General features: G+C 44.4%; 1 protein-coding gene across 3 annotated transcripts; it reads left to right on the forward strand.

Moving 5' to 3' along the window:
- The first annotated feature begins 6,798 nt into the window (after positions 1-6,798).
- Positions 6,799-173,364, forward strand: ZMAT4 (zinc finger matrin-type 4). Of its 3 annotated transcripts, none has more exons than XM_073325309.2 (8): positions 6,799-6,922; positions 43,976-44,077; positions 76,314-76,403; positions 105,475-105,631; positions 120,928-121,155; positions 151,344-151,440; positions 168,020-168,526; positions 173,321-173,364. In XM_073325309.2, the coding sequence occupies exons 2-7, from the start codon at positions 43,976-43,978 to the stop codon at positions 168,033-168,035; spliced, it is 690 nt and encodes a 229-aa protein (XP_073181410.1). In that variant the 5' UTR covers positions 6,799-6,922; the 3' UTR covers positions 168,036-168,526; positions 173,321-173,364. The 3 variants fall into 3 exon arrangements, with proteins under 3 accessions (XP_073181410.1, XP_073181409.1, XP_073181413.1); XM_073325308.2 differs by having other exon boundaries at positions 168,020-168,944; positions 173,321-173,363; XM_073325312.2 differs by lacking the exon at positions 120,928-121,155 and having other exon boundaries at positions 168,020-168,944; positions 173,321-173,363.
- The last annotated feature ends 110,987 nt before the right edge of the window (positions 173,365-284,351 follow it).

Raw genomic sequence — 284,351 nt, forward strand, 5'->3', positions numbered from 1 at the left:
TGGCAAATAAGGGGTGTGTGCTGGGGTGAGGGGCTCTCTAAATTTGGACTTGCGGGTTGTGTTGTTGTGTAGATGGTTGTGCTGATATGTGAGGTGGCAGCTAGGCACAAGGGTGTGGCAGTCAGGCCAACTAATCCACCATCTGTGAAGTCTCCCTCATACAACCAATGTCACCGTAGCATGCAGATTCCCTATTGAGTAAGGGTGGTGATTGGTTGAGTTATCTCTGATATCACAATGTTCTAGTACTCTTGGCACAGCACAGATACACACCTTTTCTGTAGTTGTACTTGAAATGTCAAGTCAAAATAGCTGAGAACTTCAAAATGGGTTGGTAATAGACTGCAAAACCCTCACTTCACCCCTTCCATGAGGCCTGCCCCTGTCCAACCCCTTCCCCAAATCTCTGTCCCTGACCCAGCCTCTTCTCCGCCTCCTCCCCTGAGCGTGCCGCATCCCCACTCCTCCCCCCTCCCTCCTGGAAAGTCCTAAGCGCCACCAAACAGCTGTTTGGCAGCAGTAAGCGCTGTGAGGTAGGCGGAGCAGCAGGGACGCAGTGCGCTGGGGCGGGGAGTGGGGGAGAGCTTGGCTGCCGGTGGCCACTAATTTTTCCCCATGGGTGCTCCAGCCCCAGAGCAAACTCTGTAGACTGCGTGTTTGAGACCCCTGTTGTATACGATTCAGAAATAGCACTTTTAAACCGAGTGCATGAATTCATCCAAACAGCGTAGAATTCCTCCAGTCCCTAAATCCTCTAAAATAGGCGAGCTAACAAGCCTCTGTTCAGCCGTAATGGATTACTTTGTCTAGCCCTGCTAGCAGAAGTGGTATTTTACAAAGCACAGTTCATACAGAAATGAATGATGATGCTCTTCAAGTAAATAATCTTATTAATAGTGACTATCTGGAGAGCTCTCATTTAAAATACAAATCAAAACAGTAGTGGAATTTCAATACTTCAAAGAATGTATTTTTGAACTCACCAAAGTAATGTGTCTATGGAACACAAGGAATTATTATGCCATCAAAGAGAATATTTATGAGCATCTGAGAAGGTGCTAGAATAAACAGTTTAGAGGACCCATCCTCACCTCTGTAATCCTCATCACAAAACCAAACACATGCAGTGTCTGATTAAAGCAGATGAGGCTGCAGCAGGGGAAGGAGTTTGAAATGCTCCCCTATTTGGTCACCTGTTTGGGGAACCATCTGCTGTCCCAGGAATGGTGGATGTTGCTGTTCTTAAAACCTTCCAATTTCAAGGAGCTACAGCTCTGTGTCTTCAACTCTGAAGTGCAGGGAGACCAAGGATTTTGTATCCACTCTCCTAACTGCATTTCTGGGCTGTGTGATTCGGCATGACCTCAGTTTATCTTGAAGGCAAAGCACATTCTCTCTCTTCTGGTGCCAGGTAGGCATGAAAAGCAGCAAACTGGCTGCAACTCAGCCCAGAGAAGATGGGAATGATACTCGCTGAAAGAGGAGCAAGCACTGCCTTCTTTGCACCCTCAGATGAGGGTGTCTGTGGGACCTGGATCCTACTGGACTCATTGCTGGTCGTGGGTTCTCAGATGAGAGCCAACCAGGGCTGCAGCCATTCCTCTCTTATGGGGATTTGGCAGAACAAGAAGCAACTGTCTCAAGTTGCAGTGGGGAGGTCTAGGTTGGATATTAGGAAATGCTATTTCACTAGGAGGGTGGTGAAACACTGGAATGGGTTAACTAGGGAGGTGGTGGAATCTCCATCCTTAGAGGTTTTTAAGGCCCAGCTTGACAAAGCCCTGGCTGGGATGATTTAGTTGGGGTTGGTCCTGCTTTGAGCAGGGGGTTGGACTAGATGACCTCCTGAGGTCCCTTCCAACCCTGGTATTCTATGATTGCCGGCCAGGGCTGTTTCTGCTTCAGACTAGTCTATAGCAATGCACAGTACTTCAGGGCAGGCTGGAAGCTTCAGCATCTGCCCATCTCCTGAGTGAGGAAAGCTGCCTTAAGCATGACACTTGTGCTCCAGTCCGTGCCCTGGCTTCCTGTGTGCTCCCAAGTGCAGCTGGCGGCAAGTGCTGAGTGCTCTGGGACCCGCCCTGCGCCACTCCATGTGCTCCATCATGGCAGCTAAGATCCGTGTAGAGGCTCTTGCTGTCGGTCAGTGCTATATGTCTGACAGCAGAGCTTCTGGGGCGGGGAGTGCTGCTACCCAAGGCAATCCATAATAGCCAGAACGTAGTGAGCTGCAAAACGGCACGAGAGGCTTTCTGGCTTTTGGCTAGTGCTTTAGTTTTGTTTCTGTTTGGTTAATTTGTCAATATATTACAGTACCCCCCTGAATGGGCACTCTAAAGCCGCTGCCCTTGTGTGAGGGTAAATAGAGACAAACACCAGCTGCCTCACAGTTACAGCAGCAAGGGAATCACAGAGAATAAAAACTTTCTGTTCCCTACATGTTAGCATGTAATGGGACTGAGGTAAGTGTTTGCATCCTGTCAGCCTCGTCAATGAATAATATAGCCCCTGAGATGAGCCCCTTCCTGGTGCTTCTGGGAAAGCTACTGCTCTGCAAGCCAGAAGGACAGAGGTTGGAAAGGGCTTCCTAGGCTGGACTCCCTGAGCCACCATGTCCCTGAGATTCTGGAGCAAGGAATAGCAGGGCTTATGGGGCAGGGTGAACCAGTCCAGGTAAACAAAGACCTGGCCCAAATTGTGACTCTAAATGCAGCATGATCCTAAAGCTGTTGCCAGGGTCTGTAAAGTTCCTGTCACCTTTTGTTGCTTTCCGGTTTTATAGCTCTCTGCCTGCCCTCGATTCACATGGTAGAGGAAATGCCACATTCCCCCCTGGGAAGCTTTGGTCAGAGTATGCCAGCGTGGCCAGAGGAAATCCTGAGTGGAGAGATACCGATCCCCGTTTCCAAACCAATTGGTCCAGCAAAGCATCATGTGAACACCTGAAGTTTTGGAGGCATTCCCGAAGTGAATCTCTCTCCTCAGCTTCTCCTGGGGCAGGGTGGGGGGAGACCATTATGGCAGAGAAATGACAAATCGGAGTTCTCTTTTCTTACTGTGTTGTAAGCATTTGGGTTCAGGAATTTTTGTAAAATCACTGGATCGTGCCACAGAGTCATGCTGCCCTCATTTCTGGACGTAGATGACAAAAATATTTTTCCTTTAACAAATTGTTAATTGCTCTTAGAGGCTTTTTTTTTTTTTTTTTTTTTGGTTTAGCATGTTCTGGGTTGTTTGCCCAGTGGTGCACACATGTGCAATGGCATATTGATAACCTCACCCTGAGCAAGTTCTGCAGAGCTCTGCACCACCCTACCTATCCATCCTCCGTCAAGCTTCAAATGTCCATTGTCCTGCCAGTGCTCCCAGCCTGATGTGCCTGTTTGTCACAATCATTCTTGCACAATCATCTGTCTTCTTCCACATGCCCCTCTAGGCATGGTACGAGCTCCCTAACCGTGTCCTGGCAGCCCCAACACTGCCCATAGTGACCCACTTCTGCCATGCTGCCTACAGTGAGACATTGTCTTGTATTTAAATTGCCTGCTGTTATCCCCCAGCCTCTGTCTGTTTGGCTGTCTCTCCTTGGGGCGTGAGCTCCTTGAGTGGCAACTCTCCTCATAGAATTGAGAAGTGTGGGGCCCGTGGGTGCTACGGCAGACTCCTCCCATTCCCAGTAGTGTCCTTCACACGCTATGGTAGGGTTATTTTCGGTGTACTAGTATCTTTTCTTTCTCTGTTTATATGCACAGTGTGGGTGTATAATGCAGATATACACCATATGTGAACAGCTTTCAGACAACCTTATACATTGGAGGGGAGGTCAAGGATAATGTAGGCATGGCCCAATATCTAAACAAATACTTTGCCTCAGTCTTTATTAAGGCTCATGAGGATCTTAGGGATAATGGTAGCATGACAAATGGGAATGAGGATGTGGAGGTAGACATTACCATATCTGAGGTAGAAGCGAAACTTGAACAGCTTAATGGGACTCAATCAGGGGGCCCAGATAATCTTCATCCAAGAATATTAAAGGAATTGGCACATGAAATTGCAAGCCCATTAGCAAGAATTTTTAATGAATCTGTAAACTCAGGGGTTGTACCGTATGATTGGAGAATTGCTAACATAGTTCCTATTTTTAAGAAAGGAAAAAAAGGTGATCCTGGTAACTACAGGCCTGTTAGTTTGACATCTGTAGTATGCAAGGTCTTGGAAAACATTTTGAAGGAGAAAGTAGTTAAGGACATTGAATTCAATGGTAAATGGGACAAAATACAACATGGTTTTACAAAAGGTAGATCATGTCAAACCAACCTGTTCTCCTTTTTTGAGAAAGTAACAGATTTTTTTAGACAAAGGAAATGCAGGGGAACTAATTTACCTAGATTTCAGTAAGGCATTTGATATGGTGCCACATGGGGAATTATTCATTAAATTGGTAAAAGGTGGGGATCAATATGAAAATTGAAAGGTGGATAAGGAATTGATTAACAGGGAGACTACAGCGGGTCCTACTGAAAGGTGAGCTGTCAGGCTGGAGGGAGGTTACCAGTGGAGTTCCTCAGGGATCAGTTTTGGGACCAATCTTATTTAATCTTTTTATTACTGACCTCGGCACAAAAAGTGGGAGTGTGCTAATAAAGTTTGTGGATGATACAAAGCTGGGAGGTATTGCCAATTTAGAGAAGGACTGGGATATCATACAGGAAGATTTGGATGACCTTGTAAACTGAAGTAATAGTAATAGGATGAAATTTAATAGTGAGAAGTGTAAGGTTATGCATTTAGGGATTAATAACAAGAATTTTAGTTATAAGCTGGGGACGCATCAATTAGAAGTAACGGAGGAGGAGAAGGACCTTGGAGTATTGGTTGATCATAGGATGACTATGGGCTGCCAATGTGATATGGCCGTGAAAAAAGCTAATGCGGTCTTGGGATGCGTCAGGTGAGGTTTTAGTACCGTTATACAAGGCACTGGTGAGACCTCACCTGGAATACTGTGTGCAGTTCTGGTCTCCCATGTGTAAGAAGGATGAATTCAAACTGGAACGGGTACAGAGAAGGGCTACTAGGATGATCCGAGGAATGGAAAACCTGTCTTATGAAAGGAGACTCAAGGAACTTGGCTTGTTTAGCCTAATTAAAAGAAGGTTGAGGGGAGATATGATTGCTCTCTATAAATATATCAAAGGGATAAATACCGGAGAGGGAGAGGAATTATTTAAGCTTAGTACCAATGTGGACACAAGAACAAATGGATATAAACTGGTCTTTGGGAAGTTTAGACTTGAAATTAGACGAAGGTTTCTAACCATCAGAGGAGTGAAGTTCTGGAATAGCCTTCCAAGGGAAGTAGTGGGAGCAAAAGACCTATCTGGCTTTAAGATTAAACTCGATAAGTTTATGGAGGAGATGGTATGATGGGATAACATGATTTTGGTAATTAACTGATCTTTAAATATTCATGGTAAATAGGCCCAATGGCCTGTGATGGGATGTTAGATGGGGTGGGATCTGAGTTACCCAGGAAAGAATTTTCTGTAGTATCTGGCTGGTGAATCTTGCCCATATGCTCAGGGTTTAGCTGATCACCATATTTGGGGTCGGGAAGGAATTTTCCTCCAGGGCAGATTGGAAGAGGCCCTGGAGGTTTTTCGCCTTCCTCTGTAGCATGGGGCACGGGTCACTTGCTAGAGGATTCTCTGCTCCTTGAAGTCTTTAAACCACGATTTGAGGACTTCAATAGCTCAGACATAGGTGAGAGGTTTTTCGCAGGAGTGGGTGGGTGAGATTCTGTGGACTGCGTTGTGCAGGAGGTTGGACTAGATGATCATAATGGTCCCTTCTGACCTAAGTATTTATGAATCTATTATAATAACACAGCCTGTAACTAATTTTCTGTGTGTATAATCCATAAAGCCACCACCCTATTTTCCACGCAACTCCTCAAATCTCACTGCAACCATGATGCATATGGTAAGCAGCCAGCTGATGATGATTAGCCATGTAATGAATTGTGATTGCTGCTCCCACCTGGCAAAGCATGGTGCACATCCTATTACTTTTGTTATCCCATCTCTCCCCACTGCCAGTCCGGCCAAATGGTTTGCGTCTGTTAGACTGGAGGCTCTCTGGGGTGGGGACCGTCACTTACTGTATGTGCTTAGCACAACAGGGTCTTGACCTTGCTGGCAGCTGGGCGCTGCTAGGATATAAGACATGCTTTTTACAGTAAACTCCATCTATCAGAATAAGTGCGTCCTCTGTAATGTCTGCAGCTGAAAGTAACTCTGCTCCTCCTTTCCGAGCCTTTGATAACCACCCTAAACTGTCAGGGTGGTTAAGAGCAGGTTAGGGATGGTCTAGATAATACTTAGTCCTGCTATGAGTGCAGGGGATGGGACTAGATGACTTCTCCAGGTCCCTTCCAGTCCTACACGTCTATGATTCTATGATACCCATCCCAGTCTGTATCCTTTAAATCAGACTCATACATCCTTTTACTAACACCATAAGAAATATAATTTCAAGGTGTTTTTGACTTAGTCTCTGCTCTGTGCGAGTCAGTCTGTTCACACCCCCCACCCTGCCCCGTCACGCTCACCCCAATACCCCTTATCCATGGGACACAGAATTCAGTTGTTTTGAGGCTCTGGAAAATAGTAGATTGACTGACTGAAACCAATGCAGACTTGCACAGGGCCAGAGGACCAATCAGAGCTGTTGGGGGCGGAGCCTGGTCTCTTGCAGATAATTACTAAGTGCATTTCCAGCACAGTGGGTCTGGGCTGCTGAGAGATCTGGTCGCGGAGCGGGGAAAGCTGTAATCGTAACTCCAGAGTGCTTCTGTCTCAGCAGCATCACTGGGACAGCTCTGTTATCCTCTAGCGCCAGCCCAGCCAGCAACAGAAAGGTACTGCCCGCATCCCTCCTTGTTTTGCTTGTTGTTTGAATCTGTCTAGCTTGTCGTTAGAAAAGTTTATAGGGAAATCAGAGCTATTAAATAGCAGAATGTTTGTTTGTGTGAAGGGAGGAAGATGGTTTCATAAACTTCTCAGCTCAGGAATCAGGTTTGTTTATGTTGCTGTTATTTCAGGGACCTTGTGTGTACCAGTGCCACAGTATCCATTGCATGGAGAGCTGCAGGGTGTGTGTGTATATATAAAAATGGGGCAAGGATTCTTGAACCAGCCGTTGGACTGCTGAGGATTCTGTGCCAGGTGTGTGTAGGTAATACATACGCCATCACACCAGCAGGAGGGGATGGCAGGGGACCAGAATACATTATCAGTATTACCCACCTCACTTCTCCATGTCAGCCTTTAAAATACTTCCTCCGGTATTGTTGTTAAGCATCTCATTTTGTTGGTTAATCGGGGGCCAAAGTCTTCAAAGGCCTCAGAGTCAGACCAGCCTACCGGCTGCAGAGGCTTTCACCAGATTAACGCCTCTAGGTTGACCCAAACACCACGGGAAGTTACGTTCGGAGGGCCGTGAGTCTTGAGAGCCAATGCTGGTACCTGTAGAAAAATAACTTAGTTCTCCCCACCGCAGGCAAGTCTGGAAAACTTTCCAACCTGGAGCTGGTGCGATAAAGTGAAGGCAGATTTCTGGAAATCCTGTTGTTCCTGTATAGATTGGAGTCACCTTTCTATGAGGTAGCTCTCACCAAACTCATCACAGCAGCTCTGGTTGCAAAGACCAGTGTTGTGAAAGCAACTCCAGGTCTTGACAGGTTGTCATGCTAGCTGAATGAATGGTTCATTGGGGCTGACCACACGCCTTTCATTGTATTAATCTGTATGTGAGAGTATGAAACAAAAGCCAGCTCCTTGGGTAGTACAAGCTGGGATATCATTGGTTCAGGCTGAGCAAAATAATTGATTCCGATGAGCCACTGGAATTGTTGATCTGTCTCCACGGAATGAAAATACCCGGCCTGACCCATGGCCAGTCAGCCCCTGCGTGTAAATGTGTTCTCACCCTTACTCACAGGCCGTTGCCCCCTTCTCCGATGCTGGAGTGACCGTGCGCGTGGTGTCCGGTAGGAGAGTGTTTCGTAAAGCTGTGCTGTGGCAGATAAAAATCTGCTGTTTGCCCTTTCCGTGTGTGACTGTGCAGCTGACTCTCCCATGAACACGTGTTATCTGTCCGCAAAACAAAACAGCCAGCCCTGAAACACAATTCCAGACACAGACCGGGCTTCAAAGCACACAGTGAGCTCACAGGCCCCCTGTGTCCCCACCTGATGGGCACTAAATGAGTTGCTAGACAAGGTACAGTGGGGCAAAAGATTTGTGCCAAGCAGAAGGATTCCTGCTTTACGGCTCTTTGTTTTCATGCAGCAGATCAACAGCATCCGAGGGCTTCTGCTCCCTGTGCTGGCTCGTGGACTAGAGATGCTTGTGATTTGATACAGAATTTTAGAAGAGCTGTTTTGAAAAAGGTTCGCAGACAATGACTCATTCTCTAGAGCAAGGGGATGGGGGAGGGGGAAATGAGGAGCCTCTGAAAGTGAAAAATGGATCTCTCCCTCATTTTATTGGAAATAGTAAAAACAATAAATCATTGTTTAAAAATAGTAAATAGCAGGGCAGGGTCATAGAAAGCTGAGCTGGAAAGCTATCCCCTGCAGCAGTCCCTGCAGTGCATGTTCTAGGGCTCTCTCCAGGTCTGTGTTCGGTGTCCTGGGCAGCAGGGCTTCCACCGCTTCCCTTGGGAGACATCCCTGCGGTCTGAGCTCTTTCACCATCAGGGAGCTGGTCCTGGTAATCAGACTTGTATTTCCCTCCTCTTAGTCTCATGTGATCAGTCCTAGTCGCCTTTCAATCCCTCCTGCTCAGATATTTGCACCGCACCACTGCACACACCTTCCTCCAACTCAGCGGTCACTTGGCTTAGCTATAGATATATTATGTCTAATATTTCCTCAACTCAAACCGTCCCACCCCTTGGTCATTTCTGGCCTTCCCTGGACTCCGGAACAACACAGTGGCCGGATATGACACCGTATTGCGGGTACGGTCTCATGAGTGTACTGAACGCAGCGTGCTCCCCCCCCCCCAGCACTTGTCTGCCCCATGGGAGAAGAGAACTAGTCCTGATAATTTCTCCTGATCCTGTTTATTTGTAGCTGATTGTGCTCTGTTGATTAGCCCACCTGAAAAGGGAGCTGAGTTGTCTACAAACAGGAGTGTTGTTAATACTTACTGGGATCAGGTGTAATTTGCTGCTTCCAGCTAGTAACGGAATTGGCCCAGCCAGATGGACCCTGCTAACTTAGCATCCTACCATCACCACCACCAGTGTTCTCTCAGGATGGTTTTACAGCACTGTGTTATGCTAAATGCCTTCCATCCTGCCTGCTGTCCCCAGAGATTCACCTGGAAAGATTAATGGCCCCTCATTCCTCTGTACCCACTACCAATCTCTCTGTGAACCCGCTGTGAACTTGTCATCCCTTCCTGCAGGACTCTGGTTGATTTAAATTTACCCCCCCAAACCCCCCAACCAAAGTACAATGGTCAAATGTAGATAATAAACATAATTTTTTTAAAGGTTTGTCCTAGTGTAACAAGCAAACTGGAGCTTTTGTAGTCCATTAATTTCTAATTGGGTTTTGTTTCCATTATGAAATACTTTCAGGGTCAGGAGGACTCCAGGAAGGCAGGGTATTTAATTTAAACTGTCCAGGAGTTCTTCTGAGGACAGTGTGTATGGTCCAGGGGTTAGGGTATTGGGACTCCTGGGTTCTATTTTTGCCTGTGGCCACCATGTCCCAGACTGTCACACTTAGGTGTCCAACATTTGGTACCAAAACTCTGATAGTTAAACTCTGGGATGGGATGTGCACCCCACAGAGCCCTGACAGGATTAACGAGGCCAAGTGGGCATCTTGAGTCACCTGAGAGGAAGGCCAGGGTTAACTGAGAGTGAAGCCCAGTTGGGGAGGGGCTGGGCCAGCACTATAAAGCCAAGTTTCCAGAAGAGAGATGGTCACAGAGGGAGCAGACAGCAGAAGGGGGCACCTGGTGTCGTGAGAGCTACTTTCCCAAACCTAGACCCAAGGAGGTGCCCTGGTGATGAGTGGAAACCCCATTGCAGGCTCGTCTAAATAAAAGTGAGGCCTGAGATCCAGCTGTGTCATGAGTGCTCAGCACCTGTGCAAATCAGCCCACTTACTGTGTGCCTAATTAAGGATTTAAAGGCCTGACTAGAAGTAGCCAAGTTTGAAGACTTTTTGGTCCTAACCTTGCAGTGTCTCAATTTCCCCTTCTGTGTAATGGGTTGAGTTCTACACATGGTGCTATCTAACCGGGGGCGGGGGAGGGGGTAGGGGATGGAGGCTTAATTAACATTTGCAAAGTGTGAAGACCCCCTTTGCTGACAGGTGCAATGGCTGTGCACATTGATTAACAGGCATGCAGATTACTGAAAGGTAGGGCCGCAGCCTAACAAACAGAAGGCTGACGTTTTCTCACCCGGGGTAGAGAATCTTTTTCTCTCACCTGAGTATTTATTTTATTCCTTTTTATCCTTTATCATCGACTAAGGGAAGTTGAAGAGGACCCAGCCTTATGCCAGGACTTTTGGGCAGAGCGTGGTTGCAGCTCAGGAGATGCTTTGGCTCCATGTAACTTAGTATCTTTGTCCCCTTCATTTAAGTTTTCTTGAGGGCTTTTCAGGGCATCTCCTTGGTTCCCCAGGAAACTCAGTAGGATTCAGATGGCTTTTGGAGGCTCTAAACCAGATTCTCCCTATTCAAAGGGCTTCATGCTGCTGTAATGGAGGGATGCGGCTAGTTTGTGGAGAGAGAGGACTTTAGGAGGCCTTGATCCAGGGATTTCCAGGCATCGTGCAGTAACAAAATGCACTGGCCATGCAAGTCACATGTCAGAGAAACGACCCTGAGATCAGGAGAGGACTCGTTCTCATCATCGATCGCACAAAGTGATTTTTGTCTGCAGTTATTCTCAACATGGAGACAGCTCCAGTGACCAAGGGCAGCTGTGTCAGGCAGCGCTCCTGAAATGTACCTCTGGGAGCTGAATACACCTGGAAACATCCTGCACCTGTCTAGCACTGGTTGAGTACTAGGGATACTGGTATAAAATGGGAGCAAGCACTTGTTCCCAAAGACCTACTGGACCTGCCAACCCTTCCCCTGCTTAGATGTCTTTCTATAACGGGTTTCTGCATAATGGTCACAAACCAGGAGAGCAGTTCAGGAGGTGCTTAACTTTAAGCATATGTATAGAAGCAAATAAGAGGGAAGTGAGTTTCCTGAGGTTACGACGTGTGATTGTACCAAAGCATTGAGCATTGCCTGGCTGTCACAAGCGGTGGTGAAGGGACATCTTCAGAGCACACAGCTGGGTACCACACTGTCGTTACTTTCCTGAGCCGTAACATGAGTTCAGACTGCATCCACCTGGAAGGGGACTTGTTGCTTCTAGTCTGTGCCACTTGGTAGGAGCAAGTTTGTTTCAGCATTTTTAAGACTGGAGTAGAGCTGGTTTTCCAAGGGTAATGTTGAACCCAGGACTCTGACTCCATAATCAATGTGTGTCTTGCATGTGGTCACTCAGGAGTGGAGGCCAGGCAGCCTCAGGCCCAGCTGGTGATGTCAGCACTCTGCCTTCCGGGTAGTGCTGGTGAACACGAATACTGCAAGGGCCCTAAGAGGGGAGGTGAGCAGAAACAGCATCATGCTATGTGGGAACCTGCTTCTGGATGCACAATGGTCAGTAATGACAAACAGTCACAGGGGTCACTCCTCCAGCTCATGGTGGGTCCCCACTGTCGGGGCAGCTCTGACCCACCGACAGACTCTGCCTTTTTGGCAACACTTGTCTAGCTTGTCAGGCCAGTCAAGCCTCACTGAATTCAGGGTCTCCTGCTCCCTCTTCTCCCAGGTAGAGCTTCCCTGGGTGGATTGTCAAGCCCTGGCCAGTGGGGTTAGCCCCAAATGAGCCTTGCTTAATTAACTTGGCCACTGAAGCCGCTGTCTCCTCACTTGTACGTAGCTGCTGGTCCGGGACAGCCAGTCTCTGATCAAAGTATTTCACCTGCTCAAGGAAAGGCGGGTTAGAAAGAGCAGACATTGCACCCGGTCTGTCCGCATGGGCCACTGAGCTTCCCCACAACAATTGCTAGAGCAGATTGGTCAGAAAAACTGCCAGTCTTAAGTTAAAAATGTCCAGTGATGAAGAATCCACTGCTGCCCTTGGTAAATTGTTCCCACGGTTAATTACTCTCCCTGTTAAAAACTTACGCTGAACTTGTATAGCTTCAGCTTCCAGCCCTTGGATCGTGTCACACCAGTCTCTGAAGAGCCCGTTGTTGAATATTTGTTCCCCACTTAGGGACTTAGACTGTGATCACATCACCCCTTGACCTTCTCTTTGTTAAGTTCTTGCATGTTAGCACGAGACGCCTTCCCCCTTCAGTCACCTTGTAACAGACACTCATGCAGGAACTTCTGTTTTCGCAGCCTTTGCCGTTCATTCTGCTGACAGTGGGATTTCTCTCTGAGCTGAAGGTGTGCGCGCTTCTACCTGCCACCAGCTCTGCCCTTCTGTGTTATTGAACACAGATGGAAAGCTCTTGTTCAGAGAGGACCGGGGGAGCCATCTCCCTTCTAGAAACCACGCCGTTTACTTACCCATTTATTAATTAGAAGGAAATAAAGTTGCTGGGAATGATCAAATTTTGAGAAAGACCTTGGGCTCTGAAATGCTCCCAGAGGAGCGATGCCTAATCTCTCCCTAATTGTATTGGTGTTTAATTTGTTGTTGTTACTGTAATGTTCTCATTTTTCCAGATAGTTTGTTTTGTTTCATTAACTAGAGATGGTTGGAAATGAATATTCTTGATATTAACACTTTCCTGTTGTGTAATATTAACATCTTGAAGATGCTTAATGTGCGGGCAGGAGAAGAAGCAGGCTCAGCCTGGTCTGGCTCTTGTGCTCTCCATGTGGAGTGCCTGCAAATTCGTGTGTGTGGTGCAGCGCTCCCCCTACGCGGTAGCCAGTGCCAGCATTTCGCCCTGACCTTTGCAGGGGCTCAGGGGCTGCTCCCACAGTGCGCTGCAGGATCAGTGCCGTAGAAAGTCTGTATTTCCAGCGGTGGCTGCGTGACACAGAGGGCCCAGGGAGCTAAGTACAGAACTAACAGCGTGGTACAAAGATCTAGGGACTGAGTGGCACAGAGAGCTCGGTAACAGCAGCCACGAGAGACGACAGGTGCTGATTGCTGTCTTAGTACAGCCACCTTTGCCTTAAGCCACATCATATGACTGGAGCCAGGAAACACAAAGTGTCAAAGCCAGATCCTTTCCTGCTGTAAATCAGCCTAGCTCCATTGAAATGCAATTGGTTTCCTACCAGCTCAGGATCCAGCCATCGACTCCTGGCCAGCACTCCTGTATGTCAGACCTTAATGAGGGGTGTGTCACAGGACCCCTGGGTGCAACCTGGGACTGTGGGACCACTGTGCCCTCTTTACTCCCTATTCTGGGTTTTCTCTCGCCCTATCTGGGTTTTTTTACTAGTGGCAATCGGCAAAACCTCAGGTGCTGTTGCCACTCAGTACAACCTCATGTGGAGCTCCCAGAGCTACTCATGAATCTCAGAGAAAGGCACCAGCCAAATCCCCCCCAGCTCCCAGCTTTGTATATATATACTGTCTTGCACTGCTCAAGACCCTTTCTTGAGCAATGCAAGTTTATTAATTGGTTTACCACTGCATCAATGGAAAGTGGATCTACACTGACCTTTGTAAACCTCAGCAGATTTACCAGACACTTCAGGCAAACTCACTGGTAAAGATACTTGTTTTACTGTATAAGTGATTATAAGTGACAGGCAAAGTCAGAGTGGTTACCAAAATAAAATATAAGTTTGCAGTCTAAACTGTAACCCTTATCACACTAGACAGTATTTAGATCAAGGAATGTTCTCACCGCATTGGATCTTACAGTCCTTAAGATACAGGGTTCTCCCTTAAACCTGGGCCACTCTCCTCTGATGAAATCACCAGTCTTCTTAGCACCCTTATTGCTTGCTGCACAGGTGGAGGGAAGAGAAAGGCCAAGCATGGGGCCCCTGTGTTCTGTTTTATACCCTTAGTACCCTGTGCTTGGAGAACACAATCCAGACATGTCTGGTGGGCATTGCTGAGTCCTCAGGCAAGGTTGAGCAATTCCCTGGGGAATTGTGACCTTGTGCAAGTGAGTCCTTGCATCCTAGCTCCCTGGCTGGACAACGGCTGTTGATGGTGGTTTGACACCTGCCTGGGGCTGGTCACCTCCCTTGTCCTTGTCTCTGGGGATCTCATATCTGGGAGATTCCCCAACTCACAGCATATTTTAGTGACCATCATACAACACAATTCTCATAACTTCCTGTGCACTAATGATACACCCATTCATATGGAACAGAGGCATAACCTCTCCCCTGGTACCTCACATGGCATGCTTTAGATGCAGTATCACAATTATATATAGATGAGGAATATTGGGTTTACAGGATGCTCCCCCGAGGTATAGAGTGTCACGGGGGGTTTCAGAACTGTCCAAACTGTTTGCGAGACCTGGGTGCAAATCCCACAATTTACCTTCCATGTCTGTTGCTCGAAGGCTGGTTCCTAGTGGTTACATATCACTAAGCCTGCCACGCAGCTAAACATTGGGGAACATTTTCAAAAGCACTGAAGTCATTTAGGAGCCTGGCACTTTTAAAAATGTTGCACATGTTATGATTTTATTGTAGCAGCCCCATTGTGTCAGGCACTGTCTAAGCACACAACGTAAAGATAATCCCTGCACTCTAAGGAGCTGACTGTCCTGCTCAAGAGATCCAGAAATACTGCATGTCCAGACTCAAGTGAGTGGGCAAAACTGAGTGTGGGAAGCCTATTGTCATTCTGTGCTTGGTCCTATTCAATGTCATTGGTCCTTCATTTTCATGATTAAGTGACACCATCTTTTAACCAATTCCTGATCCATGAGAAGACCTTCCCTCTTATCCTATGATGGCTTGCTTTGCTTAAGAGCCTTTGGTGAGGGACCCTGTCAAAGGATTTCCCAAAGTCCAAGTACACTGTATCCGCTGGATCACTCTTTTTTCCATATGCTTGATAGCTCCCTCAAAAAGATGAGACATCACTGGTACTCCATGTGGGCTGAGGATATACCTTATATTATGAGGATGCTGCCTGATAACCTTGAGCTTTGTGGCATAAGCAAAGGCACATGATCCAATCCAGGAGCCCCAGCTCTTCTGTTAGTGCATCCTTTGCCCAGCATAGCCCTTGTGCTAATTTTAAAGGAGCTGGCAAGCCAGGCCTTTCTACTAAAGTGATAAAATGGTGCAGGATCCATGTACAGGATATGATGGCTGCAGGGTATGTATACATCTACAGGATACATGGAAGCCCTGAGGCAGCCCTCCCAGCAAAGATATAAGGCAGTCATGTCATGTGGAAGTTGAGAGAGGCCTGTATTTCAAACCAGGGGATGTACTCTATGACTCCAGCTTTTATTATGGCTTTTACGTCTGCAGGGAGAAGAATAGATGACCGGGAAATCAAGAGGGAAATGGCATTTATCCTCCCTCCAGTACTTGACAAAGTGCAGAGCTGAGCCAGTCTCCAAACAGTTCGCAAATGCTGACACTTCAAAGGACTTGTTTTAATCCATTTCACCCGTAAACTGATGGAGAGCAGGTCTGGAAATTCACACAAGAGGCTTCAAAAAGGATTTTAAAGACCCTTAAAGCGCAGAGAGAGAAATATTAGGTTGTTTTAAAAAAATTTTTTTTTCCAAAACAAAGATAGATTAGTCTGACTTCTTAATAGGGAAATGGGGCATTAAATGTGGTTAAGCCAGGCCCTGCTCTTTGCCAATAAGCATTTATTGGTGGAATGATTCCTGGATGCAGAGGAGAGTGAATGAGCCATTCTGGTTTATATCAGTAGCTTCACTTGAAGCTGTGGAGGTGTCATCTCCCCTCTCTCTGATGTTTGCTTTTACAGGCCTTTCTGTTATTGAAGGGCAGCTATGGGTTCAGGGCTGCAAATTCCTAGTGAATTGGGAGCTCTGCTGGCAGCAACTGGCAGAAGCTGCTGCTCCCAGGTATTGCAAAAGTCTGATTTGGCCCCAAAGAACACTGGACGCTTTGGAGTTGATGGGAAAGGCCAACACAGGGATGTTTAAAAACACCCTGAAAAATGCAACAACAGATCCAAAAACCAGCAATTGTCTCCTGGCTCCCAGCTCTGCAATGTTAAAATGAAAGGAAATGGAAAAGCTCTGAATAGTGCATATTCTACACCCAGAGCAGCTTGTCAGAAACCCCAGAAATAGAACGGAAACTAACACCCACCACTTTTAAAGCAGTAAATTAATCAACCAATTAAAATCCTGCTGTATAGGCTGCTTCAAACCCTCCATCATTTGAAATACACCAAGCACATGTGAACAGACTGCGCACTAGTAAACAAAACACCAACTGACAGGATTTTTGGAAGGAGCTTGGTATGATGAGCAGTATGTTCAGCCTGGCACAGCCCGACCAGCCAGCCTGGGCTGTGTGATGCTGTGAAGAAGAACTGAGGGGAGGGAGATTGTAGCGGGCACAGGCAGCATCGGGTTTAATGTTACCTTGCAATCTTTTCTGAGGACCGGCTGCTCTAAGGGGTTCTGCGTATCTCTGAGCTGTGTGAAAACAAAAGGGAGACAGAATGTCAGAGGATCCTCTAAAATAGGAGGAACTCTCTGGGGGTGTGTGTGTGTACTTTGAAATATTTTATGGTGGAAAGAGCTCCACTGTCGAGTTGTGGACTATGGGAATTGCCATATAGTGTCAAAACCCAGATCCATTCATCTATTCCAGTGTCCTCTCTGACCAGCCCCAGCAATGTCAGAGGAAGATGGCAGTGCGCAGACATGCATTAACCGGCTCTGCATCAAAGTCTTATCCCCAATGGTTAGTCTAGCTTGAGTCTGAAATACCTGGTTTTATCTCCTTTGTAAATTTTATGTTAGCATCAACTCTTCTAACTCTGCATATTTGTGTTTCCCATATAAATATTCAGTCCCTCTTTAAATCTGGCTGGCTCTTGGCCTCAACAAACATCATGTGGCAGCGAGTTCCAACATTTAATTACACTTTGGGTAAAAAAGAATTTTCTTTTAAGAGGCAACAAATTCAAAACTGATAATTTTACTGAATTGCCCCTTCTTCTTGTGTTATGAGACACGGAGAAAAGAAGCCCCCAATCTCCCTTTTCTATCCCATTCATTCTTTTATCATTCATGTCTCCACTTATTTATCAAATTTCTGAGGTAAACAATCCCAGTCTTTTCAATCTCTCCATGTGAGTTTGTCCATGTCCTAATAATTCTTGCTGCCTTCCACTGGCCCCCCTGCTCCCCATTACTGCAATATATTTTCTGAGGCAGGGTGAACAATACAGCACACAGTATTTCCGAAAGGCCGCCCAGTTGACTTATATAATGGCATTATAAGATTCTCTCTTACCCTCCATCTTATTCCTTACGCATCCTAACATCTTGTTTGCTTTTTGTAAATATAACCTCACTGCACATTGAGCAGAGGCCTTCAATAAGGTGTCCAGTTTTACTTAATTTTCTGTCAAAAAACATTGTCATGGACAATGTTCAGCCAGTCCAAGTCCGTGGCGTCTGTAAGCCTCCTCTTGTAACTTCTCCCAAACACATTTTTTCTCAGGCTTGCATTTAGTTTACACCTTAGGAGAAGATTTTGATCCAGTTGTGGATGCTGAAAAGCATTTCCCACTCGCTCAGGGATTTTCTGAGGAAGTAACACAGCTGGGAACTTGAAGTGTCCTGGATAACAAACTTCACTTAACCCAAACAATCCCCTGGTCTAAAACTGACATATGGTTGTGAACTCTCCTAACCCTTCACCTGCTCACCATGGAGAATGAAGAAATGGCAGCTGTTTCAAAAATAGGCCTACAAAGGCATAAAGTTAGTTATTGTAGATCTGACTATTGGAAAATATCAAGCAATTAAGACAATTTTATGACATTATTTCCGGCCACTAGAGATGCTGCAAGATACTGCTAATTATAATAACAGTTAATCATTCTAATTCTCAAATGTGCCGGCAGCTGTAGCTCAAATCTGAAGAGCTTTAAGTTGCGTTGACGATGGAACTGTTGTTTCTCTTGGCTGTTTATTTGTTTTTGTTTTTTTCTTTTTAATTTTTGGGTATCTTTGTTGCAATTCTAACCACTTTGCTGACATTTTAAAGCCTTTAACAGTCTAGGAAACTGCCCTCTGAAGGCCCCACTTGCGGCTGATTTACTCGCCTCACTGGACCTCCCACTCATTCTCCAACCCCTGTTGCATGGTACCATTGGCTGCCTTACATTGCCAGTAAAGCATGCACTTGCAATGGGGCTCCAGAATATGGATAAGGCTGTTGGGAGCTCTGTGACGAGAGCGGCATGCAAACAGTGCACAATGCTGACAAATTTTATTGGTCTTACAACGCAAAACCTGGGCAGTAACTATGCTATGTATTCTCGAGCAGCATCTGCTGGCAACTTAACTATTTTCCTATATACGAGACACCTCAGGTGCTCTTGTAACATCTCTCTTCCTGTAATGGAAACCAAGTAATGTCAATTAAGGATATAGCCTTTGAAATTTACAAGGCTGCTTTACTAGTCTTCCATTTGGTGTTGCTTTAAATTGAGCCCCTTCTTTCTCTGGCTGTTTGCCCAATGGCTGCCAACTCAAGAGGGTCACCATCCGCTACTCCTTGCCGCTTGTCCTTGTCATTCCATTTTGGTCTTAAAACATTAAAGGCGCCTTTGTTCTGCAGATGCGATGGTGCTTGAGAAATTCCTTAGTTTGGGTTTTTATTAGAACTTGTGTGGGGGGTATTCTAGATCTCAGGGCTTCTCGGCTTTTTTTTTTACCACAGCACCAAGATCCCCTGCTCTCATCTGAGTGAGTACAACCCTCTATGACCTGTTGAAAACAGATGTTGTATCTTGCTGTAGCTTTAGTTTTTAATTCCCTTCCCACCATCCTCAAGCACTTGGGCAGGGATGTCTCAAACAGTGTAATGGCGATAAACTGAATCAGGCTGTGTAAAGAAATTCTAGTGTCACAGAGGTGACCTCTCAGGGGCACGCTTGGTACTCAGCATGGTGTGGGCATGGTGCTGGGCATTTTACAACTTATCGAGGGAAGTCTAATACTTTGCACCTTGGTAGCACCTTTCACCCGAGGAACTCAAATAACATCATAAGAATTAATGAACGAGACTCCTGACCCGTCCACTGGTAGTGGGACAGGATGGTAGTGTTATCCTAGGGAAACAAGCATGGAAAGGCCATGTGCAACCATCAATCATGGCAGGGGTGGAATAGAACCCAGTAGCCTCGTATCTAAGCACAGAAGACAACTGCTGCCTCTCTGACCCACCGATGCAGGAAATAAAAATGAATGATTTTTAAAAAGAGCAATAATCAAAGGACAATGTTTGGAAAGAAGGGGCTGCTGGGATGTAAGCGCCTTATGTTTTGTTTCTGGGAAAGCATCTTGTTGCCTGCTGTTGCTGATGAGACGAATATACAGATTACATGATAACATAGAGAGGTTTAATGAAATCTGCTGACCCCTTTTAGACCACGTGGAGTCAGCACATGGAATTATATTAAAAGCACAAAGACTGAGATGCTCAAAGCTGACTAAGAGATTTAGGCACACAGCAGTAGTGGTAATGGGGGTTCTTTCTCTAAATCCTTTGGACAGCTCTGAAAATCTCAGCTATAACCTTTAAGGTTCTGCTGTGTAGTGAAGGCTGGGAAAGTTACCTGTCCTATACTGCTGTATGGGGCCAGAGCACCCCCCCCCCCCCACACACACACTGTCAGCATCTCAAACTGCCTCCCAGTAGAGAAGTGGGAGCTGAATTGTTCTGATCCTCGTGAAAAGGGACAAGAGGGAATCACGATGTACTGAGAAGGGTGACTGTGATCTGCAATGATCTGCTCTGCAGGGTGGGAAGAGAGAAAATTCCCAGCGGGCTCTCACTGATATGGTTCACACTGTGGGCCAGATCCTCCTTCCTAATGTACCCAACCTGATTCCAGTACCGTTGATTGCCTGAACAGAGCAAGCAGGATTTGACCTTTTCTCTCTATTTGAGGACGAAAGAATTTGATTGCTGTACAATTCTACAGCAAGGCCTTGCTATCCCTGTTGGTGTTACAGTTGCACGAGGGACCCCCTCTCCCCACGGAGATCAGGGCCCCGTTGTGTTGGGTGCTGCACAAACGTGGCACTTCCAGTCTAAACAGCCAAGACAGAGGAGGGGAGAAAAGGAGAATGATGCTCCCTAGCTTACAAAGAGGAACTGGGGCCCTGAAAGGTTAAGTGACTCACCAAGGTCACAGAAGACGTATGGAGGAGCCAGCAACCGATCCCAGGTCTGTCCAGTGCCTCAGCCACAAAGACCATCCCCGTCGCTCTTCTGGAGCAGGGACCAGGGTAACTTGGAACTATACAGGAGAGAGAGCAGCCCCCTCGCCTTCCCGAGCAGCCCCATGCGTCTGGTGCCATCTGTGAGTGGAATTCGCCCGGGCAGAGTGACCGCACAAGGCCTCTGCAACACTCATGGGCTATTTGGCACTCACCTGACAGCCTAGCAGGGCCGTGCACGTCATGGCTAATGCATTCATATTTAAGGAATAAAGGCTCGAGGGAGCTTTTCATTCTGAGCGTTTCCTGGTCGTGCTCCTTCATAATCCTAGATGGAATGGGGTTAAATCTCTCTTCTCATGTATAAATATGTGTTTTTGGTGAGTCATAAAGTGCAGAGATTAACTTGTTAACTTGTCCCATTCTCATAACGTATGGGGGGGTCGTGATGTGACTCTGTATTTTGGATCCCCCTGGCCGACACTGCTCTGTAGCCAGCACAGTCCATCAGAGAGGGCTGTGATGTGCGACTCCATCCAGCCTTTTGTGAGGAGGAGAGAAAACTCGACACCCTCCACGAAACGCTGGGGGGTGGGAGTGCAGATCTTCAGGTGGCATAAATAATCCTGGTGCCATTAACTGGAATGGAGCGGGGCCGGTTTATGGTAGCGGCTGAGCTAGTCCTCCATGTATGGAATGATGAAAGAAACTTCACTGTATTTCTGTATGGGGTGGCCAGGGTATCTAGGGATTTTTTTTTTAAATATTACTGTAAATCAGGTGTTCACCCTTTTAATTTTGTGTGGTACAAAATTGGATTGGTCTGTTACAAGGGGTCACTGGATGATGGCCAATGCAGGCTTTACTCGTAGCACTGGTGAATGCTATGTGCTCTGATGCCATTTATGGTTATGGGGTGGTCAACCAAACATAGCTGCTGGAACTAGGGGTGCTGGGGGTATGGCAGCAGAAGCGGCTTCCATCATATGCTGGATTTGCAGTTGGGTTCAATGGCTCTCAGCACCCCATTATTCCAGTGCCCCGGACCCAACTGTCCCCCATGTCTGGCTGTCGGCCAGTTGGTGGCTAGAGCACCTCAGCTGCGCAGGGTAGCGCGTTTGGGGGAAGAAGATCACTGTGATGGTTGCTGCTGACGGGCTCTGAATTACACATGCAGCTAGTCTAGGCAGAAACAGCCTGCTGTCTTTGTTACACTGTTCTCCCTCCTCCCAGCACCCCCTAGCCTGCTGGTGTCTCATCCTGCTTGGTCTTGTTTTTAGAATGTAAGGTCTTTGGGACAGGGATTTCCATTTACTGTAAGTTTGTACAGCACCTAGCACAGGGGCCCCCAACCTGGTTGAGGCCTCTGGGTTTGACGGGAATACAAATGTTAAATAAGGAAGGGGGACGAGCTATGTGCATATGGAGAACTTACCTGTCTGTGGGTTGGGGTGGCACATAGCTCTTCTCCGCACAAGGACTGAGTTGGCCCTTACCTGCAGGGTTTGTAATAGACTGTGACTCGTTACAGGCAAAGAAAAAAGAAGCCGACATAAACTGAGCTTTCTCTTTGATCTGTATCGCTAACTAAGCAGCTGACTCCTCGGGATTTACTGTAATAGGAATGAAGTAAAACAGATCATGGCAGAGGAGATATAATAATGGAAATAACCCGTAAGCAAACCCAGTTTTCATTACCAAACACAGAATAGAAGGGAATTCTCTCTGCAATTTGCTTAAAGCAGGAAGAGAAGGAAATCAGACACAAGACCCCTTCTAAAATAAAACATCATGGATACAGGCTTTCTCTTCCCTGGACGGCATCTAAACAATGGGCAAATCCAAAGTTTTGGTAGTAACCCTTGTGGTTGCAGCTGGTGAACAGTATAATGTAAAATGGACTATTAGTCTGGTGTCTGTGGATCCACAGATAATTTCTGAGTGTGTTGTGTACTTGTACCTACCATCCATGCATCTGTGAGCCCTCATCTCTCCTACCAGCTGCAAGCAGCGGGACATGGAGAGCATCTTCTAAATGAATGATCAGCAGAAGTCTCACTGAAATAAGCAGGGCCATTCGCTCCAGTGAGGGGAGGGAAAAGTTGGCCACTCTTTGAGCACCATTCAATTCTTGCTGTAGCTAGAGCCCTTCAACAGTCCCTTTGCTGGTCTTGTGAACTCCCCTGGCGATGGAGTTTTTGCTGACACAATAAACCAGCTAAAATATTTAAATAAACAGGGCTCATCTCTCAATTGTACATCTGCCCAAGTGACCAGGTGCTGAGGGTGTTTTCCTAAAGAAATGCTTTTGGTTTATCCAGCTAGGCCTACATGGGAGATTTTTATCCAGGAATCCAGTATTAAAATAATCTCCCAAACACTGATAGTCACGTTCGTTCTCCAGAGGATTCTTCATCTGAGCTCATTGCCACCTAACATGGCTTTGCCTCTTGGGTTTCTGAACTGATGCTGATCGGGGATGACAAGCTCTGATTATGCAAACTACCAGAGGCTGAGTTGTGTTTTAATGGTAGGCACAGAATTCAGCTTGAGTCACTTCCTACTGTTTTATACATTATTAGGGATCCACAGGAAAAAGTAGGTCCTGTTTCTCCAGAAATAAACCTTGCATCCTGAGGGTAATGGCACTGAAATTGACACACATTAAATATTTACAGACATTTCCTTTTAACGTATGTTCTTTGCAGCAGGGAGAACCTGTCCTGTATGCCCTACCTGGGACAGGTGAGATTCTAGGGCGTGGGGCAGCCACAAAGGGCGAGGGCCAGACAGCATGAAGAGGAAGGTGTTCTGGTTACTGCAGCCTGGCAGCAAGGAACTCAAATTCCAGGGAGGCTTTCACAAGACTATTTATGCCTCTATTCATGAGAAACCACTGTTACCATAGTAATGGATACGTCACATGACAAGCGTAGTTTGGCTGTAGCTAAACTACAAAGCCCCTTCACGCTGTAAGAGCACGTTCCCCGCAAGTGGAGAACTTTGGTTCGGTTCCTTCAGAACCGTGGTGTCCCTTTCCCAGTGGGTGCCAGGGCTTCACGCTGGCCTCCACGGCGTCATTGGGGAGAGACTGGCAGCAGAGAAAGGTGGAGGCACGTGGCCGGATTTTCAGTAGAGCTCAGCACATTGGTGCATGGTGGGTGCTGAGCTGTCTTGAAAAATCTGTCCACAAGGGTCACAGTGGGAACTGCTGGGAAATCTGGCCTTTGGGGCAGAGGCAGCGGGAGGCTGCCCTTAATGAAGAGGGTGGTATGAAAGAGGATGCAAGTGAAAAGGCGAGAAAGGGAGGAGTGGGGGGAAATAAAGGGCAAGGACTTTCTATCATGGTTTCATTACTAGGGTGTCAGATCAGCTTGTCTTCCCAAGGGGTGGGTGACTTGCCAGGTTTCAGTACAAGCAGAATGCATTACTGCACGGACAGAGCCATGAGCTGCGCTGGAATTCACGAACCGCAATATCCTTTCCTTCTACTAATCAGTCCTCCTTTCCCAGCACTTTAAATGTACCTGTGTGTCTGTGTTCCTTTCCTCTGCCATTTAACTACATCAAGCCAAATCCTAACCAGAGCGCGTCGTCTCTCTCAGCCTTGGGCTGTTTGATGTTTGCTCCTCTTAGTCAAAAGCATCTCCATTCTTTCCTGCTTGGACAATACATGCATGAGGCATCAGTGGGGATTTCAGCATGAGTCTGGGAGTGTGTTTTATGCACTGACGTTGCTCCCAGTGAGCTTGTAAATCTCTCGTAGCCAAGGACTGCTTTATTATTATATCATGTCTGGTTAGCTGCATGTGCAGATTGGACTCTATTAGCTAGGTTCATATATCACAAAACACCCGCCTTGGAGTGCAGAGGGGCTCTTGTATTGCAAATACACCCTGGTAAATGCGGGGGGAGGGGGGAGAGATCAGTGATAATTTTCCTGAGGATTTAACATGGATAGCCACAGATTTTTAATTCACATGTCTGATGAACCTGCTGGGAAAATCCATTCCTGTGCAGACAGCCAACATGAGGCTGAGGCATCAGCCCTAGTTTGAGGACTCAAGTGTGACTTTTTTAAGTAGTGCACAGAACTTGTACTTTCTCTCTGCATGGAGGTGCAATTGACCATCCCTCTTTTTTTCTTTTACTCTTAATACTGGCATTTCCATGGTGGGGTTTCTTCTAGATCTAGGGAATTGTTGGTTGCCTCCCAACATCCATCCTTGTTGTTTACAACAAAACCAACAATAATATTAGCCACAGTGGTGGGAAGCAAAGTAAAATACATGCCTCGGTCACATGTTTTTGCCAGTGTTACAGTTGCATTCTTTTGGAGTTTGTGTCCCAGCGCCCTGGTGGCAGAGATTCCTCTGAGACAAGCTCCTCCCACTGCCTGGCGAGATGCATTTAGAGTCAGGAAGAGGGGTAGGCAGCTGTAGTGCATGGGCCCCATCCCTCCTGGTACCACTGACACAAGTAAAACAAACGCCCAGTGAGAGAGTTGAACTGCAAATGGGCAGTGGTCAGAAATCGCTTGGAATGGGTCAGTTTGTGGTCACAGGTACCCCAGTGGGAGCGGCTGGGTGTTGCTGAACATGCTGTTAGTTAGTGGCCGGGCTATGAGCTATGCGTGTTTGCTGACCCACCACTGCTGTACCAATGGCAATGGCTGCGATTTGGTTAGCTGCAGAGCTGACAGATGTTTGGCGCACTTCACAGGGCATTGTGGTTGTGGGAAGCTCAATCTTTTTGAGTGCAATGGAACCATGCATGAGATACCACAGGGAGCCAAATGTTTGCCTTCCTAGTGGAAATCCTGAATAGTCACATTGAGAGGGAAAGAACTGTGGTAACTTTAGGTTAAGCTCCGACTGTGGAGCAACAATATGCTATTAAATTCAGTGGAGTGACTTGCCAAACCCAAACAGACCATTGGTTCATCAAATCTGGTATCTTGCTTTTGGCTCTGGGCAATATCCACTGCTTGCAAGGAAGACAGATCTTCCCACTTGGCCAGGTGCACAATTCTGCTCTGGGGCAGGTGCCTGGGATTCCTTCCTGTCCCCTACAGGGATTAGTTTATTTCCTGAGACATGGAGTCTGATTATCCTTCATTCCATAACCCAAACTTCAGTACAATAGCCATAAAATTATTAGGCCACTATTCAAAATATATTTTTATTCAAGATAGCAAAAGTTTGCAATTAAGATTTGACATGCGCTGTATAGATTATTTAAATGTCCGTTAATTGGACACACTTTGGTGCTATCTTGTGTATGTGTGACGCACGTGCACACACACACGTATTTATAAATAAAATGAGATTGTGCCACTTTAAAAGGAACTGGATTCCCTGGAAGTTTAAGTCAGCTATAGTATTTGACCTCTATGACCTTGCATGGAAATGAATGTCACAGCCTGGCAATCTGCTCTGTGTGAACAGTTCTTTCCTTTATCCAGTGTGTTCTAAATTTACCTGCCTCTAATTTTATCAATTGACCCTTTGTTCCTGTATTCTATGGGGCAGTGAGTAAAGGAGGCACTACTCAGTTTTTACTACCCTTCGTAACCGTGTGTGTCTCAGTCATGCACTCACTATGTCAACCTTTGGCCATGCTGCATCACACATTGCTATTTAGGGGACACTCTCTCTGTCTCTCTCTGAGCTGTTGGTTTCACTCCTATTCTGCCTGAAAGGCATAATCTACAGAGAGCGACTCCTGCTCCTTTTTGGCTCAGGCACTGTGCATCTTTTTTTACATACACAAATTGTTGCTTCCTTGGTTCTTGCTCTTTGTAGAAGCAGGTGAAAGGTAGGAAGGTGCATTTGGCCATTATCCTAAATCCTCATTTATTAGCATCACTGCAATTTAGTGGGAGGCTGACAAATCGCCTGCTTGGCCAACCCCCACTCTCAGTACAGTACCATGTTAAACCAGTCACTTTCTCTGGGGATCTTGCATAATAATTGTGCCCCCTCACTGTCTGACATGGCATTCCTCATCCTGCACTCAGTGAGATGTTCTCCTAGCAACTCTTCATGCACAATGAGCCAGACCCATCCCATGTGTGACTCCATCAAAGGTGGAGAAGTTACAAGAGGGGACACTTGGTCTCTGCTCCCCCACAAAGAAGAGGAACACAGGAATTGCCAGATTGGATCAGATCTGTGGCCCATGTTGCTGGGTATCCTGTCTGTGACAGTGACCCATGACAGATGCTTCAGAGGAAGGGTGTGAGAACCCGACAGTCGCAGCTATGGGATAATTCTTCTTTCCTTCCCACACGCCAGTCCTTGTCTCTAATATTTATAGATTGGTTTAAACCCCAAAGCAGGAAGTTCAATATTCCTTAAAATTTTTTGTCATTGTTAATTATGACTGGATATCTATGTAACTATCCAGTCCCTTGCTGAATGTTGATAAGCATGCAGCAGTGACTTGGTGCAAAGGAGTAGTTTGGTGGCTTGTGTTAGACAGTTTGTCCAGGATTCAATATTTTTGGAAGTTCAGTACAAGCCCATTGTAAATATTGAACTTCATCCGCTCCCACTCTGCTGCATTCCCGTCTCAGCTTTTGAGATGTTTTGACACATGCAGCTCAGCTGTGCGGAAGCCGCATGCAGAATCCCTCCTGCTCCCTGGCTTGTGCCACACGCTCAGCTCAGAAGTCTGTGAATATTTGTCAAAAAGCTGAAAACAGGAGTGAAGCCAACTGAGTCTGAAGAGACTGTGATGGTTCATGGACAGGGGGACAAACCCCAGTCTGGATGGCAGAGCAACCAAGGAAATGAGAGGCAAAGGCTGGCAGAGGGAGACCACCCTGCCCTGGAGTGGAGGAGGGGGCCAGCTTCAGAGCCTGAGGAAGTCCTCCCTGCTCCCAGCAGCATTTACTGGCTCTGAGAGCGAGTCTGACTAGGAGCTCCTCGCCTAGGAGGAGGCGTCTGCAATGCAGCACTTCAGGAATGAGCAGGGTGGTGTGGGCTTAGCCATAGTGAATCACATCGCTGGTCCAGAGAGGCTAGGGTCCTGGCTGCGGCTGGTGGCTGGTGCTTCAGAGGAAATTCACCTGGCTGGCTGTGCACTGCTGAGATGTACTGAGGCGAGTCCTGCCTGGCCTGAGACTGGCTGAGCCTTTACTTGCCTGTTAAGCGAAGGGTTTTCAGGAATGCCTTCTCCACCAGATTTGTGGGTGCCTCCTCTCCTCGAGGCCAGCTTCTCCTTGAGGGCTACAAGCAGCCCAGACCTGTCTATTTGCGGAAGACTTTTTAAAGATTTCATTTAAATGCTTTTATCAAAACTGATGCAAAGAGTCACTCAACCATGTAGCACCCTAGATAGCAAGTGACTGATCTGTTACTGCAAGCTCACCACGTCGCTCCTGACCCCTCTGCCCAGCTGCTTTGCTGTGCTGCTAGGCTGAAAGCTCCAAGGCAGGGACTGGGCCACCTTCTTGGCGCTGTCAGGTGCCTAGCATGCTTTTGGGCACTGTACATGCAAAAAGAGCCATTACTCCCGTCACAGCTCAGCAGCAGCAAAGAGATTCTGCAGGGTGGCCAGCTGGCGTGATTGCCTCAAATCCTCTGGCTTACAGCATGTAGATCCTCAAACAGCAGGAAGCTCTCTGCCCATCAAGCTGTGTCTGCCCCAGCCACAAGGGCTCCCCTACCAGCCTTAGCTGATGTCTTGACCCAGGGTGGGCTGCGTTGTGTGACAGCTGAATCTGAACCATAAAAAATAAAATACTGCAATTATGGCTCTTGGCCGGTTTCCTTTGTGCAGTAGTGACGGTTGCAGGCCCTGCCCTGTCAGTGTGCCAGGGGGTACTGCTGTTGTAGGAATATACGATTTCCAACGCTGGCCATAAGAATGGTTTTACCACTCTCCTTACCATGGCCAGCGTTCACTGGAAGCATTAGCCTTCCAGACAATGGCTAGGTGGCACTCTAGGCAGTGCAGTTCTAGGCAGCTCTGAGCCCAGACTCTCTGCTCAGAGTCCCTTAGGAAAAGGGAACAAGTGAACATATTCCCGATTTAGTTTCTGGAAAGTCAACACCCTATGATCAGGGGGTTTCTGTAATGGCAAAGCCCTGCAGGTTTGGAACCACTGCCATCCAATTTTCCATAGATTGGGGTCAAACCAGCCCCTCTTGGAGATGGTGACCCTGAGCTGGATTTACACCAGCACTGCCCATCTTGGGGGTCAGGCCATGCAGTTCATAGGAGAAATTGAGTCCCAGCTGCAGTCTTGCTCTCTGTGTCAGGCAAGAAGGCCTCACTTCAGCAACCACCCCTCTGCTTTTTGCACCCTTTCCCCTGAACTCCTCTTATCAGTAGGATCCTAGTTTTGCTTTATTCCTTGTAATGTTGGTTTCCTACAGTTTGTTGGGGAGTGGCAATCCACTGCCCAGGGCTCCACCCAACAAACCCCTTCTCCTCTGCAGCATGCATCAGCCTGGAGTTCTGAGAGCCTGCTGCAGTCTGTACTGCAAGCCTGCTAACTCTATTAGTATTGTCCTACTGCCAGCAGGGGGTGCTGGCGCTCTCATTAGCAACGTAAGGTCGGACGTTTCTCTGCTCTCCGTTTCCTTCTGCTTATTTGGTCCTTCCCCCCCCCCTTTTTTATGCTAGTGACCTCTCTGCTCCATGTGATCTCCACACGCACGAACACCCGTTGTTCCCCGTGCACGGCTGAAGCACCACCTACCCCATGGCAATAAAAACATACAAAAAACGTTAACTCATGAAATGGGCCCAGCCATCCATCACGCTGACTAGTCTGTGAAAGGAGCCACTTCAAAAGGCAATTGTTTGCATTTCTTCAAATGCCTTGTTGTAACTGTAGCATATGCAGACAATTGCTGAAAGCACATTAATTATTAATAAAGGAATTTTTTACTCTTGATTGCAAAATGAATTAAACAACTTGAGAAAGCTGGCAGTGTTACTCACGATCCCGAGTCACAAAAGAACACAGATAATTCTTAACACTGATCAGAATCCTGGACCTTAATTTCTGGATTCTTGCTCCCATTTGGCATTCACCCCAATGCTCACTTGTCACCTATCTTTTGAATTTAACCATTGAATATCTCGGGCCTTTAATTCTGGAAAAGGTGGGTAAGGTGTCTGAGAATAAATTGGATCAGGGACTGAAAAGTGAGGATTCCTCCCTCCCCCCATCCCCCAACTGGAGCAAACACAAGAAGGTACAACTTTGTGCTTTATCTTGTTAATGCTCTTTGTCATTGATCAGAGGAGATGAAAAAATCCGTCAGTGCAGCAGTTCTAAGTACATGGCCTCGAGCAGGTGATCAAGCAGGTGACTCTAATTATGAGGCCTGGAAATGTGCTAGCAATATATGGCTTTCTGAATTCCAGCTGAATGCAGCCGTGGCCAGTGCCACCTGTAAGTAACTATGAGCAGCATGATGTGTGCTGGTTTTGAGAAAAAACAGGTCCCAAAGTGTGTGCCAAGTCTGAACTGCTGCCCGTCCTTCCAGGCTTAGACAATTGCGATTAGAAAAGCATTGTTCACTTTGAGTGGAGAGAATAAACATGTAGCTCAGAACTACTTAGCCTTCCAGAGCTGATGTCCACAGGCATGAGGTCTGGGGCTGGGGCTAGCCAATCAAACCGATCCCTGCTGTCCCACTGATCTGTGATTTTTCATCTCTTTATCTGGATGATGAAACAGTTTTGCATGTACAGTTAGCTGGTCTGCAGTCACACATCACAGGTGTATTCTCTCTTTTGTGGTGTTCGCTGTAGCTTTTATACTTGTACCTGTGCAGTGTGTTCTAGGATTTGGATGACAGTTGCTAAGGGACTCAGCTTTGATCTCAAAAATGTGTATCTTTCATTTTCAGTTTCCACCTACTACTCTCCCCCCCCCCCCCCGCACCCTCGGGCAGTGTTCTAAGTGCATTTGGATGTACGTTTTGTGGGCATTATCAGACAGAGTGTAAAAGTAGCTTTCTGAAATAGCAAGGCCACAAACTGTCTCTGAAAGCAGGCAGATCTTTGTACTAAAGTTGGTAAGTATTTTTAAAATTCCTATCACGTTAATTGTTTTCTGCTGATTGTTGTCTGCCAAAACGTAGAAACAACAAATTGTGAAACCCAAAATGTGAACTGTAAAATAAAAGAGAGAATGTGTATGAAAACCGTTTCTGGAGGTGTATACTTGCCGAAGCTGGTGGGAAGACTGGTCGCCATATGGCACAAGATATTTAAAATAGTCTCTCATGACACAATTTACTATTGCTGAGGATGCTGAACTGACATGCAGAGAGGATACTGATCCGGAAAGGGGAGGTTTAGCACTGAAAAAAGGAAATCTTCAATAAATAATAAACCTCTGTGAAACAGCAGCAGACAATGACCATTGTTTGCAGTGGAGATGGGGAAAGAGAACGAAGAGTTTGAAATATTTAGAACTTGCAGCGCACTCTAAGTGCACTCTTGCGCTCAGCTGAATGGTTTGAGTCCAACTGGCAGAGACTGTGGCTGTGCATTAATTCTTCAGCTCCCTAGAAGAAAGCCCTGTAAGTAGGTGCAGAAATTGAATCCCTTTGTGTCTCCGCTTCTGCATTTCTTATCAACCACCTAAAGTACAAATGTTGTTTTGCAACAATATTATCAAGGAGGCTGACTGTTTGCTGGCAGTGGTGTAAGAGGGAATGTCCAGCTTACTTTTTGCATGGTTCTTGACAGTAGGCTCTGAGATACATGGCTGCAGAATTGCTTTAGGAAGGTATTTTTTTAAAAAATTCAGGTTAGCTACTGAAGATGAGCCAAGGACTAACCAACTGTAGGCTCAATAATTACTAGGGTACATCTACACAAGGATAGCAGACCTGTGGCATGGCAGTGGCTGGCTTGGGTCAGCTGACCTCGGGTTGCGGGGCTAAAAATCCCGGTGTAGACATTTGGACTTGGACTGAAGCCTGAGTTCTGGGACCCTCCACCCACCCAGTGCTCGGATTGATGCCTGAGCCCAAATGTCTACACAGTGATTTTTTTTCAGCCCCTGAACCCAAGCCCAAGTCAGCTGACCCAGGCCAGCCATGAATTTGTTTTTTTTTTCCTGGTGCAGGCATATCCGTAGATTTTTCCAGACAGAGAGAGTTAAAGTGGAATTCAGAAAAGGAGTTTGGATTAGGGTTGAATAGAATCGTAGAACTCTAGGGCTGAAAGGAAGAAGTGATCAAGTCCAGCCCCTGGCGCTGAGCCAGGACCATAGGCGCTGACTTCCCCCCTGCCTAGTGGGTGACCGACCCCACGGCCCTGTCTTGCCTCAGCCCCACCCCTGCCCTGCCTCTTCTCACCCCTGCACTGTCCTTGCCCCACCCCGATTCCACCCCTTCCCCAAAGTCCCTGCCCCCTTCCCACCCGCATTCCACTCCCTTCCTCCAAGTCTCCATCCCTGCCCTGCCTCTTCTCCGCCTCCTCCCCAGTGCGCGCCGCATCCCTGCTCCTCTCCCTCCCTCCCGGAAAGTCCTAAGCGCTGCCAAACAGCTGTTGGGAGGCGGAAAGGGCTGTTATCAAGTCCCCCCACAGCCACCTTTTCTCAAAACACATAGACTGCATTACCCTAGTTTGCTTATGAGATGGTCATGTGGGACTATGTTGAAAACCTTACTAAAATCAAGATATATCACATCTACAGCTTCCCCCCATCCACTAGGCCAGTGACCCTGTCAAAGAAGGAAATGAGGTTGGTTTGACATGATTTGTTCTTGACAAATCCCTGCTGGCTATTCCTTATAACGCTATTATCCTCCAGGTGCTTACAAATTAATTGTTTAATAATTTGTTCTAGTATCTTTCCAGGTATTGAAGTTAGGCTGACTGGTCTATAATTCCTCAGGTCCTCTTTGTTCCTCTTCTCCAGTCTTCTGGAACCTCACCAGTCCTCCAGGAGTTCTCTAAGATAATTGCTAATGGTTCTGAGATTTCCTCATCTAGTTCCTTAAGCACTCTAGGATGAATTTCGTTAGGCCATGCTGAATGGAATATATATAACTTATCTAAATATCCTTTAACCTCTTCTTTCCCTATTTTGGCTTGCATTCCTTCCCCCTTGTTAATCTTATATGTCTTGAGTATCTGGTCACCTTCACCTTTTTAGTGAAGACTGAAGCAAAATAGGCAAAGAACACCTCGCCTTTTTGTTGTCATCAGTTATTAGCTCTCCTTCCCTGCTAAGAAGAGAACCTATACTGTCCTTCGCCTTTCTTTTGCTCCTATTGTATTTAAAGAACCTCTTCTTATTGCTTAAACAATGAAGTTACTTGCTCTGTTCTTGGGATTTGTACCTAGAAGATCCCCTTTGTTAAAGATTAAAGACCTTGTAAATTATCTACAGATGCTGTGATGGGGATATCTGCAATGATACAACTGCTTAGTGATCCTCCCTTCTAGAAGGCTGCAGGAAGCTTCCCCTCTTGGTTCTATGCATCATGGCAGAGCCTAAAAGCTTTCCAAATACCTGAGGGTGATAGACTGACTGCCCTATAGTGTGTGTCTAGGACCCAGCCCAGTTGGGGCCTGTGGTCACGACACGAGCACAAAAATAATCATTGCTGGGTTTAGGGAGCCGCACTGGGAACTTCAGGGTGCAAAATTTGGAGGCAGATTCATTTTAGCAGCATGGAGACTTCTCAAAAGTCAGTGCTCATTTAAAAAACAAACCAAACCCCATGTCCCTGCCCCTACCCTGCTCCCTGGGAGTCCCGGTGCATAACTGCAGCCAAGGCGAGTCTCTGCCTTCATTGCCTAGGGAAACACAGGGTCAAACGATAGATCTAAAGGGTATATTATACCCCCGTGAGGCAGCTGAGCCCGGCAGTAAGCAGGAGGGAACCGGTCCAGAGCACACACAGTGCTTTGAAACTCAGCAGGAGTTCTGCCAGCAGAAGCACCTGAGAGGGAGGCTCTGAATTGTTGCCTTGTCTAGATATCCCCTCGGCCCCACCCCATGTATTCCCTGTGGCCCGTCCCCTCCAGATAGGGTTGTCAGGTGCCCGGTCAAAAAGGGACCCTTTTAAAAGTCTGGTTGGCGGTGCCGTGGGGATCCAGGGCTAAGGCAGGCTCCATACGGGTCCTGGAAGCAGCCGCCAGATCCCTGCGGTGCATGGGCAGCCAGAGAGGTTCCCAGTAAACAATTCATAGCCCATCAAACCTTGTGATCATCCTATTATCTTAAGTTGTATTAAGGAGTGGCCAGTGCTGTCTGTCAGTATTATTACTTCCAGGACGCATTAGGTGGAAGGCAAGAACTTTTAAATGTTACTGTTTATGCTGACTCTTACATCTCCATGATCTGGGGTCCTATTGCCATAGGACCCAATGTTCTCATATAGGAGTTGAAAACACAGTAACCTGGAATGACTGGATCAGCGTCCCCAGCTCTTTGCAATTGTTGCCTCCAGTTCCCATCACCAGTCTGGCTTTAGCTTTAATCTAACAGAAAAGAAAATATTATTTTTTTTCATTGTACATATAGCCAGTCATAAAAAGGAGAACTTGAATCTAGTTTTCCTTGAAGATCAAAGTTCTGTTTAGTAGCAAAGCTTCAGTATTCCTCTGTTTAGCTTTTGCACCCAGACCAATGATTCAGAATGAGAAGTTGTCAGATGGCAGAAGTGTTTCCGGAGTCATGGGTGGCCCTCCACAGGGAGCACCCAGCGTTGGCTGGTGTGTCATTCATTCTATTACTTTTCTTATCACCCTGTGGAATACTAAATCCTGATTGATTTGAGCTGAAATAAATGCCCTGAGTGTGATTATGGTCTCACACCTGTTTTATATCAATCTATTGACTTAAGTGAAGTTACTCCTGATTTACATAGGTGTAAGTGAAAGGAGAATCAGGCCTTTTATGTAATGTGTGTGTTTGTTTAGGAGGGGATGTGAAAGTGAATCCAGCTTGGAGTAGGAGTGATGGCAGATCTTACTGAGTACACATCCATTTACCATCTAATCCTATGATCCTATATGCATGCCCAGCACAGCACCTGCCAATAGGACCATTCTGGACCCGAGTCCAGTCCCTTATACTCCAAAATGCAGCATGCACTGGCTGTAGGATCTTGCCTGTCTGCTTGGGAAGCACAGGGACCGGTCTGTTATGGGTTTGTAAAGGGAAATCTCTAGGACAGGTAGAATGATGCTTTGATGCTGGACAGGAGCCACATTCTTGCTTGGGGATGGGTGTGCGGACTGGTTCTGGTGGAAATAGAAGCCACCGTCACACTAGTCTCTCAAGTTAGACGCACCCCAGATGTTTGTTGCGGTCCCCTAAAAAGTGTGTTTTAATTCTTTGACTACTGAGTTACCTCTGCCACCCTTGTGTCAGCCAGAAACCGAAATATCTGACCTGCTGCTGGAGAGACAGCTTGGGAGGTGTTCTCAGCCCATTCAGAGCAAGGATGTGGCCCTGTGAAGGAGTTTGTCTTGCATGATTCAGAGCCCAGAAAGGGAGAGTATTCACCCAGGCTTGGGGAAATACTTACCGATGTTTCAGGAGCAATAGAGTCTCTTGTCGAGGAGAGAGACATCCTGGACAATCTAATTATCTTCCCTCTCCCCTTCCTCGTATTCTCCCTTGCCTATTCTGACAACCTGTATTTCTAGTACTCTCTGCTTGGGTCTGTATGCTGTTGCTGAACAGGTGAGTGGTGGGTGTCTAGTGTATTGTAATATACAAAAGAAAGCTCAATCAAAATACTGCCTTAGCACCAAGTGAAATTTGCATTTATGCCGTAGTTTGTTGCTGAGGAGAAAGCCCGTTGAAATGAATGTTTATTTCGGCTGTCATTCGGCAAAGTACAACAGAAATAAAGTGATACTTTGTCTGCAGCTGTTGCTCTAGGTACCTTTTAGCTATTGACCATTTTTTGCAAGAACTATGTGGGATTGGTAAAAAACTCTGTTTTCTCCTTGTCAGTGCTTGATACTTGAATTTAAATCTGTCCTCAATCTGTCTGGCTTCATAGTGGTGTTGTTGTGAGGATGATTTATATAAACGGGTACAGGTTTTATATGGAAATCTTCCTTTAATGGAGGTAGCTCACATTCTAATACAGAACACCCCTTTGCTGAGATGACTGTTTGTTTGTTTTTTTCTCAGACACTTGGTAATAAATTGCACCCTAAACAGTTATTGTTGCCAAAAGCTTCTGAATTTTTTTTAACTGCACAGGCTTTATGTATGACTGAGACCTCTGCATGCTTTAGTCTAATACAAAGACTTCAAGAGATGGCATAAAGGAGGCTTTGGTTCCATTTTTTCTCCTTTACCCTCTAATCTCTCTGTCCCTCACTCTTCTTCCTCTTTGTCGCTGTGTCTCTATTAAAAAGCAATAAAACCCTTTAAAATGCAAAGGCAGTCAGCGAGCCCTCGGGGCAGCATTCTTCGTGTGATTAGGGCACTGGGTTCTCTCTGCTCCTGTCATTGTGTAAACTCAGCAACCAGCCTTGAGAGCCTGCACCCGGCTTTGCCTGTCAGCGCGCAGAATAGCTGTGGACTCGCCTCCCAGGTGGGAGCCTTCGCTGTGGATAGTGTTTTCATGTGACTGCATCTACAGCCACCCGCTTCCCACCGTTAGAGAGACGCAACTGCACATCCAGGACTGAACCAGGGTAGAGCCCTGAATTGCACCTGGGGAGAGGCGAATAGCCCCACACCTCTAATGGTAACGTAGGGAGAACAATGCTAATTAGAGGGACAATGGCAGGCCCCATCCATGCTACTGAAAGAGGTCAGAGCAATTTGGTGTCCCTCTGCTCCGCTGTTGGAAGCGAAGAGTGGGCAAGTCCTTAGAAGCTACGGGCTGGGAGGCTGGAAGTGTGCAGGCTTGGGCAGAGTGCATTGCGATTTCTGCAGGAGGGGAAGCCAGGACAAGAATTATTTGGATTAAATGTTCCCCAGGAGTGTGTGGGGAGGCTGGTCCTGTGAGCAATTGGAGCAGGAAAATGTACCGAATGCAACTGTGCCTCCCAGGGGCTTGCTCTGCAAGTGAATAGGGTGACCACATGTCCTGCTTTTATTGGGACAGTCCCAATATTCGGGGCTTCATCTTGTATAGGTGCCCATCACCTCCCACCCCGCCCTGCTTTTCACAGTGGCTGTCTGGTCACCCTCCATGAGAGAAGTGGTATCAGTAAGCGACAGGTGTTCAGTTTTTCATTAATGAATTGGGGCTAATCAGTAAAAGAGATATGAAGCCTCTTCTAATAGTCCCCACAGATTTAATGTCTTCAGCTCAGCCACATCCAGCTGGCAGTGAGGAGCTCTCCCACGCTGAGTGAGGCTGGGCTGAGTCAGTGTGCGGAGGGGAGTTCTCTCGGGGAAATCCAGGGTCTTGCAGGTGTGCTGCGTGCTGCAGTGGGGGCACTCGTGCCCCTGAGTCAGCGCCCAGGCGGGAGTGCTCCGCAATGCAGCGTTGCTCAAGGTCCTGGCCTTTGTACACCCAAGGTCAATAAGGATCCCATGGCACACCTGACCAGAGCAGGGGTGTTAGCTCGCATGGCCTGATGTAGGGAGGCAAAATATGATGACTGAAATCCCTGTGGCATTTCAATTGGAGAAGTTGTTTGTTTTGGGACCAGTGGTCCTTGGGGTGTCGCAGGACTGGGCCTTTCCTGCGCTAACCTGTTAACATAGCATCCCTGTGTGATGTTAAACAATTGCCGTATTTCACTCCAGGAGCGGCTGCACATTCATGGCTGGTGAAGTGGTCCCTGTATAGAAAATGCACATTTTCAGTTAGTTTGCATGCGCACTTCGGTGCCAGCAGATCCCGATGGTGTTACAAAGGCTCACAACACGTTGGAAATGCTTTGGTTGTGCATGTCTGTAGCTATGTCCCACGTGATGAGAAGTGGCCCTATTAGTTAATTTGAACAGGACCACACATGAATCTTTCCATGATACTCGTAATATGTAACATTCTGCTTAGGAATTGACAGCATAAGAACTGGGTCCCCCCAGTGAGATGTATTCCATCAATGTGCGGTAACCGTAGCACGTGAAATGTAGCTAGCGGATGGTAACAATTGACCTGTAACAATCTTACTCCCACCTCTTTGGGTCTCAGGCCCGCGGAGTCCATACCCAGAGAGCCTCTGCAGATATGGAAAACATCAGGTTCTCTTCCTTTAATGGGAATCCTACAGGTTTATCCATAAAGGACTGGGGTGGTGCACACGCAACAGAGGGAGAATAGGCTCAGGATCTGTTTTTCATAATGTAAAGGGATGAGCTAATGCTGCGGCTCCACCTCATGTGCCCTACAGTGGTTAGCTGTTGCAGGGTTCCTATGATGTTAGAGTACGTACCATTGGCAAGCAAAGTAGAATTAACACCCTTAGCTACTTGATTTCTGGCTTGAGATCCGTAAATTTGATGCAAAGCTAATCTGTTAGATTTAATGACAGGTTTCAGAGTAACAGCCGTGTTAGTCTGTATTCGCAAAAAGAAAAGGAGTACTTGTGGCACCTTAGAGACTAACCAATTTATTTGAGCATGAGCTTTCGTGAGCTACAGCTCACTTCATCGGATGCATACTGTGGAAACTGTAGCAGACTTTATATATACACAGAGAATATGAAAAAATATGTGTGTGTATGGGGGTGGGGGGGATGTGAGAAAACCTGGATTTGTGCTGGAAATGGCCCACCTTAATTATGCACATTGTAGGGAGAATGGTCACTTTGGATGAGCTATTACCAGCAGGATAGTGAGTTTGTGTGTGTGGTTTTTGGGAGGGGGGTGAGAGAACCTGGATTTGTGCAGGAAATGGCCCAACTTTATTATCATGCACATTGTGTAAAGAGTTGTCACTTTGGATGGGCTATCACCAGCAGGAGAGTGAATTTGTGTGGGGGGGTGGAGGGTGAGAAAACCTGGATTTGTGCTGGAAATGCCCACCTGATGATCACTTTAGATAAGCTATTACCAGCTGGACAGTGGGGTGGGAGGAGGTATTTTTTCATATTCTCTGTGTATATATAAAGTCTGCTACAGTTTCCACAGCATGCATCCGATGAAGTGAGCTGTAGCTCACGAAAGCTCATGCTCAAATAAATTGGTTAGTCTCTAAGGTGCCACAAGTACTCCTTTTCTGTTAGATTTAAGTGAGACTATTTTCCTGCATTTTCAGTCTGTGCTTGACAGGATTTCACAATGAAATTTCTGGGTGCCTGAAATACCCGCTGGAATATTGGGGAATAGTTTCCCCATACATCATTTGCCAGAGAATACAAATGGAGGCTAAACCTAGAGCAAGTAGCAAAAGTGAGTGAGCATATCTTCAAAGCCAGTAATTAGCTATCAGAAACAGTGCTTTCTGCACATGGTAATTTTTCTGCCTACACTGTTCTGTAGCCTTTTATTTTCCACATTACTTATTTTCCATCACAATCAGTTGACTCAGATCAGTGCTAAAGAAGCTGTATTGTTTACCACCTTAGACTGCACATGGGGTTGTTGTGACTGATGTACAAATAGAAAATGGATCTTGATCAGGACACAGATTTTTATATGCTGCTTCTAAAGCGATTTCTGCTGCTCAGTTGCTTTGCTAGGGTTCGTGTTCCTACCAGCCTTGCTCTTCCTGACTTGTACCTTGGAAATCTTTTCATAATGTTTGATTTCTGCAGTCACTTGCATAATGACGAAGGAGTGTGCAGTGGATTTAGAGATTCCTATTAGCCAGGTCGCTCATTTAATGTATTTTTGTGAATTTCCTTATAGGAAATTGCAGGGAAGACAAAAATATTTAAATAGCTCACTGAGAACAGCAAAACCTAGTAAATCTCCAGGGCTGTTTCCCTTGGGGTCTGGAATACAGTTGCAAAACGCTGTCATGCAGTTTGACGTGTCCATCACATTTTATAATAAAGTTACATGTTTAGATAATCCTTTATTAACTCTTTATAAACTAGCAGGTGTTACAAGCATGTTTCAGGTCGAGATAATACATGTTATAAATGGTTATGCACATCAGTATTTATATATCTGGAGGATAAATAAGATGGAAAGCAGTTCGCAATCTTAATTCATACACTTAAAATAGTAAAACAGTGCTGTGAGGAGGTAGTCTGCCACTGAGGGCAGTAGTGCCTAATGGGCAGCCCGCCCTGGTGCCTGGCTTTGACTTTTAAGGGTTTGGAAGGTCCCATAAGTACATTTGGAGACCGAATGGTGATTGGGGAAGGAATCTGAGACTGGAACTTTAAGGGCATAAAACCTTGCAGAGAAGGCAGGGCCGGGCTCCTCCGTCTCCCAACCCATTGGAAAAATGTTAGTAGAAGCGGAGCAGCATAAAAACGGGTGCTGTCTCCTCCCACCAGCAGACGGAGTGAGAGGAGAAGGCTGGGCTGCTGACCCCTTCAGATTGGAAGGCTAACTGGGGAGGGTGCTCAGCTGAAGAGAGCAGGCTAAAGCCTTGCAACTGATTAAGCCAAGGCAAAGTAACAGGATACAAACCCAGTCCCAGAGAGAGCGCTGAGGGGGAACACCTGTTTAAAGGAGAGAGCTACTGACTTGCAGTACAATCCAGCTGCCACAGGGAAGAGCTGAGACTGGTTTTTAGGAAACGCTTCTGTAGTTGGTCCTAGGAGAAGCTGAGGAACCACCAGTTCAAGGTAGGGGCTGCAGAATCTGCAGATCTTGTGAAGATGCTGGTGACTGAGGTACAGGTAGGGGCAGCCCAGAGAAAACTGGGGAAGGATGGAAGGAATGTCCTGAGCTGCCTAAACAGGGTCCCTGGGCTGGAACCCAGGGGACAGAATGCTGGGCGTGGGCCCCTCTACCACCCCCCCCCCCCCCCCGGCAGAGCTGTGCCAGGCATAAGCAGACTTAGGGCTTGTCTATGCGGGCACGTTACAGCGCTGCAACTTTCTCACTCGGGTGTAAAACACCACCCCCGGGCGCTGCACGCTTCAGCACTGTAATGTGCCCGGGTAGACCGTGCCCCAGCGCTGGGAGCCACCCCCCTCCTGGAGGTGGGGCTTTTAGGGTGCTGGGAGACACACACACCACGGTAAAGGGCTGCCACAGCAGCGCTTTAGCATTGCTAGTGAAGACGGGCCCTAAGCGTTTGCTTAGGGCCCCAAGCAGTTCAAGGGGGTCCCCCATTAATTATTAGTGTGTGTTTGTCAGGGGGTGACGAGTTCCCCTGGACCGTTTGCCACCTGGAACTGGGGTACCACTGAGCCCTCTCACCCACCAGCCTGGGCTGTCTCTCACAGTGCTGCTGTGACAAGCTGCACTTCCGCTCCCAGTCCTACACTTCCTCCAGCACTCTCGCAGGTAGGGACACACCCGGTTGTAGTAACATGCAGGCTCTCTGACCAGCCACTGCATGAACCAACAGTAGAAAGGCTGCAGCCGAGGTAACGCGGCTCCCCAGGTTGCATTCCCTCTGGATCATAAACCCAAAATTATACTGTCTTGCACTGCACAGGGATTTGTACAGTGTAAGCTCACAGAGTTGCCCCCCCCACCCCAATGTAGGGAGGAATATGCCACAGCCTTTTCCCCTGGAGCTACGATTTCCCAGGCATTTCAGTCAAATCCACTGGTTTAGATAAAGCAAAAACAAGTTTATTAACTACAAAAGAGAGATTTTAAGGGGTAGCAAACAGATCAAAGCAGATTACCCAGCAAATAAACAAAAACACAAACTAGGCTTCACACTAGTTTGCCTATGAATTAGCAGTTCTTCAAGTGCTTGCTCATGTCCACTCCGTATTAGGGGGTGTGCGTGGGTGTGCGCTCACCACAGGCGCCGGTGCCGGAAGTTTTCCCCCTCCGGGGCATCGGTAGGGGCCCGGTGCTGGGGCCCTTTGGAGTGGTGCGCGCATGCCGCGGTATATGGGGCACTGCCAGCTCCCCCCTCCCTCAGCTCCTTCTTACCGCCAGTGCTGGACCGTTTGCTGCTCTGGCTTACATTGGTTTTGTTCTCCATTCTTGCGAACATTATAAAACCTGTAATACAGTTGTATATAGTTAGTAGTTGAATTAGTTCTTAAAATCTTCATTAGTCCTGAACGGGACTCCGCCAGGCATGGCCTGGTCCCCAGGATTTAAGCCCTATGATCCTCGCAAATGGCCTATGCCCATCAGCGATCCACGTAGTAGCTGCCCGATGCACTTGGGCGAAGGGCACGTAAGTGACAAGTGTCGTATTTTATAAGTGCTTCAAACTCAGGATGGAAAAGGAGCGTGGCAACCGCCTGAACGCACTTCTGGTGGAGTCGGCGCTCGCTCCAGCACCGGGCGAGGGTCCAACTCTGCACGGAGCACGGCGGCATCGCTGCGCAGTGCTCCACCAGTGCCGGCCCCCACTCAGCACCGATCCCCCTCCACGGCTCCAGCCGGGAGCCGAAGAAGACAGCGAGGGGAAGATCCCCTACCTCCTGCAAGGGAAAGGAGAGGGCTGGGGCTGAGCCAAGATCCACGCCGGGCAGCTCAACGCCCCCTTTGGGAAGTCAGGCCCCAGCTCAAGTTTGAGCGGTGCAGAGCAGCCCATCCCATACCTTGCCTGTAACTTTGGATAGCGGTGCAGGCCTCTGCCAGCTTCAGGTGCCATTGATGCCCGAAGCCCTACAGGTGGCTCAGGCGGTCCTGACCCTTTGTCTCAAACCCTCCGTTTGTGGAAAAACGCTGACGTCCCAAGATGGAGTCCAGAGTCTGATGATCTGGTCACCGGCCCTTGCACACCTTGCTGAGTCAAAGCAGCCATTACTTATGAGCTGTCTGGAGCGTTCGCAGGACGGCTCACCAGGTGGGGGATAAACTTCTCCTTAGGCCTGTTGTTCCCCCTGAGGGCCTCATTACCTCAAATAGGCCCTTCCCCACTCACAATCTAGACTGGAAGCATCTTGCCTAGTAAGCAACACCCAGGTGTAACTACATGTGAAATACAGAGTCAATAGTCATAACTTCAGACACACAAATGATCCGTGCACACGAATAGGATAATCGTATTCAGCAAATCAAAGCTTTTCCAATGACATCTTACATGACCCATCTTGCATAAAATGCATCATAATTATGCCATTATCATATAATATCGCTATGGAGAATATGGGGTGCAGTGTCATGGGGGGGGGAAATATTCTTGCATAGGGCTCCCAATGGGGTAGGAGCAGCCCTGCCCCAGGCCAAAAGGAGAAAGACCGTGAAGAACAGAAAGGGCCAGATAGAGGCTGGGAGATGGGCTTGAAATAAACTAGATTGAGTTAACCCCAGAAGGGGAATGGACGGAGTGGTGAGCTGGCTGGAGGGAGAGGCCGCACCCCTCAGTGGACTTTTGTGGCACTAGGATAATTGGAGGCGGTGCTGTGCTGTGCTGAGAAAATCCCTGTAATTTTGTACCTGGCCACTAGGAGGCAGTCTGGATTTGAGAGGCATGATGACACATGGTAAAAATTCATATATGTAAAAATGGGAGGTGCAGTGGGTCAATACCATGTCTTATCCTGACTTTGCAGACACATGTTCAAGTCCTGCTCCTGCCCCAAGTCAAAAGGACTTTGGATCACTTAAATGATCCATCAGTCCTGAGTAGTGATCCATAGGTCTTGACACAACAATACAGGAGGAGTGTGTTCTCTAGGTGTTTCTTAGAAATGTTTTCACAGCACTTCTGGTCCTCGGACTGAGACATGTCGCCATACACTGCAGCGAACAGTGTCACGGCAGAGCAAGGGGTGTGTGTTTGGGGGGTGGGTGTTTCATAACTAATTCTGGGTCTGGCTTTTCATTGTGGAAATCTGGAAATCATACCAGCACTAATGACTTATGTTTATTAAAAAGGTAAATGTTTTTAGGTCTGGATTTTCTTTTGCAGGCTGAGAACATTTCATTTGCTCTCTTCTGTTTCCTTTGAGTCCCTTATTATTATTTTATTTATTATATTGTAATGGAAACCAGAAGGCCAAGCCCATATTGGGACCCCATTGTATTACAGGGTATCCTGGTTCTTGTCCTAAAGTTTATTTATGATCCAATTTAAGAAAGACACAGCAAGTAAATGTAACAGACAGTAAGAAGGCAGAGAAGGGCGGGTATCAGCAATAAGAAAGCACATTTACATAGGCTAGTTGTGTGCATAACTTGATGGTTCCAAATCATTCAAGAACAGAGATCAATAGATCATCAGCTGTCCCTACTGGATGCACAACTCACCATTTATGTGAGAATTGCATACAACGCTATCTAGCTGGGGTTGCCAATATTCTCCATACTTACCTGTGCGCTTACGGAATTTAAGATGCTACAGCTTCGTTCACTTGTAATGAAATTTTGGAGAGCATCCAACTTCTTCAGAACGTTGGTTTGCTCCGCTCTTCGTGGATCATTGTGAAATGTGACTGTTCTCTATTGTCCGTGGTATGTGCTAGCACTGAAAATAATCATTCCTTCTGTTCTGTTGTCTGTCTGTATCACTGTACGCAGATGAAGTCGTCTGATATTGACCAGGAACTATTCACGGAAAGCTATTGCAAAGTGTGCAGTGCTCAGCTAATCTCAGAATCTCAGCGGGTGGCACATTATGAGGTAAGAGCTTTTGTTACTCAGAGCTTAAATTTGTTAGAATGACGTTTTGCAATGGCTATAATCCATTGCTGGAAACTGCAGAGTTCTTCTGCTTTGGTGGAATCGCTTTTTGGGCCATCATTGAATCTTGATGCAGAAATGTAGAGACTATTCTTTAAAATTCCCATGCTTAGAGAACAGTAAAACAAGTCCCTGAGCTACATCCACTCAATATATGGCCTGGACTTGATTTTCTAAGTTTTTCTTTGGCACTTAGGAATGTCTGGCAATGCTACCCCAATGTATGGAATACTTGTTGTTCTGCTTGGTCTCATTCTGTTAATACCTTGTGGATAAAACTTCTCCTTTATAAGATCATTGAACCTATCCATTATAGAAAGGAAATGCATGAAAAGAAGATATCTTTGCAGCTGATTTCGTAACTGGCCTAGTAGTATTTTAAACAGGACAATGCAATCAAAAACGTAAATGCAGAACGACGCTGTTTAAATTAAAAGTAATTTTATTGCTGGTTATATTGTTCTCTAATTGTTTAAATAATGCCATTGTAACATTCCCTGCTGCATCTCTTCTTGCTGCTGCCTAAACTTGCAAAGTCAGTTCTGCAATTTGAAGACTGTATTGAAAAACTAGGTTTCAAAAAGCAAGTAGTTAGTGAGATCCGGTAAGAGTTCAGCAATTTGAACTCAAGTTTTCATATTAAATGTGCTGTGCTATCCATTGCTGAGAAGAAATTTCTAATTTTGCAGAGAATAGATTAGTATTTGAATGTATTTAAGCACTTAAGAGGTAGGCAAGCTATAAACAATTAGAAAGGATATATCATTAGAGATGTGTTAGAACAGCAATTAACAGCACTGCACATCATCAAAACAAAATTAAATAAATTCCCATTAAACAGGGAGGCAATCGCAGAAGGATATCCCATTGTATAATGCTAGTAAGAGGAAAATAATACAGTACATACCCCGCCTTGACATGGGATACCGGAGCGTACACTCTTTGAGCTGTAGGGAACACGCTGCATGGAGTTCGGGAGGAAAGGTGTAAATGGTTGTAAATGTGATGCTGGCTTTGTGTCAGTCAGAAATGAATACTGCACTCAGATTGCGGATTTGGCCACTGTGTGGGGCTGTGTTGGGATAAATGGAAGGTGAACGCATTAGCACAAGTGGACAGGCTGTGGAATATTAATCACAATGGGACTTCAGTCACTCTCATATCCACCCTGGCTGTGCTTTTAGTAATCAGTGACAGGGGTGAGTCTGAAATGGGACCTGTCTTTCCCAACCTAGAACACTGGCAAGCTCTAGGGGAAGGGAGTTTTTACGGGCAGCTTGAGGGTGGGGCCTCTTTTGTGCATGGGTTTTATGACTTGGTGAACATGAAACTCAATGCAAAACTCTGCTGATGCCACCAAGGTTTGCATTGTTGTCAACCAAATGACAATTCTGTTCTCAGGGTTCCTCGGCACAGATTGGTTTGCTCAAACCTCAGCTCCGGTTTACGTGAATGTTTTGCCCTGGGTGTACGTTTGCGGGAGAATTTGTCCCACCGTTGGCAGTGGAAACTGACAACAGCCTTGACTGGTGCATTGTAGAGGAGGACATGTTGTCCTTAATAAATAAGGAACTTGTCACAACAGCCTTGCCCTGTATATCCTGCCCTGGCTTCCCTAGAGACTGAAACGGACATCCCCAGCAGCTACTGCCAACTCTAAGGCAGCAACCTTCCAGCTCTTGATAATGCTGCAAGAGGAAGCCAATATTCAGCGCCCAGGAGACGGAGGCACGAGTGCAGAAAATAGGAACTGCTACCTGTGAGCAATGGGGTACGCTAGCAGCCTGGTTTCGTCTGCCCGTGTAATTGCTGGTGCCAGCTGAGTTGTTAATGTTTTGGAAATGGGGAAACCAACCTGGTTTTGTGTTGTGTTTATCTGGAGCGATGTGTCAGGCTAGTTTGTCATACCTGTGCAATCCCAGCAGACACTGCTGACATCAGGTGCAGCAGCTCCATTATGTAACCGGGCCTACCAGGCTCTGCGACGCAATGAGCGCAGGGAGCTGGAAATCTGAAGGGACAAGCCAAACATGCCCACCCACCTCAAGGAATTGGAGTGGCAAAGACCCAGCCCGGAGCTTTCCTTCCGATACAGCGAAGATGTTGAGCTGCTGCGCTGATGGTGCCAGCAGCAGTGTATCGGAGCCGGCACGTTCCCCTCCATCCATCTCGGTATTTGTTCCTCTTCAGCTGGCTCTGAGTGGCTCTTCCAGCAGCTGCAGCAGTGTTTGTTCTCCTGGCAGGCCAGGCCAGGCCCCTACTGTCTTGGTTTCTTTGTGCTCCAGAGTAGAATGTTTCCTTCTGACAAAGCCCCTATAAAACCCAATGCCTCCCAGGTATTTGGGTGCTTTTGAATATGGGAGCAACCATGACTGGTCCACAGACAGTTCTATTCCCTGGATTAACCTACTGCTGAATGCAGAGGGGAGGACATAAGCCCTGTAGTGCAGCTCTTGGTGATACCTCCAGGCTTGAGACACGATATTTTAGAAGAAGCAATGCTTGCACAGATGGCTCTTCCAGGAATGTTGCTACAGGGAACGGAAGCAGCAGGGGGAAGGGGCATAGCTGTGCAATTGATTCATTTTATTTGACTTTTACCTTCTGTTTGTATCTTGCATTTGTCTTTTGTTTAAAAACAAAAAAAACCCCAACCCACTTACAAATCAATCTCCAGTTCTTGGATTCTGTACGCTGTGAAGTGCGGCGCATGTACCCCTGCTGTGGTCTCTGATTCTTTGATGCAAAATTTTGGAAAGAATTTTCTGGGACAGATTTTACTTTTTCTCCTACATTTGTAGCTGTTGAACAAACACCATTTATGTCCCAATTTAGAAGAAACTCCAAAAACAGCCTTTGCTCCACGAGCATACTCCCTACAGAGCTGGTATTTGTAAAGAAAACCCCTCTTTTCCTGTGGAAATAGCCGGCCGTTTGTCACTAAAGTCTCATATTTCAGCCCCATAAGAAAGGATTAATTGTGCAAAAACGGGTTATGAGCTTTCCAGGGCTCATCCCTGTCCCCTTTAAGGTACCATATGTGACACTAGTGAGCCAGATTTTTGTAAGTGCTCAACACCCAGCAGCTCCAATAATGGGAGCTGAGCCCATTTGTAAATCAAGCCCCAATTGTGGAGGCTGAGCACTTCTGAAAATCTGGCTGTCTTGTACTGCAGAGAGTCCAGGGTAGAACTTGCACGTGTTTCTGGGCTTTGGAGATTGGATAGTTTGCTCTCGCTCTAGCTGAATATTTTTCTCTCTGTATTGTAGACTTTTTTTGCAACTCTTGAACTTGCCTATGTGTCAATGTAGCACTGATCTTCGCAGAGTTAACTTGCTTTCTGTGGAGTTTGATTCTTTGGAAAACAGATGCAACTGAGAACTGCCTCTATCCCAGACATCAATAGGACACCTTCATACATCTCTTTCCCAATATACAATGGATGTGGTTGAATGAAACCTGAGCAAATAATTTGTAGTGAATAATTTATTGGATGAATTTAGCTTCTTTTTTCTGTTCTGAGATGGAGTGAGCCATGTGTGACTTACCCAGATAGATTAGTAATTCAGAATGATTGAACACATCATTTCTGTGAATAATTCTGAGTTTCTGATAGTTGAGCTGGGATGGTTAGTTTTAACTGGACACTGGAGTCACAAGGTGTTTGTTCTCTGGCTAGATGAACAAATCCGGTTTCCAGTGAGAATCTTTGCCCTTTACAAGTTCAAAATTTGCTTTCCATAAATATTCTCTAATATGTATGTTCAGCAGCTAACACAATGGAGCCCTATCCTTGCTGAACCCTCTAGATGCTGCTGCAAAATAAATGATAATTACATGTAAAGTTCACGGTCTCCTACAACCAATAAATAAAGCTGGTCAAATATTGTTTGGTCAAAACTGAAACTTTTCACAGAAAAATGTCAATTCAGACCAAAAAAAATTCCTACAGGAAACGTTGAAACTAAAATTTGTTTCATTTCAACTTCAAATGATGCTTTGTTTTTGATTTTTAAAAATCAGAAATAAAATGACATTTTGATATGATGTCTTTCTAAAGCATTATTCAAAATGAAATGGAAATGATGATAGTTTCATTTTGAATTGTCCATTTGAAACAAATGTTCATTTCAAATTTGATCTGAAACTTCCTGAAGAAAAAATGAGTTTGTTTTTTTCCAGCTGATTTCAATTTCTATGATGATCTCCCTTCCATCCCCCCAAAAAACTTCTCCCAGGGGGGAAAAAAATCCTATTTTTCTAACCAGTTCTAGAAATAAATTTGTTCACTAAAATGTTCAGAGAAAACACACACGGGGGTTTCTTAGATTATAATCAATTTGGGTAGGGGATCAAATCTTCCCCTAGCCCTGATTCTCACTGGGCTCTTTTGGGTCTGACTGCAGCAGAAATTAACAGAAACAGCAGGGGTCTGAACGCCGCCATTGCGCACTCAAATGGTCAACGGAGGGAATATTTGCAGGATTTTCCGAGGCGTGCACCAAGCTCAGTTTCTCAGTGGAAATACCCAGGAAGGGCCTTAAATGGACACAGCACTGAATTTTCTGTGCCCAAACTAAATTTCATTTGTCTGTCTTTGTGTCAGGACTTATAGGAACAGGGTCCCTGCACAATCATGAGACAAGGTTGTTTATAACCATATGTACTTCTCTGCAGGGGATGATAATGTCTAGGCCTGGATGCCAACATGCAGAAAAGAGATTTGGACCAAAGCTACATCTGGCTCCTTGGAGAGCTATGCAGGGCTATATTCGCAAAAAGAACAGGAGGACTTGTGGCACCTTAGAGACTAACCAATTTATTTGAGCATAAGCTTTCGTGAGCTACAGCTCACTTCATCGGATGCATGATGCATCATCCGATGAAGTGAGCTGTAGCTCACAAAAGCTTATGCTCAAATAAATTGGTTAGTCTCTAAGGTGCCACAAGTCCTCCTGTTCTTTATGTAGGGCTAGTGGCATCCTGCAGTCTCCTCTAGCTCTGTAATAGGATTAGGGACCCTGAAGGGCCTTGGGCTGTCCTGAAGCACTGGCACATAGAGTGGTCTCGTGCTGCTCTGTCCTTTTGTTTTGAGGCCGTGTGGATCAGCTGCCGTTGCAATGCAGTGTGGGTGTGGCTGCAGCGGCCAAAGGTGGTGGTTTGTTTTGGAAGACCGGGTGATTGCAGGGGAAGGTAGAACAGACTGGGGCAGGCTGCATTTTACAGCTGGCTTCCATTGTTGTTATGTAATGTTCAAATAAAAATAATCCAATTGTTCATTTCACAAGCTGTCTGTGCCTTAATAATCACAACCACACACTCACCACTTGGAAGCATGGCAGGATGACTTCACAGCTCCTGATATTTGGGGGCTTGATCCTTCTCCAATTTAAATCAATGGGATGACAGCCATTGTCTTCAATAGTGCAAGATCAGGTTCTGGGCATGTAATTCTGCATATATCACACCCCCAAGATATATCCACACATCTGATGGTTTGGCTTATAGCCACAAACACATTACAATTTATTCTGAGTGGCCTCTTCCATGCAAAGATATAGATTATATGTGGGGAGAGAGAGAGAAACCTTGAAACTACTACTGTATGATCTCTCCTTGAGCACTGATTTTAGTGCAGTGGGAATAGTCTGCACCTCTAGGCCATGGAGTGAAATCTCAGCTCCACTCTGCATATAAAATTAGACATTTCTGTGTGAGAAAGTGGGGGAGAGAGGAAAGGCATATAAAATGAGGAGGTTTTAATCTTGCCAAACAGGAATAGTCAGTTTCACTTAGTTTCTCTTCTCCATCTCTGAGCCATCAGTAATAACCCCTTTATTTCTTGCTTTCCTTCGCACTATTTTGCCAGGGAATAAAAAAAAAACCACACAATTCGTTGATGGTTCTGCAGATACTAAGCAATCTTATTCCCAAGGGCAAGAGTAGCAGGAAAAATGACAAAAGAATCTGAATGTTTGCAGCGTATCTTCACTTGCAACTAGACATGCAGCAAACACTGCGCTCATTTTGTCTTTGTAACAACTCTCTCCATTCCCCTCCTCTGCTCTGTCTCTCCTATATACAGCTACTGTACCTCAGCTCTCATCTGCATTAAAATCCACAAATACTTCCCCCTGTACTGTGCCCTTTCTCCAACACTGCTTTTAGTCCAGGATGCAGCTCATGAGTGCACTGATGTGTGTAGCTGGACTTGGGGTATTTGCTTGCAATGAAGCTGCATCTATCCAAATGCAGAAAATACACTAGCAAGGTCCATTCACATTGTGGCATTGAGCTGCACAGGATGTTGCTTTAGAGGTGTCAGTTAGCTTACAAGTGGAGACAGGTTTCAGAGGAGCAACCGTGTTAGTCTGTATCCACAAAAAGAACAGGAGGACTTGTGGCACCTTAGAGACTAACCAGTTTATTTGAGCATAAGCTTTCATGAGCTGCAGCTCGCTTCTTGAATGCATCCGATGAAGTGAGCTGTAGCTCATGAAAGCTTATGCTCAAATAAATTGGTTAGTCTCTAAGGTGCCACTAGTACTCCTGTTCTTGAAGTTCTTGAAGAGGAGCACTTGCATGAGAGGAAAGTGATCAGGAACAGTCAGCATGGATTCACCAAGGGAAGGTCATGCCTGACTAATCTAATCGCCTTCTATGATGAGATTACTGGTTCTGTGGATGAGGGGAAAGCAGTGGATGTATTGTTTCTTGACTTTAGCAAAGCTTTTGACACGGTCTCCCACAGTATTCTTGTCAGCAAGTTAAGGAAGTATGGGCTGGATGAATGCACTATAAGGTGGGTAGAAAGTTGGCTAGATTGTCGGGCTCAACGGGTAGTGATCAATGGCTCCATGTCTAGATGGCAGCCGGTATCAAGTGGAGTGTCCCAAGGGTCGGTCCTGGGGCCGGTTTTGTTCAATATCTTCATAAATGATCTGGAGGATGGTGTGGATTGCACTCTCAGCAAATTTGCGGATGATACTACACTAGGAGGAGTGGTAGATATGGTGGCAGGTAGGGATAGGATACAGAGGGACCTAGACAAATTAGAGGATTGGGCCAAAAGAAATCTGATGAGGTTCAACAAGGATAAGTGCAGGGTCCTGCACTTAGGACGGAAGAATCCAATGCACCGCTACAGACTAGGGACTGAATGGCTAGGCAGCAGTTCTGCAGAGAAGGACCTAGGGGTGACAGTGGACGAGAAGCTGGATATGAGTCAGCAGTGTGCCCTTGTTGCCAAGAAGGCCAATGGCATTTTGGGATGTATAAGTGGGGGCATAGCCAGCAGATTGAGGGACGTAATCATTCCCCTCTATTCGACATTGGTGAGGCCTCATCTGGAGTACTGTGTCCAGTTTTGGGCCCCACACTACAAGAAGGATGTGGAAAAATTGGAGAGAGTCCAGCGAAGGGCAACAAAAATGTTTAGGGGTCTGGAACACATGACTTACGAGGAGAGGCTGAGGGAACTGGGATTGTTTAGTCTGCAGAAGAGAAGAATGAGGGGGGATTTGATAGCTGCTTTCAACTACCTGAGAGGTGGTTCCAGAGAGGATGGTTCTAGACTATTCTCAGTGTTAGAAGATGACAGGACAAGGAGTAATGGTCTTAAGTTGCAGTGGGGGAGGTTTAGGTTGGATATTAGGAAAAACTTTTTCACTAGGAGGGTGGTGAAACACTGGAATGCGTTACCTAGGGAGGTGGTAGAATCTCCTTCCTTAGAAGTTTTTAAAGTCAGGATTGACAAAGCCCTGGCTGGGATGATTTTATTGGGGATTGTTCCTGCTTTGAGCAGGGGGTTGGACTAGATGACCTCCTGAGGTCCCTTTGAACCCTGATATTCTATGATTGATAAGTATGTGATGTGTTTCAGAGTAACAGCCATGTTAGTCTGTATTCGCAAAAAGAAAAGGAGTACTTGTGGCACCTTAGAGACTAACCAATTTATTTGAGCATGAGCTTTCGTGAGCTACAGCCTTAGCTGGCCCACCTTAATTATGCACATTGTAGGGAGAATGGTCACTTTGGATGAGCTATTACCAGCAGGATAGTGAGTTTGTGTGTGTGGTTTTTGGGAGGGGGGTGAGGGGGTGACAGAACCTGGATTTGTGCAGGAAATGGCCCAACTTTATTATCATGCACATTGTGTAAAGAGTTGTCACTTTGGATGGGCTATCACCAGCAGGAGAGTGAATTTGTGTGTGGGGGTGGAGGGTGAGAAAACCTGGATTTGTGCTGGAAATGGCCCACCTGATGATCACTTTAGATAAGCTATTACCAGCAGGACAGTGGGGTGGGAGGAGGTATTTTTTCATATTCTCTGTGTATAAATAAAGTCTGCTGCAGTTTCCACGGCATGCATCCGATGAAGTGAGCTGTAGCTCACGAAAGCTTATGCTCAAATAAATTGGTTAGTCTCTAAGGTGCCACAAGTCCTCCTTTTCTTTATGTGATGTGTGATTTGAATACCACTTACAAAACTGAGGAAGACCAAGCATTTGAAACACAACTAGAATTGTAACCCCAAGATGAGAGTTTTAGGGGCACTTGTATGAACTGTTTCCATTACAATACTTAATCAGAGAAATCTGTTCTCTTCTATTTTCTGTTATTGTTACCGTTTATACCACTGCAATGAAGTATCCAAATCTGGATGCCTGATAAATTCACTGCTAGGTAACAACATGTTGCACTACTTTGATTTGACATTCTGTGTTGTGGCTGGCTCACCTGTTTTTTCTCCCTGTGGGAGAATAAAGGAAGAAACTGAATGAGCAGATGAAGAAACACTGAATAGGACAAAGTAGTCCAGTGCACGTCAGATGTTTCAGGCTGTCTGCAGCATGTGGTGACAAAGGAGCCCATGCACATGGGGAAAATAGAAAGCAAAATTCCTGGAGAAAGGGGATGCGAGTAAAAAGGATATAAACCTCATGTTCACTAAAATCATTATGCACGTGGGGTGTATTCTGGGTTGGTTTTGGATAAAACCAGTCCGGCTCACAGACATGCATGGGGTTCAGCCCTCCTCCTCCTAAAACAATGAGGAGTCCTTGTGGCACCTTAAAGACTAACAAATTTATTTGGGCATAAGCTTTTGTGGGCTAAAACCCACTTCTTCAGACGCATGGAGTGGAAAATACAGTAGGCAGGCAGGTGTGTGTGTGTGTGTGTGAGAGAGTGAGTACACATACACACACACACACAGAGCGAGAGAGAGAGAGTACATGAAAAGATGGGAGTTGCCTTACCAAGTGTGTGGTCAGTGCTAATGAGACAATTCAGTTAAAGTGGAAGCGGGCTATTCTCAACAGTAGAATACCAAGGGAGGAAAAATCACTTTTGTAGTAGTAATGAGGCCAATGTCATCAGGGTGGCCCATTTCAAACAGTTGACAAGAAGGTGTGAATATCAGTAGGGGGAAATTAGTTTTTGTAGTGACCCATCCACCCCCAGTCTTTATTCAGGCCTAATTTGAGGGTGTCCAGTTTGCAAATTAATTCCAATTCTGCAGTTTCTCGCTGGAGTCTGTTTTTGAAGTTTTTTGTTGTTGTTGAAGAATTGCCACTTTTAAGTCTGTTATTGAGTGTCCAGGGAGATTGAAGTGTTCTCTGACTGGTTTTTGAATGTTATGATTCTTGATGTCTGATTTGTGTCCATTTATTCTTTTGCGTAGAGACTGTCTGGTTTGGCCAATGTATATGGCAGAGGGGCATTGCTGGTACATGATGGCATATATCATGTTGGATATATATTGAATATATCCGTCAGGAACAGTATTCCCGATAATGTCACGGCAAACCTGGTGGCTGAACTTTGTGACTTTGTCCTCATTCACAACTATTTCAGATTTGGGGACAATTTATACCTTCAAGTCAGTGGGACTGCTATGGGTACCCACATGGCCCCACAGTATGCCAACATTTTTATGGCTGACTTAGAACAACACCACCTCAGCTCTCGTCCCCTAACGCCCCTACTCTACTTGTGCTACATTGAGACTCTTCTTCATCTGGACCCAGGGAAGGAGGCCCTAGAGGAATTCCACCAGGATTTCAACAAGTTCCACCGCACCATCAACTGAGCCTGGACCAGTCCACACAAGAGGTCCACTTCCTGGACACTACAGTGCAAATAAGCGATGGTCACATAAACATCACCCTATGCCGGAAACCTGCTGACTGCTATACTTACTTACATGCCTCCAGCTTTCATCCAGAACCCATCACACGATCCATTGTCTACAGCCAAGCTCTACGATATAACCACATTTGCTCCAATCCCTCAGACAGAGACAAACACCTACAGGATGCCGCTCTGCCATGTACATTGGCTAAACTGGACAGTCTCTACGCAAAAGAATAAATGGACACAAATCAGACATCAAGAATTATAACTTTCGAAAACCAGTCGGAGAACACCTCAATCTCCCTGGACACTCAGTAACAGACAAGTGGCAATTCTTCAACAAAAAAACTACAAAAAGAGACTCAAATGAAAAACTGCAGAACTAGAATTAATTTGCAAACTGGACACCCTCAAATTAAGCCTGAACAAAGACTGGGAATGGATGGGTCACTACAAAAACTAATTTCCTCCTGCTGATATTCACACCTTCTTGTCAATTGTTTGAAATGGGCCACCCTGATGACATTGGCCTCATTACCACTACAAAAGTGATTTTTCCTCCCTTGGTATTCTACTATTGAGAATAGCCATCTTCCACTTTAACTGAATTGTCTCATTAGCACTGACCCCCTCACTTGGTAAGGCAACTCCCATCTTTTCATGTAGTGTGTGTGTGTGTGTGTGTGTGTATTATATTTTTTTTATATATAACACACACACACACACACCTCTGCCTACTGTATTTTCCACTCCATGCATCTGATGAAGTGGGTTTTAGCCCATGAAAGCTTATGCCCAAATAAATAAAAGCTTATGCCCTAGACTGTTCTCAATGGTAGCAGATGACAGAACGAGGAGTAATGGTCTCAAGTTGCAGTGGGGGAGGTTTAGATTGGATATTAGGAAAAACTTTTTCACTAAGAGGGTGGTGAAACACTGGAATGCGTTACCTAGGGAGGTGGTAGAATCTCCTTCCTTAGAGGTTTTTAAGGTCAGGCTTGACAAAGCCCTGGCTGGGATGATTTAACTGGGAATTGGTCCTGCTTTGAGCAGGGGGTTGGACTAGATGACCTTCTGGGGTCCCTTCCAACCCTGATATTCTATGATTCTATGATTCTAAATTTTGTTTGTTAGTCTCTAAGGTGCCACAAGGACTCCTCGTTGTTTTTGCTGATACAGACTAACATGACTACCACTCTGAAACCTGTCATCCTTCTAACTAATTCTAGGGATTAGGATTTTCTTGCACCTTCCTCTGAAGCATTGGGTGCTGGACAATATTGGAGATAGGACACTGGGCTAGAGGGGCCATGGATCTGCTCCTGTGTTCCTAACTCTGATGTGAAGTGCAAGTGCTGAGCACCCACCCAGTGCAGAGCTCCTACTCTGTATGGCATTTAGGTAATGGAATGTCAGAGAGATTTGGAAAGTCTTTTAAGACGCAGTGGGTTTTCAACGGCATGTTCTAAGGGCACCTTTTTTCACTGGGCATGTTTCTCGGCTGGACGTAAAGCCAAGTGACTTCTAAAGGCAAGTGACCTTTTCATCCAGCTCTCACTGCATTGAATGCTCAGTGTCCTTCAAACACAATTTGAAATGGTGGGACTGATTTATTTTTATATAAATATAAAATCTGTGGGTGGGGGGGAAAATGCATAAGTCGGTGGCCTGAGTAGGTAACCCTGAGCACAGTGCCCTTTGCAAGACCTGGCTCTGCCCCGCGGAGAGCCTGGGGATTCAGATTAGAAGAAATGTGCTACGTGAACAATGTGCTAAATTGTATTCCCTAGGCTTTTGTCAACAAAGCTTCGCTATTAAAATGCCTTTCTCCCTTCAAAGGTGCAATTGCTTTTTCCTCTGTGCCAGAAAGCGCTTTGCAGGGAAATCCTTGTGAAACTCGCCTGTAAATGAAGTCCATTGCAGTTATGGGGTCACTTGATTCTCTGGTTAATGCACACAGAGGTCACTGCAATGTATCTAGTGAGGGGTGAATACAAAACATACACCACCCTGGAAGGGAGGCCGAGGGGAGGGGAGAGGTTTTTACCATGAGCCTGGAGAATGATGCTGGAAGGATGTGGGGATAGCAGTTGGAGATGGGTGTTTTTAGCTGAGCTCCCTGAACAAATGTGGCACCGGGATCCAGGTGAAACCTCTGCATGCAGAGTAGTCATGGCCCACCCATGGAGAGATACTGTGGGGATGAGGGGCATGTAAGTACCTAGATTTATGCATTGTTCAGCGGAACATGGCTACCAGGGCTTGGAGGAAGCAAGAAGTGACTCAAAGCTGATGCAAGGGTCAGAAAAGCTGTTTGTTTGTGTGTGTCCCCCCCACCCCCACCCCGCCGCCTTTGTGTGCTTCTGCTGCTCAGCTGTGCTACTTACATGACAAACTTGACAAGCAGCATCCCTGTTGTATGTTTGTAGAGGACATGACATCACAGGGCCCTGGCCTCTAGGTGCTACAGCAAGACAAACAGTAGTAATAATCCTGGATGAAGTCTCCTTGTGTGCTCCTGAGTCAGACCCATCTCAAAGCTAGAGGAACTGGAAATCTCAGAGAAACTCTTCTCATGTGATTTCCAGACCAAAGAGTTTGGGATAAATGCAGATGAACACTGGCTTACCTGAATGAATCTCTTGGAGTCTTCTCCTCCAATGACAGTTTCAGAGTAACAGCCGTGTTAGTCTGTATTCGCAAAAAGAAAAGGAGGACTTGTGGCACCTTAGAGACTAACCAATTTATTTGAGCATAAGCTTTCGTGAGCTACAGCTCACTTCATCGGATGCATACTGTGGAAAGTGTAGAAGATCTTTTATACACACAAAGCATGAAAAAATACCTCCCCCCCCACCCCACTCTCCTGCTGGCAATAGCTTATCTAAAGTGATCACTCTCCTTACAATGTGTATGATAATCAAGGTGGGCCATTTCCAGCACAAATCCAGGGTTTAACAAGAACATCGGGGCGGGGGGGGAGGTGGGTTAGGAAAAAACAAGGGGAAATAGGTTACCTTGCATAATGACTTAGCCACTCCCAGTCTCTATTTAAGCCTCAGTTAATTGTATCCAATTTGCAAATGAATTCCAATTCAACAGTTTCTCGCTGGAGTCTGGATTTGAAGTTTTTTTGTTGTAATATAGCAACTTTCATGTCTGTGATTGCGTGACCAGAGAGATTGAAGTGTTCTCCGACTGGTTTATGAATGTTATAATTCTTGACATCTGATTTGTGTCCATTTATTCTTTTACGTAGAGACTGTCCAGTTTGACCAATGTACATGGCAGAGGGGCATTGCTGGCACATGATGCATATATCACATTGGTGGATGTGCAGGTGAACGAGCCTCTGATAGTGTGGCTGATGTGATTAGGCCCTGTGATGGTGTCCCCTGAATAGATATGTGGGCACAGTTGGCAACGGGCTTTGTTGCAAGGATAGGTTCCTGGGTTAGTGGTTCTGTTGTGTGGTATGTGGTTGCTGGTGAGTATTTGCTTCAGGTTGGGGGGCTGTCTTTTGGCAAGGACTGGCCTGTCTTCCAGGATTTGTGAGAGTGTTGGGTCATCCTTCAGGATAGGTTGTAGATCCTTAATAATGCGTTGGAGGGGTTTTAGTTGGGGGCTGAAGGTTACGGTTAGTGGCGTTCTGTTATTTCCTTTGTTAGGCCTGTCCTGTAGTAGAAGACTTCTGGGAACTCTTCTGGCTCTATCAATCTGTTTCTTCACTTCCGCAGGTGGGTATTGTAGTTGTAAGAATGCTTGATAGAGATCTTGTAGGTGTTTGTCTCTGTCTGAGGGGTTGGAGCAAATGCGGTTGTATCGCAGAGCTTGGCTGTAGACAATGGATTGTGTGGTGTGGTCAGGGTGAAAGCTGGAGGCATGCAGGTAGGAATAGCGGTCAGTAGGTTTCCGGTATAGGGTGGTGTTTATGTGACCATTGTTTATTAGCACTGTAGTGTCCAGGAAGTGGATCTCTTGTGTGGACTGGACCAGGCTGAGTTTGATGGTGGGATGGAAATTGTTGAAATCATGGTGGAATTCCTCAAGGGCTTCTTTTCCATGGGTCCAGATGATGAAGATGTCATCAATATAGCGCAAGTAGAGTAGGGGCATTAGGGGATAAGAGCTGAGGAAGCGTTGTTCTAAGTCAGCCATAAAAATGTTGGCATGCTGTGGGGCCATGCGGGTACCCATAGCAGTGCCGCTGATCTGAAGGTATACATTGTCCCCAAATGTAAAATAGTTATGGGTAAGGACAAAGTCCAGGCACCGGGTTAGCCGTGACATAATCGGGGATAGTGTTCTTGATGTTGTAGTCCATCTTTGTGTGGAATGTTGGTGTAGAGGGCTTCTACATCCATAGTGGCCAGGATGGTGCTATCAGGAAGTTCACCGATGGATTGTCGTTTCCTCAGGAAGTCAGTGGTGTCTCGAAGGTAGCTGGGAGTGCTGGTAGCGTAGGGCCTGAGGAGGGAGTCTACATAGCCAGACAATCCTGCTGTCAGGGTGCCAATGCCTGAGATGATGGGGCATCCAGGATTTCCAGGTTTATGGATCTTGGGTAGTAGATAGAATATCCCAGGTCGGGGTTCCAGGGGTGTGTCTGTGCGGATTTGATCTTGTGCTTTTTCAGGGAGTTTCTTGAGTAAATGCTGTAGTTTCTTTCGGTAACTCTTAGTGGGATCAGAGGGTAATGGCTTGTAGAGTTGGAGAGTTGCCAAGCAGCCTCTTGTTCACATTCCGACCTATTCATGATGACAACAGCACCTCCTTTGTCAGCCTTTTTGATTATGATGTCAGAGTTGTTTCTGAGGCTGTGGATGGCATTGTGTTCTGCACGGCTGAGGTTGTGGGGCAAGTGATGCTGCTTTTCCACAGTTTCAGCCCGTGCACGTTGGCGGAAGCACTCTATGTAGAAGTCCAGTCTGCTGTCTCGACCTTCAGGAGGAGTCCACCTAGAATCCTTCTTTTTGTAGTATTGGTAGGGAGGTCTCTGTGGATTAGTATGTTGTTCAGAGGTGTGTTGGAAATATTCCTTGAGTCGGAGATGTCAAAAATAGGATTCTAAATCACCACAGAACTGTATCATGTTCGTGGGGGTGGAGGGGCAGAAGGAGAGGCCCCAAGATAGGACAGCTGCGTCTGCTGGGCTGAGAGTATAGTTGGATAGGTTAACAATATTGCTGGGTGGGTTGAGGGAACCATTGCTGTGGCCCCTTGTGGCATGTAGTAGTTTAGAAAGTTTAGTGTCCTTTTTCTTTTGTAGAGAAGCAAAGTGTGTGTTGTAAATGGCTCCAATGTCATTTAAATCCGTATTTAGAGCAGGTGCTCTCTCTCTGGTTCTATGTCTCACCTTCCCTCTGAGTAATGAGCCCATTTGCTCTTCGATAGCTGCTAGCTCTCACAGCTCCCATCTGTAATGCAGCTCTTCCTTACAGCTGTCTCCATGCAGAGAGCTGCAGCAGTTCCTTTGGGGGATTTACACTGTAAATTAAATATCGGCTTTCTCAGGAAGTCCTAGTGAGTGAAGCACTTGCAGCCATTGAAAATAAATGCGAATGTCTTTCTAAGTTTCTCCTTGAAAATCCTGCAGTAAAATTAAAATTATTATTATCCAGGTTTTGCCTTGAGCTGCATATTCATTACCGCATGTGCTTCGGAAGCGGCTAGAACGCTTTTCTTCAGTGTAGACTTCAGGTGCTTGAAGAATAGTTTATTGTTTTGATCTAGAATAAAGAGAGATGTTGGGTTTTTAAGAGAAGCTCAGGAAGGTGCAGTTGGAATGTGGTGGTGTTGGCTCCCCTCATAAACAAGGCAATGAATAACTGAAATGTGGGGAATAGCAGAGACAAGTGGATTAAAATTCTGATGTTGAGAAAACTAAGGGAAAGAAAGGAAGTACCATGTCCTTTGGCTTGGTCTCTAGGAACGGAGGGCTCTTTGGAATCTCTTGCCTTGTCAGAGACAAGTGATTCTCGTGAACAGTATTGACAGCCTCATCCATATTCTTTTTCCGTGGATAGATTGGATGCTTCTGATGTTATCTGCTATCGCTCAGGCTGTCCAGGTGTAGGGAATTTTGTGCCAAATGTCGCCTGTCTGAAGGAATAATAGGCATTGTTTACTGTCAGTACAGTAAAAGATCACAATGTGTTTGCCCAGAAAAGCAATCCAGTATCTGAAATATTAATGTGGAGGAAGAGCACACATGCCATTCAATAAATGCTGGAGCCAAAGGTGCTAGGATAGTCTTTGAGCATCAGAAGAGAGCTCCTATATGTGTTGCTACAGGCTAGAATGTATACCTGCAAAATCTTTTTTTCTCCCTCCTGCTGCCTGTTCCTTGACTTCCAATCCATAGCAGGGAAGTCATCCATGAAATGCCCTGTGCTTCTGATTTTCTCCATGGGATAATTTTCCGTTGACATATCATCGAGCATCTGTCCCCAAAGGTTTCAGAGTAACAGCTGTGTTAGTCTGTATTCGCAAAAAGAAAAGGAGGACTCGTGGCACCTTAGAGACTAACCAATTTATTTGAGCATAAGCTTTCGTGAGCTTCAGCTCACTTCATTCAGCTGTAGCTCACGAAAGCTTATGCTCAAATAAATTGGTTAGTCTCTAAGGTGCCACAAGTACTCCTTTTCTTTTTGTCCCCAAAGCAGTCTTTCACGGGCGGATGAAGTTTTTGCTACGCTAGGCATGCTTCTTGCTAAAGGCTCCAAATGGGTCTTTAGCTTCCATTCCTAGGGAGCGAATATGTGGCAACACAGCAGAGATTTGGAAAATTTTATGGCAATAAAAGAGTCCTCTTGAAAGATTGCACAATATGAGGGACAAATTACTGATCAAACTGTGGAGTAGAGTGGGCACAGTTGAGCAGGAAATATTGACTGCAGAATAATCTGAAATGACTGTGTCATACAGACCCAGAGACTGTATAGTCCCAAACCACCACCTCATCTCAACAGACTGAAGGCCCCTGAGCAGTTGTGCTGTACTAACTACAAGTCATTTTCAGCGGCAGAGCCATACCTAATGCATTGACCTTACTACTGCTATATCCCACGGGTGCAGATCCCTGCAGCCGGGACTGAGCGTGGGAGGGAAAATTCAACACTTCTGAATATTTTGAATATTTTTTTGTGTTAATGTTACAAGGAGCAGTAAAGAAAAATAAACTGATGCGCATGAGAATGCATGAGTGGTCCTGCATCAGCCTTTGTGTATGTGTCTGTGTGTATTGTGCTCAGATACCACAACAAAACAGCCACTTCCTAAAGTACAATTTAACAGCAGGAGGTAAAATTGGTCTAGGTAGATATGGCCTTGTCTGTTGTACTAAAGAAACACACTGACAAATATTTTATGATGAGATGGTTACTACCTACCTTTTCCCCATTTTCTGCATACAGTAAGCGGAGTCCCCAGGATAGCATTAACCACTAGATCACGTTGCTCTTTATAAAAACCAATTTAGATTAAACTGGTTCTTTACGAGGCTACTTATTAGCACATTGTTGTCAACATTAATGGCCAAACATAATTTCTAATGCACTCCCAGTGCTAAAATCTACTGTTGAGGAGAAGTAGCAGCAACAGCAGACTAGATAGAGCCTGATCTAATTTGACTTCATGCCAGGGCTCCCTTCAAACAACATCACATTTCTGGACGAAAATAGTTTAAACTATAGAGGCTTCTTTCAGAAAACCAGAGAAATACACCAAGGGTGAGACCCTGAAGTTCATGGTCCCCTGACATTAACAGTGATTGAAAGTCCGTGGGGACGCTGGCATTGTTAACAGCAATACGTGTATCTTGCTCTTGAAATAACAGTGAGCATAATTAAGATAATAAATCAGTTAGTCCGGACAGATCCAGTGAGGCGTGAGGGGACATTCGTTTCTTTCGAAGTCTTCATTGTTGCTTTTCAGGAAGGTTTTATTTTAACCTTGCAATTTTCACTTTTGATTTAGATTTCAGGTATTCGTGAGATGAAGGATTGTCGTCATGCTCCCTGGGTTGGCTGCCATTGCCCACAGGGCTCGTGGGTAGAGCTAGTGATGAAGTATTAAAAAAAGGAGGACTTGTGGCATCATCTAGACTAACAAATTTATGTGAGCATAAGCTTTTGTGAGCTACAGGCATGCATCCGATGGAGTGAGCTGCAGCTCACGGAAGCTCATGCTCACATAAATGGGTTAGTCTAGATGGTGCCACAAGTCCTCCTGTTCTTTTTGCGGATATAGACTAACACGGCTGCTCCTCTGAAACCTGATGTAGCATTGTGTCTGACAAGGAACAAATAGTATATGTTTGTTAATGCACTTTCCCTGTGGCACACCTTGCTGAAATTTGCAGGCAGCGTAGAATGGCCCACAGGGAGAAGCTCTCCTTTCCCTCCTAGGAGCACTCCCTGCATGCTCTAATGAGGTATGTTGCTAGCAGGTGGCATAGGGAAGCTTGTGCAATGCCGACCTGTTGTGGATAGACAGAAGCCTTCAGTATGTAGGGTGGGGCTGTCAATGTGGCACCTTTGATGAGCACTACAGAGCAGAGAGATCAAATGAGTAGAATGGTGAAAGAAAGCTACATTGGCTTTTTAAGGGAAGAAATATTTAAAAGGGCATGGTACACAGAATATGATATGCACAGAAGCAGTGCAGGATTGCTCCTCTCTTGAGTGATGATAGTAGCAGCTGCCGTGAGGCTAAAACTTCTAATTCAAAAAATAATAAATAGCAGAACTGTAGGTCTGCAGGCTTAAAGAATTTAATATGCCACTGCAACGTTGATAAAGTGTTTGTGTGCAATCAAAAAGTTTGTGGCTGACAACAACTATAAAAGTTGCTGTGAGAAGCAGATATTCCACAGGGACTCTTCCCTGCTCTAAGTGATTTTCTCCCTGTGCTTGGAACTGCACAGCAAATCATCCTGAAATACAGATTGAAGAGCAAACTTCCCATTTTTAATATCAACCCATGTGCAAGATTTGCCTGGAGCAAGAGACCAAAGAAGGTCTGAAGGGGAAAGAGGTCTTTAAATGTGCTCAGTCTTATAGCCAAAAAATCCTCTGGTCTGCACCCAGACTCCCATCAATAAATGTAGCTGGGAACAGAGTCTGAAATATCTGTTTTCTCATTTTCCTCTGTTTGAACTAACATTTAGAACCAGTCACAGTGCTTGGTCTCTCTGGTAATATAACTATGTTCAAGCATTATGGAGTGTAGAGTAAAACATTTCCCTCCTTGCAGGATATGTTCAGTTTGTGGTGTTAGATAGGAGATACTTGGACTGCAGGTAACGCTAAGGTTAAAGATTTCATCTTAGAATGTAAAAAGAAAAGGAGGACTTGTGGCACCTTAGAGACTAACAATAAGCTTTCGTGAGCTTATGCTCAAATAAATGTGTTAGTCTCTAAGGTGCCCCAAGTCCTCCTTTTCTTTTTGCGGATACAGACTAACACGGCTGCTCCTCTGAAACTGATCTTAGAATGTGTGACTCCGAAGACAGACAGTTCATACCTTGGGGTTCCAAATTTTCCAACCTGTAAATCAGTACCCAGCGCACATTGGGCCAAAGCTGCTCCCTTTTAACTCCAATGGGTGTTCTGCTTTTGGCTTCACTGGGACCAGGATTTGGACCATAGTGTAGATATTCTAAATATGGAAGAAATCCTATAGAGAAACAAGAACAGCATGGATTCCTGAGAGCCTCATTCCCCTCTCCCACCACTGGACACGCTGGCCTTCTTTGCCCCTAATTCTGATTTACACTAGTGAAGTGAAAGCAGAATTAGGCTCAGAATTTGGAAACTTTAAGGAGAAAAGAAGGAAAAAGGAGACACAGAATCCAAACACCCCCCTACTGCCCCCCCCCCACAGCTCCAGAAGAATTTTAAAAATAGGCATTGTTGTTGCACAGATAACCCAGAGATAGCCCGGCCGATCACTGCCACATATATAAGGAGTGAAAACCCTTTTGTTTATACGCTAACTTTAAACTATTTCCTAATTCATAATTTACCCAATTTCAAACTCTGTTAGTTTCTGAGAGGTCTCCAGTTTGCCCCTTGGTTGGAAAAGCACAGCCCATCGTAGCACCCAGGGCTCTATTCCCCGTTACAAGACTGTGCTGTCTGTGTAGCTACGTAAATAGTTGAGTTCACAGAACAGGTGCCAGGGGATAGTGCTCAAGAATACGTAGCATAGTTCCTAGGTGCTGTCGAGCCAAGGGAACTTGTGCCCTGCAAATAGCTTCTGCAGTGCAGCTCTCTGTACCAGTTCTTAATCCTCCCCACTGATGGGGATGTGTCATGTTTCTCACTGGCGATGGGGAGCTGTGCTCCTGCACGAAGGGGAGAGCCAGCACCCTGAAGTGGCATTTTTCCTGTCATGGCAGAAGCACAATTTGAAACTCTTCCTGTGACGAGACTGTACCTGCATCAGGTCAGTTTTGAGAGTTTATTCTGCATTGGCTTCGCTTCCGTTATCTTGAAGGTTTAATTTTCCAGAGCGCAGCAGAAGGAGATCTAGGGAGTGAAGCTTCTATTCTTTCTAGTGAATGAGGTGTTTGGAGGGAATGGGATCCTGGCATTTAAAACTCATTCCCCTGCTCCAGGAATTCCTTGGTGTCCAGAACTGGAGAGTTGGTTCCAGTGTTTAGATTTCTCTTATGAAGGTGACTCGAAGAACAGCAGTGTTGTTTTTAATTAAAGTTGTCAGGCTTTGGCTGCGCTGACCTCAGGTGATTCCTGGGCTGAGAAGGAGACCTAGATGAAACAGCTCCTTTCATTACTCACAAGCCAGCAGCTCTGCGTGCAGCAGTCATGGCTTTTCCTCAGCCATTTGTTTTACTTAGAAATGTTTCTCAAGCTTAGTTTTCTCCTTCCTTTTTTAAATTGCAGCATTCAAGAAAGAGGAAAAGCTGCTAGGGTTTGCAAAATGTTCCCAGCCAGAACCACGTAACCAGACCGCTCCTGCAAAGGTTAGGCGATCCGGTCTTGCCTGAACTTGTTCATAACTTTCATTGGCATGAGGAGAAGGGGGTGTCTGTGTGTGCGTGTGTCTTCTTGCATACATAGCTACTATCCAGGCAGAGGGATGTCAAAAGGGCATAGTGGGGACTGACCACAAGAATGCTGACACTAGAATTGATGGACAGTAGTCAAAATACTATAAAGACCATGAATCCTCACACAATGGTACAAATGAGTATCACTTTGTACCGACAGGGAAACAGAAGCACAAAGTGGTTAGGTGACTGGGAAAAAAAAAAAGCCTGGGAAAGCGGGATACCGGGAGGAAGCACAGGCAGCAATGTCTGTGAGGGGAGGGCTCCTGCCTCATACTGGCAATGAGGGGCGATCAACAGGTTATGTCAAGTGCTTATATACAAATGCACAAAGCCTTGGAAACAAGCAGGGAGAACTGGAGGTCCTGGTGATGTCAAGGAACTATGACGTGATCGGAATAACAGAGACTTGGTGGGATAACTCGTATGACTGGAGTACTGTCATGGATGGTTATAAACTGTTCAGGAAGGACAGGCAGGGCAGAAAAGGTGGGGGAGTAGCACTGTATGTAAGGGAGCAGTATGACTGCTCAGAGCTCCGGTACGAAACTGCAGAAAAACCTGAGTGTCTCTGGATTAAGTTTAGAAGTGTGTGCAACAAGAGTGATGTAGTGGTGGGAGTCTGCTATAGACCACCGGACCAGGGGGATGAGGTGGATGAGGCTTTCTTCCGGCAGCTCACGGAAGCTACTAGATCGCATGCCCTGATTCTCATGGGTGACTTTAATTTTCCTGATATCTGCTGGGAGAGCAATACAGCGGTGCATAGACAATCCAGGAAGTTTTTGGAAAGCGTAGGGGACAATTTCCTGGCGCAAGTGCTAGAGGAGCCAACTAGGGGGGGTGCTTTTCTTGACCTGCTGCTCACAAACCGGGTAGAATTAGTGGGGGAAGCAAAAGTGGATGGGAATCTGGGAGGCAGTGACCATGAGTTGGTTGAGTTCAGGATCCTGACGCAGGGAACAAAGGTAAGCAGCAGGATACGGACCCTGGACTTCAGGAAAGCAGACCGACTCCCTCAGGGAACGGATGGCCAGGATCCCCTGGGGGACTAACTTGAAGGGGAAAGGAGTCCAGGAGAGCTGGCTGTATTTCAAGGAATCCCTGTTGAGGTTACAGGGACAAACCATCCCGATGAGTCGAAAGAATAGTAAATATGGCAGGCGACCAACTTGGCTTAATGGTGAAATCCTAGCGGATCTTAAACATAAAAAAGAAGCTTACAAGAAGTGGAAGGTTGGACATATGACCAGGGAAGAGTATAAAAATATTGCTCGGGCATGTAGGAATGTTATCAGGAGGGCCAAATCGCACCTGGAGCTGCAGCTAGCCAGAGATGTCAAGAGTAACAAGAAGGGTTTCTTCAGGTATGTTGGCAACAAGAAGAAAGCCAAGGAATGTGTGGGCCCCTTACTGAATGAGGGAGGCAACCTAGTGACAGAGGATGTGGAAAAAGCTAATGTACTCAATGCTTTTTTTGCCTCTGTTTTCACTAACAAGGTCAGCTCTCAGACTGCTGCGCTGGGCATCACAAAATGCGGAAGAGATGGCCAGCCCTCTGTGGAGATAGAGGCGGTTAGGGACTATTTAGAAAAGCTGGACATGCACAAGTCCATGGGGCCGGACGAGTTGCATCCGAGAGTGCTGAAGGAATTGGCGGCTGTGATTGCAGAGCCACTGGCCATTATCTTTGAAAACTCGTGGCGAACCGGGGAAGTCCCGGATGACTGGAAAAAGGCTAATGTAGTGCCAATCTTTAAAAAAGGGAAGAAGGAAGATCCTGGGAACTACAGGCCAGTCAGCCTCACCTCAGTTCCTGGAAAAATCATGGAGCAGGTCCTCAAAGAATCAATCCTGAAGCACTTGCATGAGAGGAAAGTGATCAGGAACAGCCAGCATGGATTCACCAAGGGAAGGTCATGCCTGACTAATCTAATCACCTTTTATGATGAGATTACTGGTTCTGTGGATGAAGGGAAAGCAGTGGATGTATTGTTTCTTGACTTTAGCAAAGCTTTTGACACGGTCTCCCATAGTATTCTTGTCACCAAGTTAAGGAAGTATGGGCTGGATGAATGCACTATAAGGTGGGTAGAAAGCTGGCTAGATTGTCGGGCTCAACGGGTAGTGATCAATGGCTCCATGTCTAGTTGGCAGCCGGTATCAAGTGGAGTGCCCCAAGGGTCGGTCCTGGGGCCGGTTTTATTCAATATCTTCATAAATGATCTGGAGGATGGTGTGGATTGCACTCTCAGCAAATTTGCGGATGATACTAAACTGGGAGGAGTGGTAGATACGCTGGAGGGGAGGGATAGGATACAGAAGGACCTAGACCAATTGGAAGATTGGGCCAAAAGGAATCTGATGAGGTTCAATAAGGATAAGTGCAGAGTCCTGCACTTAGGACGGAAGAACCCAATGCACAGCTACAGACTAGGGACCGAATGGCTAGGCAGCAGTTCTGCGGAAAAGGACCTAGGGGTGACAGTGGACGAGAAGCTGGATATGAGTCAGCAGTGTGCCCTTGTTGCCAAGAAGGCCAATGGCATTTTGGGATGTATAAGTAGGGGCATAGCGAGCAGATCGAGGGACGTGATCGTTCCCCTCTATTCGACATTGGTGAGGCCTCATCTGGAGTACTGTGTCCAGTTTTGGGCCCCACACTTCAAGAAGGATGTGGATAAATTGGAGAGAGTCCAGCGAAGGGCAACAAAAATGATTAGGGGACTGGAACACATGAGTTATGAGGAGAGGCTGAGGGAGCTGGGATTGTTTAGCCTGCAGAAGAGAAGAATGAGGGGGGATTTGATAGCTGCTTTCAACTACCTGAAAGGGGGTTCCAAAGAGGATGGCTCTAGACTGTTCTCAATGGTAGCAGATGACAGAACGAGGAGTAATGGTCTCAAGTTGCAGTGGGGGAGGTTTAGATTGGATATTAGGAAAAACTTTTTCACTAAGAGGGTGGTGAAACACTGGAATGCGTTACCTAGGGAGGTGGTAGAATCTCCTTCCTTAGAGGTTTTTAAGGTCAGGCTTGACAAAGCCCTGGCTGGGATGATTTAACTGGGAATTGGTCCTGCTTTGAGCAGGGGGTTGGACTAGATGACCTTCTGGGGTCCCTTCCAACCCTGATATTCTATGATTCTATGATTCTATGACTGGCCCAAGTTGACACAGTTAGGAGCAGAACTCCGTTATTCCTGGGTTGCACGTGGGGTCCACCAGATGCCGCTTCTTAGCTGGAGGCACAGAATGAACTCTGCCAGGGTAGGAAGTGCCTCAGTCTCTGTGCAGTGTCATCCTTATATATTGTGTGTAGGGGGAAAAGCCACTGTGTCCTGGGGGACTTCGTTCTGAGCAACATGCTGAAGGTCTCATGCTGCCAGAATTAAAACATCCTTGAAATTTCTAAAAACTGTAGAGGATCATTTCCTAACTCCAGAAGTGTTGCATCCACCACAGGGAACCCTGTATTGGACCCTGTCGTGACAGATAAGGAGGGATTGGTCGTAGAACTAAAAATTAGTGATTGTGTACATGCAAGTGTTCATGACTGAACTATTCTGTTTGCACATTACTGGTCTGGACTTTACATTTGTTAAAATACACTTGGTGCTTTGAAAGAACCAATTTCACCATGCTGAAAACCATTACAAGCAAAATGAGCTGGGAGAAGGAATTGAAAGTGAAAGAAAATTGGGAATTGTTTAAGAATATTTCCCTACCTGCTCAAAAAGCCACAATTGAGAAAAGGCTATGGTGGTTAAAATAGCCACCTGGCTTAGCGAGGAAATGAAAGCAGCTATAAAATGTATAGATATACAAGTAAAATGTGGGGAAAAAAGTTGATAGCAGTGAATATAAACTAGAATCTAGGAACTGATGCCAAAAGGATACCAGGAGAAATCTATAGCTCGTATTGTTAAGGACAATAAGAAACAATTTCCATTTACCAAGGATCATGGTGGATTCTCCATCACTGATAAATTTTAAATTAAAATTGAATGTTTTTCTAAAAGATATATGCTCTAGGAATTATTTTGGGGAAGTTCTGTGTCCTGCTTTGTATATACTAGATAGTCACAGTGGTCCCTTCTGTCTTTGGAATCCATGAATGTATAAATCTATTAATTCTTTAAGTGTAGTAGGAACAAAAGGAACCCTAATAATGGTATGAGTCTGTTCCTAGATGGGAATGGTAGAATTGTCAATAACAATGCTGAAAAGGCAGGACTGTTCAATACATATTTCTGTTCTGCATTTGAGAAAAAGCCAGATGATATATTCGTCATATGATGCTGATGAAATACTTTCCATTCCAACAGTAATTCAGTATGATGTTACACAGCATCTTCTCAAGTTAGACATTTTTTAAATAATCAGGTCTGGATAACTTGCATCCAAGAATTTTAAAGGAGCTGACTGACTCAGGTGCCTTGTGGATTATTAATATTGATGTTCAATAAAAGTCTTGAAACACTGGGGAAGGTCCAGAGGTCTTGGAGAAACTAATGTTGTGCCAGTATTTAATATGGCTAAACTGGACAACCCAGGTAATTATACGGATACTAGGCGGACACAGATCCCAGATAACTTAATGGAATGGCTGATATGGGACTCGATTTAGTAAAGAATTGAAGGAGGGTAATATAATTTATGCCAGTCAACATGGGTTTATGGAAAATAGATCTTTGATGCTGTTGCCTAAAGGGGTGATGTGATCCTTGGATGTATTTACAGGGGAGTCTCAAGTAGGAGTAAGGACATCATTTTACCTCTGTATTTGGCACTTGATGTGGCCACTTCTGGAACCCTGTGTCCCATTCGGGTGTTCAAGAAATCCCTTGCAGGATTGGGAGATATTTCATATTGCCAGGTCATCTTAAATTAGTGGAATAAAGTAGCAATGGACACATTCCTGTTCCTGGCCTTTGGCGTGCCGATTGGCTGGAAGAAAGCTGCTTGTGTGCTGCAACCAATTAGACTAGAGAAAGGGGATTTTTTTAAATGTACAAGAACATCGCTCCCATCAGTCCCCGCTCCCCACATATAAACCAAACAAACCAGTATCCCAAACAGAGGTCTGACATGCGAGAGGCTCAATGAAATCCAGTAAGGGCATGGCTGTTGCTACTGATTTTGCACAGAAGGTACCCAGATACTATGATGAAGGGCGGCAGGATAAAACGCTAAGAAAGATCAATCGATAGAGCTTTTGTTAATAAAAAGCAAAATAGCTCCTGTCCCTGGTCCCTCCCAGTGCCAGAGACCAAATGTTTCCTATCTGAATAAGCAGAGCTACTCTGCCTGAAACTACCATTGTCTTTAATTTCCTGGGACCTGCTTGCTGCTATTATCCAGCAGAGAATGTAATTGTATAATCTCACCTACAGTGCTGCACTCTCTCTCTAAATAAAAGCCTGTTGCAGAACTGTGATTTATAACGCCAGCCTCAAGAGGATGAATCTGGCTTTATGCTGCAAGTTTGACTCCTGTTTGTCCTACATTAAATCACTGCTGTTTTGCTTCTATATCACCTTTGCTGTATTAAAGAAATTCAAAGTAGGTAAGTAGATAGATTACCTATCTATCTATCTATCTGTCTGGACAGGTAGTTATTTTATCTAATCTATTTGGTTCTATGGCTCTTATTGCCATAGTACCTAAACTCTGACATCGCAGATCTCTGTTGTTGCAGAAGGAAAACAGCCCCTTTCCTTGCTCTTTTCATTGGAGAAAGTTGTCTTTAAACTGCATTACATTAAGCGGAATTTTTTCCCATTTGAAGATAGTTCCTTTAGTACAGAGACTAGAAGTAAAAATGTCAAGTGCATAGCACTTGATTCAGCCACTAAAGAAGTACTCAGACTCAGAGAAACACAGCACACTCTGAGGACAACTTTTGGGGCTACAGCAGATGAATCAGTAGGTTTCTTCTGGACGAGGATTCTTGTTCCAGAGCTGGCAGTCTTATAGATGTGCCTGTTTTTGTCTTTAAACTGTAAATCAGGTCTTTTTATTTTTCAGGAACTATTTCAGATAAAGAGATGGGGAAAATCAGGGGTCCAGGCCTAGGTCCCATTTTATCCAAATACCTCCGAATTCAGGTAAATGGTTCTGGTGTAGGCTTTTTTCCCCTGACATCTACAAGAATATGGTTGCAAACTGTCAGTAGATGGAGAGTTATACCAACCTACCATGGCTCTCATTTAGTTTGGAGGAATCTCCTATGGCATCTTTGTACACAGAACTGACTCAAAGCATGTAACGAGGAGGAAATGGGGCACTTTGTATGTATGTATTAGCATCAACAATACTCACTGCTGTAGTATCTAAATGTCTTCATGCCCCTCTGTTCTCTGAAACATGGCGAAGGGATAGAAACTGTTCAACTGGGCCCCCAAGTTCGATTCAAAACACTTTTCTCTCCTGAAGAAATTTGTTCTGCTCAGTGACAGGTTTCAGAGTAACAGCCGTGTTAGTCTGTATTCGCAAAAAGAAAAGGAGTACTTGTGGCACCTTAGAGACTAACCAATTTATTTGAGCATAAGCTTTCGTGAGATGAAGTGAGCTGTAGCTCACGAAAGCTCATGCTCAAATAAATTGGTTAGTCTCTAAGGTGCCACAAGTACTCCTTTTCGTTCTGCTCAGTGGCATTTTAAGTTCTTTGCAGAGCACAGTGCAGCAGAGAAGCTGTCAGCCGTGTCATATCACTACCTCTCAACACTTACCCTTTCCAACACCTCCAAGCTGCAGATTTCAAGTCTGCAACTTGGAGGGACCAGCAGGACTGTTTGCAAGCAGGATGTTGTAAATAATCACTTTGCTCTTGACAAGTTATTAAGGTGATAAATACACATGTAAATGCAGGAAGTATCACTGATAAAGTGGGTTGACAAATCTGCCCCACTATCTCCTACCCCTTACAGTAAATGAGAGGCTTACTAAATACCTGCAAAGGTTTGGGATAGGTCCTGAGCTCTAGTCTAGCAGCAAATCTCTGTTGGATAATATGAACCGCAGTTCATTTATGTGAGGGATCTTATTGAACTCGATTTTGAAGTTATGCCTAGAACATATACTCTCCCATTTTCAGCACATGTAAATCTAAACATCTAATAAAGGCGAGAGCTGTTTTACATAGAGATGGCACTTTGGTTGCCTTTTAATGATGGTGTTTTGAGATCACTTATTGTACAGCACTTTGTCTCATCCAGAAAAGAACACTTAAAATGATTACTAAAATCTTGTCTTTTAATCTTTAAAAATAATCTTTCTGAACTGCATATAAACTCAGCTAGATAGCAGAGTATAGCTACATACTGCCAGACTGCACAAAGCACAGAACTAAACAGACCAAAAAAGAAAAGCAACGTTGTCCTAGTGATAATGCTTTGCACTCTCAGCTTTCCATTACTCAATATCTTCAGAGCATCATAACAACACTGGGCCTGATTCTCTTTTGTTGGTACCATTCTGTCAGTGCAAAGGGGTCTGTCAGTGGGCTGTGCTCACTGGCAGCCCCCTTTTACACAACTGGTGCAGTACAAAGCACCCATGCCCCACAGTGCAGCTGAGAACAAGGCCCGTTCAGTGCTATGTACTGCGTCCAAATGCGCAGTATCAATGTCACTTGTCAATACTTCCTGCCCAGTTCGGGCCCAATCCAAAGCCCACTGAAATCAATGAGAGCCTTTGCACTGACTTTACTGGGTGCTGGATCAGGCCCCAGGTTTCCAGTCGTGCAAATCTCTAGTGAGTGAAACACAAAGAAAAGTTCATATGCTATTGCGACAAGTTCGAGGAAGAAACTCGGTGGGACCAGTGACATATGGGACTTACTTGCACAGCTCAATCCTTTAAAATTCAAGTGGATTTACTCTGTCATTTTTAAATTACTTAATCACTTGTCTTGACTTTTAATCTTTGATAATGCAGGCATTTGAATTTTCCTCTATTTAGCTCTGCCCACAGACAGATTTGAGGTCTGTCAGGGAAAATCCATATTCTCAAACCTTATAAGAAGAAAAGGTGGGGAAAGATACATTCCACTATTTATCTATATTTATTTATCCACTATCTTCATGGATTTGTTCCATCTTTTTATTTGTTTATTTTAATTTATTGCATGATCCTGCTTAAAATGCAGAGTCACATTTACGCATACAAATTTAGCTCCACGTTCGCACCATGGAAAAACTCTTCCGCCACTCATTAATGGTAATTTAATTTTTTAAAATTGCAAATCTGTGATCTGAAATTATAATATAGTGGTGCAGTTGTTCTGCAGGGCACTCAAAAATGGAGACTCAGAGCAAACTTGTTTGCATAATAGCAGCTGCTGTGCATGTCTGGATTTTGTATGTGTGTCTGTTAGCTGCAGATTTCTTCCCTTAGATCTACAGGAAGACAAGGATTCTGATTAAGTGAGGCCCTGAAAACTTGTCTGCAGCAACTTAGGGCTGTTGCTGTGGAAGCTTTAATCCCTCTTTGATATATTAAAAATCACAGGATTTTTACTAATGTGAGGAGCACATTTCATTTTCCCTTTTCAGCTGTCCAGACCGCAGTGTGGAACTAGCACTTACGAGCTCCCTCCTATGAGCTTGGAAAAAGAATGATCCCACCTAGGCCCCTCCAAACGTTTTCTGTCCCTTCTGCACAGAAACGAGCCCTTTGGAAACTTTCCTGCAGTATGAATAATTTGGGAATGCTTAGGTGTCTGTTCAGCAGATCCTGCTGGGGTGGACCTATGTTCCTTGCTCTGGGTTAACACATGATTTCAAGGAGACACATATTTGATGGATGTATGACTTTGCCAGAAGAACTTGATAATGTAGGAGATTTATTAAAGCATTACACAAAGTGTGCTCTCTGTCACAAATTAGACAACTCTTCTGCATCCCTGCTGTAGAGTATTTCTCTTTGAAGGCCTTGGGGTTCTGTCAGACATAAAAATAAATGTGGGAAGGAGTCTTGTCTCTAGCAGAATTGGGAGCACTAAGGGGCAAGGGGTTTAATTAACCAGGAGGGAGGTTGGTACTGGCCACTCCTAGAAGCATGAAACAAATGCGGTTTGAATCAAAGTAATGACTTTGCATAAAATGGAAAATTATTAATGCAAGAAATACCATGAAACTGACCCTCGATGCAATTTAAAGTAATTGTTGTTTTCAGGTTTCTTTTTGCCTCAATGGCACTTTTCTTGTAACTGGTTTCAGAGTAACAGCCGTGTTAGTCGTGTTGGTCTGTATTTCCACGGTATGCATCCAATGAAGTGAGCTGTAGCTCATGAAAACTCATGCTCAAATAAATTGGTTAGTCTCTAAGGTGCCACAAGTCCTCCTTTTCTTTTTTCTTGTAACTGAAACTAAAATAACCAGGTCTGGAGTTTAACTGCTCTCAGCCTATTTCTAAGTGTTGTTTGTTTTCGGCCATTAAAAACTGGAATATTTATACTGCTAAATTCTTGCCATCAGAGGTTGTTGTTTGTTGTATATATTACAGAATGTCGATGCTATTCGCTCTGTTCCTAAGCTATCCTAAGACAGTTGGCAGAGATGCTGTCACAGTGACTAATCGTTATTCTCTCTCTCTCTAACCATCTCACCTTTGTCACGTGCCCATTATCAGAGTATTTAGGCACCATGTCACTGCCGGTCTGTGTCATAGCTGGTCAGCATGCTGGTTTCCTGGTGCCACTGGCACGTGTACTGTATTGTTCACTTGCATTTGACTGACCTGAGGACCTAGCAGGTCCTTCACCCTTCAACACTGTCCTAAATATTCTTGGGGGAGGGGAAACAGCCCTTAAGTTGCTAACCCGGGAAGAGTTCATACCTGGGAAGCGTATTGTATTGTGGAGCAGTTAGTGCCTCACATGGAACTTGGGCCTGTGGGTGACTGGGGTCTCTCTTCTTTAAGTCCACAAATCTTTTATTGCCACTTCCTGAGAGGTTGAGGGCTGTTATCAAACAAAACAGAGCGTTTGCACTTGAAAGCAGTATGTTTGGATTGGTTTGGGGGGGGGTTGTTTTTTTAACACCTATGGAACTAATTTGGGCCTTTTCCCTGCCAGTGGAGCTTAGTTCCAGGAACAGTCAACCTCCCAGATTTTCAGAGTATTGGGCAAGGTTTATCTGAGACTACCACTAAAAAAAGGAGAGAAGGAGAATCAGAATTCCTATGCTAGCTCAGACCAAGGTCCATCTAGTCCAGTATGCTGTTTCTGGCAGTGGACAGCACCAGATGCTTCAGAGGAAGGCATAAAAGCTCTAATGCACAATTATCTGCTAATTTGCCCATAGGTTTCAGAGTAGCAGCCATGTTAGTCTGTATTCGCAAAAAGAAAAGGAGGACTTGTGGCACCTTAGAGACTAATAAATTGGTTAGTCTCTAAGGTGCCACAAGTACTCCTTTTCTTTTTGCCCATAGAGGAAGTTTTGCCCTAACCCTAAGCAGTTATTGGTTTACTTATTTCCTGGAGCATTAGGTTTTATATCCCGTATACATTTTTATCCTATCTTAAGTACAGCAATTATGGATGTTCCAGTTGTTCATATAAATGTCTAATCCTTTGTTATTAAATCTCCCCTGGGATGGAAATCTTTCTTTCCCTTTAATAGTTTGTGTTGCCATTCTCTGAACCTTTTCCATTTCTGCTCTATCTTCATGGAGCTGGGCAACCAGGACTGAATGCAGCATTCAAGATGAAATTGTACCATTTATCTCTGTATCTGATGGCTTTACAATATTTCCAGGATTAAACTCTGTTCCTCAGCCTTGGTGAAAGCCCTGTGAAATGTTCTCTGAATGAGTTATTTACTAAGGGTTTCCTCCTCTCGCATCCCATGATTGATGTTTATCAAGGGGACTGATAAATCTCATTCAAGTTTTGGTTCTCTCTGCTGTCCAGTAAGAATGTTTTGATTGTTGCCTCACCAGGTTTTGCTCTTCCTTCACAGAGTCGGAAACACGCGAGCAAAGTCAGACTTTACTACATGCTACATCCCATAGACGGAGGCTGCCCGGCCAAGAAGCTCCGATCAGAAAACGTGAGTATGTTTCAGAGCCTTATTCTGCGCTGCTTTGTGAATTGGTGCCCCTGTGCAAAGGCATGTACTTCTGTAACAGCTTCAGAGGTAAGAGTTGGGGTAGCTGAAATGCTGAGTTACTTGAAACAATTTTCCATAAATGATACAGAAAATATGACCTGCCAGTAATTGAACTTTTAGTTTTTACTTGGTCGTTTCTAAAACAGAGAGACCTCACAACACACCTATAGTGTGCATTCAGAGCCAGATCACGCTGCCTGACACCTTTAGCTTGTTGGCTGGTGAACTGCAGTGGAAACGACTGAAAGGATGATGACTACGTGGATGATGGCACTTTCAGTCTAGTTCCCTTTGAATTTAGGGTAGTAAAACCTGCTCTTTAATTGTGATGGTTAAAGTTCTGTAACTGTTCCACCGTCCGTCTGGATTGAAGTCCTTTCGGGTTCCATACATTCAGATGATATTTGTGTACAACTTTCTCACGCCAGGGGAAAAAACATCAGGGAGAGAACAAGTGATAGCAGAGGGAAGCACTGTGTGAGAGAGGCAGCTAGAGAGAGATTCATGGGGGAGAGTAACTAGTCAAATGAAAACGAGGAAGGAAGAAATACACGTCAGTGAGCAATTTCCATTCTAGTGTGTCCTGTAACCCTTATTCCACTCTCCCTTATGGCCTTTGAATGGATGAACTTCAGTTTCTTGGCAATTCTCTGCGTACTTGGCTGTGACAGCTTCTCTCTTTGCCCATCTCAAGATCCTTTCACTTAGGTCCATTTTGATTTGCCCTCATTGCTATCTCTCTCTTTCTAGTTTAGATCACTGGGCACAAACAGTTCGGTGTGGGAGATTTAATATTCATGGGAGCTGGGCAGCAAAAGCCATGGACATCACACTAAAAATATTTCTTCCTGTGAAACAATCCGTTCTTCAGATCTGGGTCTTGTTGAAAGCACCCTCCTGGGGTCTCTCACATCATCCCTTGGTGCCTCCAACCTGCTTTCTGATTCCATCCTAACCCTTCCCTGCACATTGCTCAGCATCCAGGTGCTCACCCTTTTTGCTTCTGAAGCCCATTTGACTGCCTGTTTTCTCCTGCTCATAAGAAACCAGCCTGACTTTGCTCTGACAGCTCTGTGCCTGCCCTTGTCCTACACACCCCGTAAGTCTATATGCTCTGTGTCTATGTAATACATCATATCCCCCATCTGTCCATTAGGTGATCGCCATGTGATAATTTTGCTTCCCTTATGTATCCTTTGGCTCTTCTAAGCTCAGAGTGTTGTTCCTGCACAACCGAACTTGTTTCAGTCTGTTATGATTGTCCTCTCCCAGGCCTTCCAAGGAGGAATATGCTTGTCCCTGCTCAGATATTATCCAGTCCTTTGTATCCATGTGTAACCACAGAGTTGAGATATTTAGACCGTCTCTTGAAGGCAGCTTGATAACATCATTACCGTGTCGAGGACACAGCTGTATCCCGCTCATTTCAGCTTGATGGTAGTGTTACTGATGTCACGGCATAGTGACTTTGTTGGATCATATTAAAGAAGTTCTGTATTAAAATCACAAATGAGTTTGGTTCCCCAGAGTTTAAATTCCAGGGTATTACTAATTAAGAGGTCTCTTGGTTTTTGGTACTGTTTCTCTCCCTCTCTGTGTGAAACTTGCAAGCTGCTAATTGTGTTAGTACATTCTAAGGCAGAGTCTGTTCTCCAAGCAATTCACAGAGAGAGACTCAAAGCAATACTCTGTAACAACAGAAACAGCACCCAGAGACTCCCTGCCCTTTTGTTGTATTAACAATTGTGATTAAAATAGAGATAGAGATGTATGTGGATGGATGCTTGGTGTGGATAATAACTGAATGATCAGGGAGGTGCCAGCCTAAGAATCCAGTGTCCATCGGCTGAAGAAGGGGTCAAGTGGAAATAACCAGAGGAAACCCCCCCCCCCCCGAGGGCAGACTGGAATCCACCCAACAGCCTCAACGATGGGAGAACCAAAGAACAAGATAACATCTAGCAGCACGGAGCCATCAGGAATGTGCTATCTGCTGATTGATTCAGCAACAGCATGATGAAGCAATTCCCATAGACTGGCATAGGAAGAAATTCCTATAAAAATGGACTCTAGAAAGTGAGAACTTTGGGGTCTGATTCTGCAAACCAACTTCCAGGAGCATCAGATGAGCATCTGACAAGGCCCTGCTCCCTCCTCATGTCCAGGCCACCTGGCCAGTGGCTTGGCATGAGCAACTCTAAGGCTGGTAACTATGATAACAACCTTGCAGAACCTGTGTGTGTGTGTTTGTATGAATGAATGTGTGAATAAATATGAGATTGAATGGAATGTTATAGCTATAACTAACTGCTTACTATGATTCTTTCTGTATTCACAATAAATGTGGTATTTTGCCTTTTTCCCTTTAATAAGATCCTGCTGGTTTTTATTTTATTGGTATAACAACTTTAATGAATATTAAAAATGCAGTTATTTGAGTATGATATTACTGGAGCCCAGTTATGTTTCTCTGTAAAAACATACGTTACCAAAAAGGGTACCTTGGCCTCCTTGCAGAGAAAATGGTCTATTTGTGTGACTCTAGAGAATCATAGAATATCAGGGTTGGAAGGGACCTCAGGAGGTCATCTAGTCCAACCCCCTGCTAAAAGCAGGACCAGTCCCCTATTAAATCATCCCAGCCAGGGCTTTGTCAAGCCTCACCTTAAAAACCTCAAAGGAAGGAGATTCCACCACCTCCCTAGGTAACGCATTCCAGTGTTTCACCACCCTCCTAGTGAAAAAGTTTTTCCTAATATTCAACCTACACCTCCCCCACTGCAACTTGAGACCATTACTCCTTGTTCTGTCATCTGCTACCACTGAACAGTCTAGATCCATCCTTTTTGGGACCCCCTTTCAGGTAGTTGAAAGCAGCTATCAAATCCCCCCTCATTCTTCTCTTATGCAGACTAAACAATCCCAGTTCCCTCAGCCTCTCCTCATAAGTCATGTGTTCCAGTCCCCTAATCATTTTTGTTGCCCTCCGCTGGACTCTTTCCAATTTTTCCACATCCTTCTTGTAATGTGGGGACCAAAACTGGACACAGTACTCCAGATGAGGCCTCACCAATGTCAAATAGAGGGGAACGATCACGTCCCTCGATCTGCTGGCAATGCCCCTACTTATACATCCCAAAATGCCATTGGCCTTCTTGGCAACAAGGGCACACTGTTGACTCATATCCAGCTTCTCGCCCACTGTAACCCCTAGGTCCTTTTCTGCAGAACTGCTGCCGAGCCATTCGGTCCCTAGTCTGTAGCGGTGCATTGGATTCTTCCGTCCTAAGTGCAGGACTCTGCACTTGTCCTTGTTGAACCTCATTAGATTTCTTTTGGCCCAATCCTCCAATTTGTCTAGGTCCCTCTGTATCCTATCCCTACCCTCCAGCGTATCTACCACTCCTCCCAGTTTAGTGTCATCTGCAAACTTGCTGAGGGTGCAATCCACACCATCCTCCAGATCATTTATGAAGATATTGAACAAAACCGGCCTCAGGACCGACCTTTGGGGCACTCCGCTCAATACCGACTGCCAACTAGACATGGAGCCATTGATCACTACCCGTTGAGCCCAACAATCTAGCCAGCTTTCTATCCACTTTAAAGTCCATTCATCCAGCCCATACTTCTTTAACTTGCTGACAAGAATACTGTGGGAGACCGTGTCAAAAGCTTTGCTAAAGTCAAGGAACAACACATCCACCGCTTTCCCCTCATCCACAGAGCCAGTTATCTCGTCATAGAAGGCAATTAGATTAGTCAGGCATGACTTGCCCTTGGTGAATCCATGCTGACGGTTCCTGATCACTTTCCTCTCCTCTAAGTGCTTCAGAATTGATTCCTTGAGGACCTGCTCCATGATTTTTCCAGGGCCTGAGGTGAGGCTGACTGGCCTGTAGTTCCCAGGATCATCCTCCTTCCCTTTTTCAAAGATGGGCACTACGTTAGCCTTTCTCCAGTTGTCCGGGACTTCCCCTGATTGCCATGAGTTTTCAAAGATAATGGCCAATGGCTCTGCAATCACATTACCAACTCCTTTTGCACTCTCGGATGCAGCGCATCCGGCCCCATGGACTTGTGCACGTCCAGCTTTTCTAAATTGTCCCGAACCGCTTCTTTCTCCACAGAGGGCTGGTCACCTCCTCCCCATGCTGTGCTGCCCAGTGCAGTAGTCGGGGAGCTGACCTTGTTCGTGAAGACAGACAGAGTCAAAAACAGCATTGAGTACATTAGCTTTTTCCACATCCTCTGTCACTAGGTTGCCTCCCTCATTCAATAAGGGGTCCACACTTTCCTTGACTTCCTTCTTGTTGCTAACATACCTGAAGAAACTCTTCTTGTTACTCTTAACATCTCTGGCTAGCTGCAACTCCAGGTGTGATTTGGCCTTCCTGATTTCACTCCTGCATGCCCGAGCAATATTTTTATACTCATCCCTGGTCATATGTCCAATCTTCCACTTCTTGTAAGCTTCTTTTTTGTATTTGAGATCAGCAAGGATTTCACTGTTAAGCCAAGCTGGTCGCCTGCCATATTTACTGTTCTTTCTACACATCGGGATGGTTTGTCCCTGTAACCTCAATAAGGATTCTTGAAAATACAGCCAGCTCTCCTGGACTCCTTTCCCCCTCATGTTATTCTCCTAGGGGACCCTGCCCATCAGTTCCCTGAAGCAGTCAAAGTCTGCTTTTCTGAAGTCCAGGGTCCGTATTGTGCTGCTCTCCTTTCTTCCCTGTGTCAGGATCCTGAACTCGACCATCTCATGGTCACTGCCGCCCAGGTTCCCATCCACTTTGGCTTACCCTACTAATTCTTCCTGGTTTGTGAGCAGCAGGTCAAGAAGAGCTCTGCCCCAAGTTGGTTCCTCCAGCACTTGCACCAGGAAATTGTCCCCTACATTTTCCAAAAACTTCCTGGAGTGTATCCTACCTCTTGTAATTATGAAAGTAAATGCTTGGTCTTCCAGATGATACGAAGGGAAAAGGTTTCAAGGAAGCAACGTCTGTTTCAGCTTTACATCTCTGATGACATAGGCCTTTCCAACTGTACATGATCAACATCATTTTCCAGCTGACCTTTAAATAATGTGGAGGATAATATTTGCCATTATCTGATGCTTATGAAAATATGCTCCATTCCTTAAGCAGCCATTAAACCTTCATCCGAAAAAGCACTGAATTTACACAACCCAATTATTAGGCAGCCTTTTGTTTTAATTTTTTTTGTAAAACAAACCTGGTGTCTTTGGCATACTGAGTGGTCATTGACCTTTTCTTTTAAATGTGCGCTTCACATTTCAGCTGAAAGTAATTCGAGAAGGTCGCAGGCTGGGACTAGGTCACAATTTGAGAAGGTCACAGGCTCTGAAATTTAAAGTCAATCATGACTTGACTTGGCAAATTTAGTTTTCATCCGGATTTCCCCGTCACCTGTAAATAGGGAATGGGCCCCGTTTAAGACTGACAGAGACGATGGAATCTTTTTGTATGCTTTGGGGCAGAGGTTGGGATGGGGAGAAATCCATTCGTACTTTCTTCCTGGTCCCGTTTGTACTATTAGGTACAGTTAAGAAGTATGGCAGGCAGCCCTAGTCGGCGACTACGCTTATTGAAGGGGCGGAGAGATGCTATTAAGACATGAATTGCCTGAGGAAGCATAAGAAATGAGATCAAAACATATTGCAAAGAGCACCATATGCCTTGTAAGGAATGTTACAGACAGTGAAACAAGGGAGCTGAAATGGTTGGTATCTATGAAAGAAGCATAAAGGATAGAGGCTGCTTTTTTTTTTTTTTTTTTTTTGAAGCTCAGATTGTGAACTAGCAGATAACTTATCAGTACATCACTTTTTTGTATTCTACATATTTTTTATAGTTCCTGGTGAAAGCTTTAATATATGCTTTAACTCATGTGGAATAATTACACAGAAATTAAAGAAAAATGCTCTGTTTGAAAGCCTAAATACTTCTAATAATGTGCATATCTTGTGCAACGCTTTTAACTGAAATTTCCATCTAGCTATAAACTGCTTGGCGTAAAGGAATTAGTGTTGGGTGACTACAATTTCTTCTTTAGCAGCAATAGAGACAGGAAGAGCAGAGATGTTGCCATCCTGAGTTACCACACTCTACAGGGTTTCTAAAGCAAGGTCCCTGTGTGTATCCCCCTCCATTCCTGTCTGAGCGGAATCCTCTTGTTAGTTCATCACATGGCACAAAGTAGTCATGCATAATGCATCCCTCATAGGGGTTGTCATTTTTGAGGTTAGTCTACTGCAGTTGTGAGCTGTCGGGCTGCTACCTCCATAACTGGAGGCAAGAAAGTCCCTGAAACCTGCAATTGTGCTTGGACATGGCTAAGGCATGATCCCATCATACTCTTGAAAACACACACCCGTGTCGTTAAATGATAAAATGTCCAAATGAACTGGTGCCTGGTTGGTGTCCTAGCTGTGATGATTAGATGCATCTCATGGATATTGCTAAGAGGTCCAGGGTTCTTTCTCATGGTTGGACTCCTTAATAATCACACATGTGATATAAACTTTCTGCATGGGGTTTACAAAAGTACTTAAGTGACATATTAGCATGAAGCTTATACTTAAGCATTGCCTTTTTGTTCTGTTTTTGTTTTTTTGTTCTGTCTTTGAACAGTGCCTAGCACTGTGGGGTCTTGGGCCATGACTGGGGCACTTACACTACAATAATATAAATAATAATAATAAGTTGTATTGACTTTCAGTTGTGTCCCTACATTACTTAGGCATTTTTGGGGGGAGGGACAAAAAGTCTCTCTCTCTCTCCTGAACACATGAGGGGGGATGGGGTAGGATTGCATGTTACAAAATCAGCTTTCCTTCTAGAATTCTTTTCTTAAATGATGATGAAAATATTATTTGGGTGGCAACCAACCATACTCAGCTGACTTACAAAACTGCTGGTTTGTCTGTGGGAAAATGACTTAATAAACTTTTATTTTAACAGTGGGTAGGTGCTGGTAGTTGTCAGCTTCAGGCTCAAGCTGTGGATCCATCCTCTCACAGGAAGAGTTCAGAGGTCAGGGTAGAAGGCTGGGCTGGAACCCGGGTCCAGTTGTCAGAGGAAGTTTCTGTCTCTCTCCTGGTGGTGGGAGCCAGCGTGGATGGCATCAGATGAGCAGACAAAGACTAACCCAGGACTGGGAACATTATTAAATCCAAGAAGTGTTGACCTGAGAGTCAACAGGCTTTACACCCAGGAGACCCACAACTTGTTGGGGGGGGGGAGAAGAGAAGCCAATTAAAGGCAGTGACCAATGCCCCCTTCCTCATCACTCTCTGGGTTTTGTACTCTGTCCATGGAAAACTACCCAGACTGTCTGTAGCAGCCCTTTCTGTTTTAGCCTGAACAATATCAGCTTGTAAATAAAGCAGCTATGGACACAGCCTCAGAACATGCTCAAGTGTCCTGTTCTGATAATGGACATTGCAGTTGACACCATGTTCCTCCGTGATGCTGCTTTGGGAAAGGGAGACCGGCACACTCAGAATTCTAGGTCCCAGTTCGTTAGTCCATAAGGTAGGACAGGTCTGTTGGTTCCTGGCATAGGGTGATTTACCCATTTAACAGGGAGCAGGGTCTGGTGTACATGAGATTCATCAGCTGCCTCCCAGTCCCAACTGGGTTTAAGAGGAGGCACCTGGGCTGTATGAAAAGGAGACAGATAATGTCAGGGGAGAGCTGCCTAAGGAGGAGAGGAGAGACTTGGAGACAGGAAAGCGGCAGGGGAGAGCTGCTGGAGACAGAGAAGGGTGGGGGGCTGCCGGATGAGGAGAGGAGAGAGGCAGGAGCCATACAGAAGAGCTGGATCAGAGAGCTGCTGGGGAGAACAAAAGGTGAAGCATGTTATTGGTGAGGACTGGCCCTGGCTGGGGAAACCCACTGAGTCCTAGGAGAGCTCATGCAGAGGCTCCTGGGGACATGAAGAGCCAGCCTAGTTAAGGAAAGCTGAGTCCAAAACAAGAGGGTTGATGCTGGAGGGTGGCTACCAGCAGCAGGGGTTGGATTCACAGCCAGCGATGCCTGGGTATGTAGAGTGCTGTGGGAAGCCCCCTTGCAGCAGGCCTAAGTGGAGGGTTGTGGGAAACGGAGCCTAAGGAGAAGGGGTTGGTCCTGGAGGGAGGTTTCCCTGAGCAGGAGTAGGACTCTCAGGTGAGGAGGCCTATGGGGTGGATCAGTGCAGGGAGCCCTTGTTCAGGGGACCTGACCTGGGCCATGGGAGAAGAGGAGCTATGGGAAAGAAGTGGATCTGGGAACGCTCACGTGGATGGCAGAGAGAGCGAGGCCCTGGAACAGGGTCCAAGAGTGGCACCAGGCTGGAGACAGATTCTTGGGAGGCTGAGCTGGAAATGATGTCCCTGCCAGGGGTAGGGATAACTGTTGCGAGTCTGTTGTCCTTTAGGGTTTGTGGAAGACTGGTTTTATCCTGAGGGTTCTGCAGATTATTTCCTGTGTACCTGAATAAATTATGCCCAAGAGTGGGGTTTCAAATGGACACAGACTGTGAAGGGGAAACTGAGGCAGGCATACTGGTGGTGCCATGGCCTGTCACAGGGATCCACTCAAGGTGAGGCTGCCCTGCTACAGTTCCAGTGCTACAATAGTGCTAACTAGATCTGAGTTTACTCTCATTTGGTAACTGACCCTTTTGCACCAGGGGCGTGGTCTCTGTGTGAGATTCTTGCTGCTGTGCATTCCCTTGCTCCTAGAGAATACGGTGACCTGACCTGTGGCTTGGAAGTTGGACATAGAGGTTCAGCCATAGCAAAGTCATGGGTCCACATGGGTCTCACACACCGATGTTCTAGGATCGGCAAGTGCAGAGTTCAGTCTCCCTGCATGGCGTGTTGGCCCTTCTAGCAGGTGGTACGATAAACTTGGAGAAGGTTCTGAGCTGTTTCAGGTGTGCGACTTTGATTCTGGAGGCAAGGGAGGGGACTGAAAGTGGAAAAAACTGGCCGTCTGGAATGAAGAGCGAAAAGCCTATGAGTGAGCCAAAAGCTGGCTACCAATTTGAAAGCTGATTTCCCGGCTGCACCTTTCCTAGCTGGGGGAATCAAGGAATAATTCCCACAAGCTCCATCATCTCTGTTCCCCTTTCAAGCCATGAAACAAAGAAACAGAGACATTGAAAAGACTCGTTCCTTTCAGTATATTCTCCAGTGCTTTGTGGGAAGCCTGGAAGCTACGTCTTTGACTGAAACCAAAAGTGGGGCTCCAAGCTCTGAGCCTAAGGGCAAATCCATTATTTCCCTCCTGAATTGGGAGTGAGCTGTGCCACTGTCCGAGCTGTGGAACTTGGATTATTTTATTTTGTGGACTTTGGCCCTTAGTTTAAGATTGTTTGTTCCAAGTAACGTGCTGGCTGTAAGAGATTCTGAGGTGCAACACATCTTTCAGCACCAGATACAAATCACCATAAATCAGCACTTGCATTTTGCTTAGATGATGATCGAAGCACAGGCTGAAACGAAGGCGATCCAACCCTTACACTTAGCATTATGGAAAATAGCTTTTTACCAGCAGCGCTTTCTTGATACACAGAAATGAACGCCTATTTAAGACACTTCTCGTTGCTTTTGGTGCTATGTTTTGTATTGTTATATTTCATGGAGTCATATTATCTTTTATTCTTAGTGAAACCCAGAAATGAAGACAGGAGGTTCACATTGATTGAATAAACTTCTTTGTTTTTTCCCTAACATTGCTTAAGGGACGTCCGGCAAAGGCCTGCAGCTGCATAGTCTCTTGTAAGGATTGTACCATTTAGCAACTTGTTAACAGGCTTCTGAATAACTAAAATTAATTCTGTTGGATGTACAAGATTCATTTTGAAGTTTATAATGTTATTAAAAGAAGGCTTATGAATTAGCACTGTGGCTAGGCATGAATACAAAATCACAGGAAGATGAATGGTCTTGTCATTGGGGAAAGTGTAACAGAATGAAATCTCAAGTAATCTTTCCGGGGTTAGAAATAAAATACATTCTGCTCTCAATTTATGCAAGGGTGACAGGGCTCATGCATGGAGACAAAGCACTTTGTGATGAGTTCCTTTCTGGTGGGATTATTTAATCTTTGGGCTGGCAAAACCAATTTGGATTTCGTGAAACAGCAAAGTATGGCTCCCTCTGGAAAGGGGGATATTTTCAGGGTCAGTAGCTGAAGGTCACGTTAAACTCTGCTCATCATGTCAGAGCTTTGCAGGTCTTACCCATCAGGACTCGGGCAGAGGGGTGTACACTCTGAAATCTGTCACTTAGGGGGAGTGTACACCTTGAAATTTTTTTCAAATTAAAGGGTGAAAATATTCCTTTTAAGATGGCTCAGGTCTGTGTTGCAACATGTATATAATAATTAGGCTCCTATTCTGGGTACTTGCTCAGTCCCATTTTGCATTGCTGGCTTTTTGCTTTGCATTTTTATTTCAGTGGGGATCCAGAAGACAGCCGTGAGCACTGATGGTGTTTCAGACAGGGCCAGTGAAAATACAAGTAAAGGCACTCATTGGTGGGTTGAACTTTCAGCTTCGAGTGAGAAGTTACAGAATCCACCTCCATTGGGCCCCACCCAGAGCTGCAAACTCTCATGATTTTATCACCAATCTTACAATATATAAGGTTTTTTTCTTGAAGCCCCAGCTCCTGGAAATGTTGTGACATGAGAATCTCAGATTCAGGTAAACTAAGCTTCTAGTCTTCATGGTTGTAGAGAAAAGCTGGAAAATGTGACCCTGAGTACCCCAAAGGTTCAAAACCCAGAAAGCAAGGACAAATGAACCACAAGTTTCTAAATCTCACAATCTTTAAGCCAATTTCAAGATTTTGGGGCCTGACTTGAGATTTTTTAACAGTACGGGTTGGCTATAGTACAACACAACGTCTTCCAGAGAGGGTCCAATGACTGGACCCTCACAGGAATCCATGTTTTTAAAACCACTTTACAAAGAAGTATGGCAGCCTAGAAACTCAAGAGGTTGTCAAGGAGACAAGATAGCTGCCTAGAGGGAAGACCCTTCCTGCTACCAAGGCTGGCATGACAGCTTCCAACAGAGCCCAGCGCCTTTCAGAACTGGTATTGGCTCTAAGCTACTGCCCATAATGGGAGATGTCGTTGACTTTGAGGAAAGGGCTAAGCAGCAGAAACTGGAGTAGACAGCATGCTGATGTAGCGTTGAATTTGCAGGCCAGAGTCAAGCAGCTGGAGTGATGGGATCTCTAAAACCAGTGATGTGGAGAATGGTGAAATGGAGTCCTTGAGAACCTGGAGGACGGAAGTAGTCTCTGTTAGCACAGAGTATCACTAAGGAGACTCATCTGAGAGCAGCAGATGAAGGGGTAAACGGCAGGGCCCCCAAAGAGCTTTCTTTCTCCACTCCCACTCTTGCAGCATGTGGAATTGCTGCAGGGACAAAATTCTAAAATTACAAAATCCAGCAACCTCCTGTTAGGAAAAGCTAGGGAGCCAATAGGTATCTCCTCCCAAGGCTGTGAAATCCACCTATTCCAGTATTTATCAACTGAGGCTGTGAAAAGAAATGGGAGGAGTAAAGGAAGAAGTGAGGAAAAATAATACAAGGCCTTATTTGCACAAAACGTGTACCAGTTAAATAAACTGATTTTAGTTAAGCTGGTTCCACCCCTTGTGTAGACGACATTTGGGTTTAAGAGTAGTTTACTGCAGTTCAGCTTAACTTTGTCCCCAATTGACTTATGCTAAACTGCAATAAGCCACATAAAGTGAAATCCAGTGTGTCCACACAAAGGTTTGTTCCTGTTCAGCAGAATTGGTTTAAACTCACACCTTAGTTTGAAGCACTGCAACTCTCTGTGTAGACAAGACACTAGATGGGTGTTTCAATATACCCAAACAGTGGTGCTGGTCTCTCCTCTGCCTTCATTCTCAGAAGACGGTCTCCGGAACAGTGGCGGTGCCTTACTGTGAGCAGACCAGCCAGTGTGGGGGGTGCACGTGTCTGTGTGGATGTGGGTGTGTTTCACCCTTGCTGATGTGAGTTGTACATCCTGGAATCAGAGGAGCAGCCCTGTTAGTCTGTATTCACAAAAAGAACAGGAGGACTTGTGGCACCTTAGAAACTAGCCCATTTATTGGAGCATGAGCTTTCGTGAGCTACAGCTCACTTCATCGGATGCATACCGTGGAAACTGCAGCAGACTTTATATACACACAGAGACCATGAAACAATACCTCCTCCCACCCCACTGTCCTGCTGGTAATAGCTTATCTAAAGTGATCATCAAGTTGGGCCATTTCCAGCACAAATCCAGGTTTTCTCACCCTCCACCCACCCCACACACAAATTCACTTTGTGCTGGAAATGGCCCAACTTGATGATCACTTTAGATAAGCTATTACCAGCAGGACAGTGGGGTGGGAGGAGGTATTGTTTCATATTCTCTGTGTGTATATAAAGTCTGCTGCAGTTTCCACGGTATGCATCCGATGAAGTGAGCTGTAGCTCACGAAAGCTCATGCTCAAATAAATTGGTTAGTCTCTAAGGTGCCACAAGTACTCCTTTTCTTTTTGTACATCCTGGAAGGGGCAGGCTGCCTTTCCTGAAGCAGGATGTCACCTCTGCAGAGCACCTAAACTCCCCTGGCCTGCATTCCTTCCTAAACCCAGCCTCTGGCAAGGCAGTCCATTGGAACGTTGCCAAAATCCCAGACTGGCTTATTCATAGCATTTGTCCAGGTTGTCTTGATATACAAGGAATGTTATTTTACCAGTTGGATACACAATCCTATCATAGGTTTCAGAGTAGCAGTCGTGTTAGTCTGTATCCACAAAAAGAAAAGGAGTACTTTTGGCACCTTAGAGACTAACCAATTTATTTGAGCATAAGCTTTCGTGAGCTACAGCTCACTTCATCGGATGCATTCAGTGGAAAATACAGTGAGGAGATTTATATACACAGAGAACATGAAAAAATGGGTGTTATCATACACACTGTAAGGAGAGTCATCACTTAAGATTTGCTATTACCAGCTGGAGAGCGGAGTGGGGGGGCTGGGGGAGAAACCTTTTGTAGTGATAATCAAGGTGGGCAATTTCCAGCAGTTAACAGGAATGTCCGAGGAGCAGTGGGGGGTGGGGGAATAAACATAATCCTATCATAGAATCCTCGAATATCAGGGTTGGAAGGGACCTCAGGAGGTCATCTAGTCCAACCCCATGCTCAAAGCAGGACCAATCCCCAACTAAATCACCCCAGCCAGGGCTTTGTCAAGCCTGACCTTAAAAACCTCAAAGGAAGGAGATTCCACCACATCCCTAGGTAACGCATTCCAGTGCGTCACCACCCTCCTAGTGAAAAAGTTTTTTCTAATATCCAACCTAAACCTCCCTCACTGCAACTTGAGACCATTACTCCTCGTTCTGTCATCTGCCACCACTGAGAATAGTCTAGATCCATCCTCTTTGGAACGCCCTTTCAGGTAGTTGAAAGCAGCTATCAAATCCCCCCTCATTCTTCTCTTCCACAGACTAAACAATCCCAGTTCCCTCAGCCTCTCCTCGTAAGTCATGAGTTCCAGACCCCTAATCATTTTTGTTGCCCTTCGCTGGACTCTCTCCAATTTATCCACATCCTTCTTGTAGTGTGGGGCCCAAAACTGGACACAGTACTCCAGATGAGGCCTCACCAATGTCGAATAGAGGGGGACGATTACGTCCCTTGATCTGCTCGCTGTGCCCCTACTTATACATCCCAAAATGCCATTGGCCTTCTTGGCAACAAGGGCACACTGCTGACTCATATCCAGCTTCTCGTCCACTGTCACCCCTAGGTCCTTTTCTGCAGAACTGCTGCCGAGCCATTCGGTCCCTATCTGTAGCGGTGCATTGGATTCTTCCGTCCTAAGTGCAGGACTCTGCACTTGTCCTTGTTGAACCTCATCAGATTTCTTTTGGCCCAATCCTCTAATTTGTCTAGGTCCCTCTGTATCCTATCCCTACCCTCCAGCATATCATCTTCATGTCACTGAACCAATGGTGAAAGGAACCTGGATCAGGTCCGTCTAGCCCATCTGTTTACACACACAACCATCTCCTGACAAAGTGACAAAAGGAATAATTATCCCTCAGGGTTAGAGCAAGCCTCTGAGCATCTGGACACTTTTTTTGTGCAGGGAATTTACCCTTATGGAGGAAATAAAGAAGGCAATGCTACTGACAAAATGCTGCAGACTTGTATATTTAATTAATAATGCTTTAGCCAAAACATTTCCCCTACTGCTGGTGCTTATTAGCATTATAAACATAAGAAAAATGGATAGAGGAAATTAACAGGGAAGGTGTGTTTACATTATGCATGGATGTTGAGACTTTCAAAGTCAACTAGGGATTTAGCTATACAACTCCCATTTGAAATTAATGGGAGCTGTGTGACTGAATTCCCCAGTAGGCTTTGAAACTCTCAACCAAAAACTTTAGTGGCCAGTTTAAAAAAAAAAAAAAAAAAAAAAGTTTGTGATCTGAGAATCCATGAAAAAGAAAGCGCTGACGTTGTGAATACAGTGTAAGTTAGATGCCTACAGTTTGAGGTGGTTTTTTAAACTCCATGCCATTTGTGAAAGCGGGTTGAAATGAAACAATGTCACTGAAGCACAGAGGCAAGCTCGGCCAGGTACTATCTTTTATTGGACACCATATCACCCCTGGGCAAACACTTTTCACAGAACATTTACTCCATATCTTATCTCTCAGTCCTCATCCTCAAAGGAAAATGGCACAACGCCATGAAAAGACGAGCCTGGAAACTTAAATTCATAACTTCGCTAGAAGCTAAAAATTGTGGTCTTAATAAAGATACTGGATTTATGGTTTATTACAACAATCTGTAACACACTAAGCCCCCTTTTTTTGGTCCTGTGACTGCAGAGGTGTTAATGGACCACTTTTGGTCCTTTAGAATGTGTTAACTACTTGTGCTAAACTATCTTTTCCACCTCCTATTTAGGTGTGACACTTTGAGTACCTTCTCCAGACCTGAAGCTCTGTGTGGCTCAAAAGCTTCTCTTTCACCAACAGAAGTTGGTCCAATAAAAGATATTCCCTCCCCAACCTTGTCTCTAATATGCCGGGACCAACACGCCTACAACAACACTGCAAACAACTTAAAGCATAGGGCAGACACACATGCACACAGACCCAAGTTCATAAACACCTCAGTGTATAAGGTTGTCAGACAAGAGCTCAAGGGGTGGTTCTTTATCTATTGCAGCCACTGATGATCAATGAATTCTGAGCATTTTTCACTGTGCACTTGACTTTCAAGTAATTCCTCTTCGAATACATGTAAAATATCTTGAATCCCACTTAACAGAAGTGTGAATTGCACTCAGAGTAGAAAATATACTTCTGTGGGATTTCCCCTAGGGGCTACAACTGATTTAGATTAATTAAAGTGAAGTGATGAAGTGAGCTGGAGCTCACGAAAGTTTATGCTCAAATAAATTTGTTAGTCTCTACGGTGCCACAAGTCCTCCTGTTCTTTTTGCGGATACAGACTAACATGGCTGCTCCTCCGAAACCTGCAGGAGGGAGATGCTCGCCTGCTGATATAGCTACCGCCCCGCAGAGGTGGTGGTTTAATTATGCCGACAGGAGAGCGCACTCTTGTCGGCACAGAGCGGCCGCACAGCAGACCTTCCAGCCGCGGAGCTGCAGCGGTACAGCTGTGCCCCAGTAAGGGCTGTAGTGTGGACATAGTCCCTTTCCCAATGGCTCTTTGTGATGAAAAGGAAGCTGATAGATGGTCTAGGTGTGAGCTGCACAAACACATTGCTGTTCCCTGCTGCTGTCGTTCCTCTTACCTGATTCACAAGTGTCTGGATGGACAGTGAACGTTTCTAGTGTTGAAAATGGACATGCTTTTTTGCTGTTGTAGCTGGTTGTGACAAAATGCACATGCTGCTGGCTTACTGGCTGTAGATGGAAACGTAGTCATTTACAGTAGGTGTCCAACATCCCGAGTTTCCCTACAACACAAACTTAAATATTCTAGCAAAACCACCAGCACTGCATGGCAAAGATATTGCAAGGAGGAATTCATCATCTGAATTTAATCAGTGCATAATGCCAGTAGGTCTGGATAGAACAGAACTGCATGGCTCTTGAAAATGACTGATTTATATTTTGGTCACGCTTTGCTTGACAAGAAGTGAGCTAGAAGCTAGTCTAGCAAGATGTGTTGTGTGGAGGGGCATGCTGGCTGGGACAGAAATGGAGAGGTCTCCCATTAAACCCTTTTGAAAAGCACTGGGATCCCTATTTAGGTTAATTAATAAACTCTGCACATTCTCATGCCTTTAACAATACTATTAATGGGTCATTGTGGTGTACTTGCAGCAGTAAATATTTCTGCCAGGCAAGAGAACTACACCCAGTGGGAACATAGCAACTTAAAAATAACTCTCTTATTGAATGCTGCAGTCACTCTTTCTTCTGTTAATGCTATTCCAGTCTGTGCCCCTTGGAGCAGCACAAGATCATCTAGATTGGAGATGGAAAAATCTTATTTGGCTGCTGTTGCTGTAATGTATCCTCCTGCAGGGCTGTCCCCGATAGTATTAAATATCAAAAACAATTGGACTTCTGCCACTTTCCGTGGAAGACTAATCTGCAGCCCCCAATATTTCCAGATATTCAGCCTGAATTTTTCTTTTCCTTAATTTCACCCTCCATTACAATTATTTAATGCAGTGGCTTGATGCAGTTAACAAATGTGGGCTTTGTATTCCTTAGACAGTATACAAGGAGGAGATTTTCAAAGTCACAAAGGCGAATTAGGAACGCAACTCCCACTGATTTTCAGTTGGCTTCTAACTGCCCCTTAAGCCTTTGAAAACCTCTCCTCTCTCCCCGCTTCCCACCCTCCCAAGAGTAGTCAACACTTGAAGCCACAAATGGCTTTTTCTGCATATAAAGGAGCAATTTCGATAAAAATCACCCCTATGCAAATGATCAGCACAAGGCTAATACACCAGTTAAATCTCATTCAACCCACAGATTGAACTGGAACTAGAATGGTATATGGGTCTTGCTCTGGCCCTCTGCACCGGTGTGAATATCACACTGTAAGTTTAAAATTTGGGGATAATAAACACTTCCATGTAGTTCTATAATGATTACACTCCACAGCATAAAGGAAGCCAAGAGTTTAGTTGTGGGGACTGGCTGTCCCTTATTTTTGCATACAAGAAGAGTGATGGTGCATCCAAATTAAATGCTATTGTTGGGCTTTTCTTTGGCAATGTTGGAGTGGGTTTGAAAGTAGGGCAGGCAGCGGGACCTTGGTCACCACCTTGACTGTGCTGCTATATTAGGAGTTCTCTAATAAAAGAAGATAAGGACAGTGGCGGAAACCTTCCTCCTTTTTAATGAACCCATCCAACACACTCCCCAGGACAGCAATTGCTAAAATCCAGACTGTTTCACTGCAGCTCATAAGTGAAACTCTTGTCAATGGTGAGTATGTACCATCTGCTGAAGGAACAGTAGAGTAAAGAAGTGCACAATGCTGTCTCCAGATGGCTCACTGCTAGAGGGATATTTACTGTGGGTTGGGGGCCAAACTGGACCAGTTTGCAGAGTGAATGAGCCTAGACAATAAATACACATACACACATTTGGAAAACTGCATATTCTAGGGGGCAATCGGTCAAGTTGCCTCCAGGAGCAGGCTAAAGCTGTAAGTCTTCCAAGTTCTAATCAGACAGTCTTCATTTTAAATAAATGAAAAGATTACATTATAGTCAATGCAGATCACAGTCAAGCAACGTTGTTTTCTTTAGGAATACTAATAAGTGGCTTTAGTATATTTCATGCCTCGTTCAGATCTTTTATTGTCAAGCAGCCTTATTTATCTGTCTCTGTCCCACTTCGTGTGTTTGAACTGCTCTTGTCTTGGCGCCCAACATTTCAGTGATCTAGATAGCAACCATTAGTTTTTGTCAAAGTATCTGTTCATGTTCAGTTTCTGTATAATCACAGGGAATAAAAATGCCACTTAGTGCAAGAGAGACCTAAGCTCATGAGGTGTCTGGAGAGCTTGGCACACGTCTCCTAACATATTACTGCACTGGCAGCATTGCCTAATGATTCATGGGGTGAAAGAATCCAGGTTTGTATATGGCTTGATTCTGGGCACCCTGTTTTGTTATGACTTCACTGTGAACAGCTGTGCATGCATACTCGCAGGAACACAGGGTAGCTGGAAGAGAAGTGCAGTTTAAATAATGGCTTTCCACTGATTTCAGGTGGGATAAACAAAAGAAAGAGGCAGATTCCCTGGCTGTTGGAAAGTTCTTGCTCCAAATAGGGCCAGATTTTCAATAGAGTTCTGATCCTATTTAGGCATTTAAATAAGCAGCCAACCCAGCATGCTGAGCTTTTCTGAAAATCTGGCCAACTGTGTATAGCTCTAAATGCACTCCTCACGTTTCCTTATGGTGCTGACTCAAATATTCGTTATGACTAATACGACAAATGCAGCCCTGTTCGTAAATTGTTGACAGCAAACCCAATAGCTATGAAAGTGTGTGTTTGTTCTTAAGTATCTGCCAAATTGGTTGTGTGAGCGAAGTTTAGCCTTTGGGTTGTTTGGGAACATTTTTCTCCACCCATTCACCAGTAGTGATGGACAATTATTCCCTACCCTCAACTTGCATGGTATTGGCTCTGCTCCCTGCTGTTAAACCTACTGTCTCCTTTAAATACACCGAAGACAAATAGTGTGAAATATCAATTGAGAGACCGAAAAATGAGAGTAGGCGGGTACTGCACCTGAAAAGTGATGCAGCCATAATACAAGTCAGGACACACTCTCTGTGGAGGCTTCAGGTGCAGCCTGCTCAGAACCGTAGGACGAAAAAATAAAAATAGGTGTTGAGAGAGATCCTGGTGGTCAGTGCCTGAATAAGAAACCATATGGATAGAGATGGATGTTTGGGAACTGTTAAATGCTTAATTCTCACTGTATATAAGCAAAAGATTCTTGGCACAGATGATTATGTAATTGTTTTATAATGGTAAACATTCACAGCACCCTAAAGTCTATATGGCATTGAGGAATGCGAGTATTCCTCAATTGCCATGCAATCTGACTGGCCCTCAGCACCAGCTGGTGCCCTGCATGGCCAGATGTGTGAAATTTGGTGACTGCAGGGGTCTCCAGGTGGAAAGCGAAGAGCTTGGCTTAACCTGGGAAGCTAGCCAATATATGTAGAGAAATGCAAAGGCTAGACATCAGAATAATGGGACTAAGTGAGTGAGATGCTCTGGAGAGGTCAAGATGACTTTGTCATAAGCATTACGAGTGGCAAAGAATACAGAGTTATTAGTGCAGGTGGATGGCAAAGTAGGAAAGGAATGGTAATTATAGTAAGTAGGACTGTAGCTGGAAGGATTGAATAAGTGAATCTATCAAACAGTAATGATGATTATGATAAAAGCACATCCAAAAGATGATATTGAAGTGTATGCCGCAAGAACTGCAGATTCTGATGATGATGGCCAACAATTCTGTGAAAACATAGAAAAAGCAATGGAAATGAGTGATGGGGGAAAAAAAGACAGAGTGGTAATTCTTATGGGAGACTGGAACACAAAAGTAGGAAGGGGTAGGATATCTGTGACAGTTGGCACATTTGGTTTTAGTGGAACAAATGACAGAGGAGAAAGATTAATGGAATTTTGTGAGAAAGATGACCTCATTATTTGCAATACTCATCTTGAAGAGAATCTATCACAATCAACCATAGTTATAGAAATGGGGTTAGGAAGGTTAAGGTTATGCCAAGTGCAAATTGTGGATCAGATTATAGATTGGTATTGATGAGACTGAATATCAACCTGAAAAAATGTACGGAAAGCTAAACATTATCTAGGTTGGAACCTTGAAGCTCTGAGGAATCAGGAGATACAAAGTCATTACCAAGAAGAAGTGTTGCATATCATTCATGAAAACAAAGACCCAGTGACTTGAGTACATCTGAAAGATGCTATCAGAGAAGCTGCAGATAAATGTGTGGGAAGAAGTTACTAGCTAAGAAAACCCCCTTGGATACCACATGAAATTATTGCTCTGATGGACAAAAGAAGGAAAGTAAAAGCACAAAGATCAATAATGGAAAGAGAAGAACATTGAAGACTAAATAGAATGATAAAGAAAAAATGCAGATTAGCAAAGTTCGAATGGTTGAATGAGAAATGTAAAGACATTGAACAATTGACTAAAGAGAAGGAACAAGTGAGGTAAGAAACTTTTAATTACAGAAAAAAGGTGATCGATACAACACTTAAGGACAAAAATGTGCAATGTTTGATGGATCCTAAAGACAAGAATGAACGATAGGGAGAATATATCAAGGAACTATATGGTGGTAGGCCTGAAAAATCTCAATTTAGAGATCGGTCAAGTAAACCTGCCAATAATGGATAAAGAAATCAAGGCAGCAGTGACTTCCGAATAGAAAAGTGCTAGATTGTGTTTGAATACTGGCTGAATTGTTAAAAAGCATAGAGGATGAAGGCTTGAAAGCCCTGTTAGAGGTAATGAAGAATATAGAATCATAGAATCATAGAATATCAGGGTTGGAAGGGACCCCAGAAGGTCATCTAGTCCAACCCCCTGCTCAAAGCAGGACCAATTCCCAGTTAAATCATCCCAGCCAGGGCTTTGTCAAGCCTGACCTTAAAAACCTCTAAGGAAGGAGATTCTACCACCTCCCTAGGTAACGCATTCCAGTGTTTCACCACCCTCTTAGTGAAAAAGTTTTTCCTAATATCCAATCTAAACCTCCCCCACTGCAACTTGAGACCATTACTCCTCGTTCTGTCATCTGCTACCATTGAGAACAGTCTAGAGCCATCCTCTTTGGAACCCCCTTTCAGGTAGTTGAAAGCAGCTATCAAATCCCCCCTCATTCTTCTCTTCTGCAGGCTAAACAATCCCAGCTCCCTCAGCCTCTCCTCATAACTCATGTGTTCCAGTCCCCTAATCATTTTTGTTGCCCTTCGCTGGACTCTCTCCAATTTATCCACATCCTTCTTGAAGTGCGGGGCCCAAAACTGGACACAGTACTCCAGATGAGGCCTCACCAATGTCGAATAGAGGGGAACGATCACGTCTCTCGATCTGCTCGCTATGCCCCTACTTATACATCCCAAAATGCCATTGGCCTTCTTGGCAACAAGGGCACACTGCTGACTCATATCCAGCTTCTCGTCCACTGTCACCCCTAGGTCCTTTTCCGCAGAACTGCTGCCTAGCCATTCGGTCCCTAGTCTGTAGCTGTGCATTGGGTTCTTCCGTCCTAAGTGCAGGACCCTGCACTTATCCTTATTGAACCTCATCAGATTCCTTTTGGCCCAATCTTCCAATTGGTCTAGGTCCTTCTGTATCCTATCCCTCCCCTCCAGCGTATCTACCACTCCTCCCAGTTTAGTATCATCCGCAAATTTGCTGAGAGTGCAATCCACACCATCCTCCAGATCATTTATGAAGATATTGAATAAAACCGGCCCCAGGACCGACCCTTGGGGCACTCCACTTGATACCGGCTGCCAACTAGACATGGAGCCATTGATCACTACCCGTTGAGCCTGACAATCTAGCCAGCTTTCTACCCACCTTATAGTGCATTCATCCAGCCCATACTTCCTTAACTTGCTGACAAGAATACTATGGGAGACCGTGTCAAAAGCTTTGCTAAAGTCAAGAAACAATACATCCACTGCTTTCCCTTCATCCACAGAACCAGTAATCTCATCGTAAAAGGCGATTAGATTAGTCAGGCATGACCTTCCCTTGGTGAATCCATGCTGGCTGTTCCTGATCACTTTCCTCTCATGCAAGTGCTTCAGGATTGATTCTTTGAGGACCTGCTCCATGATTTTTCCAGGGACTGAGGTGAGGCTGACTGGCCTGTAGTTCCCAGGATCTTCCTTCTTCCCTTTTTTAAAGATTGGCACTACATTAGCCTTTTTCCAGTCATCTGGGACTTCCCCGGTTCGCCACGAGTTTTCAAAGATAATGGCCAGTGGCTCTGCAATCACAGCCGCCAATTCCTTCAGCACTCTCGGATGCAACTCGTCCGGCCCCATGGACTTGTGCACGTCCAGCTTTTCTAAATAGTCCCTAACCGCCTCTATCTCCACAGAGGGCTGGCCATCTCTTCCGCATTTTGTGATGCCCAGCGCAGCAGTCTGGGAGCTGACCTTGTTAGTGAAAACAGAGGCAAAAAAAGCATATGTTTGAGACGGGAGATTTGCGAGAATATTTTACAACCCCACGCTATCCCAATCCCCCAAAAAAGAACACTTCTGCAGTCTTTACAATTCATAATCAGCCTGGTATTGCATGACTCTCCGATATTTTTGCAAGTTGTTCAAGACTGACTACCCGGAAAGACTGATAAGAAAATAAGCGAAAAACAATATAGCTTCAAACAAAGAAAGGGCAAAATAAATACCATTATGAACTTGAAGCTCATATTAGAAAGATCAATTGAAATGAGGAAAACAATATATTTCTGTTCATTGACTTCAAAAAGCATTTGCCAGAATCCACAATTACAAATTGCTTAATATATTAAGATCTGTAGGGACTGGTGGATACAAACTCCAAGTGAAAAAACAATTATTCTGCAATCAGAAGGTGATTATAATGGGAGATGAAAATGAAAATCTAATAGAGATCAAGAGAGAAGTGAGATAAGGTTGTATAATGTCACTTTATTCAACATTTATAGTGAGTGATTAATCGAAGAAACAGAAGACTATATTAAGATGAATGGAAAATAGGGGAATAACATTCACTATGCAGATGACACTGTTGTCAGCTGATTCAGAAGAAGGCCTGATGAAGTTAGTGGAGATTATATATCCTCTCATGTTGAATGTGGACAAGACAAAACTATGGTGGTATGCAAGATTCCAGTGAACCACATAGCTGTACAGCAAGTGAGAAATTATTGCTACTTAAGAAGCATCATGATGGAAGATTGGGTGCTGAAATCAGAACCAGAACAGAGAGCGTGAAAGAGACATTTTGGAAGTATACATTTTTGATTAGAAGGGACACAAAACTGAAGACTAAATTCTGACTCTTAAATTTACATTTGAGCTATGTTAAATTATGACGGTGAAACACGGACATTGAAGTAAAGAAACTACAATCCTTCAAAGTACAGTGTTACAGAAGAATTCTGAAAGTATAATGGAGACACTGTATAATCAGCACAAAAGTATTGGCGATAACTGGAACTCAGCAAACACTAATCAGCTCTCGAGGAGCAAGCCTCCCTGTTACACTCCTCTCACCAAAAAAAGCCTTGGTCGCTCCAGGGCAAGTTCTAGCTGAGGGAGTACTATTTTTTCTCTCCCCCTCCCCAGGGCTGGCCATCTTCCATGCACCTTGAGAAGGAGATGAAGCTACCCACCACGCTGTCCTTGTTTGCCCAGTGCTCATCGTCTGGGTGCCCACCTCCCGGCAGGCATCATCTGGGTTCCCACTTCATGCCCCTTTAGAACCTTTATTTCTTCCATCACCCCTTGCCAGTCTGCTTTTCTGACGGCCTCTCTGGCTCTCCATTCCTCAGGCTGCTGTCCAAGAAAAACGGCTTGCTCGCTCTCTCTCTTCCCCGAGCTCCCTTCCTCTCAGTCACCCGGAACTGAAGCCTGTCCCTCTCATCCTCCAGCATATCAGTTTGCCACTCCACACCCCGCGTACCCAAGGCTGGCTCATCCCTCTCTTGTAGGGCCTGCTGCTTGCTGTCCTTCAGAGCAGCCGTTTGCCTCTGGTACCTTTCCTCTCCAATCAGAGTGGTCTGCTCCCTGCTAAATGGTCTGCACCCAGCACTAAGAGCTGCTGTGTGCATCACCACACTGCTTATTCCTCTCACCTCAGGCACAGTGGGATGAGACACCTTGGGGAGCGTAAAAGGAGCAACGCATCTGAAGAAGTGAGCTGTAGCTCACGAAAGCTTATGCTCTAATAAATTGGTTAGTCTCTAAGGTGCCACAAGTCCTCCTTTTCTTTTTCCCCCTCATGTTATTCTCCCAGGGGATCCTGCCCATCAGTTCCCGGAGGGAGTCAAAGTCTGCTTTTCTGAAGTCCAGGGTCTGTATTCTGCTGCTTTCCTTTCTTTCTTGTGTCAGGATCCTGTACTCGACCATCTCATGGTCACTGCCATGATGGCCCACCTTGATTATCACTACAAAAGGTTCTCACCCCCTCCTCCCCCGCTCTCCTGCTGGTAATAGGTCACCTTAAGTGATCACTCTTGTTACAGTGTATATGGCAACACCCATTGTTTCATGTTCTCTGTGTACATAAATCTTCCCACTGTATTTTCCACTGAATGCATCCGATGAAGTGAGCTGTAGCTCACGAAAGCTTATGCTCTAATAAATTGGTTAGTCTCTAAGGTGCCACAAGTCCTCCTTTTCTTTTTGCGAATACAGACTAACACGGCTGTTACTCTAAAAGCTCCCGCAACAGAAACTAAAGCAGTTTTTTTCAATGTTTGCTTCGGACCTGGCGTTGTCCCCCATTAGGCTATTCTGTTGTAGGGACTCTTCCATAATCACGGCCAGAGGCACTGGCTGCAGCTGTAAGGGGCACATGGCTGGGGCAGGGGGAAACTCTCGGGGGACAGGAATATAAGGAAAGAGGAGCGCTGAATGCAGCGAATGGACGGGGATCTCCAGCAAGGTTAGATTGTCTCTGTGTCCTGCAGGAATTTCAGCAGTTTGTATTTACAATGCATGTTTATAATCTCTCAAATCTTCTTGATGTGGCTTCCTAATTATTCATGAAATACAAATTAGGCCTTCTGGATGCACTTGTCCTACAGACCTTTACTGGCTCAGAGCAGTAGGGGCCCAGCACATGTATGCATTTCACTGTGATATGTGTGTGTGGGGGGGGGGGGGGGTATTATTTTTTTTTTTTAAAAAGAGCACACTGAAAAAAAATCACATTCCTGGGATAAATTATCACTTATATTCTAAAAGGTGGCCAGAAGCACATTTCTGTTTTAAAGGGCTCAATTTAGCAAAAATGTTATTTGCATGGCTGCTGGCCATGGAAACACAGCTTGCATCTGTAGGTTGAGAGGGACAGAGTGAGCTGAATCAGAAGTGATTATAGATCATTAGCAGTAACTTATGGAGCATTCACCCCTGTGGAGCAGTATATTGGTGCTCATATTGTTTGTAGGTGAGCCCATTGCGGGGAGCTGCAGTTATACACATCTTTCAGCTCTGGCATTCCATCCAAGGGGCAGCATGGCTTCTGTACGTTGAGTGACACTGGCCAGTTACACCAGTGTAGAGCATTACTTCAGAGATGATCTCTACACCAGATAATCGGCAGCCAGGATCCACCGCACTTCCAACGTGCTCTTATTTCATACAGCCCAGGGTCCTGTGCAGCTCTTAGGACCTGAGGGCTGCAGTAGTCCTCTGGATGCGTAGCAGAATAACTCTCCATCCGTTAGAAAATATATCCCCCAACCTGATGGAGTCTTCTGCTTGTCTGAAACAGTCATTTACCTGAATCTGTTGTTCCCCAATTTCATGAAAATACAGAGATTACCAACTCTGGAAAAAATAATGGAAATGCTGTGCACGCACGGGGACCTCCTATGCAAGAGCAAGTGACTTTTAGTCTGGGTGTCAGACTCACGTGGTTGTTGCCACAGCACTCACAAGGCATCACTCTTGCAGAAATATGTTTCGTTCCATAGACACCACCACCCCGGCCCCTCCAGGCAGAGCAGCCGATCACAGTTTGAGAACCCACTGTATTAGAAGAAGAGTCTCTGGCAGCATCAGTTTACTAGGCATGTTTTTCATACCACATGCAAAAAGCCCATCTCTTTGTGGTTATCCTTTTTCATATCTGAGTAGTCACAAGGCAGAGTTCAAAAGTTCGCCTTCCACAAGGGAAGAAGCAGAAAGTAGCAGATTTTTCCTGGCTGGTAGTTGGCCTGCTGGGCAAGCTTTGTTGCAGTTATTCCAGTCTTTAGTAGGTGCCATTAGGCTGGTCTTGCCTTCAGGTTTATCTTGTTAGCAGTTGGTAGTAGGTAATTGCTGGAAGATACGAGTCTGGTTCTACAGTACTTGTCAACAGATGAAATGCTGGGGATGGTCCAACACTCTTTGCAGGAATTCTCTCTGCAAATGCCAACCAGAATGGGAGCTCAAAATTCCCAGACACAATTAGTAGTGGACTATAAATGTTTCTTCATCATGCCACATTATTATTTAATATTTTCCAAGCACACCACAAGCCAGGAGAACCATTGTCCCTCATAACATGATCCTTCCTCTTCAATCTTAGACTTTTGAGCAGTGAAATAGTTATCAGTGTTGGCATTTAAAGTATCATCATTGAGCATCTGAGTTAGCCCCCATTGAGATGAATGGGGCAGTTTGTGACTCAGAGCTGTTTTTTCTGGCTCTCTGTGAACTTGAGCAGGCGTCACTGCATTGGTCCCACTCTGATCACGTTAGTGTGGGTTTCTTTGCAGCCACAAGATGAGAGATTTCTTTAAAAAAGCTGAGATGCTGGAGGACAAATGAGGCCAGTCTGTGAACCCCTGACTAGGCCCTGGCACTTCCCCAAAGCACCTTTTAAAATATAAGTGCTGTATGGGCCTGCTGGGCTTGTTGCCCATGGCTCATGTACTGAACAGAGCTCTCCGGGACGAGTCAGGGGAGCTAGTGCTGTGTCGTGCAATGCTGGCCAATGGTGCAGTCAGTTAGATTCAGCAAGGATCTGAAGAGGGTGCAAATGATTCTTTGCACTAAGGCGCACTGGGGATTTTGGAAGGGAAATGGCCAAGGAGGTGTGTGTGTTGTTGTTTTTGAGTGACCAATAAGCCAAACCCCAGGAACGGAATGTGTTCGGCCACTAACTCAGGCTCTACATGGTCTATTGGGAATGGGGGTGGAGGGACTCGCGTAGCTAGATCCTAGTTCCTGAATTTCCCCATCTGTTGATAACTAAGAGTTTGCCTTTGTGCACCTGGAAAGAGCAGAGAAATTGTTCTGGAGCATCTCCGATATTATTCCCAGCATTGGGTTAGTTAAGGAAACTGTCCTAGCTCTAGCCTGTCCAGTAGGGGCCCTACAGAAGACTTCACTTTTAGTCCAGCCTGAATTACCAATTTACTAATCTCTGATTAATAATTGAAGGCCCTGTCTGATCTCTGGTACGTACAGAATGTAATGAGAGTTACCAGGTGTTGCTTTGCCTGGCAGTGCTTTTGCCTGGCAGACCCACTGCTGCAGACGTGGCCGGCCATCCATCTGATTGTTCAGTAGTCATTTTATTTATAAAAAGAACAGGAGGACTTGTGGCACCTTAGAGACGAACCGGTTTATTGGATCATAAGCTTTCGAGAGCTACAGCAAAACTTATGCTCAAATAAATTGGTTAGTCTCTAAGGTGCCACAAGTCCTCCTTTTCTTTTTGCGAATACAGACTAACACGGCTGCTACTCTGACACCTTTATTTATAAAGCCGTCTTTTCCCCATCCCCTCTCTGGCCTGTGCCTGAAATGCTTGGCACGGTATGCCACAGCATTAAAACAGAGGAGATTTAAAATTACAATGAACCTTCTAGTGATTTTCCAGCAGATGATCCGAGGGGCTCTGTTCATTGCTGGGCAGGCTGGGCAGAAACCAAGCCGAGCCACTGGCAGGAGAGAGAAAAGGAGTACTTGTGGCTACAGCAAAGCTTATGCTCAAATAAATTGGTTAGTCTCTAAGGTGCCACAAGTACTCCTTTTCTTTTTGCGAATACAGACTAACATGGCTGTTACTCTGAAACCTGGCAGGAGAGAGTCCTCATAAACACAGGCTAAAGAAGGAACCATCAGCAAAAGGAGCCTGGGGGAAGAGCACTCAGCCTTCCTGCAGGCATTCTTCTCCTGTCTGCAGCAGCTCTCCCCCTGCAAGGAGAAAGGCAAGGGGTGCTAAATGGAACCCCTTTAGTGCCCCTACACCCAGCCCCAGGCTCTAGCACACCAAAGAAAGGGGGGCAATAATCTAAACATTTAGGCTGTGATTTCCAGAGGTGCCTGCAGGAGTGAAGTGCCCGAATCCCATTAGAATGTGGTGGATTGGCTCTGGTGAAACCCCTAGCCTGATTGATTTTTCTGCCCCCATCCTCTAAAGAGGGGCCTGTCCCATTCTAGCTGCTCCTTGGCACATCTTAAAAATCATTATAAAAGAGACTGCCCCTTTGACCAATAAGCAACTTCTGTTATAACAACCCATCTGTCTTATTTCCCAGTCCCCCATAGCCAGTGAAAGCAAATACAGAGCCAGCAACAAAGGGAACCTCTTGAGGGATCATTTGAAAGTATGCGGGGGAAGGAGACCTGATAACTGGCAGGGAGTGAGTTACACCCCGTGAGACTTACCACAGCAAAGGAGCAATGGGGAGAGCCCCAAAGCAACTGGCATCGGAGCATGTACTTAATTGTCAGCGTCGCCTTTCTTTGAGGCCACGGTTGGATAGGGCTGAGGTGATGAACAGATTCTATCCACGTCCTTTTTGAGCCACCATTTGAGCCTGCTAAGCGGTTGCCTGAATGGTTTTATATACCATGTAATACCACGGTCTCCTTGGGCATCCAAGGCCTCATGCCTACTGGGACTCGTATTAAAGCAGGCGATGTGCTGTCATCCATTCCAGGAACACTCGGGGGTAGGGAGCATCAGAAGTGGGGAGTAATTCATTAAGCAGAATTAATGCTTGGGCCGCAAACGGGGGTGCGTTTCAGATAACGAAGGAAGGGAAAAGTCCCTCTGGATTTCTGGGGTGGTTGTGGCTTTGCAGTGACATCACAGAACTGGATTTCGCTCTTCCCTTTCTCTGCAAAGGTCTGTCCAGTTTTACTTGACATCTCTGTTTCTTTTGTCTCCATCCAGGGCAGTGACGCTGACTCAGTGGACAAGAACAAATGCTGCACGCTCTGTAACATGTCCTTCACCTCGGCAGTGGTGGCCGAGTCACATTACCAAGGCAAAATCCATGCCAAAAGGTTAAAACTGTTGCTAGGTGAACAGCCAGCACTAAAGGCCACAGGTAGGTCCAGAGACCATGAATATGAGGAGATATTAGAAAGCAGAACCTGCTGTCCATTCAGCTTTATGACTATTCACTGCACCAAAGCAGGATTGGGGTGCACTGCAGCTCGAATGACTCTGCCGATTGAGAACGTAAAGGGATAGCTAACGAATAAAGATCAGCAGAAGCAGCTATTCATTTTTCTTGCTGTCATAATAACCTTTTAAAAAAACCTGCTGATGCCATTATTGCCTGTCTGGTTCACGTAGATTAGTAGTTTATCAGACACCATTGGCCCTTATATTAGTGTTATCTCTGCTTCCATGTTTCTGCAAATCGTCTGCACGTCGGAAGACAATGTCTCCTCCAGGCATGCATAACCAATGACAAGATTCACTTTCATTATCAGAAATTATTTGTCAACTCAGCTAATATGTTTAACCCCTTATAGTTACTGCACACAGCAGAATATAATCGGCTCTCACTGTAGAGGAAAATCTAGACTTTAAAACATTTTGGATCACTGGCCTCTTGATTTTTGCCTACATGGCATTCATGCCATTCTCTGCAGCGATTCCAATAATGCAGGCTCATTCACTTTTACATTCAGAAAAGACAAATGTTGGAATCAGATCATTTAGCCATCTTGTTGTTTTCCTATCCATAAAATCCTTTCAACTTCTAACAATCTTTGAACCTGAACTTCCACTGCTATTCAATCCGGATAGAGGATACTGGATACTAAACGGGCATTAACGTTGGGCTGTAATCTTAGAGATAGGTGCAATGTATTTCACTAAAAGAAAAGGAGTACTAGTGGCACCTTAGAGACTAACCAATTTATTTGAGCATAAGCTTTCGTGAGCTACAGCTCACTTCATCGGATGTATTCAGTGAAGTGAGCTGTAGCTCACGAAAGCTTATGCTCAGATAAATTGGTTAGTCTCTAAGGTGCCACAAGTACTCCTTTTCTTTTTGCGAATACAGACTAACACGGCTGCTACTCTGAAACCTGTCATGTATTTCACTGTTACTACCAGCAGCAGTTCCTTTAGAAAGGAATTTAAATTTAGCTGTGCATTTTATATCCCTATCTAATGGGTCGGATGTAAATCCTAGGTATAATTAAATAAGATTTTTCTTGCTTTACAGACTGTAGATGGTGAAGTATAAAATAGCACTTGTCTTTTATCCTCTTCCTTGTTGTGCTTAAGAATGGTCACTCCTTTTACCTGGGGGAATAGCAGGGAATCACTTTTAAACTATGGCTTACTCATTGTTTTAACTAAAGAATATCTTCCTGAAGGGAGTCATTACAGGTCATCATCAATTAAATTACAGAAATATAATAGATACAGTGGGCATTTGGTGACCAACTGGTGCAGCTTTCTGTCAGAAGACACTATGGGTAAAAATTTCAAAAGCACCTAAGTGGCTCCAGAGACTAAGTCCAATTCCTTTTCAATAGGACTTAGGCTCCTAAGTAACTTAAGTGCTTTTGAAAATTTTGCTGAGTAGTTTGGGACCCGAATATGGGAACTCAGACTGGGCATGGAAGTTATTTGCAACCTTGTTATGTTTCTGCCCAAGCTTTGGGTGCCACGACTTCTAACCCCTTACCAATGCTAAGAGAACTGATATGAGATGGCATAATGACTCGATTTAAAGTTGCTTTCTTGCTTGGAAGGCCAGTATCAGGCCTTTGTCCTCAGGACATGCATCGCAGTTTGACTCAAATTATGGGTAACGCTAAGAAAGGCACCAGTGGAAAGAATACCTTTGTTTATATTTTAGACTGTGAGAATTTCTTTTTAAAGATCAAACGCCTTCGTAGGGAAAATATTTGAACTTTCCAAGCTTCCACAGGTTTGTTCTCCAGGATGTAAGCCTGAAGGGCTGGATACAAAGCCCATTGAGCTCAATGAGCTTTGGCTCAAGCCTCAAATAAATGAGTGAATATCTGTTCTCTGAGCCATGTGAGTGCTTCACATGTAGGTCAACTGTTCAAATCCATAAGCTGTTTTCTGGCCAATGTGAAATTAGTTGTTGTTGTTCATTATTTGTATTACAGTAGCACCTAGGAGTCCTTGTCATGGACCAGGTCCCCGTTGCGCTAGGCGCTCTACAAACACAGAACAAAAAGATGGCTCTTGCCCCAAAGAACTTCCAACTGATGCATAAGACAAGAAACAACAGCTGGAGACCAATGAGGAGAAGGAAACAACGTGACAATATTGGTCAGCATGATAGACGATGGTCTCAGCTCACCAACTGCCTAATCATGATGTCTTTTCAGTTCCTAATGAACATATGTTCGTATTTAAAAACCTGAAACCCCCACACCATAAATTAACTAGTCAAGGACTGAATGGACATGGAGACTGATGTTACTTCTCCAGACTGACAGTACCTTACCAGAATGGGGTCAGAGGTTGTGTAGTGGAAACTTGCAGTGGTATTGTCCATGCTGCACCTCTCCTATGTAAAGAGAAAACATTACCCACAACACTGTCTCAAGCAGCACTGTAAAGAGCCCTGATTTCACTTTGTGTTTTCATTTAATTTTGTTAATCTGAATCAAGTGAGCTGAGTCTGGACTACACCCACACCCCTTGCTGCATATCTCTCTGTGTAACGAGCTCTTCAGTTGTAGTAATCACTAGGAAAGAATAACTCAAGTATTCATTAAGTCTTCTTGATACTTGATCTGATGAATCTAAGCAATAGGAATATATTAATCAGCAGTGGCCATCCTTCTCCAGGAGTTCTCAAGCACTCCCCTTTAAAAACAGCTTTTATGTGGGCTCCCTGCAGAACCAGTTTCTTTTGAGATTTCTCTGCTGGAATGGAGATCAGCTCCTTTGTGCTCCATGTAACAGAGGCTCTCTCTCATACTCCAGACTGCTGCTTCAAAGATTCTGCTTTCAAGAGTCCTAGGAGACACGTATAGACAGCTGTGAGTGTGGCAGTTGTGTGAAGTAGCATCTCAAGGCCTATTTGCCAAGCATTACTCACATTGCATTAACAAATGTGATTTCAGTGCAGGCTTACAGAAAAATCTGCTGGTAACTGTGTGCTCTGTGGAGTGGGTGGCCCCAAGTTCTAGGGCACAAATACATAACTGAGACTTGGCCTTGGAGTTTTCCTATAACAGCTCCAGGAAGAGCTCCCCCAGAGACTTTTCTCTATTTTTATGGAAGATTTAGGTGGTTCCAGGAAGACTTAACCTACGCGCATCTCAACCTTCCTATTGAAACTGCTACCTCTGACTCTGATGGTGGAATTACTGGCTCCAGACACCTATTTTCTGCTCCTTTCTCTAGACAGTAGGTCCCTTTTATTCAGTGATACTTAGGAGTGTCTCTCAGCCTTGGAGGATGCTCCAGGATCCAGTGGCTTTTTCCATATATTCTATCCTGGGATGAATCTTAGTTGAAATGTTTTGTGAGAGAAAGAAAATAGAAAGCAAAAGAGCATTTAATAGTAGGATTATTTTAATCCACTCAGAAGTAAATCATTGGCTTGTAACAATTCAAGCAGTGATCGTTCTTTAAACAAAAAAGCTCAGGTTGCAGATTGAATCAGAGCATATGTCCATTAGACCAGTGGTTTTCAGCCAGGGGTCTACGCAGGGGGCATGCAGAGGTCTTCCGGGGGTACTCAACTCATCTAGATGAGTGTTTCTCAGCCTGGGGGTTGCAGCCCCGAGGTGGATCACGGGCCAGGTTTAGGGGGAATTGCAAGTGCAGGGTTGTCATTGGGGGTGGCAAGCAGGGCAATTGCCCGGGGCCCCATGCCACAGGAGGCCCCACAAAGTTACATGGGGCTTGGGCTTCAGAAAAGGCTCACAAGTGAAAAACAGGCTGAAGTATCACACTGAAATGTAAGTACGATATTTATATTCAAATTGATGTATTTTATAATTATATGGTAAAAATGAGAAAGAAAGAAAGTTTTCAGTAATAGCGAGCTCTGACACTTTCGTATTTTAAGTGAGATGGAACTTGAAATCAGACTCCTGAAAGGGGTACAGTAGCCTGGAAGGGTTGAGAGCCACAGCACTAGACTCTCCACCAAAGAGGGAAGATGAGAACGATTGAATGAAACCCAAGTCCCCCACCCCCACAACTGCACATATCTGCACAGCCCAGTCACTGATTCCTGGGGGGAAACATCAAATAGAAACCCTTTCAAAGTATAATGTTATTAAGAAGAGATATAATAGGTACAATTTTAGAGGTGTTGAGCACCTGCAGGCCCCATTGACTTTCAGCTGGCGTTGTAGGGACTCAGCCACCCTGACCCCAGATTGGTGAGCACAGCCATTGCTCTTGCAAGTCTAAAACACCAAGTATTCTCCTTTGGGCACCCGTCTAACTATTAACCAGGCCCAAAACTGCTTAGCCTTAAAAATTCATCAACATTAGCACTCTTCAGACCAGTAAGCGTACTTGTTTATATGCATCAGTTGCTTCTCCTTCGCTTTCATCCCACTGTGACTAGACTTTTCATCCTGGGATGAATATAAACATGGAAAATCAAAGTGTGCTGAACAGAACTCTCTCAAGTTTAAAAATTGCAAGTTCTTTACAGGCATATAAATGGAGGGGTTAAAAGAGACTGTCTCATTAAACTTCTTCCCTCCAGCCATGAGATTGATGAAATCTTTTGGTCTGCAAAGTTAGGAACTACAGGGATGGCAATGCACAGTGCAGCATGTACACATGAAAACATTTGCAGTCACCTGGAGCACACCATAATAATATCTGCTGCTAAATGGGCCATCTCTACTAAATGTACTATAGGAACAAAATACCAAGGGAGGTGGTGGATTCTCCAACCCTTGGTATCTTCACATCACGACTGGATGCCTGCCTGGTAGATATGCTGTACTCAAACAAAGGTTAATGGGTTCGGTACTGGAGTACCTGTACATAATTCTTTGGTCTGTGTTATACAGGAGGTCAGATTAGATGATCACAATGCCTTAAAATCTATGAATCTATTCATAATGTTCTAATTCTTTGTTTTAACATGTAGATGTATTGTGTGCACTTGTCCATGCTGGAGTCTGGTGTACTGCAAGACTGAACTTTTAGCATGAAAGTCTTTTTTTAATTTATAGGACAAAAAAATAAAAATACAAAATCTCCACAAATAGGTAAACTGTTCATAGTCCCCTCATTAAGAAATGCTCCAAAAATTATGAAACTTCCCCAAAATTTTTCATTTGGGCTAAGATTAAGCAATCTTACTTTTTGTCCTACTGATAGGACCATTGTATGTAAATATCTATAATGAGAATTTAATTAGCATTGTTGATATGCTTGAGAGATGAAAGAATTTATAAACTACATCTGGCTATACATAAGTCACTTCAGATGTGGAGCCACCTCTGGATTGAAGGTAGCAGCTGTTTAAATCATTCAGTAACAACAACAAAGTTTAGAGGCAAAAATGAACACTAATGTGTACAGCCGAAACGTCAGGGAAATTTACAGAGAGATGATTCTAGAGCTGGTTGAAAAACAACGGCAATTTATAAAAAAAAAATAGAATTGAAAGTGTGTACCATTTCACCAAAATCTGAATTTTTTTCTACCAGCTCTGCTACCAAAGTTCTGTTCCTCATCACCTGTTGTGAACACTGGCTGGAACACCAAAGTAATATCCCTGCTCTTTCAAAAATTATCTTGGGAGCTTTAATGATCAGAAGCTCTGTTTGACTTCTTTTCTGAAAGAGAGGTCCTCCGGACCTGGCCTTTTGGGTCTGCACTGACTCCGAGGGCAAAGTGCACCTACTGTATTCTAACACCCACTTCTGGTCTTTGTTTTTGCCCTCCCTCCCTCCCCTCCCCTCCCCTCCCCTCCTGGACTCCTCCCATCCAAGTACTTGCCCGTCTTGACCCTATGAATCTGACTTACGTATGAGTGTGAGTACTTTTCCTTGTGAACGAGGTAGTGTTAGGGCCCAGCTTGTTTTCTTCGCTGCTGTTTAATACAGCTGAGAGAGGTTTAGTCCTTTTGCATGGATTTTCATGCTAGATCCAGACTTGTTTGAGCTCTCTATTGAATTAGTAAGGATCTTCTGGATCAGTGTGAAGTTACATAAATTCTCAATTTTGACTAATGTATGCCCTATATAGTTCAAGCAGTGAGCACACTTACATGTATAATATTCTTTGCCATAGCAGCTTTATCAGCAAAGAAGGATTATCCTGGTACTCCTATCTGGTAATCTAGATGCTTTTCTTGATAGCTTTAAATAACAATTACTCATTACACAGCAATCTTCCTGTCTGACCATGGGAATAATGCAGATACATTTCAATGTATTCTGCGTCTCTGCACAAACTCATATTGTATCTTGGATTTGAGAGCTAACTGCTACTTGATATTCTGGTTTTCCTGTGTACTCAGTATCACAGAAAATTTGGGTCAGTTTTCAATGTATTTCAGAAATATTATATTTCTGAATTTTATCATCTCAGAGTTAACAAAATGCTGATCTTATATCATTTCCCAGTTGGAGCAGTTAGAAGATTGAGGAGTGATTTGACAATAAGCTTTTTTATTACTGGAAAAAGTGATGTCTTATCACTGTGGTGAAATATTTCTGATCCTTTCCTATTCCTGATCCTTTCCCATTTTTGCTGTGTTATGCTGGTGCCCTCAGAGGCTTCATGTCACCAACACTACTGATTAATTTCTCTAGTCATTTCTGGCATCTTCTGTCAACTTGCATTCAGTCATCAGTGCAAATTATAAAACAGAGAATTGTGGGTAAAATAATAGCTGCTGCCCTCATTTATTCCAGTGCTGGGACCTGCTATTTCAGGAAGGTGGAAAATGGCACACCGGCACCAGCAGAGTAGGATAGTGGGTGATGAATCATAGTTTGAGGAAGTGCCATGTCTCCGGAGCAGTGGCTCCGCAGGTGATGGTTGGTGTGCAGTAGAGGACCTAGCGTCACCATTCTGGGTAAGAAATGATACTATGCAGCAAAACGTCAAAGGCACCCATATTTTTAGAGATGCCGTGATCTGCACTCCGCTCCCATCAGGAACCACCGTGAACAGAATTTCCTTGGCATTTCACTCCATTGGTGCCTGATTCAGGTTTTCAGTCTCAGATCTGTTAAAAGTGATGGAATAAAATAACTCTCAGAATTTGGTTGTGACTATAAAGTCAGGCCAAGCCTACGCTACAGACCTATAGCGGTATAACTACGTTGGTCAGGGATGTGAAAAATCCACACCCCTGGGCAACGTAGTTATAACCGACCTACCCCCCCTCTCCCCCTCCCCGCTTAGATAGCACCATGTTGATGGGAGAGCTTCTCCTGTTGACATAGTGACCGCCTCTCCGGGAGGTGGATTGACTACGCTAAGGGGATCCGATGAAGTGAGCTGTAGCTCACGAAAGCTCATGCTCAAATAAATTGGTTAGTCTCTAAGGTGCCACAAGTACTCCTTTTCTTTTTGCGAATACAGACTAACACGGCTGTTACTCTGAAACCTGCTAAGGGGAGAAGCTCTTCCGTCGGCATGGTACGGCAGCACCGGAGCGATTAGTGAAGACAGGCTCTCAGTGTCAACCTTATCTGTGGAATTTCTTCTTTTCTGAGGGAAACTGTATTTCCACAATTCCCTTTTGTAATGGGGCAGCTGAGTGCTTACTTTCTTAGTATTGTTATCCTGAGTTCCTCTTGGATAGGGTGAGGAGTTCAGTGCCTTTGCAGGTAGTCCTGTGATTAGAAAGTGTTGTACACAAGAAATAAGTGAAACAGTTGTCCATCACCAGTGTGCTGAAGTGTTTAACTGTAAATGTTGCCTCACGCCCCTCCAATACCAAAAAACAATGCAAGACAGACTGTTATAAGCTACATAACACGTTGCACCGGTAGAACCAAAGTCAAAGGAAGGAAGTTTTTGCTAGGGTTAATTATTTTCATGTTGCTACTGTGGGAATGACATTTTGTCCTGTTTCTGGCTAGAAGGTACTGTACGTTAAAAAGATAAATTCCCATTTGGAGTGAAGTCAGCTGTCATTTATTTCTGTTCAGGAAGATCCTGAGTTCCAGTAGATAGGGGATGTGTTTCATTAATTAGTGGTTAAATATGGCAATAGTTCAGGCCTAGCTGTAGTTGTAAACTAGGTCTAAGTGATGCAACAATACAAAAATAGATTTTGCATTACAAATGCATCACTAAGAGGAGGACTAATGCTTCACCACTATGTACCTGGTGAAATCATGAACACCTATGCAAAGTGAGCACAGACTAGGGTAAAACACTACCACTAGTGAGCTAGAGGAGTTCTGGTTTGGTAGCTCAGTATGCTCCCTTCACACAGAAACAAAGCGCTATTTAAAAATGCAGCTCAGAGGGAAATCCTTTGGGCTTCACAACTTTTCCTTCCACATCTGATGCAGCCAACGGCTCTTGGAATGAGTAGAACATTCCACACTAAACTCTTAATACCATGGAGATTATGGGCTTTGGTAGCACAGAATACGTGGTGGCTTGAGGGAGCGTGATTGCTGCTTTATCCCTAACTACTAAGATCACTTCATGGAAAAGACAAAGGCCTAAATTCGAGTCCCACTAATGCCCACTCCCCATTAATTATGTTTTGACTGGCATGCGCTGCAAATCAGTGAAGGAAGAGTTTGTGAGACAGGCTCTGACATGCAATCTGGAGTTCTCTCCCATTTAGCTAACACAGCAGCAAAGGGAATAGTATGCTCCAGTCATAATTCTTGAGTGTGGAGCAGACATAAATCCTGAGGACACCACCAGCTATGTGAACTTATGCCACCCCAGTCCCCTCAAGGCAGCAGCTAACATATAAACAAGGACAAACCTGGCCAAAGGAGCCGACATATTTAACTTTATAGCTGGGGCCTAGGCAGGGAGCATGTCCAATATACCTCATAACTCGAACTCCTGGATCTCGACATGTAATAACTCTTTATTATAAAGTGCCAGATGCCCAAATGCTTCTACAGTTATTGCGGATAATCCCAGTGGTCAAAAATAAAGATAAGAATAGAAAGATTTCATCTTATAAGTCTATAGAGGATAATTTTATGGGTGAAGGTTTTAGACTTGCACTCCCCTTTAAAAAAAAAAGAAAAAAAGTCAGTCACTAACAACTCTCCCGATACAGTTTGTGTATGGGGCTAGAGTGGGGAAAGCATGAAACACCTCTCCAAGATTTGGCTGAATTGGAATAATCACCCAGACACCGCAATTTACAGCCACACAGCTTGGAATCTTTGAGACGTGCACACACCACCTTCTGCACTGGAGAGCATCGAACATCAAAATAGTGTAAAACTGAATGGGCGTCTGCTTTTGGGTTAGCCTTGTGTGTCATTTAGTCCATTCTCCTTGATTGGGACATACTACGAATAATCAGGGTTTTAGTGGAGCATATAGTGTGTGAGTACAGTAAGTAGACAGAGCAATTTGTACAGGGAGTACTTTTTACCTGAACTTTGCACAATGCAGTAAGGAGGAGTTCCAGTGAATGGAGAGCAGAAGGTTTTCCAAACTGCACCTGCTTCCCTGCAGGCAGGGCCAGCGTGTACTTAGCACTTAATTAAGGCTATACATGGAAGTAATTCTTCTGCTGTACTCCGTGCTGATAAGGCCTCAGTTGGAGTATTGTGTCCAGCTCTGGGTGCCACATTTCAGGAAAGATGTGGACAAATTGGAAAAAGTCCAGAGAAGAGCAACAAAAATGATTAAAGGCCTAGAAAACATGTCCTATGAGGGAAGATTGAAAAAGTTGGGTTTCTTTAGTCTGGAGAAGAGAAGACTGAGAGTACATAAAAGGTTGTTACAAGGAGGAGAGAGAAGAATTGTTCTTAACCTCTGAGGACAGGACAAAAAGCAATGGGCTTAAATTGCAGCAAGGGCGGTTTAGGTTGGACATGAGGAAAAACTTCCTGTCAGAGTGGTTAAGCACTGGAATAAATTGCCCAGGGAGGTGGTGGAATCTCCATCATCGGGGATTTTTAAGAGCAGGTTGGACAAACACCTGTCAGGGATGTTCTATATAATACTTAGTCCTGCCTTGAGTGCGGGGGACTGGACTAGATGACCTCTCGAGGTCCCTTCCAGTTCTATGATTCTATGTTCAAGGCATTGGACAGTAGTTGACACTGATTATTAAGAGTAGGGGAGGATTGTGAGCTGGTAAACTATTAGTATGGCAATAATACACAAGGAAAGCTACACTTCATTTAATTAAAATTCCAAACAAAAATACTGCATTAAAAGAATCTTAAGCGTATTAGGCAACCCATTTCCTGATTTTTGATTGCTTCACTTCGCGGCCTTAACTCTGCCCTCTTGTGTGTATGCATTACAATGCAGTCTTGAATTACATGATCACATACTGTTTTCCTGCCATTTATCTGGATTGTGTTCAGTGCCTATACAGGTTTATTTGTCCTTTTGGAATGCAAGGCACTGAATTTTTAGACAGATTGCTTTTATTTGTTGAGAAACAAGTGATTTTATGAGGAAAATGCCATCTGGCCTCTCCTGAGCGCTGCCTCCTGCTTGTGAGTTTTTTTGGAGAAGTAATTTTGTCCTTTACTTGCATAATAAAAACTGTGTGAGGCTCAAAAGAGAGAGCAGAGCTCGATACTATATTTCTGTGGGAGAAAGCACCAAAGTGTCTAGGACCTGAGCTGGAAACATCTCAGCACTGTATATACGGAGTTAGCAAGAAATGTACAGAACAGTACAGTGTGTGTAGTGTGGCATGCCTCCAGCAAGGCTTAGGGGGGCATATTGTGCCCAGTCCATGCAAAGCATATGAGGGTGGGTGGGTTGGGAAAGGTCATACCCTCAGCTAATTTAGATGCAAATGAAGGTGGGCATAAATATTGGATATTAAACAACTAACTACATGACTGTGTTTACAAAGCTGGGAATTATTAGCTTTTGCACAGAGAATTCTGCACCCTCTGAACTGGAGACCAAGATGAGGCTCCTGGTGACATGCAGAAAGCTCTTGCCTAGGAAGAGCTGCCAGAAGCAACTAAAACTTCACCTCTGAATGACAGGTTTCAGAGTAGCAGCTGTGTTAGTCTGTATTTGCAAAAAGAAAAGGAGTACTTGTGGCACCTTAGAGACTAACCAATTTATTTGAGCATAAGCTTTCGTGAGCTACAGCTCACTTCATCGGATGCATTCCATGTGCTTCAGAGAAGGCAGCTGGGCCATATAAAGGAATGCATCCGATGAAGTGAGCTATAAACTGGTTAGTCTGTAAGGTGCCACGAGTACTCCTTTTCTTTTTACCTCTGAGTGAGAGTCATAAAGTTCAGTTACACTTGTGTATGTGACCCCCTCTGTTTGCTGATGGACAGGACACTAACAGTAGTTACTGGAGTCAGTAGCCGCTGCCCTGACGCCTGCTGTGAGACGGAGGGTGTGTGATCTTAGTAACCCATATGACAGGGACCAGGAAATGGAGATCAGTCTCGGACAGCTTTCCTGCTTCTAACACCATTATTAGAGACGCAAATAAAAGAGCAGGATGTGGTCGGAGGGGGACACTCGGGCTGTCGTATCCAAAGGCTTTGCTCCGTGACTGACACGAAGCCATGTATGAAGCTCTCTGTGTTTGCCAAGCTCTGTGATTGTAACCCAGTGGTGGGTGGGTGAGTAGGTGTGGGTGTGACACTATTTCCTTATGTGGTCTTAGCCAAACCACTCGAAAGTGAAGGACTTTGAAGGGAGAGACATGGATTCTGAGGGTCTCTCTGCATGGTCCCTCTCAGCTGGCTCCCATCCAAACCAGATGTCTGGGCAGCACAGGAATAGGGAGGGAATCTTTGTCTGCTCTGGGGCGTTGTTGAGACAGGAGCTGGCAGACTGGCCCATCAGCTCCCTGTGTGGCTGTGGAGAGGATGTGTCCCTGTCACAGGGTGACTGGCCCCTTTAAGTGGGAGCAGGGTCTGGTGCATCTGTGGCTGATTAGCTGCCTCCCAAATGTGCTTCAGAGTAGGCAGCTGGGCCATATAAAGGAGAGACCAAGCGCTGCAGGAAGGGGTGGGTGAGAGTTGTCTGAGAACAGGGCGAGAGAGGGAGGACAGCAGAGAGCTGCTGAAGGGACAAAAGCTGAAGGTACTCAGTAACCGAACTGCTCATGATGTTTTCTGTGGAAAGGTGTTGGGAGGGCTGGCTGGAGCTGGGGAATCCTGCCAAGTTGTGGGGAGTGAGGAAGGCTTGTGCAGAGGCTCCCAGGAAACCGGGAAAGGACCAGCCTGGTCAGCGTAAGCTGGGCCCGGAAGCAAGGGGAGTTGAGGAGGCAGGAGGATCCTAGGAGCAGAGCTAGGACTCTCAGGCAGGGTGGCCAGGGTGCCCCCTTTCAGCAATGGTCCTGTGGTCCTGAATAGACAGTGCGACAGGTAGGAGGACTCCTAGGTGAGGAGACCTGACTGGGGCTACTGGAGAACGCTTGTGGGAAAGAAGTGGGTCTTGGCACGATCAGGGTGGGGGCCTGGAGAGGGGCCCTGGACCTGGCTCAGAAAGAGCTGGCTAATGGCTCTCGGGTGGGTGACCCGGGAATGGTGACCTTGGCGTGGGAGTGAGGAGCTGCTGTAACCTTGTTTGGCTCTGGGAGGAAGTGTGTTTAGCAGGAGGCATCCGCAGACTGTGGCGAATCATGTGAATAAAAGGCTTTGCGTTTGCTACAGTGAGACCATGCTCCTTTTCATGGGTGAGTGAAGAGGGCAGTGAGGCAGGCGCCCTGTTGTGGCACAGCCTGTTCCAAGATGGTGCTTGAGGCAGAGGCTGCCTTGCCCCAGGATTTTACCTCAGGATTTCTCCCTAGAGTGCCCAGAGCTCTCCCCAATGACGTGGGCTCCCGCCCCAGCAGAGAATTGGGGAATTTGCTTGGGGCTGTTGTGCCAAACAAGTGGCCCTGCCGGCAGCTCCCCATTAGGAGGCTGCTCTGGGCTGCAGACTCCTTCACAGCCCACCCGGAGTGGGGTTGGGGTGGATTTACCCCAGCCAGTCCCAAGTCCCTCTCTGAGCCCCCAGCACACAGTCCCTCGCGCAGTGGCAGTGTGAATGGATAAAATGTGGGGAAGGAACAATAACAACACAGAGTAAAATCAGTGAGCTGCATTAGCTTGAGAGTAAGGGTAGCTAGGGTTCCTATTTATTCTTTGTACTGGAGAAGCACCTAAAAGCCGCAGTCAGGATTAGGGCTCCATTGTGCTAGGAGTCTTCAAGCACACGGACTTTGCCCCAGAGGGCATACAGTCTAAGGCAGCAATGGATGTGCGAACGGGAGACAGTCTTATTTAGCAGAACTACTCTTCTTTTTGTTTCTAACTATACCAGTGAAACAACAGCTATACAAAAAGAAAAGGAGGACTTGTGGCACCTTAGAGACTAACCCATTTATTGGAGCATAAGCTTTCGTGAGCTACAGCTCTGATGAAGCATCTGATGAAGTGAGCTGTAGCTCACGAAAGCTTATGCTCAAATAAATGGGTTAGTCTCTAAGGTGCCACAAGTACTCCTTTTCTTTTTGCGGATACAGACTAACATGGCGGCTACTCTCAAACCAATAGCTATACAGTGAATAGACAACACCGTCACTTTGTGGAATTAAATAAATTCAACCAGGGTAAGTGGAAAGTCCATTAGCCAATACAAAGAGGAGAATAAATGTCTCCACAGAAGAGTCAATTATATAATAATTTTGTTAACTAATACCCAAAGGAGCTCATTTTGTTAATACTCTGTAGTGTATCAATCTTGCCAGCACATATGAGGTATCCGTCTAGGATATTTTTCTCTTCCTAAATGGTTCCCCGATCAGGGCTTAGGAAGTAGGAGAACTATGTTTCAGAACCAACTGTAATTCAGGCAATGAAAATCCAATAGCTTTCCAATATTCCAATGAAAATCCAATCCATTGCCAATAGACTCTTACAAAAACCCTGAAAATTGATAAGGTCGTAAGTAACATTAGAGGCAAGATACAATTTCCTTAATGAAAGCTAATAGAGATCCTTTCATATACCGGTCAGCTGAAGATTTGTAACTTGTATTAACACTCTTGAACCATGAGGGAGATCACAGAGGGTTCAGGTCATAATTATGTGCCTAAATCTATCGTTATTTTGCTCACTGAGGAACTTTGCAGAATCAAATAATGAAGTTCTTTCATCACTTTGTCAGTCCCTCCAGCTGCAATTTCATTAGAGCTGAGCTACAATAGCGGTGAAACCTTTGGATCAGAAGAGCTCTCAAACTGATTTTTAGAGTGCAAATTTTCCTACTCTTATCCCAAGAAGCATATTTCCTGAAAGCATAGTTTTAAGTAATTATTTTGATATTAAACATTTTATTTAAAATCTAAAAATGGAAAACCACATGAGCTAGGTGTGCCAATTAAGTACTAATAAGTGTGTATTCTGGTATTCCAATAGCATCACAATTTTTACCTTTTTATTATAAATTAATTTTTCTTTTATCAGCTGTACTATATTCAGCAGAGATCACAGCAAACACATGCGGCTCTTGTTTTGCATTATGACTAATGATCCATTTTTCTTTTAAAACCTTTTGAATCAGGATCACTTTTTTAAAAGTAGACTGCTAGAGCCTTCTGGCAATTTTGAAGAGGGCTGAGGGGCTAAACCAGAAGGTTTACATGTTGGTGGCACCTATTAATAGTGTATTAAGATATTTGAGCGAGGGGATTGACTACTGAATACGGTCTTTATCTGTGGCATTTTAAAATTCTTCTGTTTTTTTTCCTATTCTTTTCTAAAAACAAACAAACTGAAAACAAGAATGTTCAGATGATTATAAATCTAACAGTTTTCCTACTCTGAGAAATGTTTGGTTTTATACATGTAATGTCATACATAAGGTTATGCTCTTTGATTACTATTTTTGATTATTCTTCACCAGTATGTTTATATTATAAGTAGCAGTTTTAACAAGAAAATGTTAACAGGTAAAGTTTAATAATAAAGCATGTAACTATAACTAAAAGAAGCTTTACTTCCTGAGCTGGTGTAAATGCAAATAATTTAGGAATAGTTTCATGCTACCTAAGCACACTAACATTTCTGTTTTAAGGGAGATGGTAGATTTCTAAGCCATACCATTCAAAATATGTAGAGCAGCAGTCTTTGCAATGGAAGGTGCTAACCGCTGCTAATTCTTCTTTGTGTCAAACATGGGGACTGTCTATTCAAGGTTCTGGTGTAGTATGAATAGTGGTTGGGCTGGGAAGACTCCATGTCTGATTGTTTTCTTTTACAGAAACCACTCTGAGTTCACTAAAGCAGCCGCATGCGGATAGTTCTCCTGTGGTGTCTTCACCTCACCAAAGAAGAGACTCAGACAGGTACTGTCAGCTCTGTGCAGCCTGGTTCAATAACCCCATGATGGCACAACAACATTATGATGGCAAAAAGCACAAAAAGAACGCAGCCAGGGCCGACTTATTAGAACAACTAGGGAAGACCTTGGATCTAGGAGAGTTGAAAGGTAAGAGCCTGTCTTGAACATAAAGAATCTGTGCTTTGAGAAGGAAGATTCATCCTCTGTAGGTTGTAATGTGTTTGCAGCCTAGTGTCTCTCTGTTCACCTTAGTCATTTCTCTTAGCAGTTAGCAGATTCCAGTCTTGTCTGGTTATAGAAGAAAAGGATGCAGTGTTTGGCTAATGCTGCTCATATGCAGCTCTTCATGACTTTCCTTTTTCTAGGATAGTTTATTAATGTAAAAAGAACAAGGAGTACTTGTGGCACCTTAGAGACTAACCAATTTATTTGAGCATAAGCTTTCGTGAGATACATGCATGCATCCAATGAAGTGGGCTGTAGCTCACGAAAGCTTATGCTCAAATAAATTGGTTAGTCTCTAAGGTGCCACAAGTACTCCTTTTCTTTTTGCGGATACAGACTAACACAGCTGCTACTCTGAAACCATTTATTAATGTAGTGTCTGAGCCTTAAGGCATAGCACACAATACAGTAAATATGTGTTTTAAAACCAGCACAGCTCAGTAAGATGAATACTAATTTTTAAAAATTGTAAAACATTAACTCAGGCCTTCCACCAGGCTCAGTTACACCCTTAAAACCACAACCCCTGAGTCAATATTCAAAAACATGGTAACAAGTATATACATTATTTCATTTAGGTTATAAGGAGCCTTCCTTTTTCTTGTTTTTGTGGTCGATAAGGCAAATAGGGTGACAACCTGAATACATTTCTGTGGGATAACACTCTGCAGTCATAGCAGCATCATTCAGAAGTTGGTCCTCTAGGATATCTTGTTCCTCTTTCAAAGAAGGAGGATCTTAGAGGTCAGTGCATGTCGCAATTCCCTGGCAAACACAGGATCGCTCTTCTAGGAGCCACGTTACAGAGAGAACGATAGTCTAGTACTTGGTGCAGTGTGACTGGGAGTTGGACTCCAGGGGTCTATTCCCATTTCTGCCACTGACTTGCTGTGTAGCCTTAGGCAAAGGACGTCCTGTGCCTCCATTGAGGCATTTGTAAAATGAGCATAACATGTATCACATTCGATGTGTTGTGACTGTTTTGTGGAGGTTTCTTGCCTTCTCTCAGAAGGTATGCTGGGCAACTCTCTATGATCAGCTAATGGACCTTCCTTGACCCGGCTCCACTTGCTTAAACAGCATGCACAACATCAGACCATGTCAGGGCACCAAAGGAGACAAGTCACAACCTGTCTCTTTTATGTCTGATGTTTGCTTAGAGAGCAAATGTTGTTTGCTGCCTCAGCCTGAGTTATCAGCACTTCAGCTCTTACAGAAATACACATCTTAATGACTTGACCTCTAAATTCTTTAGTGTTTGAATGGCCTGTCTTTTAAATAAAAGACAAAGGGGCTGTCCCCATGTGGTAACTGAAAGTGACTTGCTCAGCAGCCCATGTAAGGCTATTAGCTCTCAACATTGACCTTGAGTCTTACCTTTGCATCAGTCAAAGGTGTGAGCCTCACCTGGAAATTCTTGCTTAGTAGCGATACGCTCAGGGCTTAACTATAATTGGTCCTGTGCTTGATAAATACTCTGCATAAATATGTATGAGAGTTTGACTCAGATTCTCTGTTGGTGTAAATCAGTGTAGCTTCATTTAATAGAGCTGTGCCAATTTACACCAATGGAGGATGTGGCCCAAATGCTGAGAAGACTATATCATTAAAGTGTGAAAATGCCTAAAAAGGGAAAACTATGGAGCTCCTTTTAAGGCACAAGTTTCATTTTGATGTAATATGGCCCAATATGTGTCTACAGGAATAATTAATTGAAATAGACAAAGGAAGAGGTACTAGTTGAGATTTTCAAACCAGTGCAGGGATTTGGTTTCGCAGCAGGACATTCCATATCATTTTCAGTTTTGTTCCTTTTGAAGGAAATTACTATCTCCCTTCAGGTTTCAGAATAGCAGCCGTGTTAGTCTGTATTCGCAAAAAGAAAAGGAGTACTTGTGGCACCTTAGAGACTAACAAATTTAAAAATCTCCCTTCAATTACTAATAGACATACTGTAGATTATGAATTTCTAAGCTTCAAATAAAACTTCTGCTTTCTCAGATTCTATGTGTGCTACACAGGGAGAGCCAGTGTGGCTCACAATACCATAAATATGATTCATTGGCTGACTCACTGCCCCCTGCTGAACATATGCAGTGAAGAATAAACTGGGACAGTAATATGTAAGTGCTTACTACCTTGAACTATGCTGAACTCATGTGTGGATGGGAACATTAGTAGCAGTAAATAAATCAATTGTGGAATGTTTTATTCACATAGTTATTGTCTAGGGGAGTTAGAAATGAAGGCGTTTAAGGTACCTACTGGTCCATACTGTGTTTCTGAAAATGTTCTGCTGTTCTGAACTCCATGACATATTTTGGATTTGCAGATAATCTAGTATCAGTAAATCATGCATTAATGGACAGTGCAATTTATAGGAGAGAAGGAAACATAAATGTGTATACACAGATGCACGCAGACTTCTGTGAGAGAGGAAGAGAGGGCACCTTGCTGCTAGTATTTGACATTTTGAGGGGTACTTTTTCCTATTTTCAGTGATCAAACTTTTCATTTTGGAGGAGAAAATGCCATGCCTCTCCTGAATGTACAGCTAATGGACCCAGTTCTGCAGCTTCAGTGGCCCCAGAAGGATTCCCCTGCCTCAGAGAAGGCTCCAGAAGTACAGGGCCATTGTGGTAGCTACTCCACCAGCCCTTTGCTGGCTCCTGGCGCAGGAGAAAAGGGGATATTATTGGCCCATTCTTCAATCCAGGTGACTCCTCCCACTTCTACCTGGTGTATGTTAGAGTGGGCTAAAGGCTGCTCCACCTGGATTTTGGGATTGGGCTGGTGTCCGTTCTCTCTGAGAGTGGGGAGCAGTGCTTTGCTCATTTCTCTGGACTTGCACTGAGCATAGCATAGCTGGCCAGGAGAATCTGGTCCAATATTGACGTAAACTTCCATATACCATCAAAGTCAATCTGCCCACCTCTGGCCATCTTCTAGCAATCTGCTAACAGAAATGTTATCAGAGATTTCATCTAAAAAATGTGTGCAGTCAGGACCATGCTGTTAAGCAAAGCCTATGCACTCTTAGGATAAGACCCTGCTCCAAGCCTCCTCCAGTAACATCATCATTTTACTGTTTAATTCCCTTATTTTGGTTGAGTAAAATTGCACTGTTATTGCTATTAAACATAGTTTTTGTTGCAATTCTTTCTCTTGTGAAATTAGTATTTCACAATCTTCTGAATGGAAAAGAGATGACATTTGTTTAACATTAGTGGCTGCTCACACATGAGGCATGTTATTCACTATTCATTATTCTCTCAGGCATTCAGCAATCATGTAATTTCAAGTGATTTCACATCATTTTCTACATGTCAGAGGCTTGACATACTATTTGATAAACGTGACATATGATCATAACACCCAAAGGGTCTAACCACAAACAGAAATTCCTCATTTGCTAATCATAACTTTCAGTTCCTGTCTGTGATTTCCATTTATAGACTCAATCCAGTGGGGAACAGATCTGTTTAGCTGGTATAATAATTGCAGAACATCATTTGAATCCACATCACAATCAGAACAGATTGGTTGATTTTAGGAGTTATTGGAAAAGGAAACAGGGCTTGGTTCTGATCTTAAAACTGTATTAATGCCAGTGTAATTTAGCTTCCGTGGAATTATTCCTGATTTAGGTTCATTCAGAGAAATTGAGACTCAAGCCCATTCCAGGTTTCAGAGTAACAGCCGTGTTAGTCTGTATTCGCAAAAAGAAAAGGAGTACTTGTGGCACCTTAGAGACTAACCAATTTATTAGAGCATAAGCTTTCGTGAGCTACAGCTCACTTCATCAGATGCAAGTCTGCGTTCTGTTTTGGTTGGAGCTGCTCTTGAATCAAAACCTCAGATCTCCTTGAGCTTTGGGGAGATTGGGTGTGAATCCAGATTCTAACTTTGTATCATCTACAGTTAATTTTTGTGTAACAAACAAAATTAATATTATTAATACATCAGAATTACCATTATTAATACAATGAATCAGTTTTTCAAAAGCACCTAAGTTATTTAATCACCTAAATCCCCAATTTCAAAAGTGACTTAGCGCCTTAGGATCCCTAGTCCTAGTAACTTTCAGTGAGTCTTGGCCTCCGAAATCATTTAGGGGCTTTTGAAAATTGTACCTATTTTGTATTTAGACACCTGAGTTATTGCATTTGTCCTCCCACCTTCACCTACTTGCTGGATAGTGTGACAAAGTTTCTGCTCTGCCTTGGTGGGTCTTGCGCTTATCGGCAGATTTGCTCGCCTTGGAGCTTCACAGCAGCCCTCAGCTTGGCCGTTTTTCTGAACCCACAGTCCAGGTCGACTCCTCCTGTGTCTGACCAGGAGTTGGGAGGATTTGGGGGGAACCCGGGCCCGCCCTCTACTCCGGGTTCCAGCCCAGGGCCCTGTGAAATGCAGCTGTCTAGAGTGCCTCCGGGATCAGCTGTGCGACAGCTACAACTCCCTGGGCTACTTCCCCATGGCCTCCTCCCAACACCTTCTTTATCCTCACCATAGGACCTTCCTCCTGGTGTCTGATAATGCTTGTACACCTCAGTCCTCCAACAGTCCGCATTCTCACTCTCAGCTCCTAGTGCCTCTTGCTCCCAGCTCCTCACACACACAGCACAAACTGAAGTGAGCGCCTTTTTAAAACCCAGTTGCCATGATTAGCCTGCCTTAATTGATTCTAGCAGCTTCTTGATTGGCTGCAGGTGTTCAAATCAGCCTGTCTTAATTGTCTCCAGAAGGTTTGTGATTGTTCTGGAACCTTCCCTGTTACCTTACCCAGGGAAAAGGGACCTACTTAGCCTGGGGCTAATATATCTGCCTTCTATTACTCTCCTATAGCCATCTGGCCCGACCCTGTCACAGTAGTTACATGGCTAGGTGCAGTTAGTTTTGTGGTCACATGTCTCTCCTGCAGGAGGAAATGGTGCCCATAATAAATTAGAATTTGGCAATTGTTTGTATGTTGCTTGATGTTTGCCAGGGGCAGGTGTTTTGTCCCAATTTGTCAGTCCCTGTCCAGAACAAGCACAGAGTTTAATTCCTGCATAACTCGCAGGGTGGACTTCAGCAAGAGCTCTCGGCCCTGTTTACATTTGCAGCTTCTTGTGCTGCGTTCAGTGAAGTGGAATAGCTGCGAAGAGTCCAGGGATTTCACAGCCACTTTTTGGAAATGCCCATAGCTCACACACGAGCTTGAAATAAAAATGAGGCAGAATGTTTTTCTCTTCCGAAGTCCAGGACGGAAATTTAGAGAATTAAAATTTGCTCCCTTCTAGTATCCCCGTTGGGCCTTGCTATCCCCAATATCCACATAGTACTGCAGAGATTGTTTGTTTTCTCATACTACAAGAATTTTCAAAATTTTAAATGTTTCCTGTCCCAATTTGGGACAAAAGGTCAATCTCAAAATTTTCACAAACTGAAAATCCAGAAAAACTTTAGATTGGATCAATCCAAACAGTAATTTTAAAACATTTTTTTTTAGATTTTGACCTTTTTAAATTTAAGTATAAATTAAATTTAACTTAATTTCTAAACAGTCATTTTCACCTGAAAAACATATTTTTCCTTTTTGAAAATGTTGAAATGGGATGTTTCAACAATTTCAAATGTTTCATTTCAAAAATGTTTCAAAACAGAAAATTCATCAAAACCAACATTTTCTTGCAAGGGAATCAGCATTTTTGATGAAAAAAATATTTTGATAAAAAATTCCCAACCAGGTGTACCAGATACTGCTAGCAATTAAGCCAACAACAGCCATCCTAGTAAACTAGATTAATCTTTTGTTGCTGAAAATGTCAGAATCCACTTACAACATGTTTTCTCCACTGGTGTTGTATTAACAAAGTCCTCTTTCAAAAGAGGAGAATTGTTTATAAATTCCCTTCTCAGACCTCACGCTCTAGAACATGAAAAGAAGGGCTGCAGGCATGCATGTATATCTCTATGCATGGATAGAAAAAAGGCCCATTCTTGATTATAACCCCACTCTTTCTACGGACATCCCCAGCTCTGTAAAATCGCTGGAATGTAGGACTTTCCATAATGGATCAGATCACTGACCTGCCTGCTAAGTTTCATATTTTGCCTGTGGAAGTGGCAAACACTTCATGCTTCAGAGGGAGATGGCCTCCGAAGTCATTTAGGGGCTTTTGAAAATTGTGCCTATTCTGTATTTAGACACCTGAGTTATCTGTCACTCTCCATAATTCCCTGGACCAGCTGAGTGTTGCTATACTTGGGGAAAAAGGACTCCTTCCTGACCCCTGCAGTGATCAGTTTATGCCCTGACACATGAGATTTTACAGTTGAGATCCTACTATGCATAAGTGATAAGTGTTGAGCTACTGGGCATAAAATCACCCAGTCTTTGCAGAAATTACACTGAATGCATAACAGTCCAGTGAGTGCAAAGCAGCACTGCAGGGACTGCAATGTCCTTCCTAGGAATAACATGTCGGAGCTGCTACAGATAGTGGCAAAGGCAGCAAAACAGCTGTGTTTGGATCAGTGACTCAGCAGATACTGCATTGTGCCGCGGTGTGGGATAGTACTGCCCTCAGAGTGTGAAGCTGGCAAAAGAATGCTGGTGATGGCCTGAGCCCTTTGGAGACAAATCCACCCTGCTGTTGTGGCGCTCTCCCTGCTCTTGCTCATGAGGATTTCTTAGCTGCTGGCTGTCCATGCCGGTGGGTGGCAGTCTAGGCGGTCTTGTCTGCCAGGACTCTAGCCTTTGTCCCAGGATGAAGTCCCTGTTTGAGAAGTTCAAAGAAACTTTTGGAGGCAGAAGGATAGCTCTGAATCTAGGTTGCAGGTACGTAACCAGCCCTGTCTCTTCAGCCCCGCTGGTAGGAAGTGAGAGCCTCATGGACTCACAGTTTCCCCTCGGCAAGGAGAAGTGAAGCCAAGTGATTTATTCTATTCAGATACTTGAGGCTGTCAGCCTAGTACAGTATCTGTGACTAAAAGCCATCAGACAAATCCTCTGAAGAGTGCTGGCAGCGCAGATAGGGAAAAGCACCCTTCCACTCCTGTGTCTGCACTTCTGCATCTAATAAGGAAAAGCTGCGTCAGGTTAGACTTATGCAACTCTCCAAGGCTCTTTGTGTGGCTTGATTGAAAACGCCTAATGTTCTGTGGAAACTAAAGAGCTCATGTCCTACTTCCTAAAAGGAAAGTGCAGAATCTTTCACTGGGTTTTAGGGATATATACATCATAGAATCATAGAATCATAGAATATCAGGGTTGGAAGGGACCCCAGAAGGTCATCTAGTCCAACCCCCTGCTCAAAGCAGGACCAATTCCCAGTTAAATAATCCCAGCCAGGGCTTTGTCAAGCCTGACCTTAAAAACCTCTAAGGAAGGAGATTCTACCACCTCCCTAGGTAACGCATTCCAGTGTTTCACCACCCTCTTAGTGAAAAAGTTTTTCCTAATATCCAATCTAAATCTCCCCCACTGCAACTTGAGACCATTACTCCTCGTTCTGTCATCTGCTACCATTGAGAACAGTCTAGAGCCATCCTCTTTGGAACCCCCTTTCAGGTAGTTGAAAGCAGCTATCAAATCCCCCCTCATTCTTCTCTTCTGCAGACTAAACAATCCCAGCTCCCTCAGCCTCTCCTCATAACTCATGTGTTCCAGTCCCCTAATCATTTTTGTTGCCCTTCGCTGGACTCTCTCCAATTTATCCACATCCTTCTTGAAGTGTGGGGCCCAAAACTGGACACAGTACTCCAGATGAGGCCTCACCAATGTCGAATAGAGGGGAACGATCACGTCCCTCGATCTGCTCGCTATGCCCCTACTTATACATCCCAAAATGCCATTGGCCTTCTTGGCAACAAGGGCACACTGCTGACTCATATCCAGCTTCTCGTCCACTGTCACCCCTAGGTCCTTTTCCGCAGAACTGCTGCCTAGCCATTCGGTCCCTAGTCTGTAGCTGTGCATTGGGTTCTTCCGTCCTAAGTGCAGGACCCTGCACTTATCCTTATTGAACCTCATCAGATTCCTTTTGGCCCAATCTTCCAATTGGTCTAGGTCCTTCTGTATCCTATCCCTCCCCTCCAGCGTATCTACCACTCCTCCCAGTTTAGTATCATCCGCAAATTTGCTGAGAGTGCAATCCACACCATCCTCCAGATCATTTATGAAGATATTGAATAAAACCGGCCCCAGGACCGACCCTTGGGGCACTCCACTTGATACCGGCTGCCAACTAGACATGGAGCCATTTACATCATTTACTTCGACTTCTAAATAGTTACATGTCTGGCTGATGGGCCACATTCACTTTATCTGGCTCCTTCTTCAGAGATGCAAATTCGGCATCAGCGTTAATGCCCTGTCCTGATGCAGATGGAAGGGATTTAAGACTGTTCTACAAAATGTGCCCCGACGCTCAGAATAACGGTGTAGCCAGAAAATGGTCTTTTTCACATTTTTTTTTTTTATTTTTTATTAAAGGCTGACTGCAGGACCTTTTCCTCCATGTTGTTAGCTGGGAAGCTAACGGTGTCTTCTGTTAGACAGGAAAAGAGATGAAGGCAGACCTCTGGACTGTAACTTGCTTTAATCAGTGCGAAATTGCCCAGTTTACTCTCTCTCTCATATTTTTGTATTTGTCAATAAGCTTGCAGACTGTACTCTCCCATGCTTTCCATTCCCTATGGGTTCTATTTTCTCAGTATTCACTGGATGGTAAACTCATTTCCATTTCAAGTGATCCCAGGTGGCTTGCAACATCATGTTTTAAATATTAATTCTGTTTTGACTACACTGGGAACCTAATGTTTGATGCATTTTATAGTATTGGTGAGCAGTGTAGCTTGAAGTACAAAATTCCAGCAATCTTGATTTTCTAATAATGGTTATAATAAAATGTATGTTGCTAAATATGAACCTGTATTTGGAAAAATAAATGTGGAGCTGTAGCTCTGGACAAAAGAGATTTATAGAAAGCTAAAGCTTCAACTTTTCTTTTTTTTTTGTTGGCCAAGTGTTTGTTCTGAAACTTTGAAGTCTTATTTTCTTTTCCAAAGTAATAAATAAACAAACACATAAAAAAGCCTCCTAAATGGCATTATTTCTCTACTCTCTGTGCTCAGCTCTAATCTGAGGTATGTGGGATCATGACTGCATAGCCCTGGAAATCTGATGCTTTGCCTGAGCAGAGGAAGCTTTTCATGTTAGCAGGTCCAAAAAAGCTAATGCTGTCATCTGACTGCCTTTTCAACCTTGTGACAAGCTTCAAACCTTTGTAATGTTCTTTCCATGAGCACTACAAGAACATGGATTTTTGTTTCAGAGTAGCAGCCATGTTAGTCTGTATTCGCAAAAAGGAAAGGAGTACTTGTGGTACCTTAGAGACTAACCAATTTATTTGAGCATGAGCTTTCATGAGCTACAGCTCCGATGAAGCATCCAATAAAGTGAGCTGTAGCTCACGAAAGCTCATGCTCAAATAAATTGGTTAGTCTCGAAGGTGCCACTAATACTCCTTTTCTTTTTATGGATTTTTGTTTTTCCCGTAATGATTTGCTGCATTTGAGTGATGTTTGCAGCCCTGGTTATGTTTAGCCATATGTGAAGTTGCATACCAGTTTTTCTGCGTGTATGAGGACTTTATCTGTCTGAGTAGGTTATCTTCCTGCAAACTTGAGAGAAGATTTCGGTCACTCGAATTACCTATACATTGCAGCGGGTGCTTCCACAGGTTGGTGTGCGGTCTTAGCACAGCTAGTGGTTTATCCTGTCTTCCAGTTATGACCCGGAAAAACTAAGGAAAAGAAGTGAGAGGAGATTGGGGGAAAGTGAGGCGGGTCCCATTCCATACATTGAATCGGAAAACATACCATGGAAGAGAGAAATTAAAAGCACTTTCCTCCCCCTTAATGAGGTGTGTGTTCGGCATGTTGGCATCCTTCCATCTTGCTCGCTATTGAGTTTTGAGTTCTTTGCTGCAAGCAAATAAAGGTTTTTCTGGATTTGAGTCAGTATGTTATTTGGGTCTTCCTGTGGGGAACAAGGCCTTCCAGGACAAATATGATGGAAAATCTGAAAGTCTTGTGTCATGATGCATGTGAGATGGGTGGATATGTGCCAGTATGGGAAGCTATGGTTGTGTTCCTGGTTTTATTGCATCAGTAAGAATCCACATGACTATGTTAAGTTGAGATTGACAAGTGATGTGTGAGAGCTATGTGCTTAAACAGGTGAGCAGTATTCTGTAATAGAGTGCACAAAAGCCAGTGAAGAGGTCCATAGAGTTTTGCATCAGCTCCCCATGTCAGGATAGGGAGCTGGGATTGGTGCTAGGACTTCACTTCGTGGTTGGTAACAACAACCTTCTTGTAGTCTTTCCTGTTGTGTGCTAAGGCACAATCAATGTTGACATTGCTGAGCACGATTTGCATGCCAGTCTGACCCTGATTGAACTGCAATGGAGAGAGCTAACACTTTTTTGTATCCTTTTATGGTTCCACTGTTTACAAATATAATAACAAGAGTATAAAGTTTGGAATCTTCCTGTCCAACATATGAGACTATTCGACAATAGTGAATGTAAGCTGCTGCATTAGGTATATTGCGTTCCAGTTTGGCCGTTTTAAACTTTCCCCAAACTGCACCAAGCATAAAACAAATTGCTTTCTGCTCCATCAGGTCACGTTTCACCAGTTTTGCTTCTCATTTGGCATTTTTTCTCACTGATCTCTCTTGTTCCTCCTATAAAGTAGGTGGCCACTGCATGGGCAAAGGCCATGCAGAGAAATTGACAGGTCTTTGAAAGGGTTTTTATGGGCAATTTAATTATGGGTTCTGCTTATTGCTAGCAATGAGCTGAAAGTATATGTCAAAATCCTTTCACTTTGACAGCTCGTCCAGTTTGTGAAAGGTCTGTGTTTCACTGTGTGAGTTGTGCGTCTTTTCCTTTGCTATGTCCTGTGTATACTTTGAATGGAGAGAGTGAGCTAATAATTTAATATAAAGACTTTATCTTGTCGGTATTTATAACCTTAACTTCTATGTACTTCTGTACAATGACAAATTAGCTGCCTATATATCTCACTTGGTATGATACCAGACCTAGATACTAAAAAAGAAAACGAGATTTCTATAAAGCATGAAATCAGGCAGAATTGTCTCTCTAGCCCACTGTTACCAATTCCTTATTTATTTTACCTTTGAGGGAATAGGTTGTTTCACAATGAGAATGCTCAGCACATTCTGGGAAATTATTTAACCCTGCCCATAAGGTCTGCAAGAAGAGCCTCAGCTGAGGTCTTGCGAAAGGTACACGCAAGTCTCAAACACAATTTAGGAAACTGCTCAGTAGGGTCCAGCATCCCAGAAGAACAGCCAAACAGCTCCGGATGGGACTGCTGTGCCAATGTACTCTAATACCAGTGTACCAAGAGGTCTAGGCTGCTGGGAGTGAGAACTTCCCAATTCAAGTATTTTAAAAGTTCAGGCAGACTAACAACTAACACCACCAGATGCCATAGTGCACCAGAACCAGTAGAACTCTCCATGTGCTCCCGAGACACCCATCTGTTCTGGTCTTTCCTTTGGATTTCTCTGACTGGCAAGCAGTAAAAACCCTGATTTTATTTATTTTTTTAAATAGAAAAAATGGGGACGTAAATTCAGAGATGGTCTTGAATTTCTTGTGCTGGGAAAATGGAATTCTATAGCTAGCACCTTGGAACAGGAGCTTTCTGCCAGAGACCATTCAGCTTCCTCATGGAGGAGGAATGCAAAGGCGCAAGGAGAGGTGATGGGATACTGCCTCAAAAAGGGAATTACAACAGTGGTTCTTTAGAATAAAATATGGTGCTATTTGGTGTGTCTGGTCTCCAGACTTCAGAATGGAGATGGCTATGCAGGAATGTCATCACTGGAAAACTCTCCTATATTCCCATAGCAACAAAAACCAATAGTGATTAGATGCAGATATATCTTGAAAAATTATAGCAGAGTTGGATTTATTGTGTGTCCTCAGCCCATAATTTCGCTATATGCAGTATAAGTACTTTTGGTTCTGTGCTGTCACTTTCATTTAGTGAAAAAGAATTTAACAAGTGTTCCTGTGGAATGTGTTTTAATGCACTTTATGCAGAATGACATTAATAAATAAAGTCATTAATATTTTATTTGCAGGATATAGGCGTGCATTCAGTTTTATATGAATACATGTCAGGTTTCATGGGGGGGAACTCTGATGTGTTACGATAGTGCAAAGGTACACACAAGTGCAGAAAGAACACTAATCTTTAAGTTCTTCCTAATTCTAACTCATTACTTCTCACCTGTATAACTGAAACAAAAACCACTATCAAACTGGGCTCACTTCCCTTTAGAAAGCATTTTGTCTTTTCCAAATCCCATCTATTCCAATTGTCTTCACCAATCCTGTGAAGTTCTATGCCGATGCTCCGACACCTGTGCTCTCTGGCAAAGAGGTAGGGCAGGAAAAGCCAACAGTTTTGAAAACAGGTGGCATGTCTTTTGGCATTTGAGGTTTGCACATCTTGGTAGATTTTAGGTTCAGAGATAAGAGTCCTCCTTTGTCACATGTCAGTATTAGCTGTGCACTTGTACTTGGTGGAGATATTGGTGCATTAGAGTTTTGGATTTTATTAGGATGTCTTGTGCAAAAATGCTCAGATACCCAGGTCAGATAGATAGTCATACTGCCAATTATGCAATGCCATGGCCTTAGCAGCTGGCAGCTCATGGCAGATTTAAAGCAAGAGTTTCAAAAGATCCCAGCTTCCATTCAGGCACCAAAATGAGAGCCAGATCTTCAGAAAAGCTCAGTATCCATCATGCACCTGATAAGTATTGAGCTCTTTTGAAATCTAGCCATGAACGTTCTGCATGAACCTAAGCATGAAAGTCAGCTGGTGTCTGAAGGCACCTAACGCTGAATTTGTGACACAGTTAATGACACCTTCTCTCTTTAAGCAGATATATGTCTGTAAATAATTTAAACCAAATGTGACCCCTGTGTAGAGCTAGCTGAAAAATGCAACTTTTCTTCCATAAAAAAAAACTTTGAACAAAACAATTTCGTTACAATTTTTTTGTGGAAAACTGATTTTTCAACGAAAAAATTGGATGTGAAATGAAAAATTTTGTTTAGCCTTGGTGTTAGAGCCGCACTTCTTAGATCCAGCTCAGTGCATAGAGTAAAAATCAAAGGATCAGGATCAGCCTTGACTGGGATTTCCTCGCCACTGTCAGTTTGGGTCACAGTCTTAGTATTATTTAAACCGAGCTTTTGGGGACTAGCACAAAAACTCCCAACTTGTGCTGCTCTTACTGATGTGAGCACGTCTCTGTTTGAGTGGCAAAAAGGCCTTCCTTGCTCATACTGGATTCTACGTCACTTTGTCCAGACCTCAGTTGATTAGAAGACCTGTATTTTACAACGTCACCCTTTTAGGCTGGCAGTGTTTATAAGCATAAGTCAGCCAGAATATCATTAATTTTGATCTTGTGTCCTGCAGTTCTGTTAACTGTTGTCCTTTATTCTCTGTTTTAAGATGTTCCATTTTGTAGATTATCCAGAGCTAATTTTATTTCTTTGCCATTTTCCTTTAATTTCACACTTTTTAATATTTTAAATATGAAAGTCAGTCTGAATACATATTTTAGTTCAGAGATTTTGCAGCCTCTCTCCCCGCTGCAGGAATTGTATTGTTCTCACTTAGCTTCGTGGATGCTGTCACGAAAAGGGCTGCTGATGCTGTATGCCATGAGTGATGCTTTTCTGCACTGTTATATTCTAGTCAAGCAAAGAAGGGGTTAATTATCTCTGTGTGTATGCAACCACACTTTGGTTCTTTATGAAATATAGTAAAAAGAGACCAAATAATCAGAATCTGTCAGGTTTATTGCTTTAAGTCAATAACAATGTAGTACAGGAAAAAGGTTCTCTCTGGTACCAGTCTCTGGGAGCCTGTCTCATGCAGCATTGTTACATTCACCTCACACAGAAGACATGCTCCCACCGTTGCAACCCTAACGCCATCTTTTTCTACCCTACCTGTTTACCGGTAAAAGGTACACGCTGTCGTCCGAAACTAGAGTTCAACCAGTCAACTTTCTGCTTTGTTTTGCTGATACCGGGGTGTACCCCTTATCTCTTTATTCTGAATGTCTGCTGCACTCCAGATACCAAGTGTGAAGGCACCTTGTAGGCCTGTACTAGGGTAGAACAATCCTATGTCTTGTCCTCTTCCTTTGGGACATTCCAGTACTGGCCTGTGAGAGTAATTCCCTGCCTGTTGTTATGGTAAAACCTGACAACTTTCCTATCTATTTAAGCCAAAGCTTACTTCATTTAATGCAAGGTGTTATGGGATATTTAGCATAGGAGAATGGGATAAGTAAAGATACAGGCCAGCTTTTCTGCTTCATGCATACTAATGTATATATGCTGCAGAGAATACATTTTATTGATATGATACATTGATATATAGAACATAATGTACTAGCCAGCATATATTGGTCAAGAGGCTAAAATGGAATCCCTGTAAATTGCTGTGTTCCTGCTGGCTAGAGGTGCCTTGGTAACAGACAAAAGATGCAACAGTGCAACTAATATGCTACTGCTGAGCCAGATCCTCAGCTGATGGAAAGTGAGGTGCGTCCGTGAATTGGTCTGTACCAATGTAATTATTGGTACACTATTTCAGTTGAACTAATTTATTCCAGCTAGGGATTTGGCCCACTGTGCTTAGCTGATTGGGGAAGTGTGTTGTTTCTGAGCTGGTTACATTGATCTTTTTGATCCTTATCATTCCTTGTAAGCCTTTCCCTTGCTTAACAATAGTTTAGCATTTTGTTGAAATCCAGCACGGTGCCTCATGATAGTTTCAGTACATGACTCCTGATTTTAATCTCAAATGCCAGCTAGCAAAGAATCCTTTATAGTGCATACAGATGCTGATCTAATATCCATTTTTTGAGCTACACAGCCAGTGCACCTCACCTGGAAGCTCACTCAACATTGATGAGTCTGCTAAAGACTAACAAAGTCTCTAAGGTGCTACAAGTCCTCCTTTTCTTTTTGCGGATAGAGACTAACCCGGCTGCTACTCTGAAACCTGTCATTGATGAGTCTGTTGATAAACTACTTTTGCTAATCAAAGGTCGTCGTACAAATTTGGCTACAAGCTTTTTATGAGTGGCATGAAATTAAAATGAATGAAAATGAACAAAATCCTCAGCCCGTGTTAAAATCAGGTTCAAGTTTACTGCTTTGGAGAGAGACAAGTAGAAGTTTCTCCAAGCAATATATGACTCACAATTTTATCCACAAGGGCTTTATCATTGGATTCCTTAGTTGCTGGCAAAAAAAACAGAGTAAAATTTTAATTTTTGCCTATTAAGGAATGTGCAAATAACTGATATGAAACACATTTTCAATATTTGGGTCCGTGCTGTCTGTGTAAACAGTTTCCACTGGATTTTATATGCCATGTTCTTGCAGTATTATTATTAATGAAGGTAATCTAAGTGAAGAGACTCAGGAATGGCCACTGTGGAATCTGGAACAAGTTATGGATGTACAATTGAATTTACCAGGGCATTAAGGCAACTTAAATGGTGCATAGGTTCTGTGCTGACCCTCTACAGAGGGGTGAATTTCACCTTTGGGTTCCACCTACTGGTTTAGGAAGTTTTACTTTTGACTTTACATAAAAACATCTGATCGGTCGTATGCTTGACATTCTTGAGCACTTGTCCTCCTGCTGTGCAACAGCATCTGTTTTCAGTGACAATCAGTAAGCTGATTGCGACCCTTCCTTCCAAAGAGACAGTATTTCTCCCCAGCTTTACATAAACAGCACTCTCCTGGCATTATTGCTCAGATCTTAAAAGTAGCAGAAAACTGTTCAGGAGCACCTGATAATCACAAGGAATAGCTGGATTTATGTGCACAAACAGCTTGAATATGTAATTCATCAGGTTCACAGGAAGACTTACTCATTACTTCAAAAACAGAGAAGTAACCTATTATAGTCCAGGAGGACCTTCCAAAACACTTCAAAGTGTAGAACTTAGACTCAGCATGAGGGTTGGCAGGTGGAGGAACAAATTTTGAAAACATAAGTGAGATTCATCTTTATGGAACTAGACTGCAGAATAAATCAAGCAGTGCCCTTTCCAGCATGACTGCCCGTATCATCGACAAGTACTTGGGAAGCTTTTACAGGAGGATGAGTTATGTGACATCACTGACACTGAATTTTTATGTGTAAAAATGGTGGTTGTCTTGCGCTGCAATTACCTTTGTGCAATGCAACCATGCTAAATGAATGTCTTCAATTATACGGTTGCATGCATACAAGTGAACACACTAAATAACGAGGAGTAATGGATCTTGGAATCATTTGGTGCATACACAGTAGCAGCTAAATGTACAATATTGCTGCAGACTGTGTGTGGCAAAATTCTTGGCTGGATTAAATTAGAATTAAGGGTTTTTTAAAAAAATTGTTATGTAGTGAAAATTTCTGCACAATAAACTTATCATTATGAGAGATTAGCAAATGAGGGATAACACACTGCTAGGAATGTAAGCATCTCAAGCCTAAAGCATAGGTAGAGAAGTAGAGTTTGCATTCCAGTCCACTGTCTGCTTCCTCAAGAGGAGAAGCAGAATGGAGTAATAGAGGACACACAAGTATTTGTCCAGGACACTATGTCCACTAGCAATGACTCTTAAAGTATCTAGTGAAAATCAAGGCAGGATGAGGCCTCTAAATGATATTTAAGAAGAAGGGAGAATCTTTGCATCACTCTTCCTTTGTATTAGATCTTGCCATTTCTAGTAAATACATTGGCTTGATTTAAAAATTCCAGCATTGTGGAAAACAAATCTGTTTGTTAGCATTTTAGCTAGCATGCTAGGCATTGTTATCTGATCAGCATCTTCAGCATGATGCTGCCCATGAGATGAAGAATTACACTAAAAAGCTGTGCATTTAACACGTCTGACTGTGTCTGTAACATCCTAGCAGGATCCCAATAATGGTGCAATCTTGCTCTCCCTGTCCAATGTCATTGTTTTCTTGGTCAGAATAACCGCTTAGGCAATATTTCCAGTTTTAGGAAAGGACCTCAGTGTGTCATGTCTATTTGTTGGGCTCTTATTATTGTCAGAGACTATCTGGTGCTATAATAAAATCCTATGCGGTTCCAATATTTGCCTAATCCACAGCTGTAAATCATGTGCTAGAGAAGATATGATCCCCTTTGAACCCATATTATCAGGGATATGTTTAAAAAGAATAAGCAGCAGGGTGTGTATAATCACATATGTCCCTACAGAGAAATAAATGTACAACAGACCAGAAAGGAGCTTGAGCCACAATGAGGTGTATTTGAGAATATCTGTGACAAATACAGTGTCTCTGACTTGTGCTAATGTAGACTGCAGAATAGTAAAGTTACAAATTGAAATTTAGGTGCCACAAGATGGCTGAAGACTGTGTAGTAAGAGAAGACAGGGGATATGATTGGTCCAAGTAAATAGTCAGCTAAAGCAGAAAACTTAGAAACCTGTCATTCATTAATCTTTGGTGATGTATGGAGCGGGAAATATTAATAAGGAATTTGAATGGTTCTCTAGTAATATATGCACCATATTGGGGGACTTAAAGTTGCAAACATCAGAAAGTCCCTTATTCACCTGAGTACAGTAGCCTCGTTGATTTTTAAGTTGGCTGCTCACTCACAGGAGAGAGGTCTACTCCTGTGTGTAACGCACAAATTTAAAAAAACCAGGCCCTAACTTAATATAGGAGGTACATTTCCCTCCCAAATGGCTTTAAACATGGTTTACAGTGAATAAGTTATTGGTAAGGGCAGCTTCCAGGCAGAATTTTATAGGAGTAGAAGTATAGTCATTCCGTCACTATGATTATGCAAGCTCCTGAAGAATCTCTCGAGGTCTGAAGATGCTTCTTAGCAACACAGGAATTGCCATAGAGGATCAGTCCATCCATCCATTACTAGTCCCTGTAACCAGTCAACATCTGAGAAAGGGAGGGACTTGGGCTGGTCCAATAAGCAGCGTCTCATTGCTTCTCTTCACTTTTACTTGAGGGTCAGTACTACTCTATTCATTTGCCACACAGTACATACAAGCAATTATCCCACATTTAAAGATTGGAGCATTTCTCTCTTCCCATTTTTGCTTGCTTTAAGAGTTGGATTTCTGAAAAGATTTTTGCGGAGAAATCTGATTTGACATCTGTTGGATCTTGCCAATTACCTTCAGCACTTAAACTACAGTCTGTCTCCAAAGGAGATAATCCTAAAATGAGGCACAGGACAAGATTGAATGGCTTAGATGGCACAATGAGCGTGTTGTGCTCTTTTGAGTTGTCTGCTGCAGTCACATAACCTCAAATGCTGATTGACTCAGCGTTCTTTACAGCAACTTTTACTAAATGTTCTGACATAGCTGGAGTCACTGGGAAATAAATCTGGACCTTTGGATTCACCTGTTTGCTTTTATGTCCTTGAAACTGTCATTTCATCCAGTGTTGAGGACAAAGATACACACACTTGCTGAACTTGCCCCAGACTAATGCAATTATGTAGGATGGGAAAGCTCTGATTTGTTAACTCTGCAAAAGTTATCAAGTTCCTTTTGTCATTTAAATTACCAATGACCAAGGGGCTTCCAGTTAAACGAACAGGCCAAGGGTTCCTTTTTTTGTGCATTTCCATTTTTGAATCAGACTGCAATAAAAGGAAAGCTTGACTCTTCTGCCTCTTAGTATCCACATAATTTCTTATTTCCATCTATAGAAGAAGCAATTTGAATAGTCAGATGGAATTCCTTATTATTTTAACCCCTTTAAATATTCTAGAAGGGTCTTCTTGCCTTTGAGAAAGGTTGCTTGTTTCAGTTGCCATTCTCTCTCTGTTCACCAGTTTTCACACTTAGATGGTTCTGGGTGATATCGTGAAACGGTGGCATGCTGCCTTTTTAATAAATGGTCATTGAGTTGTAGCAATAAGGAAAAGAGGTGAATAGAGTTATATTTGGCCAAAAAGTGTTAACGTTGTTATGTTGGCAGCAAATTTATAATCTCAGAACTGCCAAAGACTCTGCAGTGATCTTGCTCCCAGTGAAGACAACCACTGGGAGGGTGGTGAAGCACCGGAATGGGTTACCTAGGCAGGTGGTGGAATCTCCTTCCTCAGAGGTTTTTAAGGTCAGGCTTGGCAAAGCTCTGGCTGGGGTGATTTAGCTGGGGGTTGGCCCTGCTTTGAGGGTTGGACTAGTCGATTCTATGATGTACTTCCGTGGGAGACAGCAGCAGGCCTGTGGTTTGTATTTTGCACACATGCACTACCAGGGCTCTGATTCATGGTATGAGTGTGCTGCTTCATGAGTGAGAGGGAGAGAAATTTGTAAAGTGAAAGGCTCTGACACTCACAGCATGAACACAAGGAGCACACTTAATATGAAATTTGCCCAATGACATAATGTCATTCCAATTATTTGTTTTCCACCAAGCAAATTTTGTTTTTTATAGCAGTATATCTAAAAGAGGGGGGTGTGTGTGTGTGCATATATATAATGCTGAAATGAATATGTATATTAATATAAACCAATATACTCTTTCTACAATCAAACATTCTAGCAGGAGGAAAACATGACACCCCAGCTGTAAATCTCAGCATAGGATGAGATGACCTAGGTAAATTAAGAATGCCTTAGGACTTTGGAAACTTCTGCATGTTGGTTGACTGATGTGTAGGACAGGATTCTGCTATTAATCATACTCTATAACTTTGACACAGGACTTTTCCTTCTGGGGGAAAAAAGCTTTGTGTCCCAAGTTAAGAGCTGTAATTGCTGGCAATGCTTTCACCTACACAAGTAATTACAATTCAGTAAGACTGTTAGTATATGCTAAAAGAACAGGAGGACTTGTGGCACCTTAGAAGCTAACAAATTTATTTGAGCATAAGCTTTCGTGAGCTACAGCTCACTTCTTCGGATGCATTGCTGTAGCTCATGAAAGCTTATGCTCAAATAAATTGGTTAATCTCTAAGGTGCCACAAGCCCTCCTGTTCTTTTTGTGGATACAGATTAACAAAGAGCATTTGGTGTCAGCAGGGACTATTCAATCTTGTTGTTCCCCCGTCACTGACACAAGGCTATGTTGGTCTCTTTGCTTCCATTGGCAGTGATGTGGAGAAATAGATACTAATAGCTCTGGAGGGAGTGTTGCGCTATAAATGCAGAACATTGCTTGGTTTTGCTATTGTGCTGGGAGCAAACTTCTGCCACAACTGTTTTTCTGCTTATAAAAACAAGGGCTGGCATTAAGGGGCAGCAAGCAGGGCAATTGCTCAGGGCCCCACACCACAGTGGGCCCCATGTAGCTAAACTCGGAACCCTGGTTGAGAACTGCAGTGATCATTTGGCAGTATCAGTGTCATCTGAGTGTTTTTAAAAATACCATGAATTTCTAATGAAATATCCTTTAAATATTTGTAGAGAAGATCTTAACGTGTTATTAATTTTATATAGACAGAAATAAGAGGAGAAAAGCTACTTGAGAAAAATAGCAAAACATTAAGTCTAAATTATCACACATGGCAGAAATTTTTAACTTTTGAAGTTCAGGATAGAAAGTTGAATCAGTAAAATCTTCTACCTTGATTTGTTGTCCACTTGGGAGCAAAAATAGCCTTATTTCTCAGCATTCATTCAATCTGATTCTGTGGTGGACTTTTCATTTCCACTCTGTTTTTCATATCCTGAGTAAAATCCAAAGCCAACCTGCCAAATTCATACTCCCATATCATTCCAGTGTTGAAATTAGAGATGATTCAAGTACTTGACATTTGAGTTTGCATTTTATTCCAAATTCAAAAATGGGCCTGTTTTGCCAGATAGCCATATTTTGAGACTATTTTTTGCACAAAAATTGACCCATTTCCAAGTGAAATCATGACCAATTTAAAATCCCATAAGAAATAGCCATGTGTTCAGTAAATTCTGTTAACGTTTGGAATATTCCGATTCTTATCCCTACTACTACTTGTTTTCTAATCTGAAATAATACTCTCAGTTGTATGTCTACCAACATCATCCCTAGATATCACAGTGACTAGAAGCCATATCAATAAAATAATAAATACTAGAGAAAATCGGAACATTGTTATGAACATGTAATAGACAAAAATGAATTTTTTTGTTAGAACTGGTGATTTTATAGGGCTCACTGCAGAGTGGGGGGGAAGCCCTATATAATTATATATTAGACATAAATAGATCAAATTTAAGGGTGCCATATATTACATATTCTGACTGAATTACTGCAACTTTTAAAAATTATTTTGTATAGTTTTAAATATTTGAAGTGCATACTTGTATACCTACGTGATTGGAATAATAGAGACTTGGTGGGATAACTCACATGACTGGAGTACTGTCATGGATGGTTATAAACTGCTCAGGAAGGACAGGCAGGGCAGAAAAGGTGGGGGAGTAGCACTGTATGTAAGGGAGCAGTATGACTGCTCAGAGCTCCGGTACGAAACTGTAGAAAAACCTGAGTGTCTCTGGATTAAGTTTAGAAGTGTGTGCAACAAGAGTGATGTAGTGGTGGGAGTCTGCTATAGACCACCGGACCAGGGGGATGAGGTAGATGAGGCTTTCTTCCGGCAGCTCACGGAAGCTACTAGATCGCATGCCCTGATTCTCATGGGTGACTTTAATTTTCCTGATATCTGCTGGGAGAGCAATACAGCTGTGCATAGACAATCCAGGAAGTTTTTGGAAAGCGTAGGGGACAATTTCCTGGCGCAAGTGCTAGAGGAGCCAAGTAGGGGGGGGCGCTTTTCTTGACCTGCTGCTCACAAACTGGGTAGAATTAGTGGGGGAAGCAAAAGTGGATGGGAATCTGGGAGGCAGTGACCATGAGTTGGTTGAGTTCAGGATCCTGACGTAGGGAAGAAAGGTAAGCAGCAGGATACGGACCCTGGACTTCAGGAAAGCAGACTTCGACTCCCTCAGGGAACGGATGGCCAGGATCCCCTGGGGGACTAACTTGAAGGGGAAAGGAGTCCAGGAGAGCTGGCTGTATTTCAAGGAATCCCTGTTGAGGTTACAGGGACAAACCATCCCAATGAGTCGAAAGAATAGTAAATATGGCAGGCGACCAGCTTGGCTTAATGGTGAAATCCTAGCGGATCTTAAACATAAAAAAGAAGCTTACAAGAAGTGGAAGGTTGGACATATGACCAGGGAAGAGTATAAAAATATTGCTCGGGCATGTAGGAATGATATCAGGAGGGCCAAATCGCACCTGGAGCTGCAGCTAGCGAGAGATGTCAAGAGTAACAAGAAGGGTTTCTTCAGGTATGTTGGCAACAAGAAGAAAGCCAAGGACAGTGTGGGCCCCTTACTGAATGAGGGAGGCAACCTAGTGACGGAGGATGTGGAAAAAGCTAATGTACTCAATGCTTTTTTTGCCTCTGTCTTCACTAACAAGGTCAGCTCCCAGACTGCTACGCTGGGCATCACAAAATGGGGAAGAGATGGCCAGCCCTCTGTGGAGATAGAGGTGGTTAGGGACTATTTAGAAAAGCTGGACGTGCACAAGTCCATGGGGCCGGACGAGTTGCATCCGAGAGTGCTGAAGGAATTGGCGGCTGTGATTGCAGAGCCATTGTCCATTATCTTTGAAAACTCGTGGCGAACCGGGGAAGTCCCAGATGACTGGAAAAAGGCTAATGTAGTGCCAATCTTTAAAAAAGGGAAGAAGGAGGATCCTGGGAACTACAGGCCAGTCAGCCTCACCTCAGTCCCTGCAAAAACCATGGAGCAGGTCCTCAAAGAATCAATCCTGAAGCACTTGCATGAGAGGAAAGTGATCAGGAACAGTCAGCATGGATTCACCAAGGGAAGGTCATGCCTGACTAATCTAATTGCCTTTTATGATGAGATTACTGGTTCTGTGGATGAAGGGAAAGCAGTGGATGTATTGTTTCTTGACTTTAGCAAAGCTTTTGACACGGTCTCCCACAGTATTCTTGTCAGCAAGTTAAGGAAGTATGGGCTGGATGAATGCACTATAAGGTGGGTAGAAAGCTGGCTAGATTGTCGGGCTCAACGGGTAGTGATCAATGGCTCCATGTCTAGTTGGCAGCCGGTATCAAGTGGAGTGCCCCAAGGGTCGGTCCTGGGGCCAGTTTTGTTCAATATCTTCATAAATGGTCTGGAGGATGGTGTGGATTGCACTCTCAGCAAATTTGCGGATGATACTAAACTGGGAGGAGTGGTAGATACGCTGGAGGGGAGGGATAGGATACAGAAGGACCTAGACAAATTGGAGGATTGGGCCAAAAGAAATCTGATGAGGTTCAATAAGGATAAGTGCAGGGTCCTGCACTTAGGATGGAAGAATCCAATGCACCGCTACAGACTAGGGACCGAATGGCTAGGCAGCAGTTCTGCGGAAAAGGACCTAGGGGTGACAGTGGACGAGAAGCTGGATATGAGTCAGCAGTGTGCCCTTGTTGCCAAGAAGGCCAATGGCATTTTGGGATGTATAAGTAGGGGCATAGCGAGCAGATCGAGGGACGTGATCGTTCCCCTCTATTCGACATTGGTGAGGCCTCATCTGGAGTACTGTGTCCAGTTTTGGGCCCCACACTTCAAGAAGGATGTGGATAAATTGGAGAGAGTCCAGCGAAGGGCAACAAAAATGATTAGGGGTCTAGAACACATGACTTATGAGGAGAGGCTGAGGGAGCTGGGATTGTTTAGCCTGCAGAAGAGAAGAATGAGGGGGGATTTGATAGCTGCTTTCAACTACCTGAAAGGGGTAAGGGTCTCAAGTTGCAGTGGGGGAGGTTTAGATTGGATATTAGGAAAAACTTTTTCACTAAGAGGGTGGTGAAACACTGGAATGCGTTACCTAGGGAGGTGGTAGAATCTCCTTCCTTAGAGGTTTTTAAGGTCAGGCTTGACAAAGCCCTGGCTGGGATGATTTAACTAGGAATTGGTCCTGCTTCGAGCAGGGGGTTGGACTAGATGACCTTCAGGGGTCCCTTCCAACCCTGATATTCTATGATTCTATGATTCTATGTCTTTGGGGAAAAAATAGTGTGGAAAGTCCAGAGAGACTATTACAGGGTTTACAAAGTTCAGCAGTCCATAGCTAAAAATTCCACAACTCTGGCATTTCAAAACAGAGCTCTTCAATTAAGCTTAAAATGTTCTATTCAGACCTTCACACAAGTGAATCGCTGCAAAACAGAAATCCAACCACAGAGCCTTTCCGAACTCTGCAATTTCATTTTCTTGTTTGAGGAATATAAGTGACGTTACTGTAGCATTAGCAGTTTGCTATAAGACCATTGTATAATATAATAAGACCATCAATGATAATACAGTCTGAGATACCAGGGAAATTATTAGATGGTTAAAATATACAAGTCCTCCTTTTCTTTTTGCGGATACAGACTAACACGGCTGCTACTCTGAAACCTTAAAATATACAGTATTTTTAAAGGGAGGGGAGAGATTAATCCTAGAAAAAGCCCCTCTTACACACAGAATACTAAAGGAGGCCACAAAATAGGGAAATTGTAAGCATGAGGATCTGTAGTTAAGTATTTCATTTACGTAGAATTTTTCTTATAGGAAAAAGAGCTTTAGGATTACCATCTCCTTTTCAAGGATGTCCACAAGGGATACAAGCATTTAATATAATAATCAGTTCCTCCCTGCCTTTTCAATGAAAATATGTTAAATGACTCACATAAGTGACTTTCTGTAATGCCTTTTTGAAACCTGCCTGCTGTTTTTCCAAAGAGAAGAATAATGGAGTCGAGTTGTGTGTACTTTTTAAAGAGAAAGGAACCTTCCTTCTGGGACACAGGCATGTTAAGAATTATATTGTGTCTCATCGTCTCCATGCCTAATTTGCTCCTTTCATACAAACTGAAAGTTTTTTCTTTTTAGCCCTGTGTAGGAGCTGAAAGCAAGTCGAGTCCTTTCCTTCTCATAAATCAGTAATAAGGGCTCTGTTAGCCAAATTATAATCTCAGTGACTGTAAGAGTAGCCACTAAGAGTCGGGGGATACTGACCCTTGCCATGTAAAAGGGCTGTAAACTTGACCAATGCCAACTGACTGGTACCATGAAGTAAAGAGCACTTTCTTGCCAATACTCCTGCGTGTGATTCCTTTACAGCAACACCTGAGTGGCCCAGTTTCCTTCAGAAGCTTTGCACAGGTTGAAACTGCTTATACCGTAGGAAACAATATTTTTGACATCGATGCACAAGAGGGAGCAGGATCCAGCTCAGTCTCCTACCTATGTTGACTGAGCACCTGAGTCAGACTGGACTCTATGCAGAGGGAGCAGATCTGTTGAGTAAGAAGGTGCCATTATTACCCAGTAACTATTCAGAGCAGTCCCAGGCTTTAAGGGAAAAGCACCTCAGCACTGTAGGCCAAAGAGGGGTGAGAAATTCCTTCTTGCCGCTGGGCAGTGGTCAGCATTACTATAGGAGCATGAATCTCTCCTTACTGGGCTCCTGTCTCCAGTCTTCCTTCTGGCTGCAAGGGTGGACAGTAGCCAGACCCCAGAGATAGTGAAGGAATCTGGCCGCCGCTTTGTCTCTTTATAGTGAGGGAGGGCGGAGAGGGCCAGGCCGTAGCCAATTAGGCTGATGTAAAAGGGCTGCTGCCAATCATCCTGCCCTTTTCCTCACCTGAGCTTCTCCTGCCTGTCCTGAGCAGTGTGCTCACAGTTCTACTCTGACTTCCATGGGAACAGGATCAAGCCCATGGTTGGCAGCATTCTGTGGCCCGGCAGCAAGGGATCCAGTCTTCTCCCCACTCCCTTGTCTCTAGACCTGGGGCTGTGCCGCGTTCTTTTACTCGCTCTGCCCACCGCTGTACCTAAACCATTCCAGCAAGGGCCGCTGTGAAACACTGCACCACGACGGATGGGGCAGAACAGCGGCGCTCTTCAGCTTTCTTATGGATGGGCCCAGGATGCTTTAATTATTATTCAGACACGTACATGTCTGTGCTTTGTGCGGTCTCATTCGTTACTGTTGCAACTTGAAGCTTTATGTGATATCTCCCTTGTATCCTAAATGGCCTATCCTCGGTGGTGGCATATTCAGTAAGCCTTTAAACAAAACCTGGATTGCAATTTATCCAAGTCTTTTTGTCCACGTCAACTTGAATAGTTGCAACTGAATTGCCACTCTCACAGGCGACTGCCTATTCATGTGCATTAGCACTTTCCAAGGATAATGTTGCCTACAAGGGATATTCATAGAGAGAATGAAAGGTAGCCCAGTTTCATCCTTGGGGATGTGCCCACAATGATGATCAGCTGCAAGAGCTTCCTCATTCTGCTACAAGGAGACATTGTTGAGTAGTAGAGCACAGAACTGGGAGTTCGGACTTCTGGGTTCTCGTCCTGGTTTTACCAATGATGTGTTCTGTGACAAGCCACGCAACCGCTCTGTGTCTCAGCTTATCCAGGTGTAAAACAGGTGTACTAAGGGGTGTTGTGAGGCATAGATAATGTTTGTTGAAGTGCTTTGAAATCCTCCAGTGAAAGGTATTCTGTAGGTGCAAAGAGTTATTGCCGTGCTTATGCTTATTCTATAACATAACCTTTTGGTTTCTGTCATGAAAAAAAATTATGAGCCAAGTTAACCCCCTATTTCCTGACCCAGATCACTCATTTATGAAAACAGAAAAAGACCAAAAATTAATTGAGCTCTACATGGTCAGTAACCTTCTGCAGATCTAAGGAAACTTCTCCAACAATAGAAAAGGAGGACTTGTGGCACCTTAGAGACTAACACATTTATTTGAGCATAAGCTTTTGTTAGTCTCTAAGGTGCCACAAGTCCTCCTTTTCTTTTGCGAATATAGACTAACACGGCTGCTGCTCTGAAACTTCTCCAACAATATCGTTTTATTCCATGGTTGTAGAAAATCATTAAAGAATGTTTTGGGATGAAAACCTGTCCAATCAGACGAAATGAGAACATTAGTACGTTAATAACTACTTGATCTGCTATGCACTAAGCAGCCTAACATCTTCTCCAGGCAAAGGAGGAGCACTCCAAGACACTATGTCTGAATACATGGGGTTTGGAATACAAAGCACAGGTTTTCCATTCTGTTGCAAATAAAAAATTTAATGTAGGGCACTCTGGAAAGACCACAGACAGCATGATGCTATTCTAGGAAAGTGTATTTTATCACCACCTCTCAACTTACCAGTGCAATTTGTCTTCTAGGGGCCTATTTGAAGATTTTCAGCTTTTCAGGGCAGGGGCAGTCTTTATTTCTATGTATTGCACAGCAGTGAGCACCCTCTCCAAATTAAATAATTAAATAATGATTTTTGGCAACAGAGATTTTTACCAGGCCAAAAAAATAAAATAAATTCACTTTCAGAGCAAAGCTTTGGGTACAGGTTACTCTGGGATCTCCAAGAAGATACAGGATGGCTCTGGTTTTCAAGCTTTGTTCCTACTCATTATCTATTTTCCTTAAACAGCTCTGGAAGCTTACATGTTACTCATGAACCATTTGAGCCCATTAACTTTAGAAGACAACTTGGAACAATATTGACTGGAAAGGACAGTATTGGAAGGGAATCCGCAGTAGCCTGCCACTCAAAATATCAAGATGCTGTTGCAGGATTAAATTTCTATATTAACCTTACAGCTATTTCAATTTTTCACAGTGAAGTAACCTTTTATGGGGTGCATAGATGAGCCTCCACCTTCTGAACCTGCCTGTTTGTGTTTGTATTGTACATTAGTTGACAAGTTATTTACTGTCAGACATGTCTTCAGAAATAAATTGCAGTAAGATGTAACTGTAGAGCACATCCCTTATTACCTTTCTCCTCTTTGCATTGCACTTTGCATCATAACGTTTATGAAATTGTGCATACTCACAGGAGTGTGTGCATGTACTCTTTGAATAAATAAGTTCGTCTTCTCTATGGTGAGCATCTGAGACCTCAGAGGAATTTTATATGCCCAAATTGCAATTTAGCCCACTTCGAACAGCCAGGCCAGGCCACATGTTGACTTCCTGGATTTTAGTTAGTTCTTTAGGTCGGAGACTTTCACATGAAGATGCAGAGAAATTCTCTTTGCAATTTTGCTCATAAATCTTTGTGCATTTCCTATTTTTGAAAATGTATATCTGTCTGTTTAATTGCCTGTTCCCTGCTCTGCAGTCTAAACCTGGAGGCAGAAATGTGAATTAGGTAAACAGTGCAGTTTAAGCTAAGCACGTGCCCTGAAGAGGAACAACTTTGTTACAGGAGGAAATACAGACCATAATGAGTGCTGTATTTTAAAAGATGAGCAGTTAGTTCAGTGAAGTGGCAGCATGTATACAGTGGCACATTCCTATGCATTATCTCCTCTTGCCTTTACTTGCTCATTTAACTGATCTGCTGCACTTGCGGAGTTTTACATCATGAGAAAATGCTAAACGTTTACTTAAGAAACCCCATTTAACTGTAACAATTGAATAAACAATACAATGGAAAGCAAAAGGCATCAGTTAGTGTTGTTTTTTTTAAAAACACATGCTACATGAAAACATTTACCCTGGTGAGCCCACTGAGATGTTGTTTCTTGTTCAGGGGTATTCAGTTGACCGGCAGCCAGGTAGCACCTATATAAATAGCAATTACTGTTTGTTATTGCAACAGTGAACAGGAAAGCTAAAATTAGTATGTCAGGAACTGCTTTGTGTGGAAGAGTAGAACACCATCATCAAGAGCCCTAGACAGATATTTCAACCAACTATAAATGTATCTTAGCGCATAGCTCTGGTTTTGATAGGCCACCCTGCAACATGGATCCAATACTCAAGTAATCAGCTCACCCAATGTGGGGCAGATTTTCAAAGGGGCTCAGTAGTCAACCTGCACCCCACGAATCTGGTCGGTTATGGGATAGCTGGTCCCTTTGGAAGATCTGTCCCTGATTGTGTGTGTTGAGCTCTTCTGAACATTTTGTCTGTCGCTATAATAATAATGAGTCACGCTGAACTGTGCCAACTACCAAACAAAATGAGAGAGCAAAAGAGAGAGAGGCGGAACTTCTCATACCCACCAGTTAACATACAGTCACTTTTGTGGCATAATCATGGGGGAGGGAGATGGCTAGTCTAATAATAGTAATAGACAGGAGACTGGTATTTACTCTACTTCATGGGCTGCAGTGATGATCTCCCTTATTGCTCAGACTCCACTGCTGTTTACAGTCCAGAATGCTGGACATTATATAAGAACATAAGCTGGCAGGGAGGGAATTGTTTTGTTGAGAAGAAATTGGAAATGGTAAGAGACATGTATGGGTTGAGTGTATTCTAATTAATGAGAATTATGCTGGATTTTTTAAAACCATCCTTCTTATTTTCAACCTTATTCTTTTTGGGGTGAATTTCATACTTGCTTATATTATCCAGCTGCCATTTTGATTCAAAACATGGTAGGCCATAGAGCCAGCAGTAGTTAATCTAACAGTCTGAAAGGAAAAGGATTCTTTTCTCCCTCTGTTCCATGTTCTCTCTGGCTTCATCTGCATTAGGAAGTATTTAGCAATTAAAAGATCAGGCCATTTATATAAAGATGATGATCAAGCCATGTATAGAATGGTGATGGCTGTCTAAGACACTGTGCACAGAGTACAGACAGGCAGAGTGAAAGAAGAATAGCAAATTGCAACGGAAAAAACTGGGGCATAAATCCTTAGTTCAGTTGAGCATATATGCATTATTTCTTGGGTATTGTTGTGTTTTCCCACCCAAGTGGTTAGTTGTTGGCAGGACAAGAGAGAGCTCTTCCTGTATTAGAACTTACAAAAGAGATTATTCTTAAATGAGCCAGGCCTCTTCTACAACAGATTTCTCTTCTCGGTCAGCCTTGTTTGCTGTATCTCCCATTTTAGGTCACAAAAATGCACAGCTTTTTTCTAATAACTATTGGTTTCTGTTGTTGTTAACATAGCAACTAACCATGTTGGGTTTTGTTCACAGGTCTGAAGCGTAGTTACACTTGTAACATCTGTAATGTCACTCTAAACTCAATAGAACAGTATCACGCTCATCTGAAAGGCTCCAAACATCAGACCAAGTGAGTACTTTTCCTATTAGTACTTGTCTGTCTGTCTGGTGTGGGTGATAGATGTAAATATAAGAAAAACACTATGCACTCCCATAATGCCTTTCATCCAAGGATCCCAAAGTGATTTACAAACATAGACACAAAGATATTGGTAGGTACCTGGAGAGAGAGGCAGAGCTGAATATAGATCAGTTTGACTGCATTCTTTGAACCTGAAATGCAATGTTTGTTCTTTGTTTACCTGTTCCTCTAGAGCTTTGTTGTGACAAAGCATTCTGGATATCACTCTTTGGCATGGAAGTCTGATGAGAACAGGCTTTCTCACAAGTTTTGAGCATGTCCTGTTTTCAGATAGGTCACAAATACTTTGGGAAGAGGTGGTATATTTGGCACTTATGCTTCTCTGCTTAGCCAAAACCAGCATGCAGAGCTGTGAGAAAATTCAAACAAAGAATGAAATTAGCTGAAAATACAGACAATGAATCTTGTGCTAAGTATCAGGGGGTAGCCATGTTAAGTTGTATCCACAGACAACAAGGAGTCCGGGGGCACCTTAAAGAATAACCGATTTTTTGGGGCATAAGCTTTCGTGGGTAAAAAACCACTTCTTCAGCTGCATGGAGAATCTTGTGCTGTGTTTTCTACTTCAATCTCTGCTTTCACTGAGATTTTATTAGTGGTGGTTGATTTGGTCTGGCTCACGAGACGCATGGTAACCTGATGCATGCTCATGGCTCCACCCAGGTGTAAATCTGCTTTCAGACCATCATGGTTTCTAGGAAACCAGCTATGCTTTGATGCCGGACACTTGAGCTGATTTTGTGCATTTCAGTTCTAGCTCTGAGGAGTGTGACAATCCTGCCAGGTAAACTGGGTTTGAGGAATTTGTGTAACGATGGTTGTTTGGAGGTTAGCATATTACAACAATTAAAAGGAATGGAATACTCCCATTGACCTCATCTACTAAACAACTTCCACTTCTCCAGTCAGTACTCACTTGAAGTCACACCTCTGTAGAAAATCCCTCCTTCCTTCATTTGTATCCATCAGACCATCCCTCTCCTGAGCTGTTAGCCTATGACTTGCTTTATATTTATCTCATCTTTAGATTGTAAGCTCCTTGGGCAGGGAATGTTTCTTATCTCTGTTCTCTAAAGTGCTGTGTAAATTTACAGCACAGCTTGAGTGTTTTATACTCATAACTTTCACTTCTCATAATTTACCCTGGTCTGCATTTTGCCCTGTGCAGTCTGTGCTTTAATTTATAAAGAATATTTGACACTTTAAGTGACTTAGATGGTCTGCAGTATCCTTCTGAATAAATATATCATCCCTCCTTAATAAAACAGTATCTGTGTCTTCAGCTCGGCAGGGGGAAAAGGCCAAAAATTAAAAACAATAGATAATGCAAAGAAAAGTTCCTAATCCCAGGCAGGTTCCTTAATATTCATAGGACACAGAGTACAGATGTGATGCACAGGGGATGGCAGGCTGCAGGACAAAATTATGGAACCTGACCAACAGAGTAGCATTGTTTTGCCAGAAAGCAAAAGCAGCTATTGAGTAGATTTTATGACTTTCTTTAAAGAAGAAAGGAAATACCCAGTGTGAGAACTGAGAGCCTTGTGTGGATTCAGGAAGAAGTTTTTCAAAACTAAAACAAAAGCCATTGCATGAGATTAGGGCTGAAATGGGGGTCTGGACTCGGTCACATAACCCTGTTGAAACGTTCTCTCTCCTTAAACACTGAAATATTCTGTATTTGAGACAAGCCAGGGAACAGCTATGAGGCCACTTTGCCTGTCCATCCGCTCCTTCAGACTGAAAGATTCATCCTTTCATGTGAAAAGCAAATGGACAGCAGTAACCCACCGAGCTGACGTGCCAACAACTTCCAGTCCTTGTACAGATGCCACCACCAGTCCAGCTTAAAGGCATTGAGTTTGGAGCTTCTCTTGTGCACTCACTACAGGAAGGACATTGAGTCTGTCATGGGATTCCAAGTGAATATGTTTGTTCTATGGTGTAAAGCAATTGCCTGTTAGCCAACTTTCCAAGACTTGAAGGGGATCTGCTCTGCCAATTTGTATAAATTATTAAAATAAAATTATAAAGGTACAGAGTTCCAAAGAGTAGAGTAATGAACTAATCTCTCAATATACTTTGAGCTTCGGGAACTGTTCCAAGCACAAGTATTCAATATTACTCCAGCATGCAGGATATAAAAGGTGTCCTTAGTTTCTGAGACATTTCAGGTGGCTTAAGGGGACTCAGAAGTTTTCAGGAGGATAAATCAGGGCCAGGCCAAACCAGCAGTGAGAGGTAATTTCTGAGCTTTGTTTTTTTTTCCCTCAAAGAGCAAGCCCAGCCTTTCCCCCCTAAAATGCCCACAGCTGATGTGAGCCCTTCCAAGGTGCCTAGTGTGAATCATGTTTCCTGTGATCTTATTTATTCATTATGTGTTTGAATGGCCCCCAAATTAGGGTAATTTTTTTATATTCCATAAATTTAGGCTAAATCCATTGGCCGAGCCTAACATCCATTTGTTGCACGTTCTCATTCTCCAGTCACTAGTTTAGACTTGCTTAGCTTAGCATAGTCACTGCATTGCTGTAGGATTTTCTGCCTGAGGAACCTGACACACCCAAGGTTGACCTGGTTTGCATGAAGTCCATTACGTTAGGGGCACGTCTTCACTAGCCGTGTTAAAGCGGAAGGCAGCAGCGCTGTAACGTGGCTTGTGTAGTGAGAGGTCTCCCAGCGCTATAAAAAAACCCACCTCCACGAGGAGAACAGCGCCCAGCGCTGGGGCACGGTCTACCCTGGCACTTCACAGCGCTGAAACTTGCAGCGCTCAGGGGGGTGTTTTTTCACACCCCTGGGCAAGAAAGTTGCAGCACGGTAAAGTGCCAGGGTAGACAAGCCCTATATTAGCATGAGCCCTGGCCTATATCGCCAGTCGCTGATAATCCAGTGGGAAGGGGAGGTGTAGGAGCACAAAAGAATTGTGACATCTGTGATGCCAAAGGGTAGCTGTAAGAACGTAAAAACAGCAATACTGGGTTAGACCAATGGTATACCTTCCGACAGTGGCCAGTGCCAGATGCTTCAAAGGGAATGAATAGAACAGGGCAATCATCACGTGATCCATCCCCTGTTGTCCAATCCCAGCATCTGACCGTCAGAGGCTTAGGGATACCCAGAGCATGAGGTTGCATCCCTGACAATTTTGGCTGATAGTCATTAATGGCTATTTAAACCTGATGCCTATTAATTTCATTGGGTGATCCCTAGTTCTTATATTATGTGACTGTTAAATAACACTTCCTTATTTACTTTCTCCACAACATCCATAAGTTTATAGACCTCTATCATATCCCCCTTCAGTTGTCTCTCTTCCAAACTGGAGAGTCCTGGTCATCTTAGTCACTCCTCATACAGAAGCTGTTCCATACCCTTAATCATTTTTGTTGCCCTTCTCTGTACCTTTTTCATTTCTAATAAATCTTTTTTGAGATGGAGCAACCAGAACTGCATGCAATATTCAAGGTGTTGGCATACCAGAGATTTATAGAGTGGCATGATGATATTTAGGGTCTTATTAACAATCCCTTTCCTAACGGTTCCTAACATTCTGTTCACTTTTTTGTGCACATCAAGCAGATGTTTTCAGAGAACTATCCACAGTGACTCCAAGATCTTTCTTGACTGGTAACAGCTAATTTAGACCCCATCATTTTTTGTATGTATAATTGGGATTATGATTTCCAATGTGCATTACTTTGCATTTATCATCATTGTATTTCATCTGTCCTATCGTTGTCCAGTCGCCTAGCTTAGTGAGATCCCTTTGTACTCTTCACAGTCTGCTTTGGACTTAACTATCTTAAGTAGTTTTGTATCATCTGCAAACTTAGCCACCTCCCTGTTTACCCCTTTTCCAGATCATTTATTAATATGTTGAATAGCCCTGGTCCCAGCACAGATCCTTGGAGGACCCCGTTACTTACCTCTCTCCATTCTGAAAACTGAGCATTTATTCCTACCCTTTGTTTCCTGTAGTGACCAATGCTCAGCTCAGAAAACCGAGCGGTGTGGCACAGAGGTCACTGCAAGGCAGCTGGTTGATTTAGCAGTGACTTCCCCATAGGACCTCCTAGTAAGCGAGGATGGGTGATCTCATGGCTAAAGTGACTGGGATTGAGGAGATCTCTGTTCAGTTCCAGCTTCTGCCGCAGAGCCCTTGTGTGACTGTGGGGGAGCCGCATAATGTCTTGTGCCTCAGTTCTCCATCTGTAAAGCTGGATGATATGTCCTGGACCCACAGTGGCACTGTGAGGCTTAGGGTTTGTGTGGCACTCAGCTATTATGCAGACAGGAGCTGTATAAGCAGAGCTCTATCTGCCAGAAGACAGAGCTGCCTGTCTTTACCAGCAGAATCCCAGAGGAACAACAGCTGTAGTCTTGTGCTGGGATTAGCCCCTGCTCTCTGACGCAGAGAGCTGTCATTTACCCTCTCCCTGCCGGTGCCAGTCTTCCTGAGTCTGGTCCTACATGGGGAAAATCTAGAACAGCTTTACCACCCATCCCACCCAGAGGCTACCACCCAGCACTACTTTCAGAGGCAAGGGTTATTTTCAGTAGACTTTTTTTTTTTATTGTTCAGACAGCAAAGGCTAAAGCAAATCATTTGCATACCAGAATAGCCTCATGGATGTAATTTGAAATAAATTGGATGGTAAACTGAGATCCGCCAAAGAAGCGGTCTCTCATTCTGGCAACATCAGCAAGGTTGCCTTCTGCACAATTACGTATGTAACCTCACATTTTTATTTTGTATCCACTTCTCATACTTTATTCAGCTCTTCAATCACCAGTTGCATATTTTTAATCCTCTGCAATTAGCAAGGTGTCCTCTTCAAATCTTAGAGGATTGGTCCTTGTAGAAGGATGATTTCCTCTGTATCCCAGTGTTGTTTTTCTGAATTCTTCCTCCCAACCTGCTCTGATGAAAATTTGAGAGAGAGAGTGGGGGAGAGAGAGAATCTGTCACCTAGCCTCTTGGACTGTACAAGAAACCTAATGCAGAATGTTTCCACTGCAGAGCTTTGGAATTTCCTCAGCCAGTGCTTAAGATCTGGGTAAAGAATTTCCAACATTCAGCTGAAAACTCACTAGCTGGTAACTCTTCCCGATCCTTTTATGTCTTCGACTAGCGAGAAGAAAACCAAGCAAAGAGATGGAAGGGTTTGAATGGAACTCAGATTAAAGTTTGGAGAAGTTGGAAAAATCCTACTTTGTGCCAAGATTGTGTTTGACAAAAGTACTTCTCAGAGTTATTCAAACTCAAGGGCTTCATTTGTTCACAAGAGCAGCTCTGACATACTGGCAAAACAGGGAACTGGGCCAAAGGACATCAGGATGGAGGAAAATATTGTACAGAACATCAAAGGGACGTAAGGTGTGAGAGAAAATGGCTGCTACCTGCAATTCCTTCCACATCCCCCAGAGAGGAGGGAGACTTGGGACCTTTAAATCCTCCTATTATTTTGGCTGAAGTAACCCTGTCGGAAGTTTATTACAGTTAGTAGTTTGGGCCTAGAAGGCTTCTAATGGTTCATTACCACATCTGGGCACCAAAGGGGCAAGTAGCATTATACCTTTTTAGTGTCAAGACCCAGTGGAATTTTCAAATACTCCCAAAGCTTTCTAGAGCTTTGAAAAAAGCATGAATTATTGAGCAGGAGGTCCCTGTCACTTTCATTTTGGCAAAAAGTGAGGATGCCTGCATGAAGATCACAGTATCACTCACAGGCCTTGCAGGACTTGGACAGTTTTTTTTTTTTTTAAAAGGGACCTTCTGCTGTTTCACAAATTAATATTCCTATCGCTTCTTCTAAATATAGTGTCTTATCACTTACTCATAATTATTTAAATCTGGAAACATCTCACAGTTCTTCATGGGCATTTAATAAGAGAGGAAACCTACTATTAAATTCATAGGAAAGTATGTTACAAATGTAATAATAGAATGCCAATTAGAGATGTTCATCTGACCAATTTCTATGGGAAATTGCTTTGATTATTCTATTTCCTCTATTCATTGTTCATTCTTATACCATTTTCTTTGAGGCTAAGTGACTCAGCAGATGAATATAGAATTCTTCATCTCCTATAGTGAAGTGCAGATGTGTAAGACAGAATAGGGTTGGCAGTTTGGATTTACCCAAAATAAAAACTTCATTTTTATAATTGGTCTGGAACAGATTTTACTCGCTCATTTGAAGAAATTCTTGGGGCTGTGTCCTCTTTTAGATGGGATTGATGGGGGATGGTGCTCTAGAAGGGTCTGTTCTAAGATAAACTACCAAGCCAGCACAGAATTAGTGATAAGATAAGGGGTTCTCAACAATTACCTTTTCCCCCCAATTCCTCCAGTCCAGCACCAAGCTCATCTGGACCAAATCTGACCCCAGAATAAGTCTGGCACATTGCTTCATGTAGGAGTCCCTTCTATTTATAGCAAGCAGGCAACTAAACTGAAGCAAGCGTTTATCTGGGGCTTGGATCAGTGTGCAGTATGGATATTACAGCAGTAAGGGGTAAAAGATTTTAGAAAGTTCAAGCATTATGCAGGTCTGCCCTAATACAGATGATGCAGGGGGTTGGGCTAGATGACCTCCTGAGGTCTCTTCCAACCCTAATCTTCTATGATTCTCTGTCCATGGCTATGAAATCAGTGCAGATGGAGATGTTTCTATTTAAAAGATCTTTGTCATAAGTGAATAGCACCGGCAAATGTTGTTCTAAACCATTTCTCAGCCAGTCAACTACAGTGATTCAAGACACATCCATTCTTTCAGCAATAAACACACCTGTCTATTACAGCATTCTATTCTTGTGATATTTTATAATCTAGGGTTTACTCCTGATTAGCTACTTATGCTAAGGCTTTTGGGGCCTTAGGCCTTGATTAGTTTAACTAAGCTGTTGTCTTACAGGCCTTGAGGCTTGTAGATTCTTTGCATTATTGCCTTAACTTATACCTATGTTTTACCTAGCCAACACCTATTCCTGTATTCTGTATCCCTTTTAACATTCCTGTTATCTTTGGTTAATGATGATACTTTCCCCTTATCCTTTCAACACAAAGGGTTTGCTAGTGAACTGCTGTATCCAAGGCAACAAAAAACACTTCATGAACCTGGCACACTTTCAAAAATGTTTTATAAAGGAAAGACATGCCCTTTTGGGACAGATTGGTTATGGAAAGATGATCGCACCCCAAAATTACCCAGCATATTAGGCTTCTGGAGAGCAGCTGTAAGACAAGAGTCATATAAAACAAGAGTGAACCAAACAATAAATTTATATTACAGCTACTGAAAGCGTTCCAGAGTATAACACACAGCCAATCCATCCCCAAATTATGCTTTAAATAACTCACTGAATAGCAGCCCTTGAGGTGCGGCTTAGCGGGCCATGTTATTCTGACCTTCCTTCATTTCTCAGCATCAGAGCTGATCGTATTGGAACTCAGTCAGCAAAGCTGGGACTCAAAGTCCATCTAACTGACTGTTCACATTCCCTGCCCCTCCCTCCCCCCCCCCCCACCTTTCTTTACAGGAGTTTCAAAGTCAGATCTGAATCCTGGGTGCCTGTCTGCTGAACTTGGTTGACCAAAGATGGGAAGAAGTGGCAGAGGAAACGAATTGCTGAAATTGACTAGGCTGATATTTCAGTGTTTAATAAGAGATGTAGAGGGATGCAGCTAGCATTGTCAGCTCTGCTTTTCCATTGGCCAGTGAATATGCAAAGCTACATCTAAGAGCCTTTTTTTTCTTTCAAAAACATAAATATTTTAAGTTTTATATATTAAAAAAAGAAGAAAATACAGCTCCACTTGAGATCTTGTAATGAACCTTGGGATTTAAGGGGTTAGAACCAGACCCAGAAGAGGGTTTCTTATATAAGCAGCAAAAATGTACGACGCTGCAGAATATGCTTACCCGGGAGGTTGTGTAGCCTTCCTTGCAGGTTTGGTGAGAGTTACACATTCATGGGCAAGGCTGGTGAGTGAGAGCTACTTTTTAAAAATTTGCCGTGTGAATCTACAGCTCAGATTCATAGTTCTTGTGTGTGTGTGTGCACAAACACACCTGCAAATACACAAACATTCTGAAATGAGGCTGGACTCTGGAACATCTGCAGTGGGGGAGGAGAACGAACCCTTTAATCAGGGATTTGTAAACAGTGCCAAGGTAATTGAGTCATTGTCTGACTTGCTTTCCAAAAATAAACGTGTTCTTTTTACACCCCCACCCCTGCAAAATAAACAACAAGCAAACAGAATGGTTCATGAAGCAGGAGGCATGGCATGGTGTGTGATTGTGAGTATCCTCTTGCACTGGATCACACTCACTGTAAGCAGCCTAGTTTCCATGGGGACCGATGGCAAATGGAAGGCAGGATTTGTGCAGGGCTGCAGTAACAGGGGGAGGGGTCACGTTAACTGGGAAACATTTGAAGACTGTCACATATTGATCTCGCTCTTCATTGTTGGTGACAAACAGTAAGTGACAAAACTCTTGGCTCTTTTCTGGTTTATTTCATATAGTCTGGAAAGATCCAATAAAAATGTTTCTAAAAATAACCCCCAGTTAGGTGAGTAAGAACATGCCATACCTACGGATTCTGGATGTGAAGAAATCTTAGCATTGCATATTAATTTGTAAAAATTATTCCTTATTTATTAGCATGCACATACAGTAAAGAAGGTAAAATACACTGCATTCATCACCATGTTGAAAATAGCTCTGGATAAATGAACTCATGGGCCCTGTTGCAGCTCCAGAGCAATTCTCAGGGGTTTTGCAGGTAGAAATAAGGTTGCAGGGTGGGAGTTTAAAAAATGCCAGTGGACCAGAACTTTAAAGGTATTTAGATGCGTAAAGATGCAGGCAGGCTCCTGGTATGATTCTCAAAAGCACCTAGGTGCCTAACTCCCATTGGCTAAGTGACTTACAAGCACAATCCCATTGACTTTCATGCCAAGCGGAAGAATTTTTTTGGTGAAGGCACTGCGCTGGGATTCAGTCTGTGTCCCTGTGTGACCTGGGATGAGTTACTCAGGCTGCAGCTCCCTTTGGCTTCAGCTGAAGTTATGGGTGCAAAGTACTTATGAAAAATCTGCCCTTCAAGCTCCCTGTGCCCCAGTCCCCCAATCTGAGGATAGGGGAGTGGATTGGGGGTCAGGGCCCTGGGTTCCGGTCCTGGCTTAGTTACCGACCGGCCGGGTGACCTCGAGCAAGCTACTGCCCCTTTCTGTGCCTCAGTTTCCCCTCCACACTTTGTCCGTTTAGATTACGAGCGCTTTGGGGCAGGGACTGTCTCTAGCTCTGTGTAAGTACAGTGCCTAGCCCAGGGGAGCCCTGATCTCAGTGCAGGCCTCTCAGTGTAACTGTAATACTGCTAATAATGATAAGAAGAGACTGAGAGAGAGAAACGGTCCCCTAGTTCCATCATTGCAATGCTGTGTGTCTCATTGGTCTCTGCAGCATTTCCCATCTCCCTTTCACTGCCAGACAGACCACAACACACACCCATTTTGTGGTAAAACTTTCAAAATCTGTCCTCTGTATTTGTTGCATTCAGATTTCGTCCGCTCTCTTGGGCCTCACGTCAATCTGTAACTAATAGACCATTGGGGGCCAAATCCTCAGCTGTTGTAATTTGGTGTAGCTGCATTGTCTGTTGTGGAGCTGTGCTGATTTACACCAGCTGAGGATCTGGCCCTGTATCAAATGTCACAATGATATAACCAACATTGCATGCAGCATTGAGAGCTTGAGATGTATCTGCTATCCTCCTGGCTGTGGGTGATGAGGGGCAGTGACATCAGATTCACCTCAGCCCCTAGTAGTTAGTGTCTTATGATGTAGCTGATCATGACATCAACTTCCATGAAAAGGAACTTCATCTTCCCTCTTTTCAGTTTATTTTCTTTTACCAGCAAAACTTCCCTCTTATCTGCTGGAGCTCTCACATGCTCTCTGTATTTTTATAACCAGTCATTTATCCATTCCTAGGTGCCATTCATGCACCCCACATAATTATAATTCCTTTCTCAAAGGGTTCCGTTGTGTTGCAGCCAGGGGTAAGACTGGCAGTTCGTGTAGACACACCTGCACTAGCTACTCCTGGGGGAATTCTGTACCACTGTGCGTGCGCACAATTCATGTCCCCTGCAGATTTCTTTGCTTCCCTGCAGAAAAATAACTTTCTGAAGGGGAAGCAAAGGGAGGCCTCAAGAGTGGTCACGTGCCCCTCCCCAGCAATGTGGGCCCATCGTTTTGGGTATCTGGAGCAGCTGGCAGGGAGGCAAATCACTGCAGGGAGTGGGAGGAATGTGGGGCTGGGGATGCCTCAGCTGGTGGCTCCTATCCTGCTCAGCTACTAGTCCCGGCTGGGCTAGGAAGGATGGGACTTGCTCTTCCTTTGAAAGGAGCAGCCTGGGCCAGGTCAGACCCACCCCCAGAGCCCTCCCCCCCCTTACAGGCTGCAGAAACCTCCGCCCTACCTACCCCCATTGCTCTTCAACCATGTGGGGAAGGATCATTGTATGGGGAGCTGTTCCACTGTTCATCCAATCCCTGAACCTCCAACCCCCCATCAAGCCCCCCACACCCCAACCCTCACCCCGCTGAGCCTCACCTCCTACAGTCGGACCCCCCACTGAATCTCACCCCCCTTCACCCATATCACCCCCCTGGTGAGCCCCCTACCCTGATGAGTCCCCTGCACCCAGACCCCCAACCAGCTGCACCCAGATTCCACCCCACCTGGACCCCCTGCAGAGTCCCATTGCTCCTGTACCTGGAACCTCGCAACGAGCCCCTGTGCATCCAGATCCCCCCCACACACACCCAGACCCCTCACTGAGCCACCCATACCCAGACTGCCCCACACAGAACTCTCCCCCCACACTGGGATCCTGCTTGCCTGCCCACACTTGGTGCGGCTGGCATGGAGGGGCAGGGCCCTGGGGCATTTCTGGGGCAGGCCCAGTCCTTGTGCTGTATTGGGGTTGGGTGCAGCCTCACCACCAACTCCCTGTCCCATGCAGCCAGTGACCTCTGCTGCCCACTGCCATGCTGGAGCCTCCACATTTATTTATTAACAAACAAAATTTATAGAATTTTGCAGAATTTCAAAATATTGTGCATAGAATTTTTAATTTTTTGCTGCAGAATTCCCTCAGGAGTAATTAGCTGTGCTCCAGCTAGCTTGCTAAAAATAGCAATGAGGATGCTTCGGTGCTGGCGGCATAAGTGAGTACGTGCCATGAGGAGTCTGGGGGGCTTATATTGCTAGCTCTGAAGGCCAAGCTGTGGCGTCCTCATTTCTACTGTTAGCAGGCTAGATTACAGCTAGCGCAGGTTGGTCTACATGAACTGCCATTCACACCCCCGGCTGCAGCGTAGACATACCCAAAACCAGGGTTTCAGGGGGGGAAATCAAATGAGAGAAGATGGGCCCAACGCTGTAGTTGTTACTACAGTAAAGTTCCCACTGAGTCAACGGGAGATTGTTCCTGAATGAGGAGCGCAGGATGGTGCTCAAATGAATAACTGGAGATTGGCAGTTGCCATGTCATCTAGGAAAAGAGTGTTCTGAAGATCTTGAACACATGACAGATATTTACCCATTGCTGTTCACCTAATCATTGTGCATCTTCTTGTGAAAGCCCAGGGGATTTATAGCCCACTGGGAAGCAAATGACATGCTTGGTGGCTATTGGCTTTATTTAGACTGTGAATGCAGATGTCTAATTGAAGTTGGGTATTTATTAACATAAGCTGCTTTGCCATTCAGAAATCTGAGCTAATCAAAATATTGTAAATACCGTGCCTGGAGAAATGTCACTCTTCACCATGATTGCATTTCCATATCTGTCTGCACTTATGTGCTTCTAATCACAGTCGTATTTGAACACCACAGAATTGTCTTCTCAGTCTAGTGTTCACGCCCCATCTTGTTGCTTCCCTCCTTACCTGGACGTAGAAGGAGGATTCCCCCACCACCCCCTCCATCTTCTATCCCTTGTGCACGGGATGTGTTGTGAGACAGGTTTTTGGCGTGACTCTACACCATGCTATTATTATTGTTGTTATTATTATTATTACATTCCATTTGTATTACGAAGGCATCTAGAGGCACTGATTAGGGTCCCATTGTGCTAGATTCTGTACAGACAAGGGTTGCAAAGACAGCTCCTGCCCCAAAGAATCTCGTTGTAGTCCAGGATGCAAGAGATGGGGAAAAGCAGTAAATGGATGAGGGGCATTCCAATCCGAGTTCTCATATGTTGGCTGCCATGCAAAAGTGCATTTTTTACTCCGTCTGCAATTGTGCAGTTTGTACTGGCTGTACCTTATCTCATGGTGACTTCCCACCAGCAATGCACATGCCCTTGCAACCACGAGGTATAATAATTTCCTGTACAGGGCACTTGGGGAGGTTGCTCCATTGCCTACAGCTTATTTAGAATTCAGTGGCAGAATTGCTTACTACTTTGAATGCTTGTGATCACATTAGGCCTGTCTTGCATCCATTACACTGGCTGCCTAGAAAGTGGCAGTAAGTAAATTAGGTCAAATCTATTTATTCTTGTCTTAATATTGGTGACGTAGTAGCAGAATATTTGGAAGCCTTCTCAATCCATTAATAGCTTCAAGTAGTCAGCAGCTAACCTTCCAGTGACCTGCCACACATCATCTCTCCATCTCCTCACTGGTTGTCCCCTACTAGAGTGCCCCACTACCATTCCTTCCATGGTAACTTTCTTGAGGTTATTTCCATCTCTATTCCTGATGTGACCAAAATATATAAGCTTGCACCTAATATTTTCTTATTGCAGGGTCTGCTTCTCTCCAATATTTCAAGTATTTTTTTCTTTCCTGGATATATGCAAAAGTCTTTACCAACAGCACATCTCAAAAGCTTCAGTTTTCTTCTTGTCAGCAGCATTATTTCCCCACAATTCACATCTGTAAGTTGCTGTGGGGGAAAAAAAAGCTTGTCACCAATTGAGCCTTTGCACATTTTGAGATGCAATTGTTTTTCCAGTCTTTCCTGAGGGAGGCCACTGCTGAGCAAGACATTCTTGCCATCCTATTAATCACGTCAATGTGCATGCATTTCATTTCATACCTCATTCAGGTGTAGTCCATATTCCTCACTACGTGTTTTTACAAACTCCAACATTTGTTGCTTTGTATCAGTGGTTATAGCAAAGAGCATCATGTCATCGGAGTATGTGGGGTCCGTTAAGACATGTTCACCAATGGAAATCCCAGCTCTTCCCACTCTGTCATATAATAAATTCTGAGTACATGCTGGCAAGGCTTGGAGACAGAATACACCCTTGTTTCACGTCCTGCCCCCTGGAAAACCACTTGCTGTCGTCTGCATTGTGGTGGTTGTTGATGGTAGAGTCTTGCGATGAGGTCAATAATGTGTTTTGGAATCCCCACGTCTGCCAGTATCCTCCAAAAATGATCATGTCTGATAGTACTGAATGCTTTTGAATAGTCAACGAAATACGTGATCAATGGGTGATTGTACTCCCTGCATTTTTCAATGATGTGATAGATATTTGCAATTTGATCACATGTGCCTCATCCCTCTCTGAAACCAGCTTATTGAAGTGGTAGCTGTACTTCTATCATTCACTTAATGTGATCGTGGATTATGCAGAGCAGAACTTTGCTCGTGTGCAATAAAAGGGAGATAATACACTTGTTACTACACTCTGTTATGTCTCCTTTTGTTGGTAAGAACAGAAAGATTCCCTTCACCAGTCAATTTCTAGACATCCGTACGTCGCTGCAAATTTTCCTTGAGATCAGTACCGAAGTCACTAATTTCTTTTAACAATTCTACTGGTATGTTATCTACCACTGGTGTTTTCCCAGGCTTCGTTTTCAAAATACTATGCACCAGTTCCACTCACCAGATTCATGAATCTGGCTCTTGGGCTCCTTTGTGTCGTCCTGTATTGTAAGGTTTCAGAGTAACAGCCGTGTTAGTCTGTATTCGCAAAAAGAACAGGAGGACTTGTGGCACCTTGGAGACTAACCGATTTATTTGAGCATGAGCTTTCGTGAGCTACAGCTCACTCCATCGGAATGCATCCATATGCATTCCGATGAAGTGAGCTGTAGCTCATGAAAGCTTATGCTCAAATAAATTGGTTAGTCTCTAAGGTGCCACAAGTCCTCCTGTTCTTTTTGCGAATACAGACTAACACGGCTGCTACTCTGAAACCTGTAATACGCTTTTTGTGACTCTCAAGTTCCTCACACTTTGCCCTGATGTATTCACTCTTGTCTGGTCTAGTCTGCCTGCTCAGTTCTTCGTATTCTCTCCTAGGTGCTTCAGTCTTCAAGCCATTCTGTGTCATTCTGCATCATTTTTGCCAGTCCAAACACCTTTTCTGTTAACCATAGTGTGGTCCAGTGCTGACATTTTGGAACATGTGCTTTGGCAGATTTGAGCATGACAGTTTTCATTTTATTCCAAAGTTCATCAGATTGTTCTCTTCTTTCACCTGTGATGCCTCAAACCCATCCCGTGTTAGCCTCAAACATAAAATTTAAACATAAAAAGATAAGATGTTTGGCAGGTCCATTGCACATGGACTTGTCCAGAATCAGCAAAGTAAAAGTGGCAGATTACTTTAAATTGGCACTGCTGGTTTTCCAAGTCCTACAAGCTCCTGGCACTGGCTTCATTTGAATCCTGCTCCTTGAACCTCACATTGACTGCTCATACAAATTACCACCATCTTGGGATCCCACCATTGTCTTTCAAGCTGTCAGGCAATAGTATATTCACTTTGTTGCGGTGTGGAACTCCATCCCAATCACAGAAACCTTCTCATATCATCCCTCAGCACTTTCAAAAACCACCATAAACCTTTAGGGGTTTTTTCCGCCCTATAAAAACATTTTTGCAAACAACTTCTAAATTCGACCCCGTCATTTTGGTTTTATGTGGTTGCATTTTAGAGGGGTGATATTTTATTATGCTGTATTTGTTTTTATTCTGTTCTACAAGTAGATTCCACCCTAAGAAAGCTATAGACTAAATTAAATTTATCCTTCAGGAATGATATCTCTCTCTCTCTCTCTCTCTCTCTCAGGCAATATTTCCATTACATTTCAGGAAATATTTTTAAATACCTGAGCTACACAGCACATCTGTCTCAAATTTAAAATGTTTTTTTATCTTGATGGCTGCAACATTTATTAATAGCGATGAAATTCTCCATGTGCTTTTGGTATTGTGCAGGATGCTGACTAAAATACAGAGAAGTTTAGAGCAATAACAACTCTAGCAGATGAACAATTATAAAGGTAGATGGGATTCAAAGGCATTTTAATTTGTCATTATTTTGCTTCTTCCAGAGATAATCTGAATAATTACACTGCCTATAAAAAGCAAATGTGTAATATTTTCCCTCAATATTAAATTCTCTCCATTCCCTTTTAATATAAGTGAAAATAAAGATGTCTCTGATATCCTCTGATGCTTTGATCATAATTTGAAAGCCACTGATTGGCTTGTGCATTTTGTGTTTTTGTTTGTTTTCTTGGTGTTTGGTGTATGGAGAAATTACTTTGATTTTAAAAAGTAAACAGCCCATCTCTCAAATTATCAATATTAGATCATGTTATTTTACTGCCTGGACATGTTCTCAGTTGTCAAAAATATATTGCCTTGTGTGCAAAAACTCTAGGTTTATACTGAGGACTTAAAGGAAGATGACTGTGTTTAACCCTCTGGTATAGTGTAATAAGTATGTAAAAAGAAGGGTGGTGCTGCTGTGAAGACACTGGTCTAGGATGTGGGTTCAACTCCAGACTCTGAAACAGACGTTCTCCATGACTATGAGCAAAGATCCTAATTACTCTATGCCTCAATTCCCCATCTGTAATATGAGGATGCTAATATTTCTTTACTTCCTGGAAGTGTTTGTGAGGATAAAGCTGCTTGTGAAGTGCTCAGATACTACAGTGGTATTTTGATTGATAGGTTCAGAGATATTAAGGCCAAAAGAAACCATTGTGATCATCTACTCTGACTTGCTGCATAGCACAGGTCATAGGACTTCTCTGAATTAATTTCTGCTACATGTCAATAGCTGTGGATGAATTAGAGCATCTCTCTTAGAAAAACTTGATGTAAAAGTTTCCTGTGATGGAGAATCCACCACAAACCTTGGTAAGTTCTGATGGTTAATCACCCTCACTGTTAAAAATGTGTGCCTTATTTCTACTCCTAATTTATCTAGCTTCAACTTCTAGCAGCTGTATCTCGGTATACCTTTGTCTCCTAGGAACAATTACAAGATGGTATATAATTGAATAAGCAGTCAGCTACATAGGCTGTATTCAGGGTTACATGGGTAAATGATGGAAACAGGTGGACAGAGAGAATCTTATAAAGCAGCAGCAAACAAGCAAAAACAAAAACTAGGAAAAACAAGAAAGAAACTTATCTCTGCTTCCTTTTTGTATTACAGCCTGAAGAATCAATAGTGATTCATCAGTCCAAAGAAGGAAAAAACATCAAGATTTTTTCTGCAGAGAAGAGTCTATTAACCAATAGAAAGGATGCTTTCTTGGACAATGAGCATTTCCTATGTGGATTCATTAATTAACGTATAACTAAATCTTTACTTTGGACAAATACATGGATTTTCTTTTTTAATTTTGTGGTGAGTTAAAATATTTGGATGGATTTTTTTTTTTACCCTTTCAAGATAATATATTCAGCACACAGTCTAAAGTATGATAAATATCCTTTAAGAAACAGCATCTAAACATCACTCATCCTCAAAGACAGTGGAAATAAAATATTTTATTTTTTTTCATATTTATTCTTAGATTTCTTCTGAGAATATAAAATTGCTCTATTAAATTATCCATGATTGTGATGTAATCAGTCTTCAACCAGAAATAAACATGATTTCTTCACCTTCTTCGGCATGATTTGTGTCAACATATAAAGAAAAAAAATGAATCACGGGGTATGTATAATGGATGAATCTTTTCCTTTCCTGTTTGTCTTCAGAAAAAATACATTATGGGTCACAGAACAATGAAAGCTAAAATTAAAGAATAAAATCCTTTTCCTGCCATTCAAGTTTGATTCCTACAGGCTACATGGACGCTACCCCCACTATCGACTTTGCTGAATGCTAACTTACAAAAGACATTAGTCTGTCCACATGATGTTCCTAGGAAGCAAATTGCCTATTTGGAATGTTTCAAGGCAGTGGAAGGAACAACACCACCGATGCCATGCTAGTGGCACACTGTGATTAGGTGAATTGATGTTTCCTCTATAAAACAGATATTTTACCCAGTGCACCAGGTGCTTCTATAGAAAGTAAATGAAGACAGAGGGAAAATTGTGAAAATAAAGGAAAAGGAGCTCAACTCAAGGTGAGGTTCATGATGTGAAAGCTGGATTCCCTTATGCTCCCCTTACACCTACTTAATCCCACCTACTGAAGTAGAAAGGACTCTATTAATGTGGCACATGTACTGATGAGTGGGAAGCGGGTGCAAGAAGGCGAGGGGTGGGAAGGACAGATGGGTGTAAATTAGGCCAACTAAGACTCCTTCCGGACTCCGCTAGACTTGCTGAATTTGACCCCAGTGCCTGCCTTGTCTTTGAGACAGTTACGTATTAACATTGCACTGGGGAACTTGACACCAAGGCACAAGTCCTGGCCCCTTCTCCATGCATGTAGAGGCCTAGTGCCAAATGGGAGTGAGGGCGGGGGCATCGGGATCACTCCTATGCAGCTCATCCAGAGCTTGTCTGTGCAACCCACTGCTGCGGGAGGGATGCACGCTGCTATTCAGGCCCTGATTCAGCAGGCCATCGCTGGTCAGGAAAGCGCTGAGCGTCTGCTTGTACACGCTTGCAGTTAAGCACACGCTGGGCCGAGCGGAGATCGACTTAAGCACAGACTTAAATGCTTTGCTGAACTGGGGCCTATGCTCTTGGGACACAATAGGGTCTCCACTGCTGCTTATTAAGATCAGGCAGGAAGAGCACCTCACCTAATCCTCATTTCTCCCATGTTTCTGCTCAGCACCCAACCCAGATACTAGCAATGGCTCTTAAGCAAAGGATTTGGGCCTAAGTAGTTATCCTGTATCACATAATCCACTGTTCATAGCAATGATATTTATGCTTTGAAAGTGAATGAGTTCAATGGGATAATACCTGTCCAGGAGTTCTGGAGCATCGATTTTTAAACCCTTCAAGGATGGTCCTTTGGTGTTCTGGGGTGGTATCCCGTCAAACTATGTGCAATATTCATTCACTAATTGCTACCTACAACCTGCCACTGTCATGGGTCCCAGTGGCAGAGTGTGCATGCTGAACTGGTGTCACGCACCAGGAGCAAACACAACAGGGTTTATAGGGAGGGAGGGTTCAGCTCAAGAAAAGATCTGAATTCCGAAGATAAAAGCCATTTATCCAGAGTCCCTGACAGGTACCCCTTTGTAGACTTTGGTGGTTCATCCACAGGGAAAGCATTTATTTTTCACTGACTTGGTGGTAGATTGGTAACAAAAATAACTGGAGCCACTGGCAAGCCATATCCTGCAGTATTTTAATTTTTCTGCTGCAAAATCATGCAGCCAGCAGAGGGAGCCCAAGTTAATTATAGGTTTCAGAGTAGCAGCCGTGTTAGTCTGTATCCGCAAAAAGAAAAGGAGTACTTGTGGCACCTTAGAGACTAACCCATTTATTGGAGCATAAGCTTTCATGAGCTACAGATCTGATGAAGTGAGTGGTAGCTCACGAAAGCTTATGCTCCAATAAATGTGTTAGTCTCTAAGGTGCCACAAATACTCCTTTTCTTTTTTCAAGTTAATTACCTAACCCATTTTTTTCTTTGTTTGTTTGTTTTTTAGTATAGGTCTGCTTGTTAGGAACGGAACTAAATGTTATCAAGTTCCAAGAGGGTGCTAGAGACCATGCAGAACAAATGTGGATTGTATGAGCTATAAAACACATCTGCATTTAAAAGGTTCTAAGGACTTTGAGATCCTATGGATTCCAACATAAATATAAACCTTCTCTGTAGGGGAATGTTCCTGGTTGTTTTATGCATGTGCAATAGTGTGATTCTCCCTGGGCTGCTTCTGTCCTTGCTTTCTGCCACCTCTGGAAATAATAGGCTTTGACATTTCCTTTCTGTGCACACTCAACTAGAGGCTGCTTCACACCTTTGAAGTGAACAATGATTCATCAGTTCCTTTACCAGGAGAAGTTGCAGCAAGGTGCAAATGGACACTGCAAGGACACTGGCCTGCAGCTACTGGAAATTAGCCTGACACAGGATCAGGGATACTTCTAATTGAATCCACAGGCCACCACAATGCCCTGCAGATTTGTGTGTATGATAGAGAGGCGAACAAATTATGTACAGTTCATTAATCTTTGTCCACCTGGCTGCAACTTAATTAAACAAACAAATAAGGTATTTCTTCTGGCACTTAAGTGCTAGGCAGCACTGTGTTCCTTTCAAGCATTTTATATCTAAATGTGGGTAATTATCTGGAAAACTGTAGTCCAGACACTAACTTGATTTATTTTTTTATTCGTAGCACTGAAATGCTAGTGCTAAATTCACTATCACATTCCAAATAAATAAAATTCAGAAAAAACCCAGCAATGGATGCATTAAGTGCTGCTCGTTACCTTTGATTTATACCTCTCTCAAAGGGAAGGTATCAGAGTAGCAGCCATGTTAGTCTGTATCCTTAAAAAGAAAAGGAGGACTTGTGGCACCTTAGAGACTAACAAATTTATTTGAGCATAAGCTTTTGTGAGTACACAATGGTTTTTACAGTGGCCGAGTCTTTGGATAATGGATAAGTGAGTTTGAGTCAGTTTCATTGTAAACCATGTATTAAACCTTATTCTTGACAAATGTAAGAATCAGGCTCAACAATTGGTCATTATTAAGTCATGAGGAGATAGTAAGTAGTAAATCTACTAGACGCTACTGGCCGGCTTTGCTGAAATGAATGCCTTCTTGTCTTACAAGGTCAAGCAGGTGCTTATACCTCCAGAATTCCATCACTAGAGGCAATCCTGTTCCCAAATCTAGATCACAATGGTCCCTTCTGGCCTTGGAATCGATTAATCTAGTTCGTGGGCTGAAGCAAGGCATGGATTTCAGGATCATGGATCCTATGGCTCCAGCTAAGCTACAAAGGGAAAGAAATAGGCCTTAATCTACTGCTAACATAGGCGTTTTGTGATTAGGATGGTGGTTTAGCTTCTTTTTTCTCTTTAGAGTCTTAGATCTAACCACAGCCAAGCAGAGGGCACGTAGTGACTTCTGTTGCAGCTTCTCCTTCATGCCCTTCAAAAAAATGATTATACAGGGAAGGAGCTCTTTAGCTTTATCTCTTGCCAGTAATATTTTATTTTCCCTCTGGCTTTTGGATTCTCTCACCGAGAATTGCAAATACTCTACCATATTACCACCTGCTTTGCCCTTATGATGAAAACAAGCAAATGTGTACCAGTGGAAATTTTTTCTTTCTCTTGCAAAAAAACATTAAAAGTCAAAACTCACCAGTTTCATTTTTACATGAGCATTTTTTTCAGTACTGTGGGAGAGAAGTGAGGTGATTATCTCCTAAATTAGGATTAAGATCAATAATAGATGCTGTTCTGTGGAATCCTGCAGAGTTTCTCCTGCCAGCAATGAAGACTAACTAGACCCCTTCCAGGCTAAGAAGTCAGGCTGCTATTTGAATTATACAATTCTTTGGCATAACTCAAATGAAATCTGATGGCAAAATGCTCTACTTAATGGAAAAGCACCAATATTTTTTTTGGGGGGGGGAATATACCACTATTTTAACTTAGCATTTAAACAGATTTATTAAGGTTCCTTCAATTAATAGTTGGAGTAACTGGCTTGACAAATACTAAGAAAGAAAAGGAGTACTTGTGGCACCTTAGAGACTAACCAGTTTATTTGAGCATAAGCTTTCGTGAGCTACAGCTCACTTCATCGGATGCATACTGTGGAAAAAGCATTTTCCACCGTATGCATCCGATGAAGTGAGCTGTAGCTCACGAAAGCTTATGCTCAAATAAATTGGTTAGTCTCTAAGGTGCCACAAGTACTCCTTTTCTTTTTGAGAATACAGACTAACACGGCTGTTACTCTGAAACCTACTAAGAAAGAGTCACTATTGGCTACATTCATGTCTCAGTAAATAAAAATAGAAATTGAAACGTCGGGGGACCATCCCCTTCAAATCACAGTTGAGATATTCAAAATTGACTAGGGCATTTAGACACAATTAGCTTTAAAATTTAGTGTGTTGTGTCTCTAAATGCCTTTGTCCACTTTGAAAATCTCACCCTTTACATTTGGCCTGTATTTAGTTTTGTTGAAAGGCTTAATGAAGCAAAGAAGGAGATCGAGAGAAATACATGATCTTGCTTGTTTATAATTAGCACACATGTTTTTAAAAAGTTCTCTCTGCTCCTGGAGTGAGGTGAGTAAAAGCAAAGACTGACTGAGAGAGAGCACAATAGCTTTGCTCAAATAATTCTTGATTGAAGCTGGGCACAAAATATTTCCGTCATCCCACAGCTGTCGCTACCTATGGAGAGGGGATATTAAGTTCTTTGCCTGAAACGCATGCGCTGTTCGATAGCTGCAGAACGTATACTGCCTTTGAAATGGACAGATGCAATAAGTTACAAGTACTTCTTAATTACAGTCTTTCTGGAACTGATTTTTCTTTCATCACTTTGTTTATATTAGATGGGGAAATGTCTGGTGGAGGAAAATACGATTTAACAGCAAGTAGATCTTAGATGAATCTCTCTTCTGGGTGTTCAGGTAGGAGTAATAATTGCGAAAGTCTCTGTACTAACACAGTGCTCCACCTTGTGTGAAAATCTCAACATCAAAGTCACAAATGAGCCTCATTCCCTCATATCATAGAAGGAAGGAGGTGCCAGCATACTGTGTTGTCAGGAAGAAATCAATTTCTTCAGTGCTTTGACCTCTTTACTAACTGATGTCACTTTCGCTTTACATGTTTTAAATAGTAGTTCCTAGGCAACTATAGTAATGGGCTAGGTATAGACGTGTAGATGAAATGGTATGTGATGCACAGGTTACTAGTTCAGTAGCACTTAGTCGCAGTAGTATTTCGACTCCAATGGAAGTTGGGACTGCCTTGTGCTAGGCACTGTGGGTATAACCACAGAGACAGGCCTTGCCCCACAGAGTTTATCCTCACTACAGACAAAGGAAGTTGCAGCCTTTCCCACGTACACATGCCTGAATTGCACATGTGGATGCAAATTTACACTTGCCTCTCAACATGGGCCAAAAAACATCACTTGCCGCAGCCAGTGCCTCCAACCGGTGTCTAATTCCCTCTTCCTGAGCAAGGTAATCTGAAAACGAGCAGAGAACCACCCTCACCTTTGCTGTTATGAAAGGCCCTTCCTGTTGTTTTGAATCCTGGCTAGGGCACAGAAATGTTATTGTCTGTGCTGGGGCAGACTCCTCCCTGTCCCTCAGAGATGCCCCACAGACCCACCAGGGCCCAGAGAATGGCTCTGAACTAGCCCAGACCAGTTTCTGGGCGCTGCGGCACTCTACGGGCCAGATCGCTGCATGTGGCCGTGCAGATGCCCATTGTCAGTCTCTATCTCAGGCGCTGAAGAACGAGGAGGAGGGGAGGCTTAGGCACTGGTGGCAGTTGCTGTCTAAAATCTAAGTAAAACCACTGAGAGAGACCCTGAAACAACAGATGCCAGAAGCTCTGCGTCTCCTTCATATCTGATGGAGGCAGAGCCATCTCGTGCTGCCCCAGGGCAGGGATGAGCAGCAGGAGCCTGACAGATGCGTCTGTGAGACGAGGGAAATATTACTGGGCTGCATCATTCTCTCCTCTGAGGGGCATCTGACCCCTCATTGTCAAGCTAGACTGCAACCTTAGACTCCTTATTGCTCCTGTATACCTGGATAGTCCTAGGTACTGCTCTGCAGCTGGCCAGGAGGGTTTGGCCACAGTGATAAGCACATTCATCACTCCAGGCTTGGCTAGGCTAGGCTACTGCAATTCACAGTGTCACTGAAAAGCAGTAGCTGGCTTGAATGGAGCAGAATGCTTGCTTAGCAACACAAACGGCCATAAATAGATTGTTTTGGGAGTGCTGGGACAGTAGGAGATGAGCTTCAAAGTCATGGGCCTAATCCCTTATAGACTCATAGACTTTAAGGCCAGGAGGGACCATCATGATCATCTAATCTGACCTCCTGCACATTGCTGGTCACAGAACATCACCCACCCTGTCCCTAACCTCTGGCTGAGTTACTGAAGTCCTCAAATCACGGTTTAAAGACTTCAAGTTACAGAGAATCCACCATTTATTCTAGTTTAAACCTGCAAGTGACATGCTCCACACTGAAAGGGAAGGTGAGAAACCTTCAGGGTCTCTGCCAATCTGCCCTGGGGGAAAATTCCTTCCCAAACACAACTCTGGCAATCAGCTGGACCCTGAGCATGTGGGCAAGACCCATCAGCCAGATATTTGCTGCTAGCAGTCGCAAATCAACTACATGCCATTGTAGGCAGCCCCATCACACCATCCCCTCCACAAACTTACCAAGCTCAGTCTTGAAGCCAGTTAGGTTTTTTTCCCCCACAGCTCCCTTGGAATGTTGTTCCTGAACTTCACTCCTGTGGTGGTTAGAAACCTTCACCTAATTTCAAGCCTATGGGCTTTTAAGCCTCCTTAAAGAACACATCTCACTCTAAGAGCAAGGCTTCCTGCAACAAGTGTGCTCACTGGGGCAGTGGAGTTGGGGGAAGCTGGTGAGAACAGGAGACCAAGTTTTCTCAGCATTAGATGGTTCTTCTAGCCAAACTGTCCTGTTTCTTTAGCCAACCTGTAGCTCATACCTAGGAAGGTCTACATTGAAGAACTGCTTTCAGATCTGTTCATTTTAAGATTTATCTAAACTAATTCCTCCTGTTGTACAGAAATGGCATAAAACATATATTTCCTAAGGGTCTTACCTGCTTCTAATCAGAAAGATTTCAGAGCACAGCTGAGGATGTGGCTGCATCTGGTCACACTGCCCAATGCAAGACGAAAGTTGGCAGGAGCCCTTTCCTAGTGGGACATAGGCCACTGAGGGTTCAGTGAACTGCAGATGTGAAACCGTCCTGCAGAAGGAAAGGGCTGGGTGCATTGCAGAAGCAAATTATTCTCTGAGGATAGTAAACATACAGAGCAACCCCTACATAATTAATTCATGCTCCAGTATTAAGGCGTTCATGTGGTTGAGGGAGGAGTGTTCGAAGATGAGTGCGCTGCTCATTGTGTGGTTTCATGTACTGTTTTCTGCGTAATAACATTGGAGGACTTCATGTTTCTAAAGCTAAATTGGCTCTTTATTAAAGAACTATCTGCAGAGGTGCTACAACTGAAGCTAGCATTCCAGCCATGTGCACACAGATGGACTTCCTGATGCCTCCTCCAAACTCTTCTACAGGGTGACCAGACAGCAAGTGTGAAAAATTGGGATGGGGGTGGGGGGTAATAGGAGTCTGTATAAGAAAAAGACCCAAAAATCGGGACTGTCCCTATAAAATCGGGACATCTGGTCACCCTACTCTTCTGTGATGCTTCCCAGGGTCAGCCAGGCTGTGAGGCACCTCACTATCACCTGCCCTTAGCATGAGGAACCTTTGTCTGTGCCTGCCAGGAGTCAGGTCCCTGACTCTCCCAGCCACAGGCAACACAAGGTCTTGTCTCAGCCCACATGGGCTTTACTGTCCCTCATGCAGGCTAGTGATAGACACACTCCAACCCCTGAGTCCTCTGAGCATCCCCCAGCGCTGTCCAGCCTCTTATCCACTGGATACTCATAGAAATACCAGGCCTGCTGTTCCCAAAGGAACAGTACCCCACAGCTTAGTAGTTACGCCTTAGAACACAGCTCTGCTGAACTCACAGCACTTATACTTGTTTCCTCTAATAACAAATATAAGGGTATTTAACAAAGGACAGAGAGTCATGTGATTGCAAACAAAAGTACTGGAACCAAAGGGTTACATATACAATAAAATCATAACTTGCATTCTAGAGCCTAAACTCAACTAACAAGACGCCCTCTTGTCTGATAAGGTACTACTTATCCCAAAGTCTTTCCCACAGTGTTTTTCAACCAGGATGGCAGAGACCCTTCTTTCATGAGACCAGGCTTGCTGGCAACTTGTCTCCCCTTGAGGATGGATAAGTGAGGGTTCATCTGCATCCCAGATATAGTTCCAAAAGTTCACTGTCTTTTTTGTAAACAGGATAACTCCTGTTGTGTTTGTTTTTTTCCTGCAGTCTCTGCAATCCTTGGATTGGCATTTTGCTCAGACTGTAAATGGATATCCATTGTGAACCATACAATACTCAATTTGTACACAACCAGCCAGAGAGAGAGATGCATCTCTTCTCCCTGCCTTATATGTGGATCAACTCTTGGTGACCTGCCTTAACTCACAAACCTAGAGAACAGAATTTTTGGGATAGATGCATAATTCCTCACATATTTTCCATACATACATCTTGGAATGATTATGATGACCAGTGTGACACAGGCTTTCATTAGAGACCTTACATGACATTCCTTGGCAAACTAGTATGTAGATCCCAGACCCAGGTGATCCCTATAACTCTCATGCACCCCGTGCCCTCTGCTAGTTGGCACAAAGAGATCCTGTGCACCCATGTGCACACAGACTGATTTCCTGATGCCTCCTTCAAACTCTTTCGACCTCCAACCAGACATGCCAAACCTGCGAAAAAAATGCAGAAATTGGGCTTGTTTTTGGCTTAATTGGCTTGTGAGTTGCTTGTTGGCTAGTTTTTGGCCTGTAGCGTGTTGCTTTTTTGGCTAGTAGCTTGTTGCTTTTTTTTTTTTTGAACGGCTCCCGGCAAGCAGGGGCAAGGGGGAAGAGAGTCAGGGTGCACAGCAGGCCCACCATAGTCCCAGACTGCACGCTGCAGGGATCTAGTCACATAGAGTGTTGGGCTTCTTAGGGATTGGCTTATTTTGGCCTTGTTTTGAAATGGGATTAGCTTGATTTTTGGCTTATTGTGAAAATCAGGGTGCTTATTTACCGTGTGAAAGTTAGCAACGGTGCCTCCAGCCTATGCTTCTCCCGCCAAGTTCCATGCAGCTTGTTACACAGGTGATTTGCCATGGAGAAAAATTCATCCCCAATAACTTCAGGGCCTGTATGCTGGTGATCTCTGACAGCTAATCACAATAAATTAATTATAACACAAACCGTTTTTTTCCCGAAAGAACCACATTACAAGCCATTGTAGTTTCTGTATTTGGTGTTTTCAGAGAGAGAGACTCACAATCCAGACAGCTCATTCTGCTGCAATGAGATTAGCTGCTTATTGCTAGGGCCCCACCGTTTTTCATGGCCATGAAAAACACGTCACGGACCATGAAATCTGGTCTTTTATGTGCTTTTACGCTATACTATACCGATTTCACGGGGGAGACCAGAGTTTCTCAAATTGGGGGTCCTGACCCAAAAGGGAGTTGCAGGGGCGGGTCTCAGTATGGCCAGTCTTATTTCTCTGCTGCCTTCAGAGCTGGGCTCCCGGACAGCAGCCGCCGCCACCAGCAACGGTGAAGAAGCAAGGGTAGCAGTACCGCAAACCCCCCCCCCACAATAACCTTGCGACCCCCACCCACCCACCCGCCCACCCACACAACTCCTTTTTGGGTCAGGACCCTGACAATTACGGCACCCTGAAATTTCAGATTTAAATATTTGAAATCATGAAATTTACAATTTTTAAAATCCTATGACCATGAAATTGACCAAAATGGACCATGAATGTGGTAAGGCCCTAGTTATAGCCATTCCCAGAGGCATCTGTTCACCCTTCTCCCCAGGAGCACTAATGTGCATGGAGTGGACCATTAACTGGGCTCAAACGGCCTGGCCAAAAGCCAGAAGGCCTGATTCTCATTTACGCCACTCTGGCAGCCTTCCAGTGGGCGTAAGTCACCCCTTTACACTGCCAGGGTGCTGTGAAGTGGTCTTTGTGTAAAGGACAATCAGGCTCAGAGCCTGTCTGCACTGGCAAGTTTTGTTGCTAAAAACTGCCTTTTGGCAACAAAACAAGAAGAGCGTACACACTACAATGGGTACACACTACAATGGGACCTTTGTTGCAAAAAACGCCCAGTTTTGGGGACAAAAAACTTCCACCCCTACAAGAGACTTTTGTCTTTTCCCCTCCCTTTATTGTCGACAAACAGCCAGTGTAGACCCTGCTGATTGTTTTATCCACAGAACTGGCTTCCGCCAGTATCCCACAATGCCTGCCCTGATTGCTCTGCTCAGTGGTTTGATCTCTGCTGCCCTGCAGGCATGCGCCCCTCCCCTTTCAAAGCTCCGGGAAGTATCTGTGTGCCGCTCCCTTGGGGGAACAAAGAAAGAGCAAATCTTGGGAATGCTCCTGTCCTGCCCTGCACTGCACTGGGAACACAGACTGCTGTGCTGCTTTCACAGAGCTACGCGTGATGCTGCTCTGGGCAGCTGAGGGGGCTGTGGGAGAACTCAGAGAGAATCCCAAGATGCACCGCGATCGGCTCTTGCTTCCCACAACGGGGCACTGTGGGATACATACCCATCGTGCATTGCTCACCCTGTCGATGATGGTGTCCCCAGTGTGGACACGATCTGTCGACAGAGGGAGCAAGTGCGAACACCCTTTGGCAATTTTTGTTTTGTCGACTTTTGGGTGGCGACATAAATTTTGTCAACAAAACTTGGTAGTGCAGGCAAGCTCTCAGAGATTAGTGGGAAGCTTGTATAGTGACTGGTGCATCAGGCCAGGCTGCTGTGCTCTAGAAAGCAGGAGGTTTGTGATGAGATCGAGATACCCTGGCACGTTCCCCAGCTTTATCGCCTGTTGCACAAAATTTGCCTTTTAGTTGTCTGTATTGTCCTGGGCCAGTCAGGCAGGCTTCTGTCTCCAAATCCTTCTAATCTCTTGCTTTTGCTGAGTTTATTAGGCTTTCAAAGAGAGGCATAAAAAGACAAATCTCCTAGTGGGAACTCAAGGATCCCTACAGAACTTCCTTCCAGGCTGTGCACTTTCTGATGTGTTTGTGTTTTCTGAATCAAGTAGATCACTGCCCTACACTAGGCTTAAACGTTGTGTATAGATACATTAGTGCCCTTTTGAAATGGAACGCAATAAAACAATAAAAAGAGAAGGAGTACTTGTGGCACCTTAGAGACTAACGCATTTATTAGAGCATAAGCTTTCATGAGCTACAGCTCACAAAAATTGCATCCCCTATGGTTACATTAGACTGAAGGGTGAAGACATTTACATTTATTTTCCTCATTAAAAAAATATACTCTGCATTTTTCATGTGGAACTTCTATAGATTATGTAAGTAAATTTCATCTCTTTTAAGGTCAAGCATTTTTCCAACTTAAAGTTCTATGTGACATGCTGTAAAGATAACAGATTTCAGTAATTCAGTGTCATTTTGTTCATTTATCTCTTGCCATGTATGCAGTTACTGAAGATCTGAATCTAAATTGGAACATAGTTGGCACCAGTAGCTACCTAGAAGTTTAATTATAAAATATGAAACCTTCATCCTTTCGAGAAGCACTCTAAGAGAACTTTGTGGCATGTACTAACACACCTGTTTAGACAATGGGACGGCTACTGGAGGGAAAGCTCTAGCAAAGCAAAACACTGCTGTTGTTTTGTGGTGTTTTTAAGCGAAGGTATTATATGGCAGATCTAATACACGTTCTTATCAACTGGCTTCATAGATGAAACTCTATGACAACAATGTATGAAGCACTTCTGCTCCTAGGTACATTATGATGGCATTCTTTTCTTAGGATTAATTTCTCTTTTACAACGATTTCAGGCACTGCTTTCTTTGTTATTTTCCCATTGCATCAACTTAATTAGCAACTCCTGACCTTTAAAAACCCCATTCTATAATCTCCAAATTATGTATGCAAAAATCTATTTTTGTCTCCCCTTCGGGCTATAACTAGCTGTCTTCTGCCATTCTCTGGGTTCATTCTGAATCAGCTGATGACAGCTCATAAAATGCGACTGTACTGCTAAGTCCAGCTGAAAGTCCACTCACCCCCCCATAAAATGTCACTAGGAAGATCCAGGGCCATTGTGTTGTAAGATAAGGACAATATACAGGTTGGCTGGTAAATGTTTCTCTCTCTAGTGTAGTGGCCCCCAAACTTTTAATGTTGCGCCCCCCCTTGCCCCATCTGTGCTCCCCAGCCACAGTTGGAAGCTGGGGCTGGAAGTGGGGCCATGGTAGGGACTGGGGCTGCTGCAGCTGGGAGTGGGAGTGGGACTGGGGCCGGAGCTGTGGACAGGCCAGGAGCCAAGGCCGTGGCTGGGGCTGGGAGCAGGGCCGGGGCCGGGGCTGGGAGCGGGGCCGGGGCCGAGGCCAGGAACCAAGGCTGAAGGCTGGGGCCGGGAGCAGGGCCGGGGCCGGGAGCAGGGCCGGGGCCGGGGCTGGGAGCGGGGCCAGGGCTGGGAGCGGGGCCGGGGCCGGGGCTGGGAGCGGGGCCGGGGCCGGGGCCGGGAGCGGGGCCGGGGGCGGGGCCGGGGGCGGGGCTGGGAGCGGGGCCGGGGCCGGGGCTGGGAGCGGGGCCGGGGCCGAGGCCAGGAACCAAGGCTGAAGGCTGGGGCTGAGAGTGGAGCCGCAGCCAGGCCGTGGTTGGGGCCACCAGCCAGGGCCATGGGTGGGTGCAGAGCTGTGGCCGGGCTGGGAGCCAGGGGACCCCCAATGTTCGTCCATGCTCCTATAGGGGGACCACTGCTCTAGTGTGTCCCCCATTTGCATAACTGCCATAAGCTCAATTTCTACGCTGCAGGGTAAATATTCTACTCTAATTTCCTTCTTCAGAGGACAGAATGTCAGGTCAGAAATGATGATGGAACCATTTACACTGACAAAGTGAGGTTTGTGTTGATCTAGCCTTCAAGAGCTAGCCCTGGAGGCGCCGCAGCGCTGTTAAGAATGCAGAACGCACTGCTTTTCTCATCTCATTCTCCTGTGTTACTGTATCTTGGTTCAGAAGTTCTATAAAATGCCTCCACTATAGCAGTTCCCAGGCCATTTCCCTGACACTTTCATGCAAACCACGACCCTGTTAGCGCTCCACAAAAGCAGCACTTGATACAACCGACCTCTTTGACTAACCAGCCTTACATTGCTTAGCATGCTAACAGAGAAGCTTGCCAAGGGGCCACTCCACTTAGGACATGGAACAGAGAGTATGGAGCAGGTACACAGGCTAACTTGGCCATGCTGTTTATATACCTTACCCTGGCAGAGAAAGGGTTAACAGGAGCTTGCGTGCTCAATTAGCCCACCTGGTCGCACCTAGAGTGGCATTAGGCACAATTAGTTACCAGATGCAGCTGGAGCTCAGAGCAGTGGAAGGAGCGTGTCAGCAGGGAGGTGAGCTAGGGGAGAAGGGGTATAGGATTTCCTCCCGCAGGGGGAAAACCCTGTGGGGAGCTAGTCCTGCGGTGGGACTGATACAGGGGCTAAGCTCCGCTGAGGCAGACCTGTGGGTTGGTGTTCTAGAAGAGGAACAGACAGCTGAGAAGAGATCAGAGGGACTAACACGTCGAGCCCAGGACAGGCAGGAGCAGCAGAAGTTGTTTGGTTTCATTTGGGGGGTTGATTTCTGCTGGGGCGAAGCAGCCAGTTCTCTGAAAGAAAAGTGGGGTTGAAGAGCAGCTCAAGAGGGCTGGATGTTATTTGGTGACCAGTATTGCATGCGAGTGTGATGACCCCAAAGGGGGGACTTTAGTGGGATCTGGCCCGAGGCCCCATTCACCAGACCACAGCAGCCCAAGGATGAGAGGAGGCAGAAGTGTCCCAGTGCTGAGTCTTGCTACGAGGAGTTGCTCCAGGATGGTGAGTCAGTCACAACATCCATATATGCTCCTATTGCTAGGCTTCTGCACAGCTCTTGATATGGTTGAGTATGGAATCCTGTTGTCCTTCCTTTCTTTTTCTGATTGATGAGATGCTTTGTGTCTGGCTGCTGGCATGTGTTGCGCGGTACGCCATCCCCTTGGCAAATGGGTGCTATCATCAGAGCCAGTGCCACAATATTTCCTTTGCATTGTCCCGACTGCATCTATAAGCTGGTGCTACATCCCATCTATAAGCTCAGGCTCCTCTGAAGGCTGATGTGCAACAGAACTATCTTCTCTCGGACACCCCTGCCTTTAGAAGAACGACTGTTTGTTTCACTTGTCTTGTAATTGTTCTCATTCAAAGCCATACATTTCCCTGCTCCCCTGGTAGTGCTGGGGAATACAGAGCTGCTTTTTTTTTTTAATGGACTAAAGATGGAAAGCCTTTCATTTGGAATTAAGTACCTACTGGCTTTGCTTATGTTAGTTTAGTATATGTGGTAGCAAGAGCTCATTTCTCTGAATAGCAGAGATGGGTTTGTCATACCAATCAGTGCAGGTGCTTGAAGGGAAGCAGTTTAAACATAGTCTTTCTACACAGTCCGCTGCTCGCTAATCAAACTTTGTAACAAGCTCATAGATCTTGCCAATAGCCTTTGTCTAATATGTTTTTAATCAATGTGTGGGCTTCTAATTTGCATATTAATGGCAGTGAGGCACTGTCAGAAGGTGATGCTGAGGAGCTGGTTATCATCATGTTTATGTAGCTAGTTCAGACAGAAAAAGAAAAGAGAGCTGCTAGAAGTAAGAAATAGCAGGAGTTGCATCTCTTCTACAAGGCCTGATGGTGTCTATCACCATCATTTTAGTCCCATCTTGATAACGCATAAAATAATACAGCCATTAGTCTTTTGTTTTTGTTTCTTTTTGAAACAGGGACAATTTACGTGCAGAATGAGACATGACTTATGACTGTTGGGATATGTCTAAGCAGCTATTGTCACGTTTTCAGTGGGCAGTTGTGAGTCATAAAATACCAAAGACCTAGTCTGACCTGATGGAAGTAGCAACTTGCTGCACCTGGCCCCACCAAAATAATTGAAAGTGACCACAGTAAATAGAAAAATAGAATGGTGCAGTTCACTCCCCTGGTTGCTGGTATTTTAAAGTTTCCCCTCAGTGTAGTTAAGGTCTAATCAGCCTGACTTCTGTAATTTCTCATGAGGATAAAATACTTGTGGGGTTTCTCATAAAGCATGTTTTATGATAAAACTGAACAGTGGCGTCTGGTGTGTAACTCAGAACCTGACATGCTTGCAGAGAGCCGTGCATGTCTGTGCTGCATACTGGTGTTTCCATATCAAAGGGTACATGGCCAGGAGTTTGACAAGTGAGGGCTCAGGAAAGTACAGAGAGAGGCCCTGTTTAAAAATACTTAGCACTGATTGTCTGTCCCAAACATCACTTCATAAACACCCTGTGACATAATCCAATATTATTATCCCTGCTTTTCTGATGAGGGGAATGGAGGAATTGAGGCAAATGATCTCATTTTAATGAGACTTAGGCATTCTTGAAAATTCTATACAAAGTTAATATCTTAGCTCTCTCTGCCTTTGTAGCTTGAGGTAAGGGATTAGCTCTTGTGAAGGATGGTCTTGGGGTTAAGGCACTGGACCCTGGGACACAAGAAAGCTGGGTTCAGTTCTCGTCTCTGTCATAGACTGACTCCATTTCCTCTTCTGTAAAATGGGAATAGTTGTGCTTTCCTACCTTGATGGGAAAGAATTGGAAGAATACATTCATTAATGTTGGTAAGCCACCCCCATATTACAGTGAAGGAGGCTGTGTAAGTATTTCTCTGCAGAGATCCTGGCTCCCAGTCCTGTGCATAGACCATAACTTTTCTCACTAAAGGATATTGTGCTTTGTTGGTGTATGAATGGGTGACCCTCTCTCTTTGGCCTGTTCTAATGTCCGGGCTAGTTGTGTTAGAGCCATTAGGTCTGAAATGTGATCGGTGGTTTAAGAAGGTTGGGTTTATTATTTGTTTTCTCTTCTGTGAGAACTTTCTACCCTGAGATTTAGTGTATTGCCAGCAAGGCTGCTTACACAAGAAGCTAATTGAGAATGGCTTTATGTACTTTGCCACGGATACTGTTTATTACCATAACCTCTGAAATCATTAATGAAGTGTTAGCCAAAGCTACAGACAGAATCAGAGCTGGGATTAGGGCTGTGGAGCTCCCAGTCCTGTAATCAGGCCCTGAGGCCTGGAGGGTGAGCTGATATACACTGGCTGGCCTTCTCTCTTCCTATATAAACTTCCATGCTACACTGCTCAGCAGAAAAATTATAGGCAGCCAAAAGAAGAGATGAAAGGAGAGAATACGGAAGTGGGGGTGGGGGGAGAGCGTGTTCATGCCAGCACCATTGTGATTCTTCTGAGTGCTATTGTATTTCTCCGGTAGAAAAGGACAGGTTTCAGAGTAGCAGCTGTGTTAGTCTGTATTCGCAAAAAGAAAAGGAGGACTTGTGGCACCTTAGAGACTAACCAATTTATTTGAGCATGAGCTTTCGTGAGCTAGAGCTCACAGGAAAAGCAGCGTCTCTGGGCTAGCAGGGGCTTGGAGGACGTGGAGCAAATTAGCACTCCCAGTGTTTGTCTTAGCGCTAAACCTACTCCACTCTTTAGACAAGTGTAAGTAAATTTTAAATGTGCTCTCCTACCATGAGACCAAAGAACATAGTTAATAATGCACGTATGGAGATGGAACAAAGGTGTTTCTCTTTTCTTAATTCCATGCTGTGAACAAAGCAGGTAGTGCTGTTCCCCTTAAGGAGTGATCAGCCCAGGGGAAGGTAGAATTAGTGAAGGGGCAGCCAACCTTTCCAACAGGATCCCAGTTACTGTACTGGAAAAAAGTAACCATTGGTCAGCATTACCCCACATTCCACTCAGAAAGAGCACACTGGATAAGAATGTAAAGGAAGTCAGTGTTAACTGTCTACCCCAAAACCTCATTTGCTGTGTAAGTTGCTTGCAGCAGGGGAGTGAGCTGAAAGCCAGGGTAAGGCATTGTTCATGTATCTAATTCATAAATATTAAAAGTGACAAGACTTAAAAAACCGAACTGCTCACAACTCCATGAGCAGAGACACCCAGTGTGGTGAATTATGGGCTTTCAATCACATCAGCTCCATAAGAATAGACTCACTGTAGCTAACTTAAATCATAGTCTGCAGCTCCTGAAACTGCCTTCTATGTACTGTTTATGGGACAAAGAGGAATATAAGATTAAATTTAAAAAGAAATAAACCCATGAACATTCATTATAAAGAAAGTGGCTGGAGTAATAGCAGAAAGCAAAGATGTAGGATGTATGTTTTGCTCCAGAATTAAAATGCATTTATATAATCATAGCTGTTAGCATAGAAAATGTAAGTATCTGGGTGAGTTTAAATATTTTACAACAGTGAGGTTTACTGGATTCTTGCAAAAAGCCCTTATTTCATCAGGAGATATAACAATATTTCAAATAACTCTTTCAGTCGGGACAATATTTTATCTGTTCCTCGCTGCTGGAGGTGAAGACTACATCCATCTAAGCAAAAACCCCTTACAAGTTGGTTATGGGTGATTACTTGAGACAATTTTCTACAAAATTGAGAAGTTTGGCAACCTGCCCATTATCACATTGGCATATTCAGCAGTAACGTTGAAGAGACAATATTATGAAGTTGTATCCCACCCCTTTGATACAAGATGACACAATTATCATGTATGGTGTGTAATGCCAACCCCACAGTGGTATCAGAGCCTAGTACCTTAAATGCAGTCCTTTACTACTTGAGCTAACAGCAGCCTTAGCTGGTAGCAGTGGTAGGCTGTAATCCTGGAATAGGAGAAGTCTCTACAGTAAGATGCAGCACACTGAGTGAGGCAAAGCTTATCCTGAGTTATACAGGTGTTCAAATTCCCCATATGAGCCTCTTCTGTGCTATGTACAACTATCACACAGCATGGGAAGAATTCAGAGTAGCAGCCGTGTTAGTCTGTATCTGCAAAAAGAAAAGGAGTACTTGTGGCACCTTTGAGACTAACCAATTTATTTGAGCATGAGCTTTCGTGAGCTACAGCTCACTTCATCGGATGCATACTGTGGAAACTGCAGTAGACATTATATACACACAGAGACCATGAAACAATACCCCCTCCCACCCCACTGTCCTGCTGGTAATAGCTTATCTAAAGTGATCATCAAGTTGGGCCATTTCCAGCACAAATCCAGGTTTTCTCACCCTCTGCCGCCCCCCCCCCCCCCCCGCACACACAAACTCACTCTCTTGCTGGTAATAGCCCATCCAAAGTGACCACTCTCCCTACAATGTGCATGGTAATCAAGGTGGGTCATTTCCAGCACAGATCCAGGCTTTCTCACCCCACCCCACCGCCCGGGGGAACACACACACACACACACACACACACACAAACTCACTCTCCTGCTGGCAATAGCTCATCCAAACTGACCACTCTCCAAGTTTAACCAGAACTTCTGGGGGGGGGGGGGTAGGAAAAAGCAAGGGGAAATAGGCTACCTTGCATAATGACTTAGCCACTCCCAGTCTCTATTTAAGCCTAAATTAATAGTATCCAATTTGCAAATGAATTCCAATTCAGCAGTTTCTCCCTGGAGTCTGGATTTGAAGTTTTTTTGTTTTAAGATAGCGACCTTCATGTCTGTGATTGCGTGACCAGAGAGATTGAAGTGTTCTCCGACTGGTTTATGAATGTTATAATTCTTGACGTCTGATTTGTGTCCATTTATTCTTTTACGTAGAGACTGTCCAGTTTGACCAATGTAAATGGCAGAGGGGCACTGCTGGCACATGATGGCATATATCACATTGGTGGATGTGCAGGTGAACGAGCCTCTGATAGTGTGGCTGGTGTTATTAGGCCCTGTGATGGTGTCCCCTGAATAGATATGTGGGCACAGTTGGCAACGGGCTTTGTTGCAAGGATAAGTTCCTGGGTTAGTGGTTCTGTTGTGTGGTATGTGGTTGTTGGTGAGTATTTGCTTCAGGTTGCGAGGCTGTCTGTAGGCAAGGACTGGCCTGTCTCCCAAGATTTGTGAGAGTGTTGGGTCATCCTTCAGGATCGGTTGTAGATCCTTAATAATGCATTGGAGGGGATTTAGTTGGGGGCTGAAAGTGACGGCTAGTGGCGTTCTGTTATTTTCTTTGTTAGGCCTGTCCTATAGTAGGTGACTTCTGGGAACTCTTCTGGCTCTATCAATCTGTTTCTTTACTTCTGCAGGTGGGTATTGTAGTTGTAAGAAAGCTTGATAGAGATCTTGTAGGTGTTTGTCTCTGTCTGAGGGGTTGGAGCAAATGCGGTTGTATCGCAGAGCTTGGCTGTAGACGATGGATCGTGTGGTGTGGTCAGGGTGAAAGCTGGAGGTATGCAGGTAGGAATAGCGGTCAGTAGGTTTCCGGTATAGGGTGGTGTTTATGTGACCATTGTTTATTATCACTGTAGTGTCCAGGAAGTGGATCTCTTGTATGGACTGGACCAGGCTGAGTTTGATGGTGGGATGGAAATTGTTGAAATCATGGTGGAATTCCTCAAGGGCTTCTTTTCCATGGGTCCAGATGATGATGATGTCATCAATATAGCGCAAGTAGAGTAGGGGCTTTAGGGGACGAGAGCTGAGGAAGCGTTGTTCTAAATCAGCCATAAAAATGTTGGCATACTGTGGGGCCATGCGGCACCTTGGAGACGAACAAATTTATTAGAGCATAAGCTTTTGTGAGCTACAGCTCACTTCATCGGATGCATAGAATGGAACATATAATAAGATACACACACACACAGACACACACACACACACACACACAGAAGTTGGAAGTTACCATACAAACTGAGAGGGTAATTAGTTAAGATGAGCTATTATCAGCAGGAGAAAAAAAACTTTTGTAATGATAATCAAGATGGCCCATTTAGACCGTTGACAAGAAGGTGTGAGGATACTTAACTTAAGGAAATAGATGCAATATGTGTAATGACCCAGCCACTCCCAGTCTCTTTTCAACCCAAGTTAATGGGATCTAGTTTGCATATTAATTCAAGCTCAGCAGTTTCTCATTGGAGTCTGTTTTTGAAGCTTTTCTATTGCAAAATTGCCACCCTTAAATCTTTTACTGAGTGGCCACAGAGGTTGCAGTGTTTTCCTACCGGTTTTTGAATGTTATCTTTGCAATCCTTTGATCCATAGTAGGCTGTGTGAGGCTGACCCCTCTGCATTGATCAGAGCCTGCCAACAGCCTCAAGAGGCAATTTGACAACCAGGGATCACCTAAGCATAAGGAACCCATGGTCGTGCCCCCTGTGTTCTGATCATGCCCTTGTGCTAGGAGAGGGGGCTGGCGGAGGAGCCATTATGATGGACAGTCAAGCCCCTCATACCTTTGAAAATCTCCCTGTTTGTGTGTTTCTTTAGCTGGTATTAAAATTATTTTAGGGCTTCTTTTCAAGCATTTCCATCCTGAAGAACAGAAAAGGTGAAAATCTAGTTCAGAAAGAAAAGGAGGGCGTAGAGACTAACCAATTTATTAGAGCATGAGCTTTCCTGAGCTACAGCTCACTTCATCAGATGCATATCGTGGAAACTGCAGCAGACTTTATATATACACAGAGAATATGAACCAATACCTCCTCCCACCCCACTGTCCTGCTGGTAATAGCTTATCTAAAGTGATCATCAGGTGGGCCATTTCCAGCACAAATCCAGGTTTTCTCACCCTCCACCCCCCCACACACAAATTCACTCTCCTGCTGGTGATAGCCCATCCAAAGTTCAGAAAGACATCCTCCTCCATCTTTCTCTCACTCTTAAGTGAAGGCAGCGCTGGGGTCACAGTTCAGGTGCTGCCAGCCAAAGAGCCTTAATTCTCTTTTCTGTTTATGGAGTAACATGCACTTATGCCAATCAAGTAAGCTAGAATTTGTACTGGTGGATGCAGAAAGTATATCTGTTTACAGCACTTGTGTAACTTTCCTCTTCCTTTATTTCACATTCCTAAGGCATACAAGATGAGCAGCTTCTGTACACAGAGGCACACCTGTGCAGAACAAATGGCAGGACTGGGCCCTAGTCCTTTTGTATAAAGTACTGGCAGGAAGGGTGGTTAGAAGTATAGCAGAGGGCAGCTCCCACGAGAGAGGCCATCTATATTTACTCAGTCAGGACAGGGCTAAAGGATGGCTTTTCAGCTGATTGTGCCCATTGGACAGTGAAGCACAGTTGATGAGCAGGGCAGTATTAATCAGCAGGTCTGTGAAGTATTCCAGCATGTGCTGATGTAACCTTTAGTTCCCTAAACCAAACTATTAAATAATCCCAACTATACATACAACGTGATGGGGGGCTAATTTAGCTACAACTAATCAGTAGAAAGATCTTGGAGTCATTGTGGATAGTTCTCTGGAGACGTCCATGCAGTGCGCAGCGGCAGTTAAAAAAGGAAACGGGATGTTAGGAATCATTAAAGGGATAGAGAATAAGACGGAGAATATCTTATTGCCCTTATATAAATCCATGGTACAGCCACATCTTGAATACTGCGTACAGATGTGGTCCCCTCATCTCAAAAAAGATACACTGGCATTAGAAAAGGTTCAGAAAAGAGCAACTAAAATGATTAGGGGTTTGGAAGGGGTCCCATATGAGGAGAGATTAAAGAGGCTAGGACTTTTCAGCTCGGAAAAGAGGAGACTAAGGGGGGATATGCTAGAGGTCTATAAAATCATGAGTGGTGTGGAGAAAGTGAATAAGGAAGTTATTTACTTGTTCCCATAATATAAGAACTAGGGGCCACCAAATGAAATCAATGGGCAGCAGGTTTAAAACAAATAAAAGGAAGTTCTTCTTCACTCAGCACACAGTCAGCCTGTAGAACTCCTTGCCTGAGGAGGTTGTGCAGGCTAGGACTATAACAGGATTTAAAAGAGAACTAGATAAAATCATGGAGGTTAAGTCCATTAATGGCTATTAGCCAGGATAGGTAAGGAATGGTGTCCCTAGCCTCTGTTTGTCAGAGGGTTGAGATGAATGGCAGGAGAAAGATCACTAGATCATTACCTGTTAGGTTCACTCCCTCTGGGGCACCTGGCATTGGCCGCTGTTGGTAGACAGGATACTGGGCTGGATGGACCTTTGGTCTGACCCCGTACGGCCGTTCTTATGCTCTTATGTTTGCACAGAGAACAAATCAATCTCCTAAAAATCACAAATCTGCTCTTCCTTAAAACTAGTCTCCTGTCGATGTTGCCATATGGTGGCCTAATAATAAGTGCTTGCGAGCTCTGAAAACAGCAAAGGAGGCAAAGTCACACAGGTGTCATGCTGTCCTTACTAAAGATTTGCTGATTTCATACGTCAAATAACCTAGCTTTGGCTTTTCCCCTCCACTTCTTGCTTAGGACTCAGCAACTATACTTCTAACCATGAACTCTAGAGCTCAAAGGATATGATGGGCAGTCAGTGCAGGTCTACAGAAGCCTGTTATCGGCAGAGAGGCTCGCCCGTTACCACACCCCAGCTGACAGTCAATTAATTGCTCACAACATTTAAAATGAGGTAAAGCTAGAGAATTGACCCTGTAGGGCCGGAGTGGCCAACCTGTGGCTCCGGAGCCCCGTGCGGCTCTTCGGAAGTCAATATGCAGCTCCTTGTATATGCGAGTCGAGGGCTGGAGCTACAGGCTCCAACTTTCCAATGTGCCGGGGGATGCTCACGGCTCAACCCCCGGCTCTGCCCCAGGCCCTGCCCCCACTCCACCCCTCCCCCCCCTTCCCCATAGCCTGTCGTGCCCTTGCTCCTCCCCCTTCCCATCCAGAGCCTCCTGCACACCACGAAACAGCTGATTGGAAGGTGTGGGGAGGGAGGGGGAGGCGCTGATTGGCGGGGCTGCCGGTGGGTGGGGAGGCACTGGGAGTGGTGGGGGGGGGTAGGAGGCTGCTGATGTATTACTGTGGCTCTTTGACAATGTACACTGGTAAATTCTGGCTCCTTCTCAAGCTGGCCACCCCTGCTGTAGGGCATTCCTAGCCTCAAACAGCTGTAGAAGTACACCTGCAATATGACCCCCAGGATGATGACAATAAAGAGATGACTTGGCAATTTTGTAGCACTTTCCATTTGAAGGTGTCAGTGTTTTACAAATATGAACAATTCAAGGCCTCCCAACATAAAGGTGAAGGAGTGCCCTGTCCTATCCTATTCTACAGATGGGGAAATTGAGGCACAGAGCAGTGAATTGACCTGATGCAGATCAGACCATGGCAGAGCTGGAATTAGAACCAAGAGGTTCCTCATGACTGCCATTTCCTTGTTGTATCTACTAGGCCAATGAACTAACAAGCCAGGTGGGTCAGAAGCCATCTCCCCCAGGATTTGTCGTCTTTGTTCATTTCACTGGGATTGATAGACTTGCCCCAACCGCTCTGGGCTCCACACCTCATAAATCCCAGTTTTATAATTTAATATGGTGCCCTTGCTCTTGTGCCAAGACAGACAGCACGTTCCAGAATGCCTGGAAGTCTCTTCTCTGAAACAAAAGAGGCATGTCAGGGAGTGAGCGTTTCTTCTCAGGGTGGGCTAAAGCTTCTAAACCTGGGAGAGCCCTTGGGATCAGCATGGTTCGGCTGCATAGGGCAGAGTCTTTCTGCTCATGACAACTGGAAGTTTGATGGGTGACTTCTCCCACCAGAAGCTAGGCACAGTCAGATTCTTCATGAGACAGGCACTGAGTAATGCTACCTACTGCTAGATCCCTGGAGTGACTCAACCCACCATAAAAAGAAAAGGAGTACTTGTGGCACCTTAGAGACTAACCAATTTATTAGAGCATAAGCTTTCGTGAGCTACAGCTCACTTCATCAGATGCATATCGTGGAAACTGCAGCAGACTTTATATATACACAGAGAATATGAAACAATACCTCCTCCCACCCCACTGTCCTGCTGGTAATAGCTTATCTAAAGTGATCATCAGGTGGGCCATTTCCAGCACAAATCCAGGTTTTCTCACCCTCCACCCCCCCACACAAATTCACCAGCAGGAGAGTGAATTTGTGCTGGATTTGTGGATTTGTGCTGGAAATGGCCCACCTGATGATCACTTTAGATAAGCTATTACCAGCAGGACAGTGGGGTGGGAGGAGGTATTGTTTCATATTCTCTGTGTATATATAAAGTCTGCTGCAGTTTCCACGATATGCATCTGATGAAGTGAGCTGTAGCTCACGAAAGCTTATGCTCTAATAAATTGGTTAGTCTCTAAGGTGCCACAAGTACTCCTTTTCTTTTTGCGAATACAGACTAACACGGCTGTTACTCTGAAACCTCTCAACCCACCATGTTTCTATGAATCAAACAGCCTAGCCCTTGGGTGCCCGTGGCTAGACACACACTGTCTGGGGATTACTCATATCTGTGGCATGATGTTTTCCCAAATTGGATGCGATGTGAAGAGAGCCACCTCCTCTCCTATTAAAAGGCCAAGCATGGATTGGTATTGGGGAAGCTTGCAAAGCCCCAGCTGCTTATTAATAGCTGTAGATCAAATCTGCCCTCTTTTGTACTAGACCAAGTGTTAGCAGACTAAAAATCCCTCTGAGGAATTCAAACAAACTGTCAGAAAGCTGCATCCTCAGCAAAGGGCAGATCCAAACCCACAGTAAACCTTCCTCTGGTCCAAAACTAGCATAGAGAAAGATGTCACCACTGTCCCCCATTCTAGCAACATGTTTCGGGAATAAGTTAGCTCTACTTGGGGATCAGCATGAATGCCACCCTGGCAAATGGTGGTTTTTCCCTTCTACTTATAAATAATGTGTTTGTGACTTTGTTTTTTTCAATAGCTGAACCAGTGTTCTATATCTGAAATTGGAGAGTTTTTAAAAGTTACTAAAACCAATCTATCTTTACAGTATTTGAAATATCTAAATATATTGCTTTGCATTAAACAAAAACAACCCCACTGTGTATGCTGGGCATGTTGATGCTGCATTACATAGATATGTATTATCCACCTTGCAATCACTGTTCCGATTTTTCATGCAAGCCGCAGTGGTTGCATTCTGTATGTGAAAATGCCCAGCCCAGTAACCTCTCTTTTAAGCACAGCTCGCTTGTGTATGTGCCATTTGTAATGTGAGTATATTTAAAAGCATTAGCAGTGCTAGAAATAAACCATCTTGAAATCTGACTTCTTTGGGGTTTGTGTTGTCAGTTACAGTAGGCCACACAATGCATGTGAAGGATCTGTTTGGGAGATGGGAGGACTAGTCTGTTTGTTTAGGCAAATAACGCCCCTTTCCTCCATACAAATCTATTGTCCTTTGCAATGTACATGCCCCTATCCCCTGTAAAGGTAACCTACAAATCATAGCATTGTACCTGGTTACCAGGACAAAAATCTAAATCTCTTATCCTTACAATGGAGGCTGAGTGTTGCATTTAATCACAGACAAAGTGTGTAAGGAATAAGAAACGATAGAATCAATGCCAGGAATGCCGCTGTGGTCTACAACCAGCATAAGAATTATAGGTATTGACAGGTTTCAGAGTAGCAGCCGTGTTAGTCTGTATCCGCAAAAAGAAAAGGAGGACTTGTGGCACCTTAGAGACTAAAATTTATTTGAGCATAAGCTTTCGTGAGTTACAGCTCACTTCATAGGTATTGAGTAACCACGCCTGCCAAGTCCCAGCCCAGGGAGAGCGTTCAAGCTCTACTCTCAACAATCCTTTCTGTAATGAATTCATTATGATGACAAAAAGGATGTCTTCACTCATGGGGAAGGAGCGGGGATGCAAGGCTAAGCTTTCCCCACCCAGGGGCCAACAGGCTCCTAAGTCTCTGAAACTGACACATGCTTGGAATTTCCAGCCTCAGACAGAGACTCACTCTTTGCTCAGATCAGTGTGGAAAAAAGAAGGGATTGGTGAATCCCCAGCATCGGAATCCTAATTCTAGTCTTCTTCAGGAGCCTCTTATGTGGCTGATGCAAAATACTCAGGATCCAGTATAGAAATGGAGAGGCACAAAAGGGGACCTGAGTCTGGGGGGGAGAGCTGCATAGTCACAGGAATATGCAGAGGGACACTTGGATGCTGTGGTGATGAGTATGGTGTGGCAGCCTGGATGGATGAGAACGGAGACTGCTTTGATTATCAGGGTATATTTTATATAGGGAATGAGTAAGGAGTAACAAAAATGGCTGCCATGTAGTCATATGACTCATACGCTATACTGACTGGCTAGAATGCTCTTATGAGACTTGTAAAGCTCCCTGCCAGGTCAGTCTGGGCACAGGCAAATATTTTCTGACTCCTGTTTGGAAGCATTGGGCTTGCCCAATAGTGCCAACATTCAAGCTGCTTGGGAAAGGAGATAATTGGTTCACCAAACCATGGAAGAAAAGCACCTAAGGCCAGTATTGCAGCCTTAAAAAGCATTTCCTGGATTCACTGGTGGTGATCCGGTGTTGGATGCTATACTAATGGAGCCGTAGAAGTGTCTAGGTAGGAAGACCCTGTACTTAGTTATTATGGGTGTTTTCATAGACATGTAGGCCTGGAAGGGGCCTCAAGAAATCCTCCAGTCCATCCTCCTGTGCTGAGCCAGGACCAAGTAAACCTAGACCATCCCTGACAGGGGTTTGTCTAGCCTATTCTTTTAAAAAACCCCAATGATGGGGATTCCACCACCTCCCTTGGAAGCTTATTCCACATCTTAACTACCTTTATAGGTAGAAAGTTTTTCCTAATATCTAACCTCAGTCTCCCTTGCTGCAGATTCAGCCCATCGCTTCTTGTCCTACCTTCAGTGAACATGGAGAACAATTGATCCCCAACCTCTTTATAACAGTCCTTAACATATTGAAGACTGTTATGAGGTACCAGCTCCCCACCCCCACCCCCAGGGTTGCCAAGTCTCCAGGAATTAAAGATTAATTTTTAATTAAAGATTGTCATGATGAAATCTCCAGGAATACATCCAACCAAAACTGGCAACCGTAGTCCTGTCCTGCCCCCCGGACATCTTTTCTCAAGACTAAATAGGCCTGTTTTTTAACCTTTCCGCACAGGTGAGGTTTTTTAAACATTTTTATCATTTTTATTGCTCTCCTTTAGACTCTCCAATGTATCCAAATCTCTCCTAAAGTGGAGCATCCAGAATTGGATACAGTAATCCAGCTGCGGCCTCACCATTGCTGAGCAGACCTGGACAATTATCTCCCATATCTTACATATGATATTCCTGTTAATACATCTCAGAATATATAGCAGGCTTTTTTAGCAAGTGCATCCGATTGACTCTGATTCAATTTATGATCCACGATAACCCCCAGATCTTTCAGCCCTACTACCAACCAGCCAGTTTCTCGTTGTGCATTTGATTTTTTTCCCCTTCCCAAGTGTAGTACTTGTCCTTACTGAATTTCACCTTGTTCATTTCAGACCAGTTATCTAATTTGTCTAGGTCACTTTGAATTCTAATCCTGTCCTCTAAAGCACTTGCAAGCCCTCTCAGCTTGGCATCATCTGCAAGTTTTATACGCACAGTCTCCATTCCATTATCAAGTCATGAATAAAAATATTGCAGAGTACCACAGCCCCTGCAAAACCCTACTACATTTGACTTCCTTGTCTTCAAGCTTTCTTAGAGGGTTCTCCTTAGAAGTGCACAGGTTACCTGGGGTCCTGGAAGTGGTTCCATTGTAGGGGTCACAAATATGGATTTCAGCCTAACAGCTAAAAGAAATTGACCCAGAAAGATCCATAACTGCGGGCTCCCTGGCCAGTAAAGAAATGAACTTCTATTTGATTTGTCCCCGTGAAGGAAATGAATTCCATGTCCCAGCTCCCATGTATTACGGAGGTCTGTCATTTCCAAGGCGGCACAGACTTCAACTTCCCGTGACTCACCCAAATAGAGCCTTTGCATTCACCTCGACATACCAGCCCTCTGTCCAGTACAGTGTTTCTTCCAGCTGTGCTGGTACGGGCAGTGGTACCTACACAATTTATGGGTAATTGGCGTGTGTTGCTGTAAGCAGAGTTTGTGGTTCAGTATCACTTTGGCTCAGTTACACTAGCCCAGGGCGGATTTCAATCAATTACAGAGGAGTAATTGCCTCCCTCTCGTTTTCTTCTGTGTGGTTCCTGTATAATTCTGCTGTGTTGGAGTGCACACATGCACTTTCTACTGAAGAACCCAAGGTTTAGCATGGGATGCTTGTGAAGCAGAAAGAAACACAAAAGAAAATCTGCAGCCCATCATTTACCTACCAACAAAGTGTTGATTTGTGTGACACATGTGAGGAAACTTCTGCACTATAGTTATGAAAATTGAGTGTGACTCAGTTTACCTGCTTACTTTGTACATTGCCACCTACTGGATCTAGAGACACTCGCTGGGAATCCTAGAATATCAAGGTTGCAAGGGACCTCAAGAGATCATCTAGTCCAACCCCCCTGCTCAAAGCAGGACCAATCCTCCACTAATGTCAAGATCAGTATGAATGAGCTATCAAGGACTGTCCTGGAGCCTCTTTGGACTGAAGTGTGTTCTGTCTCAGCCATGATCTGTACAGCATCAAGCGCAGAGACTGACCAGGGGAGCTGTGACCAGGGAGAAGGAGGGAAGGGAAGTTTATGGGGGGAGGGATAGCTCAGTGGTTTGAGCATTGGCCTGCTAAACCCAGGGTTGTGAGTTCAATCCTTGAAGGGGCCATTTAGGGATCTGGGGCAAAAATTGGGGATTGGTCCTGCTTTGAGCAGGGGGTTGGACTAGATGATTTCCTGAGGTCCCTTCCAACCCTAATATTCTATGAACATGTATCTCCAAGGTAACTATTGACTATGGAGACCAATGATCAGACCGTTAACTTGGAATGACTGCTGGCCAAGAGGACTTTTTGGAATATGGATGGGTGATTACCCATCAGCTCAGATAGAGGGTGCGACAGGGGAATCTGAGGTGGGGGGCAGTACAGTGGAAGGGGGCACAGTGTGACTGGGAATTGAAACAATGAACCCAAGTGTTATGGGGCTTGTATTAAAAAAAATAAATAAATAAAAAAAATTGCTCTCTCAGTGGGAAAGGATATTCCAATCCAGGACTATTGGCCAGGGCCAGGAAGGCTGGCTGCAGACTTCCAGTCTGTCTTCCATGCCAGGAGTAAGATGGACTCTCCTAACCAAGCAAGGGGAAGCTGACCGGATAGGTGACAGTTGTGTCTCGGCTTTTCTTTACCATTATAGCCACATATCCCTGTACGCCCTATTCCTGCTGACTAATAGATGCTGTCTTGTTTAGAAAAGGCTGTTCTGTGTGTCTGCTGATTGCGTAGTTCCCAGGAAGGGAAGTCTCCTACAGAGTTCAAGCTCCTTCGGACCTCTTGCAGGAGTCACAGCGAGAAACGGGTGCTGACCCCATGGGCCCAGTCACGGAGTAGCAGAGCAACAGGACCCCCCACCCTTTGAGCAAAGTGGAGGCCCAGGAGCTGTTACCGAGAAGATGCTCCCAGAGGGATAGCCGAAGGGTCTGAGGCAAAGCACGTCCTGTAATATGATGACAGTGTCTTACAAGATGAAGAAAGTAAAACCGAGTGGAGAATTCAGTTCCCAGAGTTCTTCTCCTTGAGCCCTATCCGGCTGGCAGGACTCCCAGTCTGCTTAATAAGGCTGCCAGCTCCTTGGGTGTCATTCACGCCAGGGGTTTGGCCTTCACTCACTCATTCTCAATGTCCAGCTATGTGCAAGGAAGTCACGTGGCCAATTCTCCAGTGTGACACGACCACCACTCCTCTACCTTCTGCCCCCCTCTCCCCTGGCTGAATCAGTGATCTGATTTCACTGCTCTCCTTGTGGTTGTGCCTAGGAACCCACCAGCTCCTGGTATGGATAACATGGCAGTGTGTTTGTGGTCCCTGACTATTCCCAGCCCCCACACGTGCTCGCTGTCTCCGGCAATAGCTCAGTGCAGAGGGCAATAGACCCCTACGATTAAATATCTCTGTCATAATTACAGCCATTCTGAGGATGTTGGCTTCTTTCCCACCAAATAAATATACAGCTTTTAAAAAAAAAAAGGGCAAAAAAGTAACATTTTTATAAAAAATTTGAGGCTAATGCAGAACAGGAAGCAAACAACGTTCATTGATTCTTTGCCAACAAACACCACTGTTTACCACCTATTAATAATGGGAAACCCCAGCACACAGACTTCAGAACAACCTGATCTTGGCAACAGCATTTACATTTGGATCTTTTCACCTTGCTGAGGATTTAGTATTCTGGCTTTGTCACTGGGTCCCTCTTGCTATTATTAATGAACTAACCTTTATTTAGGTGGATAGAGGGTGCATACTCCTTGTCTTGTATTCTTTCCTGGTTCAAGTTAACATACCCCTCCTGCTTTTACATGAGACAGCTTCAGTGGCTGAGGTGCTAGTAACTGTGACAGAAGCTGTGCTATGATCTCTTATGGAACGTAATTATCTTTGCAATTTAACTGTTACAACCTCAGCATGAATTCCAGCTGGAGTATGGGAAGGACACACTGTCCCCAATATCTGTCATTTCACAAGACTCTTAATGCCCAAGGAGAAATGGCTGCCACTCAACTTCCATTACTGTCCTCTATTTTCACTCACTCATAACTCCACAGCTTCCTCAAAACACTCCCTTTTGGACTAAAACTTTCTTTGTCTGGTCTCAGCAGAAAGGTGATTTCTTTTTGGACAGTACAAGAAAAGGTCACTCAGATACTTTCCTTCTAACTCAGAAATGTCTTAAGCTTTTTGCACTATGTTCTCGTGCACTTTAAAAAGGCTGCACTTAGTCTAGTCTGACCTCCTGAATTGTCAATCGTAATGGTCCCTTCTGACCTTGAAGTCTACGATTCTATAAGACTTCAATGAGGGTTAGATACTGGTAAATCTGGGATAAAATTATAAGCAATTTAAAAATTGCTTTAGCAAACACATATGTAGCATAGAAACTTTATGCAACTTTTAGTTATTAACACAACTGCTTAGCACAGGCGGGATTAAACACACTCAGGCTGATCTTCCCTGTTTGTGTACACGTACTTGTACTAACTTGATGAGAGCTAGTGCAAGAATAAATAACGGTGTGGCCACAGCAGTACAGATAGCAGCAGTGGAGGCCCAGCTGAGCCATGCAGGGTACAAATCTGCCTGAGACCAATGGGTATGTTCTCAGCATGGCTCAGCCATGACTCCACTCCATGCATGCAAACACTGTCTGTCTCTCTCGCTCTCACTCTCACACACTGAAGAGGTAAATGCAACCTTCTCCCGTGATGGAGCAAACTTGGACTCTCACCCATTCTTGACATACTGTCACACAGTCTTGTACATATTCAGCACGTAGTTTTTACAGGCACCATTCAGCCTTCGTGGTAGCAGGTGCAGCTTGCATTGTGTTTCCCCCGGTTATGAGAGAAGTTAAGTTTTCAGTTCACTGAGCCTGAAGATGTATTGCTATTCAATTTCAGATCAGCAATGTACATGCTGTAACCCTCAATGAGCCAGAACGGTAGGTAATCATGGAGAAAAACAGATGCTTTGCTATTGGGCACCATCAAGGGGTTTCTTCTCTTAAATGCTAATCAAATATTTTCTTTGCAGAAGCAGCACAAAGAATGGGGGAATATATCCAGTTAAAACTAGTTACTTTTTTTTGTGGACAAAAAACACCCCAAGCGTGGAAAACTGAAAAGTTTGAGGTTCTGTCTTTTGATGAAAACACCCAAATTTGTGAAAACATGGCCTTTTTTGATAGCATTGTTGGAAAAATGCAAATCTTCTATCAAAAATCATTATAATGGAAAAATGTTGACCTGCACTAGTTAGAGCACAGTTTGGGGGTGAGGCCTTGTGTTTTATTCCCAGTTCTGCCTGCAACGTACTAGATGAAGCTGGCCAAATCCCATAACTTCAGTCCGTTTTCCTGTCTGTACAATGGGGATGAAATTACTCCTCTAAAACTCCCAGGAGGAGGGTTGTGAGATACTATTTATTATAGTGCCAAGGAACTCCGGTCAAAGATCAAGATGCCATTTTCCTGGGCACAGTTCAGAAAAGTAACACAGCAGACTGTCCCTGCTCTGGAGAGCTCAGTCTAAGGAGTGTTTTTGTTTGTAAAGCTCTCTGAGATTCTCAGATGAAAAGTGCCAGGGAAGTGGAAAAGAAAAAGGAGTGAAGGTAATAAGTGGCCTTCAGAGACCAATGTCATCCTACCCGAGAGGATGGGCATTAGGCCCTGGGACAATGACAGTCTTTCATGTCTGCCTGTCTCTGCCTTTTTAGCCAGTGGCTTCAGTACATTCTAGGTGGAAAATGAAGTCTTAATTTTCATATTTAAAAAAAAAAAAAAAAAAAAAAGGGGGAAGGCAAGGGAAATCTTGACATGCAAAGTGAAACTGGATATCCAGATCAGTACACCTGTCTCAGGAGGTTCATTTGGAAAGGCCTCAAAGCACTCCAGACAGAGCTTGCCATGGAAAGTTTAGCTACATAAAGGCCTGGAGCCATTCCGCAGCTGGTAGACCCCAATATATGTTTTTAATAATCAGTTGATGTGGTTTTAATATAAAGAACATATATCCTATTTAATAAGATGTAGTGTTAAGAAATATTTACAACGCTAAGAGTGATACTCAGTGGCTTTCCTCTCCGCTACTAGAACACCAGGGTATTGTTCTCTGTTGCGTGTTAAGTAACTAACATTGGGAAGTAACGTCAGTAACTTCAATGCTAAATATTCTGTATAAACTTTCATACAGGGAATATATTAGGTGCCTGCTGGACAGGATTTATAAGCAGTTCAGCTGTGTTCCCCTTTCGTATCAGATCCTGTATATCACTTAGGACTGAATCAAGACTTGCCTTCCCTCTTGTGCTTTCCAGGGCTAGTTGCTCCAAGAAGCAGTCACTAATGGTGTCTAGAAAATTTATTTCTCCATCCCGTCCTGAGGTGACGTGTTCCCAGTCAACATAGGGATAGCTGAAATCCTCCATTATTGGGTTTTCTTGTGTGGGGGGGGGAGGGGAGGGGGGATGGTGTGTGTGTGTGGGGGTGGTTTTTTGTTTTTTATTTTTAAAGCCTCTCTAATCTCCTTGAGCATTTCACAATCATCACTATACTGGTCAGGTGGCTTGTAGTATATTCTTGCTGCTATACTCTTATTATTCAAGCGTGAAATCTCTAATGATTCTGCAGTATATTTGGTTCGCTTAAAATTTTTACTATATTTGACTCCATATTTGGTGCTCTCAATTGTATAAGAAGGGTGACTGCATTCTGCTCTATTCTATTGAGGTTTTTATACCATGTCTATTTGTGACATACTGTGGTATAATCCAGACTAGTGCGCTGCTGTGTCACCCCTGCCCTGAAACCAGGGGTGCCTTACCATGACCTGCTGAAGTAACCAGGCATGTCAGAAATGGTTACAAGGAAAATCTTAGCTTGACATGCAGTGTTGCTACACATTTTATCAAGACAATATTGACCAGCAAACTGAGTTCTCAAGTGGTCTCTTACAAGGCATACGTTTGTACAAAGATCATTACAGTAGGGTGTGAATACAGGGTGTACTTGGTCACCCCATTATCGTATCTTGTTTATTTTATTCCATTAATTTTACACTTTTTAAAAAATTTTCCAACACCCAGTCCCAGGCTCAGCCCACTTTATGGGGATTGCAACTAGGCATTGCTAAAGCATGACTGGAGACCCAGGGTAAACAGATCTGTACCGCTCCTTCCCTAATGCACCCCATTGTGAGGAAGGGACCCAATATCAACACCAAACGTCCTCTTCTCTTAGCCCAAGTCCTAACGCCCTCCTGATTGATGATCTTCCTGGACACATTCGCATGCACAGGACTCTCGGTGCCTTCACAGGACTGCGGGGGCAGAAGATTGGAGTGTATCCTCCTGGTCCTTAGGAGCAAGTCTCCGAGTCAACCAACACTAGTTCCAACCACTGAATCCTTCTCCCGGAGATGCACAGAGGTCACTCTGGGAAGCCACTCTGGGAAGCAAGTGCTGGGTGACGTCTAACAAAAGCCCAGTGCTGTGGGCTGCAGCTCAGCACCAAACACACAGGTCACTGCCACATGTGCTAAAGGATTCACTCCATTAGCTGGCAACAGTTCCGGGCTCTTATCCCCCTGGGGTTCAGCCTCTAAAGGGGGAAGCAGTACACTTATTCAGTGTGTAATGTGTCCCTAGCACCAGCTTTTCCTAGTGCATAATTCTGATACCTTCCCAGATGATGCTGCAGAGGGGCAAGTCCGTGCCCTGCTGCTGTGCCCAGAAAGCGATACCTTCACACCATATTCTAATTGGGGAAGTGTTTCCTGGGATGATGCTTCTGCTGGGCTGCACTGAGGCAGAAGATGGCCACGCCCCCCCTGTGTCCTAGCATTGGTAAGTTGGCTCTTTGTTTCTTCCCGGACAGTTCTATTTGACCCTCCCATGTGTGCCTTACTGTGCATAATAAACTTATCTAGCTAACTTTGCCACTTCAGCATTCTCTCTGGGGTGGTAATCACCACTCCTTCCTCATCACCTTCATCAGAAACAGGGAGATTTTTGCTCAGTGGCTTAAGACAAGGGCAGATTGAGGAGCCATCAGCCTAGCAGCAATCAAACTGTGACCCATTGTGTCTTTAATGCTATCTACAAACAGAGCAGCTGTGGAGAAGGATGAGGTGCTGTACCTGCTTGGAGGGATAGAGAGTGTTCTTTGTGCTTCCTATCCATCCATGAGACACAGGTGTGAAGAGGAGGTGCTTCTCGTTCATACTACCCGAACGATAGGATGGTGTCTTAGTCTCCAGTTCCCCCACTGGAGCAGTCATGGAGAGAGTGCTTGATGCAGATTCTACATGGAACCTGCCTTTCGCTCTTAGCCCTCATATGGTACTTGAGGAAAAAATACATGAATTTATAATTGATACAGTAACTGACTATTTTAATGACCCAATCAATATCCCTGTTCCCATTATTATTGATGTAAATATTAATGATCTACAATCAAAAATGAATGTCAAGGGCATTTCAGGAGACCACCAGAATCTCCGACTGAGAATGTTAATGGCTTTTTCTTTCCTTTCCAGCGTGCCCAGCCCCAGGGAAGCTGCAGAAAGTCCCCACTGAGACGAGAGCTGGTGGTGGTGGTGAAGGCTGTAGGGAAGGTGTATGTGGCGGGATCAGTGAGTCTAGAGGGGGCATTCGGAAAAGGGCAGAGAGGTTCCTTTCCCACCCCGCCCACGGCTCTGGGGTAGTACTGAGGCAGAGGGGCCCGGGCTGTGGAACCTGCATTTTGTCAAGAGTTCCAGGCAGGCCTGTGGCTTAGAAACAGCTAAGTTGGCGTTTTCATTTTGAAAACTTGTGTGTTTAAAAAATCATGCATGGTTGGGATGTGTGAGCACGGAGCTGTTCTAGATTGTGCCCTCAGGGTTGTAATGGAAACGCTGAGAGGCCCTTACCCCTTCTAGCTCTTGTGCAGCTGCTGCAACGTTTAAGGATTCCCCCATTCCTGCAAGTCCTATTCACCCATTTGTGCATAAGTGGCCTTTCAGATATGGAGCTCTGGGGTTTGTCACAGCAGCAGAGCGCCAGGCTCTGTGTTGGCTGGATATCTAGGCTTCAAGTGCAAGACCAGACCCAGACTTCTGGTTTTGTAGTTAGACCATTTAAATGATTAAGGCCCATCTCATCCCCGCTGAGAGAATAGCCAGGAGGGCCTGCAGGGGAGAAGAACTCTGTGAGGATCCCTGCATGTAGGACCCCTGACATGGCCCAACAAGGGGGCGGAGTTGCATACACGCATGTGTGAACATCCCGCTCCCCCAGGGTAAAGGCTCTGAAGCCTGTTCCCTAGTCATGCAGATGCAACTGGCTATGGTTCCTAGAACTTCCCACCCCCCCACAGCCGGGTCCCTACTCCCTGCGGCCCCCACAACGCTGGGGTAGGGGGAGAAGGAGGCTATGCTGAAAGGCTAGAACACGCTGGGACGGCAGTCTCTTTGACTAATTTCTGCAGAGCTGGAGGGGGCAAGGGAATGTGCATCTCTAGCTCCCCCTGTACCCCATGAGGGATCCTGAACATCACATAGGCAGGGGGTGGTGGTGCTGCACTGAGGGCTGAACCTAGGCAGGCCACTCGTCTGGGGTTAAACCCAACAGCCCTGCTTTTCCAGGGTTCGTCCCATGTCTGCTGACCGGGACTCAGACGGAGCTGGATGAGGTTCTCTCTGGTATTGGACAGGGAGCTCCATTTTGAAGAATGTGCTGCTCCACCCCTGCTGGTGGGACCTCACCCACCGGGCCACACTGGTGGGGGCAGAGCATCTCCGGTTTTCTGGGAATGTGTGAGTGACCACCTTAGCTCAGTCCCGCCTTGCAGAGAAGGCCTTCGATGTGTGGATCTGCAGGGGGCACATGATGTGGCCCTCAGTTAGTTCTGTACTAACAAGGACTGTTAGGATCCCGTTATCCAATGGGTGAAAAGTCTGTCCTCGCTATGGGGCAGTGCAGTGTGTATTCAGAATCTGAAGTGGCTCTGACCGCTGTGTCACGTCTACCACAATCATCTTGCAGAACTGAGAGCCCTGCCAACAAGAAACACCTGTCCCCACGCCCGTTGTGTGGCCAGGCAGGGGCTTCTCCATATGCAGCACATCTGAGAGCAGTGCGGCTCACGCCTCCTCTTGAATATCGAGGTTCAGTCCAAGGGACCAGCAGCAAGAGCCTTCTAACCAGCTGCAATTGCACGGGCACCATGGTGATCCTTAACGGTGATAGTTTGCAAGTGCATCCAGCAAATCTTCTCCTGCACAGTTACCTTAAGATGTAGCCTTTTATGGTGCAATATCTGTATGTTACAGCATGTGCATGACTTAACAAGATCTCCATCTCAAGAGTGGGCAGGTAAATGACATGTTACAATGTCACCAAGCTAATCCTGATAGGAAAAGTTAACACGTGTCTGGTAACTCTGAAGGGAAAAAGTCTCTGGATCACTCAACGCAAGGGTCGCTCTGAGTTATCTGGGATGAAGATGGCACTTCATGGGCTTCATGTCTGGGACTAGTGTATTGCCCGAGAAAATGAATGGACTCCAATCCATCTATGCTCACAGAGGACATGAGCTCCTGGGGTCCCATGCTAGTCACTAGAGCTCATTAGCCTAAAATGAAAATCAGATTATGCTTCTGATCCTGTGTGCGCACCCAATTCTTTATCACTTCAAGGCTGGAGACATAAAGTAAGGCTGGGTTCAGCCATTTGCACAGTAGAAGGAACTGAGCCCAATATATTGTCTCTACAGCCTTCCTGTAGGGAGATGCTGTTACTGAGTCCGGGTGACTGGCCTCCTAAGAACAATGCTGACTTCTGGTTTTTCACCTCTTGGAGTTAGGGGAAATAGTACTTCCACAGTGTGTTTTGGGGTGATTCTTGTGTCCAGTAACCTCAAGCTTGGCCAGGTCCCAGCAGCCGGGAGCAAGAGCTCTCCTCCCCAGCTCACATACCAGACGTAGATTGGCATGTGTGGTCAGTAGCAGGAAATGCTCATTTGTAAGTGTCTGGCTCATAGAATCATAGAATATCAGAGTTGGAAGGGACCTCTGGAGGTCATCTAGTCCAACCCCCCGCCCAGAGCAGGACCAATCCCAACTAAATCATCCCAGCCAGGGCTATGTCAAGCCTGGCCTTAAAAACTTCTAAGGAAGGGGATTCCACCACCTCCCTAGGTAACACATTCCAGTGTTTCACCACCCTCCTAGTGAAAAAGATTTTCCTAATATCCAACCTAAATCTCCCCCACTGCAACTTGAGACCATTACTCCTTGTCCTGTCATCTGCTATCACTGAGAATAGTCTAGATCCATCCTCTTTGGCTCCACCTTTCAGGTAGTTAAAAGCAGCTATCAAATTCCCCCTCATTCTTCTCTTCCGCAGATTAAACAATCCCAGTTCCCTCAGCCTCTCCTCATAGGTCATGTGTTCCAGACCCCTAATCATTTTTGTTGCCCTTTGCTGGACTCTCTCCAATTTCTCCACATCCTTGTAGTGTGGGGCCCAAAACTGGACACAGTACTCCAGATGAGGCCTCACCAATGTCGAATAGAAGGGGACGATCACGTCCCTCAATCTGCTGGCAATGCCCCTACATATACATCCCAAAATGCCATTGGCCTTCTTGGCAACAAGGGCACACTGTTGACTCATATCCAGCTTCTCGTCCACTGTCACCCCTAGGTCCTTTTCCGCAGAACTGCTGCCTAGCCACTCGGTCCCTAGTCTGTAGCGGTGCATGGGATTCTTCTGTCCTAAGTGCAGGACTCTGCACTTGTCCTTGTTGAACCTCATCAGATTTCTTTTGGCCCAATCCTCTAATTTGTCTAGGTCCCTCTGTATCCTATCCCTACCCTTCAGCGTATTTACCTCTCCTCCCAGTTTAGTGTCATCTGCAAACTTGCTGAGGGTGCAATCCACACCATCCTCCAGATCATTTATGAAGATATTGAACAAAACCGGCCCCAGAACAGACCCTTGGGGCACTCCACTTGATACTGGCTGTCAACTAGACATGGAGCCATTGATCACTACTCGTTGAGACCGACAATCTAGCCAACTTTCTACCCACCTTGTAGTGCATCCATCCAGCCCATACTTCTTTAACTTGCTGGCAAGAATACTGTGGGAGACCATGTCAAAAGCTTTGATAAAGTCAAGGAACTACACGTCCACTGCTTTCCCCTCATCCACAGAACCAGTTATCCCATCATAGAAGGCAATTACATTAGTCAGGCATGACTCGCCCTTGATGAATCCATGCTAAGTGCTTCAGAATGGATTCCTTGAGGACCTGCTCCATGATGCTCCTCTGCCCTTATGCTCACGTCACTCCTTGAGCTGTTGATTACAGTGTTTGCTGACCTCCTGGTTTTCCAGACCCAGCAGACTCCTGCCTACCAGTGATAAGCAAAAGCAGTGGAGCTCTTGTCACTCAGTGAGGTCACATCCAGTACCCCGGAGTTCTAAAACCCTGCCAGTCTAAACCTTGCCAATATAATCACTCCTCAAAATTACTTCGCAAGGGAGACAGAGCAGTAGAAGAAATCACCGGGTTGTGTGTGGCTATGAATGGGAAAGATGCTGCAGGGAATGCAGCACTGTGAAATCCCAGTGATTAAATAATACTGTTAAGTGCTGCTTTTAACCATCTTAATTTAAATGAAACGAGCACAGAAACAGTTTCCTTTCCTTGTCAAATCTTTTTGTAAACTTTTTTTTTTAGTAGTTTACATTGAACATTGTACTGTATTTGCCTTTTTGGCCTCTGCTGCTGCCTGACTGGTCAACCACACACTTCATTTGGAACTGAAAGTAAGCAATCAATCAGTTTTCAGAGTAACAGCCGTGTTAGTCTGTATTCGCAAAAAGAAAAGGAGTACTTGTGGCACCTTAGAGACTAACCAATTTATTAGAGCATAAGCTTTCGTGAGCTACAGCTCACTTCCTCAGATGCATATCGTGGAAACTGCAGCAGACTTTATATATACACAGAGAATATGAACCAATACCTCCTCCCACCCCACTGTCCTGCTGGTAATAGCTTATCTAAAGTGATCATCAGGTGGGCCATTTCCAGCACAAATCCAGGTTTTCTCACCCTCCACCCCCCCCCCCACAAATTCACTCTCCTGCTGGTGATAGCCCATCCAAAGTGACAACTCTTTACACAATAAGAAAAGGAGTACTTGTGGCACCTTAGAGACTAACCAATTTATTAGAGCATAAGCTTTCGTGAGCTACAGCTCACTTCCTGCATCTGAGGAAGTGAGCTGTAGCTCACGAAAGCTTATGCTCTAATAAATTGGTTAGTCTCTAAGGTGCCACAAGTACTCCTTTTCTTTTTGCGAATACAGACTAACACGGCTGGTACTCTGAAACCTATCTTTACACAATGTGCATGACAATCAAGTTGGGCTATTTCCTGCACAAATCCAGGTTTTCTCACATCCCTCCCACCCCCATACACACACAAACTCACTCTCCTGCTGGTAATAGCTCATCCAAACTGACCACTCTTCAAGTTTAAATCCAAGTTAAACCAGAACATCTGGGGGGGAGGGGGTAGGAAAAAACAAGAGGAAACAGGGCTACCTTGCATAATGACTTAGCCACTCCAAGTCTCTATTTAAGCCTAAATTAATAGTATCCAATTTGCAAATGAATTCCAATTCAGCAGTTTCTCGCTGGAGTCTGGATTTGAAGTTTTTTTGTTTTAAGATAGCGACCTTCATGTCTGTGATTGCGTGACCAGAGAGATTGAAGTGTTCTCCGACTGGTTTATGAATGTTATAATTCTTGACATCTGATTTGTGTCCATTTATTCTTTTACGTAGAGACTGTCCAGTTTGACCAATGTACATGGCAGAGGGGCATTGCTGGCACATGATGGCATATATCACATTGGTGGATGTGCAGGTGAACGAGCCTCTGATAGTGTGGCTGGTGTTATTAGGCCCTGTGATGGTGTCCCCTGAATAGATATGTGGGCACAATTGGCAACGGGCTTTGTTGCAAGGATAAGTTCCTGGGTTAGTGGTTCTGTTGTGTGGTATGTGGTTGTTGGTGAGTATTTGCTTCAGGTTGCGGGGCTGTCTGTAGGCAAGGACTGGCCTGTCTCCCAAGATTTGTGAGAGTGTTGGGTCATCCTTCAGGATAGGTTGTAGATCCTTAATAATGCGTTGGAGGGGTTTTAGTTGGGGGCTGAAGGTGACGGCTAGTGGAGTTCTGTTATTTTCTTTGTTAGGCCTGTCCTGTAGTAGGTAACTTCTGGGAACTCTTCTGGCGCTATCAATCTGTTTCTTTACTTCTGCAGGTGGGTATTGTAGTTGTAAGAAAGCTTGACAGAGATCTTGTAGGTGTTTGTCTCTGTCTGAGGGGTTGGAGCAAATGCGGTTGTATCGCAGAGCTTGGCTGTAGACGATGGATCGTGTGGTGTGGTCAGGGTGAAAGCTGGAGGCATGGAGGTAGGAATAGCGGTCAGTAGGTTTCCGGTATAGGGTGGTGTTTATGTGACCATTGTTTATTAGCGCTGTAGTGTCCAGGAAGTGGATCTCTTGCGTGGACTGGACCAGGCTGAGGTTGGTGGTGGGATGGAAAGATAGAGTCTCCTTAAATAGAGACTTGGAGTGGCTAAGTCATTATGCAAGATAGCCTGTTTCCTCTTGTTTTTTCCTACCCCCCCCCCCAGATGTTCTGGTTTAACTTGGATTTAAACTTGAAGAGTGGTCAGTTTGGATGAGCTATTACCAGCAGTAGAGTGAGTTTGTGTGTGTATGGGGGTGGGGGGGATGTGAGAACCTGGATTTGTGCAGGAAATAGCCCAACTTGATTGTCATGCACATTGTGTAAAGAGTTGTCACTTTGGATGGGCTATCACCAGCAGGAGAGTGAATTTGTGGGGGGGGGGGGGGTGGAGGGTGAGAAAACCTGGATTTGTGCTGGAAATGGCCCACCTGATGATCACTTTAGATAAGCTATTACCAGCAGGACAGTGGGGTGGGAGGAACTATTGGTTCATATTCTCTGTGTATATATAAAGTCTGCTGCAGTTTCCACGATATGCATTTAATCAATCAGTTTGTAACTCTGAGGTTCTACTGTAACTTTCAGATACCTTCACATGTAGTGGAGTGGTGTATCCATTTATGAAGTTTGTCAAGAGACTGGGAGTCTTTGCAATGACAGGTTTCAGAGTAACAGCCGTGTTGGTCTGTATTCGCAAAAAGAAAAGGAGTACTTGTGGCACCTTAGAGACTAGCCAATTTATTTGAGCATGAGCTTTCGTGAGCTACAGCTCACTTCGAAGTTCATGAAAGCTCATGCTCAAATAAATTGGTTAGTCTCTAAGGTGCCACAAGTACTCCTTTTCTTTTTGCAATGACATGCAGTGCAGAAATTCAAGGTGGTGTTGTCACCTTTGCATATGAGACCGAGGTCTCAAAGGACCAGGTCCTTGGAGCTTATATATGGTGTAGCATTACCTAGGGTGACTTTTAAGCCCACAGTTAGGACAATAACATGCAAGAAAATATTTTATTCTTAAGTGCAGTTGCAGCATCTAGCCCAGCTTAAAGTGAAGGCTTTGGGCTGCCCAGCCTCTAGTTGAGGTTTGGTGCCACATATGGGCACTCTGATCTGAAAGTTTGCAAAATCAGTGGGAGTCTTTTGGGCTCACACCTGTGCTCTGAACAACGTCCTCTGAGGGGAGCATTAACATCTGTGGCCCCTGCCAAAGGCTGACCTTGCCTAATAGACGGTCAGGGTTTATGCCTAGGTTGTGATAATGAGTATAAGATGTGTTTTTAATCCTGCTGGGGCTATCAAGTGACTCCGATAAGGACTCTTTCCCATCTGATTTGCCTACTTCTTGATTAAAAGCATTTTTGTAATTTTCACTGGGAGCTCAGCTTAGACCATTGAGCCGCTTGCAGCCCAATCAGTGCACAGGTTTGGCCCATGTGACATCCTCTGGACCATACAGGTAGTGTGGATGCAGCCCACATAATACGCACAGAGCTGCATCTGCGGTCCACAGTGGTAAATAGATTGAGAACCACTGGCTTAGACTGTTCTGGAGGAACACCCCTTCCCCACATAGTGCAGTGTCTCTGGGCCCCAATAACTATTGCTCGGTCTTCTGGAGGGGAGGCATAATTTCCATCAAAACTAATAGTTTTTATGCCAGTAAAACTGTCCTGGATGAATGAACTGGAATCGTGGTTCCAAGGGCTCATTCACGAGCCAGCAGTATGCAGCTTCCTTCTGAAACCAGCAGTTGTACTGTCCTTGATGGGATTCGTGCTGCAAACAATTCTTTAAGTGAGGACTCCCAGGTTAACGTAACAAAATTCTAGGTGATGCAGCCAAATGCTTTAAGGCTGGAAGCAATGAGTGACCCACATGTAAATGACTTCAACCAAATGGTGCTGGGGTTCAGCACAGACTCTGACCTGCACGTGCTGACAGGACTGGGGATGGCTACGTGTGCCCCGGGGATCTTCAAAGTAGAGGGGGATACAGAGAGGGAGCCAGAAGCTTCCTGGAGATTTGGAGAGTGGAGGGATGAGGGGATGTGGACTGATAACACATGTAATGGCCATGACTAGAGCTGAGTGAATGATGCATAACAGGTAGCTTGGCATTCCCACTTGCTGTTTGTGGAATGTCTCCATGCAGCCTATAATCCTTCACTGATTATTCAGAATACTCGGCACCATTTTTTTTGCACATTTGGTTTATTCTGTGGCTTGCTACACACAATCTGAAATCCAGGCTGTAGTGCATAGTCATGATTCTTCACAGAAGGCACAATGGTATTTTTTTCTGCTCCCTTACAGCTGTGTTCATGAGGGGTTGCTTTGAGGAAAACCCAAATTAAAAATTCATTATTGAGGCTCGTAAACAAATATATGCAAATGTGCACTCCTGCAATGTGAAACACTGCTTTAGTGTTCACAAATCAAACAGTTCTCACTAAAGGATCCTTCTCATGCAAATACACAAAACTACACTGGCAAAAAGTGATCCCCCCCCACCTCCTTCTCCTTTGCAGAAAAGAAATCTCACTAGGTAGTTTCTCTCTGTCTGCAAATATTGTGTGTACAGCTCTACTCTGCAGCAGCAGAGATGGGCTGCAGCTTGTAAATGATGGTTGTTGAGCAGGATGTACTAAGCTCTAATGCAGCAAATAGAAAAACAGCCCTGACCATCTAAGTCAGATGTTTTTGGAGCAGGGGAGAGGGGGTTGGTAATGTCATGCAGCATTTATTATGAGTTGATGGAAATGCTAAGGAGCAAGCAATCTCCCTTGTTCTGTGATGAAGATGCAATGCAAAGAACCTACAGGAAATCAAACGGGATGAATAAGCACTGGGGAAACAATCTTGGATGGATGAAAACAAAAGGAAGCAGCTTGTATTGATATGTGTATGTAAAATCATTACTTACAGGAGCCATGTTTGCAGTGGGAAAGGGCAGACAGACAGAACACTGTGATGGAAAGGGATTGGGTCTGACAGGAACACAGTTATTTGATGCTATAGAATAGCTAAACACTATGTCGCAGGCATGTGAGCTGCTCATGCAGAACTATCAGGTGAGATCAACAGTAAATAACACTGTCAGGACTTCAGTGAAATTTAACAATCTTCTAAACTAACCATTTTTGGTTTTACATGTACTCTTTGTGGCTTTTTTTAAACCATCTTGGTATCTAAAGCCAGTGAAGCTATGGAAGCGCAGATCTCAATGCTGGCTAGCAGCGTGAGTATGTACCCGGGGTTCCAGGAAGGCTAGCGCACTCTCTGCCGCCCCATCTTCCCTGCTATTCGTGAGCTGCCACCACACCTCTGATTGCAGGGTAGACATGCACTGAGAGACTGCGGGTTTTAATTTCCCATCTGTAAAATGGGCTTAATGGAACTTCCCTGTTGCATGAGGGTACTGAGAGGACAAACTCCGTTAATGACTGAGAGGGGTCAGATACTACAGTGATGAGGGCCACATAATTATTTTTGCATTGTGTCAGCACCTAGGAACCCCCTGGTCCTGGACCAGGACCCCTTTGTGCCAGGCCCTCTGTAAAGAGGAACGGTCTTTCTGTTCCATCTCCCAAGGAGATTGCAAGTACCTGAATAGTGCCAGCACTCCCTTATTTCCACAATTATTCCTTTGTTTCTGCATAACATATCATCACGCTAGCCACTTCCCCTCCAAAAGTTCAGACCTCAGGATAGGCACTGCCTGTGGGACTTGAGGTCCATGGCCAGTGCATGAGATGAGACCATAAGGAAGATCCTCTTCACTTTTCCAGAGATGCTTATGTTGACTTGATATAATTTTTGAAGTGGTGGGTACATTCTGCTGTGACTTCATCTTTATAGTGCCCTATAGCCTGCCAATTTCATTGCAAGGAATAAACCATGCACAAACATAACATTTTCCAAACTGCAGAGGCTCTTGTTTTATGACGGCACATATTATTTTGAATATTCAGTGGTGCTATAACAGCCCCAACAGTGTCTGCAATCCCAGTCAGCTGGAATCTCTGCAAGAAACCATGGAAATGGCAGTGTTTAAAAACAAACTGACCTTTTATTACGGGGGGGGGGGGGGAGAAGGCAGGAGACACAGTTTATCAGGGATTCCTACAGCCAGTTGTATCTGCAAAGAGAAATGTTCATTAACTTGCTGACCATCTCAACTGAGAGCTCCAAACAGATTGTTTTCTAGCTCACTCTTAGGTTGGCACAGGTGATCCTGCCAGGTGAGCTGCTATGGGAAGCATCAGTGTTTCCAGAGACGCACCAAGACTAAGCACTTTTGGAAACTCTGTATAATCTAAGGATGTTTATTTGGGGTTTGTTTGTTTGTTTGTTTGTTTTTCCCCTCTTCACCCTCTCAGATTCACTGCAAAATCTCAGACGAGTTTCCTGGTATAGTCAGGAGTGATGCACCAATGACACCAAAAGCAAATGGGGCAGTTAGTTAAGGCTGAATCATGGCTAGGGAAATCCTATTAAAAAGCAGAATACCAACTTATTGCTCTTCCTTCTCCTGCTCCTTCTGTTTAGTCTGTTCCTCAGCAAGAAGAAAAGGAGTACTTGTGGCACCCTAGAGACTAACCAATTTATTTGAGCATAGGCTTTCATGAGCTACAGCTCACTTCATCGGATGCATACTGTGGAAAGTGTAGAAGATCTTTTTATATACACACAAAGCATGAAAAAATACCTCCTCCCACCCCACTCTCCTGCTGGTAATAGCTTATCTAAAGTGACCACTCTCCTTACAATGTGTATGATAATCAAGGTGGGCCATTTCCAGCACAAATTCAGGGTTTAACAAGAACGTCGGGGGGGGGTAGGAAAAAACAAGGGGAAATAGGCTACCTTGCATAATGACTTAGCCATTCCCAGTCTCTATTCAAGACTAAGTTAATTGTATCCAATTTGCAAATGAATTCCAATTGAACAGTTTCTCGCTGGAGTCTGGATTTGAAGTTTTTTTGTTGTAATATAGCAACTTTCATGTCTGTAATCGCGTGACCAGAGAGATTGAAGTGTTCTCCAACTGGTTTATGAATGTTATAATTCTTGACATCTGATTTGTGTCCATTTATTCTTTTACGTAGAGACTGTCCAGTTTGACCAATGTACATGGCAGAGGGGCATTGCTGGCACATGATGGCATATATCACATTGGTGGATGTGCAGGTGAACGAGCCTCTGATAGTGTGGCTGATGTGATTAGGCCCTGTGATGGTGTCCCCTGAATAGATATGTGGGCACAGTAGGCAACGGGCTTTGTTGCAAGGATAGGTTCCTGGGTTAGTGGTTCTGTTGTGTTGTATGTGGTTGCTGGTGAGTATTTGCTTCAGGTTGGGGGGCTGTCTTTAGGCAAGGACTGGCCTGTCTCCCAAGATTTGTGAGAGTGTTGGGTCATCCTTCAGGATCGGTTGTAGATCCTTAATAATGCATTGGAGGGGATTTAGTTGGGGGCTGAAAGTGACAGCTAGTGGCGTTCTGTTATTTTCTTTGTTAGGCCTGTCCTGTAGTAGGTGACTTCTGGGAACTCTTCTGGCTCTATCAATCTGTTTCTTTACTTCTGCAGGTGGGTATTGTAGTTGTAAGAAAGCTTGACAGAGATCTTGTAGGTGTTTGTCTCTGTCTGAGGGGTTGGAGCAAATGCGGTTGTATCGCAGAGCTTGGCTGTAGACGATGGATCGTGTGGTGTGGTCAGGGTGAAAGCTGGAGGCATGCAGGTAGGAATAGCGGTCAGTAGGTTTCCGGTATAGGGTGGTGTTTATGTGACCATTGTTTATTAGCGCTGTAGTGTCCAGGAAGTGGATCTCTTGTGTGGACTGGACCAGGCTGAGTTTGATGGTGGGATGGAAATTGTTGAAATCATGGTGGAATTCCTCAAGGGCTTCTTTTCCATGGGTCCAGATGATGATGTCATCAATATAGCGCAAGTAGAGTAGGGGCGTTAGGGGATGAGAGCTGAGGAAGCGTTGTTCTAAGTCAGCCATAAAAATGTTGGCATACTGTGGGGCTATGCGGGTACCCATAGCAGTGCCGCTGATCTGAAGGTATACAGTGAATTTGTGGGGGGCGGAGGGTGAGAAAACCTGGATTTGTGCTGGAAATGGCCCAACTTGATTATCATACACATTGTAAGGAGAATGATCACTTTAGATAAGCTATTACCAGCAGGAGAGTGGGGTGGGAGGAGGTATTGTTTCATGGTCTCTGTGTATATAATGTCTTCTGCAGTTTCCACAGTATGCATCTGATGAAGTGAGCTGTAGCTCACGAAAGCTTATGCTCAAATAAATTGGTTAGTCTTTAAGGTGCCACAAGTACTCCTTTTCTTTTTGCGAATACAAACTAACACGGCTGTTACTCTGAAAAATGTGAAATAGTTATGGGTGAGGACAAAGTTCAGCCACCAGGTTAGCTGTGACATTATCGGGGATAGTGTTCTTGACGGCTTGTAGTCCATCTTTGTGTGGAATGTTGGTGTAGAGGGCTTCTACATCCATAGTGGCCAGGATGGTGTTATCAGGAAGATCACCGATAGACTGTAGTTTCCTCAGGAAGTCAGTGGTGTCTCGAAGGTAGCTGGGAGTGCTGGTAGCGTAGGGCCTGAGGAGGGAGTCTACATAGCCAGACAATCCTGCTGTCAGGGTGCCAATGCCTGAGATGATGGGGCGCCCAGGATTTCCAGGTTTATGGATCTTGGGTAGTAGATAGAATATCCTCAGCAAGCTGACTCCTGGTTTAAGAGGTAGTGAGCCAGCAATGTTTGCTGGACTCTTCCTTTGGTATCCCAAACTGAGTTGTTACTACCCAGCAATAAGGCTTTACCAATGCCCTGGAACCAAGCTAGACAGGTAACAAAGTCTGGGTACAGGCCTGGGAGTCTGCAGACCTGGGTTCTGTTCTTGGCTTTACTACTCATGTGCTGTGAACCTGGGTGGCATGTGAAGCACCAGTGCAAAAGATTGCAGGGTGCATTTGAGGGACTAAAGATGCCCAGTGCAGCCAATTGAACCAGTGATGCTGTTTCAGAGGAGAAACTGACACGCACAAGGGGACTGAGTTGGTGAGAGGCAGGGAACATTGCGTGACCGCGTAGCTGTCAATCCCATCTCTGCTCAGCAAGCAAAGTGGGAGACCAGGAGCCAGTTGCAGTGACTGTGGCAAGCTAGTAAGGCTATCCTGATGGTTCTACTTACATGATCTGTGAGTCTGCCTCATTGCTGCATGACTTGCATGGGCTCAGACAATGCACCCTGTCTCTTCAATTTCTGGATTGCATCCAAATATGCACTTGAATTGGGGCCAGACTGTGCTCTGATCAGGGCTGCAGCACACCTGTTCCTCTTACTGGCATCACTGGGAATTATGGGGGCCAAGCACTTCTGAATAGCCGACCACCAGCTTCCAGAGGCTGGAGCCTTTCAACCTAGTACGTTGACATTCATTCTGCTGCATGCTGCCAGAGCACTCTGCAGGGATAACTAGAGTCCCTGGGAAATAAGGTCAATACCCTATCTACTGCAGTTCTGGCTGGGGCTCATCACCAGCTTCTTCTTCAGCTTAGCAGGAGCTCCCCATCTGCCATTTCCTCTAGTTCTGTGAACAAGATCTATATCCTCCTACATCCCACCCCTTGGGACCTGCCCCTCCGGTGGACAGGACAGAGGGGTTAGGAGAATGTGGGGGAAGAAGGTGTATTTCTGCATCTTAGCACTTCCAAGAGGAGGCCCATAGCAGGACTCTGAAGTGTGTGTGGAGGTCTATTTCCTTGGGCCTGATCTTAACTCAAACATTCTTGTGGGGTTTTTCGTTTAGTTGTTTTGCTAAATATGAGTTTTGCAGCAGACTGAGGTACCGGGGTTGAGAACAGCTTTTGCGGAGGTGTTAAATAACGTGTATGTTAAACATTACAGTTTTTTGTACATTAAAGGCAGCAGTGTGTCCTAGTGGATGAGAACTTGGGACTGGAACTTGGACAACCTGGGTTCTATTCCTGGCTCTGGTTAGAGGTCACCCAGCAGGCCAGTGACCTCTAACCAATCACTGCACCTCTATGCCTCAGTTTCCCCAGTGTCAGTGGGGATGATACCGATTGCCTTTGTAAAGTGCTATGAGATATAGGTGTTAGTATAACTATATTTTTATAGTTTTGTTTTTCATTGCTGTATGCCATGAAGAGCCTGCGTGCCCCTTTCATGACTCTACTTGTATAAATGCTCCTGAAAAGCAAACACATGATCCGAGCCACTTTAGGCCCTGAGTCCCACCCCAAATACATTACAGGAAAAGACCTATTTTAAATGGGAAATCTGCACAAGGTTTAAAATTTCCTATTTGCAACAAGCTCCTCCATGCCTGTTTCTCCTTCTGGCCTCTCATTTGTCATTAGAAGCGCTGTGTTGCGATCTCTTTAATGTTTGCTAAATTATCTCATTTGTTTTCCTTTTGAAATGGATCTAGTTTGCTAACACTTGCTGCTCTGCTCTAAGGGATCAGGGCTTTTGCTTCAGGCAGGCTGTTTTTAGCATGTATGTGGAGGCTTTTTATTTTTTCCCTTCGTTTTTTGTTTCTAGCAGTATCTCTGATATTTAAACAGTGCCTCCAATGCTATATGAAACTAGAATATGAAAATATATATAAATTGTGTGTGTCTGATTATCTTCATAAAGTGAAAGTTACTGGTTATTTTATTTCATTTAAACTGAACCAGGAGCTTCAGGAAAGCTAGATTACTGCTTATTGATTATTGAGCATCAAAGTTTGAAAACCTGCTGTGGCTAAAATCTTGTGCCCACAGCAAAATTAGGTTTTGCAGCATGGTTTGGGCTGTGCCCCATTAAAACTAATGCTTCCCATCCCCCTTTATGCTTCCAAATTGGTTTATCCCACTGTGCAGAAAGCTGCTGCCGTCTGTAGTTCTCTTATCAGGTCTGGTACATCCTTTACAGATAAGTGGTCTGAAACTAATACCATATGGCTGCTAATACTACAGCTGCCCCCACTGGGTGGGAAGTCAGGGGTAAAGGAAATGTGTGTGTTTAACAAATGTTCCATGTCACAACCAGAAACTGAGTTAGTTTGTCTTAAGAAGCTTCCTGTGGTTTAAGCACATATTAATGGAAGCCCTCCCTCCCCGCCCCAAACCTCCCACCATGTCTAAAATCTGAGTTACTGGAGTGCAAATCCTGATTATGCTAACCAGAGAAAAAATGCAAATCTTCTCATGATAATCAACATTTACAGTATTTTCCACTGAATGCATCCGATGAAGTGAGCTGTAGCTCACGAAAGCTTCTGCTCAAATAAATTGGTTAGTCTCTAAGGTGCCACAAGTCCTCCTGTTCTATTTACAGTATCATTGTAATCCACCATTCTCTCGGGAAAAGAGGCTGGTGTTCCACTCTGTGAAGCATCCTATGCTGACTCAGTGAGCAATCTAATCAAAAAGTTTAGCTTTAACACTCTCAAAACCTGTAGAAATATCCTGTTACCTAAGAATTAGGGAGGAAATTACCAGTTTGATTTCAGCTGAGATAAAGAGCTGTATTGTCCATTGTTGGTTGAAAATACATAATTTGCAATTTTGTAGTGCAGTTGTAGTAGGATATTAGAGACACCAGATGGATGAGGTAATAGGTAGGATGTCGGTTTAATCACAGATAACTCACATGATTAACTCAAAAAAATTAATCCCGATTAATAAATTTCAATTGGAATTCTATTTAACAGTGTGATTAAAACTGATTAAAAAATTAAATATTTTGGATGTTTTTTTATATTTTCAAATATATGATTTCAATTACAACACAGTATACAAAGTAGACAGAGCTCCCTTTATATTGTTTTTATTACAAATATTTGCATTGTAAAAATGACAAACAAAAGAAATAGTATTTTTCAATTAACCTTAGACAAGTATTGCTGTGCAATCTCTTTCTGGTAACAGTGCAACTTACAAATCTAGATTTTTATTTGTTTTTTGTTACATAACTGCACTCAAAAACAAAACAATATAAAACTTTAGACCCTACAAGTCCACTCAGTCCTCCTACTTGTTCAGCCAATCGCTAAGCCAAACAAGTTTGTTTACGTTTACGGGAGATAATACTGCTCGCTTCTTGTTTACAATGTCACCTGAAAGTGAGAACAGGTTTTTGCATGGCACTACCAATTTTTGTCAACAAAAATGATGTTGACACCCAAAAGTCAACATCATAAAAATCAGAATCTCATGTTCACACTTGCTCCCTCTGTTGGCAGATCGTGTCTACAGTGGGGGCACCATCATCGATAGTGTGAACAATGCAGTTTGGATACCCATCCTACAGTCCAACTCAACACCTTGTGTTGCTCGGTGTTAAGGGAAGGCAGAGCAGATCGTGGCGCATCTTGGGACCAGTCTCCATGTCCTGTGATGCATTGCTTTCTGTCCCAGCACTCCATGGGCTTGTGGCTTGCTTTTGTGGCATTTTTGCAATGGCCCTTCTTTGCTGTGCACCTTGCCATCTTTGTGAGAAGGGATGGATCCCACACTGCTGTCCTATGCTCTGTTAACTGTCATGACATGCGAATGGCAGTGCAGTTAATCATAAAGTTCTTAACTGAAGAAGACTCGCAGGCGCCCAACATTGTGTGACATAAATAGAAGCAGCTTTACTTTGCTTTTGGCATTCACAGAACAGCTGCATAGGGTAGACCATCGCTTTTGGGCTCCAGGAAACAAGCACTGAATGGTGGGACTGTATTGTCATGCAGGTGTGGGATGAAGAGCCGTGGCTACAGAGCTTTTGGATGTGAAAAGAAAGTGTCCGGGTTTCTGAGATCCATGCCCCTGTGACCCAGAGCTTTCATTTCTCTCTCCCTGGCGATCAGCTGATAATTGTAGCAGCAGGAGGTCGGGATGAGGGAGGCAATGTAGAGAGTTAATTGCAATAAACTCTTTCTTTTGAAATAGAATAGCACATTGCACTTTCATCTCGCGCTCTTGAAGCTTCTTACAAACGTTAACTAATTCAGCCTCTTGTGTTAATTAATCGCACTTCAGTAGATCAGGCAGCAGCTTTTCAAGTGCTCTGAACAGGGCCTATTTTCTCACCTCCCCCCTTGGATCTTTAAACCGGAGTATGTGACCCTTTCTTGCTTGCTGAGCACAGTCCGAGACTGGACTCGGTACTTTAAATCTCTAGCTACAAGAGGGTGTAACAGGAAAAGAGGAAAAGCCCAAGGGAATGAGAAGGAAGTGTATTAAAAAAACCAAAACCAAAAACAAGCAACGGAGAGAAGCAGATAAAAGTAAAATCGGTGGCGCTGTCGAGCCATCTCCGATACGTTCAGTTACCGCTTCAGCTGATGGTACGTTCCAGGGGTTAAAAGGCTTCTAACAAAACGATACGGTCCACTTCGCGGTCACCCGAAAGACAGACCTTGCCTTCGCAGCAAGACGTGACCCTTGTGAACACGGCAAAAGCTCCTCTCGCTGTTGCCACGCTGCTGCTGCTCTTTTTCCTTTTCCTTTTCTTGCCATAACTTCACCTTGGCTACCATGTCCTTTCATCTCCACGATCCAGACAGCCCCTCCTATCGAAGCTAATGAGTGTTATGTTCCTGTTTCGCAGGGGGATATGCTGAGACAGAAAAAGGATTAATGACTAGCCAAAGGTAACACTGTGAACCTCTGGCAAAGTTAGCGCCAGAACCCAAGAGCCTTGGTTCCTTAGCCCCACAACTTTGATCACTAGTAACAAATGGGGAAAAGTTAGATACAATATTGTATGAGAATTTCTCAGAAATGCTGACACAAGGAAGCAATCACCATTAGTGATGAATTCTATGGCTAGGATGACTCAGGCAAGTTTTAGAAAGGGCTCTGTCAAAAACGCAACTCATCGAAGCACAAAGGACTAGTTTTGGGGTGGTTGCTTTTTTTTTTTTAATTCCCCCATATAAGGAAAGGTAACATTCAAGAGGAAAAAAATACCTGCTCTCAAGACTAATGCTAGGACATTAGAGGCAAATAACAGGAACATAGCAGTGATGCTAAGCAATTATTTTACATCTCTCTTCAAAATGTAAGGGGAAAAATATCCCACACATTGGCTTTAAGAAGTAGTTAGAAAATCTGCAATTAATGGTCAAAATACCTGGGGGTTGGGGGGAGGCCCCTTCTTAAAGCAGACAAAGCGTGAAAAACAGACAACAAATATCCAATATGGTATTGAGGGAGAAAAAAGCATGAATTGAAACTAGCGTAGATTCCTGAAGGCTGAGAAACATCTAATAATGTCAGACCGAGGGCCATGTCCATAAACGACAGAGAGGAGTTGAACAGTGATTGTGTGGGAGTCAAATCAAGGACAACAAGAAAAACAGCTTGGTGAAAGAGGATGACTCTCTGCCTCTGAAAGGCCAGCTACCGACACTGCCCATTGTCCTTCCTGTGAGAGAGCATCATTCTAAGGAACAGCGCCTTGGCCAGGGATACGATGGATGAGGGAATCTTTTTCAGGGTGCGGGGGGACAGGGACTTTTGGTGGTGGGAAAAACACAATCTTGTGAGCTCCACAGAGTAGTTCTTCAGGTCCGGGAAAGGTGATAAAGTGTCACAGCCACATGCAAGGTGGAACAGATTGTTAAGCGTAAGTAGAGCCCTGCACAGATACAAAATTTGTATCCACATCCAATCTGCAAACATGGTCCATGGATATAAAGCTGGTAGCTGCAGATTTGCAGGGCTCTAAGCATAAGGATTTGACATTTTGCAAGAAACCCTTCAAAATGAAGTGAGCAATTTAACACCTCTGCAGTCATAGGACAAAGGCGAATTAGTGGGTTACAGACTGTTGTAATGAGACATAAAACCAGTGTCTCTAATTGAGTCCCTGATTTTTGGTGTCTAGCAAAGCTATGAATTCAAGCTCACAGGCTCCTCTTTTGAAGGTGGTGTGCAGGTGTTATACCAATAAAATAAAAACCAGCAGGATCTTATTAAAGGGGAAAAGGCAAAATGCTACATTTATTGTGAATATAGAAAGAATCATAGTAAGCAGTTAGTTATAGCTATAACATTCCATTTAATCTCATTTATTCACACATTCATTCACACAGACACAGGTTCTGCAAGGTTGTTACCATAGTTACCAGCCCTAGACTTGCTCATGCCAAGCCACTGGCCAGGTGGCCTGGACATGAGGAGGGAGCAGGGCCTCGTCAAATGCACATCTGATGCTCCTGGAAGTTGGTTTGCAGAATCAGACCCCAAAGTTCTCACTTTCTAGAGTCCATTTTTATAGGAATTTCTTCCTATGCCAGTCTGTGGGAATTACTTCATCATGCTGTTGCCGAATCAATCGGCAGACGGCACATTCCTGACAGCCCCGTGTTGCCAGATGTTATCTTGTTCTTTGGTTCTCCCATTCTTGAGGCTGTTGGATGGATTCCAGTCTGCCCTCCGGGGGTCCTCTGGTTATTTACACTTGACGCCGCCTTCAGTCGATGGACACCGGATTCTTAGGCTGGCACCTCCCTGATCATTCAGTTGTTATCCACACCAAGCATCCATCCACATACATCCTCTATCTCTATTTTAATCACAATTGTTAATACAACAAAAGGGTGGGGAGTCTCTGGGTGCTGTTTCTGTTGTTAGAGTATTGCTTTGAGTTTCTCTGTGTGAATTGCTTTGAGAACAGACTCTCTTAGAATGTACTAACGCAGTTAGCAGCTTGCAAGTTTCACACAGAGAGGGAGAGAAACAGTACCAAAAACCAAGAGACCTCTTAATAGGTAATACCAAGGAATTTAAACTATGGAGAATCAAACTCATTTGTGATTAATACAGAACTTCTTTAATAGGATCCAACACAGGTTTCCTTTTGAGGATGGGGACTGTGGGATCAGGGCCGTCCTTAGGCATACGCAGCTGCATAGGGTACCCGAAAATTTGGGGCACCATCAGGACCATAGGTGCTAACTTCTCATCTTGCCAGGGTGTGCTCAATGTCCACCTCGCCCAGGGCCTACCCACAACATTTTGGCACCTGAGGCGGAGAGCTCAAATGATACCTCTATGCCCCCTTGCTTGTGCCAAAACTTTGAAAGGTCTCAATTCTGCCTTCTTCCTGCTCTACTCCTCTCATGGTACTGCTCTGCTGCCTACCCCAATAAAGAAGAACTAACAACTTAAAACGTCTTGTTCAAAAATTTGATCCAACATGCTGTAGCTTATCTGCCTGGGGCAGAGGGATGAAAGCTTAGAACGCAAGTGTTCTGCATTCTACATTGGCACTTTGTTCAATTCTGGATTCATTTCAAGGTCCTGGCCTCAGGAGTGCCCCTCTCACTCTACAAATGCTATGGTCCTACAGGGACATCACAAATAATAGGGTCCAGGGCAGGATTCTTTGGAGATAGGGACAGAGCATTTGCAATGAAGGGTCCTTGGATGCTGGCGCTCCCTACTGGTGTAGATTGGAATGAGCTCCTCTACAGTATGATGTTAAACACACTACTTTCTAGGGGATTCACCCAACAAAGGAGACTGCAAGGTGGTCCCTTTCCCCTTAGGTATCTTTCACCATAATTATCTTAGAAATACAAGGAGGTGCAGAGGAAATTGTTCCCAGACAAAAAGTTCCTCCTGTAATTGTTGTATTTTGGTATGGTGACCGTTGAGTTGGAAATGCAGACAGGTAAATAGACAGGTGGACATAGGAGATATGGATAGGTAGGTGGCAAGATAGATACAAACGGACACATTTGATAAGATAGATACAGGCAAGTAGGTAATTCTGTTGATCTATCTCAGGATGGTTTGTCTTGCTGAATATTCCCCTTGAATATTCACAGGTGTTTACCTAGTAGCACAAATGCATTATTCACCCCTTTCCTTTCTGTGTCCTAAAGCAAAAAGTTAGAAAAGAATACCTCATAAAATCAGAGCTTGCATTCTCTGTGTCTGTCCAAGGTGTTTGGTGGGCTGGGCAGTCTGATACTGTGGAAGTTCTTTGTGCATCAGCTGAAGAATAGACATCAACATGAGATCTGCATTGAAAATGATAGAGCACGGGAGTCACGGGAAAGGCAATTAGCAGATGGAGTGAGACATCCCTCTGAATGTTTCTTTTGTTTAATATTAAAATGATAGAGTACAGCAAAATTCCTGAAAAATTGCATTTTTTTTTAAATATTCCTGCTGGCTAAATATTTCCAGTTGTTCTGTTCGGAGACACAGGTAAAACGCTGCTAGTCACCCGACTCTCCAACAGTTTACAGGCATATTTTTCTTTCCCTGGATATGAATTGACCTTCTTTTGCAAGGTTCAAATGACTCATTTTCTGCCCCTGAATACAATGGTGAACAATGCTCCTTTCCTCCTCATTATTGCTTTGGCAATAATTATTCTTGCTCTCCAAACACACTATTTTCCCTTTTATGTGAATTTGCTCTCTCTCATTTCTACCCTGAAAGTGCTGCTTTCTGCATTATTTTTAATTGGAAGGCTGGAGGGCAAATGCAATTAAATTGTGGTGCACGAACTGTAACTCATAATATTAAAAAAAAAAAATTCACCTCACAGTTCACAAATTGCCTGTTTTCTAATCTGGAGTCCATTATAATTCCAGCTTTCCATTTTCATGCTCTGAACAAATGAAAAGAGCAAATCTTGGAGGGCTGTGGGGGGGGGGGAATGGAATGAATGTAATAAATGTGTTTCTTATCTAAGGGAAACAATGCTCTCCACGTATCTTTATGCAGAGATATATATATATATATACAATCTGCACCAGTGTGTATGTAATATAGTGCTCTCCGTCCTGCAGAGGTGTCTCTGTATCTGCAGGACCATGAAAACTTGGCCGTGTTGAAGTTAGTCAAAAAAATCCCATTGACCTCAATGGAGCCAGGATTTCACCTTGTGGGTGAAGTAGAGGGAGACTTATAGGGCAGGTCTACACTAGAAGTGCTACATCAGGGGTTCTCAAACTGGGGGTTGGGACCCCCAGGGGGCACGATGTTATTACATGGGGGTCACGAGCTGTCAGCCTCTACCCCAAATCCTGCTTTGCCTCCAGCATTTATAATGGTGTTAAATATATTAAATAAGTGGTTTTAGTGTATAAGGGGGGTCGCGCTCAGAGGCTTGCTAAGTGAAAGGTACAAAAGTTTGAGAAACACTGTGCACCTGGCACTATGGCTGAAGTCACTATGAGCACCATGCCTAGAAGGTTTGTAGGATCACTTCTACTAGTGAGAGGCAGCCTTTCCTCTCCCGAATACATCCAGCTGTTTCACAGCACTCAGCACTGCTACCAAGCAGTTTAGAAGAGAGAGTGAAGAATGCTGCATCCCAGTTTAAACCAATGGGAGGATATCACATAAGTACACCGTGACGATGCACACTAAGCATGAGCGAGGTTATCCAGGGTACCACTCCTTCCCAGGAGAGCTGTAATGACCACACAGGACCCAGGTATTTGTTTTACAGCACCTCCAGCAGCAACTGCTGGGGCATGAGTTGCATGAAATCTCAAAGGAAAGAGCACACTAAGAGAGGTGATCTCTGCACTAAACACAATACAAACTAGTTTGTCCAACATCATCGCTTCCCCTATCGACAGATAAAATCTATATTTATTTGAATGAGGGAGTAAGGCTTTGGATGTTTCATTGTATTAATATTACAAGTAGAATAACAGCCAACAGAATTGTTCTATCAATATCTGAAATCACTTAGAGGATGGATACTCAACCTGGCATGTTTTGTCACTTTTTCTGCCCAATAAACATTTCCTTTGTTCACTTCGTCTCCTCCAGTACAGTAGGCAGGCCGGCTGTATCCACTGTGTCTCACCTTTTAAAAACAGAGTTTCTAATTTCCTTTTACTGAGCGCTCAAATTAATATAGGCTTTTAGCAGTATTAATCTGCACTGTTTGCATACTAATAAGTTATGAGAACAATGGAGCCTAGACGTTCTAGACCATGGAGTTGCTTCCTCTCTTGTATCTAGCATGGAGGTTTATAAAGATAAATGCATTATAGCCACTTATGCTAAGGACTCCTTCTCTGTGCCAATGTCTAAAGGTATTGGAAAAGAAGTGGCTTTTAGGACCTACTCTTTAAATAGGTTGATGCATTATTTTGAAAACAATGCAAAGAATTTCAATTAGAGCTGAGACACCTTGGAAATTACCTTCCCCTGAGCCAGCTTTCTGGTTCACTCATTAATTGTAGATTCATTATAATTAATTAAATTTTGGGAGTATTTAAGTACTAGACTCCTTGATATTACTGGTAACATCGCATTCCAAGACCACTGGGCTCCTTCCACCAGTAACCATTTGTACTCCCAACACAATTAGACCTCATGTAGTACACATAAACGCCAAGTGCAGTATGTGAAGAATGAACAGGGCAGGCTCCTGTGAGGGGTGATACAAGGAGACTCTTGTTTGAAATGATTTAGTTAATGCCAAACCCACTGGTTACGTCACTGCACCTCAGTGAGACGGGTTATTAGTAAAAGGAATGTCCCCATGGCCTACTGTCCCCGGATAGGCTCTCTGACAGCAAAGCCATTGCTGAAAGAAGAGAAAGGTTAGTGGTTTCATTAAAGCCAGTCTTTTTACTCACCCTGTTTTTGTTTCATTGTGATGGGTTTTGCAGAGACGGGCTGGTTTCTGGTGTTTCCCCCCAGGCCTCTCTAAATGCTTTCAGGGTAGTTACAGGAGACTTTTAATGGGGGGAAAAAAGCATTCTGGGTTCAATTTTTGAAGAGTTGTTTTTGCAACATGCGCCGGTACAGCACAACTTAAGGGGTTTTAGAGAAAAATATGGGCCCACAAGACCAGGGCTCCAGAGGTAGCGAAGGCCTTGCAGCGGCAGTGCAGGACAATGCCTGGGCAATCCTCGATGCACTTGGATCCAACGCTGATTCAGAGACAGGGCTAAATTTGAAAAAGAGCCCGTACTTGCAAACATTATAATGCACTAAGAAATTCTGGCTGCACCCACAGCTGTAGAAATGACAGGAAGCAAGAGGCTCTTTATCAACTCTTTGGAAATCTATCCTTTGGTGTTCGCAGGTTTATCGAAACCCATAAGAGACCACCATTCATAAGGGTGAAGTGTTCAGATCAGAAACTCAGCTGCAAACCGAACTTCAGAGTGAGTGATGTTTTTCTATAAAACATTACTCCGCTTCCTAGAAAAACCTCATAATGCTATTTAAATACATGGTTACAGCAAAGACAGATATAAAGTCATTCAGAGAAGCTAAGTAGATATTATCCCTGGTACATCCATGATTATTTCTGACCCTACCAGAAAGCAGATTTGTGTTCATAAAGTGGCTACCTCTCCCTCTCTCTGTTATACATTTGTTCTTAAGTCTTGTCTCAGGTATGTACCAATGTCTGACCAGACTTTCCGAAAAGTTGGACACCTCACCTCGATATACATTGCATACAACTTTTAGCCAAGAATGAAATTTAAAAAAAAAAAAAAATTCACTCCAGTTGGTGCTGCCCAGAAGGAGACGCTGCCAGCCGTGGCTGGAAAAGTAGACTTGGCCTCTTGTTTTTGGTGCATACGTTATAAATTGGCATGGCCCTTTATCACCTGCTGTTTGGCAACATTTGGCCCCGTCCATGAGACCAAGTGGTGTCCCCACGCCAGGGGAGATAAAGTGGTTAATCCTAAAATATGCTAAACTGGGAAAGGTACTCCAGCTTCCTTTTCAAATGAAGTGCATGAAAATTACTCATAATTGGCTGGATAATTACAGGAATTTGAAGCTGGAAGCTTCAGCACTTACTTTTATTAGTGACAAAACTTTTTTACTGCTCTAATTGATATTCAGACACGATCATTTTCATAGGAACACGTTGCTCCTCTGCTGCCTCCTCCCTTGTCTTCGTTCTCATGCCTGTTTGCAAAGGAGTGCAGCCCAGGAGAGATGTCACAGAATTATGGATGTGGCACAGACTAGATTCAGCACAGGGGTGTTGGGTAGAGACTTCCATTTGTCACAGATTGTCCTTGCTGCCCCTTGTCAGATCTTGCAAGATGAGTCAGGCCATAGCATCGTAAGCCATCATTTCCAACCCTGATAAAATGTTTCCCAGGAAGCTGTCCTGTAATTGCCTGGCTGCCAGTTAAGGGACTGATGGAGATGCTTGTTCCTTACCAGTGGAAGTCAGAAATGTGGACAGAAGCTTCCTGAGCAACTCTAGAACTGCCTGCAGTACAGCAACGTGAATGATTCTTGCCCACTTGAATAGCAAAGGCTGCCATGCAGATGAGCAAAATAAAGTTTGTCTTTATTTCCAGTTACCGAGCTCAACGTTCACCTTGTTCCCTCTCCCATCGCCCCCTACTTACCACATTGGGGCTCCCTCTTCGCATTCTGCTGCTGCCACCCAGGCGATACCCAACTGCACAGCAGTGTATGATCTGCATTTTCAGAACCTGGCCAGCTGAGTGAGGAGCCACCTAGACTAGCAAGGAGTGGAATGTCTAAATGAAACCATTTTACGTGTTTTGGAAACGTATTTTCTCTCTTTTTGCCAGAACTATTCACCAGCTTTGATCTGAATTGGAGAACAGTTTGTTGACCCCATTTTCAGCAAATAAACTATTCACCAAAAAACGTGCTTATTACAGTGGGACTAGGAAGAGGAAAACGGCACTGAGAGGTTAAATCCGCTCTCTGATCTGTATCTGGCAGACAGAGTCCAGAATCTGGCTGAGCATCTTCCTAATAGATTATAAAGATAGGTAGAACTGTGACCCCCACGTTGGAATGTTGTTCCCTCCGTATCCTTAGTGGAGTCAGTTCAGTGCATAGTTCCATTTTAGCTTGAAGCTAAATGTCAGTCCCTCACATGAGCACAGCCTCTCTCTCATTCCAGAGTTATGAAAAGGTTTAGAAAGTTCAATTTTCAAGGGCTTTTACAGCCATGAGATCTTGAGACCTTTAAAAACATACATATACTGTAACTGCTTCCAGGAAGGATCTCACACCTTTCGGCTGAGGCTAGTGCTCCAAGAGATACTCTAGTGGGAACGCTGATTTCATGCGACCTGCAGTATGATGATGCAGAAGAAAGATGAAGTTGCACCAAGCTAATAAAGTTTCCTTTTTTTATAAGCCTATTAAACATATCCACAAGGCATGATTTGGCAACTCAACTACCAGAAAGAAAAGGAGTACTTGTGGCACCTTAGAGACTAACCAATTTATTTGAGCATGAGCTTTCGTGAGCTACAGCTCACTTCATCGGATGCATACTGTGGAAAGTACAGAAGATTTTTTTTATACACACAAACCATGAAAAAAATGGGTGATTATCACTACAAAAGGTTTTCTCTCCCCCCACCCCACTCTCCTGCTGGTAATAGCTTATGTAAAGTGATCACTCTCCTTACAATGTGTATGATAATCAAGGTGGGCCATTTCCAGTACAAATCCAGGTTATCTCCCCTCCCCTCCCCACCCCAACAAACACTCTCCTGTTGGTAATAGCTTATCTAAAGTGATCACTCTTCTTACAATAATCACCAATTTTTTTCATGGTTTGTGTGTATAAAAACATCTTCTGTACTTTCCACACTATGCATCCGATGAAGTGAGCTGTAGCTCAGGAAAGCTCATGCTCAAATAAATTGGTTAGTCTCTAAGGTGCCACAAGTACTCCTTTTCTTTTTGCAAAGACAGACTAACACGGCTGTTACTCTGAAACCTGTCAACTACCAAAAAAGAACAAGGAAAGCACAACCTGAAACAATTGCCGTCCTACTAAAGTAGAAGAATGCATTAGAATAATAAAGCACTATTTCCTAGGTATAATTTTTATCTTTCCAGAACTCAGTATTTTCTTTTATTAGTAGAAAATTTATCATTTAACAAGTTCATAGTATTTAAACAAACTGTGTACAGTTTTTAAAATCACAGACAAGCTGTTTCTGTTCTGAAGAACCACTGCCCTCTGGGTTATGAAGAGCATGTAAAAGTTAATAGGAAACTTTACCTGTCCACCTAGCTGATGTCAGAATCATGTTCCCATTGCTAAAACTATAGGCATTTCATCATTTTAACTAATATTTTATTGAAGTTCAAATATTGTATTGACACACATTTGCCACTGCCAGCTCAGTGCATCACCTTTAGTAACCAGTTTCTACTCCTTCAAGGGCCAGAAATCAGCTCGGAACAACATTACCCAGAGTACAAAGAGAATACAACAGCAACCAGAAGATGATGTGAAGGCCAAGACCATAACTGGGTTCAAAAAAAGAACTAGATAAGTTCATGGAGGATAAGTCCATCAATGGCTATTAGCCAAGATGGGCAGGGATGGTGTCTCTAGCCTCTGTTTGCCAGAAGCTGGGAATGGGCAACAGGGGATGGATCAGTTGGTGATTCCCTGTTCTGTTCATTCCCTTGGGGGCACCTGCCATTGACCACTGTCGGAAGACAGGATACTGGGCTAGATGGACCTTTGGTCTGACCCAGTAGGGCCGTTCTTATGTTCTTAACTGTACAAAGAAAATATCCTGAAATAAAAAATGGGAAAATTGATTAATGCTTTTCCAGAGCATCTAACGTTTTAATGCATTAAACAAACAGAAAAGTTGATATCAAAAGGGCGAGAAATTGTTCAATTTTTTGCTGTAACTTTCCTTTTTCTTCTCCAAGGAGCGAGGAGAAAAACACAAAAGCTCAAATAGTGACCCAGAACCCATTCTGTGAAATGGTAATGGAAAAGGTACAGATTCATCCATCATCTTGAATAGTTCCCCTTGTCATTCCCCACAACAAATAGCTTCTTATTGTGGGCTCCTGGTCTTTTATGTTCCTGTTCAGGAAAACGTATGTATTCATAGCATCTCATTGTATTTTCTTCTTCTAAACAGGCAAAAAAGGAGTAGTTAAAAATAAGTGGTTCCAGCATTATTGTCCTCCAAAGCATCATTACGTTCCCCACAGAAGCATGACATACTGCCACTGGGGCTGTTATCGGTATTTTAATTAGGAAAGAATCACAAAAAACTTAAAGTGCCAGACTAGAGTAAAAAAAAATTCTTTTCAGTGATCTCCTATTATATCTAATCCCAGAAAGATCAACATTTCATAGCTAAAGGGAATAAAATGGTCTGTTGTAACTGGTGTTTGCTCTTGAGTGAAGTTCTCAGTTCTTGTGTGACAGCAAAAGAAAAAAGCTAATGGCTGCCAGCAAGTATTAATTCACTTTTTACTAGTTCATATTTTCTAACACATAAAAGAGAACAGGGAGATGAATGCCCAGAGTTGCAGTTAGCTATTTGCAGTGATTAGGTGTTCAGAAACCCCTGTGAACAATGGGCCAATAGTGCAAAAATGAACATATGGTGTTACTATTTGTTGTGGGTATTATGGTAATGCTTAGGAACCCTGGCAAGAATCAGGGCATGATTGTGCTAGGCACTGTTCAGACATAACAAAAAGGACAGATCTTTTGTACTGCTACATACAAATACAGTTACACTTAGAAAATTAAATATATATACATATAACTTTACTCGTGAGTAATCCATTGTTTTAAAAGATTGCCTTTACTCATGTGAGTAATCTTGTGCATAAGTGTTTGCAAGATTAGAACCTAACATTTTAAAGAAGATTCCTATGCCAAACCACATCCATGCACAGATACTGAGAACCCTGGTCCGGTACCACCGCTTGCCTCCTTGAAACCCTGCTGGAAGGAGCTGCTCAGTAGAAACCTGGAAGAAGCAAAACTTTCATGCTATGAAATATTGTATGTTTTGTATCTGGAGAGAAGCTGGAATGGGCCCCTGCTGTGGTGGGGAGACAAACCAAGGGAGGACAGTGAAATGATTACTATACCTCCATCCACTTTAAGGCTCTGTTGAACTGTAGGTGGGTGTAACTGTTCCTCCTTCATCAGCTTCTGACTGCGTGAGGATGCTCTCTGTAGGCCCCCATTAGTTTCAGGATCGGGGCTCTAGGTGGTGTGGGGACCTCGTCCTTGCCAACAACGCAGGTGAATTTCACTCTAAAATGAATGTCAGATTGCTCAGCATGATCTGCCTGGGGCAGGCATTCCCACAGCACAGGAACCTAGAAGTCATTCATTTTTAATTTGTGTATCTGCATCCTCACGAATTTCAATATTTGTGTGGAACTGATTGTTTTAAATACACCAGAATTACACAGATACCAGCACCTGCACTTTGTTTGCTCTACCCCCATTTTAAATTCCTGGATGGAACCTATTTAGTCAGGTTTATTACGCAATAAATGCCCTAAGCATATGTGAGGGGAGAAAAAGTATTAATAATACACTCTGTATTTTGTTCTTACACAAATGAATTATGCGAAAGCTTCTTATTAAGAGACAAGAGGAAAACATGGTAGTTATGTTAGCCACACTAAAACAGATTATACAGTAGAGATGCATTCACATGCATTCATTAAACGTTCTCAGGATTATTGTTGCAGTACTTGACCAGAATATAAACATGATAAATGAGCCATTGCTCTAAATTAATTCTTATATTGTATAACACATCATACTTTCCTAATTTTTCAACAAAAGCACATTGGTGCTTGTTCTGGTTTGGGCTTGAGCTTTATACTTTGCAATGCATATTGTGCATTATACTGCCTCTGACATTTCCACATAATTACTCAGCTTATGCTCTCCCACTTTTATAATTTTGCTGAATTATTCATAGTATAATTGTCCCAGTAAATATCAGACCATTGGCCAAATAGGTTAAGAAATGTCCGGGCTTCTTGCACTGCACTGAACACCCTCCCTCCCCTGCCTTTTGGTTATTGCTGTTTATATTCTGGTAGCACCTAGGAATGTCAGTGAAGGATCAGAATCCCACTGTGCTACATGCTAAACAGACAAATATCCAAGCCAACAGTCCCTGCCCCAGAGAGCTCGCAGTCTAGGAGTCAGGCAGGATGAGACAGGTAGATGAAATGTGCCAGGGGGAGGTCAGGGGATGAGATAACAAGAACATGCACCGAGTCTAGCAGAACAGCAGAGATATCTCAGATCTCTGCTTGCCTAGCTGTTTCTTTAGTTAGCCAAGAGTAATTGTCCCTTTAATCAAGATGACTTTAGCATGTTAATCTGGACCTGAGCCTTTTAACCTCAGCTAAGCAGGATCCAAGGACAGAGATGTGTAGCTCATGTTGGTGACAGGAACTGGCTGCGGGGAGCAGGGGAGAGAACCACACTGACTGGCTGGTGATCAGCAGAGGGGGTTCAGGCTGGGTAACCAGTTTTGGGGGAGGCCAGTGGAGCTCTCTGTCACCCATTCTGCTTTGTGGAGTCCAGTGCTGAAACTTCCTTTGTGCACAATCCCTCCTCTCGTCTGGAAACAGCATTTCAAGCCTATGTTATTCCATAGGGCGCACTCTGACCAGGTAACCTGAGCCCTTGCATAGCCTAGCCCAGAGATTCCACCCAGGTATTCCCTCCCTGCAGGATGACCTTCTCTAAGGTTTCCAGAGTTCCCCTTAAAGCTCAAAGTTTCCCACCTGAGCCACTGTTCACATACCAGGTTTCAGAGTAACAGCCGTGTTAGTCTGTATTCGCAAAAAGAAAAGGAGGGCGTGTGGCACCTTAGAGACTAACCAATTTATTAGAGCATAAGCTTTCGTGAGCTACAGCTCACTTCATCAGATGCATATCGTGGAAACTGCTGCAGACTTTATATATACACAGAGAATATGAACCAATACCTCCTCCCACCCCACTGTCCTGCTGGTAATAGCTTATCTAAAATGATCATCAGGTGGGCCATTTCCAGCACAAATCCAGGTTTTCTCACCCTCCACCCCCCCACACAAATTCACTCTCCTGCTGGTGATAGCCCATCCAAAGTGACAACTCTTTACACAATGTGCATGACAATCAAGTTGGGCTATTTCCTGCACAAATCCAGGTTTTCTCACATCCCCCCCACCCCCATACACACACAAACTCACTCTCCTGCTGGTAATAGCTCATCCAGACTGACCACTCTTCAAGTTTAAATCCAAGTTAAACCAGAACATCTGGGGGGGGGGGGGGGTAGGAAAAAACAAGAGGAAACAGGCTACCTTGCATAATGACTTAGCCACTCCAAGTCTCTATTTAAGCCTAAATTAATAGTATCCAATTTGCAAATGAATTCCAATTCAGCAGTTTCTCGCTGGAGTCTGGATTTGAAGTTTTTTTGTTTTAAGATAGCGACCTTCATGTCTGTGATTGCGTGACCAGAGAGATTGAAGTGTTCTCCGACTGGTTTATGAATGTTATAATTCTTGACATCTGATTTGTGTCCATTTATTCTTCTACGTAGAGACTGTCCAGTTTGACCAATGTACATGGCAGAGGGGCATTGCTGGCACATGATGGCATATATCACATTGGTGGATGTGCAGGTGAACGAGCCTCTGATAGTGTGGCTGATGTTATTAGGCCCTGTGATGGTGTCCCCTGAATAGATATGTGGGCACAATTGGCAATGGGCTTTGTTGCAAGGATAAGTTCCTGGGTTAGTGGTTCTGTTGTGTGGTATGTGGTTGTTGGTGAGTATTTGCTTCAGGTTGCGGGGCTGTCTGTAGGCAAGGACTGGCCTGTCTCCCAAGATTTGTGAGAGTGTTGGGTCATCCTTTAGGATAGGTTGTAGATCCTTAATAATGCGTTGGAGGGGTTTTAGTTGGGGGCTGAAGGTGACGGCTAGTGGAGTTCTGTTATTTTCTTTGTTAGGCCTGTCCTGTAGTAGGTAACTTCTGGGAACTCTTCTGGCTCTATCAATCTGTTTCTTTACTTCTGCAGGTGGGTATTGTAGTTGTAAGAAAGCTTGACAGAGATCTTGTAGGTGTTTGTCTCTGTCTGAGGGGTTGGAGCAAATGCGGTTGTATCGCAGAGCTTGGCTGTAGACGATGGATCGTGTGGTGTGGTCAGGGTGAAAGCTGGAGGCATGCAGGTAGGAATAGCGGTCAGTAGGTTTCCGGTATAGGGTGGTGTTTATGTGACCATTGTTTATTAGCACTGTAGTGTCCAGGAAGTGGATCTCTTGTGTGGACTGGACCAGGCTGAGGTTGGTGGTGGGATGGAAATTGTTGAAATCATGGTGGAATTCCTCAAGGGCTTCTTTTCCATGGGGCCAGATGATGAAGATGTCATCAATATAGCGCAAGTAGAGTAGGGGCTTTAGGGGACGAGAGCTGAGGAAGCGTTGACATGCGGTTCACATACCGCATAGTGCAGGCTGCCTGGCCAGGCATGTCCAGAGAGAGGTTATACCTGGCCAGCAACTGTTTGACTTGCTTTTATTATTTAAGTATTAGGTACCATACATAGATAGTCTGTCTGCACTGCCTTTGTATTTCTCTCCCATTTCGCTGTAGCAGTGGTTTTCAAGCTCTAGTCCGTGGACCTCTTGGGGTCCGCAGACTATGGCTAAGATTTCCAAAGGGGTCCACACCTCCATTTGAAAATTTTAGGGGTCTGCAAAGGAAAAAAGGTTGAAAACGACTGCCTTGTGGAGTCACCCAGTACAGTGTCCACAGTCTCATATACTCTGAACACAAATGAAGGAGTGACCAGAAGAAAGTGTTTTTGTGCCTGTTGGATATGTCTAGTACGGGCTTCTTCCACTGGGCAAGCTGGAAACAGAGCAAATGAGAGGAAAGGATTGTTTTACACACTTGCGTATGTGCAAACATTTGTGTGTGCTGACCACACAGCAGAAACAACAGCAGGCCCAGTGGTAGCCTAGCTCCTTGGTGCTTAAACGCAAGATCCCTGGCCCCTGAGGAGATGCTCAAAGGATGCCACTTTGTAATTGTGAATATTCACTGGCACCTTTTAACAGAGACACCCTCTCAGCATGATTCCTGTTACTAAGGTAGAAAATCAAGTTCCTCAGAAGATGCAAGACAAATGATTGGTTCAGGAGCTGCACTGAGCTGCATCTCAAGAGAATTGCTGTAATAAATTCAGGTTTATGTCCTTCCCAGATTAAAACAAATAACTATCCTTGTGAGGCTACACATTTTGCTTGTGACTTTCTCTTGCAGTTGCCTTTTGGCCGTACTAATCTCCTTTACGGGGCCAGAACCCTGAATTTATGATTTGTTTTTGCTGAGGCCAATGCTGAGGGATTTACATAAGAGATATCGGCCTTAAAGAGCTTAACAATGATTGCCAAAAGTGACAAATGTTGATGATTGCTGCTACCAAAGATTTAAACAGCCCAAGCTCATCGCATGTGCTGTTATATAAGTAAAGGAGGATTCGCCTGCAAACGCTCTCTCCTGAGAACCAGGTGATTTTAAAAAACACTAATTGGCAAATCCCCCTTTGCATCAGATTGGACATCGCAATCATACTGTGGAAGTGAAATGCTAAATGACAGTGGGCAAGTGTTAGGTCACTAGAGTTCCAGATGAGAGTGTATCTCGCTTTCATTCACACGTGTGTGCAAGCACACGCAGAGTCCCAGAAGCGGCGCACTTTCTCTCTCTCTGCATGTCTCTCTCTCTCACACATGCACGCTGTTGGAGAATCCTGCCATCAGTCTGTCTAGCACAGGATAAGGAACAGAATAGAACAGAACATTCCTCTAGGCTTGATCCGTCTGGTGGGTGGTGTTGGACAAGACCAATTTAGTTCCCTGCCTCTGGGACAGATCATTAAACTCGTCCTTTCCTGGCCCTGGGTGGATTTGAAACAGCCAGTGGGTTTACACTTTGCATTTGTCAGAGCACTGTGTGTTATACATTAACAATCCAGTATTGGAATGGGCTGGTGCGGGAATAAGGTACCTGGCCTCTAGGAATTTCAGTGGTGTAGCCACAGGCTCTACTCGTGCTTTTGCCAGGCAGACCTGGGACACACCCTTCAGAATGCGGCTCTCTGTCCATTTGAATCCATTTGCATCAGGCTCCCCAGTTTTCAGCCCTGAGGACCAGACAAGTTTGGAATTTGAAAGCAGCTATCTCAGCGACTTCAGCTTCCTTTTCTTGTTGACAAATGAGCTCGGCTCTGAAGTGTCTGAATGGAGGCGTTTCCCTAGGTCCTTTAATGTGTCTGGCCACAGAACCAGCCACCTCCTGTTCTAAGGCAGCTGTGCCACAAATGGGTTTTGTTAGAGAAGAAGGAGCTGAGCTCACTAGGGCCTGAAGCGCTTTCCACTGTGTGTATCTATCTGGATAGCGGGACCCGCAGGGCTCCTCTAGTCATCCACCTGTTGGCAGGAGTTTGGACCCTGTATAAATTACTGGCTCACTGGGGCAGGTGCAGCTTCTGAATTCCAGAGCTGCAAGAGACGTGGATGCAGGAAAGCGTAGGAACAGCCAGACTTGGGGACAAAGACCAGGCTGCGGTTTTTGTTGTCGTCTGTACGACAGGAGTGACCAAAGATTAGAGCCTCATTGCTCTGGGCACTGCACAGACATGTAGTGAGGGACAGTCCCAGCCCCAAGTTGCTCACTCTCTAAATAGACAGAGAGAGGACAGAGGCTTGGAGGGAAGTGATGGACCTTAGGTCAGGAGTAGCAGAGCTGGGACTAGACTCCAAGTCTTCAGAGGTTTCAGCCCAATTTCTTATCCATGGGATCATGCTGTCTCTGGTATTGAGACTATTATGATGTTACTGTTAGCAGAGTTAGTAATAAAGGTCAAATCACAAGAATGCGGGCCTTTTGACCTTATCCAGCATATAATTGGAGTAGCATGGGAAGGCCCCATTATACCTACATGTTGTCGGTAGCTACCGGTGTGGTGCTCTGCTCTGGTTTGATGATGATAACAGTCGGCTGCGTGCGTGTTCCCTCTGTGTGCTGCCCCGGCTCTGCGCAGATCGCTGACACAGCAGACCCCGAGAGAGCCCCCAAAGACCACAGACTCTAGTAAGGTACAAAGGCACCCAGCCAGGTTTATTGTCAAACGAAGCACGGGAATAGTTCCCTATAGACTCTACAGGGCAAACTATGAATTTGTGCCTTCCCCGGCAATGGACACAGATCAGTCAATGGCAGGACACTCCACTGCCACCTAGGGGCAAAGATGTGAGCTCCTGGACCTGCTTTTATACCGTTGCAGGACAGATTACTCATCATACTTCAAACAAATCTATCCATCATGTTGTCCTTTTGACCCTGTCTTTATATGCACCTGCCTCTGTGGAGTGTTCGGATGCCGTCGTGGCGCAGGTTCCTCTCATTAGCACTTATGTGTGTGCACACATGCTTCTAACAACCTTTTCTTGACAACTTCTGTGAGTGGGACCTGCCTCTGGCTCGCAGCCCAGCTTTGCTTAACACTGCCTGGAAGTACTTTGGTTCAGGCTTCGGGCCTCAGACTGGGTCTCTGATACAAGAGTTTATGTTTCAGGGCATCCTCTTACTACACTACAGATCAAAGAAAGGTGTGAATTGTAACTAACTTCCCGCAGAGTTATGAACAGATAAGCTGCAGGGAAAGTGTCCGAAGGGGGTCAGCCACAACAAGGATGAGACAACCTTCCTCTCTGGTATGTCAAGTGGACATACAGTGAAATGGACTCAGAGCTGCTTGGCTGCCCCAGATCACGTGGAGTAAGAGCTGCGTCTGATACAGAACACTGATCATCAATCTCATTTTTCATTTTCAAACATTTATACTGGCCTTCCCCTCTCCTGACATCCTCTTTGGTAACTGTTTATTGATCACAATAGCAAGGAGACACTAGAAAGCTCCGTGACATGGGTTGTCCCACTCCAGTTTCTTAACAAAGACTGATTAGATGGTAATGCAGCCTTTTAATCTACCCCGTCATTGGTGTTTTGTGCCCAGTGACGGTATAGAGTGTCCTGCTCACTGAAGTAAATCACTTAACTGACAAACACTATCACTTGCAAAAGCAAAGAAACAAAAATCTGCTGATTGAAAAGCCTGGCAATAACACCCACAAGGGGTGAAGCAGGGAGAAAGGGGGGGTGAAGCAAAATGGGTTTATTTCTGGGAGGTTTTATCGCGACGTAGCAGTCATAGGTGAGAGATGGCCAAAAGCAATAGAGTGAAACCAGAAGAGTCACCAAACCAAAGGAAGAATGAGGGGGAAGTTGTGTATAGATGGGTTTGGCTGGGCTGTTAAGCCGTGCCAAGCCCCCAGAAACACACATGGGCGGATTTCCAAGTGCTCAGACCAACAGAAGGAGCCAGGCTTTTGAAAGAGCTGAATATCCCACAAGCTCTTTTGAGAATCTGCCCATTTTCCTCCAGAGAGCAGTGCTCACTTGTGCGGGAGTTATCTGCATCTTGTGTGCAGTGTACTTTGTCCTTATCTGGGGGGACTGAGTGTCCATCCTGTTCAAATGTTCATTGCAACGTCAATCAGATATTTATCCCCTTTGTACTGGACTCTCCTGACCACTTTTGCATCTTATGGATCATTCCTGGAGCCCTTCTCTGAACCCTCTCCAATTTTTCAACATAGCACTAACTTTGAAACTAACGCACTCTCTCTTACCAAGGCAGGATGTATTCTCTGCCTCCTTCCCATCATTATTAAACCCGCTTACCAAGGCTTGTGCTTATCATAGCATATACAAAAAGAAAAGGAGTACTTGTGGCACCTTAGAGACTAACCAATTTATTTGAGCATGAGCTTTCGTGAGCTACAGCTCACTTCAGCTCACTTCATCGGATGCATACCGTGGAAACTGCAGAAGACGTTATATACACACAGAGACCATGAAACAATACCCCCTCCCACCCCACTGTCCTGCTGGTAATAGCTTATCAAAAGTGATCATCAAGTTGGGCCATTTCCAGCACAAATCCAGGTTTTCTCATCCTCCACCCCCCCCCCCCACAAACTCACTCTCCTGCTGGTAATAGCCCATCCAAAGTGACCACTCTCTTCACAATGTGTATGATAATCAAGGTGGGCCATTTCCAGCACAAATCCAGGTTCTCTCACTCCCTCACCCCCCTCCAAAAACCACACACACAAACTCACTCTCCTGCTGGTAATAGCTTATCAAAAGTGACCACTCTCCCTACAATGTGCATGATAATCAAGGTGGGCCATTTCCAGCACAAATCCAGGTTTTCTCCCCCCCACCCCCCACCCCCATACACACACAAACTCACTCTCCTGCTGGTAATAGCTTATCTAAAGTGATCATCAAGTTGGGCCATTTCCAGCACAAATCCAGGTTTTCTCACCCTCCCCCCGCCCCCCCACACAAACTCACTCTCCTGCTGGTAATAGCCCATCCAAAGTGACCACTCTTTTCACAATATATATGATAATCAAGGTGGGCCATTTCCTGCACAAATCCAGGTTCTCTCACCTCCCTCCAAATGCCCTCCATGGCATATACATTATCAGCAAATAACAGGTCCTCTGTCGCAGCCTCTTTAGACTGAACTCAGCTCCCAGTGCTTCCCAACTATAGACACAGCTTTGCGAGGTTTGTTTTGTCATGGGATTTCCCTGAGAACCAAGAACAGTTTGAGGAGGCAAAGGACAACCAGCCAGAGCAGCAGCCAAAACCCCCAGGGACGGATGGATTGAAGGACAGAGGATCTATAGGAATGAAACTCAGTGAGGCACGGTCAGATTTAGAGTCAAACTTGAACAAAACTGATAGACTTTAATAAAAAATGGTGAACGTGTTAATGCACTCAGTCAAGTGTAATTGCATTTGGAGCAATGACAGTTCCATATAAATGCTTTATAAGATCCTGACACTTTCCTAGGGAGGAAGAAAAGTTTAAAATCCCCAGTCATGACTTCAGCAGCTCTGTGAGAGACTTATCTGCCCCATGGAGCTTTGACTTATTTACAACGACGCTGCAAGCCTCACTTAGATTTAGAAATGTTACAGTGGAGGGAGGAAATGTGTGGGCATGTTCTTGTAATAGTTTCGGGGGGAAAGAGTTAAATTGTTTCCAGAAAGAACTTGTATTATCTAGCCAGCTACTCATTGCCACATGCTATCCCCCCAGCCTCCGAGGCTCACAGCGCAGCCGTTCTGCTCGGAATGGGAATTGCAAATTACTTTAGCTCTGTCCACTAGGAAACATCTTCATCCTTGACTGGTCACTTTGTTGTCCTCTCAGCCTGTTCGCTATGTTTCTATCCAGGCCTTTGTTCCTTACTCTCTGCAACTGAGCCCCAGGGGCTGGCTGGTAATAGAAGTGAGCGACTGCCTCTTCCCACTCCTCTCTTTCCCACACGTCCCAGGCTCTTCCCAGGCTTGATAGAACCTCTTTTCAGACGAGCAAAGGAGTAGCTGCCTCTGAGTGCACTGCGAGCCAGCTGGAAGCTATTCTGCAGCTGGCAAAACTGGCTGTTCTGTTTCATGCCGGGTTGTTGGCCAGCAATCTCCTCCTCTGGTGATCAAGGACAACTTGCTCTGGACCAACAACTCTCATTTGTTAAGTTCTGCAAAAGACAGCATATCTTATAAAGAAAAGGAGGACTTGTGGCACCTTAGAGACTAACCAATTTATTTGAGCATGAGCTTTCGTGAGCTACAGCTCACTTCATCGGATGCATACCATGGAAACTGCAGCAGACTTTATTTATACACAGAGAATATGAAAAAATACCTCCTCCCACCCCACTGTCCTGCTGGTAATAGCTTATCTAAAGTGATCATCAGGTGGGCCATTTCCAGCACAAAGCCAGGTTTTCTCACATCCCCCCACCCCCATACACACACAAACTCACTCTCCTGCTGGTAATAGCTCATCCAAACTGACCACTCTCCAAGTTTAAATCCAAGTTAAACCAGAACATCTGGGGGGGGGGGGGGAGGAAAAAACAAGAGGAAATAGGCTACCTTGCATAATGACTTAGCCACTCCCAGTCTCTATTTAAGCCTAAATTAATAGTATCCAATTTGCAAATGAATTCCAATTCAGCAGTTTCTCGCTGGAGTCTGGATTTGAAGTTTTTTTGTTTTAAGATAGCGACCTTCATGTCTGTGATTGCGTGACCAGAGAGATTGAAGTGTTCTCCGACTGGTTTATGAATGTTATAATTTGTGCTGGAAATGGCCCACCTTAATTATGCACATTGTAGGGAGAATGGTCACTTTGGATGGGCTATCACCAGCAGGAGAGTGAATTTGTGTGGGGGGGCGGAGGGTGAGAAAACCTGGATTTGTGCTGGAAATGGCCCACCTGATGATCACTTTAGATAAGCTATTACCAGCAGGACAGTGGGGTGGGAGGAGGTATTTTTTCATATTCTCTGTGTATAAATAAAGTCTGCTGCAGTTTCCATGGCATGCATCCGATGAAGTGAGCTGTAGCTCACGAAAGCTCATGCTCAAATAAATTGGTTAGTCTCTAAGTTGCCACAAGTACTCCTTTTCTTTTTGCGAACACAGACTAACACGGCTGTTACTCTGAAACATATCTTATAAGAAATTCGATGTCTCACTGGCTTCCTTGGGAAATCATCTCTTTCTTCCCAGTCATGTGTTGTAGGTGTCTGTGGAGTTAGCTATCCTGTATCACAGAAATCTGGGCAGAGGATTAATTATGAGCATGTACGAATGGGTGGGAGACAGAGTTTAAATTCCAGTTTCTGTGCAGCGAATGCTACGGATCTTAGAGCTCCTGAATCATGACTAGAATGTAGAGCAGAGCTGGGCAAACTATGGCCCGTGGGCAACATCCGGCCCGTGGGACTGTCGTGCCTGGCCCCTGAACTCCCTGCCAGGGAAGCCAGCCCCCGGCCGCCCTGTTGCTGTCCCCTCCCCCCCGCAGCCTCAGTTTGCCTTGCTGGTGCTCTGGCCTGCCGCTCCTGCCGTGCAGCGCTCTGGGCAGCGTGGCTGGCTCCGGCCGGGCGACAGGGCTGCGAGCTCCTGCTGCTCTGAGCGGCATGATAAGGGGCAGGGGGTCCTGGGGGGCAGTCAGGGGACAGGGAGCAGGGGGCGGTTGGATGAGGCAGAGGTTCGGGGAGGGGCGGTCAGGGGATGGGGAATGGGGGGGTTGGATAGTGGGTGGGAGTCCCGGGGGGCCTGTCAGGGGGCAGGGGGTGTGGATAGGGGTCGGGAAAGTCAGGAGACAGGGAGCAGGGGGTTTGGATGGGAGGGGTCCTGGGGGGAGGTTAGGGGCAGGGGTGTGGATGGGGTTGGGGCAGTGAGGGGACAGGGAGCAGGGGGGGTCGGTTAGGGGCTGGCGGTCCTGGGAGGGGGCAGTCAAGGGACAAGGACCAGGGGGGGTTGGATGGGTCGGGAGTTCTGAGGGGGGCAGTCGGGGGTGGGAAGTGGGAGGGGGTGGGGGCCAGGCTGTTTGGGGACAAACATCCTTCCCTACCTGGCCCTCCATACAGTTTTGCAACCCCGATGTGGCCCTCGGGCCAAAAAGCTTGCCTACCCATGACGTAGAGTTAATGAGTTAATGAGTTGTGGCAGGACCATGACCACAGCCCATGACCAACAAGCCAGGGAGTTGGAATGTGAAATAGATGAGTGACAAAACATCCGGTGCACCAGTAAGAGTCTCATATTTTCACTGGAAGGCCCATATTAATAACATCCCTTGAAAAATTCCTTCCCCCGTCAGAAATTTCATGCTGCTAAACTCCTCACATTGAACTCTGCAAACTTCATTGCCTGTACACTTTGGTGCTCTGAAATTGAAAAATGCCAGCTACAGCTGACAGGTTAGTTATTCTACCAGGATTAAAGGAGATTATAAGGACCCTGTGAAATCTCTGGCTCAGATGAGGCTCTGCTACAAAGAGCTAATAAAATCTGAATATTTTATTTCCATATCACAAACCACATTCAAGTGAAGGATCATTTCCCAGTTTGGCAAAAGCATTTTTCCAAATGAGCTGAACTAACCCTTGTTTTCTTGTTTCTAATTTTCTGTCTTGCATACCTTAGTGGAATGTCACAGACTGGGAAATGACAGGGCAGTAAAAGGTAGGATTAGTGATTAATGAGTATCCCGAGCTTTAAATACCACCCAGTGGCAGATGCCGCTGCCCGGCTTCTCACTGCCTGGCATTTAGCTCGGTCCGCTGAGGCTTTTCTCAGGAATCTTTTTTCGTGCGTTAAAAGTTGCTATCAATAATGGGCAAAAAGTGTAATCTGCAGGACCTAATCCAGTCAAGTGTCCTTCAGTGAAACCTTCCCACTGAAACTTCCTTCCTCCTGAAACCCCAGATGGGGACCGAGTAATCAAATCAATCTGGAGTCCCAAAAATATTGGGATACCATCAGTTACAGTACAATGCATTTGCAATTAGTGTGGGAGTGAGAAACATTCTAACTAGAGCTGGTCACAGTTTTCAAACGACTTTTCTCTATCAGAAAATGGGTTTTGCCAAAAATGAAATTTTTAACTTTTAACATTTTTTGTTTTTCCAAATTTTTTTCAAAATGAAAAATGTTTTTGGGGGGTGGGGGAGGGGAACAATTTTTTTTTTAAATTTGTTGAACACTTAAGAGGGAGCGTGTTACTTTTAAATGTGAAAAGTGATTCTTTTCCCCCAGACTTTCGTACTGTTTTGTGGGAAAAGATGGGAAACAGTAAGGAAGCTTGGGAAATAAATATTGTCCAATATATTTTAAGTTTCCTACAAGAAAATCAGAATTTCTGGACAGGAAAACTTCAAAAGGGAATTTTCCACCAGGTTTTTTGGTGAGAAATAGACGGTTTTCCGGCCAACTGCAATACCAACCCCTGGAATGTCTGTTGGGAGGCAGTGGGCAGAGCTGTACATTGACAGATGTTGGTTCTCTTTCTGGTATGGCCATTGTGTGGCGATATGTCTTGGGTAGGCCATGCCGCCACTCTGTGCCTCCGTTTCCCCATCTGTAAAATGAGGATGCTATTGCTGTCCATCTATTTTGAGATCTGTGGCTGAAAGACACTAAACAGAGCTCTGCCAGTCTTCAGGGGGCACCATAAATCCTCTTTTCCTTGGCGGAATTGTGGGCTGAACTGTGTGTACCTGTGAGCTAGGATCAGGAAACTGTTTTGGTTTTGTTTGGTCCTCTCTCTGCTTTGGGGAAGCTGCTGTCCTTATTGCTGTTGTCTAAGGTGGTTTGTGTTTTTAATACCTGTCAAGAATACCCACAGTTTTAGGACAGGAGCATTTTATGTTCTATAGAAATCCAAATAACTAAGTGGGCAGTGTTGTTAATTATTATGAATCAATGTACAGACTCCCATAACAGTCAGTGCTGTGTGTATAACAGAGGAGCAGGCTGGCTCCCCCCATCCCCATCCATCCCCTTGAAGCTTTGGCATTTCCCCCCATCCTAAAGCCTTCAAAAGATGTTCTAGCCGCTTAGAAAAATTAGCAGAAAAACTCCTGGCTACATGGGAATCCCCTTGGGAGAATGGAGAAGAACTTTCTTCACACCCCTTCAGCAGCACAGACCTCTGTAGCCTGGTGCTGGAGCAGCGGTTTGGTGCTGAGTGAGAGGGAAACGTGTCACCCCCTGAACTGCTGTCTTTGCTCCTTCCTGCACACCTGCTTGCCAGGCTGCGATTCACTGTCTAATTCATTAAGAACTCTTGTATAATGTTTTCCCCTGCATCCCACCTCCAAGTGGCACCTAGTTCTGTTTTAATTCTCAATGTATGCTTCTTTGTTCTATGTAAGGACTTACCACATTTAAAGGGCAGGGATTAAAAAAGAAGAAGTAAAAACTCTAGGAACTCTCTCTCTCAAAAAAAAATCATGATGGAATAAAAATGCCAGACTGTCTTTGAACTTGCCATCTACGTGAAGAGAACATCTGCTTGTGAAGGGTGCGAGGCTGGCTGTGTGTCCATAATGCATTGCTCCCCAGAGCAACTGTGCATCTGTTGCATATTTAGGTAGTGGTGGTTTTTGTTTTTAACCAGTTCAGAAGCTACAGAGATGCTAATGGAGGTGAACATCTACCCCTATATGTTCCGCAGCACCCAGCCCTGTTTGATTCATCACTCAGCCTTTGCCAGGTTTCCATTGCCTATCAAAACAGGGGTTGCCTAATTGCAAGTAGCTGACTGCCAGGTTTTAATCTTGAGAAAACAAAAACCAAAGAAAAAATAACTGACTTCTAAGCAACCAACTCAAAGGCAGAATAGCTATGAGATGTGACATCCATTCCCATTAAAACAAGCACCTTGTCAAATAAATTAACCTGCCTGGATGAGCAGAAAAATCAACAGCAGAAGACTGAATCTTATGGCCCTTTCACCATCTTGGAGACTGGAGCTCAGACTTAAGTTTCAAAGAAACAACACAGATCAAACGCAGTATAATTCTTTCGAGGCAAGTGTTGATGTTTTTGTTAATTGAATTTGGGGAGCTGGTTGACATGTGTAAGACAGACTGCCAGCTCCTACACTTCCTTTGGACGGACATGTCTCCTAGCTGCCAGTTGCTGTCTAGACCTGAAGAAGAGCTCTGTGTAAGCTCGAAAACTTGTCTCTCTCACCAACAGAAGTTGGTCCAGTAAAAGATTTAACCCCACCTTGTCTCTCTAATGTCTCAATACCCAACTACATTGAGTATCCAAGTGTTCCCTGCTGAAGCTCAGTCTCTCCCAGGTTTTCCTAGATTCCATGGTCTGGTTCAGCAAATAACTTTTGCATAAGGCAGACCTTGAGCACTTGTATAGGTCCCACTGGTGTGTATAAGGCCCATTTTAGAGTTTCTTTACTAAGGTGGAAAGATTAATTCGAGGCTGAAATCAAACAAACAATAAAACAAATCTAATCAATAATATGCTGCATTTGCATATGTCATCTCTAGCCTGTTGCAGAACCTGTGTGTGCAGTAAATGAGACCAGGGAAGATTCTTAACTCCTCGTGGGATGAATTGGTCTTTGATGTTAAAGAAAACAGAGACGTACATATAGTAAAAAGGGATATCTGAGATTTAGAAGGTTTGGGAGCCTAAAAGTCTAAATTTTAATATGTTGAGTTATTTTATTGTATTGTAATACTCAGAATCAGAGAAATGTAGGAGTGGAAGGAACCTTGAGAGATCATCTAGTCCAGCCTCCTGTGCCGAGGCAGGACCAAGTAAAACTAGACCATCCCTCACAGGGCTTTTTTTTTATGATAACCTGTTCTTAAAGACTTTCATTAATGGGATTTCCATAACTTCCCTTCAAAGCCTATTCCAGTACTTAACTATCTTTGTAGTTAGTTAGTTTACCAGAATCTGGGAATGGGCGACAGGGGATGGATCACTTGATGATTACCTGTTCTGTTCATTCTCTCTGGGGGCACCTGGCATTGGCCACTGACAGAAGACAAGCTACTGGGCTAGAGGGACCATTGTTCTGATCCAGTATGGCTGATCTTATGTTCTTATAACGTTTTAAACTAAATCGCCAAAACTGCAGATTCAGCCCATTACTTCTTGTCCTACCTTCAGTGGACATGGCGAACAATTGATCCCCATCATCTTTATAAAGGCCCTTAACATATCTGAGGCAATATCAGGTTCCCTCTGTCTTCTTTTCTCAAGACTAAGCAGGCCTAGGGTTTTTTTAACCTTTTTTCATGTCAGGTTTTCTAAACCCTTTTTCCATTTTTGTTGCTCTCCTCTGGACTCGTAGCAATTTGTCCACATCTTCCCTGAAGTGGGGCTCCCAGAATTGGGCACAGTACTCCAGCTGAGGCCCCACTAGTACCCAGTAGAGCAGGACAGTTACCTCCCATGTCTTACATATGACACTCCTGTTAATACTCCCAAGAACAATATTTAGCCTTTTTAGCAGCTGCATCACATTGTTGACTCATATAGTGAGTAACAAATTGAATAACCCCCGGGATCCTTCCAGCAGTGTTACCACCTACCCAGGTTGTCCCCATTTGGGAGCTGCACATTTGATTTTTCTTTATACGTGTAGTACTTTGCACTTATCTTCATTGAATTTCATCTTGCATTGCATACGTTATGTACACCGCATGGACTGTATGTGTTGAATCCTTAAGCAATGGAGAAAACACATGTGCTTCACAGAGATGGTTTGCTAACAAGGGTGGCTCAGGCTGTGCTCAGAGTGGATGGAATCCAACCCTGTCCCTCGGCCTGTGCCCCACCTACATTCCATGTAGCGCAATAGTGCGCCTAGCTCTGGTGCTGGCCCCTCTCAGCACAGGGATGAATTTTACCTGGGATTTGCAGGTGCTTTGTGGCATTCTGCTGAGGCAGGAGGTTGTCTAACAAGTGTAGCCTCTTGCATTGATTCCCCTGCACATTCATTATAGTCCTCATTGTGGCTGTATGTCATGGGCTAAAATGTATGTCGTCTTGTTTTGGTTTCGCTATCTCACTCCGTTGTTTTAAAGCAGATGCTCAGCAAATATTCTGCTGTGGGAAATTAATGCCAGGGATAGTAGGATAACTGCTCCAAATATACATCACACAGTCCCCCTCCCAGTCAGTGAAGAGACAGGTTTTTAAGATGCCTCTATAGAACTCCGGCTCTGCCTGCAGCAGAATTGACAGTCACCCAATTGACAGTCAATGCAGAGTCAGGAAGGGAGGCCCAGGCAGTACTGATATACTACAGAGGGCATTTTTTCCCATTTACAGTCTTCCCTACCCCTTTTTTTCCTGCTTAATTTAATTTTAATTCTGCTTGTGACAATTGTTGAATATCATTGTAAATGTAATTTATGTTGCAGTGAAGTTATTTAATATAAAATAACAAGAATGACAATGTATAGCAGCAGGGCATTGCAGTTAGATTCCCATAAGGTACCAACAGATACCCCTTGGCCCTCTACTTGATGACCCACTTATCTCGGAACAGGGATTACTGGCATTTCAAAAACAAAAAATGCAATTCCACTGCTTCCATCAAACAGGTGGTGTCCTCTAAGCAGACTTGACCACAATCTATTTGAGCTGCAATCTGAAAAACCCCGTGACACAAATAAAGGAAAGGGAGGCAGCAGAACAGAATGCTGAGCCTGGTAGGCAGAAAAGTTACAAAGAGGCAGGCAGGGAAAAGCTCTTGGCTTCTCCGTGGTGTGCAGTTGGAAAAATCAAATGTTTATGTCTGACCTTTAGAGAAAGTAGTTGCAGTTGTGGAATTTTTTGGTAATAAAATGGGGAAAGGTGTCAGGCCTAATAAAAGTAAAATAATAATTAGAGACAATAATCACCTGCTCCAATAACTGGCATAACAGACTCACTGGGTTAAGGCCGGGAAGAGCATGACAGATTTTTCTTTTCTGGATCCACTAGGGGCTCAGGGGCTTGATAAAACTGGAAAGAAGTTTCTTGACCTTAATACCAGCAGACAGGGCTGTAACTACTAAGTCCAGAGTCCTGTTTAGTTGATGCATCGTGGTGGCTGATATTAAGAAGTCGCCAACAGCATCTCTCTTCTAACGCATTCCCAAAAGGAGGCCAAAAGCTTGGTTCTTTCCACAGCTGCCTTCAGCATCCACTGCTCCAGGCCTAAGATGTTTTCTAGACCCTTACGATGAGGAAGTTGTGGGCAATGAGTAGGGGAAGCATAAAGATAAAGCAGGGAGGGATAGACAGGGAGATGCCTTTGGAGCTCAGCAAATCAAACCTGGAAAAAGAAAAGGAGGACTTGTGGCACCTTAGAGACTAACCAATTTATTGGAGCATAAGCTTTCGTGAGCTACAGCTCACTTCATCGGATGCTCACGAAAGCTTATGCTCCAATAAATTGGTTAGTCTCTAAGGTGCCACATGTCCTCCTTTTCTTTTTGCGGATACAGACTAACACGGCTGCTACTCTCAAACCTGGAAAGAAATTCCTCTCCCCACTTCACAAGCCAGGGGGTCCCATCTGGTCTCAAACCTGCAGCACTGGTGTCTCTTGAAGTCCAATGAGTGAACAAACCATTCTGCAGGGTGCTCACTCCATATGCCTTAAAGCCTTTTGTTACAATGTAATTGTGAAGTTGGGCTGGACATTGATACTCAAAAGGGAAGGGATGTTTCTTAAATGCAAAACTTCATTAAATAGCACAGCAGCTACTGCTGTGCTCAGCTGTGCTATTCTTTTCTCTTGCGATGCTTGCCCTGCCTTCAGCAGTATGGTGTCTATGTGCTGGGTTCCACCTAGGTGCCACAAATTGATTTACAAGCCAGTTTGCTCTTCAAAACAAATCTGTCATAAAAACGACAAATGCCACATTGGCTGTCACTCTGTGGCAGGTAAGTAGCTGAGGATGAACATGCTGTGTGCATTAAAGCCTAGCATGCACCGGAGGGAGGACAACCGGAATGCTGGCAATTCGTGGCCTGGTGGGCGTGTGCTCTCCGAGTGCAAAGGGCTTAGTTCATACCTGCGCCCTTTGGTTACACTGGTCACGCAGCACAAATTAAAAGGCTTAAGTTATTTCAGTAGAGATTAATTGTTTTAGTCACTACAGGACATTTCCAGGTCATACTATGCTTTCTATTTCATTTAATTCATTATCCTATTTGAAATTTAGCAGGCTCCTAAATATAAACAGCTCATTTAGATCACATATGCCCCTCTCACCACTAGCCCCCCTCTCCTTTTTTATCTTTTTTTGGTTTCTCAGAAGATCTGTAGTTAATAATGACAAAGCAGTTTGATTAGGGCGGTTGGAGCCCAGCTGAATAAGGCTAGAGGAGGAGCTTGTAAAGTTTTATGCTCTGAATTGAAAGACCAATCAGAATATTGTCAAGTCCAGCTTTCTGGCAAGCTCCCTAGGTGGGCAGCTCTCATCCTGAGGGCTCTGTTTATTACATTCTTCTTCCATTGCTCTTGCTACAATTGAGGCGAACAGTACGTATGCAGCACACAGGGCACCAATTACTTCTACAGTAGTTATATACTCTTGGACCACACTAAACAATTCCTTTTCTTCCTTACTGCTTCCATGCTTCAGATACTGTATTTTGTAAGTCCTCTGCCATCTCCTAGTCTTAGTTGTCAGCTAGCCAGGCTGTGTATGTCTAATTTTCATGGCCTACCTCTCTTCTTTGACTTGCTTCTTGAATTTATAGACAAACACTTCATCGTATGTTAAAATGGCCAACTGCACACTTCGTGCAATGGTTCTTAAAGAACAGTTATTCACAGGTTAACATATTTCTCTAATAGTAATAAATGGGAGCTCTAAGACCTCTGGATGTAGCTTAATTGGTTTTCTTGTGGCTTCTGCACTCAGCAGAGATATATCTCAACAGCAGAAGGATTATTACAAAAGGATCCATTAAAAAGAAATATAAACTAACAAATAAAGAAGAAAACACATCAGAAAATGAATACAACTTGAAAAATTGCAGGGATAATGCCACAGTGCAATGGATGCACAATGCTCCAATTGAAAAGGAACATTAACGTTATGCTCACCCAACAAGTCGTAACTCAGATTCCGCTAATGCTGGATTGTGGATGTAATCCTTCAGAGGGAGAATAAAGACTCATTTGAGTGACATTGGGAAGGGCATTAAAGAAGTGCAAAGCTGCCCCAGAAAGGAGGAAGACTGGTTAGGAAATGCTTATTGTGACATCAAGGCACACAACTGTTAGGACTATTATTATTTATTATTTCTTCAAGATTCAGCAGTATGCTCAGAGCTGCACTAAAGGCTGAGGAAGACATGGTCCCTGCTGCAAGGAGTTTACACTCTACCCAGCACATGGAACCTTGTAAAGGAAAAGGAATTCCTTACTGGACTGTTCAGATGCAATGCATATCTGGTGTACAGATCCTGAAAACTGAAGAGAGAGATTACATGTTTGTCCAAGCTCTTTGTAAAGAGGGCTAAGGCCAAATGAACACAGCCAGCTTGTCTTTTATTCCAGCTCCTGCTTTAGGAGAACTTTTCATTCTCTTCATTCTTTCCGGTTTCTCTGTCCTGAGTATTTCGTAGCATGTATTCCTATAGATGGGGGTTGCACCCCAAAGTACCAGTTGTTGTACTGCTTGTGAATCACATCCCAAGGGGCTCTGATCTCTTGGCTGCACTGCCCTTTAAAACCTACACAACAAAATCCAAAAGGGAAGAGAGGGGAACATTTGAAAGACAATCAAATCATTGTTCAAACCCTGACACAATAGGCATTAGCTGTAGCCCAGTGAAACACAACAGTTCACAGACATTTTCACAATAATGGGTACTCTGTATTAGCCACTCCTCCTTGTGCTTTAAGCAGTGCATGTGAATACTGGCAAATTAAACCTGAAAATACAGACGCAGAGGCCAAGGCAGGTTCCACATCTTGCATAGGGTGTCAAAAAGGAGCTCAGAACAAGACTCATTCCAAGGGGCTGGTTGGGATCAAGCATTCTCCCTTTCCACTGGGCCAGCTGCCAATGCTGCATGCAGTTAATGCTCCAGGAGAATGTGAAAGAATTCATTAGTAAGTAACCTCTGTGGGTCAAATGTTCTCCTTTTTGTACAGGAAATGGTGGGTGGCAGGGGGTGGCTGGGAGGAATAGAAATTGACACCAGCTAGATGTCTTCTTAAACCATAGAAAGTGGGTATTACAGATTCTTCCTAAGTGCATGTAAGTTCCGGAGCCAGCAAAGCTGAACTCCCTGCTCCTCAAGAACATGTATCTCAGAGGAAGAACAACGTCCCCGATAAATCACATTATAGGACATTTTCTATCCATTGTTAAATGTTGCTGGTAACACTGTATTAAATCTAAACCCAGACTCATTCATTAACACCACATTCTAGCCTTTAGTGTTGTTCTAACAGATTTGCCTGTCTCTGGAGTTGTCAGCATGGAAGATTGTTTGCCTAATTATCAAACAAATCTCTCTTCTTCAAAGAAGCAATAAGAGTAAATATATTTGCCCCTACTGCTGCCGTCACCAAATGTCATTTAATCTAAGGATTTCTATTGTTTTGTTTCCAGAGAAGATACTCATCTTAGAACACTTGCACCCAGGAATAGCCCACCTGCAGGATTCACATGGGATACTAATTTTAAAAGGCCACAATTGAACTGAAGAAACCTGCTAACCATTCTTTGTGGTGCAAAAGAAGGCCCCAGTTCAAAAAAATACTTAAGCACCCACTTAAGTTCCACTGATTTCCAGCATACACTTAAGTGCTTTCTTGAACAGGAACCTGCAAGCTGAGTGGCTATAAAATCCTGCCACTGGTGTGAGGGGAGAATTCAGGGTTGCTGGTGTTTTTACACTCACTGTTCTCAGAGTGTTAATGTCTGCACTAGGAGAACCAGGCCTGAGTCATTGCTTTCGTTATGGGGCATGTACAGCAGCCCGATCGTCACACTGGTTATGATCAGCTGCAAGCATGAAATGTCAGGTTGGTTGAGGAGATTTTGAAAACAGTAATTATCCTCTTGCCGAGCCTTAGTGGCCTTTTCGTACGTCAGTCTGAGGCTACTAAATGGAAGAAAATGCTTGTAAATTAATTCCTTCGTTGTTAACCTGTAGACGGGGGATTTTCCTACCTGCTGAATGGAGTTGTTCAGTCCAACCAGACTGAAACAAATGAAAAGGGAGATCAGAGGAACATGTTCCACTTGTTCAGCTACTTGCACCTGTACTGATCTCTACCTGGGCAGCTTTCTCCTCTGCAGCCCACAGGACTCCTGAAATCTGCAGCCTCTGACACAGGCTGTGTCCTGTTACGGGGGTGATGTGTCAGCTCCTCGCTAGCATTCAACAGCACCCCTCTTTCTATGCGGTGTAGTTTATGAACCAAGCCCTGTTCCTATAGACCAGTTACAGGAAGGCATAAGCAGGATAAGATGGTGACTCTGTGGATTTTAAGGAGGAGCAGGGAATCTTCCTTTGTGTAGTGGTCCTGGCTGTCATGCACTAAAAACACATTGCCTATGGATTCTGCAGTTTTTGAACAGAATGGCCCTGGTTTCCATTTATACTAAGGCCCCTTTATATGACTTCAGTGGTGTAAAAGGACCTTTAAGTATGTGCATTTGTCCTTGTTGACCCTCATCAGATTTCTTTTGGCTCGATCCTCCAATTTGTCTAGGTCCCTCTGTATCCTATCCCTACCCTCCAGCATATCTGCCTCTCCCCCCAGCTTCGTGTCATCTGTGAACTTGCTGAGGGTGCAATCCACACCATCCTCCAGATCATTAATAAAGATGTTGAACAAAACCAGCCCCAGGACTGATCCCTGGGGCACTCCGCTTGATACTGGCTGCCAACTAGACATCAAGCCGTTGATCATTACCCATTGAGCCCAACAATCTAGCCAGCTTTCTATTCACCTTATAGTCCATTCATCCAATCCATACTTTTTTAACTTGCTGGCAAGAATACTGTGGGAGACCGTATCAAAAGCTTTGCTAAAGTCAAGATATGTCACATCCACTGCTTTCCCCATATCCACAGACCCAGTTATTTCATCATAGAAGGCAATCAGGTTGGTCAGGCATGACTTGCCCTTGGTGAATCCATGGTGACTGTTCCTGATCACCTTCCTCTCCTCCAAGTGCTTCAAAATGGTTTCCTTGAGGACCTGCTCCATAATTTTTCCAGGGACTGAGGTGAGGCTGACCGGTCTGTAGTTCCCCAGGTTCTCCTTCTTCCCTTTTTTAAAGATAGGCACTATATTTTTCCAGTCGCCTGGGACCTCCCCCAATCGCCACAAGTTTTCAAAGATAATGGCCAATAGCTCTACAATCACATCAGCCAATTCCCTCAGCACCCTCGGATGCATTAGATCTGGACCCATGGACTTGTGCATGTCCAGCTTTTCTAAATAGTCCTTAACCTGTTCTTTCACCACTGAGGGCTGCTCACCTCCTCCCCATGCTGTGTTGCCCAGTGCAGCAGTCTGAGAGCTGAACTTGTCTGTTAAAACCGAGGCGCAAAAAAAGCATTGAGTGCTTTAGCTTTTTCCACATCATCTGTCACTAGGTTGCCTCCCCCATTCATTAAGGGTCCCACACTTTCCCTGAGCTTTTTCTTTTTGCTAACATGCCTCAGAAGATGCCTTTTGTTTTAAAGCACTGCAATAAATATATTGCAATTGGAACTCATTGAAAAGATTTCTACAAAATGCTTTTGAAGAAAAATATCAGTTTTGATTTAACTTCCATTGAGAATGTTTCTCACATTCAGGAGGGAATCTCTGGGGAGAGAGGGAGATATATAGATGAAGTGCAATAATGGATATGTATATATATGCAGAGACTTAAACCTGGGTTTCCATACATGAGGTGAGTGCTTTACCCACTGGGCTACTGACTATTCTGGGAGATTTTCTGTGTAGATATATATGTATATATTCTGGGAAATTATATATATATTATACACATATATATATAATCTCCCAGAGTTGCCAGTAGCTCAATGGGTAAAGCACTCACCTGAGATATGGAAACCTAGGTTTAAGTCTGTGCACAGTAGTGACTTTCACATCCCAGATGATTGTCCTCATCTCTGGGCTATTGGCTATTCTGGGGTGTAGGGGGGGTGTCTTTCAAACAAATTTCAGTGCCCTCCCTGGGTTTTAACGATATGGAATTCTTGTTTTCTGTCCAGCCTTAGTTGCATTTCATCTTCCTGGATAGTAACAGCTTTTTATGAAAGCTTCATTTGCTTTAGCTTTAAGGTCTCATCTTTCCCCAGGGATTTCTATCGTACTTAGCAATAGTTACTTGCCAGGCTAAAAGAGTTAAAGTATTTCAATGATTTGTGAACTCCCAAGTCAACCATAAGGCAACTACCAGAAGGAAAGCGTTTTGGGGATGCAAATCTCCCTGACTTTGATGTAGCACGGGGTGCAGATTTCATTTAACATAACGATACTTCCTAGGGAGTGTGTCTGAAAAGTGCAATAATGGATGGGTGCTGCTCTGTTATTATTCTGATCATTAGCATTTTGCTGTTGTTAACCTACTTCGGACAAATTGCCTACTCGTAAAAGAGATATTTCAGCGTGAGCTGTCAGCTGGTTTTGCTCTGTGTGGGGATGTGGCAATCCGTGTAGTCAGAACAGAACTGTTGGAGGTGGCCCAATTGTTTTCCAAATGTGAACATTCAGGGTCAAATTGTGCTCTCACTTATACTGTAGTAAATCTAGTAAAATCAAAGGAGTTATTCCAGGTTTGTATCAGAGTAACTGTGAGCAGGTTTTGGTCCTAGAGTTTTAAAAATGTTGGCCAATATCCCTTGGCTAGGAAACTGGTAATGGCATGCATGGGTTACAAGGTCTGGTTTGCTTAGACTTTCTACAGCTACCATGTGCGCTGGAGGAAGAGCCCAGAATTGCCTTATCTGATGCTGTCCATGCACTGAATAATTTGACAGGATTATACTTTCACACCAAACGGGCCTAGGCCCAGTGCATCTGCAAGACAAAGCATGTTCTGCATTGAAATGGCTTTAGCTCCTTTCCTGTGGTTATCCAGCAAGCCCTCTGCTCTCACACGCTGTCCATGCCTCATGATCATGTAGTCTAGCATTGCTACCATGGACCTAGTTAGATGCCTGCTCTGTGCTGAAGAACTCTCCATTTACCGGGGAAGAGGAGGCATGTGGAAGAGCTGTGATATGTTGGGAGCCTGATCCAAAGCTCACTGAACTAAATAGAAAGATTTCTGATGACTTCAGTGGGCTTTGGATGAGGCCCGTTATTCCTTGCAGTGTCCCTGGGAACAGCCTGATCTTCCTCCCACTCTTCATTGCATTTTAGCACTTTTCAGGTGGCCAAACTTTTGTTGAGGCTGCTTGTGTATTTTTCCCCTTACCTGCTTCTTCCACAATCATTGGTATTCTTCATGCCTCACAAGTATGAACGGTGCCAGTGTGTGTTTGTCATCCTCTGTAGAGAGCGCTGAAGGAGCATATGACACACTTTGGCGACCAGAGAACGATACATGTTTATTCAGTATTCTGTAACACACAAGGCACTTTAATAACTATATTAATTTAAAAGCTCCATCAATAAAACCACTAGTGCATGTTCCTCACTCAGTGCCAGTCAGCAGGGAATGCTGGTAACATTTAGCAGGAGCTCAGGTCACCTTCATATAATAGAGCTCACCGGCACTTTAATGGCTCTTTAATTAGATTTACCACAGGGAAGATGCCACGTAAGAAAGCTGCATTCCTAATTTTAGAGCTCAAGATGATAGGAATAAATGAAAATGCAACACAAATAAAATATTGAAAAGAACAGACGAAAGCTAAATCACCCTGTGTTCTCAACCCCACTTTTCATTGCACTTTAAATGAATGGCTCCGTTGTCATCCCTTTGCAAATATGTAACTGCTCTTAATAAGGGAAGCAGAGTGAGGGAATAGGATGAAATTCAACCCTTTGCCAGCAGTACAAGGCCTATATACTAAGGGTTTCAGCACAGGGACCACTTTTGCCATGAATATCATGTTATAGGCAGATCACATGTCTTGTATAGAATTTCATAGATCTCATAGAGTTTAAGGACAGAAGGGACTGTTATGATCATCTAGTCCTTTGTTTCTCAATGGGTGGGTCGTGGCCTCCAAGGGGGTTATGAAAGGCAATCAGGGGAGTTGTGAATTGCTGAAAAGTCTAAAGCAAAGAAAATCTTGCTCCCCCACTCCCCACATGCCTTTACTCTTCACAGTCAAGTATTCTCTTTTAACACCTTGAAACAGACATGGAAATAAATTATACAAGCTTATTGTTTCAGAGTAACAGCCGTGTTAGTCTGTATTCGCAAAAAGAAAAGGAGGACTTGTGGCACCTTAGAGACTAACCAATTTATTAGAGCATAAGCTTTCGTGAGCTACAGCTCACTTCTTCAGATGCATATCGTGGAAACTGCAGCAGGCTTTATATATACACAGAGAATATGAAACAATACCTATTCCCACCCCACTGTCCTGCTGGTAATAGCTTATCTAAAGTGATTTCCAGCACAAATCCAGGTTTTCTCACCCTCCACCCCCCCACACAAATTCACTCTCCTGCTGGTGATAGCCCATCCAAAGTGATAACTCTTTACACAATGTGCATGACAATTAAGCTGGGCTATTTCCTGCATAAATCCAGGTTCTCACATCCCCCCCACCCCCATACACACACAAACTCACTCTCCTGCTGGTAATAGCTCATCCAAACTGACCACTCTTCAAGTTAAAATCCAAGTTAAACCAGAACATCTGGGGGGGGGGGGTAGGAAAAAACAAGAGGAAACAGGCTACCTTGCATAATGACTTAGCCACTCCAAGTCTCTATTTAAGCCTAAATTAATAGTATCCAATTTGCAAATGAATTCCAATTCAGCAGTTTCTCACTGGAGTCTGGATTTGAAGTTTTTTTGTTTTAAGATAGCGACCTTCATGTCTGTGATCGCGTGACCAGAGAGATTGAAGTGTTCTCCGACTGGTTTATGAATGTTATAATTCTTGACATCTGATTTGTGTCCATTTATTCTTTTACGTAGAGACTGTCCAGTTTGACCAATGTACATGGCAGAGGGGCATTGCTGGCACATGATGGCATATATCACATTGGTGGATGTGCAGGTGAACAAGCCTCTGATAGTGTGGCTGATGTTATTAGGCCCTGTGATGGTGTCCCCTGAATAGATATGTGGGCACAGTTGGCAACGGGCTTTGTTGCAAGGATAAGTTCCTGGGTTAGTGGTTCTGTTGTGTGGTATGTGGTTGTTGGTGAGTATTTGCTTCAGGTTGCGGGGCTGTCTGTAGGCAAGGACTGGCCTGTCTCCCAAGATTTGTGAGAGTGTTGGGTCATCCTTTAGGATAGGTTGTAGATCCTTAATAATGCGTTGGAGGGGTTTTAGTTGGGGGCTGAAGGTGACGGCTAGTGGCGTTCTGTTATTTTCTTTGTTAGGCCTGTCCTGTAGTAGGTAACTTCTGGGAACTCTTCTGGCTCTATCAATCTGTTTCTTTACTTCTGCAGGTGTTATCATCAATATATTTTTACTCTGACTTTTATAGTAAAAGTAGGGGGGGGCGGGATTTTTTTACTTCAAATGCATGGTCACCAATCTGAAAAGATTGAGAAATACCGAGCAAGCCTGACCTGCACAATGCAGGCCATAGAATTTCACGCAGTGATTCCAGTATCAAGCCCAAACACTTACGGGCCTGACCTTTTGTTGTCTTCAGGCACCCTTTCATAGAAATAAGGCAGCTCTCAGCAAACAAAGAAGGTTGTATCCAAACTCAAGCTGATCTAAAGCATCATAGGAAATGAAGGAACAGCATGTTTAAGCATCTTCCAGTTCACTGGTAGTGTATCATCAAGGAGGATTCTGTGAAAGCTGGCTTATTTGCAGAAGTCTAACACCCAGATCACTCTGAAACTAGAAAGGGAGAGAGGTAATTTCACGCCACCATGAGGTCACCAGTCTTGTAGCTGCTTCCAAGGTACAGCCAAGTACAGGCTGTGTGCTAGTTGGCTGAGCTTGTCCCCTCTGACTTCTGGCTAATGTATCCTGTTGGAGGTGGCTGTTGTTCCCAGTGGGCTTTTATGAAGATTGAGGATTCCTTAGAAGAGCTCTTGTGCACGGGAAGGTGTCATCTTGACAATGCAAAAACCAAAAAAACAGCAAAAGCTAAGGGCTGATGAATTGGCTGGGTTGCCCAAACTTGTCTGGTCTTGTATCTCCCTACAAGGGAGCTCTTGCTACATCACTCATGGCAAGTTTATTCCCTAAACTCATAAACAGGATTGAAATGGAGTGAAAGGAATAACTCTGGTTTTCAGTAGCAAGTACCTCCCATTGTGGGCAGTGATCCCTCCATTAGAGAACAAATAACTCATGTCCATCTCCCATCACTTCTGAATTCTTCAGGAGTCTATGGCAGACTAAGCAGCGCTGTGTGTAACTGCCACTTGTTTCTTCATAGAAAATAAAGCAGTGGAACATATTCCCATAAAAGGCATAACACTTCTCTCAGTGGGTTTATTAACCAGACCCCTAAAGAGTTATAAAATCTGATCAAGTCAGCAGTTCCAGCGGTGTAATTGATATCCATTATTTTCTATTGACTGCTGTGCAGGACTTCATTTTCTGTAGCATCAACAGAATTCCTGTTTGCTCTGGTAGGAAACTGCCAAGGGTTTCAGCAGAAAATAAAGTGGATCGCAAACGCAGGAGACTCTGAACACATTTCCCCCCGAATTGCTTCCCATAAATATACGCCCTCACCCTAATCTGTTCTACTTCTCAAATTATTGCATTTGCCTAGATTGATTTTAAATATTTGCCATGGCTAGAACTTGAGAACGGGGGCTGACTGCATGGCCATCGCCTTTCACAGGGAATACAATTTCTCTTCTTATTCTGCTTCTTCTAGTGACAGTTTTCCATATTTCACAGAAGTGGGAATATCATTGTTCCTAGTAGTTGACAGGCAGGCAGGCTGTGACCATCAAACCTGGAATAACATTTTGGTTTAATGTGAGTCAATTCACTAGTATGTAATCAGCAGGAATGTTAGCAACCCAACTGTCACTTTCCAGTACAGTAGGAAGGGTGGTTTTAGCTTTACACAATTTACATTTGATTCAGTTTCAAAGCACTCTCAATGCCTCAGAGGATAATCTTGTGGCTCACTAGAGAAGTGAAAGCCCAAGTATTTGTCGGTTATTTAGCAGGACATGCCTCTGTATTTTCCTTGTGTTTGTGCAAGACAAGTGTTCCCAGGTTTTCCCTCTCTTTGACCATTGAAAAGGGTGTTAGTTTGCACCATTAGAACACAGCCACTCTGTAACAGGTACCAAGATTCACCACACTGGGTCCTTTTGTCCACGACTGTCAATGATGCAGTACCATACGAAGGCAGTTAGCCGGGAGGAACAGTTTTATGTACAACGGTTTTCCATTCATTTCCAGCAACTGTCCCAACATTGCCAAATACTCTTTAACAAAAGCTGGAGACATTTTCCTAATTGTCCCATATGCAAAGGTATATTACCTTCCCTTCCACTCCTTACAAAGATTTGTTGCTGGTGGTCATTCATTGAACGAAGGAGAGTGAGATAAGAAAACAGTGTTAGAGAGAATGGAACAAGGTTGCCTGTGTGATCTGGAGTCATTTAGAAAGACAGACACTAGTGAACTATGCATCCGATGAAGTGAGCTCACGAAAGCTTATGCTCAAATAAATTGGTTAGTCTCTAAGGTGCCACTAGTACTCCTTTTCTTTTTGCTTTCAGTGTGTAGTTGGAAAATAAAATTTGCTAGCGGGTTGAATTTCAACCAGGGATACTGGAGAGTTCCCAAGGTTCTATTCACCCTGCTGGAAATGTCATTCATCCCCATCTGAGACAAATAGCAGCATTCAGAAGTTGAAACGCTTTCAAGGTTTATTGTTTTTCTCCCAGGAAACAACTCTTGCTTCATGGGTAGCAGTTGTGGTGAAATGAATTAAGGTTTCAAATTTAACAGCAGTAGTTAATGCGGTGTTTAAAGTTCTTTTCAATTACTGTGCCCATGGAGCTTAGGTTTCCAGAGTATTTTTAAACAGGGGTCCTCCATGGGAAGGCAATTAGTGGAATCTTATAGAACTGCAGAAACTTTAAGATTGAGAGGATTGTGTGGGGTCGGATGATCCATGCGCCTGCATCCTGGCAGGATTATAGCTTGAGCAGCCCAATCCTTTCCAGCCTGAATAGGTACAAAGGGCTGCACAAGGCGGTGAAGAATCAGGTCCATTTGTCTCTTTCTAGTGAGCGAACACAGCTGTGTCCCTGGGGAACTAGGGAAATGACAGCACCTCCACAGGGGTTTCTATTCTAAACAGCAACCTGTGGAAGGTAGCCTTTCCTTGGGTTATGGCAGCATCCCCAGGGGGTAGGAATGCTGCTCAATGAGGAGTGTTGGCAGCAGATAAATTAGCCTGCCCCATATAAAGGCAGCACTTAATGTGTGTGTGAGGTTCGCCCTCCATAATGGTAGTCCCTCCTGTGGCATTCAGCATTTCTGACACTCTGTTTCCTCTGTGCAGGGTTGGCAGCAGGACAAGGTGCTATGCTCTCTCCCGCTCACACGGTGACACAAGGGGTGGGGAGGGGGGAGTAATTATGCAAATTAGGCAGCCGGCAATCTCCAGTATGATTCTGTCATAAAACACAATGCCCATGTTCAACCCCATCCCTTAGATCAGGGGTCACCTCCACTATTTAATGCTCTCATCTGCCTCTGAGCTCCCACCCTCTGCAACAGTCATTCAGGTTTCCACATTTTTCAGCATTAACCAGTTGCATTTTATTTCATGTTTTGCTCATCATGCTTCTATGAGCCTCATCCTGAGCAATTTGGGGCATCAAGTAAATCCCGATCATGGATTTGTACTTGGGAAACTAACTGATTTTCGCTCACAGCCACTTCCAAACAGTCATTGCAGGTAATTGTTCAATCCTTTAGCATTCTGCTTGTTTCAGATAACCACATGAAGTGCTTTTATTAGCTATCCTTTTGAGACTGGGTCTTTTTAGGAGAAGTTTTATGGGAAAGACATTACAAAGAACCAGAACATCCATTAAATTTATGTTTTTATTTCAAGGTGGAGCAAAGGTGAATTTCCTTACATCTATTAAATGTTCCTCTGCTTATACCAAACTAATCTCCACTCCAGGTCCGGAGCGGAACAGGCAGAAGAGTACTGTACATTGTCAGATTGATCTGACTTTTTTTTATTGTCAAAGTTCTTTCTTCATATTGCTCACTTTCAGAGCCATTCTTCTGCCCTTGACCTGGGGCTTTCAGTCATTAACAGTGGAATTATGGTGATTCTCTGTGCTTCTGGGATAGAACCCAATCTTCTGGGCTGGGGTAACAATACAGGTGAGTGATCAATCACTCATTGTCATGGAGAATCTGGTATACTATAACAATAAAGCGTCTTATTATTTAAGTACATGCTTAAGTCCAATTGACTTAAATCCAATTAACGTACACCCTTCAGGTGAAGCTCATGCTTGAGGGGTTTGCTGAACTAAGGCGATAGACCTTAGTGGTGACTGGCTCCATTATGATGAATGCTGTATAGACAGTCCCTGCCCCGAAAGCAATGAGATCAAATAGGAATTCCCCAGGACTGAATGAACATAGGGGTATTTTCCTTGGGGTAACTCCCCCTGTCAGACTTCCAGTTCATAGGAGGTACGCAGCCAAACACACAGAAGATTCATTACGATCGCTAATCTTACTTTTAAACACATAACAATCAGTGACGGTCGATCTGTGGTGCTATTACTTATTGCTTATTTAGAGTAGCACCCACTGTGCACTCAACACTTTCCAAACAGCCCCAGTTCGAGTGGCTCACATTCTGACGGGAGAGAGCCAGTGGACAGAGAAAAGGGGACAATAGTAGGCAATTGATTTACAAATCGCCTTGATTCATGGTGAGCAGTGTGGCAGAAGGGAGCTTTTTAGAGGGATTTAAACACAGAGAAGCCGGACGCAGCATGGAGATAACTGTAAGAAGCTGCCTGGCAGACAAATGGATATGGTTGGGTACGTTGGTGGAGCAAAGGGGACAGGCACCAGTGCAAAGGCACCACACTGTGCTAACGGCATGACAAATGATGTGGTCAGTGCTCTGCAGGTCTCCACGTTGCTATTACACTTCGTATCCTGTTTGTAAACCCTTGTTCTCAGCCAGCTGTTTGCAAAGTGGGGTTATCCCACACCACATCTGGGGTATGATGTGGCAGCCCAGAATTCAAGAGCCCTGCATCATGAGGGTCACAGAAGGCATTCTCTATTCCCATGAGCTTTGCCTTCTGCTGGGCATCAAAGGGTTTATCTTCTTGTTATGAGAAGCCATGGAATTAGACCGGGGGTGGGGTGGAGGGGCTTCTTACATCAGTGTAATTAGAAACATGTTAACTGAGGGAGAGAGGGAGGCAGAAGCTTCCAGGTGTCTGTCACTTACATCTTGGAAGATGCAATTATTCTGAAAAGGCGGAAAAAGCTATCATTTGGTCTGTAATGCACTTAATATAAAACAGTTCCATCAGGCCATTAGGTGTCACATCAGTGTGAACTTTCATACAGAAACCTTTGTGTCTTCATAATAATGGCCATACTGTGACAGACCAAAGATCCATCTAGCCCAGTGTCCTGTCTTCCCACAGTGGCCAGTGACAGGTGCCCCAGAGGAAGTGAACAGAGCAGGGAATCAACAAGTAATCCATCCCATCGCCCATTCCCAGCTTCTGGCAAACAAAGGCTAGGGACACCATCCCTGCCCATCCTGGCTAATAGCCATTGATGGACTGATCCTCCTAGTTACCTAGTTCTTTTTTGAACCCTGTTATAGTCTTGCCTTCACAACATCCCGTTGGCAAGGAGTTCCACAGGTTGACTGGGCATTGTGTGAAGAAATACTTCCTTTTATTTGTTTTAAACCTGCTGCCTATTAATTTCCTTTTGTGACCCCTAGTTCTTATGTTATGAGAAGGAGTAAATAATACTTTCTTATTTACTTTCTCCACACCCTGTCATGATTTTATAGACCTCTATCATATTCCCACCTTAGTTGTCTCTTTTCCAGTCTGAAAAGTCCCAGTCTTATTAATCTCTCCTCATACGGAAGCTGTTTCATAGCCCATATCATTTTTGATGCCCTTTTCTGAACCTTTTCCAAGTCCAATATATCTTTTTTGAGATGGGGTGACTACATCTGCACTCAGTATTCAAGGTGTGGGCGTACCATGGATTTATACAGAGGCCATAAGATATTTTCTGTCTTATTCTCTGTCCCTTTCTTAATGATTCCCAACATTCTGGTTGCTTTTTTGACGGCCGCTGCACACTGAGTGGATGTTTTCACAGACCTATCCACAGTGACTCCAAGTTCTCTTTCTTGAGTGGCAACAGCTAATTTAGACCCCATCATTTTATATGTATAGTTGGGATGATGTTTTCCAATGTGCATTACTTTGCATTTATCAACATTAAATTTCATCTGCCATTTTGTTGCCCAGGCACGCAGTTTTGTGAGATCCGTTTGTAGCTCTTTGCAGTCTGCTTTGGACTTAACTATCTTGAGTAGTTTTGTATTATCTGCAAATTTTGCCACCTCATTGTTTACCCCTTTTCCCAGATCATTTATGAATATGTTGAATAGGACTGGGCCCAGTACAGACCCCTGGAGGACACCATTATTTACACACAAAACAGGGCTGCCTCACATTTGACAAATGTCTTATTCACAGTTGGGTAGAACTCAGCAGGAATGAATAGCAGAAGCTTCATACAATAGTGATGACATCTCCAATTTGTGCTGGGTTATTATAATTAGTATTTTTATTTAGTACCTATAAGGTGCCTCTTGTAGTGTTCTTCAATTCTATTTTCCTGAGCGTAATACAATCTAACACTGAGACTATGATAGGATAGGCTCTTTTCTCTCAACTAACTGCAGTGTAGTCAGATACTGGGGCCAGAATACTTACCTGCTAAATTGCTCTCATTCTTGAATGGCCAGATTGTTTACTGTAATGGACTATACAATGATTGGTCTTCAGAGACTTGGTGTACTCTAATACCGGTGAAAATCAACTAGTAACTCCTTACTGGGAATTTTTATACATCTTGTTCAGAGCATCTCTCCAATAGTCAGTAATGACTAGCTGTGGAAATTGTGTCATGTTGGTCCCAGGATATTAGAGAGACACGGTGCGTGAGGTCATGTCCTTTATTGGACCGACAGAGCTCTCTGATTGTCTGTCTCACCAACAGGAGTTGTTCCAATAAAATATATTACCTCACCCACCTTGTGAGTGAGAAATTAAATTAGGTTGAGAACTACTCAGTTGCTCCTGTTCATTCCAGAACGAGGAATTCTTCGGACCACATTCTACCCTCAAGGCCAGTGGCTTCCGCATCTGCTGAGACCAGGATAGGATGTTTAACGGAAAGGTTATAACAAATAACAAGGGCTTCACACACTCTGTGTTTGGACTCATGATCCAGTGCTGTGTATTTATTTTGTGCTTGTGCCATTTACTCTGCTGCTGCTAGCCTTGCAAATAGCCAGGAACCTTCATTCATCCTTTCAGTATCCAGGTGTTTGTAAATATTTTATGAGCTCCTTAATTATGTATGATGAACGGCAGATCAGTTATACAGTTTATCTCCTGGGTGAAGTACAATAATATAATACTAGATGCTTTGAGTATGATCGTTTCTTTTCACACTGTAAGCCTTTTAGTGGCATATCCAATTTTTTCAGCCTTTGAACTCATGCGTGGAAGGTGGATGGAGTGGTATAATTCACCATGGGTAGATTTCTGCAGTTTATTATTTCAATCTGATGGGAGAAAACAGTTATAGGATTCCAAAGTTTCAAAAATAGATGCCTAAAATTAGGTTCCTAAGTCCATATATAAACACCTAAATAAGTAATCTAATTTTCAGAACTGCTGAGCACTTGGGCATCCCCCTTTGACTTCATTCAGAATCTAATAGAAATGGGCAAATAGCATTTTTGAAAATCAGGCCACAAAGGACCTGTTTACACTAGGAAGAAGGTATGTTTTTACCCTGAGCAAGCTAACACATAGTAGAATCTTAGTGTGGACAGGGCAAATTGTAGTCTCTCCTCGAGACTTGACTGTCTTGTCAAAATGCACCTTTGTTCCCAGTGTAGAAGGCCCTATTTAGGAACCTAACTAAGAATTGGACCCTGTCTCTAGGCAGTAATCTTTAAAAATCTTGGCCGGCATTTTATTTTTTAGGTGAAAATATTTCACGCCATTTGCATTACAGGAAAATATCCAAGTCTGAGTGAAACTGGGGAAATGTAAATCAGGGATAAGCACCTAGAGGGAGGCACGGGGGAGTTCCCTCTTACCAAGTAATTAGCATTTGTGTTTAAGGCTTCTCTTTACCTTATTTTTAGTTTTATTTTACTAAGGATCTGGTGGTAGAGGACAATTAGAGATTAACCCAACCCAAATCTTAGGTCCATGCATAACTTGGATACCGATGGTATTACATTCCTGGAAGAACCTTATTCCATGGAGACAGCTCTGTGGATTCACACAGCTGGTTCCTCCTGTTTGACGTGTGTCTTCTCATTTCTCCCAGGAGCGCTTTCAGATGTGCCAAGCTGGTTTGTAAAGCCTGCTGCAGACTATCAAACCAATACATCCCCGAACAGTCTAAAAATTCTTTCTGTGTCTGTAATCACAGGGGATTTGGGAATTTAGATTGAAAAGTGTACAGTGTACTTGTACAGTAATTAACTGCTTTGTCTCACACAGATTGGTTTAAGAAGCTCACATCTTACACAGGTTTCAGAGGGGCAGCTGTGTTAGTCTGTATCAGCAAAAACAACGAGGAGTCCTTGTGGCACCTTAGAGACTAACAAATTTATTTGAGCATAAGCTTTCATGGGCTAAAACCCACTTCATCAGATGCATGGAGTGAAAAATACAGTAGGCAGGTATAAATATAGAGCACATGAAAAGATGGGAGTTACCTTACCAAGTGGGGGGGTCAGTGCTAACAAGGCCAATTCAATCAGGGTGGATGTGGCCCATTCCCAACAGTTGACAAGTGAGTATCAACTACTCACAACTTCTTGTCAACTGTTGGGAAAGGAAAGGTTCAACTTAAGGTTAGATTTCAAGAGCGTGCTCCGTTCCGAGACTACATCCAATGTCCAACTGCCCTTTCCACTCCTGCAAGGATATGCTGGCATCCATCACTGCTCAGTCCCCAGTCATTCCCTGTCTGGAAGCTGAGTCTATGAATGTGCCAGATATTATTCAATGTGGTTGACCTGGTTGTGGCACTTCCTAGGTGATTTTTCTGAGGTGTTGAAGTCTCTCTCTCTTTTCCATTGGCTTTCCTGGTCATCTGCTCTGAGGAGTATTTTCATATACCTGGGTTCTTTGGATTCCTGTTGCTGATACTGTCTTTGTGGGGCTTCTGTGGGAGATATGAGAATTCTAATAGATTGAGGCATGATTTCCCTTTACAAAAGCTGCCTTGACTCTTCCCCCAACATATTGTGTTCATCTGTGTGTTCAACATATTGTGTTCATCTGAAAATTCTGGTCTCTACTATAGTTTCAACCAATTTGCCTTGTAGTTACACTCACCAGCCGGTACCTGCCAGGATTGCCTGTGGGGTCTTTTGAAAAGTCGGTGTTACATTAGCTATCCTCCAGTCATTTGGTACAGAGTCTGATTAAAGTGATCGGTTACATACCACACTTATCAGAGTAGCAGCCGTGTTAGTCTGTATTTGCAAAAAGAACAGGAGGACTTGTGGCACCTCAGAGACTAACAAATTTATTTGAGCATGAGCTTTCGTGAGCTACAGCTTTTCAAAAGACCCAGGTATATGAAAATACTCCTCAGAGCAGATGACCAGGAAAGCCAATGGAAAAGAGAGAGAGACTTCAACACCTCAGAAAAATCACCTAGGAAGTGCCACAACCAGGTCAACCACATTGAATAATATCTGGCACACTCGTAGACTCTGATGAAGTGAGCTGTAGCTCACGAAAGCTTATGCTCAAATAAATTTGTTAGTCTCTAAGGTGCCACAAGTCCTCCTTTTCTTTATACCACACTTAGTAGTTCTGCAATTTCAGTGTTTCTTGCGTGAATAGCGTCTGGCCCTGGTGACTTATTATCAATTTGTTCCAAATCCTCCTGTTTTGACACCCCAACCTGGGACAGTCCTTCAGGTTTGTCACTTAAAAAGAACAGCTCAGGTGTGGGATTCTTCCTCACATCCTCTGCAGTGAAGACTAATGCAAAGAATCCATTTAGCTTCTCTGCAACGGCCTGATCTTCTGTGAGTGATTCTTCAGCACCTCCATCGTCCAGTGACCCCATGGATTGTTTGGCTGACTTCCTGCGTCTGATGTACTTTAAAAAATTGTGCTGTTAGGTTCTGGGTCTTTTGCTGGGTCTGTGAGACCTTGGCCAAGTCACTTCCCCTCTCTGTGCCTCAATTTCCCTTCACACCCTTTGTCTTGTCTATTTAGATTGGGAGCTCTTCAGGGCAGGGACTATCTCCTGTTATGTGTTTGGACAACATCTAGCACAATGGAGCCTCCGTCGCAAGGCGTAATGGTCTGAGTCCCAGGACTATGCTGCAGTGTGGAGGGAGATGTCTTTTAGCCCTTGAATTGCTGTTAAAAAATCAGAGAGTCTTTTGTATATCATAACGCATACATAATAAGGTAAGGCTGACTTGTGTACCCCAGCAGTAGAGCAGGGAAACAGCCGTGAGTGTGCAGAGAGCCACACCGGCAGGGTACTTACGCTGAAAAGAACCAATTCATAGCACTTCTCGCAATGGGTGGGGTATATAAATGGACCCACTGCAACATCTATTTATCCAGTTTTCAGAGTAACAGCCATGTTAGTCTGTATCCACAAAAAGAAAAGGAGGACTTGTGGCACCTTAGAGACTAACCAATTTATTTGAGCATAAGCTTTCGTGAGCTACAGCTCACTTCATCAGATGCATATGAAGTGAGCTGTAGCTCACGAAAGCTCATGCTCAAATAAATTGGTTAGTCTCTAAGGTGACACAAGTACTCCTTTTCTATTTATCCAGTGTTTGCAATCCCTGAAATCCACTGCACTGCACTGTTCCCTGATGGCATTAAGACATCAGAGGGATGAGCTTGGTGTAAGTGTCTAGGTCGGGGTAATCAATTATTTTTTGTCAAGGTCCAAATTTCTGAGTCACGGTATAGTCAGGGTCCAGACTCCAGAGAAAATAGAAAAATCATAACAATAATGATAAATAAATAAATAAATAGAAAGATTTTGGGTCCATTCAAAAGTGTCTGGCTGTCTGGATTTGCCCCGCGGCCCACCTATTGACTACCCCTGTCTAGATAGATGGAATATCAGTCCAACAAATCAGTCTGCAGTTCATCAAGAGAAAAGGGGGATTCTGCTCTGCTTCACTATATTCTATCTGCATAATCAGTAAGTTAATGAGGTAAAGAATCTGGCATGGATCATTCTGAGCTAGTGGATCACAGCCATCACTCTGAGAGTAGGACTCCTAGCACTCTGTGTTATTGCACCTTGGCCTGAGTTGTGATGGCTATCAGATTTGTCTGAAATCTAGCTTATTCTGCGATTCTTCAGCATACTGTGTATAAGACAACCACACTCTAGAAAGCTCAAGATGGTTCCCTGGCATTTTCAGGCTGTAAAGCCAAATCCAAAGCCGGCTTTCCTTTCCATGAAACAATTTCAGCATAAGGATTAAAACTGTGTTTGACTGACAGGTTTAAATTGAGACTCCTTTCACCAGACTGCACACCCAAGCTTTTAACAGGAGTCTTGGGATTAGGGTAATAGAATTACTCAGTTTATTGGAAAAATAAAATATCACGGTGACGGTGAAAAGCAGGCCCACCAATGGGGGGGGAGGGGACAAGGGAACAATTGCCCAGGGTCCTGGGTGATTTAAAAGGGCCCGGGGGCTGCACAGCAAGGCTAAGGCAGGCTTCCTGCCCGCCCTCGCTCCACACCACTCCTGGAAGTGGCTGGCATGTCCCTGTAGCCCCAGGGAGGGGAGGGGAGTGGGTGAAGGGGGGTCTCCACGCGCTGCCCCTGCCCTGAGCGCTGACTCCGCAGCTCCCATTGGCCAGGAGCTGTCAGCCAAAGAAGCTCCTCCTCCAACACAGATCCCGCCGCTTGGGGAGGTGGAGTAAGGACGCTGGCGGGAGAGCTCTCTCCTATTGAGCGTCTGCACGAGCAGCGCTACAGGGGTGCAGCTCGGTAGGTACAGCCACGTGGCTGTAGCGATTCCAGGGTAGACGAGCCCTTAGACAAGGAGAGAAACCACCTCAAAGGCTTTATAGCCCGCCTGGACGAGGTAGCTTTAGAATTAGGATCATTAGCAGATGGTGCAGTTTTGATGCAGAGAAATCGCCTCCCAGACTAAACAAGGCAAATGGAAGGGACATAAAGAACCTGTTTTGATTCTACTTCTCACCTGTGGCAGAAATGTGACCCCCTCATACCGTTTGTCTGTTTGCTCAGTCTCACTTGACCTTCCTTGAATTGGGAACTGACGGGGTTTGGAAAAGTTCCCTAGTTTCAGTGTAAGTACATGACGGGGACCCCTAGGTGCATGGCTGTTTATGCCTCATCCATGCCCTAACAGAGCAGACGCTGTGCTGTTCACTCAGCAGCGTTCTCTGCAGGTTGCGACTCTCCTAAGGCTCCCTCTTCACATTCTTCCACAGCACTACTCAGTGAATCATAACACAAGTCCCTGCTTTCTGCACGAGCAATTTAGTGAGGCTATTCCACTTCCTCCAGAAGTGGAAGGAAACTCTCCCTCAGGGAACTAGACTCTTCTGTGCTGATAGCAAGAGATCTTTTACTTAGCATTCAGGGATTCAAGCAGGAAAGGACAGTCTTTTGGCTAAGGCACTGGGTCAGGACCCCGGAAATTTGGGTTCAGTCCACAACTGTGTTACACCCCTCTTTGACCTTAGCCAACTCCCTTAAGTCCAGATCCTCAAAGGTATTTAGGTGCCTTTCTCCCATTGACATTAAGGGGCGTTAGATGCCTTAATACCATTGCCAGTCTGGGCGTCAGTCTGTCTGTGCCTTGATTCTCCATCTGTAGAATAAAGGCAATGATCCTTCCTTTCTCTCCCTCTTTGTCTTGTCTATCAGCATCTCAGAACTACCAACACTTATGCACATGTTTAACTTCAGTGAGATCTCTCATGCTTATAAATGTTAATCACACGCTTCAGTGTTTTCAGGGCTGTGGCCTTGGAGATGCAGGAAGCTCTGTGGGGCAGGGACTGTCTGCTATTATGCATGTGCAGCACCACAAGGCCCTCATCTCAGAGGAGGCCTCTAGGTGCTACTGTGATGCCCATAATACCATCAGTGCTCATCACCAACAAGGGACATTCCTGGTACCTCAGAGTCCCCAGGGTAAATTCAGTTGTGGGGAATGTACTTCATGCACTGATTGCAGGTCCCATCTCTAAATGTTCAGAATGGTGTCATTTGTTTCGGACAGATCCTGCATGGCCCCGGGCAACCTTTCCTGAGACACAGAACTTTCAGAATTAGCAGCAGAGCTGTGACTATCATTTGTCCAGATTTTCAAAGAGCTCGTGAAACTGCATCACACAAAAGCAGCCTGACCTTCACCATCTGAAGGAAAAGCTACTGGGATGAATTAAAACAGATTTGGAGAAAGAAAAGAGCAGTTCTTAGAGTTGGGGTCAAGTGAAGCTACAGGAGAAGTGGGGCCTCAATGAGTTAATAACACACTGATTTGGGCCATTTCATGTAGAGAAAAGCTGAAGAAACAGGGGATGTAAAAGAATGAACAGTACAGAGAAGGTGACTAGGGTACTCCTATTTTGATTATTAAATCATCACATAGGTTTTAAGCCCTTTAGGGGCAGGGATCATTTTTTGTCCTGTGTTTGTACAGCACCAGGCCCAGCTTGGGTCCTTGTCATGAGTGGGGCTCCTAGGTGATGCCTCAATTCACATGATTAATAATAATAACAAGAAGAATTAATAAATATTTAATCTCGCTCATATTACAAGGGGACACACAATGAAATTGAAAGGTAACAAGTTTAAAGCTAATGAGATTCAACACCTTTATAGATGAATCATAATCAGCATGCAGCAGTCACTTCCAGAAGACCTATAGGATTCAAAACTGGATTAGACATTTATATGGACAGTGAGAAGAGCCACAATCACATAAGGAAGGAAGAAAAATGTACCAGGGCTGTAAACCTTCCTGCTTCAGCATAGATTCAATCACTAGCTGATGGGGGACAGGAAGGAAATTCCCCTTGTGGGCAGGTTATTTCATAACCTTCCATTATGGGACTCCTAGCACCTTCCTCTGATACATCGGGGGCTGTCTGAGAGAGGAAGGGTTAGGTTGGCCCTTGGCCTAGACTCTGTGTGTGTGCATGTGTACACACCCCTCCTCCCCTGTGGGGCTGGCCCAAGTCACTCGATGGAGCCCTCCCCCCCCCGTGCTGGGCTGGCATCGCTGCTTACCTGAGCCCTGCCTCCCCCCACTCAAGTCCTGCCTCCCCACTTGTGTGGGGCTGGCATCGCCGCTCACCCATGCCCCATGTTCCTCTGCACACCACTATTTTAAAAAAAGTGGGCATTTGTCCCATTTGCTTTTCACAACTGATCAAGTTGGTGAGAGCAAACAGGACAAGTGCCCAGTTTTGCCAAAAAAGTTGGGACAGCTGGAACTGGGCTTAAAAAAGGGACTGTCCCAGCCAAAATGGGACATTTGGTCACCCTACACCTAACCCAAGATATGGGGACTTAAATGGAATTTAAAATACACAGTCCTTGAAAACTGAAAATAACAATCCCAGCTTCCCCAGGGCCTCACAAACCAAGAGGCTGGGCCGTGAGAGAATGCCAGCTTGCTGCTGCTGACACAAGAGTGAGGGGAAAGGGGAAACAATGAAAGTGGCTCTCAGGGTTTGCAAATGGCTGGTGCATACTACGAGCTAGACTGTGCCTTTGGGGTCATGCGGAGCCCCAGGCTTAAGAGAGGGCAGCATATTCCTGCAGCAGTGACCCCCCCACCCCCCCGAAGTATGCCCCAGGGGTGATTTATGGAGGCAGGTCTGGGCACAGGAACTGCAGTTTGCTTGACTATTATTCTCCCTCCCCATCACTGGACACATGCAGAAGGGTTCTGTACCTACATGTGCCCCTCTGAAGAATCTAGTCCCAAAGAAGCTATTGAGATAAGGAGCCCTGCATCCAGAATGCCAAGTGACACCTGCCCCCTGCCCAAGTCAAGCCCCCAGATGTCAGCAAAGGTGCCTATCAGGCCTCTGGTTTTGAATAATGTCTTGTTTCCATATTATTTTGAGTCTCTCTGCATCCTTGTCTGTCAGTCCTGCTTCCCCTTTCCTAGCCAGTGATTACACACAGGGCCATGCAAGGAGATCAAACTCTACAGTCTGCTTTGAATCCCTGAAAATTGCCTTTTATGATTCTCCTGAGTCTCCTTAGGGGAAGCCAATTAAAACTTTGCGGCCCAGACACTTACAGGTAAAGCAGCTACCAACAGAGGACCTTGTGAAGTCCAAAGAGCTGTAAATATGATCAATTAAACATTTCTGAGAAAAAAGGAGTATTTGTGGCACCTTAGAGACTAACAAAGATAGTGATTTTATATGGGGCCTTGGAAAATTCCACAGCTCCTCAGATAATCTGTCACCAGCTGCCCAGAGAAGAAGGATAAATTCTTCCCCTTGTTTCAAACATCTATTGTAATTATAAAAGGAATGGCAGTGCCAACAACTTCTGCATTTGGAACAGAGCTAAGCTCAGGTTGAAGGAGCAAGTGCTTTCAGATTTTCCTTCCCAGTCTGTCACGATTAATCTGAATCATGGCTCCTCTCCCACTGACTGTTTCCCTTCATGGTGTTAATTTATGCCAAACATCACAGCTGTATCTCCTGCTTTCTCTCCATCCTTTGCTTTAGATTAGTTTATCTTAATGAGTCATTAATTTGGTGGAACGGCACCATATGTCCATTGAAATGGTATTTGTATGTCCTCATTGACACATGCAGTGTGACTTGACAAATTCCATTAGCAGAAATGAATCCTGCCTTAATAGGCAGAATTCCTTCAGCTAATCAGAAAGATGTGACACACAGAGGGTTAATATTTCAATGTAGTATCACAGACCCTTTGAATCTGCAGTGGTTAAGGTTAGCAGCCAAGAGGTTGGGTTTTTGCTGGATAAAGAGTCTATTCAGTATGTTTCATGCTGTAGTATATAAGCACTTTGGGGCTGATACTTCCAAGAAGAAAAATTCTCTCTTTCCCTCTCCCACCCTTTTAGCTTGAAAAGCAGTTAATCTTCCAATTCAAAGTGAGAAGCCCCTTTAAATGGGAGAAAATTCCTGGCAAATGCCATGAGACATTTATAGGAAAAATGCCACCGGCCACTAGATGACAGCATTAGTCCACACATGCACATCTAAAAGACAATTCCTCTGCCATTGAATAAACTCATCTAAGAAGGTCTGCAATTCAGAGGGGGATGGGACTTTGAACTTGGTTTTAGCATGTTCTTTATTATACAAGAAACTCAAAATCTGCAAAGAGTGTGAACAAAAGTTGCAAGAAAACATTTTCGCTGGTCGGAAATCACAATCTCTCGCCTTGCTGCCATTTGCAGCCTAATGGATAAAAATATTGTAACCTAGCAAATGAAAATAAAAATCCAAACCATAAAGGCTATGTTGTCATAAGGACGTCTTCTCTTGTGACTAGGAAAGCGCCTCAGAATCAACAACTACTTTAATATTTATCCTTTCATTTCCCTCCAACGCGAGCAATTCATTTCTATCCCAGTAGTGACTTTTATTGATGATATCACTTTGTCTGTGTGAGGTTGCAAATCCCTCCTTAAATGTAGACCTATAGCTATACTGTACAACTGCTACCTAAAGATGCTTATGAAGGAGGGAATGGACCCAGCAATGGAACATCCGGCAGGATGGGGTAAAAATTCTGCCCCAAGGAGCCAGATGCCCTTAACAGCTAGTAGGCAACCATCTGCTGACTCAACTACAGGATCTGCAGGATCAAGCTGGAGGAATGTGAGCCACGCCCTGGTTCATGCAGGAATAGGGAGGGTCTCCCAGAGAGCCCTGAGCCTCATAACTCTTCTCTATCTGGGGGGCCAACAGATGAAGAAAGCTATTTTCCTTATACTTTGAATTCAGACCCTGGGTTTGTGCTTTGGACTAAAGGAATCAGATATCTTTGGTATCCTCACATAAATGGTCCTGAATTTTCTAAAGGGTGCTAGCTTGAAAGGGTCTAATTGTCAGAGCTGAGCACCCTCCCTCTGAAATAAGGCCCCTTTGAGGTATCTCATGGTGAGCATCCAACAACTGAGGCACCCAAAATCATCAGTCACTTTTGAAAACACAGACCATGGTGTAAATAAACTGCACCTCCCCAGTGCTCAGATGTCACTATAGATGTGCGGTTTTGTTTATCTGTCAGCCTTCTAACCATCTCGGGGGTGGTGGGGGGGAGGATATATTCAGGATCTTGTTTCTTGACTTTAGCAAAGCTTTTGACACGGTCTCCCACAGTATTCTTGCCAGCAAGTTAAAAAAGTATGGGCTGGATGAATGCACTATAAGGTGGGTAGAAAGTTGGCTAGATTGTCGGGCTCAACAGGTAGTGATCAATGGCTCCATGTCTAGTTGGCAGCCGGTGTCAAGTGGAGTGCCCGAGGGGTCGGTCCTGGGGCCGGTTTTGTTCAATATCTTCATAAATGATCTGGAGGATGGTGTGGATTGCACTCTCAGCAAATTTGCGGATGATACTAAACTAGGAGGAGTGTTAGATACGCTGAAGGGCAGGGATAGGATACAGAGGGACCTAGACAAATTGGAGGATTGGGCCAAAAGAAATCTGATGAGGTTCAATAAGGATAAGTGCAGGGTCCTGCACTTAGGACGGAAGAACCCAATGCACAGCTACAGACTAGGGACCGAATGGCTAGGCAGCAGTTCTGCAGAAAAGGACCGAGGGGTGACAGTGGACGAGAAACTGGATATGAGTCAGCAGTGTGCCCTTGTTGCCAAGAAGGCCAATGGCATTTTGGGATGTATAAGTAGGGGCATAGCGAGCAGATCGAGGGACGTGATCGTCCCCCTCTATTCGACATTGGTGAGGCCTCATCTGGAGTACTGTGTCCAGTTTTGGGCCCCACACTACAAGAAGGATGTGGATAAATTGGAGAGAGTCCAGCGAAGGGCAACAAAAATGATTAGGGGTCTGGAACACATGACTTATAAGGAGAGGCTGAGGGAACTGGGATTGTTTAGTCTGCAAACAATCTAGACTATTCTCAGTGGTAGAAGAGGACAGGACAAGGAGTAATGGTCTCAAGTTGCAGTGGGGGAGGTTTAGGTTGGATATTAGGAAAAACTTTTTCACTAGGAGGGGGTGAAACACTGGAATGCGTTACCTAGGGAGGTGGTAGAATCTCCTTCCTTAGAAGTTTTTAAGGTCAGGCTAGACAAAGCCCTGGCTGGGATGATTTAATTGGGGATTGGTCCTGCTTTGAGCAGGGGGTTGGACTAGATGACCTCCTGAGGTCCCTTCCAACCCTGATATTCTATGATTCTATGATCTGGGTCCATAATCCTCGCTCCTCATATAGATACTGTCTCCAGATGCAGCGATTCTAGCTGCAAAGTTCATCTTCTATCATGTTTTCTTGCATCCCTTTTTTCTGTGACTCCAGTGGGCTATTAGAATTCTGCCAGTGCACCTGTGCAGTAACTATTGTGATGTGTTAAACATCAGTGCCGAAACGAGTAGGAAAGAAACAAGCGGATCTTGCAGGTAGCATAAAACAGCCCAGCACTGAGCAATCATTGGAGCACCCCACAGAGAAGGGCTGATAAATTTTGAGGATTTTTGAACCCTATGCTGATTTTCACAGTAGTTTATCACAATCTCATTTAGTGCAGGTGTTTCTGTAATTGCGACATACTGGAAAATACCCAGTGTTTCATGACCCTTAAACTTGTTAAGTTTGGGACTTAAATAGATTCTCAAGTAAATCAGAGAAACCCCAGCTAAAGCTCTTCAGCAAACTTCAGTATTTTTCTACAGAGAATACAGGCTTAAAGATGGAGACTTCCATTTCATAATTATTAAGGTAAATTTGGGAGGTCAACCAAGAAGCTGGATAGGACATCAATTGCCATGCTGACTGGAGTGGCACACGACCATGAGTGTCTACTTCGGGGCAGACTGTCAAAAGCTGGGCTGACACCCCAAACGGGTGCTGTGTTCTATAATTATATTTCACCAACCCAGGATCAAATGTGAATTCCCAAAATACTACAATAGCCTTATAACGGAGTCACCGACAGTCCCCTTAGACACTCCGGTCTATCTTGCCACCTAGGCAAGGTGGACTATGTGATAGATGGTCACTTACAGAAAATATTGCAACAAATTCACATTATGAACAGCCCCTCACCCAGGTCAATCTGAATCCTACATCTCACACAAAGACAATGCTAGTAGCCAATGCTATAGTAAACTAATTAAAGGTTTATTAGGTAAGAGAAGGGAATGAGAGTTATTGAGTGGTTAAAGCAGGTAAAAATATAAGTACAGGTGAGTCAATCTATTCTTTCAAAAGGTAGCATCAGAGATACAGTAATCTGCCAGTTTCCCAAAAGTCTTTTAGGACTACACAGAATAACTTTGGGGAGTTCCATCTTCTCGTTCGGTTAGTATGCCCTGTTAGAATCCAAACAGTCCAGAGATGAAGAATTTTAACTTGTGTCCATACTTATAGCTTCTTCTCACAGAAAAGAAGCTGACAGGGTCACTACCCATGTGGGCTCTTTTTTTGGTTGATGGAGAGAGGAGTTCATTTAGAGCAGTGATGGGCAACCTGCGGCCCATGGGATGCACGTGGCCCATCACGGTAATTTGATTGCAGGCCATGGGACATTTTACTGACATTGACTGTCCGCGGGCATGGCCCCCCCGGTAGCCACAGTTTGCCGTTCCCGGCCAATGGGAGCTTCAGGAAGCAGCGGCCAGCATGTCCCTGCAGCCCGCAGCTCCCATTGGCCGGGAACAGCGAATCGCGGCCACTGGAAGCTGCGGGGGACTGTGCTTGCAGATGATCAACATCACCAAAATGTCTTGCAGCCAGCAATCAGATTACCTGATTGGTCCTGCTTTGAGCAGGGGGTTGGACTAGATGACCTTCTGGGGTCCCTTCCAACCCTGATATTCTATGATTCTATGATTCTATACCCTGATGGGCTGCATTGCACCACTGATTTAGAGTCTTTGATCTCTGATTCTCACACACAGTGACCACTTGCCTTCAAATGTGCAAAAATTAGCACTTTCCTGCTAATGTTCTTCATTTGCATTACACAGGGCTTCTTTCTGGTTTGACAGGTTACTTAGTTATAGGGGTATATACAATGTAAATGTTTGCTAACACATTATAACAGGTTTCAGAGTAACAGCCGTGTTCGTCTGTATTCGCAAAAAGAAAAAGAGGACTTGTGGCACCTTAGAGACTAACCAATTTATTTGAGCATAAGCTTTCGTGAGCGACAGCTCCATCCCCCAACTAACTAAACTTTGCATCCGATGAAGTGGGCTGTAGCTCACGAAAGCTCATGCTCAAATAAATTGGTTAGTCTCTAAGGTGCCACAAGTACTCCTTTCTTTTTATTTTATAACAGGATACAGATAAATGAAAACAATGCATGCAGCACCCCGTTAGTTTTCATGAAGTTTAAGCACCAAATACATTCTTATACATTTAACAATCCCTTTGAGCTATACTAATACACAAGTGAATTGGCCTGGCTTCCAGCTGTGAGTTTGTCAGTTCTCAGCTGACACGTAGGCTTTGGCCAGAGCTGGCACTTGGCTTACCAGTGTCACAACATCCTCATTCACATATTTAACTAGGTAATTATGGCACCATCAGTACCTGTCTGTGTGTAGTTTAAAAGTGACTTGCAAAGTTTACAAAAAGAAAAGGAGTGCTTGTGGCACCTTAGAGACTAACTAATTTATTTGAGCATAAGCTTTCGTGAGCTACAGCTCACTTCAGCGGATGCAAAGTTTAGTTAGTTGGGGGATTGAATCATAGAATATCAGGGTTTGAAGGTACCTCAGGAGGTCATCTAGTCCAACCCGCTGCTCAAAGCAGAACCAATACCCAACTAAATCATCCCAACCAGGGCTTTGTCAAGCCTGACCTTAAAAACTTCTAAGGAAGGAGATTCCACCACCTCCCTAGGTAACGCATTCCAGTGCTTCACCACCCTCCTAGTGAAAAAGTTTTTCCTAATATCCAACCTAAACCTCCCCCATTGCAATTTGAGACCATTACTCCTCATTCTGTCATCTACTACCACTGGGAACAGTCTAGATCCATCCTCTTTGGAACCCCCTTTCAGGTAGTTGAAAGCAGCTATCAAATCCCACCTCATTCTTCTCTTCCGCAGACTAAACAATCCCAGTTTCCTCAGCCTCTCCTCATAAGTCATGTGTTCCAGACCCCTAATCATTTTTGTTGCCCTCCACTGAACTCTTTCCAATTTTTCCACATCCTTCTTGTAGTGTGGGGCCCAAAACTGGACACTGTACTTCAGATGAGGCCTCACCAATGTCAAATAGAGGGGAACGATCACGTCCCTCGATCTGCTGGCAATGCCCCTACTTATACATCCCAAAATGCCATTGACCTTCTTGGCAACAAGGGCACACTGCTGACTCATATCCAGCTCCTCATTCACTGTAACCCCTAGGTCCTTTTGTGCCGAACTGTTGCCGAGCCATTCGGTCCCTAGTCTGTAGCGGTGCATGGGATTCTTCCGTCCTAAGTGCAGGACTCTGCACTTGTCCTTGTTGAACCTCATCAGATTTCTTTTGGCCCAATCCCCTAATTTGTCTAGGTCCCTCTGTATCCTATCCCTCCCCTCCAGCGTATCTACCACTCCTCCCAGTTTAGTATCATCTGCAAACTTGCTGAGGGTGCAATCCACACCATCCTCCAGATCATTTATGAAGATATTGAACAAAACCGGCCCCAGGACCGACCCTTGGGGCACTCCACTTGATACCGGCTGCCAACTAGACATGGAGCCATTGATCACTACCCGTTGAGCCCGACAATCTAGCCAGCTTTCTATCCACCTTATCGTCCATTCATCCGGCCCATACTTTTTTAACTTGCTGGCAAGAATACTGTGGGAGACCATGTCAAAAGCTTTGCTAAAGTCAAGGAACAACACATCCACTGCTTTCCCCTCATCCACAGAGCCAGTTATCTCATCATAGAAGGCAATTAGATTAGTCAGGCATGACTTGCCCTTGGTGAATCCATGCTGACTGTTCCTGATCACTTTCCTCTCCTCTAAGTGCTTCAGAATGGATTCCTTGAGGACATGCTCCATGATTTTTCCAGGGACTGAGGTGAGGCTGACTGGCCTGTAGTTCCCAGGATCCTCCTTCTTCCCTTTTTTAAAGATGGGCACTACATTAGCCTTTTTCCAGTCGTCCGGGACTTCCCCCAATCGCCATGAGTTTTCAGAGATAATGGCCAATGGCTCTGCAATCACATCCGCCAGCTCCTTTAGCACTCTCGGATGCAGCGCATTCGGCCCCATGGACTTGTGCTCATCCAGCTTTTCTAAATAGTCCCGAACCACTTCTCTCTCCACAGAGGGTTGGTCACCTCCTCCCCATGCTGTGCTGCCCAGTGCAGCAGTCTGGGAGCTGACTTTGTTCGTGAAGACAGAGGCAAAAAAAGCATTGAGTACATTAGCTTTTTCCACATCTTCTGTCACTAGGTTGCCTCCCTCATTCAGTAAGGGGCCCACACTTTCCTTGACTCTCTTCTTGTTGCTAACATATCTGAAGAAACCCTTCTTGTTACTCTTAACATCTCCTACTAGCTGCAACTCCAGGTGTGATTTGGCCTTCCTGATTTCACTCCTGCATGCCCGAGCAATATTTTTATACTCATCCCTGGTCATTTGTCTAATCTTCCACTTCTTGTAAGCCTCTTTTTTGTGTTTAAGATCAGCAAGGATTTCACTGTTAAGCCAAGCTGGTCGCCTGCCATATTTACTATTCTTTCTACGCATCGGGATGGTTTGTCCCTGTAACCTCAATAAGGATTCTTGAAAATACAGCCAGCTCTCCTGGACTCCTTTCCCCCTCATGTTATTCTCCCAGGGGATCCTGCCCATCAGTTCCCTGAGGGAGTCAAAGTCTGCTTTTCTGAAGTCCAGGGTCCGTATTCTGCTGCTCTCCTTTCTTCCCTGTGTCAGGATCCTGAACTCGACCATCTCATGGTCACTGCCGCCCAGGTTCCCATCCCCTTTTGCTTCCCCTACTAATTTTTCCCGGTTTGTGAGCAGCAGGTCAAGAAGAGCTCTGCCCCTAGTTGGTTCCTCCAGCACTTGCACCAGGAAATTGTCCCCTATACTTTCCAAAAACTTCCTGGATTGTCTGTGCACCGCTGTATTGCTCTCCCAGCAGATATCAGGGTGATTGAAGTCTCCCATGAGAACCAGGGCCTGCGATCTAGTAACTTCCGTGAGTTGCCGGAAGAAAATCTCGTCCACCTCATCCCCCTGGTCCGGTGGTCTACAGCAGTCTCCCACCACAACATCACCCTTGTTGCTCACGCTTCTAAACTTAATCCAGAGACTCTCAGGTTTTTCTGCAGTTTCATATGGGAGCTCTGAGCAGGCATACTGCTCCCTTACATACAGTACAGCTCCCCCACCTTTTCTGCCCCACCTGTCCTTCCTGAATAGTTTATATCCATCCACGACAGTACTCCAGTCATATGAGTTATCCCACCAAGTCTCTGTTATTCCAATCACATCATAATTCCTTGACTGTGCCAGGACTTCCAGTTCTCCCTGCTTGTTTCCCAGGCTTCTTGCATTTGTATATAGGCACTTGAGATAACTCGCTGATCGTCCCTCTTTTTCAGTATGAGGCAGGAGCCCTGCCCTCTCGCGCGCTCCTGCTCCTGCTTCCTCCCGGTATCCCACTTCCCCACTTCCCTCAGGGCTTTGGTTTCCTTCCCCCGGTGAACCTAGTTTAAAGCCCTCCTCACTAGGTTAGCTAGCCTGCTTGCCAAGATGCTCTTCCCTCTCTTTGTTAGGTGGAGCCCATCTCTGCCTAGCACTCCTTCTTGGAACACGATCCCATGGTCAAAGAATCCAAAGCCTTCTCTCCGACACCACCTGCTATGATTGGTCCTGCTTTGAGCAGTGGGTTGGACTAGATGACCTCCTGAGTTCTATGCTTCTCTGAAAGGGGAAAGTTGTGGGCTTTTGCTCTTTTTTGCTTCTTTATGATGTACAAAGAAGGTCTGAAAAGAATATATTGCTAGTGGCGTGCAGATCCCAGGTAGTCTAGCTTTATAGAAAGCACAAACCTAAATTCTTTCACCAGTCCCGCTCCACTTGCACCCAGATTTTCAAAAGAGCTCAGCACCAAGCAGTTTCCATATGGCCAATTTTTCAAAGATGCACATAGCATGCTGAGCTCTTCTGAAAATCTTGTGTTAAGTGTGGGAGATGGGTAAGTGAGGCAGTGAGAGAGACACCAGCCATTTGCATCAAGTAAGAAACTGTAAAGGTATGGCCCAATACTCTAATCTAGACCAGAGTCCATATTGACTTTGCTCCATGTCTGTAAACAGATAAGGGCAAAGGACTTTTTAAAAATTGGGTTTCTGCCCTTTACCACCTCTTCATAATATAGTTAAAGGGCCTGCAAGAATTTTAATTGCCCCCCCCCGCTCCTTATTTTTAACCTTAGAAATGTCAGGTCTGGTCTCCCCGGATTTCTCTGGGGGATCTCTCAGGCTGTGTTTGTGGTGAGTACTAATATTTATATTGAAGGGACTGAGGAGTTGAACAAACCCATCCTTTCCAGGTCATCTTTAGGTAAAACTGCATTTTTTGAATGCATTGAGGACCAGATCTCTGCTGGTGCAGCAGAGAAAGAGAGCTGTCGGGAAGTTGGTTACAGCTCCCTGAATCTCTGCCCCA

Source organism: Lepidochelys kempii, chromosome 26 (assembly GCF_965140285.1).
Source record: "Lepidochelys kempii isolate rLepKem1 chromosome 26, rLepKem1.hap1, whole genome shotgun sequence".
NCBI lineage: Eukaryota > Metazoa > Chordata > Testudines > Cheloniidae > Lepidochelys > Lepidochelys kempii.

Bases quoted from the DNA above. Each gene is read 5' to 3' on its own strand.
- ZMAT4 (XM_073325309.2), top strand. From the start codon at position 43,976: ATGAAGTCGTCTGATATTGACCAGGAACTATTCACGGAAAGCTATTGC. The intron at 44,078-76,313 runs GTAAGAGCTTTT...CTTCCTTCACAG, and splicing joins AGCGGGTGGCACATTATGAG to AGTCGGAAACACGCGAGCAA. The intron at 76,404-105,474 runs GTGAGTATGTTT...GTCTCCATCCAG, and splicing joins AGAAGCTCCGATCAGAAAAC to GGCAGTGACGCTGACTCAGT.